Source organism: Chanodichthys erythropterus, chromosome 9, assembly GCF_024489055.1.
Source record: "Chanodichthys erythropterus isolate Z2021 chromosome 9, ASM2448905v1, whole genome shotgun sequence".
NCBI lineage: Eukaryota > Metazoa > Chordata > Actinopteri > Cypriniformes > Xenocyprididae > Chanodichthys > Chanodichthys erythropterus.
This window is the reverse complement of record NC_090229.1, coordinates 12575316-12863673: the sequence shown is the minus strand read 5'-3', so window position 1 is coordinate 12863673 and position 288358 is coordinate 12575316. Positions and strand designations below refer to the sequence as shown.

The following is a 288358-nucleotide window of genomic DNA, read 5'->3' as shown; positions in this document are numbered from 1 at the left end:
ACTTCTGTTTTTGGTAACAAACCAATTTTCGCCATTTAGAATGGCAGAGTTCACAATGTTCTCACAAAAACTTAAATGATACTAATATTTAGAATAAAAATAAAATGACAACAGAAACCTCTTGCTAATGAATGTCTTGTAAAATGTAAGCCAGATGCGAGAACTAAATGAAAACACTTGTTAACTGAAATAAAAATAAACATAACTGGGAAAAAACTATAAGCTAAAATACATTTCATGATTCCAAAAGTATCTAAAGAAAAAAAATATATATATAAAGCACACGAATGCCTCATATTTAAGAGTGTTATATCATCTAGTTTTGTTCTTAATAAGGGTTTCAATGTAGATCTGGGAAAAATTTAAGTTTTATATAATAGGCTAATTAGAATACTGTTATAATTAAAATACAATTTTTCAAGTAATACATTCAGAATGACAGAAGTTGTGGTTGGCAGTGAATTTTCTCTAAAGTTTAACATTTGTAGCTAATGAACTGGTACATGCCTGACCTCCTAAGCTCTATTTAACTGCATGTGGTCCATTAGCGTATAAGAGAGGAACAAAAAAGCACAGGAAATATGGAGTCTGACCATGGGACATTCAGAAAGTGGAACCCGACTGGTTTGAGACACCATGCAAAGAGAATGTACAAGACATCATGTTTCCTGTTCCCAAAACACTGCCGTTTTCTTGTCAATCATGAGACAGAACAGGAATATGCTCAAAATAGACAAAAAAATAAGGTGCACAAATAAAAATAGCATGCAGGAATAATTCATGAATCAAATCAAGCTTTGTAAAAAGTATAAAAATAACCGTTGTTAAAATGCTGAAGAAAATATGGTGAATCAGAAAGTCAGAGCAGCAAATTTTTGGAAGTGACTTTTCAATTGATCAGTTTGGTTCTGAAATTGAACTCTGTCATCACTACCTCAATTTTTTAAGAGTTAATTTGGTTGCAAAATGTGGTTGTCACTCATATAAATAACCAAAACCTTTGAGTACAGAATTAGATTAACAGCCATATTTAACAACCGGTGCTGAGAATAGAAAAACATGCACCCACCTTAACACACACTTCCACGAAATGCAAATATTGCGCTTTTAGTACAGCCACATTATAGCACCTTGATAGATAAACACATCAAGAGCCATCCAATTAAAACTGCTTTATGTGGCAAAGCTTGAATGGCGAAGAGGAAATAGTCCATCTATTCCATCAGATTAGGTGTCATACAAGACAACAAATGCACAACCTTCTCTTTTATATAGAAGCACAAATACACACATTTACACTAGGGGTGCAACGGTTCTTAGTAAAAAAGTTCAATGCAAGTGCCGTGTGCTCTAATGTCCTGTCATTCACGCCGTCATCACCCGGGACCTGAACAGTGCATGTTGCTATCTGTGTTTAAACTAAACTCATTTAAGCCTTGCTGATTTAAACATTCAAGAGCAAGACCCGAAAGAGAACTCGCACGTGCTGTGAGAAGATTTGTTTGTGCGCTCACCCGAAACACTTTTATTTCAGACAGCGTGCAAATACTGAGTTCTCTTTCAAGTCTTGCGCTTCAGCGGACAAATTCATACAAAAAATGTCAACATGCCCATCTTGGCGAGTATCCTAGCAAACAGAGTCGGTTATGTCTTAAGTGAACGTATATTAGTCGAGAAAGACAAAGCATGTGTAACAGTATATGTACTGGATAGTGCATTAAGCCCTATGTCTTAAAGAAAAAAAATTCCTGCTGCCTGTGTTTTTAATGTTAACAAATGACAAAGAAATCACTCACTGTTCTTGAGTGAATAGCTTTTGTAACTTCAATAATGATTAATCTTAAGATAATATGCAGTGTTATTTTATTTTTGATTACTTTATCCATTTTCTGTACCTGAAAACTATTGTTAGATATCTGAAAAAACTGAAAAGCACTGTTTATTTTATTTGAATATTTGCTCTTATTTTTTTTATCTATATTTGACAATAGTCCTATTTTCCCTGAACATAGCACATACCGAACCATACTGAAAACGTGACCTTAAAACCGTGATATGTACCGAACCGTGAGCAATTTGAACCGCTGCACCCCTAATTTACACACAGTCCATGAAAGATAAAAGACCTCTCTTAAAGGGATATTCCACCCAAAAATGTAAATTAATTTACTCACCCTCACGCCATCCACAATATATATAACTTTTTTCTTCATATAAACACAAACAATGATTTTAAATAAAATAATCAATCACAAAGTCCTACTTGTGAACGCCTGTATAACAGTAGACCAGAAGGAACGGTTTGCAGTAAAAAAAAAAAAAAATGGAGTTAGTATATTAGTATATTTCTTACACACCTATTGTTTTGCTTCAGAAGACATTGATTTGTCCACTAGGGTCATATGGATTACCTTCATGATTGCGGTGTGTAGTTTTTCAAACATCAACCGAGAGGCGGCCATTCACTTGCATTAAATGTACTCAAAGAGAATGATTATTTTTCTAATAAAAAAAAAAATTGTGTTTATCTAAAGAAAGTAAGTCATATACATCGGAGACGGCATGAAGGTGAGTAAATTATTTCATTTTGTGGTGAACTATCCCTTTAAATGCATTGTGCAACCAAAAGTCCATTTTACTGTTTTGATTTATGCGTTTAATACAACCATGGAGTATTTTATTTCAAATTATGGAAATATATTTTATTATAGTAACCCAAATGGCAATAGCATAAGCGACAGGATATGAGGTGGCAACTGTCAATTAATGACTGGTGTGTATGACATGAGTAGAGTCACTGTCATGCATTACAATAAAGCAAAACAAACAGGAACCACGGACAATAGGGTCAATATATAAGGTGAAGGAAGCACATACTGACACACGCACATTGTCCTAACACTGATGACATCATTAAGATGTCAGTGAGATTTCCTCCATCCTGACCTCTTAACCTTTTTTCATACACACACAACCAAACACATACACTTGAACATTCTCAAAGCAAGGTCGTGTTTGCTTAGCTGAGAGCTGTTATTCATGGAGACCAAATGGAGCATTCCACGAGCAAAGGGGGGTAAGTAATCTGTCTCTTTTTAGCTAGCCTACTTTATAAACGTTCAGACAAAAACATGACAGAAATATAGCTGCAAGCAGCAATTACGGGGCCAAGCACAAAAACAGCACAAGAAGCAAGCCAACATGGCTGTGAGCATCAGACCAACAGCAGCAGTGAGCAATTAAAGACCTATTAAGATCATTTTATGCAAAATAGCTGAACAATGATCAAAAATGAGGATTTACTGGTTCATCACTTTCGACCAATAGGTGGCGCAAATTCATTGCTCCAGTATACAAAAACCGTTTTTACATATCGACTTGAAATCCATAACATTTTGTCGGCATGGTCTGAAGAAGATATGGTTCGATTTTGGTGAAAATCGGAGCAACGGTCTAGGAGGAGTTCGAAAAAGTAGGTTTTTAAAGAAAAACAATATGGAGGACAGGAAGTTCAGCCAACTATGGCAAATTTGATATCTATGTTCTTGGCATGAAACAACGAATGAAATGAGACCAGTTTCATTACAATGAGTTAAAAAAGTAAAAAGTTATTAGCATTTTTGAAAATTTTGTTATAACTTTTGACCACAAAGTGGCGCTGTTCCGAAACTTTTCAGGCTCCTTCAGGGCATTGAGCTGATGAGCCATACCGAGTTTCGTAAAGATACGCTAATGCGTTCGTAAAATACAGCAGTTTAGCACAAAATTCAAAATGTCCGATGGCCAAAATGTCCAATATGGGAAAATTGGATATCATTCAACTCAGCATGATGCCCCGAATCCAAAATCGGAATAACGGCCTAGGAGGAGTTCGAATCGGCTTGACCCAAGGAATCAGAGGAAAAAAGACATTTTGTTTCTAGCCCTTATGGTTCAAAAGTTATTAGCATAAACATAAGTGCAACTTTGGACAGCTGGTGGCGCTAGAGGGATTGAGTTAGAGACTCCAAATTTGCTATGGACAAAGGTCATTCTGTCCTCTAACTGTGTGCCAAATTTCACAACTTTCCCGTAAGCGGTTCTATGGGCTGCCATAGACTTCAAGAGCGGAAGAAGAATAATAATAAGCGTACGGAACGCCAACAATAACAATAGGTGCCTAAGCACCTTCGGTGCTTGGCCCCTAATTATACACCAAAATAAGCCTGTGAATCATCAATATGCAATATCTCACATTTTGCAGCAACGGAAGGCTGCTCAAATTACACTTTACATGCACAGTGTGTTCAAACAAACTGAAATCTGTTCTACCAAAATAATAAGTCCACTACAAACAATCATCAACCATTTCTAAAATAAGCACATACAAATGTAGAACAAGATGTGACAAGAGAGACTAGGGTTAGGTCTCTGCCCTTTGGCGCTGCTTGCCAAATATGCTGCAATCCAGCAGCAGCCTCCTTCTGTGGAAATAATCCATTTCACTATTTTTTTTTTAGGTGATTGCACAAATGTTTTGGATCCGTTACTGGTCGACATACTGTACTTCTTTTTCCCTTTTTCAGACTAAAATGAGCAAACCCAACCATATTTCATATCATATCTAATCATTTTCACTCTCCAAAATGTATTCATTAGGCTATAAATTAACATTTTGCGTAAACTCTGTAATCTCAAACCATATTTTTTAATGTTTAATGCACTTATTTGCATCTACAATAGGAGGTAGGTGCATAAAAGCAACTAGATTCAAAATTATTTACAGTCCTTATGATTAAATAAAAAAAAATTAATTACAAAAAATGCATTTATCTTCTTTTTTTTAAATTAAATATTCATTATAAATAAAAATATATTTTACAAAATGGTTTAGTAAAATGAAAAACATCTTTAATGTAATCAAAATAGTTCAATTTGATGAAATCCCATATCCAACAGGCAACAAATGCATCAACAAATGTTTAAATATATCCTACAGTTTCACTTCAAAAAGCCAGCAAAAGACAGAGTACATGAAAAACCAAGAGGAAAAGTACTAGTGGAACAGAATGTAAATAAAATATTAATTCTTTAGGAAGAGCGCAGCACTATTTACGGAAGGTGAGTGAAAAAAACAATGGGGGTTAAAACTAAGAGGAAGCAGAGAATTACACAAGATGTTAAAAAGAGATATTGGCTGGTGTAAAGCAGGAGAAGGAAACAGCAAGCACTGGGTTCTAGGTTAAGGGAGATAGAGGGAGATAGTCAAAAGTTCTCCTTTACCCATCTGTGTTCTTAAGTGAACTGGTGGAGCGAGACCGGGGCTTCATGATAATGCTCATTCTGGACGTGGATTTCCCTCTGCTAGCGGCTACAGCTAATCCCAACAGTGTGCATTTGTTTTCAGTCCTCACGTGCGTCTCCAAGCGTGAACATAACTCGGCCGAGAAGGCCCTGCCTCTGTTTTTTCCACTGACAGAAGCCCCTCGTGGTCCGGGACTCTCAAACTGACCGGACAGGCGTTCCAGTGTTTGTGTCACTCAGCAACCGGCTCCTATAATGCAAGACAATTGGTCTCTCCCCCTCTCATACTCTCTCCTGAAACTCCCACCCTATGTACTTTCCTCCCTCCCTCCCTCTCTGGCTGGCTGGCTGCAGGGATCATTGCTCGGACTCGTGTAGTAATGACGTAGTCGGGGGTAGGGCGCTCCTCATGTTTGAGACGAATGAATGGAGGAGGAAACTTACACCTCAACTTAAGAGGTTTCAGATGACAGGGAAAAATGAAAGTTAAGTGATCCCAACGGATGTATATAACTCCCTAATATAATGGGAAGGGATTGCCCAGTTGTATGATTTCACACTGAGTCAAAAGGATTTAGTTTGAAATTACACATCCTGTTTAGCCTGGGAATTTAAAATCACTTCATCCAAGCAATCATTTACAATGGACTTATTAAATGCACTTTCACATACTGAATATCATGATATAAGAGTCTTATAAAGGCAAAAAAATGACATACTAAATGTCATGTACAACTTTTCAAACAGAAAACTCTTCAACAAAGAAAAATCTAACACACATGGCTGTGCTTGACTAGTTTGTTTACCGCTGCGATTAACGGTTCACACATTAACCCATGCCAAGGGCCCTCAGAGGTGTTCCGGTGACTCATGACATGCGTCAACCAATGACAGCAAAGCAGAGAGTATCGCTTACAGCTCCTCCCACTTGATGGTTTCAATAAGCATTTCGACAACAGGCTTGATTTTAATCTTCAGTGAAAGATTACAGAGGTCTGATTACGAAACATTTAGTTTGGGACGATATCTGTCAGTTCTAAATTATAACTAACTGAAAAAAGATGCTAGAAAAGATACTTTTAAGGTGAGCATGTGTTTGTCTTATTGGGTATAGATGCATAATATCACATAATATCAGCAGCTAATCTATGTTTGTGCGCATTGTTGCCCCCCTGTGTTCACAAGAGATTAAAGCAGATAGTAGTAGATAAAAATCAATAACATCTCCTAACAAAGTCATTTACTCATTGGGGTGTAATTAACAAACCATAAATACATTTATATCAGCTGGGGCAAGTTGTAACTTTTTTGTTTTTTGTTTTTTTTACTCCAATGAATATTTCTCAGGCTTGGGTATTTTTATTTTTATTCTATATAAACACATACATGTATATTTGACAAATACATTTTTAATGTCTTCCATATTAAAGCTACTTAATGGCCTTTCAGCAATTTTTAAACAACAATTTATTTATTTATTATTGCCATATCAGCAACAATGACTATTTTCATGTAAGCACACACACACACACACACACACACAATGCATACATATTTATATATGGGTCAACAATGACATGACGGGTCATTTTTCTTCCAAAGGCCTTAATAATAATAAAAAACAAAGATATGACATGTATGTAAGGTAGTACAACTAGATCTCTTTTATTGAATCCGAAAGGTTTTAATAATATTTTGCGACATAAAAAGGTATTTAAAAGATTTTCAAGTGTCAAAAGGTAATTTGGTTTAACCGTCCAAAGGCCAATACAGTCATTTCATTCGAGATTAAAATATCTTAAAATGTAATAAATGTATATATTTTTTATTCTGGCATGATTTTATAACATCATATATCAACATAATGCAAAATGGTATTAAAATTATGTGCAGAAGTCAATGCTTTGTCATGAGAAAGAATGTCCAGAAAAATGAATTTCATTGATGTCATTCAGAGTAACCAATATAAAGGGTAGATTTTGGATCAAGTCATGCTGTCAATATCATGTGACAGGATGTGACATCCCTTAGACACCTGCAAAGGACCACATAGTCATGAAGCAAAGTAACTAACTCTCTTTTAATTAATTGAAAAATTCATGTTTTCACCTGCTCATACGTATGCACCGAAACATCTGGTCATTCGGTATGACCGCTATGAAACTTGGAAAATGTTGGACTATTTTAAAAACCTGTACTAAATATAAAATGTTTAATTGTCATTTTCTTAGCTAGCTAGCAATCTAACTAGCTAGATATCAGCCTGTTTACATTGTTTGAAAATATCGTAATTTGGTAAAAACGAAATTTTGGTTAAACCGTTGACTTCTTTGGTGACAAATTTTGTCCATCTTGTTAAAAAAATTACAAAAGCAGTGTTAACTGATTATAAAAACTACAATCTCATTGTTAACACTTAATAAAACTTCAAAATGAATTAGATCTCCATTATGTTTTTTTACACTTCTAAAATCCTTATTCGTCAATGACCCATATACAGTATATATACCCAGATATATATACTAACTATTGCTTCGGTCAGCAGAAATTGTATTAGACTGTTTTTAAAAACTACAACATATGAAACACATGACAAATTAACCCAATGTAACAACGTGACCACTTTGACATTTATGAAAATTAAGCCAAGGTTAATTTATATAAATGTATCCCAGTGCAGTTTTATCGTGTTCACTTGTTCACTCAAGAGCTATTACAAAAAATATAGATTCGAAATTTAGCTTGGAGGATCTTTAGGTCAGTTTTAAACTAAATACACTGCAAAACAACAACAAATGAAAAAACTCAACATCTGTGCAATAAAACAGTTACTGATACAGTCGCAACTGTTACCGTGTACTGTTAACAGGAAAAAAAAAAGGCATACTGCAAACCATACACTTCTTTAATATGCAAGTCTGTTTGTACCTGCGTGACTTGAACCAGCGTTTTCTTTTCTTGCCTTTTAGTGAGTTTATATCAAGCTGGCAGCCGTTCCAAGCAAAAGTACTAAGAAAGTAAGAAAGAGGAGAACCGCCTGGAGATTCCCTAGCCATGGTGTCCTGATGAAACTGACAGCTTGACTAACCTCAAATAAGAGAGCTCCAGCTTTGTGTGAGGAAAATGTCCACGTCACTACTCTGACTTCATCCCATAATCCAATAACACCTGTCTGGCCTTCTTGCATTCAACTGCCAAGTCAGAAACACAAGCTTCAGTGCTGGTAAACTGTACATGAAACTATGTCACCAGAAAGCAATCAGCTTTGAAAAATAGATTATAGTTTTGTAAACCTGTAAAAACAATTGTATGTACTGTATGTTGTCCTTTGTCCTTTAAGCATGCAGTAATTATTCTGACTAGTGTGGTTTGGGATTAACTTAATTTTCAGCAAGAGACGAGAAAGTGCTTGTTGCACAAGACACAGCTAAATGTCTAAAAAATATTTTAACAAATTACATTGTTTTGCTAACACATTCTGAAATGGCTAAGCTAAAATCAAAACATTTTTTTCTTGCACTCAGTTTTCAAACTTAGAGCAAATGCCTCAAAAAGCACATTCAAATGAAATTCTGTGTTATGAAATTCACTCATTCAGCTCAGTTACAGGGCCATAAACATTTAATATTTGATATTTAAATTTATATAAAAAATTAAAAAAGTTCTGTGGTGGTATTTGTTTCTTTTTAGTGCTTTGAAAGAAAATAAAAACTAAAGGACCTTTTGCCTTAAAATCGTTGACCCTAACCGTGGATTACAGACCTGTGAGCAATGCAGTTCATTCACATATTAAGTTTTATAACCTCAGGTAGTGTCTGTTATACGCTGGCGACATAGGTAAGAGCAATTATGGGTAAGCTATGATATGTACAGTACCGGTCAAAAGTTTGAAACATTACTAATTTTAATGTTTTTAAAAGCAGTCTCTTATGCTTATCAAGCTTGCATTTATTTGATCAAAAATACATAAAAACAGTAATATTGTGAAATGTTATTACAATTTGAATATACTTTAATATATAATTTATTTCTCTGATGAAAACTGTATTTTCATCTGCCATTACTCTAGTCTTCAATGTCACATGATCCTTCAGAAATCATTCTAATATACTGATTTGATACTAGTTATTATCAGTGTTGGAAACAGTTGTGCTGCTTAATATTTTTTTGGAACCTGTCATAATTTCTTCAGGATTCACTGATGAATAAAAAGTAACAGCATTTATTCAAATCAGAAACCTTTTCTAACAATATAAATCTTTACTTTCACTTTTTATCAATTTAACACATCCTTGCTGAATAAAAGTATTAATTTATTTTAAAAAAAAGACCTTTGACTGACCTCAAACTTTTGAACAGTAGTGTATATTGTATTGTTACAAAAGATTTCTAAAAGAATGCTATTCTTTTTTTTTTTTTTACTTTTACACACACACACACACACACACACACACACACACACACACACACACACACACACACACACACACACACACACACACACACACACACACACACGTTTGTTTTTGTGAATTGTGGGGACTTTCCATAGGCCGCAATGCATTTTATAGTGTACAAACCGTACTTTCTATCCCCTACCCCTACCCCTAACCATCACAGGAAACTGTGCACACCTTTATTTTCTCACAAAAACATCATTTAGTATTTTTATTAATTAATTTACATTGTGGGGACTGGTGGCTGGTCCCCATGATGTAGGTGAACTCAGGTTTATATTACATCGTGGGGACATTTGGTCGATGTAATATAAACAAAAGCACACACACACACACACACACACACCGGACACTTTACATCTGTTTAACTGCCCGTTCACTCAAATATCTGAGCAAATATCAGGCTGGTCTGAGTATTTGAGAAACTCTTGATCTACTGGGATTTTCACACACAACCATCTCTAGGGTTTACAGAGAATGGGCCAAAAAAGAGAAAATATCCAGTGAGCGACAGTTCTGTGGGTGCCTTGTTGATGCCAGAGGTCAAAGGAGAATTGATAGAAAGGTAACAGTAACTCAAATAACCACTTGGTCTGCAGAAGAGCATCTCTGAATGCACAACACATCAAACATTGAAGCAGATGGACTACAGCAGCAGAAGACACACCAGGAGCCACTCCTGTTGGGAACAGGAAACTGAGGCAACAATTCACACGGGCTCAAAATTGGACATTAGAAGATTGGAAAAACGTTGCCTGGTCAGATGGTTCTCGATTTCTGCTGCAACATTCAGATGGCAGGGTCAGAAATTGCCATAAACAACATGAAAGCAATGGTTCAGGCTGGTGGTGTAATGATGATAATACTTTATTGTCCCTCTTAAGGGACATTTGTTTTGGGCAATACAAATAAGCTACATAACAAGATACCTGCATCAGTAACAATCAGACAGTCGTGTCTTTTGCACTAGAGTTTAACAATCTTATGGCCAAAGGAACATGCATGCAGTAGCGCTGACCAGATGGAAGTGATGGTAATGGTGTAGGGGATATTTTCTTAGCACACTTTGGGCCCCTTAGTACCAATTTGAGCATCGTTTAAACACAGCCTACCTAAATATTGTTGCTGGCCATGTCCACCCCTTAATGACTTCTGATGGCTACTTCCAGCAGGATAACATGCCATGTCACAATGCCAGCATGCCAGTTTAAATCTTCAACTTCTTCTTAACATGCCAGTTCAAATCTTCTCAAACTGGTTTCTTGAACATGACAATGAGTTCCCTATACTCAAATGGCCTAACAGTCACCAGATCTCAATCCAATAGAGCACCTTAGAGCAAGGTGTACCTAATAAAGTGCTCAGGACACGATACTGGGTTCACGATACGATACGCATCACAATATTTTGAACAAAAATTAAAAAATTAAATTGAAATTCAAATAACAGATTCATTTAAAAAATATTAACAAATTTCAATAACTGTACATACAAGATCACATTTCATGGTTTAATAAAAACCTTCTGTATTCAAATTAACAACTGAATAGGTCTGTCTGTCACTGAAAAAAAATGTTAAATTTATCACAAACTTAGAATTAAGAAGCCTAAGACAGAACTTCTTAAAGCAAAGCATCGCAAGCATATTTTGCTTTTCCGTGAGCACAGCTGTTCCAGTGGCACTGCGGTGAAAGAAAGCCACGATTTTTCTCACACGATCAAGCAAGCAACTGACGCGAGAAACATTTATACCTGCTTGCGACGCAAGATTCGATGTGTGCGCGAAACACACTGCCACCTCCATGTTGTATGCATTGTCAGTAACAACAGCAGTACTATGAGGAGCCCTTTCAAGCTCCTATTGTATAGCCACTTCGGCTATGTTTGTTCCAGTGTGTGATTAAAAAAAGTGGTCGAGTCTGAAGCATGAAACTTCTCATTATCCACTCCGTGTTAATAACATGCACCGTGACTGTAATATAGCTTTGACAAGTGTCAAAGTCGAACTCATGTTGCCCTACTAATGTTCAGTTCAAGCGATTTATGCAACTGCGATGAAAGCACACGCATATATCGTAAAAGTATCGCCACCACTCTACGATACATATCGTAACATTTTTGCATTGTGAAATATCGTATTGCGATATATCATTACACCCCTAATATTATTTCAGCATTTAATTTAATTACCTCTTTTCAAGCCAGGAGAACTTTCCATGCTGTCCGTCTAAGAGTACTACACTGATACCAGATGGCAAGTGTCTGATAATGTACTGCTGCATCTCCACGTGCATTCATCTCCATATCACACTCCCACTCGCCTACAACCAATTATTGATAAAAATAAATCATCAGGAGTTGATCTAAGAAAAACAAATCTATTTTAAAAGTGTTGAACATGCTCTAAATACGATGAATGTGTTAAACCACCGACTCATAATCACTTGGATGAAATAAAACCATGCACAGACAGACGCAACATTAGTTGGCCGATGCCGGAAAAATAATCTGAATGGGTCTGTGCCACTATTCTGGGAAAAAATACAGTTAGATAAAAATAACTTGATTTTCTTTCTTCATCTGCAAACTTTATCACGTTATCTGACATGTCCTTTACCTGTCCATTCTAAGTTTGTGTTTTAATGGTAGTGTGTGTGTGATATAGTGTGTTTGAGAGGGTGTGTGTGTGCTTTATTGGCATTAGCATAAGGCACATATCTGATAGCGATTCTCTGTTGCCGAGCATTTGTCTTAGGCCCAATACACACTGACCTACTCTTTTACACTCACACACATACACACATTCAAATTTCTCTCAATGTGTACTGTTGTTAATGACACTCACCTGCTCATTGTTGGACTGTGCAAATGTCAAAACAATGACATTATAATGTATTTAGTAGTATACTACTAATATGAATCTTTTTAAAAGGAATACACATTTGTTATGTAAGTTCCCTTAATATCTGACATTTGCACAGCACAGGTCATGACTGCCACTCAATTCAACCTATTTATTGCCATTTATCTAGCAGAGCTACAGATAAAATAGGTTAATCGGTGGCAAAAAGCATTAAATGATCTTTAAGGAAATCAATGGGCTCACCAGCTGGTTATCACATCCTATTATTATTAACCATAGTCTAAAAAAAAAAAAAAATTAAAATCTAGTAACAAGCTGAAGCATAATCATAGACCATAAGCATTCACATAATATGTGATCCAAACTGAGTCCAAAAGTGATTGTCTTATTACATTTAAACCACACCTTAAAACTAATCTTTTTAAATCAACTTTTCTTGATTAATTTTATTAAAACATTAAAACAGATGTTGCTTTGATTGTATTGCTGTCTTGTATTTTATGAGTCCTTGAGTGTTTTGAAAGGCACCTCTAAATAAAATACATTATTATTAATATTACAAACAGTCAAAACACTACAAAATATGAATTCTTTCCACATAAGTCCCCAGGGAATCATTTTTCAAGGACGACAAAAGCTAAACATCTTCCAAATTATGACCCAGTCCTAAATCGAATTACAAAAACGTAGCAGCTGACTGTTCTGACACACATCACACACATAAAGCTTTACCATTTCCTCCTGGGCTTGATGTCAATAGGTTTGTTGATGGCATACGGCGAGCCATTGATGCAAGCGCTACGGAAACGGGCAATCCTCTCCAGAGAACAAAGTTCTGAGTTTGCTGGCAAACTCATTGTTGACTTACAATCAAAGCTGAACAGGACAGGTCAGTTTGACCAGTTTTCAGTACTGTGAGGATAAATGAGAGTGAAGAGACTGAGTGAGGACTGGAGGATGTGCAGAAAGGAAGAGGAGGGAAAAAGAGAGAGAGAGAGAGAGAGAGCAGGAGGTGGGTGAACAAGAAGCAGGTAGGTGCTGAAATCATTGGCGAAATCAGTAAGCTCAATCAGCCATTAATAAACTTTAATGAAGACCAACCAGAGTCAGCATGTGAGTGTGTAAGTGTGCAAAATCCCACACGCACCTTTCGTGGAATTCTCCTGATCTGCTCCAATCATACTTATATTGATTCTGTGCCATTTTTAAAAAGCTTTTATGTTCCGACTCTCTGCCCTTAATCAGACAGATGGGGCTGACGCACATCAAGAACATAGTCTCGCAAACGAGAAGATGCCACAGACACTATATTTCTACTTACAGCCAATTTAACCTACGGTGCAGTGGAACAGCTTTGGCCTGCTAATGTAGTCTTTCATGTGTACTACACCTAATGTCTTGTAATACACTGTATGTACTAGTTCATTTATTCATTCTGTGTTACATGATGGGTATGTGGTCAGAAATCTGTTTAGCGTTTGCTTGTGCATTAAACTGTGCAACTCATTAGTGATGCTATTACTATCACTCATGGGTTAGTGGTTCATTTTAAATCTTAATTCAACCCCAAATTATTAATCTTTGGTATTTAACTCACACCATACCATAATGATTCCTCATATTTTATTGCCTTCTGTGACTTTTCTAAGCAATCAGACTTATGATTTTCTCCTAGCAGATAATAAAACAGGTGCAAATCCCACAGACCAGGGGTCTTCAACCAAGGACCCTTTGGTGGCCCCCAAAATACATTAAATAAATAATCATTATTGAAGAATAGAAATGCACTAAAATATATTCAGAAAACCTTAGCAACTGCATAGAAGTTCCTCATTGTGCTCAACCACCAGTGACAGTTTCTTCAGAAGATAGTTGCTAATGTTGTATGAGAATAGCAAAATTAAGAACTTGCAGCACAGATGACCACTGAATAATCCCCTATATTAGACCTTTAAGGATATGAGTGATAATAGTGAAACTAAACACAACTGACAGAGCAGTGCATTTATATTTTAGATTAGAACATGTCCCTCTCTTAAATCTCTATGACTAAAAATTCTACTTTGTCCACTAGATGGCAGCAAACTAACAGATTAAGGTAACTTGCAAGTGTTCAAGGTTTGTTTGGTTAGCCACTGTGGGGAGATGCCATAACCAGTAATGGACTAAGTACTCACATCAAGTACTTGAATGATTAGAAATGAAAATATTACTCCAGAAAAAGTATTAACTCATTTTCCATTTTACTTAAGTAAAAGTACAAAAGTAGGCTAAGTGATTTTTAACGTACTTAAGTATTAAAAGTAAAAAATACTTATTGATGAATGTTTATTTTGTAATTTTATATATATTTACTAGCCAGCACTAGTCAGTATGGAAGATTAGTGGATGCAAATAAATATGTACTGAACTGCAAGTAAGAAAATTAAAGTGTTATATTTCAGTTCTCTTTTTTTATTTTTTTTTTTACCTGAAACTTGAGACGGTGAGGCGCACATGTCCACATTCAAGCATTACAGTGGGCCTAAACTGCTCGCCCTTTAACAAACAACTGGCAGTTGTGACCAAAATATGATTTTTATTAACAATAATCAATGCTAAAATTCTGTGTTTATAACTTACTTTTTGCGTCATCGGTCACACGTGCACTCAAGCTCAGAGGATCTCCTGGTTCTTGGCTCATTTTGAGTCAAACTTGTGAATTCAGTTTCACTAGAGACTCGCTCTGAATGGATCATTCAATCAGTAAGTTGTTGACTCAAGAACAGCTGCAATTCGCAAATGAATCATTTGGTGAGATTTGTGGTTTAACATGTTCATTGAAAAGAATTTCTTCAGTTCAAAATAAGTAGGAATGACATGTTTTTAGGAAATGAAGTGGAGTAAAAAGAACAATATTTTAGAACAGCGGTTTCCAAACTCGGTCCTGGAGGGCCACTGTCCTGCAGAGTTTAGCTCCAACCCAAATTAAACACACCTGATCTAAACACTGCAGGACAGTGGTCTTCCAGGACCAGGTTTGGAAACCCCTGCTTTAGAATGTAGTGAAGTAAAAGTAAAAGTAAAAATACTCCAGTAAAGTACAGATACTTAAAAAATGTACTTAGGTACAGTCCACCACTGGCCATAACTATACTATTTTAGGGGCAAACAGCATCTTTCTCCATTGGCAGCCATTGCTGCATTTTAGGACTTTTTTATATATAAATGCAAATATTTTATTATATAAAAGAAATTTTACCAGTTAAACATGGTGAGGTTGTGTTATATGTGAATTCTGTCTACTATATAATGAAGACAGATTGTAATTGAAAGCTTTTCTTGTTCTCAGTCAATTAAAAGTATGTGCCTATACTAAAACTGCTAAAGAAAACCCTTGCCACTATAACAACACGTACGATTAATAAACCTCCTTAAATTAAATCATTATCTAATACCAAAAGCCCAGATGATTTCACCAGCTCCACATGAAAAACATACACGATCAACTAATATCCTACAATATACACTATTAGCCAAAAGACACAACTGAATTTGAAAGGTCCCTATTTTTGTTTTGGGAGTCCCCAACAGGTTTAAAAGCATGCAAGGTCAAAAAGCATTTTAATTGTCTTATAATCTGCATTTATTTTTTACCTTATTTGCACAACGATTAATTTTAACGAACCCCTCGTTTGCGTGAGGCTAATCTAAGGTGATTGGTCAGATGACTTCTGCTGGTTAACACGGAGTAGAATACAGTGCTTGCATCACTTACATTGTTTATAATAATAATGGTGCTCTGCTTTGTTCTAAAAATAAAGACTTTCTGTTAGCAACCTAGCTCACAGCTCGGTGGTAAACACCCAAACAGTCATGGTATAAGCGTTAGCCCAACGCAGAAATGTATTGATAAAGCACTGCAGTTGTACACCAATGTATTGATCTATTATTTATCATAACTCCAGTAACAACAAAAAACATTTGACACATTTCTAGACAATTGCGAGCGAACACATATTGCTGTTAGCTGGTTAGCCGGAGACCTACAAGCTGCGCTGAGCGTACACAACACATATAAGGGTTTCAGTCCAGTAGCATTACTCAGGCCATTGAACTGAAACTCAGAACCATGTGGATGCTACACACTGGATTTTAGTCCTTGCTAAATGCATATTTGTCTAGAAGATATTTATTTTTTATTTTTTTACTTGAGGACATAATAGACTTGTGCTGTTTCAGTTGGATTGCACATCAGAACAGGTGAGTCTTTTTGTTTAGGGGCAGTTTTATATCTTGGCTCCTTAAAAACTTAACTATTTTAAATTATTTTCTCTGTGAGAATTATAATTACATTCTTTCCAACAAAACATTCAGTCTGTCAAACGTGGCAACAATTAATCGTACTTACAGGTTGTGATTCGGAGAAGGAAAACTGGGTACTGACCCATCCTTCAATAACAACCGGCCTGCGAATCCCTTGTTGAACACATTTAGGTTGAAGAAGCAGTCGTCAGTAAAATGACGGGAACACACAGCACAAGGTCCGGGTTTCAAGATTTCCCTGGCATCTGGGCGCGCAATAAGTGAGTGGACAATATGCTAATGTTTCATTGTGACGGCGCAATGAAACAGCTTGGGATTCGTTTTTACAAGCGACTCGTTTAATTGACTCAGAGTCGACTCTTACTTTTGAGAGACAACTTATATACGGTGCACTTTCAGATTTACAACTGCACAGGATGTTTTCATTCATTTAGAGCTGTGTTATACACTACATGAAAGGTAATTTTCAAAAATCCATAATAGGGGCACTTTAATGATCAAAAACACCTTTTGATCTAAAAGCTTATTCTTAAAAGCTTGATAATAGTTCATTAGACAAATGTAAATAAATATTTTAATGGATTAATTATACCAGACAGTGCATAGCTGAAATGTAATAAATTGTGTAAATATATACACAATTTATTTATTAGAAAATAAATAAAAAAAGAAATAATAATTTTAACATATATTATATTATATAATTTCCTTTAGTTACCACTAGGGAGCACTCTATCACTAGCCATACATACTTTAACAAGGGTCTCTCACTCTGAGATTCTCATCACAACAGGAGGGCGAAAAAACGCAGTCACCGAGAAGGAAAAATGTGTCCAAGGCCAAAAACCTATTACCGCATGACACTTATGTAATGATCATGGTGTTTCATAGCAAAAATCTAATTTGCCACGGGGTACATGAATATACACATTTATTGAATGAGTTGCTCTGGAATGAGCTTCAGGCATCCAAGTGTAGCGAAAGCTCCATATTAACATGCGCATTTATCGTTCATTACCATCAAACGACAATCAAAGCTGCTAGTGATGAATATCCCTTTAAGCTCTGCCAAGTATAGCCTATAATAAACTCAGCTTATCCAGGTTAACCTGGCTGATAATATAATGCCATTGCAACTGCCCTTCCTGAAGACAAAGTGTACAGCTTTTTATGCAGACAGGGAGGTAGTTCCCATCATCCATCACTGTTCTTCAGAAGGCAAGAAAAAGCCACGCTATCTCTCACTGTCAGCAAGCATCAATGACGTCTTGTCTACCTGGCAGCAATACTGTTCTCCAGACTCCTGGAAGCAGTGCCTAACGTTATCTTGAACCTATTTACTCAAGATGTGACAAAGATCTGGTCATGATTTCTGTATCTGTATGAATCATTCAGCAATGGTCAGGGACAGGAACTCCCTCTGGAGTATCTAAATAACTCACTTAAAGGCACAGAGGTAGCATCGTAACCTCACTTACTCAACGTTTGCTGATAAACTCTCACTTTTTAGTGGCATTGTAGCCAAACACCCAAATTTACAGTTGACACAGTAGAGCTTTTAAGGTGATGTGTGCAGTTTTTGTACCACTACACTAAAAACAAAAAATAAAGCCTTTGTAGTGTATAAAAAAAATACTTAAATCCATTAAATGGGTTTAATTTATTTATCTAGATGTCATTATTTAAATTACAATGTTGCCATGACAGAATCTGCCATCATTGTAACAATTACTCTGCCTATTTTTAATTAAGTAACTTTAAAGGCCTAGTCAAACCAATAACGATAACTATAATGATAACTTTAGTAGTGTTCACACAAATGCTCAACAACATTCTGTGAATATGCTAGTATAAGAGAGCACCGCAATTACGTTGTCTGTCACTTTAAATGCGTGAGCTCTTTAAAGTCAGGTGGATTCTGATTGGCTGTCAATGTATCATTCTTCAGCTGGAAAAAAATCATTCTGAAAGTGATTCCAACGACATCATTCCTCTGTGTCTTCATAACTGTGGTGGACTTATATTAAAGAATATTAAAACTTTTCAGTTATAGTTATCATAACAGTTATTGTACTTAGTGTGAACGGACCTTGAATCAGCTTTAAAGAGTTTTGCACATTGCAAATATAGTTTACTGTTGGGCAGAAACCTCATATCCATATTTTGTCTTTTTTTCATAAATGATTACTATTGGTCACCTATACGTCTGTCAGTAGGTTTTGCAAATATTTAACCAAAGTAAAGTATTAAAAAGAGCTTGACTAAACCTCGTAACTCCATGGGATCCTCTAATTGTCAGTAAAACGTCACAACTCCACCCCACCTCTATCGTGAATGAAGTGCCGTATTCAGTTTCGACCGTCTCTGCGTGCTTGCAAAGCAAGGGTAAATAAAGAACTGTTTGACATACATATAATGGTTAATGTTTTATGTATTTGAGGACCAGAGAACTGTGTCTGCCATTTGTCGTCGAGTCATAGCCAGTGTCTAAATTAGCCTGTGCGTAGCACTTCATCTTTTTTAACATGAGATTTTGTCCGAATGACAGAAAAAACTGAGCTTATAGCTACAATAAACTTTATAACCTTGCAGTGCTCTTACTGCCTTGAATGCGCCTGTTCTAATGATGGACAAAATGTGTATTTCCGAAATTCTTCAATTTGAAAACTCTATTTGAGCTTGATTTTGGTAAAAATGTTAATAATATAATGATACATGCAATTGTCTTACCATATATAAAGCAACAATATCAACTTTGACAACAGAGTGTTTAATTATTTAAAAAAAAAAATCAGATTATTTTTTCCATTTCCTGAAAAGTAGTGTTTTTGGAAATACAAGGTTTCTGCCAACAGCGAAGATATGCAAATTGTGTCCTTTATATGCATGGTTTTAAAATAACTGAATATTTTGTATATAATTAAAATGCATTGATTTAAAATGAATACATTTCAATACAGCTCATCTGCTGTTCTTGTTGATTTGACTTAAAAACTATCATAATAAAATATCTGCATTTAAGCACATAATACGTGTTTCTGAATTTCAAATAAGCCAATAATCAGGTAAATCGTTGCTTATTTTTCAGCATTATTTACTTAATCTAAGAATATTATTGCAAAATTAATGAATGTTTCCAAACACACCAATCACTTTTCAGTATGCAAATGTAAAAGTTAGTCCCACCCCAAACTCACACCATTGGTCGGGCCAGAAGTTTACATATTAGACTTCTAAAACCATTTCAGAACCAAAATGTACACTACAACATTAATCAGCCTACAAATGTCATACTGTACTTGGCTCTTCACATTAAGCTGCAACAGGAAAACATTTTTACATTTTAAAAAATTGCACATATCCCTTTTAAGCAATAAGCTTTCAATAAATAGCAAGTCTTTAGTTTGTTTGCAATGAAAAATACACTAGCCATCATCCCATGAATTAATTTAACCACCCAGCTAACAACTAGGTGTCTAAAGTTAATTTTCCAGCTGGCGCAACTCAATCTAATTTGTGTTCTCCACTGCCTCAATAGCTTTGTCTCGAAATACACAACTTTATCGGAAAAAAAAAATTGCTCATGCCCTCTGGGGATCCAAGTAATGCCCTGGCTTGTAGACTGTGCAATACCTCTGAAACATGATGGATTTCATGGCCTCCCGAGTGGAGCAGTGGGGTTAAACTGCTTTCTCCTCAGTCACCAGGTGTTCGCGCGGGCCGGTCGGGCTGCACATACACAGCCAGACTGTCGAGGAAGAGTGATCGGCTAATTAGCCTGTCTGCATGTGGCCAATTGTCGCACACCTGACTGGCTTATGACGTACCTCACAGTGCTGGCCTTTGGCCAAAGCTGTGTGGGGATCGGTTTACTCTGTAACCTGTGTGTGGTAGGATGTGATTTGTGCTGTGTATGAGGCCTCTTAGGCGACAGGCTCATTATAAGCAAAGAAACATTTCCCTTGACACTGCTATATACAAATTACTAGCACTTCCATGTCTATTACCAAGATTTAAATGAAATTTTATATATATATAAATTTACAAGGAGAAATTTAGAAAAAAGAATATAACAACAGCAACAATAATAAATAATTGAATGCTTTTTAACATATCTATGATATATCTATGATTATATATATATTATATATCTATGATTATATATATATTATATATCTATGATTATATATATATATATATATATATATATATAAAATAGTAATTATTAAATATTTTAAAGGTACCCTAGATTCAAAAATTGTCAAATAACAAGAGTTCAGTACATGGAAATGACATACAGTGAGTCTCAAACTCCATTGTTTCCTCCTTCTTATATAAATCTCATTTGTTTAAAAGACCTCCGAAGAACAGGCGAATCTCAGTTGGGGTGTACGCGCCCAATATTTGCATATGCCAGCCCATGTTCCCAACATTATGAAAGGCATTAGACAAGGGCAGAACGTCTGAATCTGTTCAGAGGTGAAATATCAGACTAGGTAAGCAAGCAAGGACAATTGCAAAAAATGGCAGATGGAGCAATAATAACTGACATGATTCATGATAACATGATATTTTTAGTGATATTTGTAAATTGTCTTTCTAAATGTTTTGTTAGCATGTTGCTAATGTACTGTTAAATGTGGTTAACGTTACCATAGTTTCTTACTGTATTCACGGAGACAAGAGCCGTCATTATTTTCATTTTTAAACACTTGCAGTCTCTATAATGCATAAACACAACTTAATTCTTTATAAATCTCTCCAACAATGTAGCATTAGCCGTTAGCCACGGAGCACAGCCTTAAACTCATTCAGAATCAATGTAAACATCAAATTAAACACTGTACTTACGCGATTAGACATGCTGCATGACAAACTCTTTGTAAAGATCCATTTTGAGGGTTATATTAGCTGTTTGAACTTGTTTTATGTTGTTTAAGGCAAGCGCGAGCTCTTGGGGCGTGGAGCACCAGATTTAAAGGGCCACACACCCTGAATCGGCTCATTTCTAATTATGCCCCAAAATAGACAGTTAAAAAAATTAATTAAAAAAAATCTATGTCGTATTTTGAGCTGAAACTTCACAGACACATTCAGGGGACACCTTAGACTTATATTACATCTTTTTTTTTAAAAAAGTTCTAGGGCACCTTTAACAAGTAAAATTCTCTTTAAAATGTCCATGGAAAAGAAAGCCATACAGCTTTAAATAAGTAAAATAAGAATTATTCCTTATTGTTATGCATAAAAGAACACACCTCGGTTTCACCTTGTGTGTCCAATGAGCTCAACATACTCTACTTTGATCAAATCCAGCAGCAGAGAATGAGATTCATATTTCACAACTGCTTGTAGTGGGTTTACGAACAAGACAGCTTGAATGCCATATGCGTCTGACCATGAACTCAACAAACAGATGAATTAATTATGGCAGGCACAGTTGAACTGAACCGTGCATGACAAAACAGACAGATGAAACAGTCACTAACTTCTGTCATAGTTCGATGAACATTCCTCCTTGGGAATTTTTGTGAGATAACAAGAATCTACAGGATCTGCTTTGTTTCATTAGTTTCAGCTTTTCAAGACAACATACTATAACCAAGCATGTAAATAATACCTGGAGAATTAATTTAGAATTCCCATTCATTTCAATGGCAGTTGCTCAACTGATGCAGGTGGCTCGAACCACAGACGATTTTGGACCTCAGCTGCAAATGCCTTGTAACTAATCAAACTGGAGCTGCAAAAACATAAAATCATGACACCATGGCAACTATCCTGAGTGTGATGTGTGAAGCTAATATAATCCACATCTAATATCAAATGATCATCAATAGAGAAAGAAGCTTTTTAGAAACTGATGGAATGGTTCTAACTGGGCCATACCAACCAGCAAAACCTTGAGCACTTGTGTATGCTGCTAAAGTTTCAGTAAGATGTCTTTCTTTTTTCATATCTTAAAGATGTATTATGAGCTCTAAAAGATGTGATTCAGAAGATCAAAGTATAATAGCCAACTGCCTTGCATGTATAATTACATGACTCATTTAAACATTAAATAATCAGGAAAATGTTACAGGCTTGTTATCTCATTGGGTGGAGTCAAGAGCTCTCAGCCTCTGTGATAAATCTTACAGTTCCACTTGAGGAGCACACATAGTCTGGAGCTTCAGGACACTATCACAGAAAAAGCATAAAAGATAAAAGCCTGTTTCAATAAAAACATATTTCAATCATGATTCTGAGATTATAAACCAAGAAAATGAACAAAGTAACATTTCCCAAAGTACAAGAATCATTTTAACACTGAATATTCATAAAATGTCAAACAAAAAGGCCTTCAAAATCAGAGGTAAATGTTATTACATCTGTACTCAAGCTTATTTCATAATCTTTTAAAGACTCGAGAGTGACAAAATGATCAAATTCTATTCAACGTTACCAAGGTTACTGGAGATGCATTCATCTGGAGAACAAGGAAAGACCAGATGCTACATCTCTGAAAGGACAGAAACAAAGTCGTCCAGAGAGACACAAAGACAGATGAGAAAGCAACAGCCAGCACTATTTGTACTGACAATACTATAGGTATTAGAGGTGGGTGATATATAAGTAGACACTATTAACCGGTAGAAAATCTGTCAACCGGTAGAGATTTTGGACTATCGTCTCTATTGCAGTTATGCTCACGTGACGTTGCTGTCAGGTCACGAAACTTATCAATTGCATGCACTGCTGTTTAAACAAATGATGTTTTATAAACGTAGTTCAGGAGGAACAAGTCAAATAAGATACCCAATCATTACATCATCTTGATCATTACGTCATCTCAACCAGCTGTCAACAATATGTAATCAACGTATCTACCCAATCGGCATGAGTTCAGGCCTGTATATAATCACAGTCAAACTCACCCAAGGATCCTCGACAGTTTCCAGAATCCCTCCACCACCCCGTCTCCTCACACTCTCTGGATTACTTCATATAATCTAAAAGGGTGGGGGGTACTCTGTGTTCGGGCCGATTACCGAGCTCGGAGCCCTCTCCCCGGACAGCACGCCAAATACGTTTACCAATTAATTTACCTGACTTATTTGTAAGTTTGAACTCGTGAAAGTGATTTTAAACTGTTGACGGGCAATAAACAGCGAAGAGAACTATTCAAAACTAAAGCATAGACAGTTTGTCTTGTAGCTGGTGTTTTCAAGTGAAGCGGCATGTGGCTGTGGTAATAGGATTATTAGACTGACACACAGCTGAATGATGTCACATCAGTGAGCATACGAGAGCATAACAACGTCATCTGCACATGCTCTAGAGCAGTGGTTCTCAAACTTTTTTCCCAGTGGTCCGCACAATGGTCCAAGTGCAGGTCTCACGGTCCGCATATAATTTGCATATGACGTCACCAATGCAAACCAATCAGATTTAATGTTATGGTATTAGCAGATAATACTATTATTATACTAAGATGTTGCACACAATAAATAACAAATAAAAACTAACTTACTGATATTAGCTTTACAATAATAATCAGTAATGCTCGATGAACACACAAACTGTATATACAATCACTTTAAGTTGCTATTTAATTCTGTATGACTTTATGACTCTTTTCAACAGCATCGCAATAGTCACCAAACAATCACATAAACGCCTTAATAAGCAAATGTTACTCAGCTCTTTTTACAAACAACATTGAGCGCACTGTAGGCTAATTACAATTTCTGACGATATCAAGCATTCTGTCACGTCACAATCCCTCGCGCAGCATCGAATCCGCGAGCGCGCGCAGAGTTGGGCTCATCCAGCCGCGGGTGCGCTGATGCGGTTATTTTACTGATTTAAAATACATCAAACAAACACATTGAATTCACAGTTCAGTCTTCTGAAATTGTAGGTTTTGCTTGTCAAGTACTTTACTACAGAGCAAACAGGAAGGCTGCCCATCTCGCTCATTAGGCCTAACAGCAAACTGATTCTTCCATTCTTCTTACCTTTGCTGCTGATGCTGCGACTCTTCTTGTGTCGTGTCATTTTATCTTCCACATTTAGCTTTTCTCCTTTAATAACAAATTTGACCATTTTGAGGCTTAAATTTGCAAAACTAACTACTGTTTGAATTCTTCCAAAGCGCGCACTTGTGTTTGTTTCGTTAACTGAGTGATTGCGTCATTAGCCTACGTTGCCTGATGTCTGAAAATAATAAATGCTCACCAAAATGATTTTATATGACAAATAAAGCATTATAGCTCATTTATATTTATTTAATTCACTTTCATTTAAATTTTAAAACAAAAATAAATTGTATGCTATTTTTGTTTATTATTATTATTGTGGTCGGCATATCGCGGGCAGCATTTACATTTGTGACGGGCCGCAGTCTGGACTTTGTCTCAAAGTCTCAAAGTCCGGAGTCTGGACTTTGAGAAGTGCTGCTCTAGAGCAAGACTCTGCATCTGAAATATGAGGCTTGTAGAGCCATATATTAATAAATTGTTATAAAAATATCAAAATTAATATCAAATTGTCAGTGTGCATTCAGTTTTTAAAACATTACGTTTTTCTTTTAAAAGGAACAAAATTATGTGCAACATTGTTTTTTTATTAAAGCGATCATTTCAACTGTAAATTCTGATTGGAGGAGACTGCACATTCTATATTCAAGACTAGGTGAAATCAAAATATGCAGTTTTGTGGCTTGTGGTCCATGTGTATTAGCTTTGAGGGGAGCCTCTATATGCTAGTGTACGCCTGAATGTTAACAAAATCAGCTTTAGCAGTTATAATAGACATTTTTCCTACTGGAAAACAAAACAAAAATATTCATGACTCATCCTGCACTACACAGATTTTCCTCCAATCAAATGCTCTGTAATGTCCCTCCCCCTCATACCAACAGCTACAAGTAAAATCACTGAATACAAAGAGTTAAACTGAGTATGCAAATACAGATTGCTTTGACTGACAAACATATAGACATTTAATTTAGCATCCATTTTTTTTTGGATGTAATAAACCCATTACTCTGCAGAACTTGTTGTGACATCCCTTGTTATCATTTATTATATACAGTATAGCAGATACAAGTACAATATTTTATCTGTCATCTTGCCAGCAATTCAGTGTATTGTCCAGAGCAGCATGTTTTTTTAAAACAGGAAAAGCATGGTGTAATTTGATAAGTCCAGCACAAGTTTGTTTTGAAGCAAGAATGACGCAAAGCATAAAAATGTGTTGACTGAAAAGTTGACAATAGCATAATGCATCTACAGCAAGGATAAACTTCCAAAATATTTAATTGTCTTTAAGAATCTGTAAACATAATCAAACTATGAACCAGACTTTCGCTTTTCTGTTAGATTATTGGTTAGCTAAATGAAACACTAATTAGTTCAGTACGTAAAAGCACAAACAAGTCATTAGCATAGACAACATGCTATCTTTGTCTCAAAGCTATGTGTAACAGAAGGTTTGGCAACACTAGGTGAGAGTGAAAGATGCGTGGAGTGTACTAAATCATAAACATTTGATATATTTCCTCATGTAGTCTTTTGCCAAAGCTGTTTTTAATAATGAAAATACTGATTATTTTATTTCAACTGGTGATGCCAAATGTTCTACCGTAGGATCCAGAAAACTGGATTAACTTGCACTGTAAACTGTAATTTTCCATTGAAAATCCTTTGTAATTTGTTGCTGCTTGTAATCTGTGTGTGGAAATCTCTCGCACTTTAAATAAAGCTAAAACAAAACCAGAATATACGGAAAACATTGTCTCTTAACCCCTCCAGGTGTTGTAAATCTCACAGGCTTGAGATTCAGATGAAAAGTGTGGACCTGGAGGCTAAAAGGCAGCATCAGTGAGGAAGGACCCGAGAAGATAAGAAGAAACACATCCACAGAAGTGTGTCATTGAATGTAAATCTCAAAACAAAGGCTTACAGCTGCTTCTTCCCTTGCTGGTGCTCTCCGTTGAAATGCTTTTGTGTGCCACGTCACACTTGCGCTTTTTATGCGTTGTTATGCCATAAGCATTTCCACAATAATCACACTGCAGTACTGACCTTTCTCTCCCTGAAGATTAAATGGTCTGAGGGAGGATGTTGTGGGGAAAATAGAACACAATGCAAGTTGAACAGGTCAAGGGCAAATTGCTATTTCCTCTTAAAAGCTGCTGAATAAAAATGATTTGACTTCTCTACTGGGCTTAGATATTCGTATATTAGACACGAATACCGTATATGATCTGGCTAATATTTACTAAATATCAACATATATATATACACCCCTACATACACATATGTTCCTCCTTGATAAAACCATGACATTAGAGATGATGGGCCCTATTTTAACGATCTAAGCGCAAGGTCTAAAGCGCACAGCGCAAGTGCACTTGGGGTGTGTCCGAATTCACTTTTGGTAGTTTAAGGATGGGAAAAATGGTTGGTGCACCCAGCGCATTGTCTTAAAGGGTTGTCCCTATTCTCTTAATGAGTAATGAGTGTGTTTTGGGTGTAACGTATAATAAACCAACCAGAGTCTCATCTCCCATTTCCTTTAAAAGCCAGTTGCACTCACGCCATGGCGTATTCGCTATTTACAAGGTGGAATTTGCAAGCGGAAAAACTGAACGCATCTATAGTGAGGAAACAGATCTGCTCATGCGCGAGGTTAAAGCGCGTGAGCAGACCATCTATGGGAAAAGCCGGATTCCACCAAAGCATTTTTATCTTTATGCATACAATAATAAATTTTTACATTGTAATCCTTTTATTTTTAATTTGGCATGTTTGTGTGCTGCTGCACATCCCCGTGTGTAATAAGCAGAGTGTTATTTGTGCACCCGCATACAGGCACATATTACTAATGTACTCTTTAAAAAACAAAACAAATATTGACTGCACCTTTGACCAACTGAAACCTGGTCTACAGTCAGTGGCATAGTCTATTTAAGTTGCCTCAAAATAGTAACGTGCCAACAACGTGGCTGAACACACCTTGTTTTCAGACCAGCACGCACATGGGCGCAAATGCACTGCGTTGGGCTGAAACTAGCAAAAAACACTTGCATCACGCCTGGTGCCCCATTGCACCAGGTGTATGATAGGGCCCGAAAAGTTTAAATCATTTTATCAAACTTTGTTTCAAAAACCCTTCAAGCAGTGAAAGAAGACTCATTTCAGTATGTGTGCGCTGTCTGAGAGACGGTTTTTGAGTATCACACGAAACGCACACATAAAGCTGCTGCTCATACAGCGCATGAGTACTGAACAGAGTTCTTTCTGGTGCCTTATTGGGCTTGAACGATCAAATACACATAATTATGTGTAAAAATGTTCATTTGCAAGTATACTCAAACACAGTCAATAATGTCTTAAGTGAATATAAACAGTTAAGAAAGAAAAGTCATGTGTAACAGTATGTTGGATCCATGCATTTGGTCTTAAAGTGACAGCAGCCTAATATACCTATTGCTCTTGAATGAGTCACTTTTGTAACTTTAACCCTTTGACGCATACAATCACACCGGTGTGATCAGTCTTGGCTGGCCCCAGGAGCGTACGATCACACTGGTGTGATTAGAACGTTCAGCGCATCACGTGATCAACTGCCAAATTCAAATGTGCATGCGCGCTTTGGTTGGCGCTAAACCAGAGACGTACGCAGCGCTTTTCATATATTATATATGCAGTGTTTTCAATCAAATAATGTTTATTTTAAGTTTCAGACATTTAAATACACATGAACAAAACTATATATTTAGAGTTTGTAAAATACACAATGATGTCTATAAAAGCGGAAATAACAAACCTTTCCATTATAATTAGACGACACATTTTATTCATAACAGATACACATTGTGAAAGTAACTTTAAAGCTTACTCTATTCTTCCTCATTTCACCGACTCACTTACTTTAATGTATTTCGGGAGAAATGGATGAATTCACGGGTAGTAAATCCATCAGATCCGATTCTCTGTGCTGCGCAAACTAACATGGCGGCGCTCATCGCGCATATGGCTCATCTAACATGATCGTTATAAAGGTGTTTAAACAGCAAAACACATCCACTTGCACATATTTGGCAATCAGAATATCAGATATTTCATGCTATAGTTAACAAATTTATGAATATTTTGAATAAAAAAAATTAAAAATGAGATAAAAGCAGATCATCAGTCATACAGCGCTGCAGTGTTTCACGTAACAAGCAATGACGCGTCACCATGGAAACAACAACGTGATAAGTTCTAAATAACGGTCGCCTTAAAAGACTCACGCTGGGGGGTCAGCCAGAATATTTTAAACTTATGTGCGAAAGGGTTAAGAATAAATGTATAGTTAATTTACACAGTAAAGACTAAGACTAATTATATAATTTATGTAGCCTATTTCTATAGGCCTTTATAGTGCTTGAAGTTTTTTTTAGGTAGATCTATTTCATTTGGGTCTTTGTTCTATTGTAGTTTTTGTCCTGTTGCTTGTAAGTTTCTTTGTTCCTATTATGTTCATGTTTACTTGTCCTCAGTGAGCTAGAGTTTTGTTTTGTTATTTTAACTTTTTTTTTTTGATATTGAAATTGCTGTTGAGATTTATGAAGTTTTAGTGGTATCAAAAATGTATATAAAAACTTTTTAAAGCAAAAATAACTATGTTGTGGTATATCGTTATCACAAAATAAAATGACTCATATCGTGATATAAGAAGGTGTCAAAATACAACACAAAGGCTCTTGGTATGGGATTCACACTTGTGAGCCACCACCAGAATCCCACCCCTACAGTTGTAAGACGACGGACTCGGCTCTTACAGCAGAGCACTAATGTGCGTCACACAGTCAGGTGGCAACGCTTTCAAGAGTGGATGGCACCTTGGATCAGCAACAATATTTTACAGCACCATGAACCCTGAGTGTATGCATCGGGGGATTGGGGGCTCTGAGTGATCTCTATTCCTCATAAAACTAAGAGAACACTGGAAGTGTTCCCGTTCATTATTTCAAGCACAATTTTGACAACTCACTGAGAAGTCTTTCGGTACATGGGGCACTGCAAATGAACTGAAGTTGTAGCTTATTCGTTCCTGAGCAAGCTGTTCCCTGGATTACCTCTATTGCTATGTGATATGCCACTTAAAAGAGACACTGAAGTGCATACTGGGTCAACAGCTCAGAAGCAATATTACAATTATCCTGCAATGATGCGGCTTTTGACCTAATGTGAACAACTTAGTATGCCTAAAAAAACAACTACCGCACAAACAATGTAAAATTAGCATAACGACTGCAGTCATCCCAGACAAATTAATACAATTGAAAAGGTGCTGTTAAGTAGCGGTGAAAGTTGGGCGTAAAGTAACAATGCTGTTATTTGGGTTAGACACGCAAATTGTCCCCCTGTCCCTTAAAGGAAGCTACAGTGCACATCCTTAGAGTATTTGATGTTCCCGTCACATCCGTTAAGTTATCGTCAACCGCACAAACAGATTGTGTAAGCCTGACTATCCATGTATGAAATGCAGCAGCCCACACACTGACATGAGATGTTTTGAAACATACAGGAAATATGACGGCAGCAACGAATCGGGTTAGCATTGGTGGGCCGCTAACGATGCTAGTCGCTTCAGGCACTATTCTTCCCGCATCAACAGGGCTGGAAATACGGATGGAGCTGATTGCCGCCCGCTGACTGTGCTGACACTGTGTTCTTATTGTGAACTAATAGCGAGACACCCACTCGTTCCTCACTGTTGTCAAGGAGCCCAGCGGCAGATTCAATAAAGCATCTATCAGCCAAGCCTCTCCGCTGAGCTAAAGGGATGAGAAGTGCTACACAAGCGCCTGTACTTCCAGGGAAAATCAGCGCCTTGGCAAGTTCACCGTCAGGGATTACGTGATGGGCCTGCAGTGATTCAAGAAAAAATTGTCCCTGTATTTGAAAGATGAGAGGGTTGCTGTAAAGCCGTGATATTTGTTATGAAAGAAAAGTAAGCGGAAGCCAATGCTATTTTCTATGTTTTTGTTATTGATTTTTTGGCAAAAGAAATAAAAAAATATTAAATCTATTTCATTCAGTCCACAATAAATAGCCTATTTAAATTATTTTTTGTAATAAAACAGAAAATTATTATAGAAATTACTTTTATTCACACACACTAAACTGATCAAAAGTGACATTAAAGACTTTCAAATTGTTCAAAAAAATCTTTTTCAAATAAATGCTTTGAACGTTTTATTCACCAAAAATGTTTCACGGTTTCCACAAAAATATTAGGCAGCACAACAGTTTTCAACATTGATCATAAAACATGTTTTGTGAGCAGCAAATCAGCTGCCAATTTCTAAAGGATCATGTGACACTGAAGACTGGAGTAATGATGCTGAGAATTCAGCTTTGCCATCACAGGAATCAATTACATTTTAAAATATATTAAAACATTTTTAAATTGTAATCTTTTACAAAATTACTGTTTTACTGTATTTTTGATCAAATAAATGCAGCTAAAAAGTATCGGAGACTTCTACAATCATAAAAAAAAAATCTTACAGACCCCAAACTATATGAAAATAATTATGGACAGTGAGCAAATATGATCAGTGTATCTCACCCGTAAGACTATGAACTACAAATTAACTACTACTATAATCATATTTGGCTGCTAGAGAGGTTCTGCTCTGATAGGCTCACAAACAATCACCGTTCTGATGAAATTACAACCACCTCCCTTGCTAATCTGCTGATATACACCCTCATCTGCGAACCTGCTCATGTGTTTAATGCTGGATGAAGCTGCAGGAAATGAGTCTACCAATAAACAGTAAATTTACCCTGAATGGCAAGCTGATGGATGAGAGCCTGGCAACCTGCGACAAAGCATCAGTTCATAATAACAGGCATGCGCGCACACACAAACAAACTGACATGTGCTCTCTATCATGCATGACGCAACTAAAACAATCAGCATGTGAAAAGCGCTGGATGTTCCTTGACACATTGTTGTGTTGTGGACGCAGCTCCCCCAGCAGTCAATCAGCTTCACCAAAAACACAAACACAAAAATACATATGTAATATACTAAAGGAAGCTCTCACCATATCCAAGAGTGCCTCCGAAGAGGAAGGCTGCTCAAGCGTATCATTCTCTCCTCTCGAACCCTGTGATTGCGGCTGGACTTCATTGAATGACAGGCTTTCAAGAGTTTCTCAACAAGCTCTCCACGAATCCTTCTCATTGAGAGAAAAGACTATGTGACAACTGTGTCCATGTTGTCTCCTTACTTCCAAGGTGCCATGTGGAGTTTGGTTTTGGCTACTTCCATCTTCTATTTGGCCACACTTTAATGCTGATAAAAAATATATCTAACATTTAACAAAGTCAAAAAAACAAGCTACTCTATGAAGCGTTTAAGGGAAGACAAATGAAATCGACCTGAAATGAACAGTGGCTTCCATACTGTCCAAATACAACAGCCTCTGACGGAGTGTGCCGAGCTGTTCCCATCTGACGTTCATTGTGTTTATCTGGAAAACGCTTGGCCGCATTCCTTCTTCCTATCCACATGACGATATCAAGTCTTTGTTTTTTCCTGTTGCCAGTGATATATTTCCTCTTGCTTCACAGAGGGCAGGGCAGTAGAGTTCAGCAAGTATACACTGCCCTAAATCCTTCAGTGTTTCAATCAATTCAGCTTTATCCACCTTTTTCCTGAACAATAAAGTTGTTGAAGCCTATTGTTGTTTTCTTGGTCTGACAGTTTTACGTCAAAGATTTGTGTACCGCAGGGTAGGGGTGGGTAATATGGCAAACAATATCACTTTTTTTTCAGGCAGGATTGAGATGTACAATCTTATGATTCTTTTCCATGTAGGCTTTCAAGACTTATTTTGCAAGTACTGAGCAGTAAGACACCATTGACATTAAAAATATTTTCTTTTGTGTTCCATGGAAGTAAGGAAGTTATTATGTTTTGGAATGGCATGAGGATGAGATTTGATTTTTGGGTGAACCCTGTCTTTAAAATAAAGAGACATCAGGGCAGTCAACACAACAGAAAAAAAAAAAAAATATTTCATAGTTACCCCCCTCACTTCCACACTATCTGATCATATATTTCGTAATATTTTTGTTTTATTTATACACTATAAATCATTTTCTTATCTGATTTTTGTTGCAATGGCAACGTCTCTCTTGGACAAAACATCCCAAGTGTATGAGCTTTTATGTGTTTGTGTGGGAGGAAAACACATTGAAGGACTGTGTGAGACTACTGTTCTTGCATAGATCTCTTTCCCTGTCGGCATGTGGTCATCCTCTTCGACCCCATAACGAGAGCCCCTGCTGCCCTCTTCATTCCAGCAGTTAAAGCATATCGATTCTGTCAGTGTAAGGCAAGCTGTACTCTTTAGCTATTTACCACAACAAATGACGCCTCAAACTGAGAGGGATAGACAACGAGGCTATAGTAACAAGAAGACACTCGTGAGCTGATTTGCGATTTGATTTCTCTTTCTCTATCATATACCCACACAGACACACATGGGCGCAGAATATGCAGGGGACTTTTTTTGGGCAAGTGTGTTCACATAGAGGTTGTCATGGGCCAATGTGAATAAATTTAGATTCAAATTCAAAGAGACAAGGTAGTTTATGCATGACCTGACATTTTATTCTTATCCAAAACGAGGCGACATGAACATTATGGAGCACTAAACTCTCATGTAATGTATGTTTCATTCATACTGGAAAACGGAGGGCGCCCCCTCGCAGAAAGTCGAAAACATATAAGTTATAACTTATGACGTTCCAGGAAATCGCTTATACGTCCAAAGGCATCTAGCTTTCGCTGTAGTTGAACAAAGATCAGAAACGTTTTGACTGATGAAACGTGAAGACAATAAACACACAACTGCGAAAATGTATGGTTTGTGTTTTTTTCAAGCTATCTCATCATCTCATCCTTTATTACAGCATAGAAACTATAATATATATATATATATATATATCTGCCTATTCTGTGGTAAAAAATCTTGTTTTTACATTGTATAAAATCCATGATGACTCAATGGGCAGGTGTTTAACCAATCATAAAACTGCCATAAGGAAAGTCTAGGATAAAATATTATAGAATACAATAGTGGTTATTGATCAGCAGTGTTTTTTATTTTTAGCCAATTAAAAGCAAGAGAAAGAAAAAAATAAAACCTGTCAATTAGACAAAGGTCGGAAAAGAATGGTATTACACTTGACATTTGTGTCCCCCTCACTTCTGAAATAATGACTTCATCAACCCTATTGATCAACCCTGAACTCATCGACTCTATTTCATTCACTGTTCATACTTAGAATGGCATCAAAAAGTTAAATAGCAAATTATCACTCCAAGTGGCATCTGCAAACAAATGATGCAACAGCTGTGCTGTTTATTATTTTTGTGGAAACCTTAATACACTTTTTCAGGATTCTTTGATGAATAGAAATTCCAAATGAACAGCATTTATTTAAAATAACAATTGTCTTGTAAACATGTAAAAGTCTTTGATCAATTTAATGCAGTTTTGCTGAATAAAAGTATTTCTTTTTTTTTTTTTTAAATTGACAAGTAGTGTATTTATTATAATGTATTTACAACCTGTTTTGCATGCCACATGGTTTAATACTTAATTATCTAATCCAATGACATTCATACATTTTAAAGTGTCTCAATACTTTTTGGGGGCCACTGTAGACCATCTTACATAAAGCAAGTTGAGCTATTATAAATAATTAAGTGAGAATTCTTTGGTTCTTGATGCATGTACTTTGAAAACACTTGATCAGAAAAAAGCAATCTGTTAACGTCAGCAAAAAAAGACAGAAAACAAGCATAGAAGAGAATTTTAAAAAGTCTCCTCGGAGAATATTAGCATAAAGAATACATCCAAGAATAGTGTCTTTCTTTGTGAAAGAAAGTTTCAATTATCTTCGGCAGGTGTAACTGTTTGAGTTTTTTTGGTAAGTCACAAAATAGCACAATTGTACAATAAAGTCATTGCAGAATTTAAGTACCAAAACCTGCACACTTTAACACAATGGTCCTCAACTGATTTAACATTGGACATTAATATCAAGTGGACAACCATTGTTTAATGTACAAAAGCAAACAAAAAAGTGCTTAAGATCTAAAAAAATAAAAATAAAAAATGATAAATATTATCACTAACTGTATAGAGCCACAATAAGCATCTTCTGAACAGCAACAATACAATTAATTTGACAATTTTGCACAAACAATAGCTGAAGTAATATTTAAAAGCCCGACATATGAAACAAACACTCCGCCAACTAATGCATTAGGCTCCTGAACATATGTACAAATTGCTCAGCATATTACATAATACATATTAATGATGCATTTATTGCTGGTTTTATGCTCTCTGTTTGTCCTGACTGCGTTTTGAGGTGAATTATACAATGTTTAACACCTCCATAAGCTTCTATATTGTTTTATCTAAATACGCATGATAATGATTATGAATATGATTGGTTTAATTGTTTTCCCCTCTGCAGTCCACGACCCTTTCATAATAGACCTACACCCATTATCGGGTCACAACCCACCACTGCTTTAGCTCAGAGCTCAATGTCATAATACAGTATCTCAAAGAAGTAAGTACACCCCTCTCATTTTTGTAAATATTTTATTATGTCTTTTCATGTGACAACACTGAAAAAAATGACACTTTGCAATGTAAAGTAGTGAGTGTACAGCTTGTATAACAGGGTAAATTTGCTGTCCCCTCAAAATAATTCACACAGCCATTAATGTCTAAACCGCTGGCCACAAAAGTGAGTACTACCCTAAGTAAAAATGTCCAAATTGGGCCCAAAGTGACAATATTTTGTGTGGCCACCATTATTTTCCAGCACTGCCTTAACCCTCTTGGGCATGGAGTTCCCCAGAGCTTCACAGGTTGCCACTGGAGTCCTCTTCCACTCCTCCATGATGACATCACAGAGTTGGTGGATGTTAGAGACCTTACGCTCCTCCACCTTCCGTCTGAGGATGCCCCACAGATGCTCAATAGGGTTTAGGTCAGTCCATCACCTTCACCCTCAGCTTCTTTAGCAAGACAGTGGTCATCTTGGAGGTGTGTTTGGGGTCGTTATCATGTTGAAATACTGCCCAGTCTCCGAAGGGAGGGGATCATGCTTTGCTCATTCATGGTTCCCTCAATGAACTGTAGCTCCCCAGTAGCACTCATGCAGCCCCAGACCATGACACTCCCACCACCATGCTTGACTGTAGGCAAGACACACTTGTCTTTGTACTCCTCACCTGGTTGCCGCCACACACGACACCATCTGACACCATCTGAACCAAATAAGTTTATCTTGGTCTCATCAGATAACAGGACATGGTTCCAGTAATCCATGTCCTTAGTCTGCTTGTCTTCAGCAAACTGTTTGCGGGCTTTCTTGTGCATCATCTTTAGAAGAGGCTTCCTTCTGGGACGACAGCCATGCAGACCAATTTGATGCGGTGTGCCAACTTTAATACCTGCTCCCCATTCACACCGTAGACCTTGTAACACTAACGAGTCACATGACACCGGGGAAAGAAGATGGCTAATTGGGCCCAATTTGGACATTTTCACTTAGGGGTGTACTCACTTTTGTGGCTAGCGGTTTAGACATTAATGGCTGTGTGTTGAGTTATTTTGAGGGGACAGCAAATTTACACTATTATACAAGCTGTACACTCACTACTTTACATCGTAGCAAAGTGTCATTTCTTCAGTGTTGTCACATGAAAAGATATAATAAAATATTTACTCACTTCTGTGAGATATTGTATATCTGTCAAGTGCTGATTTATAAAACTGCTTAAAATCATCTCACTGTTCTTCCCTTGAAATGCATTTACAGCAGGTATGTCAAGAGTCACATTTTATACTCTTCATTGCATAACGTCCGTTAGGATAAAAGCTTTTAGTGTTAAAAATCCACAGAGCATAAATTTATAGATGCACCACTGAACTGCAACCTGGTTATAGTGCATTATGCAATAGCTTCTTTCCTTTTTTTTTTTTTTTTTTTTTTTTTACACATGATCTATGACCATTATCAATCTCCACCATTTCCACTTCATTCACTTGTTAATTCGACACACTTACAGACAGCATGAGCTAAATGAAATGCATGCTGGTATTTGCATTGGGGTGTGATCACTGAAGAGTGAGAGGGGGAGATGTTATGACTCTTGAATGAGGGTCTTACTGGGGCTGCTCACGCTAGTCGTTCTCCCAGCTCCCAAAATAGACTTTCTGCATTGCACCAGCGGGCCTTATCTCGCTGTCTGATGTTTATGTTATCTCTCTATGGGGGGGATCTTTCTCCTCCTTTCAATGCTGCTCTACACATATTTTATTTTCACAAACAGGGCCACAAGGATAGAGCCACATAGCAGCACATGAAATCTTAAAACAAAAGCACTTCATAAACTAAAGCAGGGCAGCACAGAAGCCCTTAAAAGCATCATCACCGCAGGGTGATCTATTGGACTCTTAGTTCGGGTTTAAAGGTTCATAGGAGTCTATAAACTACTTCATGGTTTCAGTAACGTTCCTAAGAGAAATACAAATGCTAGTGCACAATGTGTGCTTTCCAAAATATCCCACATCAACGCATATTCCTTAACAACTTATTCATCATTGCTGAAACATAAACTGAATCTACAGTACAGACAGTGTGATCAATGTAGTTTGATTACAAAACAAATGCCTTCTATGAACCTGATCTTTTTAGTGAATATAACAACATGCAGTGCAACCAGAGTAGTATGATTTTTGAGCAAATGTCTCTTGTGAACTGGTTCTTTTTTAGTGAATCGAAAACACAGCACAAACAATGTAGTTGGAGTCGGTTCTTTTAAGTGAATCAAACAGCTTACAATTAAAGGGTTACTTCACCCAAAAATGAAAATTCTCTAATTAATTACTCACCCTCGTGTCATTCCACACCTGTACGATCTTCGTTCATCTTCGGAACACAAATTAAGATATTATTGATAAAATCCGATGGCTCAGTGAGGCCTCAATTGCCAGCAAGACGAGAACACTTTTTGTAGGCCAAAAAAACTAAATAACGACTTTATTCAACAATATCTAGTGATGGGCGATTTCAAAACACTGCTTCATGAAGCTTTGAAGCTTTACAAATCTTTTGTTTCGAATCAGAGGTTCGGTGCGTGTATCAAACTGCCAAAGTCACATGATTTCAGTAAACGAGGCTTCGTCACATCATAAGTGTTTCAAAATTTCAATGGTTCACCACAGGGGGGCGTGACTTTGGCAGTTTGATACAAGCTCTGAACCACTGATTCGAAAACAAAAGATTTGTAAAGCATAATATTAAGATTGAATCACTGTGAACTGTTTAAATATGTCTTTAGTAGCTTTCTGGGCATTTGAAAGTATATAATTATCTTGCTGGTAATATCTCACTGAGCCATCGGATTTTATCAAAAATATCTTAATTTGTGTTCAGAAGATGAACAAAGGTCTTACGGGTGTGGAACGACATGAGGGTGAATAACGACAGAAATTTCATTTTTGGATGAACTAACCCTTTAAGCATGGCTGTTCACATGGCAATGTGTATTTTGAATTTTGTCAATACTTCATGAAAATAACTGTCTGTAACCACTCGTACTCGTTTCGTTTAGTATTGGTGTCTAATATATAGTTAATGCCAATTATTTGGCTGCCATTAAAAAGTCTGTGCAAACAGATCTGTAAACAGAACAATTGTTTTAAATTGATATATTATTGATGGTATTTGTATAAAAGTAGTAAAAAAGTCATTAATGGAACCGTAAAGGAACAGGAATCATGAGGAATTGGAACCAGAACCATTAAATTCTTCATAATTCCCATCCCTAAAAGAGTGTAATTTACATTACAAAGGAGGTTTACTTGCACTGAATGATAATTATTTCACTGAAATACTGACGACACAATATTACTTGTCTTGCACTTCTGAAATTGTTGTTCAGGAACAGAAAAAATAAAATGTTTTCTCATAATTGATTACAGGTGTTCAACTTGACTAAAAATAAACACATTTACATATGCACAGGAAACCCAAGTATGTTTTAACCTGTAATGACAGTTATGAGCTGTAAAACAAGGCACAATCTAATGTTGTTAATGAAATTCATGTAAATGAGCTCTTGAGTATATTGCATGAAACATAACCTGTCTTCAAAAGTTATAACCCAATTTATGTGCCTAAAAGAGGCAGCAGCCGAATTTCTTTGTTATATTGCAGGCGCTAATGAATTACTCACGTCCAGAGACTAATTTGCATAATTCCAATTCTCACCCAAAGGCCTTATGCTGGCTTTTTTATGATTCCTGAATTCTATTACTGTTGTGAAAACAAACCGCACTCTGTAAAGAAGGTATGTGATGGTAAAATAAATTCAAAAGGGCCAGTTGAGAGAAAGGGAAGATAATATCGCGGTTATCAATGTCATGCGTGCTTCGCCTGCTATCTGTCCTCAGGACTGTGTAATTACTGTCACAATGTAATTAACCTTCACCTCATCTCAATGGATACTGGTGCTCGCAGCATATTGGCACCGACAACGCCAGCAAGTGTACAATCATGTCCGATAACGGTCTGGGACATGATTTGGTGAAGCACAGGTGGCATTTAAATGTCATGGGTCAAAATGCTACATGAGTAAAGAAATAAAGCATCATCCTAATATCAAAGAAAAGAATTGGAACCAAAGAAGACAAAGGAGAAAAAGAGGCTTTATTTCATTATATACATATACTAAAATGCAAATAAACATCTACATTTAAAAGGTGGAAGGAAGGTACATAAGCAAAGTATGCTTTATGAAAAAAAAATAAAAAAAAATATCCAGCAATGGCTTTAGGAAATGATTGTTCTCAGCACTGCGGAGGTGGAATAATTCAAATATTTCAAATGCTCTTACTGAGATAATGTTTAGCCAGGCCTCTATTTATTATGCTGTTTATCACGACTGCTATTTTTTTTTTGTGTCCTACAGTAAAATTACAACATTTATCCAGCAAGGAGTTTAACAATTAAATCCATGCAGCGCTTGTTCGCATTTTTCAAATCATCCCTATGTGCACAACCAAACCTGAGATACCATGACACCATTGTATCCCCCTCCTTACAGGTGACTCTGTTTGGAAACAGATGCGGTACCCACAAGTTCGCTGCTCAACACCCTGGAAACAAGCCCTCTGGTGCTACATGAAGAGTCAACCAATAAGTCTTTCATCAGATTGTTACTTTATCTCACCTCAGTACATCAATCCCATTTATTCCAATTCATTAGCTATAATCGCACTGAATGACCCTTTATTGAGTTTCTCGCCTCCAGCACCCACGGCAGGAAAAAAAGGGAGAATTTTGGGTATCTTGTGGAAAGCCCAAAAGCAGAAGTGATATAAATAGCAGAAGGAGCCGAATTATGTAATAGAAGAGAGACAAAGAGATGGGGTATCAAATCAGGAGAGAAGGGGACCAAACCCTTGCTCATTGTTATTCGTGCTGATACAGCTCTTGCTATCTGTCACACCTCATCGAAATTTTTAGAATTTTAATTATGTTTTCCATTTATTATTGATTTCTTTTTACATTAATAAAGGTCATACAATGCTATTGCTTCTACTCAGCAAAATGTGATGTGGTAACTGAGAGGACATCATCTAAAAACACAGGGGAATTGAGTCGTGATGTAGGGCTCAGTGAATGTAAAATCTGCATTAACAGGAAACATGAAAAGCATACCATATAATGCCAGCTCATACTTGAGCGTTAGCTGTGAGGAAGACCCTGGTAGTCGAGGAGAGTGATGAATAATTCAGTGCTTGCCTTACATAGATCCTCGTGGCCGTTGTGAATAAGCTGTTTTGTAACTTAGGCTGGGTGGGATGTGAAGAGAGATTTATTATTGATTCCTTCCGTGCACACAGGTGCTTTTAATTGGCTGGAAAGTATAAAGCTTTCTCTCTTTCTTTTTTAAAAAAAATTATCCATAAGACCTGCCTTATTAAAAATGTCCCTAATACTGAAGTATAATCCATAATAAATATTAATATGAAAAAAATATAAATTTATATAAAAAATATATTTTAAACACATATATTTATTGATACATACACACACACACACACACACACACATATTATATATATATATATATATATATATATATATATATATATATATATATATATATATATATATATATATATATATATATATAAATTGATACTTTTAATACGCAATAAATTGATCTAAAGAATCAAAGAATCCTGTATCACAAAAATGCATCACTGTTTAAAAAAAAAATTACTGAGAAGCACAACTGTTTTCAACATTGTTAATAACAAGAAATGTTTCTTAAGCACCAAATCATGTGACACTGAAGACTGGAGTCATGATGCTGAAAATCACAGGAATAAATTACATTTTATAATGTATTAAAAAAGATTTTTGAATTGTAAAATTATTTTTTAAAAAATAGTTTTTTTTTACTGTATTTTTTTGACTTTCAACAATATAAAAAAAAATCGTACTGACCTGAATCTTTTGAATGTGTATTTATAAATATATTCTGAGGTGTATACATTTATAATACTATGATATACTTGGTACATAGCTACTATTCATACTATTTTTGCAAAATGCTAAGTGCGCAATTTTTCTTTTGACCTGACATTTTTGCCAAAAAGTGTAAGAAATACAACCAGAGCACATTACACTATGCAATGCACGAAGCAAGACATTTCCAATGTGAAGAATCAGCTTTGCTGGACAAAAGTTAAGTCATTATATCACAAAAAAAATTATGATAACTGAATGCCAACCCCTAAACTTAACATGTAATGCCATAATGTCATGTGACAATAGTGTGTGTCTGTGTGGTATTCTACAGTTTAATACGTTTACCGTTACATACTGCATACTGGATTGCAGTGTCCAATAAGCAATTTGTTAATATTTCACTATCTTTTAAAGGAATAATTCACCCAGAAATGAAAATTCTGTCATTAATTACTCACCCTCATGTCTTTCCAAACCCGTAAGACTTTCATTCAATTTCGGAACACAAATGAAGATCTTTTTGATGAAATCTGAGAGCTTTCTGTTCCTCCTTTGAAACTGACACTTTGGTGCTTCAAAAAGTTCATAATGAGATCATGAAATTAATCTATATGAATTGGGTGGTTTAATCCAAATTTCAAAAGATCTTCCAAAGATGAACGAAAGACTTACAGGTTTGGAACAACATGAGGGTGAGTAATTAATGACAGAATTTTTGGGTGAACTATCCTTTTAACACTTCAGCAGTCACCAATTCAATGCACAGCTGTTAAACAAAGAAGGTGCACAGGGCTCATTTCTGCTCCAATCGAAATACGGAAATAGCATCAGTCAGGGGATTTCACCAAGTGTACAGTGACATTATACAGTCTAACAGGTACAATTAGCAAAGTGCTTATGGGCTGCAAAGGTGATAAGTGGCTTTCTTTCTCTTTCTCTCTCTCTCACCCAGTTACTATCATCACCTCTGTCAGACAGCCCTAATCACCAACTACTCTACAGATGGCTGCTTATTCTCTCATCTGCTCTCAAAAATTAGATTAAGAACCAAATTTAAGTAGAATTTCTTTGTCACTACTGCCACTAAATGGAATCGTAAATACAAACAATCCCGCCCCAAACTCATGCCATTGGTTGTGCCAATGTTGCTGCGTCAAGCTGCTAAAAAATATATATATATATATATATATTTTGATATAAAACACCAAAGTGCCACAGTATTTACACCTGGAAAACACACTTTCTTGGGGTTCATTTACACTTATATTAGGATATTCTGAGTTCAGAACAACTTAAGCTCATCATCAGCACATGTGGCATAATGTTGATTCGATTCAAGGACAATATTTGCAAATACAGAACAAGTGATTCAGTTTGATTAATGATGTGATTATGCATTTTTAAGTGCATTCATAGGATTATTTAAAAGCTCCCCCTAAAGTTTCTCAAGGTAGAGTGCAAATAACACAGCGACCTTCAAAGGGATCAGAGAGTTGGAGCAAAAAAACAAATCTAGTGAAAGGAAGTAAAACATGCAGCGTGTGTCAGTGAGAAAGAGCTTTCAACAATGCCTCACAACGTCTCTATTAATTAGCCCATGCAACAATAGAATGTTTATATATTTTATATAAATGTTTAAATGAATTGTGATTCATTCAATTCGTAGCACCTTAAATCGATTACTGACAGAAACAAACGATTCAAAAATGATTCATGTTTCAAGCTTGGCACATTGGCAGGATTTGTAATCGATGCATCGAGAAAACAAGTTGTTAAATTATTCATATCACATTTACTAAAATCAAACAGCGAGAGAAAAGAAAAGGAGCAGAATAAAAGTTCAGAAAGAGAGAGAATGATGCAGTGGAGTGTGAGGAGAAAACGGAGGTGGGAAAAGGCCACCGCATACCCAATATAGCTGCAAGGCCATTAAAACAGACCACACTCAATGCCATGACAGACTAGCGGACACCAGGTGCATTAACGACAGAACACAAACAGCACACTCTGATTAAATAATGCAACTGGCTCTAACCATGCACTCGTTGCATAGAAGTGAGTGCTGAAGAGGCAGATGAGAGACTCACTCTTCGGTGAGAAGGCAGCGTTTTCAAAGGGGAACATTCAGCGGCTGTTGACTATCGATCTGTTGATCTTTCATGCACTGAACCCTCGCACCTCAGTACTCTGCATGCAGAACTATGCTGAATCACTGCCTTTACGAGGATATTTTTACCGCAGCATGATTAACTAAGGAATGACATCTTCCAACTACACATTAAAACGCTGCAAAGCTACAAAACCTCACAATGAAAACATCTGCTGTGCACTGTGCAACATTTAAGATGTTCTTGTATAAAAGCCTGCATATAACATTTTAAACATGTTCCAAGATTATAAAGCATCTGCAATTTCTGTTTGCTATTGCAATTGCAAAAGCCACCCAATGCAAATGGAAATATTAAAAAAAGTAAACCACTGACGCACTCCGAGGTGAATTTGCTAAACGGTTGTGCTAATAATGTTAGATTACAGCAATAATTTAATCCATTAAGAGCACTATTTATTGAAGAGTACTTTCCCACTTCTATTACAGGAACTTTTTTCATCTTAGTTGTTCAAGTCAACTCATTAACTATTCATAAAAATCCAAATGTCATTCTGTACATAATTATGTAGCGATGCCTTAAAGGGATAGTTCACCCAAAAATGAAAATTCTGTCATCATTCCCTCACCCCTATGTAGTTCCAAAGTAGGGATGTGCACAAATAGTCAAATATTCGAATATTCAACCTGTAATTAATATTAGAAAAATAAAAATACTATTCAAATTTTACTATGTTGCTTTGCTGGCTGTAAATGCAGTGAATCCATGATAAATCCTAAGCACTAAAACTCGCAGTTAAACTAAATGCACCAGGTGGCGCTGTGGAGCGTGTTTAACAAGTTTATTTTATTTGATCGTCACATAATGCAGTCATCTGCCTCGCAAAGTTTGGAATTACTTTTGATCAAATGAATTAATGAAACTGAGTTATCATAATATCACCACCATATTGAGAAAGCACATGTCTAAACACCAGAGAGGAAAGACAGCTGTCCATCACTGCATTCACGACAGGTAAGCACAGCTGTAAGTTATCCCCAAGTGAGCAGAGATGATAACTTATCTGATAGCAAAATGATTTTGAGACATATGTTTCCTTTAAGTTTCGTCGAGGGAAACATATTTATGAACAGAAAACAAAGTGCTGCTGTTAGAAACTTAGCTTAGCACACCGTTATGTATTCTTATCTTTGTCTCTGCAACGCCTGTCAGCGCAGCTCGTTTTCTCACCCGAGCATGTGAATATTATTGTTTTTCTCAACATGAACATGTGAAAAAATATAAACACGATAACCATATACTGACTCGAGTTTATTATGTACCTTACGTTTTGTACGATAACTGGCGCTGTCTGCTTTATAAGCGTTTTTCCCATTTGCGCTGCTTGAGCTTAAATGCTTTTGTTCTTATTTTCTGTTTACACATATTGTTTAATGCTTTTAACTAAAATAAAACCTTAAGGTATAATGTAAGCTTGTTGTGTATTGCCTAATCGTAAGCTTGTTCAGAAATGGTTACAAAATCTTGATGAATAAAAAACAATAACGTCCTTCTCTTTTAACCTCATTTAAATAAACGAATATTCGAATATTCGTTTTTTACGAACCCAAATATTCGAATACAATATTTTGGAAAAATATATTCCAAACCTGTTGAACACAAAAGATGATATTTTGAAGAATGTTGGTCAAAGAATATAGAATAGCAAGATGCGTCACTCGGAAAAAAAGTGCGACGCGCATTTTAGGACTGTGCATGCGCATTAGCTTGATCCAGCCTGAAAAATATTAGCTTGATCCAGTTTGTCGTCATGATTCAAGCGTTTAGAAACAAAATTTACGAGACGATTGTTGTCCGATTTCGTCAAGTCAAATATGAAAGGCGTTTAAAGATGGCCGCCGAGTGAAATGACTTGTCTTAAAGGGACTTTATGTTGGTAACCAAACAGTTGACGGTAGCCATTAACTTATGTAGTATTTTTTTTCCTACTATGGAACTCAATGGCTACTGTCAACTCTCTGATTACCAACATTCTTCAAAATATCTTCTTTCTAGTACAACAGAAGAAAGAAACTCATACAGGTATGGAACCACATAAGGGTGAGAAAATGATGACGGAATTTTAATTGTGAACTATCCCTTTAATTCATTTAAGCTTCACAACATTGACTTGACAGTGAAAAAAAGATTACTTGATAACAAATGATTGATTTTAGATGAATATAAAATGCAAAAATAATAATGGCCATAGTTGTCACGTCAATGCATCCCTATATGCTTGTGTACATTTACTAGCATTTTCACAAATTAGATCTTATATTTTATTTTCAGATAATAATAGTTTCTCATTAGCACACAAAAAAGCATATATGGAAGATATGAGGCTTTGTATGATATCAATGTAATAAGTAATTAAAGGTAACACATGGTGTCATAAATATTGTAACCTTATAGGTCTGAAGATTCATACATAATACATTCCATCTCTATGGTGGTGTCTAAAAATAAGGCTCTTTCCAGGCAGTAATAATTCATTGTGGATTCTGTCTCTTTATGTTAAGAGACAGCTCTTTTCCAGAGTGACAGCCCCTGGTTTGAAAGGACAATACTGTTGGGGAACTATTCAAATGAGTGACATTTCCAGGAAGAAACAAATGCTGGAGTGGACGCACCAAGAAATGTCAAGCTTTGGTATTTTTGTTAATTGGACAAATTCTTCCTCTCTCCCTTGATCGACACACACGCTGTGCCTGGCCTGGTGAGATCTCTTTGCACCTCTTGTAAACGTCTTTCACCACAGTAGTTTCGGCACATTTTCATGCAACAGCTGTGAGGACAGCTTTGTGCTATTGAACTGTGAAGATGGCATGGGGTATCTTCACACGGCCGAATGTTGAGAATGCCACAAGACTGCTCAATAATTTGTTTACTCCTCAGTGGCTTTCATCCTGACTACTGGCTAAGCTACAGTTTTTCATTTTCCTGTTTGGGTTTTGGGGCACAGAATTTTCTCATGGTTTCCTGCCTCCTAGTATGCTAGAAAAAATACAAAAAGCATCCATGTCAGGGCTCGACATTAACGCTTGTGGATTTTTTGAAGGGGCAAGTGAAAGAGTAACCGGATTAAAACTTCAGTGACAAAAAATAACAAGGGAAGCATTGAAATGCAAGAATGATTCTGATTTTATTACATTACCTGTAAGCAGGGAGTGCTAATGGACAGTGTATTTCTGGCAACAAAGTCGCACTGTTGAGGCTCACGCTGCCTGTCTCTTTGTGAGAGACTTTAGGAGAAATCAAAACAAATGAGCACAAAAGCAACATATGACCAAGAGAGCTGCTCTGACGAATACTGTCACGACTGCAAATGTTACATTGATTTTATAGCTAAATAAACAAGTAGTTACTTGTTAAGTTAAGTTACTTGCATCGAAAATAGCTCATGAAATACTGCGCATTCTCAACACAACACTCAGCGGTGTTTTGTTACTGAATGATTTAGCGTTTTAAAGGTGCCATCGAATTGAAAATTTAATTTACCTCGGCATAGTTGAATAACAAGAGTTCAGTACATGGAAATGACATACAGTGAGTCTCAAACTCCATTGTTTCCTCCTTCTTATATAAATCTCATTTGTTTAAAAGACCTCCGAAGAACAGGCGAATCTCAACATAACACCGACTGTTACGTAACAGTCGGGATAATTAATGTGTACGCCCCCAATATTTGCATATGCCAGCCCATAATCAATGCATTAGACAAGGGAAGACAGTATTATCGTCTGGATCTGTGCACAGCTGAATCATCAGACTAGGTAAGCAAGCAAGGACAACAGCGAAAAATGGCAGATGGAGCGATAATAACTGACATGATCCATGATTACAAGATATTTTTAGTGATATTTGTAAATTGTCTTTCTAAATGTTTCGTTAGCATGTTGCTAATGTACTGTTAAATGTGGTTAAAGTTACCATCGTTCTTACTGTATTCATGGAGAATAGAGAGCCGTAGCTATTTTCATTTTTAAACACTTGCAGTCTGTATAATGCATAAACACAACTTCATTCTTTATAAATATCTCCAACTGTGTAGCATTAGCCATTAGCCACGGAGCACCGTCAAACACATTCAGAATCAAATGTAAACATCTAAATAAATACCATACTTACGCGATTAGACATTAGACATGCATGACGAACACTTTGTTAAGATCCATTTTGAGGGTTATATCAGCTGTGTGAACTTTGTTTATAAAGTGATAGAGTCGAGAGCTCGGGAGGGGGCAGAGAGCGTGAGCATTTAAAGGGGCCGCAGCATGAATCGGCACATTTCTAATTATGCCTCAAAATAGGCAGTTATAAAAATTAATTAAAAAAAATCTATGGGGTATTTTGAGCTGAAACTTCACAGACACATTCAGGGGACACCTTAGACTTGTATTACATCTTGTAAAAAAAACATTCGATGGCACCTTTAAACTATTCGGTTGAATGAATGACTATCTAAGCACATGGTCTAAAGCGCACGGCGCAAGTGCACTTGTCTCAATCCACTTTTGGTAGTTTAAGGATGGGAAAAATGGTCGGCGTGCCCAGCGCATGGTCTAAAAGGGTTGTCCCTATTCTCTTAATGAGTAATGGGTGTGTTTTGGGTGTAAAGTGTATTAAACCAATCAGAGTCTCATTTCCCATTCCCTTTAAAACATTCCCTTTCCAGATTTGCTATTTACATGGCGGAATTTGCTAACGGAAAAACGGAACACTTCTCTAGCGAGGAATCTGTTCATGCACAAGGTTAAAAGCTAGATTCCACCAAAGCATTTTTATCTTTATGCACACAATAATAATAATCTTTTACATTGTAATCCTGTTATTTGTAATATTTGGCAGGTTTGTGTGCTGCTGCACATCCCTGTGTGTGTAATAAGCAGAGTGTATATGTGTTGTGCACCAGCATATAGGCGCATATTATTAACGCGCTCTTTAAATAACAAAAAAAATATTGCGGCATTGACATTAGACCAGGTTTCAGTTGGTCAATGGTGCAGTCTATTTCAGATGCCTCAAAATAGCATTGCGCCAACAATGCGCCTGAACACACCTCATTTTCAGACCAGCATGCCAATGGGCGCACAAATAGGCGCAAATGCATTTGCTATTTAAACAACAAGGCACAGGACGTGAAAATGATAACTGCATCGGGCCGAAACTAGCAAAAAACATTGGCGCCGCATTGCGGGTGTATGATAGCACCCAGTGACGCACTCATTAAAGGTTCTCTAAGCGATCCTTGGTGGAGTAACTTCCTGTTGATGTTCGAAGTGTTGTCAAACAAAACAGAGGCTAGCTAGACCCTCCCTTCTCCTCCCCCTCCCCTCCATGCTTCCTGAAACAGTCATGAACGTGCATTTAAAATCATTCTCGTCTGTTATTGGCTGGAGCATGTTTATTATGATTCGTGGTCCAGGCTGCACCAGTTTGTTTTTTATTGCCGTTTTCGGAGCTTGTGGCGACTACAGAGACCACGTTTTTTCTATCTAAATCTAAAATAAGGTAAAAATAACACAGAAAATACAAAATTATGCAGATTTAAAGCAGAACTAAGTAACTTAGTCCTTACGATGGTTAATTGACTTGTAGTGGTGTGTTTAAGGTGTGCACTAACCCGCTCTGGCACGTCTACGCCAGAAAACAGCACTTGCAAGTTGAGCTGCGCCGAACCGACACAATCTCGCCTCATGTTCACGTTTACGCGAGAGTGACAAAATGCTTTACGGTAATTCAAAAACAATGTATATATTATGACTTTATAAGACAATTTCGAAAATGACCCACCTCCATCGAGATTTCTTGTGCTGTATTTGCAAAACTACTGCGCTGGTGAGCGTTGTAGTCGTTGTAGTCCAGAGCTGCGCTTGGAGTATTTACGACAGTGTGATTCACTGAAAGAACCTGTAGGGGGAGCTTCGCAAATCTTACTGAGTTCCCCTTTAAGTATGTAAAAGCTGACAGAATTCTAATAGCACTATTGCTTCAGAATTTTTTTTTTTAAATTGATAAAAAATTGGCAATAAATACATTTATAATGTTACAAAAAAATCTGTTTCCAAATAAATGCTGTTCTTTTGATCTTTCTATTCATCAAAAGAATCCTTTTCAAAATAAGAAATATCAGTGTGCACAAAAATATGAAGCAGCACAATTGATTTTAACATTGGTAAGAAGAAGAGAAGTTTCTTGAGCACCTAATCATCACATTAAAATGATTTCTAAAGGATCATGTGACACTGAAGACTGGAGTAATGATGCTGAAAATTCAGCTTTTCCATCACAGGAATAAATTACATTTTAAAATATATTAAAATAGAAAAACGTTATTTTAAATAATAATAATATTTAACAATTTTACTCTTTTACAGTGATATGGATCAGGCAGCCATGGTGAGCATAAGAAACTTAAAAATATATATTTAATATTGGCCATTTATCAACATTGACAAGAATGTAAAAATATCTGTGCATCACTATAAAACAGCTGCCCAACATACATGTAGGCTCAGCCTGACTTAAGTTAAGAAAAAAAACCCAGCAATGTTTTATTCAGCACAAAAAAAAGTCTGAATATCTGGTATTACTCTCACTGAACGGTCAATATTGATTTTCAACCATATGCAAACATTAATTTTTCCTCTCTCTGTCTTCCTCTCTCTATACATCAAACTCCCTCTCTGCACAGACCTTCTTACGAATGATAAATGCCCTCCATAAGCACTAACAGCACTCTTGGGGCTGCAGTCTGGCCCTCTGTTACACTAAACACAGTAATTCAATGTCTTCTAAATGTCTGCCAGGGCCAATTACAAATCTCAGGAATCCAGACCACGTCTGCCACCAACAGCACACAAACAAACAGGCAAATTCACACTCACACAGTCAAAAAATGCAGTCAGTGTAAGACTTTCATATAGTCTACTATGCAGTAACTCACACTGACCACTAGGCTTCCCAACTCATAAAACAAGGTGGTTTGGATAATTAGGCTGAAAATATTCTATAATATACAATAAACATTTTTCTAATTAAGCAATCTGTCAGACAGCACTTCTAATATTGGGTTACATCCATTTCTGATGGCATTAAACAGAAAAAAAATACAATTCATTAATAAATTGTTATTAATATTAAATTTAAAAGCAATTATGTCAAGTGAATGTCTTTAATGCAAGGCTCTAGCCCCCAGCCCACTAACAAAAATTAAATTGGAAAAGGAAAATCATTTTTTCTTTTCTCTATCCATTTATTCCTCATTTCCTCTCTTACTTTCGTCTGGTCTTTCTGTCTTGTGTCTTCTGTTAATTCCTGGGCTCTGCAAGATCAGTTTAGAGTTCAAAGCAAACGAAGACGTAATTCAAAGTCAAACCATCCCTTATGCAACAGAAATTCATTTTCCTCTAAAAACTTTTACTAATTTACTCTGCTGAACGCAGCCACAGTGCATATAGGTAAAGATAATAATACTAATCCAGCATGCTTAAATGAGATCTTGCAGTTTCTGTGGGTGGCCACGAAAGATACTTCATCACAGCTAAAAATAGCCAGATGGTGTATTTTGTCCGTTATTTCTGTGCACCATTACTTTGTTTTGATTCGATCTGCAATTAAATCAAGCACTCTGGGATTATGAGCACTGTTGCTGCTCACCATGGAAACCAGAGTTAATTCAATATGTGAAGGTTGCTTAAGTCAGTGCAACACTTCAACAATGCACATAGCAACACCACACTGATGGCAGGGTGATGCAAGTCTGTTATCTGTAACCAGTAATCTGTGAAGAGGGGGGAAAAAGAAAATGAATCAAGGTGATATCCATTCTCTACTGTGATGGCAGGCCCACTGCAAACAGGTCTAAATGAATTTCTATAAATAGACTTCCTGAGAAAAGAAGGGTCTTGGACCTCTCCTATAATGATATACTGGTGCTAGGAGAGGGGCAACAATTATTTCTGAGCAAATGTTGACTCTGCCACGTACTGGTGCATATTTGTATTGTTCAAAATGTTTGCCATAGTTTTGGAATGTAACATAAAAGGCAGTTTGAGACTAGACTATTAAATTAGGGTTAATATACATTACATTAGGTCATTTTAAGTCTATATGTCAAGTTAGCATTTTATTATATGCAAAGAAATCAAAATCAAACAACTCAGGCCCAAAACACACTAAATGCAAGTACTGGAACGCAAATGACTTTAGTTAAAGAGGGGGGGTCTAATGCTATTTCATGCATTCTCACTTGTTTACACTGTTAAAGAGTTAAATTCTCATGCAAAACATGGCCAAAGTTTCAAAACACGAGTTGGACATATGACAGAGTATTTCTGTGCCAAATACACTCCTTCCGGATTCGCATACGTTTCGGAAAGTTTTTTTTTTTTTTTTGAGTATGGCCCTGCATCACATCATAAAGGGCGGAATTCCTTGTATTCCTGATAAGCGTGCACACACACATCACTCAGAGCGAGAGCAAGAGCATGCCCATCAAAGTGCATCGTTCAGGTTACGGAAGCTAAAAGAGATTTTTCAACAATGTCACCAAAGGAGTGTGCTTTTGGTTGTGAGGGAAAGATAACCTTTTTCAGCTTCCCAAAGAACCCAACGTTAAAGCCGGGCACACATTTAACGACTAGCTATAACATTCCAAGACATTCTAAGCGTTTGTCTCCTGCGACTGAAGCAGATTTAAATACTTACACATGGAATTTGAACACCGGCTGTAATCGCAGACTGAACACAACTGGCTCTGACTGGATGCGTTTGAGCGCAATCAGTCATAAGTATCAGTTTACATTCCTAATCGGCCTTACAATCGTTAAGTGTGTGCGCGGCTTAAAGGAACAGTGGATGCAGTTTGTTTTTCGGGGGCAGCAACGGAGTTGTGCACGTATTTGCAGATCGCAGGCAGTGAGTAAAACTACATCAAATGTGTGTTTTGTTGGCAATCGGCACGCCAGTGCATATAATGTAAACAACCTGAATGGTTTTGTTCCCTTTTTATTTATAATGATATCGCAGCTTGCAGACGATCGCTACGCAAAAGCTGCGCATTTTGCAGCTGAGCTCGTGACTCGTTAGCCCTGCCCACAGCAGGCACACCTCCAGGAGCTCTGCTTTTTTCGGAAAGAGTCGGTACAGCGTATCTATCTTTTATAAATATGATAAAACTAAAGACTTTTCGGAGATATGAAGGATACTACTCTATAGGTAATCAAGATTAACATGAGATTGGCAGAAACTGTGTGTGTTATGTGTGAATTCTCAACACTGCCACAAGGGGTGCCAGACCTTCTGCTGTGTAGAACAGGGTTTTGCATAGCCGCAGGTCGTCTGTATGGGCACCAAAAGATTGATCCAAAAACACAGACCTCTATATACACTGAATTAATAGTAAATGAAAAATATGTTCAGCATTTTGAAACATATTTTTCAGATTTTCTAGACTATTTTAAGCCGTAAAGTGAGCAGGATGAAGCACTTGGCTTCGGCAGGCATGTATTATGATACTAAGCGGGGCAGCCGGTCTCGGAGCCCTCCCCAGCTCTAGCTCCTCACAAATTTCCAATGTAAAGCTGTAGTGAAAAATAGAACTGCAACGTGTTCCAATGGAGCCATTGGGGCAGATTTCAGGCTGCCCTGCTTTTTTTCACATTAGCTTATGTAAACCTCACTCCAGATCAAGATAATAACAGTACGCTTCAGCTATGTCATGCTCATGTGAATAGCTTTTATATACAGTAGTTCTGTTGTGTTTGTTTTATGTTTTTCTGAGAATAGACATGACTTTTTTTCCTCACTGGAATTCCTACATAACTTGAAATATTCTAAGACAACATTCGGACACAATAAATACTAAATTCTAAGATGGCATTCTATGTGTCTGTCGTGTGACTAAAGTCTGTCAATCATAGTTAGAGTGCCCCCCTCAGGCTGTGTGTCTGATTAGAATACAAAGCTTTCAAAATGTTAATCTGCCCTACCTAAATTTATGGCCAGGAGACACTACTGGTTTTGCAAAGTTTTATAGTCACCATAAAATCAAAATGTGCGATTCTTATTTTATATGGAATATTGCAGTATTTTTTTAAAAGCGTTTTATCTCTGCACATCATACTTTTTTTAATTCATGTGCCCTCAAAATGTCATAAAAATAACTTCCCCTATTGCAGCAAATCCCCTTCTCTGAAGACGTGTTTTCGGGGCATGAGGGCTGGACAACCTGTCACTCATATGACTCACACCAATAGCAAACCACAACTATCCAATTAATTCCCGACTGACAAAATCAAGTCCTGCAACTACATTTTTTTTCTGGTTTGAAAAGCCATTTTACTATTTGTCACAATTGGGAAGAAAAGACTATCATTACTTCTGTTTCATGCCGACTTTAGTGCCAAGGACACTCAATATGAGAAGATATATTAAAATATAAAGGCAGCTATTTATTTAGTTTAGTGTTTATATTATAAAGACAACATGTTATTTACAAATTAACTGGAATTTATTTAGTCATTGTACTAAAAGAAATGAGGCTTTCCATATAAATTTCCATTATATGGAAAATACTTATTAATCAGAATTATTTTTTTTACACTTTTTGTCTCTGATATTTTCTATATACCACACTTTCTACAATACATGCGACTTTGGCCACAGCTTTGACATGTTGTTACAATGTGTCACTTTTTATGTTAACAAGAAAAATATAATTTCTAACTGCTAACATTCTACAATTTTCAAGACAATGACATTCTTTGCAGTTGCAGTCTTTCTCTTGGTAGCTGGTAAAGCATCACCAAAGCATCCTGAAGTTCTGAAATAAAGTACAGCAAATAAAGTTGTGATCTGGATCCGATTTACAGCATTAATCTTTATCCATTTCCCAACTAACCACTGAATAAGAAAACCACAAGTGTAGACCACATGTACCTCAAGGCAATGGAGCCATTGCTCAGTTTTGACATAAATCTAATGTGGTGAGCAGGCAGGTAGTCGTAAAGAAGCTGTGATTTGTCAACGCAAAGGTTATTCTGTCACCCATCCTTCCCCCAAAAACACATAAGGGAACAGACAGGTTGACGTTAATGTTGTCTCTATTCTCCCTAGATTAGAGTGTCAGTCCGGCAGGAGCAGAAATAAATAACCCACAGCACTAATGTGGGGGGCTAATTCTGTGTGTGCAGAGGCGGAGGTAATGCAGCACCAGACATTTATCAGCTATTCTGGGACAAGAACCGAAAAAGACTTGGCAGAGTTGGCAGAGGGCACTAGCTCTTTACGGACAATTTCAGCTGATTCCAGCCTTAAACTATAGGTTGAGTGGGAAAACAAAAGGGCACTGCGAAAAGAAATGACATTATATTGCATCTAACAATCTGGGTTTATCTGGAAACCTGTAAAACGCAAGTGTCGTAGCTTTGCATGATGGACGGGGGGCTTTGGTAGATGTCTGCATGCATTATTGTGAATGAACATCCCCATCAGTATGGAGAGCAGTCAATCAGATCCATGAGCGCCATGCAGCCTTCATATTTTAATCAGGCAATTAGCCAGCCAACTCTCAGAGTTGAGGAGGTGCACATCAATTCTTCCCCTGTGAGTGATCCGTGCTTTTCTGCGTTCATTATCCAATATGGTGAAAATCACTCCACTCACAAACAATCATGCACACATATAGCTATATTAGTGAAGACCTCTCATGGGAGCACTGTTTTTTTTATATAGCTATATTATGATTTCATACACTACAATACACATTTGCCGAATCTGATTCTGATCCTGATTCACAAGCTCTTGATTCAATTACTATTTTGATTCTATTTGAATTAATTACAATTCATTTGGCACTTTTTTAGTTACAACATCCACAACATGCTGTAACGAGTTAATTCAGTCAAGGATTCGACATCAGATGTGTAAAAACAGTGACTACTGAGTTCGTGAGACTTATTCATTAAAGGGATTAGAAAAGTGAGTCGTTCGTGAGTCGTACTGCACTGATTCACTAAAAATAAGAGTCCGTAAATAGGACTGCACTAGGACTGATAGAAATATGTATCTTTTTGGTCTACTTTTATCTGATAACATTTAATTCAGACTGTAAACAGAAAAAAATATTCACAAGACTGTATATTCAGCTTCGGGGGTGTAACACCGCTGAAAACAATAAACAACGATCTTGGGATTTTAAGAATTTACATTGAGACAGTTCAAATAAAGATCAAGGTTAATGGGAAAATCTATATTTTACCCAGCTCTGAATAATAATATCTGCTATATCACTAAATGGCCAAGCCTAACCCTCACAGAAATCTGTTGACGTTGTTAAATATTACAGGATTTATGTTTCACAATATTTGTGAAGAAACATCTGACCTTCACAAGTACAGCAAAATATGTAAACACTAAAGCACACTGCATTGATTACATATGCAAAAACTAGGGCTGTAACGATATGCGATATGAAATCGAAATCGCGATACGCAGGTCCACGAACCTGTATCGCGATTTGAGAAGGCAGAATCGCGACACATCCCTTCCAACTCCCAGAGTTATCCTTCCTGTCCAGATCGCAGAATCGCGACACATCCCTTCCAACTCCCAGAGTTATCCTTCCTGTCCAGATCCAATGCTACCACATTTTTAAATTACTATAAGTATTAGGGGTGTAACGATTTATCGTAGATGGTGTGTCTCAATCAGCTCTCTAGTTCAGTAAGTGTTTCGGGCACACATTGAATCTTGCAAGCAGGTTTAAACGTTTCTCATGTCAGTCTCTTGCATGGTCGCGTGATAAAGTCGTGGCTTTCTTTCACTGCAGTGCACAGCAACAGCTGTGCTCACAGAAAAGCAAAAGACGCTTGCGATGCTTTGCTTTAAGTTCTGTGGGGCCGTTCACATATTGCGTCTTTTCCGCGTGCAAGTCAGTTATTATTTTCAAATGTAGCCTCGCGGCAGGCGCGCTCATAATGGGGTCAACGCGGTCGCGACGCGCATGCAATTCTCAACTTCTCAGAATGCCGCAAGCGCACCGCAGGTCGTGTGACAAGAATCAACCGATCAGCTATGGCCTTTCCGTAACAAAACATCAAAAGCTCAGCCGAACAGCTGATCATAGCTGTACATTGTGGTTTTCATATCTTATCTCCATCAATATATCTCGTAGTAAAACTAATGCAAGGGCTAGAAATCATTTATCCTTTGCAGAAACATCCTCTTGTTCCTCTGATCCTCTTGGAGAGCCCAGTTCAAGGTTGCATAGCAACGACCGACGCCACGGGAGCGCAAACGCTTTGGAAAGAAAGAGAAGCGGTGCGGCTGCACCTTCCACCCGTTTTTAGACGCGATATGTGAACGGCCCCTATTCATAATTCTAAGTTCATGTTAAATTTAAAAAAAAAAAAAATTTAGTGACAGACAGCCCTATTCAACTGTTAATTTGAATACAGAAGGTTTTTATTAAAATGTTATATTTATTTATTTTATTGAAATGTGATCTTGTGTGTACAACAAGGACAATTATTGAAATTTGTTAATGTTTTTTTTAATAAATCTTGTTTGAATTTCAGTTTCATTTTGTTCAAAATATCGTGATACGTATCGTATCGTGAACTCCGTATCGAGATACGTATCGTATCGTGACCTGAGCGTATCGTTACACCCCTAGCAAAAAACAAAACCAGGTGAAGTACAGCGAATCCACAAGTACATAACTGGTTATTCAATACAGTCAATATAATGGGATAACAGCACATGTGCTGTCAAACGGTCTCTACATGCATCTCTACAAAAGGTTTTAGGTGATTTATGTGAGAAGCAAGTCCTAAAGAAAGGTGAAACTGTCTTTCCTCTTAACTACGGCGCTAATGACATTTGTCTCAGCAGATACTGTACACTGTAATAATAAGAGTAAAATGCTACAAAAGTGCCACTCAGTTTGACTGAACTAGGTATACCATTTATATTCATCTGAATAATCGAACAGCTCTTATTAAAAAATGACCTCTGCGTCAGAATACAGACAGGCTGCTCTTTTCCTTTAGACTTTCTGAATGCCATAATACTTACCAAGAAATGCTGTTAATCTTTGCAGGTAAACATGAACTAAAATTCAAAAGTAAGTTTGATAGCACATACTTTGAAGACTGTGTATATAATACAGCAACTTGTTGATACTGACCAAGCAATTTGGCTCCTGCAGTGGTTATTTATTTGCTCGACAAATGACGTGTTTCAAAAAGTTGCATATCCAGTAGGTGGTGCTAACTTTTAATCTTAAAAAGATGCGTTTAATATTGCAAAATACATACACAGAAATATAAAAAAAAAAAAAATATATATATATATATATATATATATATATATATATATATATATATATATATATATATATATTCAAAAATTAAAAATGTATTCATAAATGTATTCACTATTCAAAATTCATTATAAAAAAATTCATAAACTTTCATTACTATTGTAAGACATAAATCTTAAAGAGTCAGTTCAAACTGCCAAAGTCACACCCCCCAGTGGTGAACCATTGAAATTTCGAATCACGTGACTTTGGCAGTTTGATATGTGCTCCGAACCACTGAATCGAAACAAAAGATACATAAAGATTCGAAGCTTCATGAAGCAGTTTGAAATCACGCAACACTAGATATTGTTAAATAAAGTCGTTATTTTGGGATTTTTTTGGTGCACAAAAAGTATTCTCGTCGCTTCGTAACATTAAGGTTGATCCACTGTAGTCACATGAACTGTTTTAAATATGTCTTTAGTAGCTTTCTGGGCATTGAAAGTGTTAATTGTCTTGCTGGCAATCAATGCAAGGTCTTTCGGGTGTGGAACGACATGAGGGTGAGTAATTAATGACAGAATTTTCATTTTTGGGTGAACTAACCCTTTAATGCTTTAGAATATCAAGGCATTTAAAATTCATTACAGGCTTCATGGAAAGGGAGCATTGCTAAAAACTTTTCTTTGTCTGAAAATCTCTGGATCATTATATTATCTAACTTAATTATCTAAATTAATTTATCTGTGGTTTTAGCTACAACAATTTCTTCAACTGACGTAGCATATGGACAAGTATCATTTGTATATTCTCTATGGTTGCAAATAAAGGAATAAAAGGATCAATCTCTAAACATTTCCAGGAATGAGCCTTTGAGTGTTTTCAGAAGAAATCGAACGGTTGAAGTGGAAGATATATTGCATTCAAAATGTCATCCACCACATAGCGAGCACTCAGAGAAGGGAGAGAGTGACGCCTAATATATGACACAGCACGTACTGCGGCGGCGGGCACAGGTCTCATCTGCAGCACAGCTAGAGGATTTTTCCTTTTCAATCGTTACCTGGTGCTCCTCACAATAAACTTCACTGAGCCCTGACTTTAATTTTATGGGATTCTCAAAGCACAGCTGCCCCCATCACGGTTTTTATTTTTCACCATGATTTATGGATTTATTTTTACGCAGATATTTGTTTCAGTCACACAATGTTCTTTAAATGTAATCAGTATTTAATTAATTCATTTTACTATGGGTGCGGCATAGTTTAATAAAAAAAAATATAATTTTAGTGCACATATTGTGAAAAAAATTTCACATATTGTGACATATTCCTAATTACCAAACTTTCAAAACCAAACATTTTTTATAAACATTTCATTTAAACGTGTATCAAAGATTACAATTCATAAATGAAATAATAACATGAAAACTGTCCTTGTTTTGAAAACCGGTTTATATACAGCCTAATTTTTTTCTCATCATATTTTCATCAACAGTATGTTTTAATTGAAATAATGATCATTAAAGCTAAATTACATCACGATTTAATTTGTCATGTTTTCATTATTGTTAACAAAAAAACATTTTTATCTGTAATTTCAAGATTAACACTAATAGGTCGTGTCCAAAACAATGATGCACTTAATGTATTTGCTGTCAGAAAGTAATTTTGAACTGCAAAAATTTAATATATTATTATTATTAGGCTAAAAATAAGTCATCTGTGTTCTGTATTCAATACATGTCCTACAGAACCCTCTTCCAAAGGTCACAAAATTAATAACTGCAATGAAAGACTTTAAGTCCTCTCAAGAATATGGCTGAGTAGGCGTACTTCTAAGTATTACATCTGAAATGAGTGGAAAGTGGTCGGTAATGAGATGTAGAAAGCGAACTGAGAGCAAAGATGAGGGTATATTTGTATATTTATACAGTGCAGGGAAAGACTAAAATGTAATGTCTATGCGAGAGATGACTAACAGGTTTCAAGTGCAGCGAGAAGCATGAAGATTGGACGATTAATCAATACCGGAGGCAAAGGATTCTCAGAGATTGCACATCCCACATGCACAGGGATGTCAGCACAGAGCACCAACAAACTATTGAGAAAATGAAAGTGGATGAAAAGAAACGTTCTCAATCTGTTGGTTTGACATGTGATAGAATCCACAGGTTTCACCCAATACATGTGCTGAAGCATTTAAATACTGAATCTGACAAAGCACACAATGGTGATGTTAGTTTTTACTTTGAAAAAAGCTTTGTGTACATGTTTGTTGCTTAGGCTTGCATCTACAGCTGTACAGTTTGAACTACTAAAATATGACTTTGCATTTTCAAAGCATAGGCTATGTAAAAGGGTTTTTAGAATAGTGGTAAATTAGAATCTGAAAAAGCAAATTTCAAAAATGTAAAAAAAATAATGAAATGAAGAAAACAAACACACACAATCTCTAAAAAAGCAAATCTCAGTGATTCACTTGAAGATATTGCCATTGGTTTTCACTCCTCACAGGACTCTTACGGTCAGCTCTGAACGACACTAAATGTCACATTTCATACTGACACGGCCGTGACTCCCAGAGCTTCGCTTTTTAGAGATGGATAGCAAGCTGGATGTGGGAGGACTGTGGGCAAGTTTGTTTTATTTTTTATTTATTTATTCATTCCTTGCAAATCTTGAATACATGGGCTACTATGAAAGTATACAAGGAAGAACGAGGAAGAGTTTATGTTCCTGACTAAGGTTGTCACTAGAGATGCATCAATACTAAATTTCTCCGCTGATACCGATAGCCGATTATTCGGAATTATATCTTCCGATACCGAAAAAAAAAAAAATCTCTCCCAACTAATGCTATAAAGTATACAGTGAACTTCTAATTTGGTACATAACTATAATAACAGCAGAGCCCAAACTATTCTATTCAACTGCGATTTATTTTCAGATATAATAATTACACTCAAATAAAAACTGAAATGTTTGTTGCTTTTTGACTGAAATTTTGACTTCGATACGATACCCAACTTAAATATCACGATACCGATACTTAAACGATACTATGGCAAAAACCTAAAAACTTCTTTCTTCACCAGTGTGCAGGCTGATAATGCTGGACTTGAGCTTCATTGCCATGAAGTTAGAGTTAGATTTAATATAATTTTTTATGTTTATTATTTTCATGCTCGATAAAATTGTAAATGATTTGCTGTTATGCTTTTTTATACATTTAAGTGTTTTTGACAGTAAGATTATTGTAAAAATTATATTACTGTAAATAATTAAAGCAATGTTATTAAAGCATAAATTGGTTTAAAATGTATGCTTTATTTATAAAAAAAAGCACCTGTATTTGTAACCATACCTCTCGTTTCGTGACCATTAACGCCGTTGCGCAGTTGAGAGGAATAAACGCCTTAGAAGCAGCGCGCTGCACGCACACTGCCCCCTGCTGTCGCAAATTAGGAAATACAGCTGGCACTCAAAGCATCGGTACTAATAAAATGAAGTTATCGCGGGTAGAAGGGTATCGCGATACCTTTCTAGTACCGGTATATTATGGAGTCAAATTAATGCCTTAAAGTTTTGCACAAAAATAAAGTTTTGTAAAACACAAAAAAGAATTGAGCTATAAAAAAATGTTTTGCAAACAAAAATAAAGAATTGCAAAGGAAAATAAAATATTGAGCGGAAAAAAAATAAGTTTTGCAAACAAAAATAATAAATTGCAAAATAAAATAAAGTAGTGCAAAAATAAAAATATAATCAATTACAAAAATCAATGACAACTGTAATCCTATTTTATGTTTGCCACATATTTTTCATGTTCAAACCTACTAAATCATTTGCAACGCTCATTTTATTCTGCGTTTCAGTCAAGCGTGCGCTTACGATACCGGTTTTCTTTTGCGCTGCACTGTTCTGTGCGGATCTCTTTATGGCACTGGTTTGACGTGGGGGTGGAGTCAAGAAACGGGGGCACGCCCCCGCGAAACACGTCATCGGCAGGAGACGCAGATCGCAACAGAACAGGGCAGCGTTTCCCAAAAGCATCATAAGCTTTTGTATGGGAAACCAATGGAGCTACGATCAACTTAGGCTTACGATGCTTTTGGGAAACGCTACCCAGATCAGATCAAGCATAGAGACAGAGCGCATTTATTATAATCTGAAAACCACGCCCACCGGGGGACAAACAATCCAACCGTCTCCATTGACTTTGTATTGCGTGAGGCTGCCTTCTTGTCTTTTCTGACTCATTACAATAAACAGAACAATGCCTAAAAGCTGCTGTGTGACAAGGTGTACAGCTAACAAGCTAAAAAAAACAGAAATACGTTTTTATAAGCAGTCGACCCCAAAAAACGAATGTTTAAGGACACAAAAGTGGATACAGGCAGTGAGACAGAGCGCAACGGGTCATATTACTATAAGAAATGCATTGGAGGGGGTCGTAATCGGTGACAACATATGCTAAACAAACCAACAAAAACAAACCATGCATTATTTTTCACCATGTCAAAGAATTATTTCACCTCTCGCCGATTATGTTCCCTTCCAATGTATTTCGCGGGGGCGTGCCCCCGTTTCTTGACTCCACCCCCACGTCAAACCAGTGCCATAAAGAGATCCGCACAGAACAGTGCAGCGCAAAAGAAAACCGGTATCGTAAGCGCACACTTGACTGAAACGCAGAATAAAATGAGCGTTACAAATGATTTTGTAGGTTTGAGCATGAAAAATATGTGGCAAAGATAAAATAGGATTACAGCTGTCATTGATTTTTGTAATTGATTATATTTTTATTTTTGCACTACTTTATTTTATTTTGCAATTTATTATTTTTGTTTGCAAAACTTCTTTTTTTTCCGCTCAATATTTTATTTTCCTTTGCAATTCTTTATTTTTGTTTGCAAAACATTTTTTTATAGCTCAATTCTTTTTTGTGTTTTGCAAAACTTTATTTTTGTGCAAAACTTTAAGGCATTAATTTGACTCCATAGTATATCGTGCAACACTAGTTGCACATAATGTATTTTTGACAAATGACAAATTTATTTAAACATACATACATAATTAACAGTAAATAAGCTACTCTATAGTGTATTTGTACATCTAACTAACAAACTGTGAACATTAGATAACTTTCCTGAGGTAAATACATCGTTAAGTGACATATTATTCACAAGCTGTTTTATTGACATCTTTACACGGTTAAAACACTGATTGACTGATTGATTACATGAGACATGATACATTTCAGTAAGCAGTACTGTATCTTTCAACATACCTTTTGATGTTCATGCATGTTTTTTCATGCTATAACTTATATTAAAGTGGAAGAAAAGATTTACACTGATCCGTCACGTCACATTTAACAGCATCGCCTTTTATTGTTTGAATTTTCTGATCAAATGGACAGAATTTGAAAGCTGAGACTCAGAAGTGACAAAGCACAAAGCTCTTTGCGATTATTTTATGGGAGGCGCTACAAATAATATTTGGTGTAGGGAAAAACCGTGGACCTGGCAACCCTTGCTTGAACGACAGGTGATTCATATATTCAAATAGAGCCTGCTTTAACATCACTCTTTTTTAACTGTTAACAATTTATTGTCCTGTTAACTCTGACATCTTTAAAATGATTTAACATAAAAAATGGTATATGTATATTTACTATGAACAAAATATTGTATTAAATGTCAAAAAAATCTATTAAAATGTTATATAATGTTAAATATAAAATATACATTAATTAATTAAAGCATTAAATATTAAACATTAAATATTACAAATATTTGACGTATGACTGTGTGCAGGTATGTGCCTCATTAAATAAATGTTAACCACAGACATTATTTTACCTATAAATCAAAAGCCGCTATTTTTGGGGCAAATAATCCGTCTGGGTTGGCCTGCAAATATCAACAAGACTGAAGTGCTCTATAACAAAACCTGGAGCAAATGCTGCAACACTTCCCAAGCACAGGATACCATGATACAACTCTGGAATGATGACCGGAAAGCCCAGAATCACTTATGCATCATTTCCATTTCAAACAAAATTTTACCTTCATTTCAGCAGCCCTGGTTGGTGTACAGGGATAAATAAGGAGAATCTCTTGCAGTGAGAGGAACAAAGGTTAGGTTGGTTTCAATCAAAGCCTTGCTTTTCATTTCTGAAATGAAAAGAACAAAGGACCGAAACAGTGGAGGGACACTGCAGCTCATTAGACCACAGCTTAATCAGTTCTCTAAAAAGCTTTGAAAGCACAGCGGAGCATCTGGGCTGCCAATGCCCTTCCTTTTTCCTGCCTACACTGATTCATTATTTTCTCTTTTCAGGCAGATCTCGGTACCCCAATCTTGTGCCAAGCCCAAACACTCGCACAAAGCCTCACAGTTCCTTCCGCGAGACCTTCAGCTTGTGATAACCACACTGAAAAATCGAAATACAGTTTAAGGATCCTTAAAGCACAAAGAAGTGGATGGCGACCTCACAGAATCGATAGTGTTGTTATGGTGTGGCCATGGAAACAGACTCGCTCTCAGACTGTATAGTTCATCTGCCTCTGTTTGTTTCAGAATGGCTTTAATTCTATTTGGGATTAAATGATTGGTCTTTGAGTTAATTCAATTGATTAATAATTCAGAGGAGGTGTAATTTAGTGTTTCCTCTGTTCAGATCCGACTTGCCGCTCATTACTGGGCAAATTACACATGCGAAGAGATAGGGAAAATGAAGGAAAAGTCATTTGCATAATTACTGCTAATAAACACGTTGCACACTGCAGATGTGTGAAATGATTAGCACACACTATCTGCAAATCAAAGAAACACATGCTATTTGCCACTTCCATCAGATGTGACATTCATCAATACAAGTCCCTTCTTTCAATCCTTTGGAATCTATCATCCATCTTTCCATCTACCTACCTACCCACTGTACCTACCTATTAATTTTTTTTTTATTCAAAAGGTTGAAATTCAAATTTAAAAGGCATTCTCAATTCGAGTCTGAATGGCTGACCACCCTGCTCAACTAAAATCTGGTGTAGAAACAATTTTCACTCAGAATTTGCTAGTAAATTTCACAAACAATTACAAAGGAAAGTCAAGTAACACACTGAATTAAACAAGTAGAAAAACTGAAATAGTATTTTCTTGTAAAACAAACTCTAATAATCTTTGGGAGTTTTTTTACAACTCATTACAAAATCATTATTTACAGTGTATTTAACATGGAACGTTGTCTTAAAAATGCAGTGGTCTAGGTGAAAAATAGAGAGAAACACAACAGAATGGCTGAAGTTGTTCATCTGTGTGTCTACAAAGAACAAAATAAAAAATAAAAAATGACACATATATTCAATAAATAGTGAAATATCATTAGCTAAAAGTATTTTATTGCAAAAAACCATTATTGCAGTAAATATTCATATTCATCACTCCCAAAAAACTTGTGAGTTGTGGATTATTCATAATAGCAGGTACATCGCTCATAGCAGGCGATTTGAAATCCGTCACCTCCGGGGGGTGGGGGGGCTGTGGATTTGTTACACAGCTGGTGCTTTGCAGCTGTGCTTTAAAAGGATGAATTTAGAGACACAACGTTTTTGATGCCACAAAGCTTATTTTCATGTACAAATATCCAATTATACTGTTAATATATGTGTCTGTGTGTGTTTTAAGTTGTTTGGTGTCAGTCAAATTAAATTTGAGATGATAAAAATCAAAATTAAAAAAATGTTTACTTAATTAATATTTAATTTCACTATATATTTTTGTCCTGTTTTTTTTTTCTGTCATTTCCCTAGACTCATTAGCATCCCCTTGCAATCCAGTACAAATTGCACAGCCACAGAAATCCTTGAAAAGTTGAGCCTCTAAATTCTTTAAATCACTGTGACTAAAAATATTAAAGGTGCAGTATGTAATATTAACAGTGGTTGAAATGGGTATGGCAGTCAACATTCAAAATATTGGAGAGGGTTGATTCTCCCGCCCCCTCCTCAGACTCCTCCTCCACCTCTGGCTGTAGCATTGATTTTCTGAGAAACAAGTAAGTGAACTTAGCATGTTTCCTAATTCTCTGCACACATTGTGCAGTGACTTTAGCACAGTCAAAAAAATGACACAGCACCTTTAAAGCTAGTTTGCCTCCCTAATCAACTAGTCAGTTGGTGAACGACTATTCAACCCTCTTCCAGACCCATTGCTAACATGCACATTACTGTGTCTGCATGTAGAACAATAAAACAGCTGTGTGCACTGACTTGTACTTAAATCCAACTGCCTGCTAGGACAAATCTGAAGTGCCTGTTTGTGTAGCTATGCATCAGTTCACGGCATCTCTCTTCTGTACAAAAGTCTTCGGCTTGTCGTTAACATGACCTTCTGTTGTATCTGGCTGGTAGTCACCTTGTTGCATCTCCAGAGAAAACAAACACTTTGATCAAGTTATTGCCTTCTGTGAGTAGAGCTCAAGCCTCCCACGCATCGCTGTACTGCAGGGTGGCTGGCGGAGAGCACTGCAACAATGTTGTGAGCTTGGCTCTTTTTTTTTTTTTTGTAATACCTCTTTGTTGCATGTACTGTACGCCTGCTATCTGCTCACTGCTGGTTGACTCGGGCACCTCGGCTGAAGTCCATCTCTTCCCACCCACACCTTTTTTCCTGCCTCTCCAGCACTTTTCAAACTTTTCCTAGAGCACAATGTATGCTCAACCCCTCATCCATATGGAATCAACGTTCTTGGCTTTGCTGCTGTGAAACAGTGATTTCAGCAAAGCATCTTCTGCTGAAATGAGATACGGGATGAGAAAAAGAACATAGGGCAGGAATGAAAAAAAAAATCTGCGTGAGAGGCACTGCAGTGGTCGGTATGGGAGCTTCAGCTGTGTGTGGGGGGTATTACGGGTGAGCTGCTAGGCTGATTGTGGATCCGTTCTGGGAAAAGTAGGAGTTATGGAACTGGGAGAAGGTCACCTCCCTCTCAATCATAAGTGGAGGAAACATGGCACAGAGCCTGATTTGGGTTTTTTCAAAGTACAATAAAAGCAAGACAGTTCACTCGGTGGCCATCTTGAAAATGCCCTGGGGCAGCTGTTTCTATGTAGGCATGCAAGTATAGTTTCTATCTACTCTCTAAAAATGTTAGTCTATATTGCATGTTAATAAATCAGCAATAAAATGTAACCAATGGTATTGGACATTTAAAATGATCATGCAAAAAAAAAACTAAAGCACATGCACATTCACCTCATAAAAGGTGACTGACTTTCTAAACTAAAATGCTCATAATGATCCATATTGAGTCGCCGTGATAAGTAAGGCATGTTCCTGGATGAACATATTTTGTTGATCCTGGAAAAACATTCCGGTCCACAAACATCCTATCCCTACCCCTAAATCTAACCCAAACCATAAGTTATTCCTAAAATCAAAGGGAAATGATAGATGAATAACACTGATGTAGAAGCACCTAACCTTGGTTGTAAGGCTAAACTTGACATAAACTTTAAACTTGTCCCTCAAATCTGATTGGTTGATTGGAATGTTGTTCCAGGATCAACAAAAATGTTGATCTAGGAACATGTTGTACTTGGTAAAATCAAGTTCATCCATATTGAGCATACAGATAGACTATATAACTAGTTTAACTAATATTTTTACGAGAATCCACTTTCCTACTAGACTGTACAGCCATTTTACACTTAACAGACATATGTTAGTAAATCAAGGTGAAGGAAAAAAAATATGAGATGGAGATGAAAACTGCTTTCACGTTCTCTCGCAATTGTTTTGCGTTATGCCAAGAAACTTGCTTGCAAAGAGCTCAAAATGTTTTGCAAGGAAGTTTTCTGCAAGTGAACGCAAAACATTTGCGAGAGAACGCAAAAGCATTTACTTTTTATTTTTCCTCCCATCTCATTTTTTCTCCACCACCATGTCCCTTTAGGGGCTCCATAGTTATCAGCCATTTAAACAACAACAATCTCCATCAGTCATGAAAAAGCTATAATGAGCATTACAGTTTCTCACGTGAATTCCTCTATAGTGGTCCTTTATGTTTCTGGCTCTCTGTTCTACATGCGCTCTTTTCCATCTCTTTCACCCAACTTGCAGTGCCTCATACAGCACTCCTCGCATTCTTTAGTTCAAGGCCACTGGAATTCTCTAAAATCTTTTTTCTAACTTATTACTAAGGTAACTCACGGCACTGGCAAGCAGGAAAGAAAAGGAGGTGATGGAATCGTGACTGTGTGTACTTCTGTGTGTTTGTTTTTTGTGCGTTCCTGTGTGAGCGAGAGTATGACTATGCCGTGCGAGGGGGAGAGGGGAGAGCGAGAAAACGAGTGCACAGCATGCATGCAGTGGTGCTGGTGATCTGTATCGTACATTTGTAAAAATATCTCTAGTTTGTTTCAGTGTTAGTGAGAGGAAATATAACAAGGGAACTTGATTTGAGGACTGTTGTAAACATTGCATCCTCTCATCTTTTCAAACACGTACCATGACTGCGTGAAGTGATTCTTTTTATCACAGTGGGCATCCAGGCTTATACAATGTAAAACATCTCCAGTCCAAATTACTTTGAATGAAAGATTCAAAAGCCCACTGCGAGCTACATTACTCTGACCATATCTGACAAACAAAATATAGAAAAAGACCAACATTCGAGGCACATTACCTTCTCAGCCATGATTCATAAAAAACAGGAATTGCCACCTAAGACAGCATTTCCTAATAAGCGGTAAATTATTATTTAATTCTATCACCTGACCATCTGCTGTTGCAAACAAGATGCATGTGGATATACCAGACTTAACACGTTTACAAAATAGCAAAAACAGAATGGAAATATAAAGATTAAGTTTGCCATTGCTCATTGAAGCATTTGAGAGTTAGCTTACATGAGGGTGTCAATGTTTTGCTTGAAACCAAAGTTGTGTGCCAAATAAGGCAGCAAACAGGAAACAGAATTGCAATTGAAATTTGAATGTACAGAATTAAATGGTTTGAAATTCAATTAAATTCATTTGGCTATAATTACTACAGAAGCAAATTTGATCAAGACAAACTTTAAAGGTGCCATCGAATTGAAAATTTAATTTACCTTGGCATTGTTGAATAACAAGAGTTTAGTACATGGAAATGACATACAGTGAGTCTCAAACTCCATTGTTTCTTCCTTCTTATATAAATCTCATTTGTTTAAAAGACGAACAGGCGAATCTCAACATAACACCGACACAATTAGACATTTAAAGGGGCCGCAGCATGAATCGGCGCATTTCTAGTTATGCCTCAAAATAGGCAGTTAAAAAAATTAATTAAAAAAAATCTATGGGGTATTTTGAGCTGCAACTTCACAGACACATTCAGGGGACACCTTAGACTTATATTACATCTTGTAAAAAACATTCGATGGCACCTTTAAATGTTGGTTGGCTGAATGGATGTACATTTTCCCCAACCCTATATTAAAGACATTTTGATTGGAGAAAGGGGGGGAAAAATGAAGAAACACGTGGAATATTCCCTAAAAAATAATTCATTTCTCACCCAACAACATAATGGTATAAAAATAGTAAAATATAGAAGTAAAATTATTTAAAACTCACCCTATGACCACTTAATTGGAATATTGTGATAAAAGAAACTAACTTATGTTTTTTTTTTTTTCAATCACTAAAATTTGAGTTTAATATTTTATCCAATATTTTAAGACATAATGTGGATGTGAAAATATACTTGAAAATAGAAATGACCCAAGTCAGAGAGATTTCTATCTGAGGCCATCCTAGAGATCACATCCCAAGCGGTGAAACCTCGGGCTCCATTTCATTTGATTGATTGAACAATTCTCCTGTGCAGGGGTGAAATAAGGGTGTTAAAAAATGCATCTGAATCCAACAGCTGTTGACAAAGTGATCTTGTATTCTACCATTTACTCAAAACGGCTCCCACACCTCTAAAATGTAGGCCAATTAATCACATCTAAAACACAGCAGGGATTTTCCTCTTTTAGATTTTTCCTCTTTTAGGTAACATAAAGGGATCTCTTGAGAGCAAAAATACAGATATATCAATAATGTCTAGCTGTCTTAGTCAATTGACAAACAAGAAGCACTTTCTGCACAACAGCAGTACCTAATTGCACATGACAAGGGCATATTTCTCGTTATCGACAACACCATGTACCTTTGACTTGGGATTCTGAGTATGCATGTTATCACTACAAATTACGTCTGCAGAAAAATGACATATGCTTGAATTATGAGGGCAAATGCACAGGGCCGTCTACATTTAAACCAGCTTTAATGAGCACAGACTCTGACAGCTTGATTACACCCCTGTGGTTTTGAATAATGATATTCTCTGGAAAGCCATCTCTAACCAAACAAGCTGATAGACCTTGGATGAGCGCATCAATTCAGAGGCTTTCTGGAACAGCCAGAGCGTTTCTCTGAAAAGAAATTCTCGAGGTTAGGGATCAATACAAATGATTGCGAAATCAGTGAGAATGTACAAATGTGTGATTTAGTTTGCATTAAAGTCACCTTGAATTCAAAATGGACAAATCTTTTTTGAATATTGTATTGCTTATTATAAATGATTTATTCATGCACAGTTTTTTGGGGTTTTTTAATTCATGTGCCTTCGTAATCTTTAATCGGAATTACTTTGTCTACCTCTTGCAACAACATCTCTTCTCTTCTCTGATGATGTGTCTACTGACTCAGGGCGGGGCAACCTGTCACTCACATGACATCACAGCAATAGCAAACCACAAGCATCCAATCAATTCCCAATGGACAAACCAAGTCCCGACCTATATTTTTCCTCATTCGAGAAGTCGTTCCCTCAGATATATGTCACAATAAGGTAAGTAAAGCTATTACACATAAGGGCTTTTCACACTGCGCTTAACGCCTGGTTATCGACATTCTAAACACCACTTTTAACCCTGGGTAAAGGAACATTTCAAATTTGTAATTCAGATGCGGGACCACTTTTTACTCAGGGTTATGAAACCACTTTTGCGGTGCTAACTTGTACAGCGTGAAATGATGCAATGTTAGAATGTTACGACTAGATGTTTAGCAACCAACAACCAATCATGTGCCTTATTTTCACACGCCTTGGGCAGTCATGGAAACACTGTGCAATGTCTCGTTTTCCTATCATTTTTCCTGTTGACAATTGGACAGTCATTCTTAGCTTTATAGTTTGAAAAGTTAATTCAGAAAAAAACTTGATCTTACAGTCAGCGACGAGGATGCACAATGCTAGAGCATTTATGTAAACAGGTCACGTGCTGTGTTTGTCCAGTCAGTAGCACTGACACCACAAATATGCAAATAAAAGACTTAAACCTGGAGTTTAGGAATGTGCAGTGTGAAACGGCAGTTTATGAATACCCAGGATTAACTTTTAACCCTGGGTATAGTATGAGCGTGAAACGTGAATAAAGATAACCCAGAATTCCATTTTCCCAGGGTTTAGAATGACCCAGGGTTAACTATTTCAAGTGTGAAAAGCTCAATAGTTTATCTACAAGCTCATGTTCACCTGCCTCCACTTTTGAGTGCAACGCCCACATTAAAAGAAAAAAAAACAACACAAATGATTCCTTTTTCGATAATCCGTAATATGGAAGAAAATATCCGTCACTACTTCAGTTTCATCGCAACTTGTAACAAGGACATACTTTACATATGAGAATGGCACTGATAAGTGTTTCCGCTTGGCACATCTCTCTGGTGTTGGATCAGAAATGGGAAAAAGGCTAAAGAACGCTACTGAAATTCTGTTAAATCTATTTCAAAAGTGGCTTGTGACAGTAATCTGGATAGCAAGGGGGCAGCAGGAAAGGAAGTGTGAAATTAAGATTGTAGAAAGCAATGCAAAAATCCTTCCTGAAGCTCAGTAATCTGACACATTCAACAACAATAACAAAAGAACAATTAGTTCCATCATTTCTGTTGGCAAGAATTTGGAAGATTAGGATATTGGAGGATGAAGTGCAATATGTAATTCTTCCTCCCTCAGTGTTTGCCTTTAGGGGGGGAATGCTTGAAAATGTGTTTATGCAGGTATGATTTATTCAATAGTGGCCAAGAGCATCTGCCAGGTGTTATGGAAAGACCAGTAATATCAAAGGAGAACATGCACATTAATATTTGTTTGTTCGCACACCGAAAAGTGTGCCGGCGGGCTGAAAACGGCAGTCAGCACTCAAAGTGACACAGAAACCAGCAGGTGACAGGTACAAAGCTTATGGAAATCATTACGAAAGACACAACAAACAGAACAAAACTTTTCACGCTTATTAAATGTTTGACAAAGGAATACAACATATGTATAAACGCACCTTTTGCAACTCTAACATCTGACAGCATCCTATAATAAAGCCAAGCCACAAATAAAAATACGAGGACACCCAAAAAAAAAAAAAACATTCCCAAATTGATGGCAGGCAGAATCCTACCATGTGTGTGCCACAGTAAATCGCCTCTGTTTGTGGATGTTGTTGTTGAGAAGCATCCGTCGGAGGAGGCGCGGGGAGTTCCGTGGCGACAGCCGGGGTGAAATGGAGGAGGGTGAGCGGCGGTGCCCCCGGGGTCGCTCCTGCTGCAGGAGGTTCTCCCGCAGGATCTTCACCAGGTCCTCGTTCAGCCCGACATGCTTGGGCATGGGCGGCACTGCCAGCGTGTCCTGGTGGCCCACGGCCGCTTGCTGGGCCATCCTCACGCTTCGCCCTTCCTTCTCCCGCTGCTGGGGGCAAAAACAAAAAAATGTCCACTAATCCAGCGGTAAACTCCCCAGGGCAGGGGAGCACAAGGGTGAGCGAACGAACTCTAGGCGTCTCTGCGGACCCCACACAGGCTGCTCGCCAAACAAACGAGTGACTGGAATTAATCTGCGAAAAGCAGGAGAGCGGAAGATTGCGCGCTCCTGTCAGGACAACTGCCGAGCTGTGATGGTGCGCTTGTGAGAGAGAAGAGGAGCGAGAGAGAGAGAGAGAGAGGATGGGAGGGAGGGAGGAGAGACAGAGCAAGCTGTCGATCTGCAGCGCTTCACTAACTGCTGACTGCAAGCCACCACTTCACTAAAGAGCCATTCAAATTGTGTGTGTGAGTGTGAAGGGTATGGAGTAAGCGGCCACTGCTGCCAAGAAGCAACTTTTCTCTTTTTTTCCCCTCTCCCTATGTTCTTCATCTGTGTAAATCCCACTCATTTACGACAAGGATATGTGCATTAATGTGTGTGTGTTTCCAAAGAATATAGCCTGTGTATTTGCTCATCCTTTGATCACTGAGCAGCTGCTCTAAATATGATTTTATTGTGTAGACTTTGTGCTGCCAAAAATTTCACAAGAAAAGCCTCACGAGGTAAGGATACACAAAGATTAATGAATCCTGACAGGAGCCGGCTATAAATATTGCTTATAATCATCACAGCATGATTATTTTAATAACACCTAGCTGAAGGAATGAAAAAAGTCTCTATAATATCTCAGTCATTTCTCCTAGAAAACAATGAAACAGAGAGCAAACTGAGACTTTCACTGAAAGTGACAGTTAACCCAAAAATTTAAATTCTGCATTCATTTTGTTCCAAACCTTTCTTCTGTGGAATGTAAAAAAAAAGATATTTTGGGCAATGTCTCAGTAGTTCTTTTATCTATAGAAATGGAAGTCAGAGGGCTCCAATGTTTTTTGGTTCCCAAAGTTCTTAAAAATATCATTTTGTTTTCTGCAGAAGTCTTGGAATGACTATCCAAAAACGACAATTATTTATTTACCAATCTCCTATTTCTATGCGTTCTTGCATTTTTTCCCAAACACAGAAACACATTGCTTGGGTCAACAGCACTTCTCTGCCTGTCCATTTTACCTTCACTCACCTGAACTAGTGATACCATCATTAACCCCTATTGAGGTCTAGTCATTTAACAGATGCTGTTACCCAAAGCAATTTGAAGTGCACTTCTAACAGGGAGAATCTTCACTGTAGAAACATGATGTTACTGTAAGTGTTTTGCTTAAGGGCACAATGGTAATTCAATGGGTGATTCAAACCTTTTCAGTTTGCAGTCTATAGATCTTTAATTACTACATCACACCACCCCCTGCTGACTGCAACAGACTGTCATTGGTTTCAAAAAACAAACAAGAACCACATCACTAATAACTGATAACAAGTCTGTGCGGGACATTAAGATAACCTTCTGGGCCTTTTGAGAAGAGAAGTGCTTAGCATTGTAATGTTTCATTAGTTTACATCTGTCTGTCTGTGCACACTGTCAGCTTGCCAGCTGTTATCAGAGAAAGATTTTTTCACCTTTACTTTACTCAGTTTAAAGAACATTGTTTAAAAGCAAGAGACCATTTAATAACAAAAAATATATATATATATATATATATATATATATATATATATATATATATCTTTAGACCTATAATATATTAAATAAGCAACTAGGCAGATTGTCCAAGCTATTCTTTTCCATACAATAAAAATGCTCCAAAAAAGAACAAAAATCACCACAGTTTTCTACATTGATCATAGTAAGGAATGTTTCTTGAGCAACAAATCAGCATATTACACTATAAAAAATGCTGGGTTAAAAATCGACAAACCCAGCGGTTGGGTTAAATCTTTTTCCAACTTGCTGGGCAGTTTTATTTAACCCAACTATTGTTTGAAAATTACAATATGGCTGGCTAAGAATGAAGCCGAAATCAGACACATAATTACTAAAAGAATCAATAATAATCACAAGGTGAACATTTATTAATAAGCAATTTAATAAGTGTTTATTGTTTAAAGCTGCAGTCTGCCATTTTTCGTCTTTGTCGCCATCTCTGTTTGAAACCTGCGATTGCAATCATATGCGGAATAGTTATCGTTATGTGCGTTGTGCATCGGCACGACTCTTCAGTGAAAGAATCTAATGTTTGCTGTCAGTCACCACACCGGTGTGGATGCTGTATATCAGAATCACAGATTCTACATCTTTAAAGTATGCCCAAAATAAGAATTTTCACTGGAAAATATCAGCTGAACAAGTAGTAAGTAACATTTCTGCCACTTTTGTTCTGACCAACTGAGGAAAAAAGTATAAGGCCTACAATAAATCGCGCTGCCAATGATGATTAAATCTAACGATCGCTTAGCTCGGATCACGCCAAACCGTGCAAATTATTATTACTGTTATACTTTGCGTGACTATCCCTGCGTTTCAATCAGCTCCCTAGGTCATGAATCAGTATATCATGTAAATGAATGTGGCCGATTCCCTGATCAGTGCCCTGACTACTGAACTAGGGGCCGATCATTCAGCCGATCTCCGGGTCTGGCGGTACCACTTTTAGCATAGCTTAGCATAGTTCATTGAACTATGCTAAAATAACCAAAGAGTTTCGATATTTTTCCTATTTAAAACTTGACTCTTCTGTAGTTGAAAATGAAAAGTTGCGTAATATCATTGCGCCTGTTGCACCCATGGTATGGCAGCAAAGTTCCTTGATTAATACGCTGGAATGAGAATATAGTTCCTAGCCATATCGGCCTAGAAAATCGCAACTTTTCATTTTCCGTTGGTCTTAGTACACGATGTAACTACAGAAGAGTCAAGTTTTAAATAGGAAAAATATCAAAACTCTTTGGTCATTTTTGAGCAAGATGCTAACGGTCTAATCAGATTCAATGAAATGCTAAGCTATGCCAAAAGTGGTACAGACAGACCCGGAGATCGCTGAATGGATTCGAAAATGGTAAAACTCGACTGTTTAACTCTAGGGGAGTGGGAAAATGAGCCTATTTTCAAAAAAAGTGGAGTGATCCCTTAAACATATCAATTAATGTTAATTGCCAACATCCATTGGGTTTCCTTTTAAGCAAGCAATACAGTCATTTTAAACAATAGTTGAGTTAAATAAAACTACCTAGCATGTAACCCAACCGATGGGTTAAAACAACCCAATCGCTGGGTTTGTCCATTTTCAACCCAGCTTGGGTTGTTTTTAACCCAGCATTTGTAGAATAATTTCTGAAGCATCATGTGACACTGAAGACTGGAGTAATGATGCTGAAAATTGAATTTGCCATCAAAGGAATAAATTGCATTTTAAAACATTAAAACAGAAAACAGCTATTATAATTTGGAATAATATTTCATAATATTACTATTTACTGCACCCCATAATTTTGAATGGCAGAGGGGTTTGTAAAATGTCACGAAAATCATTGTCTCACAAAAAAATCAATGTGTTCAGTTAACCCAATGCCAAAAAAAAGATGTTCATAGATCTTACTTATTGTGGAGTACAGAAAAAAAAAAAACTTGAATTTTAAAAGCCAACAGGAAACACTCAAAGCATTACAGCCAATTGCAGTCTAAAGTGAGTAAGCATGCACTTAAGAACAGTCTTCATAAAATCATCTCCATGTTATGCGAGCACTTCAAACTGCCCCCCAGCTGAAAACTGCGCTTCACTTCCCTAAGAGTGACTAACCATGCCTGCACCACAGGAGAAACACCTTACCAGGCAGATCTTGGAGAATTAACACCCAAGAAGACAGACAAATAGCTAAATGGACAGGAGATTGGTGACTGTGCAGAACCTGCAATTTGGTAAATGTGAGTAGTTCATTGTGAACAGAACCAAAGAAATCTGATGTCAAATCAGATGTGCTCATCTTTCTGCATAGGACAGACCATCTAAAACTATGTATAAACATACAGAATTTGTACTGCAAAATTCTCCAAGAAACATAGTAACATAATGTTAAGGCAATTCATTTGTTCAGTCTTACCAGATATATCAACATCTTCAGTGCCTTAAGTGGTGGTCTGTGGAAATACCACATTGGAGGTAATGTTAATATTTAATCAATTCTTTTTCTTGTTAAGAATTATTAATGTGACTTCAGATCAGTAATATAAGTTGTGCTCCAATTGAATTTCTTGATATCATGAAATCGTTATCATGAAGTTATTAAAGGGTTAGTTCACCCAAAAATGAAAATTCTGTCATTAATTACTCACCCTCATGTTGTTCTACACCCATAAGACCTTCATTCATCTTCAGAACACAAATTAAGATACTTTTGAGAAAATCCGATGGCTCAGTGAGGCCTGCATCACCAGCAAAAACACTCCCTTTTTCAATGCCCAGAAAGCTACTAAAAACATCTTTAAAACAGTTCATGTGAGTTCAGTGGTTCAACTTTAATATTATAAAACAACGAGAATACTTTTTGTGCACCAAAAATAACAAAACCTCTGATACGATAAAGATACGTTAAGCTTCGAAGCTTCATGAAGCAGTGTTTTGAAATTGCCCATCACTAGATATTGTGGAATAAAGTCGCTATTTTGTTATTTTTGCCACACAAAAAGTATTCTCGATGCTTTATAATATTAAAGTTGAACCACTGAACTCACATGAACTGTTTTAAATATGTTTTAGTAGCTTTCTGGGCATTGAAAAAGGGAGTGTTATTACTGGCGATGCAGGCCTTACTGCGTCATCGGATTTTATCAGAAATATCTTAATTTGTGTTCAGAAGATGAACGAAGGTCTTACGGGTGTGGAACGACATGAGGGTGAGTAATAAATGACTGAATTTTCATTTTTGGGTGAACTAACCCTTTAAAGTGTGTGCTTGTCCATCGATGCGTTTGTGAGGTGTTGGTTCCTGGCCTCACCGTGCCCCGTCTGGAAGCTGCCTCTGGATTTCAGCTCATTACTTCAAGGACACATGACATAGACTCTCACCAGCTCTGATTCTGGGCTGTCAATCTCTCATCTAGTATACATTCCACAGAAAAGGAGCGTAAAACATCTGGCAAGATATTTGATTTCTGCTTGCTTTTACTGGGTTCAAAAATGTCACTATACATAAATTCATAAATTGAGATTTATAGAGAGGATGGATATAGAGATTTTATGATTTTAACAACTGATTTGATACCTCTCTCACCTTTTCTCCTTTTTTTTTCAGACCATCAGTATGCACATTCAGCATCAGGCCACCTCAATGTGTGCATGTTCTTTGGGTTGTGTCATAGTGACTGGTAGAAAACTGCATTGTGTGTTCGCTTCCCCCTCCCCACTTCTCCCTGCATGACGTCTGTGTGTGTTTCTCCACTGTTACCCTTGGCAACATGGATGGAGAGAGACAAGTGTGTGTGGTAAGAATTGACTCAGAGCTAGAGATTTAACGGAGGAATGAAAGACTAATCCGCAGAATGCAGCTCCAAACCCAGTGCTGATGATATGTATACATGAACGCCTCATACAAACATGAACCTCACAAAACCAGTCGAAAAATGTGATATATTTTCAATATTTCTATATTTTACCGAAAATCAAAAGAAAAAAACGTGTTTTCAAAATATGTAATATAAGTCTAAGGTGTCCCCTGAATGTGTCTGTGAAGTTTCAGCTCAAAATACCCCATAGATTTTTTTTAATTCATTTTTTTAACTGCCTATTTTGGGTCATCATTAAATATGCGCCGATTCAGGCTGCGGCCCCTTTAAATTCTCGTGCTCCCAGCCCCCCGAGCTCGCGCTTGCCTTAAACAGCATAAACAAAGTTCACACAGCTAATATAACCCTCAAAATGGATCTTTACTAAGTGTTCGTCATGCAACATGTCTAATCGCGTAAGTATGGTATTTATTTGGATGTTAACATTTGATTCTGAATGAGTTTGATAGTGCTCCTTGGCTAAAGCTAACATTACACACTGTTGAAGAGATTTATAAAGAATGAAGTTGTGTAATGCCTTGAACATGAGCTGGCATATGCAAATTATTAATTATATTAATTATGTTGAGATTCACCTGTTCTTTGGAGGTCTTTTAAAAACAAATGAGATTTACATAAGAAGGAGGAAACAATGGAGTTTGAGACTCACTGTATGTCATTTCCATGTACTGAACTCTTGTTATTCAACTATGCCAAGGTAAATTCAATTTTTAATTCTAGGGCACCTTTAATGTTTTGTTTTTTTCCCATCGTGACAATTTTATTCTTAATTTCAAATTCTTATTCTTTTTCTTATTTTCATTACTGTGATGCAAAGCAAATAATTAATAATACTGATAATATAATAACAACAATAATTTTATACTACTAATAATAATCATTTTAAAAGTATTACTAAATAAAATATTGTTATACCATCATGATTATTATTAATATATTGATTTAAATGTATATTTTATTAATAATGTAAACAAAATATTAGTAATTTAATAAAGTATTATTCATACCTATATATAATTAAACCAATATAATAACAATAATAATAATAATAATAATAATATAATAATTTATATTTTATTCAGAATATTTTATATATAATTATAATTATTTGTTAAGTTTTAACCTATAATGATAGTATTTTTTTTACACTGCTCATTGTGTGATAAAAAAATATGATGATTTTTTTTTTAAATATTGTATTTCATTATTAAGAATTATATTGAAAATCAAAAGTAAACAAAAAAAAAAAAATCCTCAAACCAAACTGGCTCCTAATTACTATATTTTATTGCAGTTTCATTAGACTTGAATCTAATGAAATCACTATTGGGAATAATTTCAAAATTATATCAACATAAGTAATACTTCTGGATGCATCATGTAATTTGGGAGGAAAAGGTGCTTAAAATAGCAAAAACACACTTAATTTCTTATTTTATGCTAAAATTTATCCTAAAAATGTGGGTGAACATGATTTCACCAAGTACAAAATGTTCCAAGTACAAAACAACATTCCAATCAACCAGTCAGATTTGAGGGACAAGTTTACAGTTTATGTCAAGTTTAGGCTTACAACCATGATTAGGTGCTTCTATATCAGTGTTACTCACCTATCATTTCACTCTGATTTTAGAGATAACTTATGGGTAAGGATTAGGTTTAGGGGTAGTGATAGGGCTAAGACAAAATTTTCAGACAGGAATGTTGTTCCAGGTTCAACAAAATATGTTGATCCAGGAAAATGTCTTGCTTGGCAAAATCACGGTGACCAAAAATGTGATCTTGATATTTATTCCTCTAGCCCCAACCATACCAAGTAGAATACTTAGAAATATATTCCTAGCTCAAAATGCATAGACAGTCATGAATATATTGAACATCCATAAATGCAAAGTGTCTGTGTCATTGTGTGAAAAGTTGATGAGGCTGCACGACCTCTATGGCCATTTAGCAGTTCATTCGTACTGACTAACTAACTGCCTTCCAGCTGATAAGGGAGAACTCTGTTCCAGAGCACTTTGTGTGAATCATAGCTGTGGCACCCTTCAAACAACGGTATAAAAAGACCCTTTTTAAAGTCTGACATGCTGAGAGAACGGTGGTATAAAAAGGATGTCCTCAAACACTTCCAATCAAAAGTGATGAAGTGACATAACTTTTCACAAACATTGTGATTTTATCATTATTGCAGCAAGGCTGTCATACACTTGTGTTGTCAGCACTTTGAAAATCAAGGTATAAAAATCATTAGCTAAAATTAGATTGCACTGTTGTGCATTGGCAAGTGTTTCATTTGATAAATGGAGCAACTTTAGATCCTAAAATAAACTAACTTGTCCACTTATTTTAGAAACAGTGAGAACAAAGTAACTGCACATCTGTATATGGACCAAAATAAAATGAAAAGAACTATCTACTTAAAGGAACAGTTCCTCCAAAAATTCAAATTCTGTATGTCATTAGGAGCTTAACAGATGTGGTCTGTTTCATATTAATGACATGTTTCATTTTGGGGTGAACTATTCCTTTAAGCATGCATGAAACTCTAATCTGCATATTTCAATGGTTTATACTGCACGCACTTAACAAACAGCATTAGAAAACTTGAGTTACATGGACAGAACATCTACAGTAAAACATCTCCCTCTACTGGATAACTGGATTCAAAACATGATATCTCATCTTAAAGGTGCCCTAGATTCAAAAATTTAATTTACCTCGGCATAGTTAAATAACAAGTACATGGAAAAGACATACAGTGAGTCTCAAACACCATTGTTTCCTCCTTCTTATATAAATCTCATCTGTTTAAAAGACCTCTGAAGAACAGGCGAATCTCAACATAACACCGACTGTTACGTAACAGTCAGGATCATTAATATGTACTCCCCCAATATTTGCATATGCCAGCTCATGTTCAAGGCATTAGACAAGGGCAGCCAGTATTAACGTCTGGATCTGTGCACAGCTGAATCAGACTAGGTAAGCAAGCAAGAACAATAGCGAAAAATGGCAGATAAAGCAATAGTAACTGACATGATTCATGATAACATGATATTTTTAGTGATATTTGTAAATTGTCTTTCTAAATGTTTCGTTAGCATGTTGCTAATGTACTGTTAAATGTGGTTAAAGTTACCATTGTTTCTTACTGTATTCACGGAGACAAGAGCCGTCACTATTTTCATTTTTAAACACTTGCAGTCTATATAATTCATAAACACAACTTCATTCTTTATAAATCTCTCCAACAGTGTAGCATTAGCCATTAGCCACGGAGCACTATCAAACTCATTCAGAATCAATGTAAACATCCAAATAAACACTGTACTTACACGATTAGACATGCTGCATGACGAACACTTTGTAAAGATCCATTTTGAAGGTTATATTAGCTGTTTGAACTTTTTTTATGTTGTTTAAGGCAAGCGCGAGCTCTTGGGGCGTGGAGCACCAGATTTAAAGGGCCACACACCCTGAATCGGCTCATTTCTAATTATGCCCCAAAATAGGCAGTTAAAAAAATGAATTAAAAAAATCTATGGGGTATTTTGAGCTGAAACTTCACAGACACATTCAGGGGACACCTTAGACTTATATTACATCTTTTAAAAAAAAATTTAGGGCACCTTTAAGAATTTCTGTTCTTCATTTTCCCTTAAGGATAGCAACACTAACATATGTACATATAACCATAAATGCAAGCACTGCAGCAAAACATTAAAATCCAAATCTGTTAAAACATCAAGGTACACTCTTAGAAGAAAAGGTGTATGGAAACTTAAAGGGATAGTTCACCCAAAAATGAAAATTCTGTCATTAATTACTCACCCTCATGTCGTTCCAAACCCATAAATCATTCATTCATCTTCAGAACACAAATTAAGATCTTTTTAATGAAATCTGGGAGCTTTCTGACCCTCTATTGACAGCCTATGCAACTACCACTTTCAAGCCCTAGAAAGGTAGTAAAGACATCTTTAAAGTAATCCATGTGACTCCAGTGGTTTAACCTCAGTTTTTTGAAGCAACACAAGTGCTTTGTTTGTGCAAAAAAAATAAAAAAATAAAAAATAAAATATATTATATATATATATATATATATATATATATATATATATATATATATATATATATATATATATATATATATATATATATATATATATATATATATATATATATATATATATATATATATATATATATATATATATATATATATATATATATATATATATATATATATATATATATATATATATATATATATATATATATAAACAAAGTACTCATGACACTTCATAAAATTAAGGTTAAAACACTGGAGTCACGTGGATCACTTTTATGATGTCTTAATCGTTTTTGAGTGAACGAACCCTTAAAAGGGTTCTGTAAGGCACTTCATATACCTTTAAGTGGTCCCCGTCATGGGATAATTTTATGGATTTAGTTTTAACTAATTCATTTTGTTTTTATTCATTTTTAATTGTAATTAAATTTTATGAATTGAGCAGCTTGTAAACATTTTATCACTAGAAAACAATTGAAATACCCTGTTAAACATGAAATAATATGCAATTATTTCTTAGCGTTCTTTAAAATGGAAGAACCCTAAAGTTCTACATAGAGCCCCACTGAATCTTTTTTCTAAGAGTGTATGATGAGAACACAAATTTAGACCTAGAAAGCAATCATTTGTTCTCATATATGTATATGTATATATGTGTGAGTGTGTGTCAGTATATTTATAAATATTAAATATCTTATTTAAAATGAAGAGAATTAGCTTTTAGTTATTTTTGGAGGTTTCAGCCTTTTATTTATTAAAAACAGTTTGATAAAATCTACAAAAATATTGCACAATACTCAGATAAAGAAAACTACTCATACTCTCTTTGAACACAAGAGGGCAAACTAGTATCAGAAACAAATTCCTCTACAGCATTTATGATGGTGTTTGCATGGTTAAAAACATAATTTTTATATTCTAGTTTCAAATGATTTAAAATAGCACTGTGAATTTTAGGCATCTATTTTCATCAAACTATTTTTACCTATATCACCTGATGCATATAAGAAGGGGCCAATTTGCATTAGCAGTTGCAGGATGAATCACTAAGATAAGTTTAAAATTTTGATGAAATGCTTAATAAATAAGACCTTTTCGAGACATCTCAAAATCCATCCTGTTTCTGTTGTTATCTCTCAGCACCATCACAAACACGTTTGATAGTTCTGTGGAAAGGTGTGGAAGACCAAAACAAGGCATCGCATTCCCCTATATCTCTCAGATAATAGAGTTTGCTTTGCACAATTTCTCCCTCCACCTTTCCCCAGGTTCATCTCCTCTGTCCACAAAACCCCAAAACTCCTAATCTAATATCAGATCCTCAAAGCAAACTTCCTTTGTTTTAACGAACAATTATGCGTGACTCATTTCTGCTGTCATCTTGGAAATGTTTAGGGAGCTTGTCCTCACCAGAGAGTAACCTTTGGGATACAACAGCTGATGTCTTGGTCATACAGGTTGTTTTTCTATCGCTGGCCTCGGCAGGGCTTATTCTCTCCTTAATGATGCATCTCACAGCTTTGGCACGTCTAATATTTTGGCTGCGTGTCAGATCTGCTTCTGTTATTCAACTTTCTGAGCCTCACAGTGGCTAGCCTCCTTCACGCTGACACGGTTGTTTCATGTAATACTGTCAGAGACTCGAGACAGGCTCCAAGGGTAAATGCAAAAATCGAGACATTGACAGCTCTTGTGCACACGCATTAAAAATGCAAAATGGCACACCTGCCAAGGGACATGCAGCTGTAATTGCAAAAACATTTGCCGTCTTAAAATAGGTCGACTTTACAAAATATGGGGCCAATACAACTGAAAATATTTTCATATTTTCCTGTTTTCACACATCTTGAGCAAATTTTCAAAGCTGCTTTTTCTTTCATACTGAGAATCTCAAAAGACTTCAAAAGACATGGAAGTCATATTTACCACTTTTATGATACTTTTATTGTGCTTTTTGTCCATTTTGGAGCTGTGAAGCATTAATCATCATGTTGCAAGGAAAAGTGCAACGCAGACTTTGACTAAAATCTAATAAAAAGGGTAAGCAAATGATGACAATATTTTAATTTTTGGGTGAACTGTTTCTTTAAGAGATGTTCTGCAACAAATGAGTGTCAAACATAATTCCTAACGTGAAGGAAATAAGTGTTAGAGCTACTAAATGAATAGTGAAATAAGCAAGGTGTTATATCTGGGTGACATTTTCCATCACTTTTTCATGTTTAAGAATAAAAAATTAGTTAAAAGTTCAAATAGATCTGATATTTTTTTATGATTTATGACGCATATAACAGGGGGTTGAGTCATCTAGACCAAAATTATCATTCTTTTGAATGTCGATCTCCATGAAGCACTCAATACAAAATGCATTTGTAATCAAAACAGTCATAGACAGGAGCATTTTTTCACAGCAAGATATGAGTCTTAATGCAAAGTGACAAATTAAGATGACCAAGGCAGTGTTTGTGTTAATTCACACTGTGGAACTTTCTTTCTATCCTGACACCTGAACAATCACTGACTTCTTACAAGTGTACCTGATAAAACAGCAGTAAGCTGCACTACAGCCAACAATAAGGTAATGGATGTTTAGGGTGGAATGCAACATATCAAAGTCACTGGCAAACTATTTACAAAAAAATTCTCTCACTAAAAAAAATAGAAGGTTAGTCTCCTTGATGGAATGACCCAGATATGTCAGCAGAGCAGGAACAACAGACCGGGACCCCGCAGAAATACCTAAACGCTACACAATAGACAGCAGGGCTCACTGTGACCTTGTGACCTAATCAGGAGGAGACTGCCACAGGAGGAATTTCAAAACACTAAAACCTGAAAAGGTTTTTCTCATTAGACACCATGTTCATGTGCAATGCAAGTCTTTATTAATTAATAAAAATAATAATAATATATTAACAATAAATACCTTTTTTTAAAATAACATCAATGAAATAATTGTGTATATATATATATATATATATATATATATATATATATATATATATATATATATATATATATATTTATAATATATATACACAAATCTTAAGATTTAAAAAAAATCTATCTCCACTAAACTATATACAGAGAACCTTTTCTTGCACGTTACTATAATATTAAAGGTTACAATTAACAACAGAGCTCAAACTATTAAATTCAGTTGCTATTTATTTTTAGATATAATAATCAACACTCAAATGAAAAACAATATGTAAATTTGCACATAAGGCAGGTTTTGCATTAACTTCTAAATCTAATTATAATGTAAATAATAATCTAAAATCTAAAAATTATTTAAACATGTATTACATTACTAATGGGAAAGTAAATATAATGAATATATGTAATATATAGCTAATATAGTGCATATATTTAGTGAAATGCTTCCCTCTAGTGAACTAACATGCCGTGGACAATAAATGATTTGCCCGAGGTAAACGTAATGGTACATGAGATATTATTCTCAAGCTGCTTTATTGATGTCTTTTTGCTGTTGAAACACTGGTTGAGGAATTACAGGCATTTATGCGGTTTATGTGGCGGTTAGCAAACAACATTGCATTACCGCGCGCGCCCCCTTTTGGATTGGAGTGTTGCCTGTGGCTTATTTTATTCATCATCTAACTGCATTGAACCGAACCGTGAGGTCTGTACTGTACGGTTTGGGATGAATATTCTTTGGGATACAACAGCCATTACTGCTACCATTACACCATATATATATATATATATATTATTTACACACACACACACACCCCGATCAGGCATAACATTATGACCACTGACAGGTGAAGTGAATAACACTGATTATCTCTTCATCACGGGACATATTAGTGGGTAGGATATATTAGGCAGCAAGTGAATTGTGAATTTTGTCCTCAAAGTTGATGCGTTAGAAGCAGGAAAAATTGGGAAGTGTAAGGATTTAAGCGAGTTTGACAAGGGCCAAATTGTGATGGCTAGACGACTTGGTCAGATCATCTCCAAAACTGCAGCTCTTGTGGGGAACCGGCCACAGGGTCATGGCCGGCCAAGGCTCATTGATGCAAGTGGGGAGCGAAGGCTGGCCCGTGTGGTCCGATCCAACAGACGAGCTACTGTAGCTCAAATTGCTCAAGAAGTTAATGCTGGTTCTGATAGAAAGATGTCAGAACACACAGTGCATCACAGTTTGTTACGTATGGGGCTGCATAGCCGCAGACCAGTCAGGGTGCCCATGATGACCCCAGTCCACCGCCAAAAGCTCCAACAGTGGGCATGTAAGCATCAGAACTGGACCACAGAGCAATGGAAGGTGGCCTGGTCTGATGAATAATTTTCTTTTACATCACGTGGATAGTTGGGTGCGTGTGCTTCGCTTACCTGGGGAACACATGGCACCAGGATGCACTATGGGAAGAAGGCAAGCCAGCGAATGAAGTGTGATGCTTTGGACAATGTTCTGCTGGAAACCTTGGGTCCTGTCATCCATGTGGATGTTACTTTGACACATACCACCTACCCAGCATTGTTGCAGACCATGTACACACTTTCATGGAAACGGTATTCCCTGGTTGCTGTGGCCTCTTTCAGCAGGATAATGCGCCCTGCCACAAAGCAAAAATGGTTAAGGAATGGTTTGAGGAGCACAACAACGAGTTTGAGGTGTTGACTTGGCCTCAAAATTCCCCAGATCTCAATCCAATCGAGCATCTGTGGGATGTGCTGAACAAACAAGTCAGATCCATGGAGGCCCCACCTCGCAACTAACAGGACTTAAAAGATCTGCTGCTATCATCTTGGTGCCAGATGCCACAGCACACCTTCAGGGGTCTAGTGAAGTCCATGCCTTGACGGGTCAAGGCTGTTTGGCAGCAAAAGGGGAGCAACACAATATTAGAAAATTTCCAATTTAAACACTGCCCCTTCAATCAAATCAATCAATCAGTTAAATAAACTATTTATTTTTAGAATTGAATAAAAGCCTTTTCACCTTAATGAGGACTTTTTTTTTTCTAAACATGTAGCATGTTATCTATTTATGTAAAATACATCAGAATAACCTTTAAAGGTACAATATGTAATATTTTTGCAGTAAAATATCCAAAACATAAGATTTAAAAACATATACAAACAAATACTCTGCTTCTATGGCCTCTGATTGGTCAATACAGCATTCCATCCCTAAATTATTAATGTATTTACAAGACGCTTGGATACTTAAATAAGCAAAATACAACAAATTTCAGATTATGTAAATGTAGCCAATGCTCTTTTTGTCTCCAAGCTTTCAGTGCGTTTCTGTATTGGCTCTCCTGCACTAATGTCTTGGGCCAGGCGTTTACCCACTCAAAATGAACAAACTTGTGTTATCTTTGTTGCTGTGGTGTTTTGGGAATTTCAAGGTTTGGCACATGGTCAGTTTGGAGCATGAAGAGGGGGCCGAGGACAGAGCTCTTACCAGAAGAGAAACAGGTCACGTTTTACCCAGGGAGGTGTGTATAACCCATGGGCCAAGAACTCCTAAAATAGACTAACAGCCTCCACTGTAATCATCATTCAGAACACATGCAGCAATGGCCTTCATTTTGTCGCACTCACTGACTAAAAATGCATGAACGCAGATTGCAGAACTAGGGTTTACATCTCTTGTTTGCTATTGTTAGGCTTTTGTCCATTTGTTTACAATTATTAAATATTTAATAAAATGCACATACTTGTCTTAGTAATCTTAGCATGTAAGTATTAGTATCTTGGTAAATAAGATTAAAATATAAAAATATTATTATTATAGATTTTTTTATCAATTTGATAAAAAAAAATTTTTTTAAATAATATAATACATTTAATAAAGCATTACAAATAATAAAAATATATAACGTTTTTTTTTTATTATTTTAATAGCATATGATCTATTTTATTTAAATATATATTTTAATATAAAAATATTTGTCACTAATTAGACTCAAATTACATAAAAGGTGAAAAACAGCAGCATTAATATCTGCCACAGATGGTGAACTGAATGTGAGAATGTATACGTAATAATCTTTTATCTGATGTCCTGTGATCTATTTCTTTCCCTTCCCAAACACATGGATGTGCCTGCAGGGCTGCAGAGCTGAAAGATTTCCCCTTCAGGGGGTCTGACACTTCAAGGCAATGAGGAAACCAAGGAGGCTAGCAATGAAGTTGGCCTATCACTTCCCTGGAAGCCATTTCTTCAAAAGCCTTCAGGAGCCACCACAACAAACAGCCGCAGAAGCCAATAACAGCCTAATAAACATGAAAACTCAACAACAAAAAAATCTTCATGCTTCACTGTGGGTTCATTTTCTTCCAAACAATGAAGCAATCTATTAGTCATCAACCTGATTTACGACGTCAATATGGGCCAAATGTAAAACTAAATATTTTAGAGTTTTTGAGGCACGTCTGTTTTCCCTACCCCCCTGGCATGAAGCAATATTAAACTTCATGTCCAGCAATTAATCTCATATACACCCACGTTTCAATGAGACACAGAGGCTGTGCATTGCCAGAAATCTCCAGTAGGGTCTTTTTACGCAGTCAAGCAAAACTTAAAGGGGTGGTTACATGCGATTTCACTTTTTTAACTTTAGTTAGTGTGTAATGTTGCTGCTTGAGCATAAACAGTATCTGCAAAGTTACAGCGCTGAAAGTTCAATGCAAATGGAGATATTGTCTTTTAAAGTTATGGCATTTTATTGCCTACAAAAACGGGCGGTTTGGACTACAACAAGCTTCTTCCTGGGTTGGTGACATCATAAACCCTTGCTATTAACATAAACACTGCCCCCGGGAACACGCAACAAAGTGGGAGAGGCCATGTGGCGCAGCATAATGAAAGCGGAAGAGTTGTTTACACCGAACGCGAGCTGCGCGACGCAACGCGTCAAAAGATATAGAACCCATTATTATCTGTGATATTTTCTACACTGGATGCGGCGCTGAAGACAGCTTCCTGAATCTACACGAGTTTAATGCTGGATTTACACAAAGGCTTTTACTGAAAGATGAAGCAGTTCCTACTTTAAAAGAAGAAGCTGCTGTTTATTGTCTTCAAACTGTAAGTACATTTTATTGTTTGTAACTTACATGTCTTTTAAACGTAATGTTATAGTTCTGTTGCTGTTTTTAATGCATCTAGGACATATTCAAAGAGCAACTCGTTTTTGCTAGCCAGTTAGCTAAATTCTAGTGCAACAAACACCAACAAACTTCTATGTTCATAGACAAACAGTTGTTCATGCTATAAATTAAAAGATACCTTTACAAAAATGTGACTACTCAGGCATGTATATACTACAGGAAAGCTTTAATCAGGATAAAACTGTATATTGAAAGTTAACAAACAGCAGTGACAGCATATGTAAACACTTTGACACAAATACTAAATGAAATACCATTCATAAACATCCTTCAAAAGCCGCGATTGGAGAGGTTCTGCTTTATCCTCTTCATCTGGGTCTGATTCGGCTCAATTTGATACAGCAATATAGGCGCTTTTATTTACTTTCCACCTAAGCGCGTAATAACGGATGGTAAGGGGCGTGGCGCTTCCAGACGCCTCAGGACAGTTACCAACCTGCTAACCAATCTGAGCACATTGCGTACGTCGGAGGGAGTGGCTTCATAGAAGCAGGAAGTCAAACGAGCCGTTCATATGACAGTGGAAACAGAGGTGTAGAATAAAGATAAAATATATGAAAAATACAGCGTTTTCAAAAACACGAAGCATTAAGACATGTTATACTGTGCCCCAAAAACACAATCAAGCCTAGAAAAAAAACACGTAACCACCCCTTTTGTGCTTTAATAAAGCAAGACAAACTGAAGTAAAAGACATTTCATTGCATTGGTCTCTCCCAGTCAACCATTCTGCAAGCCACACCACCTGATGCAAATTAGGATGTCAACATACAAGGGAACAATATTTGTGTCTGTGACAGAATTGTCTGGAATTTTCAAACCCGGACATCTCATTAGAGTTAGGTAGGTAGTGAGTACATACCAGAACTGTCAGACGTCCATTTATTGCACAGGAGGGACCTTCAGTTCCATTTATTTACATACATTTAATTCCTTTATATATCAAATCCTGATATATTTTTATAAAATATATTATGCAACATATAAATGGGAGATACCCTAGATACTGTTGCAGATCTCTAGGGAACAAGAAGGAATAAACAAGACAGAGGAATCCTGAACAAATCAGCACTCCAAAGAAAGCTCAGGTTGCACCTTGACAAGGTAATTGGTCATCAGGGAAGGAGAGGAAAGAATTTTACAAGAAAGGGCAGAGAGGAAAAAAAAAAGGTTGCAAATTGGCCATTTTTGTGTGTAAAAGGTAGTGAGCATTGAATTCTGATGTTCTCCTCCTTCATTTCATCCCACTACAATTTTAGTTTGCAAATTAGAGCCTGTTCTCATTTATATCTTTATCAACAACGTAGACTATGAAAAATGATAATAAAAAAAAAAATTAAAAAAAATATATGTATATATACATATACACATACATACATATATATAGTGCACAGCATAAATGAGTACACCCCATCTGAAAAAAAAACAAAACAAAAGATGTATTTTCTTTATGATCACTAATACAATTTATGGAAAGATGGCAAAACTTAAATGTATTAAACATACATTATAAAAACTGAGAAATATCTGTCATTAATAGCCATAAAATAAGTAAATTAGCCATTTTTGTTTAAATTAAGGATTGCAGAAATTAGTACACCCTAGATTTAATTTAACAAATGTATAATATTCTAGTACTTAGTACGCCCTCCATAATTTTGAATATACTGCTCTGACCCTGCTTGGCACAGAGTGTACAAGTTCATGACAAAATGTCACATCTGTCCTGTTTAACTCCTGGATGATGAGCACCTTAGATGCCCTGATCTTAAATGGGGAGTATTGCTCAACTCATCTCTACAGAATCCCCTACAGGTGCTCAAGAGTGTTAAGATTGAATGCAATACATGTCCACAGAAGGTTTTTCACCTTGGGAGAATGCATATCCTTATTGTCATGCTGAAAAAATGCCCAACAATGCAGGGAATGAGGAAAGGGTAGCATCTTCTGTTTCAATTTTGTGTATTAAATTACACAGTGGTGTGGGAATTCATGACAGCATTGATAAAGCACATACATCCCTATATAAGAGCTTTACTAGCACTGAACTTTACTGTGGGAACCAGGCACTTCTCACTGTACTCCTCCTCTAGCAACACCATAACATTTTGGATGCTGTTAGATCCAAAATGATTGATTTGGTCTCATGAGACCAGAGTATTGATTCCCAGAATCTGTATTTTGTAAATATGGGCTTTGGAAATGGCTAACTGACTTTACTGTGCTTTGGCTACAGTAGGTAGTTCCAGTGAGAACAACAACCATGCATGCCATTTTTGCAGGCTGCATCTTACTCTGTGAGATAAACAGTCACTCTTTTCATAGCTTTTGCTGGCTCTGAGACACTCGCTTGGTATTTCTCCTGCTCTTTGTCTAGCGAAAAAAAATCCCTCATCACTAAATGAAAGCTTAAAATGAAGGCCTGATTATTTCAGGGGCCTTGTCACAAGTCCATTGTTTTTTAATTTATCTGTTACTTTTGCTATATTTTCACACTTAAAACAATGATTTGGTAATCCTCCTGTACCACTGTCCTCTTTTGTGCTATGAAATAAGTCTCCTGACAGTTCTCTCCCAAGTGGTTCCATTGTTGTCAGCATTAAGTCTGAGAATGATTCAGTGGGCTATATAACACTTTTAATTGTCAAGAAATTACTTCTCTTTAAATGTTTCGGTTCAACATACTTACCTGGTGATCAAACATTGCCTTAAACTTACACCAGAAATTTTTTATTTTGTTTTATTTAGTAACTTTTAGGAGGGTGTACTCATTTTTGTACTCACAACATTGTATCATAAGAAAATCTTAATTTCCTGAATATATATATACACACAAACATTTTCGCAGATTTTGCAAGGAGTATGTAAACTTTTGAGCACATGCAAATGCTGTCTGAGAAAGCTGTCAACAAGTGAGCTGGCATCTCATAAATATTCATAGGCCTTCTATCAAACCACTGGGCTATATGGATGGCCTTTGCATCTCATCTGCATAATTTATATACAGTGTAAGTGCTCCTATGAGGTAACTAAAAAAAGAAAGTGAGTGAAAGCCAGTTTCCAGTCCATATTCCTAGTTTTCACCAGAATTAACTATTAACCTTCTACAATTATTTTACCAATATCTTCATAACAAAACAGAGGTATAATTTAAATGCTACAAAATTATGATGTTGGCAGATGTCTTGAGGGCTTAAGTCTTAAGTCTATATTGGTATGGAAGGTTTAAATGACACTGACACTGTTATGTGTATAACAAAGGAGTACATACAATGGGGTGAAAATGTTTATGAGTAACCTGATGATCATGCTTTCCAGAGAATGATCCAAAGAGCGGACGTGTGGTTTTACTGAATGTGTGGTTCAGTGGAAGAACATCTGACCATCTGTACAAAGAAGTTCACATGGTTAATGTCACAAATACGATTATTTGATTAGTGACCTAGAAATCACGTTGTAATGTTTCTTAGTATTTTGGAAAATTTAAAACAAAGACTTTCCATTGATTTCCATGGTTAAATTAGATTTTAAATCCTGTTTTTCAGTCCGTTCTCAGAACATGGGACCCCCTTGCATTTTGTGTCAAAACAGTTGAAAGAGACTGACGATCTTTCAAATGTTCTACACGAGAAACATGTCATACATCCATTTTATTATTAAACAGAATATTATTAAACAAAACTTACATGGTTCTATACTTGACAAACTATTCTTAATTGACAATGACTGCATGTACAGATAAAATGGTATCGAAAGAAGGATTTAATCATTGTAGGTTGTTAGACGGAACCAACACTATATTCATGCAATACTGGAGGCTAGTTTTTTGTGACAGCAACACATAGTCAATTCTACTCCAACAGAGGAGACCTGAATTAAACCCCAAAGAAACAGATGCAAAGACAAGACCCAAAGAAATTATTATTATTTTTTTTTTTTTACCTTATTTTTAAGAGCAGGTGCAGCCATTTAAAATCCGCTTTTCAGGTATTTTATCTGTGCAAAAACAGCTCATTATGGTGCTTGATGGTGCAAACTGATATTTGTAATCATTATTTTAATTTATTATCATACTAATAAAGAAACTACCTTGTAGTGCACTTTGTTAACTGCACATACACAGAAAATATCTTAGTTTTGTGTTGAAAAATAAGGTATTTCTTTCCAAGAAAACTGAATTTAAAAACAGAATATAAAGGCTCATATATTGAAACAAATTAGGTTAAATGTTTCATCATTCCTGACAATGAATAATCAAATACAGAATTGGATATAAAGTGCTATAAGCTAGCTAAACTGCTAGCACATACAAAAATAAATAAGATCCTAGAAATGTGGCCCTGAACCTGCAGCCTACTCGGTGGAAGACAAAATTGAAGAAAAAAAAAAACACAATGAAAAAAATCCATTAACAAATATGTTAGGGTAACAGCCCTATTTTCTAAAACAATCAATATTGTAATTGCCAAAGTCTTTGTCTACCTCACACCTTCATGTGACCTTCCATTATGCTTTAGACCAAGGTGACCGCTGAGGCGAACGGTACGCGCAGCCAGGCAACCAATCAGAAAGCAGCCGCTCTTGAGGAGTCCCCCAAGTAATCCCGTATAGCATTACCTCGACTGAAAGTAAAAGATCTCATTCTGTTGCACTACAAATGTGCATGTGTGTGTGGTCAAAAGATATTTTGTTCACACAGAGGTTTCTTGTCCTACACCTTCAAGCTGTTTTCTTTGCTTTGACGTCGAATTAATATTAATTTGCAAATAATAAAATAACTTTCAGCAAAGTGATTCAGATTTGGTGATCTAATTTTCTCCAGTACATTTCATCTTTACCTTGCAAAGCCCATCCTTGAGCCTCCTATATTAGGTGTGTGGGTTTCTTAGATCATTCATGCAGGAGATTTTCTATTCTGTTATAAATTGCATGAAGCATACGCAAACAAACAATAAGCATACAGATCTCAAATATATTGCATTTCAGTCACTACACCACCCAGTCCTGAGCCAAGATGATGTATGTTCTCTATTGTTGCCAGGGAAAACGGAATAGTAAGCCTAGTGTGAGTCATAAACACAGGTACAGGCTGCAGGTAGTCTAACCCCTGGGATCAGAGCATCGAGCTTAAGAGAACGGACATAATCCTCCAGAGGTGTCGTGTAACACCAACTCAAAACCTTAGAGGGAAAAGGACATGATTGCATGCATTTTGTTCAAAACAGAGAAGAATGGCAGTATGATGTATTCCTGAGGGGTATGGTGGTATATACAGTATAAATGTGTCAGATATAGATAGATAGATAGATAGATAGATAGATAGATAGATAGATAGATAGATAGATAGATAGATAGATAGATAGATAGATAGATAGATAGATAGATAGATAGATAGATAGATAGATAGATAGATAGATAGATAGATAGATAGATAGATAGATAGATAGATAGATAGATAGATAGATAGATAGATAGATAGATAGATAGATAGATAGATTAGATAGACCATGATACTTTTTTTTTGTTTTAAATTCTTTGAGGACTAGAAAGTTCAAAAGAATAGTACTACACTGTCACTTTTTATCAGTTTAATGCATCCTTCCTTGCTAATATATACACACACAAATAGAAACTTAAATAAAAGTCATTAAATATTCAAGTCACTATACAAAAACATGACTAGATGGAAACTTTTGGTCATACCGCCCACCCATACCTCAGAGAATCAAGAATTATTATGTGAACTTGCACCCAAAAGAAACATTTGTTCAGAAAGATAAGTCAGAAAAGTTTCCATAAAACTGAGAATTGAGGGAGGGGTGACCAGCATACGTAAAAACTAGAGCAACATTGGTTCCCCTGAGCGCCTCTGTCCTCTTCATTTCTGACATAAATTTCTTTTCAGTGCCACAGACCCCCTGAAGCCTGTTTTTCTATGACTAATAACGTCATGTTTGTTTCCTCGGACCATGGGAGTGAATTCTGTCCTTTATTTTGGAAAAGTGGTTTAGATTATTTTTTAACAGTGCCTATTCATAAAATACTGATTCATATGCAGAATCATTTAGGAGGACACAGGTCAAATTTACATTTGCAAAGGGCTGCAGCATTTAGGTTCTGCACTGAGATAAGCCTTTGTGAAGATGAGAATTGAAAATGTTTGATATACCATAAATGTACAAATTTTTCATGTTAGCACATGATGGCACCACAGTTTGATTCACCGCATCTGAATTCAATGTGAACACCGATTCTTGACGCACATAAATCAAACCACTCATGGGAGACACTCTATCCCTGTGTTTATAGATAGAACGGATGCTCTAGCAGTGACAGCACTCTTCATCACGGGTGAACGCCTCGGCCACCAGGCATCAGTTATCGCTGCAATCAAATCTGAAGTGTATTACAGAACTTATACTTACAGAGAATACAAATCCTACAGCATTGATCTGTTGGCAACTCACATACTGTAAGAGATTATGATGCCATTTAATCTGCTCTGTATCAGGTAAGACTGGGTATTGAAGCTTTTTTTTTTTAAGTATTACGAAACACAAATATATATTATAAATATACACCATTATAAAGTTTGGTTAAGTAAGATTTTTAATTGTAATACAGCAAGGATTCATTAAATTGATCAAAAGTGACATTAAAGACAATGTTACAAAAGATTTTTATTTCAAATAAATATTGTTCTTTTGAATTGTCTTCGAATGTGTTTTTCAGAAAATACATGGGGAGGGGAATCACTTTTTTCACAAAACTACTAAAGGGCACTGCCATTTTTAACACTGATAATAAGAAAAAACAAAAAAATGAATCCCGCACACTATCAACTTGCAAAACAATAAGAAAACGTTGCTAATAAAGTGTCTTTCTTATTGTTTTGCAAGTTGATAGTGTGCGGGATTCATTTTTTTGTTTTTTCATATTTTGACTTTATTAGTCTTCTTTCCTACGCACCTATCTATCACCTACAGTTGTGCGACGCTAATCATTCATTAACACTGATAATAAGAAATGTTTCTTAAGTAGCAAATCTGCTTTTCTGAAGGATCATGTGACTGTAGACTGGCATAATGATACTGAAAATAACAGAACAGACAGATACTGTAGATCGAATGATAGAACAAACAATAGAACGACAGACAGACAGATTATCCTTGTTTTTTTTTATTTTGTAGAAACCATGGAAACACCAAAGACGCTTTAATATTTACATGTTTTAATAGACAAGGGAACAACTGTTTTGATATATTTATAGACAGAAAACGAATTACTGTTATATAGCTCAACAAGTTTAGTCTTATTGTTTAAATAATCTAAATTATTTTTTGTGAGTACCATGCTTTACCATGCCTCATGAGAAAAACAATATTTTGTCAAGTAGCTAACATAGCATAATCAGATGCTGCTTTATTTTTAGTAACAGTTATACAGCATTTTCCCCATCATACAATGTTTTCAAATTAATTGCATGCCATTTATCAACACAAACCTTCCAACATTTGACATGATATTCTAAAATCGATCTAGCTTACTGCAGTGTGTTTCAAACAAGTGTCTCACAGCAGAGTATTGTTATAACATCATTTTCAACATACTCAAATGTATCTAATATGATAAACAGAGCTGTGTTACCTCATACTCATGACCGGAAAAGCAGAAGCATCACCGGCGACTGTGACATAATAAAAATTCCGCTGCTCGCGGCGTATGTTGCGCAATCATTCCAGCGGCCTCGTTCAGCTCCCACAACACTCGGTCCTGCTCTGCTTCATACTACACATCTACTACACATCCATGAACATGATTTCTTCCCGAGTCCTATCCCGATTATTTCCACCAGTTATGATGTGAAGACCACATGTCCCAAGATTCCGCACTCAAACTTGGCGTCATCAAGCTACGCCTTTGTTTTGTACAGGCCTCTAGCGACCTCTAGCGGACAGTAAATATTACATGTTGCACCTTTAAAATGCAAATGCAAAAAAAAAAAAAAAAAAATGAACAAACATTAAAATACTTACAATATGCGTCATGTTGCTTAGTTTTGTTTCTGGAAATGTATCAAATATATCATCAATATTAAATATAGTGCCCAGCTCTGGTATCGGTTTTACTACTAGGATTCTACAAGAAGCTCTCCATGCACACCAGGAGCAATCTGGATTTAAAGCAACTGTGCGCCTGGACACCAAGAAAGCTTTGTCTGCGTCTGGAGGCAGTTCTGCACCATAGAGCATATCAGGTCTCTGAGGGATTTAGCTGTTAAGAGTGTGTGTGTGTGTGTGTTTGTGTACAAAACAGTAGTACAACTGAGACTACTTTAGAAACCAAAACCATGCTGTCTGACAGGCAGAATATCTGCACTATAAAGTTGTCACTGAGAGACAGTATAAAAAAAAAAATCAGTCAAATTAGCATGCTGAACTAAAAAACAAAAACTACTACCTGAAACACATCACCGCAATGCACAGGAGTTCATCTCACCATGATGACACAATCTTTCCCATCCCCAATCATTAGCTAATCAAACAAGATCTTTAGTGTCACAACTACTCGCTGCTCTCTCCATTAATAACGTCATCCATCAGGATGAACTATGCTGACCGAGGGGTCTAATGTAACAGCACTCGCACACAGGAGTACAGCATAAACACATTCACATCTCAGGTGTTTCCAGGGACCAGTGCAACAATGACCCCTTGGGATCGGCAGACGTGCACAGTGTTTGCAGATATTGGATCCTTTCAAGTCAGTTCCTCAGTGCAATGCACAAAGGAGGCAATGAGCAGAAAGGTTCAGACATAATTCACAAACAGACCATCTTACACATCCTTCAAACATGTCAAAACAACCAAAGCACAATTTACAATCCATTTTGTCCTTTAAATATCATAAGAAATCAGATCAAATGTCATCAAAAAGAATTGTATACCATTAAAAGGTAATTTCAATGAAAGCTGTACATCTAAAATCAGAGTCAAGCAGGCACAGATTTGTTCACTAGATGTTGCTATTTTTTTGTCCATGCATCTAAACATGTATATAACCTAACTTTTCTTGAAAGCAAAAAAAAAAAAAACGTATTTGCTTGTTCATATGTGCTGATCTTAAATATCATGCCACAAACACTGAGACCGATCTGCTCAGCAAGGAAAACTCAAAATGAAGGGGCTCGGTGGCCCTGGATACTAAAACTGCGATAACATTCACATTAAAGTGAGTCATACAGTCTGGTCATGGTCTAAATGTGTGGGGTTGAATTTCACCCCCTTCCGTGAGTCTCATAGGAAATAAATGTACAGTAATGAGAAAATGGATTTAAATGGACTACAGAAGCAATTATATGCCTAATGATAGAAAGTAGGACTTGCTTTTCTTCCATTAGTGTTTATACTGAACTCTGACGTCATAAATCAGGTACGCTTAGGTTGAAGACACAAAAATTTATTTGATTTGTTGATTTTATTCGCATACATTGTCTTATAAAAAAAATACTAACATTTTAGAGAAGAATCATTGAGAAAAAAGGACAGAAGATGGGTAAAAACATGCAGCGAAATCTCCAACGTCTGTCAAGGTGAATGATATGACATTTACCACTGTTTATCTAAATGGCAATGTGATGACAAAGCAAAAATATATAAGGAAATATTTCATTGCTGACTGAAAGGTATCAAAACTGTGACTAACAGTCTATTATTATTCAAGTGTATCTGCATATTTCTCCCTGTAATAGGCTCTCTGATAAACACTCCCTTCAGGGAACATTTGAACCGTTGGTCTCCTCTTGCCAAGTACTAGACCAACAGGGACTGGATGTGAACGTCTGGTGCTCAGCTTGCAATGAATTAGTCTGTGATGGGTGTAAACAGTCTTATTTCTCATTCGGTGAATGAAGGAGGAGCCGTGAAGGACAGCAGTTCTCCAGAGGGCTCTCCAGAGAGCAATAGACGTGAAAAATACTTATGCACAAACTCATCAGGAGAAGCCATGCATCATGCTCTGGGCTAATTAGAAATATTGATTATAATTACCTGAACATTCAAATTATTGCTTAGCCATTTGCTAAACTGTTTGTATTTTAACTACAGGCCATTTATACTTAAACCTATTTATATAATATTCTGACCCTTATCTGTGTCAATCTGTTTTGCAATCCATCTGTAGCACTGTCATAACCAGGAAGATTCCAGCAAAAAGCCTTATTTCTTTCCAGACTGAAAGCAAACATGCCATAACCAAACTCACAGCCAGCCAATTAGAAAGGCATGTGGATGAATTATCACTTTCACTCACAAAGCACTGCATGGTGTAAAGCACATACCTTGTACTTGCATGACTTCTGTGATGCTTCTCAAGATGGCATCCCATTTACAATTTTTTTTCATGATTGCATAATATCACAATTTAAAGTTTAAGACATTTATATTCCAAAATTATAAAACTATGTATGTATATGCTTATTTCACACACACACACGTTATTATATATATAGATATATACACACACACACGTGTCCTTTTCTATTTATGTATCAATTAGTAAGATATTAATTTAATAATATAAACATATGGGCTATGTATTATGCAAACTAAGTTCATTTAGAATTAACAAACAATTAATTTTCCACTACATAAAACCTGTTTAAAGTAATTCTAAAGTATTTATTTCGTTTAGTTGGACATAGTGGCAAAATCATATTCTTACCGTTTAAGTCCTTGAAAGGATGATGGCCATGACATTCTGGATTTTTTTAAACCGGGACGGTTACCGGTGTCCACGGCATATGTCCGGTCCATGGTTCTGGGATTCAGGTACTTTTCCGTGTCGGAAAACCCTCTCTGCCTCACTCGGAAGTTCTTGCGCGAGGCGAGAGAGTTTTGGATTTGAAGAGGAACCGTGTTCTGTTGCCTCCAGAGATGTTTTGGGGCATTATCAGTACCGGAACCAGAAACCAAAGTTGATACATCGCTTCCCGCGTCCATTCTTGCAGTTCTATCCACTTGCTAAAATTCGTCAAAAAATGTATTTTGTGAGGTAATTATTGCAACTAGCTTTGGTGCGAATTGTCCGAAACTTTGATAACATCCATAAGAAAGCGTAGTATAAAGTACATTATTAGTGCTATTTCCATGAAAGCAACAATATTCTACGTGAAATCTGCAAATGCATATAAACAGAAAAGTCATTTTTGATGTACACTATACTGAATTGATCCATTCCGTCCAATTGTTCATCGTCTATAGAGATCGCAGCTCGCTTCTATCATAATGTCCACAATAACATAAAACTCCGCCTGTCCCGTTAAATTGTTTCCCAAATAAACCAGATATAACCAAAAATATAAGCATCCCAAGCTCGCGCCTTGACTGGACGGAAAACGCATCCAAGCGCTCTCACTCTCACTCTCATCTCCACTTCACAGAAGTGATGCTGGGAGGAGATCAATATTTATTGGGCACAGGTTGACTGACAGCCCAGGGGGAGGAGCCTAGTGCTCTTAGCACAATGGGGAAACAACTTGGGGAAGAAAAAAATCCTTATTTATTCGTGATAGCCAGTCATATGACGAAGAAAAAAATAGGTGCAGTGGGGCTACATATACAGTACTTGTAAAAAGTTTGGAAACATAACACATTTTTAATGTTTTTGAAAGAAGTCTCTTATTACCAAGGCTGCATTCATTTAATCAAAAATACAGTAAAAACTGTAATATTGCGAAATATTATTACAAATTAAAAGAACTGTTTTCTATTTGAATATTTTAAAATGTAATTTATTCCTTTGATGGTAAATCTGAATTTTCAGCATCATTACTTCAGTGTCATGATCCTTCAAAAATCATTCTAATATGCTGATTAGATGCTCAGGTAACATTTATTATTATTATCAATGTTGTAGAAATAGTGATACTTTTTCCTGGATTCTTTGATGAATAGAAAGTTAAATGAGCAGCATTTATTTGCATTTATTAAATGTATTTATGAAATTTATTAAAGCATTTATTAAATAGAAATCTTTTTCATTACATTATACATTATAAATGTCTCTTTTCTGTCACCTTTGATCAATTTAATGCATTCTTGATGAATAAAAGTTATAAATTCTCTCTATTTTTAAATCTTACCACAGATACTGGAATGGTATCATTGTTTCCACAAAAATGTTAAGCAGCAAAAACTGTTTTCAACATTGATAATAATAATAAATGTTTTTTGAGCAGCAAATCAGCATATTAAAATGATTTCTGGAGGATCATGACACTGAAAATTCAGCTTTGTCATCACAGGAATAAATTACACACACACATATATCATTTTAGTTTGTATTTTTCCATAACAAATTTTAATTATATTTTATATGTGACCCCGAACCACAAAACCAGTCATAAGTCGCACAGATATATTTGTAGCAATAGCCAACAATACTGTATGGGTCAAAATTAACGATTTTTCTTTTATGCCAAAAATCATTAGAATATTTAATAATGATCACGTTCCATGAAGATATTTTGTAAATTTCCTACCGTAAATATATCAAAAATGTATTTTTGTGAGTCAATATGCATTGCTAAGGACTTCATTTGGACAACTTTAAAGGCAATTTTCTCAATATTTAGATTTTTTGCACCCTCAGATTCCACATTTTCAAATAGTATCTCTACCAAATATTGTCCTATCCTAACAAATGCAAAAGCTTATTTATTCAGCTTTCAGATGATATATAAATCTCAATTTCAAAAAAAATTGACCCTTATGACTGGCTTTGTGGTCCAGCATCACATATTACATAAAAAAAAAAAAAAAAAAAAAAAAATCAAAATCGAAAAAAAAAAATTCTCAATACAAATATAAATGTATGCTGACTAAGTCTCCTGACAGGTCATCATAGACTCAGGTTTCCTCACATGAGCTGAGCAGTACTGACAGCAGCCTTTAGGTGTTGGTTCAACCTGAGCGAACGATAATCACCAAACAGCCACACAGAATCCTGAAGTTACAAGCATGAAATTACTTTTGACAGCAAATCTGTTTTTGCCCCTTCTCTCTTTTATCGAAGATAATTTTTTCACTCAAATACAATGCGAGACAATTCTCAGTTCAGGCACTAAAACCAAAGCCTTGTTAGAATGACTGTCCTGCGTATGACACAGCGCTGACAGGAAGGCAATTCAAAGACAAGTGTATGTAATAGAGAGGTGTCTGATAAAGCACCCTTTCCATTAGAGGCAACGGGGGAAGAAGAATTGAGACAATTTATCCACTGAAGTCTGCATATTAGAATATTCACTGAATTGTAAAGAGGGGAGCATGACCTTGTGAATTACAGCCTGGTATGAAACAGGAATATGATGCATACACACAATCAAGACGCAGGGCTTATTCAGAGAAGACGACCCAATTGAATACTGGCCAGTGTAACACAATTAAGACAATAGTTCATACTGGTGGTGAGTATTAGCAACAGTTTCTGCAATACAAGTAAAAATCTTCTCTTGTGAATGTCTAAACTTCAAAAAATTCCCAGTCTTCACAGTTGGAGACTGAGGCCTCCTGGGGTGTTAACAAAAAATGATTTACCATAATCAGAAGGGAAAAACAAGCCTTGTGTGCATGTATAAATTCTATGTGCTGTAGACGGGAGCTGATGTTGCATATCACTGGGCACTTGATTGACAGATTCTCTGTCTCTAGCTGACATGACTGTCAATCATCGTTTGCTTTAGATGATAATTATGAGAAAATTGCTAGCTATGATTGAGTTGTCTTCGGTTGGACTGTATTCCTTCTTTGGACCGCTGAACTGTTCCACCATGTTTCATCAAACATCACAAGGCTACAAAGCCATGTAAAAAAAAAAATTACATCTTTATTAAACTAAAATGTCTACCTTAAAATAAAAATGTCAGTTTTTACATTTAGACTATGTCATGTTAATAAGTTGACAGAGTCTGTTTACACAATGTGAAAATAACCTTGTTGTTGGCAGAGGCTCTTTTCACTATTTTCAAGTTCTTCTTGAAACTTCTATTTACCCTGTGTGAATACAATCTATCACTATTTGCATTTAGTTTAAACAAGATGCTTTTTATTGATATTTAGACTTGGTGCAAACAGTATGTAACACTATTTGCAATCTGTGCAAATGGTATCTAGTTATTACCTGCAGTTTGTGATAAATATTATAAGGGCATTTCTTGTCAACTTTGGTTCAGTGTTGTGTCACCAATTGTTTTCTCTTTTCTCCAGCAAAATCAGTGGAAAACTTCTGATCTGAAATATTTATATTTTACCTTCATGCATTAAATATGACAAAATATAAACCAAGACATATTGGCTACTGTTTTGAACAGCAATCATAATCAAAGTGTGTCTCTGACTTTGACAAAAACAAATGTTCTTGTAATAAGTCTCCAAAGCATGAGGAAACAAATAGATCAAAAGTACAATTAGCTCTAGGTCTAGATCAGACAAAAGCAGATTTGAAATTTCTGTAAGAGGTTCTTTGACCCTTTCTAATTACATGTTTGAAAGTAAAAGCTTTTGTTTTAAGTCTCGGCGATTTACTTAAATGATTTTTAGTTTTGCTAATGTAAAAAATCCAAACAGTGTTGGGTAAAGTTACTTTTAAAAGTAATGTATTACTCCCATAAAAGTAATTATGTTGTTAAACTGAAAAGTAACATGCATTACACATTTAAAATGTACAGTCTTTCTCTTTCTGCAAATGGAATACAAAATTAATGATGAACAATGAGAAAATAAAATAAAATCCCAGCTGATTACCTGCTTGTATCTGCAGATGTGATGGCAATGAGGGGGGGTGCTCTCAACGGGAGGCTGGTGGGTCGAGGCTGGGCCGTCTCGGTCTCTGGTTTCCTCTCACAGTAGTACTGCTCTGCCTGCCTGAAGGCCAAAGGGGGCAGCTGGACGGTCCGACAGGAAAGCCTGCGGACCGCAAAGGGCTCCATGCAGGACAGCGAGCATGAGTCTGGGGACTCTGGGGAACAATCTGAGACCTGAAAGGGTGAGGGTTTGATTAATCATTTTTCTGAAATGCATAACAGTATTAGAACAGTATTACAGTATTCACCCAAAAAGCAGCAGTGATGTCTTGCGCATATACTTCAATGAGAGCGAGACATCACTGCTGCTGTCAGAGCGTGATCAGACCTCACGAATCGAGTGATGAATGCCATTGGACATAGTGGTGTTTTAGAGGTAAAAAATTATATAAATACTGTTCGGTTTATCACACAAACCGATCGTTTCGTGTATTAAGACATCAATGTGTCGTCACGAGCCGCAGGGTTTAATTTGGATTTGTCTATGCAAATTTTATTTACTCTTATAGTAGAAGTTCCCATCCACTAGCATTATTTGACTGACAGACGGCAACGATTGGAGTTAAAAATCATCATTTGTGTTTTACTGAAGAAACAAAGTCACCTACATCTTGGATGTGCTGGGGGTAAGCAGATAAACATCAAATTTTCATTTTTGGGTGAACTATCCCTTTTAAGAGTCATTTATTAAAAAATAGAGTCCAATTTAGATCTTTCAACGATGATCCATTTATCATCTGATAGATTTTAAAGGGTTAGTTTCCCCCAAAAATGAAATGTGTGTCATTAAGTAACGTTACTTACCATCATGTCGTTCCAAACCCATAAGACCTTTGTTCATCTTCGGAACAGAAATTGACATATTTATTGATGAAATCTGAGAGGGTTTTTTTAGCCCCCATAGAAAGCAATGTAATTACCGTCATTCAAGGTCAAGAAAAGTAGTAAAGACATCGTTAAAATAGTCAACGTGACTACAGGGGTTCAATCTTAATTTTATGAAGCGACGAGAATAATTTTTGTGCGCAAAAATAACGACTTTATTCAACAATCTCTTCTCCCGCCTGTCAGTCTCCTGCACAGCTGAAACAGTGTTTACATCTGAACGCCGGCTCAGTGTTGGCTAGCGCTGTTCACGTGAGCACCACGACGCATGCATCATGTGATGCTGACACTCTGTTCCGAAGATGAAAGAAGGTCTCAGGGGTTTGGAATGACATTTGGGTAATGACAGAAATTTCATGTTGGGTGAACTAACCCTTTAAGTGTGATTTTTCAGCCTGGCACTTTGGGATAGTTCGTGGTCCTTGGTGATTCGTATAATGCAAGTCAATGGCTACTGTCACTGAGAGTCAAAAACATATTACTGGTAAAATAAAATTAATACCCATGGCGCCAGATGATACATTGAGGTCTTACGAAGCGAATCGATCCGTCTGTGCAAGAAACTGAAAATTATTTACAACATTATTACCTGTAATCCACAATCTCAAATGGTCCTGAGAGCGTTCACGAGAGTCTTTGGCGCGAGCTTCCTGTCGCATAATGACGTATGCGCTTAAGCTCAAACATTAAGAATTTGTGAGATCAAGCATATAGGTTGCTGCTTCCAGGACAAGCACAAGTAAGTACGGTTTTTGATATATAGTACAACACATGCGCCCTCCCTCACTGTTGTAAACAAACACAGCGTGTGAGTCAAAATCGCTTTGAAAACAGGTGACGAAAAGCAAAAAACTGTATATATATATATATATATATATATATATATATATATATATAAAATGTAAAAAAAAAATTAAAAAACTTGCCGACATCTTGGAAATGTAGTCAGGTAGATTAAGGGATATGTAAAGTGGGTTGGATGCAGATTCAGGGGGGTGGAGATGAGTAGGTTTAGATCCAGGGGGCGGAGACGGGTAGGATTAGGGATATGTAAAGTGGGAGGAGTTGGATCCAGATTCAGGGGCTGGAGATGGGTAGGTTTTAGGGCTGTGAATTTTTGGGTGGACAGCGATTCAATTCGATTCACGATTCATAGGTGTTCGATTCGTTTCAAGAACGATTTTTGCAAATTCAGAATGTTTTGATTCGAGACGATTCACATTAAAATTCGATGTGATTCGATTAATTCGAATTGATTCTGCATTTTAATATGCATTTATAAGGATATTGAAATGCTTCCCTCAACGTATCTTAGTCAGGGTGCAAATTACACAGCGGCCTTCAGGAGATTAGAGAGTAAGGGCAAAAACAAACAAACAAACAAAAACCTTTTGTCCATTGTTAATGTTAGTTCATGTTAGTTTTCAATGATGCTACATAACTTTATTTTAATAGCCTATACAATTGGCATTTGTGGAAATTTACATAAGCCAAAATTTTAAAAGGGCTTTAAAAAGTGTTGTTAGGCCTAGTTCATGTTAACTATAGTGGAGTATAGTGTTAATAGTTAGCGCAATCCAGTGAAAGGCGGTACAGAGTGCAGCCGCGCGTGTCTGTCAATGAGAGCTGTGAGGGAAGGCGCAAAATGACGGCGCACAACGTCTCCATCAATTTGTGCCTGTAGTAATTTAATGTTTATATATTTTAAATACTGAATCGCTATAAAAAGCAATTAATCTGATTCTTAGCATTTTACATCGATTATTGACCGAAATAAACGATTCACAATTCAAAGAACATGTTTGAAGATCGATGCATATGCATCGTCAGGATTTGTAATCGATGCATCGAGAAAACGAGTGAATCGTTACACCCCCAGTAGGTTTAGATCCAGGGGGTGGAGACGGGTAGATTTAGGGATAAAAGTAAAGTGTGAGGAGTTGGTTCCAGATTCAGGGGGTGGAGATGGGTAGGTTTTAGGATATGTAAAGTGGGAGGAGTTAGATCCAGATTCAGGGGGCGGAAACGGGTAGGTTTAGGGATATGCAAAGTGGCAGGAGTTGTATCCAGATTCAAGGGGTGGAGATGGGTAGGTTTAGGGATATGTAAAGTGGGAGGAGTTGGGTCCAGATTCAGGGGGCGGAGACGGGTAGGTTAGGGATATGTAAAGTGGGAGGAGTTGGCTCCAGATTTCAGGGGGTGGAGACAGGTAGGTTTAGATCCAGGGTGCGGAGACAGGAAGGTTTAGGGATATGTAAAGTGGGAGGAGTTGGATCCAGATTTCAGGGGGTGGAGATGGGAAGGTTTAGATCCGGGGGTGGAGACGGGTAGGTTTAGGGATATAAAGTGGGAGGAGTTGGATCTAGATCCAGCTCCAAACCTTGGATCTTGTGTTCTGCAGTAGGGACCATCTCGTTCAACATTATTTCTAAGAACAAGGTGGGAAAAATCCCAATTCCGAGCTGTCTTTGCTCGCAATCCAGACTGCCATGAACGCGCTCAGGACTGTTTGCCGAGGCTGTAGATTACAGGTAATAATGTTGTAAATAATGTTCAGTTTCTTGCACAGAGACTGATCGTTTCACTTCATAACTTGTATTATTTTGTTTTGCCTGTATGTTTTTTCCCCCTCAAATTGACGTTAACGTTAGCTATTTGACTTGCATTATACGAATCACCAAAGACCACAGTTTCAACTAAAAATCTTTATTGTTTAACAGTCAACTGAAGAAAAAATGTTACCTACTACTACATCTTGGATGGCCTGAGGGTGAGCAAATTAACAGGAAATTTGCATTTTTGGGTGAAATATCCCTTTAAAACAATTAATGTATTCATATAATCTAAATGGACCATTAGCTTTTAATTTTTATAATGAATGAGTGACCTTTGTTCCATTAACCTTGGCCTAATTAATTTGAATATATATAAAACATTTAAATAATATTGAAATCACTGGAATTGCAACATCTAAAATATATATGCTCCAAAGATCTCAAATTAAAGTAGATCAGCCCATAACCATGTGTAAAAAGGTTTTACAGTACTATATTCGGAATTTGACAAATAAATGTCAACAACAACAATATATATATAACAGCAAAATAGTACATATGTGACCTGCTATTCATACTACAAAATTCCTGAAAAAATAGCAACACAATTCTCACAAAAATATTCAGCACAACCTTTTTCAAAATGTTAAAATAATAAGAAACATTACTTGAGCACAGAATCATCATTAGCATGATTTCTGAAGGATCATGTGACAGATATCCATCAATTCATTCATCATTCCTGTTTGTTGTGATCATCAGTCCACTCTTCTTTTTACAATATGCTCTGAAAACGCATGAGAGAGCCATCTCTCCCCCCTGGATAAAACAAGGCGATATTGATTTGATACAGAGAGACCAGCTCTCTCTAAACAGCCTCAGGACAAAGTAGAACACACAAATCACCATTGATTCACACAAAGATGCTCCGCACTCATTGTCCTTCAGGCACTGATTTTGGCTCCCCAAAATGCAATGAAAAAGTTTGATTATCCTGAAAGATAAATTATTTAATAATTCTTAGTCAAAACTCCATTTAGAAGGGGAAATGAAGGAGTACCTGTTCTCAAAGACCGGTATTTGCTTCTTTTCTGACATTGACGTTTTGCTTTGTGTTCTGTTCTATAGAAACATCTCTCAGGAGGTTTACCTTATCACCTCATACATTATTAATTACTTAATTGTGTTCACTTAGATAGTGCTGAAAGCAAAAACAAGGTGTCCCATGTGAACTGAAGAGTTTAAAAAAAGTTCTGGCCTTCAGGAACAATTAATTTACCTTTTCAAAGCAAGCAAGTTAGACGTAATGCATTTTAATGCCATTGTAGGGGGTTTAACGGGGGAAGTGTGGATGCAAAGGGATATTTCATCTGGATATTCTAAAGTTTCATGCTTTTTTGCACAGTCTCACCAGAAATGGACAATAGAAGATTGCCTGGTCTCAATTTATGCTGTGACATTCAGATGGTGGGGTCAGAATTTGCCGTAAACAACATGAAAACATGGATCCATCCTGACTTGTATCAACAGTTCAGGCTGCTGGTGGTGGTTTAATGGTGTGGGGGGTATTTTCTTGGCACACTTTGGGCCTCTTAGTGCCAACTGAGCATAACTTAAACACCACATCCTACCTGAGTATTGTTGCTGACCATGACTATCCCTTTATTACCACAGTGTACCCATCTTATGGCTACTTCCAGCAGGATAACACGCCACGTCACAAAGCTCAAATCATCTCAAACTGGTTTCTTGAACATGACAGTCGAGTTCACTGTACTCAAATGGACCTCCACAGTCACCAGATCTCAATCCAATAGAGCAGCTTTGGGATGTGCTGAAACAGGAGATGCGAATCAAGGATGTGCAAATCTGCAACAACTGCGTGATGCTTTTATGTCAATATGGAATATATATATATCACAGACATCACACATACTGTATAAACATACAGTGGTCCCATTTTGGGAGGTGGTAGAGGATTAAATTACATCGATTTTTGACCATCAATTTTAGTTTTGATGACAAATCAGATATGAACTAAAAACTAATTTATCTAAATCATCGTCGCCTGACTGTGAAATAAGAGTTTTGAACAGAAAATAAATGTCTTTTGACTCAAGGTGAGAGCATTAAACAATGTCTCACCTGTCTACTCGGATGGCTGTAGCCACATCCCGTGAAAAACGCATTAACCACAAGGAAACATGCTCCCTATCAGGGGAACAACTCAATCTTATTCCCCAAATGAAATATGCAATCCATCGGCCAACTCATAAATAAATAAGCGAGTAAATATGTAAACCTTTAATTCATTTACCAGTGTTTTCACAGAGGCATTGAATATATCAACAATTTAATTATCGTCACTGATTCTTTGTAGCGCACCACTGCGATTAAATATTGGTAAATGTGATTTCAGAGGGGAATGATTAAGGTGTCACATGGGTAAAGACCGGCATCCAAATGAGGTACTTTATTAAGAGAGATTTGATGATATTTAACGAACAGACTTCAAAGCAGACGATTTTTCTTTCTTCTTTTACTGTAGTTTGAAATCCAAATGTTCAGAATTGCTCAGGGATTCAGTCAGCAGGTATTTGGAGGTGTTCATAAGAATTTCAGGGAAGGTAAATAGCCTAGACAGTTTAACTTGTCATTCAAACACTAAAGAAAAATTCATTGCACATTTAATGAAAAAATAATTGTGAAAAGGATGTTTTGAATATTAAAATGGACTAAATGAGCTGTAATTCACACATAAAGGCACTTGTAAATCACAAAAACATTTTTAGACATCATTGAGTCCTGAAATACAGAGTTAAAGCACCAAAAATGAATCACAGTGATATGAAGTTCTTTATGGCGCGCCAATGGAGCCTCAGCATTGCCCCGGGCTTTTGTGATGTGAGCAGTAACGTGGGTTACACAGGTGATGACAAGCGATGAGAGTTTCTTATCATGTAGCCTAGAGCTAAATGACAACAGGTCAATGGCGAATCTCAATTCATTAATCTTTCAGATGAAAGACTACACTTCATCTGCCTCCTTGAGACTAGTTCTGTAAGATATATTTTAGAGACATATTTCAGTTTAAAAGCTTACATAGGGCAAAATGAGGCTAAAGGCCCCCAGGATCCATAAAAAAAGTTTTTATATATTCCCCCAAACCACTTAATTGCAACCACCGTAAACTCGTCACTATACAATGTGAACATTTCCTTATCTACAAGATTATAATATAATAACTATGACAAACAATACAATTAAGTAATTTAAATGTAACATGAATTGTTTTTCAAGGGTGAATTGATTAGTTGGGATATGCAAAGAGGGCCCAGAATGATTGCTACTGTAAAATGTTTCTGTTCTAAGATGTTCATTGATTATTACCAAAAAGCAGAATAATTCTGGAGTAAGATACTTAGTTTTGAGGTTCTGAAAATACACAGAAAATTTAAGATTTAAAGGGTTAGTTCACCCAAAAATGAAAATTCTGTCATTACTCACTCTGTATTACGTTCCACACCCGTAAGACCTTCATTCATCTTCGGAACACAAATTAGGATATTTTTTATAAAATCCGATGACTCAGTGAGGCCTCCATTGCCAGCAAGAAAATTACCACTTTCAGATGCCCAGAAAACTACTAAAGTCGTCCATCACTAGATATTGTTGAATAAAGTCATTATTTTGTTTTTTGGCGCACAAAAAGTATTCTCGTCGCTTCATAACATTAAGGTTGAACCACTGTAGTCACATGAACTGTTTTAAATACGACTTTAGTAGCTTTCTGGGCATCTGAAAGTGTTAATTATCTTGCTGACAATGCAGGCCTCACTGAGCCATCAGATATTATCAAAAATATCTTAATTTGTGTTCTGAAGATGTCTTACAGGTTTGGAACGACATGAGGGTGAGTAATTAATGACAGAATTTTCATTTATATATAATATTTTACTTACTTTGAATAGTACTGAATAGTATCAGTACAGAAGTACTGTGATGAAGTATTGACTTCTTTCAACATTTCTGTTTATACAAATTATATTCTTCTATTAATATGCAATAAAAAAGAGAGAGAAATGGTCATTTTGGGGTTGGTAAGATATTTATTTATTTATTTATTTTTTTTGAATGAATACTCTCTTGCTAACCAAAGCTTAATTTATTTGATCATTATTTGAAGTGAAACAAAAAATAATTTGAATCTATTTTAATATATTTTAAAATGTAATTTATTCCTGTGATTACAGCATTACTCCAGTCTTCAGTTTCACAATGATACTTCAGAAATCACTGATTTGGTGCTCCAAAAGAAATTTTATAACTCTTAATGTTGAAAACAGTTGTGCTGCTTAACATTTTTGTGGAAAATGTAAATACTTCTAAACGGTATATATGCATTTCTCAAAAAGTGCTGCACAAGCACACAAAGGTGGTAGAATAACTCGGCAACACTCCAGTTCATGGGTCACTCCTTCTGGGGTTTCAATCTTGGACAGCCGCTGGTTCACAGCTCAGATCATTAATCACTGCCACCAACCTGTTTGTGTTAAATAACCCGTTGGGTGCTACCATTTTACAAGTTAAAGTCTTTTTTTAAACAACATACTCAAACCCTTCTGCAGCCAAGGATTCAGATGATGTTGTACTATATCAGAGGTGTAAACAGCAATGATTTCCATTTGTTGCTTCATCAAGTGAAAACATCTTTGTGAATATCATTCTCTTTGAACCTGTACCATCTGTTCTGAGTTTTAACCAGTCAAAGCTGGCTGCTGTCCATTGGTGCCCAATAATGATTAATAATCCTCTTAACTGATTCCAATAATTACTCAATGCTTGCATAGTGTATTTGATAAAAGTTACACATACTGGAGGTTAATTGTTTGTGCTTGTGTATAGCATGAATGATTTCAGTGCACTCACACTCTCCAATTGATTTTCTCCGCTGCAGGCATTCTCTTGCATTGTTTGTCCCCCAGATAAAAGTTGAGGTTTCAGCCTCAAAATGTAGAAAGTCCTAGAATAAATAAAAAGAGATGAGATCCTGTTTGATATCACACAAATCAAAGACTCCAAAATAAAGTGATAGCACACCACAAAACCAAATGTCCACATTTGACTCTGAAACTACCAGCATACAAAAACATCTTGTGCAGTTCTGGCATCAGAAATTGCATTTAAATAAATGTAGCCTACTATTCTTTTCATTAGTGAGTTTGTGGTCGTTGGGGACAAGCTGATAATCTAGGAACCAATGGTTCAAGTGCCAGTTTTGCATGTAAAAAGAAATAATCAACTGCTTTCAAAAGCATAGACTACATGTACGCTTACATACACTGAGCTGTGTCGCATATCTTATTACATTTATGATAATCATTGCAAGTATTTGATATGACCTTGGAATTGTGTACACTTCTTAAATTAGTGCTTCATAAATAATTCATGAAGCAGAACAAACTGTCCTATTTGAAGTTGGCCAGTTCTACAAAGTCACTTGTTTTACAAAGTCACTTTCAAATTAAGGCAAAAACCAAACAGAATCTTTGACAGATGCTATAGCAGCTTCAAATAAATGTAAAACTTCAAGTAAGCATTTCAATATTTTCTTCTAGGTATGCTCTGTTTGAATATAAGAATGTAAATCCATCATTTTGTAATGTTAAATTGAAATTCCTAACCGTGAGGTATTCAAAAACCTAAAACATAATGTTTCCATTATTGGGGTGGGTGATTATTCATGCCAATGCATTATTATTTGGGTAGGCAAGGCTTTTGTTGCATTATATAGTGACATCAGTCACAAGTGAAATCATTATTTTCTCTCTCTGGATTCCTCCACGTGTTCCTGAAAATGTAATCAGTTCAGAACAAAACTGAATATGGCCTAAAGCTAAAGGGTGCAATAGGCTAAAAAAAAATATGGTACCAAAATACATGTCAATCAAAAAAATAATAATTTTAAAGTTTAAATGAATTTTGGTGGAACAAATGCTTTAAATTATAAAAAGGCAGGAGGGCAAAAGGTCCTTGGCCTATAGTAATATACCATAAAGGCAATAAGGATAATAAAAATCAAAGGACTCTTTAACCCAAGGGGGACTTTAGCACAGCTGTACCCACAAACCAAACACTCAGAACAGAGTGGAGGGAAAGAAGAAGAAGAAAAGACCTTTTGTTTTCAGTTCAAGCTGAAGTTGAAGTCAACAGACTCGGCACAAATATACAGAATGAGATAAGATAAACTTGCAAAATGAAAACATGCTACATATGAAAACAAAATTTTGAAAGAATGCTAAAAACAATCTTTTCTTAGCCATGCAACATAAAATGTCTCCGGTAACAACCTAAAGATGGGAAAGAACGTCCATGGAATGAAAATATACCCTAAATAGTGTTTATAACCTGAAGTCTCTATCACCATCTAGTGGTTATATTGTGGCAGAATCAACTCACATTACCATATGTTTAGCATGCTGAAAGTGCAGCTAAAAGGTGCTATAAACAAAACATTTATATTATGATTTATAATGTATAAACAAAAAAGTATATTATATCAAATGTATTCATTACATAATATTGCTATGCTGTTAATAATGTTAATTAATAGCTATAATTCTTGCGCTACGTGCTAATTTTGATCACTTTTTAATTTTTATCTAGAAACTTTCATCATAAAACAACTACAGCTCCCTTTACGTTGTACTATATACAGTGGAAAATAGAGTGTTTCTAGAAGGAGGCCCCATGTCTCAGTAACTGCTGAAAATGTAAACTCTCTCAAACAATTATTTCCCCAGGCAAATATTTGTGAGTGTCACAGGCTAAAATAGGCATATGTCAATTATTGTTTATGGAATATTTTCCATGGGAAGCACAACTTTTTCCACATTCTTTTTTGGCCAAAGTTCGTCAAAGAAATCCATCAAGCACTGGTAGTTGATATGATCACTTACAACCAACGGCATCCTCTATAAAGTAAATGAACTTTAATTCATGCATTGCCAACATGCATGACATGTTGGTGCTTTTAATCAAAAGTTATTTTCCCGTGAGAAAGACTTTTTTTACGCTGCGAAGGTAAAAGCCATGTAATTTCATATACGCAATTGCAAATCTATTAAATACAAAGATAACCATCAACAGGAAACCAGAGGGCTTCATTTGTATCATTTAGCAAGCTGCGGCACATAAACCCACATTATAGTCATATATATTATTTTTTGCATACAAGCATTGACATTACTACGTTTAAATGTCAGTTATTCCCATGATGCCTTGCCATCTGCGTTTCTGCTGAGGTTATTGAACTCTTAACATGTCATGAGAGAGTTTGGGGAAAATGGTTGCACTGTTTCCTTCTGATGCTGTTGCAGAAAAGCCTTTTCAACCTCTGCACACAGGATGTTTGAGGGATTATATTAAAATGCAAACTTAAAATGGAAAATGAGCAAAGGCTTTTTTTTATCATTCCATATATACTAAGATTTAAGATTAAAAAGCTGTCTTCTTAAGGTGCTCACAATAGACACAAAAGCCTTGACATACGCCAATAGCACTCTACCTAAATTTAGCCTGTGACATGTAAATGCAAGCGCCATTTCTTTCATTTTCTTTTTTGTAATACATGTTAGGCCACAGTTAATATGATGTCAACAAACTTTTACAATTATAATGTGCAAAAAACTGTTTGCATTGATTTACACTGACACCTACTGACGCATAGATGCTGCATTATTAAAATGTTTTTGCTGACCTACAAGCCATTTTATAATTAATCAGCCATGATTCATTTATTAAGTGAGCGAAAGCATTTGATTAAAAGAGGGTCAAAGATAAAGAGCATTAACCTTGACATATGACCAAGATGGCAGACTCCATGAGAAGACCTAGTACATTAAAAATAAAACAGCTTTAATTAAGCTACTGAAATTACAAGAGTCTACATATTTTGCAAGTGTACAGGATTTTAAACATTTTAACAGTACTATTATATTGACACAATAAAAAAATTAAAGCTGTAAACAAAACAGTATTTTCTTGTAAAATGTAGTCTAATAATCTACATTTAATTCAGTGTTTAATTGCTGATTCCTGGTAATTATTTGTGAAATTTGCTTAGTGTAAAAAGCTTTCAAATAAATCCTACTTATATTTTTTCAGTCTATCAAAAAAAAAAAATCACCTTTAACCAATATATCGCAATACAAAAATACAACATTGTATCGTGGATAGTGACAATATGTATTGTGCATAGTTCACCCAAAATTAAATTACTGTGTGAGGAAAAAATTAAAGTTTACAGAGTTTTAGTTTCAGTGCTACATTAAACTACTATACAGCCAAACCAAAATTTATTCAGACATCTTGAATATTTCATTCATTAATACAGTTTATTCACTATAGTTTAAAAAAAATTTTAATAAAATATGACAAGAGAGTTAAACTGTGTCAGAACAAAATAATCTTAATTATGTCAGATAACACTTAAGCAAAACATGGTCAGGACAAAGTGAATAATTTTGGGTTCCAAATTTTTTATCAATTTTACTAATAGTCCACTGTATGAAGAATTTTTGGGTATAATATGTCACAGTTTACTTTATTTAGCTATCCTCACTTACATAAATGATCTACGTCCTGCACCCACTAGTAAGAATATATCAAATATATCAGAAATGTCTGAATAATTTTTGGTTTGACTGTACATAATGTTGAATATAATGTATAACAATGCAATGAGGGAATATCTGTGGATCCTATTAAAGCCAGATGTCTTACGTTACTAGTAAAATGCAGTCTACATTATTTTAGTCAATGACAGAACGTAAACATATTCATCTAAAATTAATCTGAATAATGAATATTTTTATTCTGGTGTCACCATTGTCCTGTGCATTGGGTTACCAGCACCAAGTCCAAGCTTGTTCATTTCCACCCCCAATGTAACCAACAGTTCATTTTTTGTTATCCTTTTACCATATGTCTTGAAGTGCGCAATAATATCATATTGTGAGTTCAGTATTATGATATGTATCGTATCGTTACATCTCTACCTTTAACATAAAAAAGAACCTCCTGAGATCATCTGGCCTGTCATAGTTCATTCGTTCATGTTGCCGCCTGAGGGTCTCTTACTGGCTTCCTCTCATGTTCCTCAGGCTGATTTAATGGATGAGGATTATCCAGGTAAATTCTGGTACAGGCATATGCCCTCAAATAACATTCACAGGACACAGAAACAGCAAACTGTCAGCCTTAGTACACTGTCAGGAGTTCACATTGACCTTTAAAGCATGACTTTATGTAATTCATTTCTTAGCATGAAACAACAGCATGAACATGTGCTTGCAGTGATCCCCATACATGCCTGCACACTTAAAATATACGAACTTAATGTGGGCACAGACTGCACATTGTGGAAACTGCAAGAGAGATGTGTTTAAATATACAAAGCAACAAAAATGGATTCAGACAGCCACTGAAAGTTGGACGTTTAATTTGGGTCTCCGGTTACCTCTGTACGCACAAGCTTTTGAAGCATTACGTTCACAGTTCGTGAGGGAGACGTGTTAGAGAACAGCAGGGGTCTGTACCTCTTACAAGCTTTAAGGTCGGTCATTAATTACCCAATCTGGCTATAAATGCAGTGATATTGTGCTTTAAAATGTCATAAGGAACCGATTAGGAGCACAGATGTTTTAAAGGGGAAAGGGTGGTGTCATCAATGACATCATTATCTGGCCTCCTTGTCATCATATGTCATTGCACGCCCTTTTGAACGTTTTCTTGTTTCAGATTCAGCATTTTTGCACATCATAAAAGTGCACGATGGATTGTTAAACTTTGCCTTGCTGAAAAATACTGGATTGGAAAATGAAATTTTAGTGTTGACATCTTTTTCAAATGTTCAAGTACACTGTGTAACAGTTTTTTTTTTTGTTTTGTTTTGTTTTTTTTACAAAAAACAAGTTTATGTTACATATGAAGACAATTAGGTATGAAATTGCTGGTAAACCAGTGGGATTTTTCCAGATCTGGGAATCTTTTTCAGGGGTGTAACAGAATAACATGTAATGGCAATAATGTATGCACTTTTTAACCAGGTAATCTACTATAATTTACTTAGCATTGTAACTTATTTTAATATTATACATATTATACATATATATATATATTTTTTTTTTATTATTATATTACTTTTTTAGTGGATAAGAGGAAGGTTAAGGATCATAGTTTGTTTGGTTTATATAATGTGAAATGTTTTAAGAATCATTTGTAAGAAAAAAAAAAAGAAAAAAAAAATTGGATACAAAACTTCATCTCTCCGTACTTAAAGGGTTAGTTCACCCAAAAATGAAAATTCTGTCATTACTCACCCTCATGTCAATCCTCACCCATAAGACCTTCATTCATCTTCAGAACACAAATTAAGATATTTTTGATGAAATCCGATGGCTCTGTGAGGCCTCCATTGACAGCAAGATAATTAACACTTTCAATGCCCAGAAAGCTACGAAAGACATATTTAAAACAGTTCTTGTGACTACAGTGGTTCAACCTTAATGTTATAAAGCGACAAGAATATTTTTTGTGTGCCAAAAAAAAAAAAAAAAAACGACTTTATTCAACAATATCTAGTGATGGGCGATTTCAAAACACTGCTTCATGAAGCACTTCGAAACACTTAACAACTCTTTTGTTTCGAATCAGTGGTTCGGAGTGCGTATCAAACTGCGAAAGTGACACCCCCAGTGGTGAGCCATTGAAATTTCGAAACATTTATGACGTAACGAAGCCTCGTTTACTGAAATCACGTGACTTTGGCAGTTTGATACACGCTCCGAACCTCTGATTCGAAACAAAAGATTTGTAAATCTGGCAATGGAGGCCTCACTGAGCCATCGGATTTGATCAAAAATATCTTAATTTGTATTCCGAAGATGAACAAAGGTCTTAAGGGTGTGGAGCGACATGAGGGTGAGTAATTAATGACAGAATTTTCATCTTTTGGGTGAACTAACCCTTTAAAAACAGTGGCTTTTTAGTATGCAAAAATCCTCACTTCATGTGGCGAAGTCAGAATCACTCCCACACAGCCATGGGCTTGATTTTACACATGACTTCATTTAGTAGGGGAAACAATGACATGTGGAAGGAAAACACAAGAGTGGCTACAATATCATCAGTTGGATACGAGCCCCAATAAACAAGCGCATGTGGACCATAAATGCCTCACTCTTTACTATGATTATGATTCAATAAGACATTCCGGTTCACTTTGAGTGCAGGCTGCTTTGGGGTGCTCTATTTATATATTAAGGATGCAAAAGCCACCAAAAATGTCTCCCTTCTAAAAGAAACCTTTGCATGCAGTGCAGCGATGAGTTAGCTGAACAGGTCAGGTGCCCAAAAGTCACCTTGCACCTGCCTATCCTTTTCCACATGCCTTAAAGCTCAAGATGACACATGCTAGACCGGATGGATGGTGACAACGAGAAAAGCATGAGCAGACACTTTTGTAGGGTACAGAAATATTCTTTCTATGCCTTTGGGAGGTACATACAGAAGAAAAAGGGAGTGCATAAAGTGTGAATAGGAACTTACTCTTCTCCTTGGAGAAAGAGAAAAGGAACAGAAATGACAGATGCAATCCTCCAGAGATTGATCCTGGTTGTCACTGCGATACAGTCCAGCTGAAACAGAAAGAAACATCTAAATCCCTTTTTGCTTCCTGTGACACTGTGCCTCGTGCTGTGATGCTCTTTGGTTTAAGGACTGAAGAATATCAGAGTTCCCAGCCTCTCAGCCAATCAGAGCGCTCTGCTCCATCCACCCCCCTCCCTTCCCTAAAGTTCCTCCAGCAGTAGCCAGCAGAGACTGGAGAGATGTTTTAAAAAGCAAGGGCCACTGCAGCATTACAGTGGGATACTTATGTGTCTCAAATGATCAAGCACAAGAGAAATAGGAGTGTTTATGTGAATGTCTATCATGGGGATATGCAATCAGCTGAGAGTTTTCTTTTGGAAATGAATCATGAAATTTGAGCGTCAGACATCAGTTGTGCTACTCGCACTGTTTACCTCTATAGTCCATTTGGTGGCTGGAGTTCTCATTTCACACGCGCTCTAAGTGATCCCTGCCTCGTTGTTAGTGATCAGGGGAGAATGGGGCTAGTTGTCACACTTCATACTTCTGAAAAATGTGGAAGTCAATTTTTATATAAGCATATGGTAACACTTTATTTTAAGGTGACGTAGTTACACATTACTACATGTATTTAGTATAGTAATAACAGTAAATCATGCATAATTACAAGTAAATAACTGTAAACTAAACCCTAACCTTAACTCTATAGTAAGTTCATGTAGTTAATTAATATTACTCAGTGCTTATTTGAGTAAGTACAATCTAACTATGTCACCTTAAAATAAAGTGGAAACAAGCATATATCTTTAAGTCACAGCCACAAAAAAACAAACAAACAAAAAAAAAAACAAGCTATTGAACATTTCTAGCACCTTTACCCTGGGGGAAAAAGATACAGCTCACTGAACACAAGCTGATCTTTTGTGACAACATGCCCCAATGGCAAAAATCAAACAGTGAAGCTATTATGAAACAAAACGAATCATGAAAAAAAACATAAAAAAGGTAATATACAAAAATATAAAATCTGTTTGGAAAAATATTACTGAATTTATAACATTTAAAAACACATGTGACAACTTGTTTAGTCAAGACAATCATGTCCTGAGCAGCCAAAAAAAAAAAAAATTACTTATCCAGCAGCTAAAGCAAAAATAAGATATTGGAATTTGGAATTTTTTAATGAAATTTAAAGGCACAATATGTAATTTTCGCCACTAGAGGTCGCTTATTTAAAATAAAGGTGTAGCTTGATGACGCCTTGATTTCACAGAATCATGGGAGGTGTTGACTTCACCTTTACAGCCGGTGGAAAAGAATCTGACAAGATATGAACAGAACTCATATTCATAGATGAGCTAATGTATTAAACATTACTGTAGTGTGAAGCAGAGTGTGGCTGAAAGCCGTTGGAGCGGAACAAGGCTGCTGGAGCGATTGCTAATGAGACAAGCATGGTATACACGGCTCTAGAGCAGTGGAGCTTTTACCTCAGACGACTGCTTCCTGTTCTTCCGCTCATGTGTATGTGCAGTAAATCAGCGCTGTTTTATCATATTACATACATGTGTGTTGAAAATTGTTATAATGCTACTCTGTGCATTCGCTTGGCGGCTGCTATGAGACACTTGTTGCGCACTGCAGTAAGCTAGATCGATATTAGGCATGGTAAAACATAGTACTCGCTGTAAATCAAGAAAATTTGATTTTAACAATAAGACAGCCGTTTTGAACTATATAACAATGATTAGTTTTCTGTTGATGAATGTATCCAAACAGTTGCTCATATGTCTAATAAAAATATATCATAATCATCTTTGGTGTTTCCATGGTTTCTACAAAATAAAACCATAAATAGAGGATAACGCTGGTATGATGTTATAGGCGACGCATGGACACGATCCGTGTCCTGGTTAAAATTGCTTATTTGTAAGTATACAATGTAAGTACACAAGTCAACAAAATATATAACATTCTAGTGGTTTTTAGATATTTTAATCTAAAAATGTTACATATTGTGCTTTTAAATGTGCCATTTGAGAGGTTTTTTTTCCCACCAAATAAATATGTGGACAGGACATTTTATCCGAGTCAAGACACTGCAACAATATGACAATATATTACAGTATGAAAGTGATTTTTAACAATAACATCCAAAATTGAGAATGTTAAATCAATATAAATTTGATTTTTTTTTTTTTTTTTTTTTTTTTTTTTTTTGATAAATTTTGATTCATGGTGACTTTAAGAACGGTCTTACCTTTCTGTTTGATTTGTCTTTTTGTTAAATTTTCAAATTCTCTTTTGCTTCAAATCAAAGTTCGTAATGTTGTGACTCACCTCATAGCCGATTGATTTGGTTCATGGCTCTTTAGCAAAGCCAATTTTTTATACAAACAGTTAAAGGGTTAGTTCACCCAAAAATGAAAATATTGTCATTTATTACTTATAATAAATGATCATGTCGTTTCACACCCGTAAGACCTTCGTTAATCTTCAGAACACAAATTAAGGTATTTTAGTTGAAATCCGATGGCTCCGTGAGGCCTCCATGGATGTCACTTCCAAGATCCATAAAGGTACTAAAAACATATTTAAATCAGTTCATGTGAGTACAGTGGCTCAATATTAATATTAGAAAGCGACAAGAATACTTTTGGTGCGGCAAAAAAACAAAATAACGACTTATATTTAGTGATGGCCGATTTCAAAACACTGCTTCAGAAAGCATCGGAGCAATGAATCTGTGTGTCGAATCTGCAGTTCGGAGCGCCAAAGTCACGTGATTTCAAGTATAGGTCTCTGCGGAACAAAAGATGGGCGTCTCCCAATTTTGGGGTGTTTACTAACTGAGAGAGGTGTTTAACGATCCAACCAAAAAAGTACGGAAGCCGGGATATGCGTTTTTTTAAGTACGAAAGGCCATTCATCATTATTTATTTATTTTTTTCTGGTTTTCTTATGATTACAACTACTTTTTTAATGTTTAGATCCCGAGAAACAATTATGTCGAGATAATGAAAAATAAATAAAATATTGCTGCATGCTTGACTTCCGTAACAGGGAAACGTTTTTCCCGAGTGCCTGCCTAGATATATGGAAACATTTTACTATAATACATTCATTTATTTTGAAGAGTATGAACTATTTTACAGGACCTGTAGCTTATAGCTCGAGAGGGCGAAATATATATGATTTGTGCAAGTTTTATTAGCCTACTCCGTTTTTTTTTTTGTGCTATTTATTTATTTTATTATTATTATTTTGCATAAACTAGCCTACGAATTATAATGACACGGGATGTAATTTTGTCACAATGGCTATATATTTTACATAGACAAATAGTCATTTGTCTGAACTTATCCAATCGGCGTCATTTGGTTGGACATTGGGTGTAAGAATACTATAGTAATTGATAGTAAATAGTGTTTTTGAACCAGTAAATATACTGTATATTATAGTATTTACAACACTTGTTAATTATTGCTACAGCATAGGCTGTAGTACTTTAGTTTGTACTATAGTTAACTGCGTGTATTGTAATATAATATAGTTTAAAGAAAACATAGTACAGTATTGGGTAACGTAATTTGTTAATTACTATAGTTGTTATATTACCACAGCAATAGCCTTTAGAATTACGACAACAAATTAATTCAAGTATGGTTCAAAAACACTATAGTACGTACTATAAATTACTACGGTATTTTTTCACCTCACCTTTTTCACCTCAAAGTTTCTTAAGGCTAGAAAAAAAAAAAAGTGTTAACCTGAAATTATGATTCTGAAGACTTTAAACTTTATAATCATTTTATTGACCACAGACTGTAGCCACAACCTAATGGCAAAACTAAATCAAGTGACTACCCAGCAAACACAATAACGTTGTAAAAACGTTTTTTTCACGTTGTGAAAAGGTCGTGATAACGTTTTAATCGGACGTATTTAATACGACAGATGTCGGGTTTTTTTTACGTTATAAATACGTTTTTTCACAACATTGCAGAAAAGTCTTTATAACGTTTTTATCACGTCTGAATGTCTCCTTGCAACGTTTTAAAAACGTACTTGACACGTCCAAACTGGTACTTCATATGCTGCCATCAAAATGTTTTTTTTAGTGTTATCTTTCCAGATAAAATGACTAAAACCATATAAAACAAATATATAAAACATAAATGTATAGTAAGATAAATACATTAAGTGGTGTATTTTATATTTCTTTATAATTCATCATAAGCTATTATGTCAGTTTACAACATTTCTGTAAATCTGAATATTCAGCAGAACTTTTTTTACATTGCACTACCTTACCTGTAGAGCAGACCTCTGGTTGTTGTCCATTGTATAAGCCTACATTAACATATATGTAGGCCTAATAATTTATACTACACACAAATTTTGTCACTCATATTTATTCACAAAATGTAAAAAAAGTAACATGATATGGAAAAAAAGGTAAATATGTAAATAAATAAAACACATGAAAATTATGCAATGACTGGCGAATTTAAATATGGATCATTAACAAATTCCAAGAAATTTCAGAGGACAGATGTTTTTACAGAAGAAAAAAACATTTAATTTGTAAATTGTAAAGTATTTCATTTTAAATAGATACAAATTATTTTATTGCGATTATAATAATTATATTTTAATCACTTGTTTGCAGTAAAACTAATGCTTATATTTTAAGGATTTTTTTCAACACAAATTACAGATATATAGGCATCGGAACTTAAAAAATATATATTAAATAAGAAGTTTATTGTTCAATAAATACCTGATTTTGAGAAACTATGTTAGCGATTTCTCGATTTTTCAGCGCTTTCATTGCAGGTTACATTGTTATGCCAGTAGGTGGCAGCTAGGAGCTGTCTTAATGACATAGTAAACCCAAAAATGAAAATTATGTCAATATTATTACTCACCCTTGTGCTGTTCTACAATATTAAGACCCAATACTAATATTAGTAGGCCCGCTGTACTGTTTTAAACGTTTTAGTACCTCTCTGGGCACTGAAAGTGTAAATTAAAGGATTAGTTCACTTTCTGAATGACAATGTCCTGATAATTTAGTCACCCCATGTCATCCAAGATGTTCATGTCTTTCTTTCTTCAGTCGAAAAGAAATGAAGGTTTTTGATTAAAACATTCCAGGATTATTCTCCTTATAGTGGTCTTCAATGGATCCCAGATGGTTGAAAGTCAAAATTACAGTTTCAGTGCAGCTTAAAAGGGCTTTAAATGATACCAGACAAGGAATAAGAATCTTATCTAGTGAAACGATCAGTCATTTTCGAAAAAAATAAAAAATAACTGTATATGATTTATAAACACAAATGATCGCCTTGCGAGTGCTCCTGGTTTGTGTATGCTTCAAAAAAGCTTACGCTGTATGTCCTACGCCTTCCCTATTCAACTTACGGAACGAACCCGGCACCAGTTCAGTTTTTTTCCGTACGTAGAATAGGGAAGGCATTGGAATATACAGCATTAGAAGAATACGGAACATGAAAGCACTACTTAGGCGATCATTTCTGTTTATAAAGCATATGCAGTTGTATTTTTAAAAAAACGGCTGACCGTTTTGCTAGATAAGACCCTTATTCCTTGTCTGGTATCACTGAAAGCCTTTTAAGTTGCACTGAAACTGTAATTTTGACCTTCAATCGTCTGGAGTCCACTGAAGTCCACTATAAGGAGAATAATCCTGGAATGTTTTCATCAAAAACCTTCATTTCTTTTTGACCAAAGAAAGACATGAACATCTTGGATGACATGGGGTGAGTAAATTATCAGGACATTGTCATTCAAAAAGTGAACTAATCCTTTAACTTGCTGGCAATGGAGGCCTCACTGAGCCATCAGATTTCAGCAAAAATATCTTAATTTGTGTTCCGAAGATCAACGAAGGTCTAACGGGTGTAGACTGACACAAGGGTGAGTAATTAATGATATTATTTTCATTTTTGGTTCAGAACTAACCCTTTAATTGCTGATCCAAACAGTTATAATGCCGAATTCTGTAACCCACTAAATTATGTGACCCTAGTAGGTTATAAGGTGTAGGTTATGGAAATTTATCATGGTTTTACCATGATTAAAAGCAAAAAAATATAGTCATTGTAGTAATTCCATGGTTACCACAAATGAACCATGGTTCTGCTAGAAAAACAGTTTTAACTATGGTATTTGTGTGATTATACAAATGGTAATCAATACGTCAAAAAAACAACAACAACAAAAAAAAAACAACAACAAGATTTTACTATAGTAAAACCATGGTTAATTATCAAAAGGGTAGGATTAGGGTTAGGTTTAGTCAGATTAGGTCAATGCAATGCCTATAGTCATATGATTTGGTAGGTCACAGAATTCGACACAACACCAGAAAGAAAGAATGTTATAAACATTTGTCTGCATGCACCCAATTCTGAAGCGAATAATAATATGCTAGTATACAGCAATCCATATGAGAAGTCTGGTGTTGAAGGTGGATCTGGAACTGACTTCTGTCCAGGTTGTCACAGCATCTCGTCTTCACAAACTGCCCTGAAATGCAATTCACACACCAACAATGATTGTTATTAATATAATGTGAGGCTCTTACATTCACAATGCTCAGTACTTTTTTATTATCATCTGTCTCATTTTGAATTATGTTGGACCTTACTGTAGGTTGCTAACTCTATACCAAGTGTCCTCAATGCAGAGTTAAACAAGATGGCCATAGAGGACTCAAAAAATATTTGATGAATTTTTTGAATACTTGATAAACTTTTGATCAAACTTTAACATGGAAGAATCTAGGAACATAAACAAGTTGTCACAGGGCCAACAAAATGTAGTATTCAATGTCAGGTTTATTAAAAAAAAAAAAAAAAAAATAGAATAGAGGTGAAATGCAGAAATGAGAAAGAATAATATACAGAACATATATATGTGTGTATATATATGTGTATATATATATACATATATGTGTATATATATATATATACATATATATGTATATATAGGCTATGTGTGTTTGTCTGAGTGTGTGTGTGTGTGTGTAAAAAAAAAAGTCTTAAGATGCCAGCATTTACATTTGTAGCTTTACTTATTTAGTATTCCTCATACAATGTCACTTAATTATGTTTGGACGCAATAAATATAAATTATTCATATATCTGACGCTCCTGAAATCACAGTGCAATTTTAATCAATATTTATTTACCATGAAATATCAAAACATGTTTGAAATAACGTTAGTTTCACCCCATTTTCATGCTCTATATAAGTGACGTCACCGATTAACAGTACACCGCATACTTTTAAGTTATATTTTCTAATCATCCATTGACAAATTGGCAGAAAATCATTTACAAAACTATCAAAACCTCTAATCTACACATAAAATGTGATTAAAAGCCCAAACTTTCATAAATAAGAGTTTAAGTCAAGTTAGTCTACCTCTTAAAGTTAGCCTAACGGTTGAGATTCTAACGATCTTTTTCCAAAGACAACAAACCTTTTCTATGAAGAAAATATTCAACAGAAGCTTGTCAATTACATGTATGAACGTGTCAAGAACAGTTGTATGTATTATTTGTGTAATTTTAGGCACTAAACTTACCTGAAAGCAGTGAAAATAACAGTGACAGACGGTCGTGCTCTTGCTTGACACTTGTCAGTTGGTTGAGTTGCCGCCTGGTTGCCGCCCCGTTTCCATGGTGACTCCAATCCGATTGCTCACGGGACTCGAAATGTTAAATGCGCACGCCAATTAAACATGTCAAAAGTTAAGCAGCTATCGTTTACATTACAGCGTTAAAACAATAGGCTACTGATGGAGTCAAGGGCGTAGATTTGGTTTCAACATTGGGGGGGTTGAGCGTTGGTATGCTGCCTGTTTTTTTTGTGTTTTTTTTAATTAAAAAAAAAAATCTGTTTTATGTGTAGCGTTATTGGATAATTTATTTCTTCTCTATCTATCTATCTATCTATCTATCTATCTATCTATCTATCTATCTATCTATCTATCTATCTATCTATCTATCATAACTTTATGGAATAACTATTCATCAAATTCTAACATAACGGAGTGATTCTAAAAATAAATAAATTATGTTATTGAAACCGCCAGTAGGTGGCAGCGATTCGACGTTTTAATGAGTGAGCTACTTAAATCGTTCATTCAGCCAATTCATTCAAAAATCAGATTAATTAAGGAAGAAAACAAACACCGATTTGAATACTTTTGTCACTGATAAGACGCTATTGAAAAATGAAGTAACAAAATAGATGGCTGTTTTAGTAATTGGTTACAGTTACACTGATAGTTATGGCTAAATTGCAATGGATTAGCTAGCTAAAATATATGTGGAGTGTACTTAACTATTACAATGTTTTCATACCTCCTTCTCAGTACATGCTTTATTCTTTTTAACGTCTCTCTTTGAACAGAAGTTTAATATAGTCGGCTGGGCAGCGGTTCTCTTCTTTTTTGGTGCTACCCGCTCTCATTCATTCAAACAGTAGAGCGCCACTGGCGTTGTTTTGGTGAAAATGCGATGCGCATTGGTTGGGCGTTACCAATCGGTTCAATGGAGGGGGGGGGGGGGTATTTTTTTTTACTAATTTATTATGACAAACACATATTCGATTATAAACAAAATTATTGTTACAAAATAAATGAATTATACATATTTTAGTATAGATCTACTGTAATTTTCATGTTGAAATATTGGGGGGGGGGGGGGTTGTAACTGATGGATTTTAATATGGGGGGGGGGGGGGGTTAATATAATATAATATAATATAGCTTTAGAATACTTACGTTTTCTTTTTCTTTTATTTTTTTATTTTTGACTAAAGAAAACATATGTTTTATATACCAGAAATGATCAACGTGGTGTACAAATAAAAGTAGGCTATAGGCTATTGCACAACAAATAATAAAAAAAAAACAGAATGTATGTGTTTTGGCCCTAGCATAGTCTTTGTTTTGACATGGTTGTATTTTGGTACTGTCATGACGTTTTTTAAACGTCGTATTCCAACGTGCAGATTACGTTATTTTAACACCTGAATAAAACGTCTCCCAAAAGTTGCAATTTGGTATAGTTTCGTTTTCGTAGTAGACAAACGTGATATTAACGTTTTTTTGACTACTTAAAGAAAACATACCAGCTTGGTATTTTCACAACGTTTTTAAAACGTTTTATTTTGGTTACATTATTTTTTTATTTTAAAAAACGTTTTTAAAACGTTTTTAAAACGTTGTACTACAACATTACCTAATTGCAACCAAAATACAACGTTGTGAAAAGTTGTAAAAACGTTTTGTGTTTGCTGGGTATCTATCATAACTTTATGGAATAACTATTCATCAAATTCTAACATAACGGAGTGATTCTAAAAATAAATAAATTATGTTATTGAAACCGCCAGTAGGTGGCAGCGATTCGACGTTTTAATGAGTGAGCTACTTAAATCGTTCATTCAGCCAATTCATTCAAAAATCAGATTAATTAAGGAAGAAAACAAACACCGATTTGAATACTTTTGTCACTGATAAGACGCTATTGAAAAATGAAGTAACAAAATAGATGGCTGTTTTAGTAATTGGTTACAGTTACACTGATAGTTATGGCTAAATTGCAATGGATTAGCTAGCTAAAATATATGTGGAGTGTACTTAACTATTACAATGTTTTCATACCTCCTTCTCAGTACATGCTTTATTCTTTTTAACGTCTCTCTTTGAACAGAAGTTTAATATAGTCGGCTGGGCAGCGGTTCTCTTCTTTTTTGGTGCTACCCGCTCTCATTCATTCAAACAGTAGAGCGCCACTGGCGTTGTTTTGGTGAAAATGCGATGCGCATTGGTTGGGCGTTACCAATCGGTTCAATGGAGGGGGGGGGGGGGGGGTATTTTTTACTAATTTATTATGACAAACACATATTCGATTATAAACAAAATTATTGTTACAAAATAAATGAATTATACATATTTTAGTATAGATCTACTGTAATTTTCATGTTGAAATATTGGGGGGGGGGGGGGGGGGTGTAACTGATGGATTTGAATATGGGGGGGGGGGTTAATATAATATAATATAATATAGCTTTAGAATACTTACGTTTTCTTTTTCTTTTCTTTTTTTCTTTTTGACTAAAGAAAACATATGTTTTATATACCAGAAATGATCAACGTGGTGTACAAATAAAAGTAGGCTATAGGCTATTGCACAACAAATAATAAAAAAAAAACAGAATGTATGTGTTTTGGCCCTAGCATAGTCTTTGTTTTGACATGGTTGTATTTTGGTACTGTCATGACGTTTTTTAAACGTCGTATTCCAACGTGCAGATTACGTTATTTTAACACCTGAATAAAACGTCTCCCAAAAGTTGCAATTTGGTATAGTTTCGTTTTCGTAGTAGACAAACGTGATATTAACGTTTTTTTGACTACTTAAAGAAAACATACCAGCTTGGTATTTTCACAACGTTTTTAAAACGTTTTATTTTGGTTACATTATTTTTTTATTTTAAAAAACGTTTTTAAAACGTTTTTAAAACGTTGTACTACAACATTACCTAATTGCAACCAAAATACAACGTTGTGAAAAGTTGTAAAAACGTTTTGTGTTTGCTGGGTAACAGATACATCAAATAGAATAGCGAATGTTAGCTAATAATAGTTATCGCTAGAAGTGAGTGGAAGATTGCTTGGAGCATTTTTACAACGAGCTAGCAAGCATATTCACACAAAAGAAACATTAAACAACTGTTAAACAACTTAAACAATACACTTACATTCATATACAATACATATCTCATTGTTTTTGCGGAAATATCCCACTCGATTTGAGCAAATCAGGTAAAGAGGTTGAAAAACACCTATTTCCGTGTGACAACACCCCAAAATTGGGAACCGCCCCTTTTTGTTCCGCAGAGACCTCCTTCTCCGTGATTTCAGCAGTTTGGCAGTTTGACCCGCGATCCGATTCATGATTCCATACACTGATTCATTTATGCTCCGATGCTTTCTGAAGCAGTCTTTTGAAATCGGTCATCACTATATAAGTCGTTATTTTGTTTTTTTTGGCGCACCAAAAATATTCTCGTCGCTTTATAATATTAATATTGAGCCACTGTACTCACATGGACTGATTTAAATATGCACCTTTATGGATCTTGCACCTTTATGGATCTTGACAGAGGAAGTGATTGCTCCCTATGGAGGCCTCACGGAACCATCGGATTTCAACTAAAATATCGGGTGTGAAACGACATGAGGGTAAGTAATAAATGACAGAATTTTCATTTTTGGGTTAACTAACCCTTTAATAGGTCATTTTCATTGCCATTAACGTTAAATAACTGAACATAAACATACAAGCTTGATAAAAATGAGGCACTTGATAAAAATGAGGCTTTTGCATCTGAAGTCTTCATATATTAGAAGTGGAAATATTAAGGTGCGTTCACGCGGCCTCGTAATTCCTGTAGTTACGAGATTTATGGAAGTAAGATAATGCCAAATGTTTTTGAAATAAAAAGCTTGTTGAATTGCACTATTTGAAAAAAATATGCATTACATTAGCTGTGCTTGCATTTAGATGCACTGTATTTTTAAGGCTTGCATGTTTATGGGATGAAATTCAACACAATCGTATATTTAAGCTGTGAATATTTCAATTAAAAATATTTCACACACATTTTCATTATTAAAAATTCAATAATTCATATTCACCTTTCAAATTTCACTTCCAAAATATTCATTGTGTTTAAAAATACAACCTATAAAATTCGACTAGCAATTTTCAGTCCATTTTATTTCGCTTTACAAATTCGCTCCCACAAATTCAGTGGTTCAAATTCGGCAGAAAATTCAACATTTCACATCCGGGAACTGCAGGAAGAGCAGTAGAGTGCCGATGCATCATCTCTATCTGCTGTTAGTCTGCTTCACCAGCAGGTGCCGCTAGCGGCTGTTTAGGAAGACCAAAGCAACGCTAGTAAATCATCATTCATTCATAAAAACGGATTTACAGAATTAGAGCAAGCATAAGTGAATATGTGATGATTATCAGGGCCAGTATAAATGCAGAAAAGCTGATAAAGACACAAAAACTGCATTTATGTTTAATTCAGTGTATTTACGCTTACTTTCCCAGTGTAGCTACAGCTTTCTGTACAGTGAACAAGATAACGTTATTGCCCGATGCTGGTGTACAGATCAAACGTTAAATCTGAGATAGACATATATTTCTCTCTGTTGTTTAGTTTCCTTAACTTTATATCGCGGCGCTGTGTTGTAATACTAGGGTTTCCCTCATCCGTCAGATTGCCCTGCCATCAGGACATATAAAACTCTTAACACAGCTTAATGGACTCGTACAGTGATATAAAAGACCAAACTCGCACCTCATTTGTGATGTAGGTTAGACTATATAGGCTCCAAGAAAGCAGATACTGGCATAAAGTTGATTTGACGCTGAACGTTTGATTATGATATTCGCAAATTTAGGGACCGTCTCTAAAGTTACGACATTCTGTATTCACGTTTCTACCTTCAATTGCATTTAAAGAGAATGACTTAGTCACAAAACCAACTGTAAATTGTTCATCTAGCTGTCAGGTATAATGCAAACCTTTTAGATTTTTGATGTTTATTATAATAAAAGGTAACACTTTATATTAAATAGTTGATATGAACGAACAATGAACTGCACTTCTACAGCACTTACTAATCTTTGTTAATGTTAATTCCAGCATTTACTAATACATTACTAAAATCAAGAGTTGTATTTGTCAACTTTAGTTAATGCACAGTGAAGTAACATGAACAATGAACTGCTGTATTTTTATTAACGTTAACAAAGATTAACAAATACAACAACAAATGTGTTGCTCATGGATAGTTCACATTAGTTAATACATTATGAACCTTACTGTAAAGTGGTTCCAAATAAAGTGTCAAGTAATATGTAAAGATTGCTATGTATTTCACTACTGTATTGGATTATACAAAAAAATGCCATAACTTAAAGCTCAATAGCATATGATGAGAATGATTTAGTCACCAAGACTACCTGTGAAGTGTTCATCTATAGGTGCCAGGTCAAAGAGTGATGCACCCTTCTCTCTCTCTCTCTCTCTCTCACACACACACACACACACACACACACACACACACATATTCAAACACACTCAACTCAAAGTACATGCACATATACTTTTTTTTTTTTTTACACATTCATCACACAATTAGTTTTACTTAGTTAATTTTATTTCTAAATTTTATTTAAAATTTGTATAAGCAGGATAATCTATGATCAGGTAAAATAAAAAATGAACAAAGTAAAAAAAAATAGTGTGATGAACGTGTAAAAAAATAAATAAATAAATAAATAAATAGTATAAATATATGCATGTACTTTGAGTGAGGTGTGTTTGAATATGTATATGTGCATGTGTGTCTACAAGAGTTTGGTAGAAGGTAGAAACGTGAATACAGAATGTCGTAACTTTAGAGACGGTCCCTAAATTTGCGAATATCATAATCAAACGTTCAGCGTCAAATCAACTTTATGCCAGTATCTGCTTTCTTGGAGCCTATATAGTCTAACCTACATCACAAATGAGGTGCGAGTTTGGTCTTTTATATCACTGTACGAGTCCATTAAGCTGTGTTAAAAGAGTTTTTGTCCTGATGGCAGGGCAATCCTATGACGGATGAGGGAAGCCCTAGTATTACAACACAGCGCCGCGATATAAAGTTAAGGAAACTAAACAACAGAGAAATATATGTCTATCTCAGATTTAACGTTTGATCTGTACACCAGCATCGGGCAATAACGTTATCTTGTTCACTGTACAGAAAGCTGTAGCTACACTGGGAAAGTAAGCGTAAATACACTGAATTAAACATAAATGCAGCTTTTGTGTCTTTATCAGCTTTTCTGCATTTATACTGGCCCTGATAATCATCACATATTCACTTATGCTTGCTCTAATTCTGTAAATCCGTTTTTATGAATGAATGATGATTTACTAGCGTTGCTTTGGTCTTCCTAAACAGCCGCTAGCGGCACCTGCTGGTGAAGCAGACTAACAGCAGATAGAGATGATGCATCGGCACTCTACTGCTCTTCCTGCAGTTCCCGGATGTGAAATGTTGAATTTTCTGCCGAATTTGAACCACTGAATTTTTGGAAGCGAATTTGTAAAGCGAAATAAAATGGACTGAAAATTGCTAGTTGAATTTTATAGGTTGTATTTTTAAACAGAATAAATATCTTGGAAGTGAAATTTGAAATGTGAATATGAATTATTGAATTTTTAATAATGAAAATGTGTGTGAAATATTTTTAATTGAAATATTCACAGCTTAAATATACGACCATGTTGAATTTCATCCCATAAACATGCAAGCCTTAAAAATACAGTGCATCTAAATGCAAGTACAGCTAATGTAATGCATATTTGTTTTCAGTTAGAGCAATTCAACAAGCTTTTTATTTCAAAAACATTTGGCATTAATTTACTTCCATAGAGATTCCTGCTTGTAAAAAGCATTCACGTTCTCGTAGAGCTCGTAATTACAGCTTGTAAGATGGGAGTTTTCTGAAAGCTCCCACATGTACCACGTGGCCGCTGTACCACCTGACCGCTGTAGATTCATTTAGGCGTTGATAGTGGTGCCATGGAAACGCATAATTCCCAGTCCAAGGACCAAAAGGACGTGAACAGCTCCGAATTTAATGTCACGTGTTGTCATTTCAAGAATCCGGTAAATACGAGGTGACGTGAACGCAGCATTAGACCGCTGAATACCATGATTGACCAATCAGAATCAAGTATTACAGAGCGCCATATAACAAAACAAACCAATGCCCAAAAAGTCACACATATGGAGATAATCAGCTCTATATTGTCATAGTCTAGTTATCTCACCCCAGTAGTTTATGTTCTCAGGGTGTAGCCAACTTCTTGCGGGCAAGGGAAGCAAACAAATCATATTTATAATAAATTACTCTGGGATATCTAGCTTCCATTAAACTCATTACCAACATTTTTGTGAGGCACTGTCTGGAGTTCCTATGTGGTATGTTTGTTATTGTTTACGGATGTTTGATGGGAAATTGAGTTATCGGGAATTACATTTACGCACATAGCAAACGTTAGCTGTATTTATAAATACTGTGAACGCAGCACCGAGCTCTGTCCTCCTGACCAATGTCTGTCATGATTTCCCATCTGCTTAGAATGTTTGGACACACAAGCAGCTCAAACACAAACATATTAGACAGGTCCAAATGTATGATGCTGATCTCACAGTATGTCAGAGCCAGTTCAAGTGTTGATAACACTTTTGTCCATCTTGGTAAGGATAAAATCAATACACTTTCACAAAAAAAAAAAAAAAAAAAAAAAAAAAAAAAAGATAACACAAAAACAATGATACATGGTGAGGATTAGGTAAAAACACCCATTTTAAATTATTTGTGATTTTCATTTGAAAGGCATGAACAGCTGTTCTTTAAATGTCTGAAGTTCTTTTTCTTCTTTTCTTCCCTATTGTGATGTATATCCGAGTGAAACCGCTTCTCAAACAAGAAAAAATGTAGAGCCAGACTTGACTTTTTCCATCGTTATTCTCTGAAAATCTTCCCCCATGCCATGCCACAGCTCTCAAATATCATTCACATTACTTGACATAACTTAAATTTTAGTCTTTTTTATTACAAAAAACTATTATACAGCTTCAGAAGACTTATAACTCATAACACATGAGTTGTGGACTCATGATACTTTTTTAAAGAAATTCTTGGACATTTTGAGCTCAACAGAATACTTATCCATTTTTACATAAATTGTTGCATTGAATTGAATGAGACAAGTGTATATAAGAACGGATTCATGAATGATTTGTAATGAAAGTGAACGGGGTTGCATTATGGCTGAGATCTGCTTTTAGGTTCGACAGAGAGAAAGTCAAACTGGTTTGAAATGTCAAAAGGATGAGGAAATGATTGTTATTTTCACAACCATCACGTTAATAACATTACTAACAATACATTTTGTACTTTGCAGGGATCTTGGCATAGTATGCTGAAATACAAGTTTGAACAGGAATGTTCGCCTTGTTTGCTCTTTTAGACCTGAAAATCAAGTGCCAGGACCATCTACTAGAAAAGAGGTAAAAAGAAGCGTGACAGAAAATGAAGCTGCTGCACCTACATTCTCTTTTATGACTCATTAATACCTTGAATTTCCCTTCTAAATGTTTTATTTATAATTATATACATTGTATATTAGTAAAGGTGTGGTTACATTTGACAGTGAAACAGTGACGTCAGACTTAACAAGCGGATTAAAGTTAAATATACAAAAAAAATTTGATGCACTTTTATTTAATGTAGTCAAGATGTTAACCCTTCTTATGTTCTTATATTATCCTTTCATTAGAATTTACAGAACAGGCGCATGAGAGAAATACAATAGGTAAACAGGTAAAAGCAAAATAATAGTTAAAATGGAATTTTTTTTTTTTTTTTTTGTAAATCAAATTCTATAGTGGAAGAAGATTTATTGCATAAAATTCCCAACTTTACAGCAAAAAAAAATATGTTTATAGCCTAGTACAAAAAGTGGTTTTGGTCTATATAGCTAATTTTGCCCTTCATGACAACTGTGAAGGGGGTGAAATTTTTTTATTACTCATTCATTTAAATTCTCAAAGTTTTGCGTAATTGAGGGCGTGGCCACTTGAGCCACAGGTGGATTGCCGCTGCTGTCACTACTAGCCGTTTGTCTGCTGTCTCAGCTCCACCCACATCCCACCTCTTTGCCCATTTTTGGTTATCCGGGAGTGACACGCTGCCAAGATGGCGACAAACGGCTCTGCCCACTTTGGGCTTCAAAAATGCTTTTCAGAAACCAACGGGTGACGTCACGGACACTACGTCCATTGTTTCATACGGTCTATGGTAAGAGCCCTTTCAGTCAACCATGAGCATGAAATGTAGGGCTATTCTTTTTTTAAGTTATAACACTGAAAATCAATAAGCAGAATAACCGATACTATTTGAGTGGCTATTACGATTCACGTTTCAATAAACAAAAAAAAAAAAAAAAAAAAAAAAAAATCAATACTTCAAGTAAAAACAAGAGAAGAAAAAAAGTTCTAGCTCTAATCAGTTCTAATCGTGAAAAAAAAAATTCTTAAACACCTAATGGCAAACTTATTCAGCAATCAAATATTGATGGGACATATCATACCTCAGAAGCTCAGAAGGCATGAAATGTCACCCAACAGCAATGTTTACATCCAGATTTAGGTGACATTAACACCCATTACCTTTCCCAGAATGTGCATATGTACATGTAATTTTTTTTTTATTCCAAACTGCATCTGTTGAATCAGTAACGACCGTGCAGCTGTGCAGTCCCAGTATGTTGGATCACCATCAGTAAACAATTTACCACATCTGTTTGACATAATCCTTCTGTCAACAACATTCTTGGTGGCTAAAAAGAAAAAAAGAAAAAGTTTTCTTTATTTCCCTTACTAAAATCACATCCATATCACTCATTCCACACAATTATGTCCAAACATTTAAACTACAATATTAAAAACATTGCAGTCTAGTAGAGCATTAAAAGGAACAAAATACCTAAATGTAGCTGATTTTTTTTCCCCCCCTCTCTCTAATTAACATTGTTTGAAGGGGGCTGTGCAGCATTTAACATGTTCATTAGTGCAGTAAATTTTCCTTGCAGCGTTTGTCAGTAGTTTTTATTTAATTCTTTGGTAACATTGAGAGGGGTTTCACTTTGTAAATTAATCTAATTAGGAGATCTCACCTCAAAATGACAAAGTATGAGGTGCGGGAAAAGGGTCTACCAAACAAAACAAAAAACAAAAAAAAAGGGAAAAAAGTGAGCATTATTCACAGCAATCCAGATTTATTCTGACCTGCTAGTTCACACATTCTGAGAACCGTGACCTACTTCTAACTGCTAGACCAAAATTACCCATGAAGCACCAGTGAAAAATGCTTTAAGGAGAATTCTGTTCTCCTGTTTTATGTGAGCAGGAGGCAACCACTCATACATGTTTGTTCTACTCCAAAAATATCTCACTTACCATGCATACGTTTTCCATTGCATAAGGAAAGAGTTTTAGTTGCACAATGCTTGGGAAAAATATTGTATTTTAGACAGCATCTCAAGACAGACAGAATTAAGATGCATTTACATGGTAACTTCAAATAGAAACACTTTGATATTGGTTTCCACCAGTACACCTACAATACGACAACATTATTAATACATACCTGCAAATGAGTAGATATGATTCAAAAACAATATGTAAACAGCATTATTTAGGCATCATTACAATTAACAGACTTCATTTGAAAGCAAAGATATATGCCACCTGTGTATATTTTGCTAAATAATAATAAAAAAAAAAATTAAAGGGATAATTTGCCCAAAAATGAAAATTCTGTCATTTACTCACACTCATGTTGTTCCAAACCCGTAAGACTTTCGTTCATCTTCCGAAAACAAATGATCTTTTTAATGAAATCTGAGGGATTTCTGTCCCTCCATTGACAGCTTCAAAAAGTTCATAAAGAGATTGTAAAACTAATCCATATGAATTGAGCGGTTCAGTCCAAATTTTCTGAAGAGACACGCTTACTTTATATGATGAACAGAATAAATTTAGGCTTTTATTCACATATAAACATTCATCAGCAAACAAACAAGCTCAACCGAACCTGCTTGATGTGAGAGAATAAGCCTCATTGGTTTTTGCAGAAACTTAAACATGTTGCGTAACACACAAGAATTAACCTCATTGGTTCTCACACATCAATCAAACATGTTTGAGTTTCCGTTTACCACAACTGATACGCGAGTTGATGAAGGTTTGTGAATAAAAGCTTAAATTCAATCTGTTCAGCTTTTTGAAGCATCAAAGTGGTAGTCGTAGCCATCTATGGAGGAACAGAATTCCCTCAGATTTCATTAAAAATAACTGTGTTCCAAAAATGAACGAAAGTCTTATGGGTTTGGAACAACATGAGGGTGAGTAATGACAGAATTTTCATTTGTGGGTGAACTAACCCTTTAAGGTCTCCAATTTTAAATCAGTGGGGGGAAAAATTACTATTATGCAGTCAAACAAAGTAAAAAAAAATTAAAATTAAAAAAAATACATACAATACAAAATAAATAAGGGTTTGAAAGCAAATGTTCAGTGACTGAAAAATAATTCCCAGACTCTTTAACCCCTTGATTGTTATTACAACACTTTACTCCACCGTGATCTTATGGTAAAGCTGAGATCACAGATACTAGAAGAATTAGATCCAAGTGGGCATTTCAAATCTTATAGGATGCATGGACATTAAAACCAAAACCATATATAACAGACTATTGTTTTTACATACAATACACTAACCAAAAACTGAAAACTAATATATAATTTTTTTTTTCCTCAATTTCCCCAGGTTTTGTGAGATTTAGTTCAGTCCATTAGAAGGTGTAGATAAAAATTAAAATAAAACCACCAACATAAGTGAATACAGCATTTATTTTTTCATAAATATTTAAAATGGTCAATTAAACTAAATTTATACAAAAATTGCAAGCTCCTGTCCTGGACAAAAGAGTCCAAGACATTCATTACGATACAATGTATAAAATAAAAAGATAACCAAATTCCGGTCCTTCTTCACCAATAGTGCAAGATGAGATCAATGCATCGGTTCCTTCAAGGACAGTTGCAGTACTTGCTACCATTCACGTAATGTCACATGTAGAGGGTGAACAACATAAATATGCATTACGGATATAGCACCTAGTGTTTGTGGTAGGATTTTCTCCACAGTTCTGCTTTTTATGGAGGGAGATAAGGAAAAAAAAATTCTTCATCTTATTTACTGATATAACCAAAAACATGAACATAAATATCTAAATATAGATATAAAAAATGGCAATAAAAGTGAGGTGACTGACATGAGAGGAGCTGGGAGGCTTCGGACTCATTCACCTCTCATTAAACGGGGAGGGGAAACATGTGAGTTATGCAGAAAATGAGTAGAAACAAGAGCAGCCCTTAAGGCAAATTACCTACAGTTCAACTCAAATGCCCAGCTGAGGTTAGAAGACAAGATCCAGCCCAAACTGAATCACACAGTCTGTAAAGTAATATTTTTCCTAGGGCATCCAGATAAACTTTATGGTGTACATATAAATATGCTTTAAAAAATGTAGCCAAAAGACTGTTTTATGTAGATTGTCACTGCTGATTGGTTAATCACACTGCACCGGTTATTCTTTCTTGTGGTGTATGCCATTGTTGTTCTGTGGCATGGTTGTGTTTTGCAGGACTTTAGGAAGCCTTTTGCCTTTTGTGTATGCATGGTACCAGAAGTTGAGGAAAAGGAGGAGGAAGACGATGCCATACAGAGTAATGAGGTAGATGAAGATGGGGTACGGGTAAGGACAGTCTTTCATGAAGTAGTACTGGCTAATATGACCCGTTACCATGACAAACTGGATCTGAGAAGAGAGAGTACAAGCAAAAATTCAATTTTTGTGTGTCAAATCCAAAATCACTTTAGCCGTTAGTATGAACACCAAAACACCTTGAGACAAGATTCATATGTGGTTTGAAATAAAGTTAAAATTAGATTTTCATTGCTATAGCCACACAATCAAAAAAGTAAATGAAAAATATTGTAATACATACAAGCTGTATTGAAGTCAGATGCTTCTTCCACCATAAAAATTTTTGATAGGTAGGGCCCAGGGCTGACAGTCCATAGTATGTATACATGATGACATGAACAATGCAGTTTAGGGGGGCGTGAAATGTCCCCAAACCACCTGCAACAAACAAAACATATGTTCAAATGAAATACATCTTTTAAGTGTAGTCATGCAATCATAGAAAAGATAAAGACATACCTGGAGAAAACCGGACTCCAAACCACCAAGTGAAAGGCATGATGGAATGATGGAAGACGTGTAGGAAGGACACCTGATTTTGCTTTTTTCTCAGCACAAAGAAGATCTGGCCAGAAAAAGCAGATAAAGACCCGTCCGTTGTGAATAAAATGTGAATATGTGAATAAAAGCCTAAATTCAATTTCATCAAAAAGATGTTTTAGATTTGTATTTCGAAGATGAACAAAGTCTTGCGGGTTTGGAACGACATGAGGGTGAGTAATTAATGACAGAATTAGCATTTTTAACTAACCCTTTAAGTTATATTGCTTCTATATAAGAAATACAAGCTTCCAACTTTCCACCCAATAGGAGTTTTGTCTCTTTGACTCACAATAGTGCCGTTTTCTTTCATCTACTAATATTGCTTATATATATACCCCGTTTGCTTAGCATATATAAAATAAACATAAAATCTTGAAAATTTAAGGAACAGAATGCAGGTTTTCAATTTCCCTTAAAACCAAATAGGGTATGCCATATAAAAGAGCCATATTCAGCACTGCAAACATGACTGACAACTTTATTCTGGCTATATACACACAGTTGCAAAGCAGATATCATGAAATCAAGGTAATAAATAGGAATATATCACTCACTGTGTCCAACATCTCAATGAACTTGGAGGAGTAATAGAGCCAGCAAGTCCATGCCATCTGGAGACAGAGAAATGTAGATCAAGCACAAATGCCCGACAAACAAACTATTAAATACAAAAGAAATTCACCAGACATAAGGACACAATATTACTCAACAATAAGTGTATTGCAGGAGGTCTGAATGGTTCTGTGGAACATTTAATGTCCCCCTGTGGTAAAAATCTAGTTTTTAATGTTGTTTATATGTCTATGTGGTGTTTTTAATATGGTTTAAGACAAACCATGTGCAAATTCATAAGTGAACACCATTGCTGAATATTTTCTCTTTAAAACTGCAGGGATCTAAAGACGGACTCAAACCCGTGGTTTGAAATTGCTGGCGTTTGTGACGTCACAAACTACCTTGTAACCAATCACGTCAACGTGCTGGCGGGCTTTAGCATATCATTAACTGACCGCACAAGGGAGTCTAAAAAGAAGCCAGGTTATCCTGATACATTTTTCTGTTGATATGAAAAATCGGGTAGATTTAGCAATATGCCGTTCTGAGTTGTTCAAAGCGTTTCTAATATTGATTTTTAGAAGGCCGTCTGGCTCTGAGATGAAGAACGGGAACATGGTTTGTCTAACATTAACAACACATTATTTGCAGCTGTTTGATAAATGTAGTCAAGCAAAACACTAATCATATTAATTACCGTTATGTGTCCGACGTTGTAAAAAGCGATCCCATTTACCTCAGTAAGTTGACCGAGTGGATCTCTGAGCTCGTGCGAGTGAGGAGGCGGGGCTAATTATCATATTCATAGATCCACATAATAAATGAGGCAAGGGTGTAGAGTTACATTCAAGCTATTTTAAGGCATAAAGAATTTTTTTTTTCCACAGGGAAAAAATTTTTTTTTAAATGTGTAATTTTGGTGATCAAAGATGAGTTTTAAGGGGTAAAATTATTGACTACAGGGGGACTTCAAGTCTAACACCAAATCTAAGCCAAATCCAAAACCTGGTGAGAGGGGAAGAAAAAAAAAAGAACGAAAGAAAAAAAAAAAACAGTGTAGAGGTACATAAAGCTTTTCACACAGCAGGAAAGGCAACATTTCTTCTGCGCTCACCCTCATGGCTTGTGGCGAATGAGAGGGGTCTAGCAAATCACAGCCGAACGAATATCCTGTTCCCCAGCCTGACATCACAAACTGCAAAGAAAGAATGTATACACTTGTAAGAGGCCTTGCTGAAATTAAAGAACAAGAGACCAATGGATTTTAAGAAATTTACCTTTGGCCATACCATTTCTTATAGAGATAAACTAAAGACCAAAAAAAAAAAAAAATACCCTGAACTGAGATAAAAATCATTATAAAACTCTGAAAAGGCAAGAAAACCATGTTTATGTTAGATTTTGATTGGCACATTTAGTACATGTTTTTATTTATTTATTTATCATATTTTTGTAAATTTACCAATTATGCTTAACCCAACAAAATGTAAGACTACACATGTAAATGCACTCAATGACTACTGATCTGCAGTTCTAGAGTTTTATATGAAACTACACCAAATTCTGCACAGTCATTTGTTTAAAGACATTTACTCACCCTTATGACAATCTTTCTGTGCAACACAAAATGCTCACATTTAGCAGAATGTCTAAAGCTGATTTTTCTATACAGACCACTTTCTGATACAAACCACCACTTTCCAAAAGGGCAAAAAGCAACATAAAAGCGCTTAAGATTTTCACTAAACAACAGAAGTTTCTTCAACACAACACTACTATATGGCTTCAGAATATGTAGAATACAGCAAACAAGTTAATTATGGTGTCTGGCAGTATGAATCACATCCACTTTTATTGTATGGAAAGGAGCTGCTTCAGACATTCTGCAAAACATCTTTTGTGAGCCACAGAAGACAGACAATCATGTCATTTTTGAGTGAACTGAACTAGACTAAATGCTGTAGGTAAACTCATTCCACCCATTTACACACTTTATGTGTGACCAGCATGAGACAAAAAATGAAATGACAGCATAACTCAATGGAATCTAACAAAACATGTTCATAAAACTACAACAAAAACTCTAGCAAAACACAAACAGCAGGTTTGCCTGCTAGCAAACAGAATGAGATTTACCTCGTAACACATGTAAAGAGAATAAGCCACAACGCTGAAATTATAGATGATGAGGACCTGCTTCAGATCAAATGGTTTCCTGTTCTCCATTATCCTGGGCCCCAGTGACATCACAAAGTAGATGTAAAATAAAATAATAACCGTTTGTGGAACAGGAGAGGACATGAGCAGCCAGTCTTTCGTCCTGGGGTCTGAAATCACATCACAAGAATATTTACACTCCATGCAATGTCTCCATGTACAGCAACATCTATTGTAACTGCATTAGGTTGTGCATTAATCTATGCCTGACATTGCTGTTGTTGTGCACCATCATTCTCTGAGATAAATAAAATACACTGATGTATGAGAAACTAACATTTAAAAAATCTCAGTACTAGAATCAGTCAAGTTCTAAAAAATCTGATTAAACATTCACTGATATAATGATTTTAAACTAGGTGAACCAAGTTTAGCAACCACTTTTTCAGCAACCTTGCTTCTACAGTAGAAGTATTTTTCCCATTAATTTTTTTCCAAAGGGATTTTTAAAAAGTCTTCGTCATAGAGTTGTAAGCCATGAACCAATCCTACCTTAATGATTTATAAGTCCCTTATGGACAAAATGATTTTTCAATGGGATTTTTACTTCCAGAACCTGACTGTTGCAGGTTATACATTGATATTTTGTTTTTCCTAATGTCAGAAACCTTCTTACCTGCATTATTGATCAACTTGGTCCACTTGTCATAATAGTGTTCAGCTGTGGACATGATCTCAAAGAATGCCATCACCACCAATGATCAGAGCCTAAGGTAATAAACACAAAGAGTAAAAGAGTCAGAACCCTCAATGACCAACTAAAATCTACCATTTTTATCCTTTACAACTTTCATTTAGCCTTGTGAAGTGATATTAAGAGTTTCTAATTATTAGTTGCATCTATTATTTAGTGCATTTAAAATAAACTAAACCCAAAAACTTAAGTTAACCACGTCAAGTCTGGCACAAAAGGTCGCATTCTATGAAACAAAACATTTAACTTGAACACCACGTCATTAAGACTGAATTTATAATTGAATCTTACAATTACACCTTCACAATACTGTTCCCTTCTAGACAGTATGACTAGACGTGATGTGGAACCTGAATGTTGCAAAATGATGCAAGAATAACTCATTTATGGTGGCAGGAGCATGAAAGGTTGTATTGTTGTTAGAAAACACAAGAAGTTTAAATCAGCAGTTGGACCATCCTCCATACTCTCCAGCAAACTCGGAGCTGAACAAGAGGGTGAGTGTTGGGACACAATGGTCAGCAGTCAGTGTACATTAAGGACACACAAGCCAGGACAGCCCATAAAATCATGTGGGTGGATAAACGAAGAAATGCAGAGCCAGAGCCAACAATGTACAGTAATATACAACATAACGGTTCAACTTAGAGATGCATACAATGGAGACACGCATTTGTTCGATACCATGACCAGAACAGTGCATTTCAGATTTTAATTTTTCTACAATAAACACACACATTTGTGAGTGTGTATTAGGTGCGTATAATTCCATTTAATAAAGGGATAGTTCACCCAAAAATGAAAATTCTGTCATCATTTGCTCACTCTCAAGTTGTTTCAAACCTGTATGAATGTCTTTCCTCTGCTAAACGCAAAAGACGACATTTTGAAGAATGTCGGTAACCAAACAGTTGATGGCCCCCATTGACTTGCTTATTTTTTCCTCATCAACTGTTTGGTTACCCATATTCTTCAAAATATCTTCTTTTGTGTTCAGCAGAAGAAAGAAATTCATACAGGTTTGAAACAACTTGAGGGTGAGCAAATTTATTTTTGGATGAACTATCCATTTAAGGTGAAGAAAGAGTGAAAAGTGCCAAAATTGCAAAAATGACAGCTACGTCAAAGTTTATGGAGTAACAAGTATAATTCGCAGCTATAGCAAATTAAAAATCAAACAAATTGTTTTGTATTTTATGTCTGAAAAAATAAAAGATTGATCATATTGATATTAAAAATACTGTATTGAAAAACTATATATAAAATATTTATAAAAAAAATATACAGTCAAAACTAAAATTATTCAGACATTTTTTATATATTTTTTACTAATGGGTGCAGGACACTATAGTTCATTTATAGGATCGCAAAATAATGTAAACTGTTCAATTTTACCCAAAATTCTTCATACAGTGGAAAATACCAGTAAAAATTTGGAACCAAAAATTATTCAGACACTTTGACCTGACCATGTTTTGCTTGTGTTATCTGACATAATTCATTTTTTCTGACACAGCCTAGTTTAACTCTGAGATCTGGTCATATTTTATTACCATTTTTTTAAACTATAGTGAATAAACTGTATTAAAGAATTAAATGTTTAAGGTGTCTGAATACATTTTGGTTTGACTGTATATTTTTTCAGCTCCATATAAAGTGTTAAATAATGTAGTGCCTAAAATGTGCATCAATGTTGGTGAGAATGAATTTAAGATTCAGCAGGCAATTTGTAATCAATAAATAAAAACAAGGAAATTTCGTCATGCCATAAGTCCTAAAACCCTATAACACGATTCCCTGACATACATGAAAACAATTCACACACACACAAAAGAGTACAATAATAATGTTTAAAAACAGCTTGCTTTAAGCTGAATGGCCCCTAAAAAAATAAATTCACTCAGATGCTGTACATGAATTCGGGCATCGTTCTGGTGAAGCATCAACCCAAGCATTCTTTCCCTCCCTTCAACACGCACTTTAATGTTTGAAGGGAGACTAATCAAATATGTGTTTCAGGGTATACTGGTCTAATAATCTGGAGAGAGTTGCCTGCCTAGATACTGTAATCTTTAATACAAGCCTGGACACGCCTGTTGCCATGAGAGTGACTGATTGTAGGTGTGAGAGGAGAACACTACCCTCCCTCCACACAGGTGCATTCAGCAACTGGGCTCTGACAGCCAAACTGGAAAGCCCAATACTAGCAAAACCTAACATAATATCTGACGTTTTGTGTTTAAGTGTGGGATATGCTCTGTTGGCTATGCTCAGTTAGCTTATTATTCCCTGATATTCTATATGCAGCATCTTTAATGACTCGATTATATAAATAATAGTTGTGTAACGATAAAAAAAAAATTAAATACTTAAAACACTTTCTTTGAACCTTGAGTGTACATAACCTAAAACGTTTTCAAATATATTTTTCAAACTACAATATTCAAAATAATAATACAATATAAAAACAACTTAAGTTACCTATTTTTATGATATTTCGGACTAAAAAAAAACCCTAACATATAAATTATATATAAATATAATGTACATATACAAACATACACACGCATCAGTATTTCGGAGACGCCACCTGAACTCTACTAAACTAGATCCTTCAGTATCCACTCCCAAACCATAAACAGTGTGACGTGAACCCAAAAAGAAATAAATATAGCGTACTAATTAAGTTATTCAAAATACTGAGAGGAAATACTGTAGCTCACCCCCAAGGTTTTAACAGGGAAGGCAGAATTTCCTCCTCATCACAGGAAATTCACAGCAGATCACATACGGACTTCATAAAAGAACCTAAGTGCAGGTGCGCGTGCACCTGTCTTACCGTGACAAAACAGACGAAAGTTCAGATATGTGAGTATTTCCACGCACTCCTTGAAGTCGTCCCGCTCTCCGTTCACCAGGACGCTCTTATTCTGCCCCTGGGCCAGGTAAAGTAGTTTAAAAAGTAGAATTTAATGGCTTGACCACACGACCTCCATCAATTAATCTAAAAGACGCGTGAGTTCCGTCTTCATTGTAATGATGTGCGGGCAGTGGGCGGAGTCGTATTCTGAGGCTGAGGGCTCTGATTGGTCAAATGTCGCATCTGGACTTGTAATACACCCATGCTTTAGGCTGTGTGACTCTCGTCTAACAGAGAAATTTATAAGGACATAAGTATAGCGTCAAATAATTATGACAATTAATGATGCCACAATAATGATTTTTAAAATGTCACAGAAAAAAATTATATAGAGTTAGCATGATTTTTTTTTATCTTACTACATTCATTGTTTAATTAATAAACACGCAAAAATAAAGAATACAAACAACAACAAAAAAAACTGTTCATTGATCATCCAACAAAAGTAAAAATAAAGAATACAAAAAAAAAAAAACAGATCATTGATCATCCAACAAAAGTAAAAACAAATATGTTTAGCATAATCATGAAGCATAATTTTTTTACACGAAACCATTGGTTCTAATGATATGAGAACTAGTTCACATCAAGGTGAAAGGCAAATCCTACAGTAAAGCTCAAGACAATGTAAAACTTAAAATCCACAGGCAAATGAGCAGATGACAACCAATGGAAATACTTGTACAGCTTTATGTAGTGACTTTATATGCACCCATTGATGCAGTATGCAACTGTATATTGTAAGAGCACTTTGACATCTCAAGGAATGTATATAGTGGTTTGTCTGGATAATAAAAAACAGGTTGCTGGGTTCCTTGCTTTGTCAGTCTTCGTCGCTGCTCCAGGCGTCTTCAAAAGCAGGATTGACTGCAGCTTGTGTTCCACCCTGTGAAAATATGCATCCAGAATATTGTGAAACATTTGATCATTATGAAAGTCACCATGAAATCAAAATGGACATTTCTTGTTTTTTTATAGAATATTGTGGTATACATTATAAATGAACTATCTGAGGACATCAATAGTTTTTTTTTAATTCATATGTTCTCATAATCTTTCATCAAAATATCGTCCCTTCCCTCCTGCAGGGGCATCTCTTCTCTTCTCTGATGACGCGTTCACCGGAACAAGCGTGGGAAAACTCACATGAGATCACAGCAATAGCAAACCAAGGATGGAAAAAAATCAAGCCCCACCCTACATATTTTCTTGTTCGAGAATCCATTTCACTAGGATATATGTCACAATGGGGAAGAAAAGACAGTTACAACTTCCATTTCAGGCCGACTTTAAGCCTACATGACTCAGTGATGTTTGATTACTGTTATGATGATACAGCCAGGGTACAACAATAAGAACATTGGGAAAAGTTACTTTTAAAAGTATTGAATTACAATATTGCATTACTCCCTAAAAAAGTAACTTATTAACGTAATGCGTTACATAGTTACTTTTTAAGAAAAGTAATGAGTTACATTACTTTTGCGTTACTTTATCTCACCTGGGCTGGGCTTGCTTGTTTGTTTTAAAAAAATAAATAAATAAATTTGGTTAATGTAAAGGCCCTTTCACACCAAAAGTGAAATGAATAAGCCTCAGCCTGAAGGAAATGCATATGCATATTGTTGTCAGTCAATAAATGTGAAAACAAAGTGACTTGCGTTACTTTTCTGATAAAGTAACTTTTTGAAATATTTTGTTGAAAATTGAAAAAGTAATGCGTTACTTTACTAGTTACTTGAAAAAAGTAATCTGATTACATAACTCAAGTTACTTGTAATCCGTTACCCCCAAAACTGATTATCACTATATTGTGTGTTCACTGTTTGAACGTGTTTAAATTCCTTTCAAATATTTGGTTTTCTGTGATGTATTTCTGATCTAAAAACCAGTCAACAACCTTACTTCCGTACATCAAGGTTTTGACGAATTAGAAAGACTTGTGATAGTCTGAGATATATATATATATATATATATATATATATATTTTATTCACGATAAAACACAGCTATGACCACTTCACTTCACCTAACGGTTCTATGTATCACTACACAACACCGTTAGCAACTACTCTTAACAATGTAAACTGTCTGTTCTCAATTGATATTGTTAATTGAAGCTTACTGTATTATTGTAGAAGAGTGTTGTGAGAAAGAGATCAAGTGAGTGAGTTTATTACCTACATTCATATTTAGCATTTTCCTTCAGGTCAGTCCTATGTTCATAATAAAAATCTGTTTAAATGTCCAATGTATTATCTTGTCCTTTTAACAGTTATGGGATTCCCGTGACTGACAGTCGCTAGTCAAAGCATTTGTCAGTTACATCTTGTTCTGTGTTCACAACAGTTCAGTCTTTTCAATGTAAAGGTCTTCGCTACTGACTGACACACTCATAAAGACAGTCTTTGATGCCGTCTAATGGTGTAATAATGTAACTTCTGTTGCTCTTCGCGGTCAGGGACTATTTTTTCCGGTGGAAGGAAGGCTTTTAGTAAAAGTTTACTTCATGAAAGTTCCATTGATACATATTTTTGGCTTTAATATTTGTATTGTGTGGTAACCATTCTATAAAAGCAATAAGGTACTTGAGCCTAGTGCTGTATCGTGAATAAGTCACGGCTGAAGGGGTTGCCTAACAATGCCCTTCAGCTGTAACTTATTCACGATACAGCACAGCCTCGAGTACCTTATTGCTTACATATACATATACACACACATATACACACACACACAGATACATACATACATATATATTTTTTTTTTTTTATTATTTTTTTTTTATTTATTTATTTATATATGTTTTGCGTTTTGTTTTATATATTTTTTGCATTTATATATGTTTTGCAATATTTTTGCTAAGTGTGTACCAGTGATGCTCAATGCAATTATTTAAATGTGTGCCAGATTTTTTTTTGCCAGTATAACTAGTAGAGCAGGTTGTTAAACTCAGCGCCTGATAAAGTACAAGCCATCAAGATGCACAACTCAAGCTAACATGTACATCTCACTTACACCAAGACAGACAGCAGCCGCATCTCAATATATGCCATAATGGGCATAGTGTTTATCAGGTTATCTCATCTTATCTAATGGCTGGGGGACATGAGTAAGGTCAAAAAATGTGTTTACGTGAGCACAAATTTAGATTCTCTTTCTGCCCCACCTAGTTCAAACCTGCAGATCTGTAAAGATAAAAACACCTGATCCACGGGATATGTAGTAGTCGCTAAAGCTCACCATTAATTGAACCAACCTTATCTTTTAAGTCAAAGAATTTGTTTTATACATATATTATATATATATATATATACAAATAAATAAAAAAATGTAACAAAAGTTTACCCGTTTAGAGTTGTTTTTTTCATCCTCAATGTCAGGCTGTCTTAGCACTGGGACCCAGGCCAGGATGTTACAGTCTTTACCTCCACTGTACAGCTCCTAATGATGTACAAATGAGTCAATGAGTCAATACAAATCTCATTAAATGATTGTGAGAACACTGTTTTTACTTCATGGCATAGCTTCAGTTCATTGTCTGATTAGTAAAGACTCAATCACTAAGCAAGTAATCAAGAACAACATTACCTGATAATCTGGGTGGAACTCACAGCAGTCTACATTATTATAATGTCCTCTCAACATAGTGATCAGCTCTCCCGAGTGAAGCCCGTACACTGCTACCGAAGTGCCACATGGCACAAACACAAACTCCGGACTGCAGCCCCTCGATACGGTAAACTTGAGGCCTTTGCGGCTCTCATTCACGACTTTTCCATAGTTCACCTGTAGATGTAAATTAAGTAGTTAAATGGATTAAAATGATCTAAAGATATCAGTGAAATTAACAACTGGACAATTTAGCAGATAAATATATGTATCAACCATTTATAAAGAACATATTTCTTGTCACTAACAAAGGTGTTAAAAAAACAAAGTGACGTCAAATGATCGTATCTTAACTAAGAAGTCTGGCAGCATTCTACCTCAGCTGCTAGTGGAATAACAAACTCTTTATCACTCATTATCAGTGTGGTTCTGGCTGGTTCACGCAGAACATGTTTTTGCTGTTAGAAAGGCGATATGCAGGTCAGTAGAACGGAAAAAAGCGCAAGGTCTAGAGATGTTTTTTTTTTACCTTTTAACTTGTTTAACTTATTTTAACTTAAGGGACACATTTTTATAAATTTGTCATGCACTAGACGCAAGAGCAAAGGTTAGAGATGTCTGTCTAGAGCGTTCACATTCTAAAACAAGGGAAACGCGTTCTGTGTGAATGGCCCCTAATTACTTCTGCTGCATGAAATATAATTTTTAACATCGTTATTTACAAAACAGGTATTAGGTAATAAGGTAGTGTAAAGTCTTCAAACAGCCCTAACTGCTACTCACTAATGTGTTTTCCCCCGTGGAACTATTCCACAGGCGCATGCGATCATCTGTACCAGTAGTGAGGAGATGAAGTCCGTCAGCTGTGAAGCACAATCCATTTGCTCGCCCATTGTGTGCTGTGTTCACTGTAAGATAAGCATAATTTTATATTAAATATTGTTAAATTTTATATTATAACATTAAAATTAATATTATACAATACCGTGCATGAAAAAGTATGGGAACCACTTGCAGAATCTGTGAAAATGTGAATAATTTTAACAAAATAAGAGAGATCATACAAAATGCATGTTATTTTTTGTTTAGTACTGTCCCGAGTAAGATATTTTACATAAAAGATATTTACATATTAGTCCACAAGACAAAAAAAATATTTTCAGTGTGAAAAGATGGATCTCAAAATCGTACAGTCGCTGCTGGAAAGGGTTCAAATATGCAAAAAATGCTTGAAAACTGAAGAATCTGCAGGACCTGGAGGATTTTTCTAAAGAACAGAGCTCAGTTTTACTGCTCAGGACAAACAAGGGACTCATGAACAACCATCACAAAACATAAAAACAGTCGTAGATCATCCAGGTAAATACACACAGTATTAAGAATCAATGGTTCATAAACTTTTGAATGGGGTGATTTTAATAAATTCAGCTATTTTTTTGTGTTGTGGACTATATGTAAACATCATTTATGTAAAATATCTTACTCAGGACAGTACTAAATAAAAAATATGCATTTTGTATGATCGCTCTCATTTTGTTAAAATTATTCACATTTTCACAGATTCTGCAAGTGGTTCCCATACTATTTCATGCAACTGTACGTATGTGTGTGTGTGTGTGTGTGTATATTTGAATTTACCAAAAATTATGCTTATTGTACACTCTTTAAGAAGCAATATTCTGTCACGCATAAATGCATATTACAGAATGCATATGATAAATAAATATTTTCAGTAAACTACCTCTCAAATGTTTTTGCAGTTAATTTTCTAAACAGTTTAGTGCAAAGATTAAATCACAATTATCCTCATGAGACTTGATGAAACTAGTGTGATTTCACCTGCTTCAGATGAAGCCTTGGATTTGTCCCCATTGTGCTGGTCCAAAGTAAAAAGACTCCCCGAGGCTCTTCTCACATCCCAGACGAGGACCCTACTGTCAGTGCTGACAGAGAAATCCATTGCACAAGTGTTACTAGCATTAATGCAAGATGAACAAGAATAAATCTCTTATAGATGGTCAGGTCAGGTCAGAACCAGTAAGATCCCTCTGTTCAAGTAGTGCAAACATTAGTCATCATTCCTATGGCCTTCTTACATTGCAATATTTAGCAATCTCATTTGGGAATTGCAATTTGGTAAGGAAAAATAGATGCCAAAATGCCTGGATTTCTTCCAACAATCTTTTATTTTTCATGGAACTTCATGTGCTAGAGATTCTTGGATCAGATTTTGATCTAGTTTTCTGCAGTTTACTAGTAAAATAGATTTAGCAAAAAATTAATAACACTTCGCTCTATATTCTTAATTGTTTTCCAGGCTGGAAGGACTGTTTCAAAAGTCCCCACTGGCTAATTAGCTCACTCTCATTCACTCACATTACGCAAATAGCAGGTGAGCACTGAATCTACAGAGAAGACTGAAATCAATTATGAATTTAAAGGTGCCCTAGAACTTTTTTTTAAAAGATGTATTATAAGTCTAAGGTGTCCCCTGAATGTGTCTGTGAAGTTTCAGCTCAAAATACCCCATAGATTTTTTTAAATTCATTTTTTAACTGCCTATTTTGGGGCATCATTAGAAATGAGCCGATTCAGGGTGTGTGGCCCTTTAAATCTGGTGCTCCGCGCCCCAAGAGCTCGCGCTTGCCTTAAACAACATAAAAAAAGTTCAAACAGCTAATATAACACTCAAAATGGATCTTTACAAAGTGTTCGTCATGCAGCATGTCAAATCGCATAAGTACAGTGTTTATTTTGATGTTTACATTGATATTGAATGAGTTTGAGGCTATGCTCCGTGGCTAACGGCTAATGCTACACTGTTGGAGAGATTTAAAGAATGAAGTTGTGTTTGTGAATTATACAGACTGCAAGTGTTTAAAAATGAAAATAGCGACGGCTCTTGTCTCCGTGAATACAGTAAGAAACGATGGTAAGTTAACAACATTTAACAGTACATTAGCAACATGCTAACAAAACATTTAAAAAGACAATTTACAAATATCACTAAAAATATCATGATATCATGAATCATGTCAGTTATTATTGCTCCATCTGCCACTTTTTGCTATTGTTCTTGCTTGCTTACCTAGTCTGTTGATTCAGCTCTGCACAGATCCAGACGTTACTTGCTGCCCTTGTCTAATGCCTTTCATAATGTTGGGAACATGGGCTGGCATATGCAAATATTGGGTGCGTACACCCCGACTGTTACGTAACAGTCGGTGTTATGTTGAGATTCGCCTGTTCTTCTGAGGTCTTTTAAACAAAGATTTATATAAGGAGGAGGAAACAATGGAGTTTGAGACTCACTGTATGTCATTTCCATGTACTGAACTCCTGTTATTCAACTATGCTGAGGTAAATTCAATTTTTGAATCTAGGGCACCTTTAAAACTGCATACCAGTTGAATACAGAACAACTAAAATATATAAGGGCTTCAAATGACTAAAGAATCCACAACGGCTAAAAAACAGCATCAAATAACACAGCATGTGACTGTTTCTTGTTATGGTACTCCTCATCAAAGGAAAGGTAAGTGCATTAGCATTTGTGCAGGTGTGGAGGTGCTTACCTGGCGGTGGCCAGGATGTGCTCATATCGTGGAGACCATCTCACTGAGAGGATCTCGCCCCTATGACCTGCCATGGAAACCTTGTTTCATTATAACTGACACTAACTCTGAAAACTAATATACACTAACATTCAAAAGTTTGGGTTCAGTAAATCCTTCCACCAGCGCTGTCTCCATTCAGAAACAACTGGCATTACTCACCCTGTAGGATGTGGATGCGCGACCCAGACTTCAGATCACAAAGCTGCACTTTAGGGTCTTTGGTACCAACTGCCAACACAGAGTACAATAGAGCTGAGTGAGAAGAATAACACAACAGCTCAGACACACTGTTGTTGTAGGAGTTTAGAGTCCATGTGTAAAGGGCAAAACACATTAAACACACCAATACTGACACAATATTTTGTAACATTTATGAACTGGAATACAAAAGATAAGCTTTTGGAAATATATGGAATGTGATCTTTAAGATGCTTCTGATTATACAGCTGCAGGAAAAAGTATGAGAACGGAATAAAGAGACAAATATAGACTACAAATATAATAAAGCATAATCAAATATATGATTTGATGACCTCCAGTAAAACCTGGAGTCCAGTGAGATTCACACTGAGACAAAATTAGAAGTGTTAGTCAGAACTGCCTGGCCTTATAAAAACTTATTAGAAATTTTGAGCTTTATGTTTGCCTGATGTGAACCATTCATCAAACAGAAGAGATCTCAAACAACCAAGATGAATAATTGTTGACTTGCACAAAGTTGGACACGGCTGCACAATTCTGTAATAGCCTTGATGTCACACTTGATGTAACTTATCTTGCAACTATTTACTCTGAAAAGATCATTCAGTGATGACAATGGAAAAACTGATCACGTGTGATATAAAAGTATGAAGGCAGATGCCAACTTATGATAAATATGAGAATACAGAGATTTTATTTGGTTGACTGGATATTTAAACTCAGCATATAAATAATAATAAATAGCACTGTACGACGGAAGATTATTAAGAAAAAGATTCCCTAAAATCAACATGTTTTTTTCTGAAGAGATGGAAGTGGGGGGAAATTAATTATGAGCTCATTGTAAAAAAAAAAAAAAAAAAAAAAAAGTGTGAAAGAAAGTAGAGACCGAGACAAAGGGACACTGAGGTGTTCATAACCTGTCGGTCCTGAATCGGCGATAAGTGCCTGGATTCCTTCTCATACGTAAAGAAGGAAATGTTTCACCGTCTACCCATTGAGCGATAATGTTAATTGTTAAGATCCTTCAAATTCTTCCACTTTAACCAAAAGTATATTCTAGAGCAGATATGAGCATTTATCTAAAACATACATTTTAAAAACTTATTAATTACTGATTAAAATTAAGGCACAAAAGAACAACATCAAAGAGTGCTCCGAAGTGTAAAGAATAGCCACATACAGAGGGTTTGGTCTGATCAGAGAACACACCTGCTACAAGACTGTGTTTCCTGGCTATAGGTGACATGTGATGACAGTAGACATTACCATCGAACTGGAACTCCTCAGCTGGCTGAACAAAACACAATCATTCAAACAATCAAGCAATCAATAAATAGAGCCTATTGTAAAGATTAAGATTTTAAGAAAACACACAAATATACGCCTATGTTAGATGCGCTTAAGGGAGCAATTAGAAAGCACTGAATGTTGCTTGAGCACCATTCTTGTGTGTCAGTTACAATGCAAATACCAGATGCAGGGCCAACTGATAAGCGACATTTGACACCACAGAAGAGCCAGTATTTGAGCTATACTAAAAACTATGGGAACTTTGTATATGGACTGAGTAAAAGCAGGTGGTCACGTATGCGCTTTAGATTAGATTAGATTTGATTCAACTTTATTGTCATTGTGCAGTGTACAGAGCTAATAATGAAATGCAGTTAGCAGACCAGAAGTGCTAGCTATAAATATTTTTTATATATATATATATATATATATATATATATATATATATATATATATATATTTTATATATATATATATATATATATATATATATATATATATATATATAACTGTGCACCAACAGCTTTGTTGTTTTGCCAATGTTTTAATGACCACTCATATTTATATTTTTCGGGTCTCTTTTTAAGATACAAACAGATAATAAAGGAAATATGTACACAAAATGTAAAAAAAAAAGAAAGAAAGAAAAAAGAAATCAGAACAAAAAGGCTTCTTCAAGAAAAAATCAGTATTTAGTGTGACCTCCTGGACTTCCAGTTTCAGACACATTGACCTGACCATGTTTTGCTTAAGTGTTATCTGACATTATTTTTTTCTGATACAGTTTAACTCTGAGATCTTGTCATATTTTGTTACCATTTTTTAAACTATAGTGAATAAACTGTAATAATGAATGAAATGTTCAAGGTGTCTGAATACATATATATATATATATACACACAGTACAGTCCAAAAGTTTGGAACCACTAAGATTTTTAATGTTTTTAAAAGAAGTTTCGTCTGCTCACCAAGGCTACATTTATTTAAATACAGTAAAAAAAACAGTAATATTGTGAAATATTATTACAATTTAAAATAACTGTTTACTATTTAAATATATTTGACAAAGTAATTTATTCCTGTGACGGCAAAGCTGAATTATCAGCATCATTACTCCAGTCTTCAGTGTCACATGATCCTTCAGAAATCATTCTAATATGCTGATTTGCTGCTCAATAAACATTTATGATTAATTTCAATGTTGAAAACAGTTGTGTACTTTTTTTTTTTTTTCAGGATTCCTTGATGAATAGAAAGTTCAAAAGAACAGCATTTATCTGAAATACAAAGCTTCTGTAGCATTATACACTACCGTTCAAAAGTTTGGGGTCAGTAAGAATTTTTATTTTTATTTTTTTGAAAAGAAATTAAAGAAATGAATACTTTTATTCAGCAAGGATGCATTAAATCAATCAAAAGTGACAGTAAAGACATTTATAATGTTACAAAAGATTAGATTTCAGATAAACACTGTTCTTTTGAACTTTCTATTCATCAAATAATCCTGAAAAAAATATTGTACACAAATATTTTGTACAATTGTACACATTAAATGTTTCTTGAGCAGCAGATCAGCATATTAGAATGATTTCTGAAGGATCATGTGACACTGAAGACTGGAGTAATGATGCTGAAAATTCAGCTTTGCATCACAGGAATAAATTACTTTGTGAAATATATTCAAATAGAAAACAGTTATTTTAAATTGTAATAATATTTCACAATATTACTGTTTTTACTGTATTTTTAATTAAATAAATGTAGCCTTGGTGAGCAGATGAAACTTCTTTTAAATCACTTAACCCAAAAAAGGGAAAAAAATAGATGAGTAATCATAGTGAGAAATGTGGTGTTGGTTGGAAGACGTTCACGCACCTTCAGAGTTTCTGTGTCCCAAACTTTCATGGTTTTGTCAAATGAGCTGGACACAAACATACCTGTGTCATGCGGGTACCACTGCACTGTTTCAACGCTGAATTTATGCACATGCCGACTGGACCTTCACAGAAAACAAAGTCACACAACCTGACAATCCATATTAAAATCAGAAAATATCATACTGCCATCTAGTGGTCACTGGATCACTGTGAAGGAGAAGGGAGCCATACTGACCTGCCTACTGTGCAAACTACTTTGCAAGAGTATTTAAGCTTCTTGCTGTTGTTTTCCAAGTCATAAATCACGATTACACCATCAGATCCACCTGACAACATACTGGAATGCAAAACAGGCCAGTGATTTACTGTATTTACTATATGGAGTCATCACAAGGAAATAGATTAAGACCATATACATGTAAATGTGAATTCTATGATTGCATTTTTCTAGTTTTCTTGAGGGAGGAGTAAACTTACTATCTTCCATCAATAACCTCAATGTCTAGGGTGTTAATTCCATTTCCATGGACACGATCCACATCTCTGTTGTGGTTCAACTCCAGACTCAGCACCCTAAAGATGCAGTAAGGCAGAGTGAGGCAAGTTGTGCCACTTTTTAGATAAATTTGATTTGACATAACATTCATGTTATGAATTCCAAAACATTTTAGCAAAAACAAAATGCTGACAAAAAAAAAAAAAAAAATGCAGTTTGCTAAACCAACATTCCCCCCTCTATACATTAATGATGCTACAGAATGTAGCAAAAGAACAATGGTTAATACATTATAGCATTACACAATACCTAAAAACAATGTTAAAGGGTTAGTTCACCCAAAAATTACAATTCTGTCATTAATTACTCACCCTCATGCCGTTCCACACCAGTAAGACCGTTGTTAATCTTCGGAACACAAATTAATATATTTTAGTTGAAATCCGATTGCTCAATGAGGCCTTCATAGGGAGCAATGGCATTTCCTCTCTCAAGATCCATAAAGGTACTAAAAACATATCTAAATCAGTTCATGTGAGTACAGTAGTTCAATATTACTATTATAAAGCGACGAGTATATTTTTTGGTGCGCCATATAGTGATGGCCGATTTCAAAACACTGCTTCAGGAAGCATGGGAGCGTTATGAATCAGTGTATAGAATCAGAGTCTGAGTCACGTGATTTCAGCAGTTTGGCTATTTCACACGATCCGAATCATGATTCCATACGCTGATTCATTATGCTCCGAAGCTTCATAAAGCAGTGTTTTGAAATTGGCCATCACTATAAGTCGTTTTTTTCAAAAATATTCTTGTTGCTTTATAATATTAATATTAATATTGAACCACTGTACTGACATGAACTGATTTAAATATGTTTTTAGTACCTTTATGGATCTTGAGAGAGGAAATGTCATTGCTCCCTTCGCAGGCCTCACTGAACCATCGGATTTCAACAAAAATATCTTAATGTGTGTTCTGAAGATTAACGAAGGTCTTACGGGTGTGGAAAGACATATGAGCGTGAGTAATAAATGACAGAATTTTCATTTCTGGGTGAACTAACCTTTTAAGTTTGAACATATTTGAACTTTATAAAGTTTTTAACTTTGTTTATTTCTGTCTTTTGAATTTTATTTAGTTATTTACTGTTGTTGTTTTGTACTAATTCACTCCTTGGTTATTATTGTAAATCTTTAAAACAAATAAGAAGCAACCCCGCGAATATTAATTAAAAAAACATTACCTTCGTGTGGATTCTGCACGTCTCAGTCGAACTGGGTCATCAAGCCCCGACTGCCTGGCATAAAGAAAACTCAGCATCGTTGTAGAGACATTGAAGCTTTTATTTATGTATTGTATGGTATGTTGTCAGAGTGAATTAACTATTTTAGACGTCCGTTTACAGTCTTTAATCCTAGCTTTTGAATGGCGATTATTTAACATGTAGAACCGCGTTTTAAAACTGAACAAATGCATTCTGTACAGCACGCTAAAAGGATATGATCTATTTTAGCTTTAAGATATGATTGTTGTGCATTTTGTTGGATAGGAGGCAGCCATGTTGTGACGTTCTACAACGCGTACTCTGATTGGCCAGAGCGGGCGCAAGGACCAATCGCGTGATAGCATTAATGCTACGTAATTATTGTGTAAAGCTACAACGCACAGTGAATGCGTATGCATGTGCAGTAGGAGAGAATATATTGAGATTTCATATATAACTTATAGCGATGAGCCGTATAACCTCTTTGTTGCGAAGAACATTTGGGATGGTAAAAGAGCATATCGGCACAGATCATTTAGGGAATAAATATTACTTCATACCCGAGCAGAAGTCATGGACGGGTAGGTCATGCATAAGACTTTGACGAGTTATCTTGACCTGTGTGTTTTAAACCGAGTAACAGCCATTTGATACAATTTTTTTGTTATCAAATATGAATAACAATCTATTTGGTAGTACGTCAGGATCAAATTAAATGGAGAGATGAAAATATAACAATGATAATGTTATTGATAATCATTAATGTATTTTCTAAATGTTTAAAATAAACAGTTTGAAATTAATATTTTTTGAACTGTAACCATTCTGTACAAAATCCAATTAACCTCTTTTCTTGGCCATTGGTTATAGATAACTTTTTTGTTATTCTGTTGTTGGTGGTTTGAATAAACCCAATACATTGGTCTCATCCCAATTCTTCCTTGTCTTCTTCAGGACGGGTCATTCGGCCGAGACGCCTAGTAGAAGCAGCAAATCCAAAAGAGTTTGAGTACATGGAAGGAAGCATTCCTTCTGAATGGGATGGTAATAGAGAGTCAGTAATGAAGCTGACTGTAAACAAAACAAATATTATATTTTCATGATAATGTCAACCTAATATTTGTATTCAGATTTTATTTCTATTCTATTCTGTTTCTGTATTAACCTATTAACTGTCTAAATTAAAATTGTTAAAGGGTTAGTTCACCCGAAAATGAAAATTCTGTCATTAATTAAAACCTTCGTTCATCTTCGGAATACAAATTAAGATATTTTTGATGAAATCTGATGGCTCAGTGAGGCCTCCATTGCCAGCAATGGTACTTCCTCTCTCAATATCCAGAAAGGTACTAAAAACAATTTTAAAACAGTTCATGTGACTACAGTGGTTCTATCTTAATATTATAAAGTGACGAGAATAATTTTTGTGCGCCAAAATAATGACTTTTCAACAATATTTAGTGACGGACGATTTCAAAACACTGCTTCAAAGCTTTACAAATCTTTTGTTCGAATCAGTGGTTCGGAGCACCAAAGTCACGTGATTTCAGTAAATGAGGCTTCGTTTATGTGATCCGAACCACTGAATCAAACAAAAGATTCGTAAAGCTTTGAAGCAGTGTTTTGAAATCGGCCATCACTAGATATTGTTGAAAAGTTAAAAAATATCTTAAATTTGTGTTCCGAAGATGAACAAAGGTCTTACGGATGTGGAATGCCAATAGGGTGAGTAATTAATGACATTATTTTCATTTTTGGGTGAACTAACCCTTTAACTGTTTGTATATATAAAAAATTGGCCACCGTAATGAAGATGTTTTTCATAAGCACATAATTAGATCTTGTTATCATCAAATTATTTATTAGCTTAGTTCTTTATTTAATGTATCAATATTTCTTGTCTTTTCTGTTTCTTTTAGCTTGGATCAGAGGCAGGCGAAAACAACCACCTACTATAGAGGTATTATTTCTGATTACATCAATAATGCCACTCAGAACTCTTTGTGTACTTATGCAATGTCTAAACAGAATATAAATAAATAAATAAATGTTTTACATTTTATTTTTATTATATCGTAAAATGACAATTTCTATCCCTAGAATGATGTAATGAAGCCATCACTTTTAACATGTGTCTGTTTCTCTCTATAGGAGTTGCTAAAGAATGAACGCTACAGGGAGCAGATCAAAATCAAAGCTGGAGAGGCAGGGGAGAGGGATAAAGTCCTGCAGGCCAAAGAGTATGAGGAAGGCCTGGTGGCCCAGCCTGTTCAGACTCAAGTCAAAGGTCATGCTTCTGCCACACAGTTTGGGCAGTCTGAATTCAGTGAGGACCCTGTAAGCACTGCCAACACATTCCAGCCAGGGTCCTGGACACCTCCAGGAAACAAAAAATAGGACTATATAAATCCTCCTTTGCAATCTTAAAGTAAATTATCAGTTTAAATGAATTAGTAGTTGTGCTTGTTTTCATTCTTGACAAATATTCAGTACTTTGGCACCAATTAGGAAACACTGCATGAAATTATTTATTGTTAGCTTTTTAATATTTTTCCAAGTTTAAAATAATTGTAAAACAATCATTTCAAAATCAAATTACCAAAGGTAGAACATTGTGCGCTTTCAGTTTAATTGAAGTGACATTTCAGAAGTACTGGATGCTTGTTTTTGAACAGCATATGGAAAACTTTCTATCGGTAGAACTATTACAGTGATGCAATTTCCTTTTGCACTTTATTTAGAAAGTGGGCTGCTGCAGTTGATCTCAAATTATTATGTCCTATCAAAATATGATGTTTAAACACCTTATTTTTAATGTAAGAGTGGGTGTGGCTACTTGAATGCCCAAGGCTTCTGGTGTCAACTGTTTTCAGTTATTTTACTTGTGCAAAATACACACACACACACACACACACAAAACGTCCATTGTGCTGCTTGATGTTGCAAACTGGTATTTGGTATTATACATTTTATTATATAAATCATAAACACACTGGTTTGTAGCCAAAATAGTTTTACCATTTACTGCACTTTGTTATTTTTGTAGTTATTTACATATAGTGGCTAATGAATCAACAGAAATATAAGAAATAGGTGTAAAAAAAAAATTCAGGAATAGTGTAGTAATCGCAGTTTTGAGTCAAACTTCATGTTAAGAATTTTCTTTATTATTAAAAAAGCAATTTAAGTGTTTTGTGGATTCAACTTGGGAAAAAACAATCAACCCAGTAAAAAATGGAATGCAGAGTACTGCACAGTAGTTGATAGCACAATAATGCAGTGCATTTTCCACTGTATTGATAATATCCTGGAAAAGTACTGCAGTCCTGCTATTGAGATCAAGCGATCAACCCTCCCCTTATATGTTCCCTCTAAGGGTTTACTAAGGACTCCAGACCCAGTCTTGCTCCAGGTCCCATAAGAACTGTCCGTGGTTAAGAGAGGAGCCATACATCAGAGGATTGGACTATATGCTGACCCCTCTCTGTCCCAAGCTCAATCCTTCTTTGCTCTCTTGGCTTTGGCAATGTTCTCTTGACGTTTTTGTTTCTTTTTCTGCTCACGCTCCTTGGCCTCGATCATCTTGGCGAGTTTCCATGATAACAGGGCGCTGGCGATAAACAGAGGGGTCAAAGCCAGGATAACCGTGGTGAGAAAGCCATAGGGATCTTTGGCTGCCCACTCCACCACATATTCTGCCCATGCTTTGATATCAATCATCGTCCTCGGACCGTCTTCAGCAGCAGATCCTAGGAAAAGAGGAGAGAGATGTAAAATCACATCACTAAATGCAGGAAGTGTAAACAGTTTTAAACCAAATTCTAAAGTTTACAATGTAGTTCAGACTGAGGGCAAATATTGCTGCAATTGTCTTTTTCATGCCTAATTGACTCATGTTGTTAGCTATTTAGTTTAACATGCAATTGTACGAGTTTTTACTAGAGTAAAGATATATGCTTGTTCATTCAGTGCAATAAATATATTTATCACTGATTTGATTCATTGGTTAACCCCGTTACAATTCTCTAACCAATTCTGCTAAGCAGCACTGACAGCTATAAGCTAGCATCACAAAGCTTTCTAGCGACCCTTCAGCACCACCAATAATGAATGAAAATCATACTATAGTAACTTTGTGTACATATCGGTATATAGAGCATGTTGATCAATGTGATAATTTTAAACAAAGACGATCACCCACCAGATAAACCGTTCTATATTTACCGAGCAGTTATTAGTTGGTAACGGTTGGTAACTGTCGCCAGACGCCGGAAACATTAGCAGCAGCAAAAGCGGAAGTGAAACTCTTAACTTTTGTTTGCATTGCAGTGTGGGAACTGTAGTTGTTTCCCCTCACGTCGTCTGCGAACGGAAAGTGTATTTGGAAAGGAAACCGTGAACCCAAAAGTAATAAACTTTTAAATCTTTCAAAATATATGTAAATGGTTTTTAATTTTATTTCACCATTATTTGCAATTGATATTTTATCTTCTCTGTATTTGTATTTGTTTTCCATACATGTTGTGTTGTGTATATTACTGTAGAACATGCAATATTATTAATAAATATGATGATAATAATAATAAGGTGAAACTGTAGCTTATTCATCGTTTATGTTGTATTTTTTGTTATTATTATTTTGCACCTTTTAATTTTTTACATTTTCTTCTTTCATTTTGACCAGTTAAAGTTTTAGGCACCGTGTAAAATATTTTTATAATGTGTTGTGAAATAACTTTTCCTTATCGTTTTTTTTTTTGAAAAGTTCATCAAACCAATATTTTGACAGCCAAATCTGTCACCAAGGTACAACCAATGGCTGTCGCCATATCTATCATGTGACCAAACAAACCATCCAATCACAATCGTCCAAAACGTCGCGTTGTAATTTCAAACGCGTGTGAGGAGGTTCGAAACAACCTCGGATTATCTACAGCCCACGACAATTAAATCGATATATTCAGCAGTTGTATTAAATATAACTTACGAATGCATTCAATAAATCAAAAATAAACTCACCCGTATATGTAGGAATAATGAAAACAGCTGAATAGGTTGTGGATACATTGTGATCTTTTCAATGAGTTCTCACATCGTCACCCCAGGTCCATACAGGGCCACTAAACTGGTGAGTCTCTTCTGCCTTATTTGGTCAAATATGGTGTGGTGTTATTATCGAATGAGTTTACAAGGTCAATAACCTGCATGTCAATTTAAAATGCACATTTATTTAGCTGTTCAGTCTTTGAAAAGCACTTTGAGTTGCTATTGTGAGCTTTAGAAGTGCTTTGTTTATTATTGGGTGTTTCTTCAGATAGAATATGTGATTTATTATCAGGGGCTTTTTTTTTGTATATTAAGTTGACTTAAAACAATTCACCATGCTTTCATCTTTTATTTGTGCTATTTATACATTTTGAACAAAAAAGAGTGATAATGATAAAGATTTTTTTCTTCTGTAAAGCTCAGTAATTTTCTTGGACTTTCTATTTGCCATTTGGTTTTGAATATAATGATTGCAAGCTCTCCATGTGGTGATTATCTGTTTATTTTCCAGTGGAATGAAGTGACCAAGCTTTTCCGGGCAGGGATGCCTTTGAAGAAGCACCGGCAGCACTTCAGGGTTTACATGAGCTGCTTCACCGCATCAGCAGCTGTGGACTGGTTACATGAACTCTTGAAGAACAACAGCAATTTTGGACCTGAGGTCACCCGTCACCAGACGGTCCAGCTGCTGAAAAAGTTTTTGAAGAACCATGTTATCGAGGATGTGAAGGGTAGATGGGGCATGGAAGACCTGGAGGACAACAGCCAACTATACAGGTATGATAAAGTGGATATTATAAAAATGTTTGAAAGATCTTTGGTGGAAAAATATGTTTTCTGGTTTAAAATATGTTTCAGGTTTCCATCTACGTCTCCACTGAAGCCTATTCCTAACCGTGCCCCCATTTTAAGGAAAAAGAGCATGTCTATGATGGACAGGGAGAGTTTCTTCAAATTCAGAGGTTCTAAGAAATTTGATAAAGAAATATTGGTAAGTTTTGTTGCGGCAAATGTGTTGTTAATGTAAAATTTCTTTTAAGATGTGTAATATCCACTTGCGTTTTCACACAGGAAAATGTGGATCCAGAAACTCAAGAATCTCCTATGGAATCATCCTCAGGTGAGACTGAACGCTGCAGGGAGCTCACAGAGGAGGACATTCAAGTGATCTGGAAGAATGTGACACTTACACAGTAAGCCGACCCCCCCCACCCCCCACCCCCCACCCCCCCCACACACACCATCTGTCACATATTGTTTGTATGCATTGACGTTAACAGCTTTGCACCAAAAGCACTTCCTGTTTGCAGTCGCTTACAAAGAAGTGAGGTTATCTGATGGTAATACTTTGATATATTGCTTGGTTTTAAATGACTGCCTTGGCATTTACATGGTACACAAATGCATGTACAGAAATTAGAAAAAATTGGGGTCAGAAGAACTTGTTTTTTTTAAAGATATAATTTCTATTTCAAATAAATGCTGCTCTTTTGAACTGTTTCTAATCATCAAAGAATTCTGAATAAAAAGCATCACTGTTTCCACAAAACTATTAAGCAGAACAACTGTTTTCAGTATTGATAATAATAAGAAGAAATGTTTCTTGAGTACCAAATCATAATATTAGAATGATTTCTGAAGACTGGAGTAATGGCTGCTGAAAATTCAGCTTTGCCATCACAGGAATAAATTACATTTTAAAATAGAAAACAGTTATTTTAAATCGTAACAATATTTCACAATGTTATTGTTTTTACTGTATTTTTTTTTATCAAATAAGTGCAGCCTTGGTGAGCATAAGAGACTTCTTTCAAACATTAAAAATGGAAGCACCATGGTACTTTTTTGTTAATGTCACTGCTAGTTTGTTTTTGAGTTTTTAAGTGATTTATATAAATTCAGAATGATTAACAAAAGTATAAAATTGTGAAGGCTGAAGCTAATTTGTCTTTTTTACAGTATTTTCCCCCCTTTTTCTTTTAAGTATTTTTGCAGTATTTTTCTCTCTTTTCTGTCATATGTCTTACTTATTTGATATGTATGACACAAAAAATATTCAATATGATGTTTTACATGAATTTGATTGTCTTTTGAATGCTCAGTTTGCAGAAGTTGGTGGGATCAGGGTCTCTTGAAGATGTTTTGGATCCAGCCCAAGTCAATCCTCAGTTCATTGTGTATAATATGACCAAAGTCAATAAACATGGAGTCGTTTCTTTGGAAGATAAGACAGGTAAGCCTGATGTGTCATTTCAGCCTAAAAAATGGTGGCAAACATCATATTTTCACATTCTGATTATTTTCTCCTGTTTTGTCCCCCCTCTGTAGAAGATTTACCACACTGGGTTTTGTCTGCAATGAATTGTCTTGCAAATTGTAAGTTCTGTTACATGTGAAATTAAAATAGTATTTAAAAATATAAATATTACTTAAGCCATATATTATATATATATATATTAGTAAATAAATTGTTAATTTAATTGATTTTATAATAATAATGCTGTTATTTTCCAATCTATCAAGGGCCAAAGTATGACTCAAACCAGTCATCTTACCCAGGATTTGAGCGGGATGTGTTTAAAACCGTTTCGGACTACTTTTATGGTCTTTCTCAGCCGTTGCTTACTTATCAGTACTATGAACTCTTTGTCAACATCCTGGGTATGTATGAAGCACAAGTTTGATTGTTTTCCCCACTTCAAGTCTCATTACAACTGAAAATATGTTTGCTTTGAATATTAAATTACATGTACACTGCCTTTCAAAAAGTTAGGGTCAGTGAGATCATTTTTTTAAAGATAATACTTTTATTCATGCTTTTGATCAAAGTGCATTTGATCTAAAATTTCAAATAAATGTTGCTTTTTTTAACTTTTTCTATTCTTCAAAGAATTCTGAATAAAATGCATCACGGTTTCCAAAAACTATTAAGCAGCACAAATGTTAACATTGATAATATAAGAAAAGTTTCTTTAGCACCAAATCAGCATATTAGTATGATTTCTGAAGGATCATGTGACACTGAAGACTGGAGTAATGATGCTGAAAATTCAGCTTTGCCATCACAGGAATAAATGACATATTAAAACATATTGGAAAAGAAAATGGCTATTTTTAATTTCACAATATTACTGTTTTACTGTATTTTTTATCAAATAAATACAGCCTTGGTAAACATTAGAGACTTTTTTCAAACATGTAAAAAAAATCTTACAAACCTTAAACTTTTGAACGGTAGTGTATCAATTTAACAGTTTGCTTAAGTATGGGTTATTATGTCATTTGAGAATCAGTCCTGGGTTGTTTTTAATACTCACACTCCATCCTTTCTGGGAAATGCCTCCTACAGGATTACTTATACCTTTTGGCTCATAATATTGATGGAACAAACCGTGGAGTCACGCAAAGCCATTTCTACTGACTGCACTGCTTTTGTGGTGTCAGACGATGTTCAAAACTAACCCCGTCTGCTCTGTTTTAAATGTCTCCCCAATGTCTTCTTAAATGTCTTTGCCTGCCTGTTTGTTGTTTATGTTCTGTTGTCTGGTCCTTTGCTAGTTATGTGTGGCTACATCAAGACTCCTAAAACTCAAAGTGGAAAGCGTAAAAGCCAGGAGGAACCCAACTGCCCACATCCAGCTAAAACCCCACATGTGAATGCAGCCAACCTGTTCAAATCAACTGAATGCCTCCTGCTGAGCTTAATAAGAAAGGAGGCCTTCGATGAAGCCGATTCGCCCATGAGGGAAGTTTTCCGTTCAAAAGCAGAGACTAAGTTAGAAACCCATAGAGCACAGCAGCCAGTTCTTAGGGGTAGAAGGGCCAGCGATGGAGACAAGCTGGACGATAGCGATCTAGAAATTCCTCAGGCTCAAAAAACAGAAGTCCCATATGGCAGGCTTCGGTCCAGAAGTTGCTCTTTGGAGGGAATCATTGATAAATGTTCAAAGAACAGACTTTTCAGATCTTCTGAAAGCTTACAATCCTGCAGCAGTGATAAATCATCCCCACAGACAGATTCTCCAGTAGACCCAAATCTCAAATTTGAGCTTCAAGGTTCCTCAACATCCAAAAACTCTTGTGTTGAAACTTCCAGCAACAACACAAGCTCCCAACTCCCTTCACATCTTCGTCGAACCAGCCAGAGACCCGCCAGGGCCCGGCCCAGAAGCATCGGTAACTTGTTTGACATAGAGGAGAATAGAGAAATGTCTGCTAGCAGCTTTAGCATCCACGCTCCTGTGGCTGAAATTACCATGAGACCAGATTTCACATCCAGCATTGACCTTAGAGGTCCTGGTTTGCACAGTTTGCATGGAAGTTGCATGGATGTTAGGGCAGGTCCGAGCATTAGCAGACGCTGTCAGAGCTCTCTGGACCTGAGCAAACCTGCACCAGCTCGGCCCCCTTCTGCCCCGTTAGAACGCCACTCTGAGCAAAGTAAGAGCATGTTAAAAACACGCATGAACCACGAGGATGTGCTTCTCTGTTTGTGATTGAGCATGTGTTTGTTGTGCCTGCCAGACTAACATGAATATAATTCTTAAAGGGATAGTTCACCCAAAAATTGTAATTCTGTTCTATTTACTCATTCTCATGTCATTTCAAACAAGTGTGACTTTCTTTTTTTGCGTGGAACACAACGGAGGTACTTGAGTGGAGAAACGATTTTCTTGCTAAATATCTCCTTATTTTCAGTTTGGGGTGAACTATCACTTTAATGCTAACTAATTCTATAGCTCACTTTGGCTACTAATGCATACTTTTGTTACATTATACATTTTTATTTTATTCATTTATTTTGCAAACTTTTGGATAGAAAGCCAGGGTAGACTAGGGTGTAATGTATATTTTATATATTTTCTTTTCTTCTTTTCTTTTTTTTTTTTTCTTTTTTTTTTTTTCTAAATAGCTTATCACTAGTAAAATATATAAAATGAAGGCAATTTGCCTGTGTTCCAATGTTGACTGCATTCAAAAAAGAACAAAAGCTCCTACCTCTATGTAAGTAGGATATTTAATTGATTACATTTAATTTCAATGTTTAGTATTCACTGCTATAAAATAGCAAAAAGTAAATATTTTAAAGGGTTAGTTCACCCAAACATGAAAATTCTGTCATGTATTACTCACCCTCATGTTGTTCCATACCTGTAAGACATTCGTTCATCTTCAGAACACAAATTAAGATATTTTTGATAAAATCAGATGGCTCAGTGAGGCCTCCGTTGACAGCCAGTTCATTAACACTTTCAAATGCCCAGAAAGCTACTAAAAAAGTATTTAAAACGGTTCATGTGACTACAGTGCTTCAGCCTTAATGTTATGAAGCGACGAGAATACTTTTTTGCATGGCAAAAAACTGGCTGTCAATGCAGGCCTCACTGAGCCATTGGATTTTATTAAAAATATCTTAATTTGTGTTCTGAAGATGAACAAAGGTCTTACAGGTGTGGAACGACATGAGGGTGAGTAATTAATGACAGCATTTTCATATTTGGGTGAACTAACCCTTTAAAAGTTTTAAGGACCAATTTTTCATGGAATCAGCAGGATTACTGAAATGTAAAATTTATTTTATATACTGCATTTTAAAATAACGCATTCATATAAACTATATATATATATATATATATATATATATAATATATATATATATAATACATATAAATATAATATACACATCACTAGTCACAGTAATAGAATTCCTTAGAAATTCCAAATAAATGCAATTTATGTGTGTGATTTGATTACATTATGTTTAAGCTTTGTGTGTTCATTTTGTTCATAGTGAAATTATAGTCTGGTAAGTTCGGTTACATGTGGGTCACATCACGTTCCAGGTTTATTGCAGCCTTCATTGGAGCGAGTGGCCATCGAGGCCCTGCAGCTATGCACGTTACTCCTGCCGCCTGCCAGCCGCCGCAAACTTCAGCTACTCTTGCGAATGATCTCACGCATGAGCCAGAACGTGGACATGCCGCGGCTGCATGACGTCATTGGAACAAGAACTCTGGTCAGGAAGAGTCCAACAGACCTTTTTATCATAATTTCACACGGCAATTTTTTTTTTTTTTGCACATTCTTATGCCGTACACATTACATATGTATTTGCGTTTATGTGTGTGCAGTTGGTGCAGACGTTCTCTAGGTGTGTCTTGAGCTGTGAGGAGGTGGATGACCTGGACGAGCTCTTGGCTACAAGGCTGTTATCGTTTCTCATGGATCACCATCAGGAGGTCCTACAGGTGCCTGTTTACCTGCGCAATGCTGTGGAAGATCACATCAACTATCTCAAATCACTGGTGAGTCCTGACAAACCACGTGGAAATTACTCTCACAGTTTACATTTGTTAGAATAATGTTTATTTAAATTTAGATTTATAAGAATATTAACAGTTTATTAACAGTGTTATTTAAGATCATAATCATATAGAACTATAACTAACTACATTTGCATTCAAAAGTTTGGAGTTGGTATGGTTTTTTTTTTTTATGTTTTTGAAAGAAGTCTCTTATGCTCACTAAAGCTGCATTTATTTGATCTAAAATAAAGTAAAATAGTAATATTGTCAAATATAATTACAATTTTAAGTAACTGTTCTATTTCAATATATTGTAAAATGTAATTTATTCCTGTGATGGCAAAGTTGAATTGTCAGCATCATTACTTCAGTCTTCAGTGTCACATGATACTTCAGAAATCATTTTAACATGCTGATTTGGTGCTCAATAAATGCTTCTTACTATTATCAGTGTTTAAAGCAGTTATGCTGCTTAATATTTTTGTGAAAACCATAATATATTTTGTTTTTCTGAATTTTTTGATGAATAGAAAGTTAAAGAACAGAATTTATCTGAAATAGAAATTTTTCTAGCAATGTCTTTACTGTCACATTTGATCAAGTTAATGCATACTTACTGAATTAAAAAAAATTAAAAAAATCTTTCTGACCCCATACTTTTAAATTGTATGGTATTAAAGGGATTGTTCACCCAAAAATGAAAATTTGATGTTTATCTGCTTACCCACAGGGCATCCAAGATGTAAGTGACTTTATTTCTACAGTAGAACACAAATGATGATTTTTAACTCCAACCGTTGCGGTCTGTCAGTCAAATAATGCATTGAAACAGTAAAACCATCTATAAGAGTCAAATAAACATGCACAGACAACATGCGGCTCGTGACGACACATTGATGTCCTAAGACACGAAACAATCGGTTTGTGTGAAAAACCGAACAGTATTTATATAATTTTTCCCTCTAAAACTCCACTATGTCCAACTGCGTTCAGCACTCGGTTAGTGAGGTCTGATCGCGCTCTGACAACGGAAGTGATCTCTTGCGCTTTGTTTCAATGAGTGTGAGACATCACTTCCGTTGTCAGAGCGCGATCAGACCTCACTAAGCAAGTGCTGAACGCAGTTGGAAGTAGTGGTGTATTAGAGGTAAAAAATGATATAAATACTGTTCGGTTTCTCGCACAAACCGATCGTTTCGTGTCTTAGGACATCAATGTGTCGTCACGAGCCATGGGGTTTAATTTGGATGGGTCTATGCAAGGTTTTTCGACTCTTATTGATCCAAGTTCCCATTCACTCCCATTATTTGACTGACAGTAGGCAACGGTTGGAGTTAAAAATCATCATTTGTGTTCTACTGCAGAAACAAAGTCAACTACATCTTGGATGTGCTGGGGGTAAGCTGATAAACATCAAATTTTCATTTTTGGGTGAACTATCCCTTTAAATGATATGGTACTTTTAATATTGTGAGTCATTTTTGCCTAAAGCAAATTGCAACCTGAGGATTAAGGATTAGTCAGGATTAAACAGAACTGCCCGAGGTGTGTTATCAGTTATCACAGAAAATAATTCTGACTCGTCCCTCAATTTTTTAAATTTGTGTATGTATTGTATTGGACTTACAATAGATGTCTTTAGGGCCATTGTATAGGAGAAATTAAAAAACAGAATGTTAAATTGTATTTAAACCAGATTATTCTGGTAAGAGATGGCTCTGTTTATTCAATCATACAGTGTATTTTGTTAATTTGTGGTTATTCCCCTACCATTCATTTGTATGCGTTCCTGATCTCAGGCCACATGCCCAGGCTCTGGTGTTGCCATGCCGACATTCTCATTCTGCAGGCAGATCAGCACTCAGGAGTTTGAAGAGCAGAAACTGTCTGTGTCCCAAGCTGCTCTTGTTGACCTCCTGGAAAATCTTATAAAGGACAAGACCATGTCTGTCAAAGAGAAGAAAAAGAAGCTAAAACTGGTATTTATTTACTGAACTCATCATATGTCATAAACATCCTGTTTCCACAGAACTTTTTATTTTCTAAAGTAAATATTGAACACATTGAATTTAATCAATTAAGTATCCTACTATTCTAGCTACTTTTTTACATTAGATAAGTTTATCAAACATATCTAATTGTTCTCACAACAACAAAAAATGGAATTTGTGCTTCTAATGCTTAAAAAAAACTGAACACCAAAGTGTTAAAGGCGCAGTAAGTGATTTCTGAGAAACACTGTTGATATTTGAAATCAACCCAAACAAACACACCCCCTCTTAATTGCTCCACCCCCAAATTTGAGAGTAGGTCTCTCTTTATCGTCAGAAGATAAGCAAAATAATGTTTCAATGGCTGTGTCCGAAATCACATGCTCTCATGAGTAGGTATTTTGAATGAGTAATTTCTTCACAACCGCTAAAAATATGTTCTATATTGTATGAATGTGTGTGTGTGTGTAGTATGAATGGAATCCAGAGATACTACATTCTCCATGTTGTTATTATCATGTGACCTACCAGACTCAGTTGCATAGCTTCACTGACATTCACAAATCCTCTCCCATGGCCTCATGGGATAGCATCGTATGCACATTTCAGAATCTCGCCGGAAGAAGTAGGTCACCCAGGTACTTTTTGCCTACTCTTTTATGAGTATTGTTAATTCGGACATGCTTCTTTTGTTACATAATGTTTTTTGCTTACTACATAGTACAGAAGTATGTGAATTAGGGAAGTATTCGGATACAGCCAATGACACTCAAAGTTGTCCTGTTACTATAGCTAACATTACAACAGTATATATGGGTTCATGTGTATGGAACAGAAACCATGCAACATCAGTGCAACATATCCCTTATCTTTTTCTCTTTTGTACTCTCTCAGCCATCTCTCATTCTACAGTATTTCTTCAAATCTCCCCCTTGCTCACTCTCTCCTTCTCCATCATGAGTGATTGGCTACAAGTGTGCTGTGGCGCTCTGTTTCTCAGAAATTGCTTATAGCACCTTTAAGTCATAGTATGTTAATTTAATGATGGCCTAAAAGCAAATATACATTCTGTTGTTGTTCTCTCAGTTTCAGAAGGAATATCCTGACATCTACTTGAGACGTTTTCCCACAACAGAGAGTGAAGCTCAGCTTTTTGCAGATAAACCAAAGATAAAACCTCCAATGCTGTTTAGCATCAAGAAACCAAAAACCTTCAGTATTCGAAACTGAATACCTCTTAAAAAGCTCACGTATGAATGATTTTTTTGGGAGACTGTGAGATTAAATGCCTTTAGCTGATCTATTGCAACATTAGATCACATGGGTATAATCTGAACTGTAACTTCATTGAAGTGTTGTTTTTAAGTTTCTTGTGGTATTTTTCTCTCGTGAAGTGACACTTTATGGTATTTTTTTTCCCCCAGTTTCAATACAGATGTCAGTTTTACTGTTATTTATTTTAGGTGTGTGATTTGTTGTAAGTTATTGGGAGCTTTCAGACATTCATATTGTTGTAGTACAGCAAATAAACAACCTGACATGCTGTCTACATGGAGTCTCTTTTAAACGAAATGAAGATTTTTTTTTTTTTTTTTTTTTTTTTACAATTAGTCTTGTAATGTTGTTTACGTTTCAGTTTTAGTCTCTTGTTTTGCTATTATCAGCTTTTTGTGTGTTTTCAGGCGTTTTCAATATTCAGGTTCCTCAGAAAATGTTCACTCAGACTTCTAAAGCCTAATATAACAATTTTCAGTGTGATGTGGGAGTTTCCTGGCTAAGCTAGTATGGGCTAATTTGCACTGTTTTTCATCTCAAATTCGCTAATATGTTATTTCTTATTATGTACATATTTTCTGTCTAGTCAGTAATCTACTCATTGTTTATGTTCCTCTTTTATTGGTGTGAATGGATCATCTTGCACTCAAGATGGATCATCAAAACGTATGAAGAATGAAATCTTAAATTTGGACCGAGATTGATTTATGTGTCGTCATGTATAGTTTTACTGTATCGAGTAAATGGGCATAAGTGAGCCAGATCCGTTGCATTTTATGTTATTTTATTGTATCACCCCAAATACTTTTGTAACACTCTTCCTGATCTATGCAATAAACTTTTAAAATAAGCTTAATCTTACTTGTGTGATATTTGATGATTATTATTATTATTGAAGAATTGCCAGCATTTGAAAGATATAAACATTTATGCATCTGTAATTTTAGTCTCTGATTTGTTAGGAGTGCTGCATTGTGGACCTTCATCTGTATTCATATCCAGTCTCCTTTTATGAATAACATGGTGCTCCGACCGTAGAAATAAAAATCATTTGTCATCCAGCGAAGTAAACAAAGAAAATGTGATTAATGAAATGCTTTTTCACATGCCACATTCCTATGTCTTTTGCTAGACTATAGACAATAGGCAACTTTTTGTATTATATTTTTACTGAAATGACAATGTGCTTCATTACTTTTATTTCTTTCTTTTTTTTTTTTATTTAAAAAAAAAAAAAAACAACAAAATGATATTTGTAAGAAAGATCTCTGCAAATTGATCCAGTTCACCAAAGGTTTGAATCTGTAGTTTTTTTTCAGGAAGGTAAACATTAGTGAAAATGTTCTTGGTCTGAAAACAAAAGGATTTTTGTTTCAGTGCCTTCCATTCGGCTGGAGGAGGGGTTCTAAGACTCTGTGGCTGTTCCTGGAAACGGAACAGCTCTGGTTTACACACACAGGCATCATCTCGCTTCAAAGTCAGTTCAACATGGTCAGCCGGTGAGTAATGGAACTTTTCACTCTCTCAAACTGCTCAGATTGTACAGTGATTTCTGGTGGTGGAAAACACTCTTAATTCATTGTAAATGTTGAATTTTAGATATTTTTCTTTTTAAAGTTAATGCTTGCTTATTCATTTGTTTCCTTTTTAATATAATAATTATATATAATTTGAAAAAATGCCTCAAGAATGAGTATATTTGTCAGTTTAGTTGTTTTGATTTCTTTTTCATGTCACCTCATTATGCTAAAAATGTGGACATCTGTTTTCATTCAGTCTTGAACACCCAGCCGGTGGCTATAAAAAAATCTTTGAGTCATGTGAAGAGTTATCTGAGCCAATTCCTGCTCTTGTCTCAGGTTTGTATGCTTATAATAATCTAAATCAAGCATTTTCAATTGTTCATACTTTTTACTTCGTATTTTCTCTATGCTTTCATAGAAGGGGAAAATGCTGCTTCAACTGTGGTTAATGTAAACGCCTCATACCCTTTGATATGGGAGCTGTTTTATAGACATTCGTGGGCTGAAGAATTTGTTTGGTTAAAGTGAACCTTCTCTCACTCCCTGCAGGCAAAATCCCTGTATGGCTTACTGGCAGTCTGCTCCGCATGGGCCCTGGGCTCTTTGAGATTGGAAATGAACCTTTTTACCACCTTTTTGATGGCCAGGCTCTCATACACAAGTTTGACCTGAAGGATGGATGTGTCACTTATCACCGCAAGTAAGAGACTCTGTTTATTGTGCAGTAATGCCCAAAATAAAGTGCAACCTAAATTTAGTTTGACCACCTAAATATTTTGCAATGATGGTAACCCTTTATTTTAGACATTCTCCTAACTATAAGTATCTTTGCAACTAGCAGTCATTAGAGAATTAGTAATTTGTCTGCTTAATATCTGCCAACTCTTTATTTTGATGGTCCCTAACAGACATTCAAGTGACTATAAGTAACTTTGCAAGTACATGTCAATTTATTCTTCTAACCCAAACCATAACCTAATGATAGTTAGTAGAATGTCTAAAGTGAACTATTGAAATAAGGTGTAACCCAATAATTTACTGAGTTGAAATGCATCATATGCTGGACTGATATGTTTTGTAAAAAGTGGTTTATACAATAAAGAACTGAGATTTTACTTAAAGGGTTATTTCACCCAAAAATGTCATGTTGTCCACACCCGTAAGATCTTCATTCATCTTCGGAACACAAATTAAGATATTTTTGATAAAATCCGATGGCTCAGTGAGGCCTGCATTGACAGCAAGACAATGAACACTTTCAATGCCCAGAAAGCTACTAAATACATATTTAAAACAGTGCATGTGACTACAGTGGTTCAACCTTAATGTTATGAAGCGACGTGAGTAATTAATGACAGAATTTCCATTTTTGGGTGAACTAACCCTTTAAAACGCATATTAACTGGCATCTTGAATTTCAGGTTTATCAGAACTGATGCTTATGTGAGAGCCATGACGGAGAAGAGGGTGGTGATCACAGAGTTTGGCACCGCTGCGTATCCAGATCCATGCAAAAACATATTTTCCAGGTCTGGAAAGTATTTTCTGTTCAATTTAAATTGGGAATATAATAATAATGCCATACAAATATTTACTCTCAGTGCATGCACTTTTGGTATAGGTTTTTCACTTACTTTCAAGGCATTGAGGTGACGGACAACTGCCTTGTCAATATCTACCCCATCGGTGAGGACTTCTATGCCTGCACGGAAACCAACTACATAACTAAAGTTGATCCCGATACCCTCGAAACGATAAAAAAGGTAGGCTTTTGGGTTTATATACACTTTATATTTATGATCCCCTTTAGACTATAAAGGTGCTGGTCATATAATTAGAATATCGTGAAAAAGTTCGTTTTTCTTTTTTATTGTAAATTATTTTTTAAAATGAAACTTTCATATATTCTAGATTCCCTACACGTAAAGTAAAACATTTCAAAAGTTTTTTATTTTGATGATTAGAGCGTACAGCTCATGAAAGTCCAAAATCCAGTATCTCAAAATATTAGAATATTTCCTAAGATCAATCAAAAAATGGATTTTCAAAACAGAAAAGTTCAAGTTCTTTAAAGTATGTTCATTTGTTCACTCAATGCTTGGTCGGCAGCACATATTACAGCAAATGACTTGCTCCTAGCACAAATTACAGCATCAGTGAAGTGTGGCATGGAAGTGATCAGCCTGTGGCACTGCTGAGGCACTATTGAGCCTTCAGATCATCTGTATATTGTTGGATCGACTGTTTCTCATCTTTCTCTTGAAAATATCCCATAGATTCAGGTCAGGCATGTTGGCTGGCCAATAAAGCACAGTAATATCATGGTCAGCAAACCACTTGGAAGTGTTTTTGCACTGTGGGCAGGTGCTAAAGTCCTGCTGGAAAAGGAAATCAGCATCTCCATAAAGCTTGCCAGCAGATGGAAGCATAAAGTGCTCCAAAATCTCCTGGAAGATGGCTGCATTGACTTTCCACTTGATAAAACACAATGGACCAACACCAGTAGATGTCATGGCCCCCCAAATCATTACTAACTTCAGAAACTTCACACTAGACTTCAAGCAGCTTGGATTCTGTGCCTCTCCAGTCTTCCTTCAGACTCTGGGACCATGATTTCAACATGAAATGCAAAATGTACTTTTATCTGAAAAGAGGACTTTCGATCACTATTCACTGTCCAGTTCTTTTTCTCCTTAGCCCAGGTAAGATGCTTCTGATGTTGTTTCTGTTTCAGAAGTGGCTTGGTAGTCCTTTTCCTGAAGATGTGTGGTGACTCTTGATGCGCTGACTCCGGCTTCATTCTACTCATCGTGAAGCTCTCCCAAGTGTTTGAATTGGCTTTACTTGACAGTATTCTCAAGCTTGTGGTCATCCCTGTTGCTTGTGCACCTTTGCCTACCCAATTTCTTCCTTCTAGTCAACTTTGCATTTAATATGCTTTGATACATCACTCTGTAAACAGCCACCACATTCAGTAATGACCATCTGTGACTTACTCTCTTTGTGGAGGGTGTCAATGATTGTCTCCTGGACCATTGCCAAGTCAGCAGTCTTCCCCTTTAGTGTGGTTTCAAAGAACAAGAGATACCCGGGATTTATACTGTAGGGATGGTCATTTAATGAAACTCAAATGTAAATATTCTAATATTTTGAGATACTGGATTTTGGAATTTCATTAGCTGTACGCTCTAATCAACAAATTAAAAAAAATTAAAAAAAAACTTTTGAAATGTTTTACTTTACATGTAGGGAATCTAGTATAAATGAAAGTTGCATTTTTTTAAATAATGTACAATAAAAAATTTAATTTTTCACGATATTCTAATTATATGACCAGCACCTGTAAGTAACGTTGCACCAACATGTCAAGTAACTGATTAGACTATTAGTTGATTATTAGTAGACTATTACGCATAGGGTTAGTAGATTAAAGGATTAAGGTTAGTAGAATAAGTTCCCATGTATTTGCAAAGTTACTCATAGTCAATAGAATATCTGTTTGGGGGACCATCAAAATAAAGTGACATGTAAGTTGACATGTAGGTGCAACATTACTTATAGCCAACAGAATGTCTAAAGGGGACCATTTTGTTCTGTTGCCTAGTTTTGAGCCCATTAACTAAAGTATAAATCCTTTACCATCTCTACTTACCCATAGGTGGACCTCTGCAATTATCTCTCAGTCAATGGTGTGACTGCACATCCACATACTGAACCAGACGGTACTGTATATAACATTGGAAACTGCTTTGGGAAGAACATGTCGCTGGCCTACAACATTGTCAAGATCCCTCCACCACAAGAAGGTTGGTATAATGCTTTGTTGGCTTAAAAAGATCTTATTAATGCATTATGAGGAGGTGTTTGACTTTTTTATTATTTGTTTAATCAGATAAATCCGATCCAATTGAGAAGTCAACGGTTTTGGTACAGTTTCCAAGCAGTGAGAGGTTCAAACCATCCTACGTCCATAGGTTGGTAATATAATATAATATAATATAATATAATAACTAATATAATAACTAATATAATAATATATATTATACAGTTTTGGCATGACGGAGAACTACTTTGTGTTTGTTGAGACTCCGGTGAAGATCAATCTGCTGAAATTTTTGACTTCTTGGAGCATCAGAGGGACAAATTACATGGACTGCTTTGAGTCAAATGACAGAATGGGTGTAAGTCCGAGCTCACTGGCATTATATTCTCTTCGAATGGTTAATCATACATTTGGGAAACAAAAACAACAAAAATGCTCTAGGTATTTTGTACATTGCCTCATTCTCTTTATTTGGTTGCATTCCCAGACATGGTTTCATCTGGCAACCAAGAATCCTGGAGAGTACATCAACCACAAATTCAGAACATCTGCCTTTAATGTTTTCCATCACATTAACTGTTTTGAGGACCAAGGGTTTATTGTTGTTGACCTGTGCACTTGGAAAGGGTATGATTACTTGTTTTTTATATTTATTGAAGCTTTAGCTAACATCTCAAAATGCCCTAATAAAATATAGCAATGAAACAAAAAACACTTTGTACATGCATTTGACAATGGCAGTAAACTTGGCCAGAGGAGAGAAAATGTGAGACAATGGTGATCATCTGTGGTCCCCTTCCTTTGATTGACAGGCATGACTTTGTGTATAATTATCTATATTTGGCAAACATGAGGCAAAACTGGGAGGACGTCAAAAAAGCAGCCATGAGAGCTCCACAGCCAGAGGTGCGGAGATACGTGCTTCCTCTGGACATCCACAGGGTAAGAGATATCATTGTAATTTTACTATCTTTGAGATACTGTTATAATTGTATTAATGTTTGAATTAGTTCTTATTTTTATGTTTTCCATTTTCACTGGTTTTAGTCATTTTGGTGTGTTTTTTTAGTTTTTATTCATTTTGATTTCAGTTTTAGTTGTAGTCAATTTAGTACAAGTTAAACTATATGAAAATGAGAAATGTTTCCTTAGCAACTAGATGAAATAAAATTATTATAAATAGGTTTTTTAAAATATAAAGTTATTGTATATTTTATATCAAGTAACAATATTTTGTATGTTGTTTTTAGTTAACAATATTTAATAACTGGATATCATGATCCTACTTCACCTCAGGAGTAAATAGATTTACTTCTGTTTATTTCTTGATCTTTTGTCTTTCCAATCCAAAAATGCATTCTTTTATTTTAACAGTCTTTTAATTATTTTATTCCTTTGTTTTTTGCAGGAAGAGCAGGGGAAGAATTTGGTTTCTCTTCCATACACCACAGCTACTGCTGTCATGTGCAGTGATGGAAGCGTTTGGCTCGAACCTGAGGTTCTTTTCTCTGGACCGCGTCAGGGTAAATATTCAACACCAAATGTCACAAGTAATCCCTTAACTGGCATTTTCCAACTTTGGTGTCCAATTATTTTAATAATGCTGTGAAATCGATTAATCATAATAAATAGCATCTAATATATATATATATATATATATATATATATATATATATATATATATATATATATATATATATATATATATATATATATATGTATACATTAATGTATATGTGTGTGTGTGTGTGTGTGTGTGTGTGTATGTATATATATATATATATATATATATATATATGTGTGTATATATATATATATATATATATATATGTGTATATATATATATATGTGTATATATATATATATATATATATATGTGTATATATATATATATATATATATATGTGTATATATATATATATATATATATATGTGTATATATATATATATGTGTATATATATATATATATATATATATATATATGTGTATATATATATATATATATATATGTGTATATATATGTGTATATGTGTATATATATATATATATATATATATATGTGTATATATGTATATATATATATATATATATGTATATATATGTGTGTGTGTGTGTGTATACATAAATAGAGAAGCTACGGTGGCCGTCTGGCTGACACAAGTCAAAGATGTTGTCGTCTGAGACAGCAGAGAGCACATTAGTCAGTCAAGCAATTCTAGCTTCTAATAAACCAGATGACGACTACTACTACTACTACTAAGTGCATATTCAACGTAGTGATGATGCAAGTTGCAAGTTTAGAGGAAGAACAACATAGTGACTAAACGCGCTCTGTAGAGCATTTGTCCATTTAGGGCTGCTGTAGAAACATGCCGGCGCAAAATGACGACTTGACATGGAGGTGTATGTAGATAGAAATGGCTCATTCTAAAGTAATAAAAACACAACGTTTCATTATGTAAGGTCTTTATACACCACCGAAAACATAGTTATGTATATTATATTGCATTTCTGTCAATAGATCCTCCCAAATTTTACACATTTCACCTTTAAATATTTAAACATAGATATTAATAAAATATAAATAATTATCAAAAAAATGAATAAAAAAATAGATTCAAAGCATTTTCCCTCTGCATTCTTTTTGTGTTTCAGCTTTTGAGTTTCCTCAGATCAACTACAGCAAATACTCTGGAAAAAATTACACATTTGCTTATGGACTCGGGCTAAACCACTTCATTCCAGACCGGGTGGGTTTGACATGATACAGAAAACATTTTTCATGTCAACGTTTGATCCATGTGTGATTTATTGTGTTTTTGTGGGGTTTTAGATTTGCAAGCTGAATGTGAAAAGCAAAGAAACATGGATATGGCAGGAGCCAGATGCCTATCCGTCTGAAGCACTGTTTGTGCAAAGCCCTGATGCTAAAGATGAAGATGATGGTATTCCTAATCTGGACCTAATCAAACATATTTCAGATCTGTTCATTCTCTTGAAATAAATAAGTCTTTCTTCTGCTTTTCTCAGGTGTTCTTCTGAGTATTGTAGTGAAACCAGGAGTTTCCCAGAGGCCAGCGTTCCTCCTCATACTCAATGCCACTGACCTGACAGAAATAGCACGTGCAGAGGTTGATGTCATCATTCCTGTCACTCTCCATGGCATGTACAAACCATAAACAGGACTTTGTATGTCGGTAAACAGACCTTTTTTTTTTTTTTTTTGTCTTATGTAATATAATTTAATGTTATTGTTGCAATTATTGCTATTTTACACATTTTAAACATTATTGCTATTTTAATTAGGCCAGTTATATGACCTGATATGCTCATAATGCTACAGTTGTTTGATAATGTGTACTGTAAGAATCAACTTGTGAGACTTTTGTTTGTTTCAAAAATATACTTTCTACTTCATTTATTTATTCACAAGTAAATTTCCATATTGTACACATTTGTTTATTTTACATCAGCCAGAAAATAACAACAATAAGGCACTGCTTCTGATGGCAAGTTACAAGGAAATTGTCTTTATAATAAAGATGTGTGTTAGTTTATTACTTTAATAAAGACCTTATACAAGTTTAAAAATTCCACTTTCTGGTAGTGTTACATTCGGAGAAAGGGAGTCCTCATCTTCTCTCTGGACAATTGATACTCTTGTTGCTTAATGATTTTCAGACACTTGCTCAAAACCTAACAAAAGTAAACAAAAGTATATATTTTATAAAGCTTTTATTTTCAAACTCAAGAGTCCAATACATATTTTGAAGAAAATCCAATTGTTTTATATTATATAACTATGAACTATTTAACAAAGTTTTAAGTCAACAAAGAAAAGTATTTGGGCAGTTAAACCACACTTAAAGTCACAACTTTACATCAAAACAGACAACTATGTTTTATGGACTACTGCGGTTTGTATTATAAATGATTTATTATAAATTACTTCTTGCAGTGTCATCTTCTCTTCTCTGGCTGAATCCCAAAAGGCACACTTCTATGCACTTTCGGCCTAGTCGACTTACAATGGCTGCCATGTGCGTGTGTCCATTAAGTCCATGAGAACGCAGGGTGTCTCATTTATCATTTTCAATTTCCGATAGACAAAATCAAGCCCCGCCTTACATTTTTTCTTGTTCATGAAGCAGTTTGACTCGGATATACGTCACAATTGGGAAGAAAAGACTATCGAAAATTCTGCTTCTTTGCATTAGATTACAAAATATCAAAACAAGTGGCATTTATTTTAAAGAAATATTTTGGTTTATTATAAAAAGTATTAACTAAGAGCACTAGTTTTGCCTTTTTAATATGGAATCTTGTTTCCACCACTAAATAAAAAAATAAAAAATGGTAATCGTGACTTTTTATTTCACAATTATGACTTTTTTCTCAGGATTGCAAGATTTAAACTCACAATTGCGAGTTATGAAGTCAGAATTGCGTGTTATAAAGTAAGAATTGTGTTATAAACTCGCAATTCAGACTTTTTTTCTTCGCAGTTCTGACTTTGTATCTCACAATTCTGACTTTTTAACTCGCAGTTCTGAGAAAAAAAGTCAATTGTGAGATCTAAACTCGCAATTGCAAGAAAAAAAGTCAAAAATGTGAGGTAAAAAGTTGCAATTACCTTTTTTATTTTTAATTTCATGGCTGAAACAAGCTTCCATACTTTAAGGTATCTGATGCTGTAGCACTTGAGTTTACTTCTGTGACTCCACTGAAAACCTCAACAGCTGCTTTTCATTAAGGCCATCCCGTGAAAGTAAGGATTCATGTCTGTGCTTTTTGGTCTATAATTTGTAAAAGTAAAAATTATGTGAACCAGATAGAAATCAGATCAAATGAATTTGCTTTCTCTTTTCTTTTACCTTTCTGGTGTCTTGAGGTAGAATAACACCATCATCCCACAGTCTGCCGGTTGAAAAGAATGCTGAACTCTCTTCCTCCAACCTTTACAGAGACATAAAAATATATATATATTTTTTATATATATATATACACATTTAAAACAGCAAGTTATGGGTATCCTGTTACATTGGCTCTTACATCTCATTAATCTGTGTGATTTCCTCTTCAGTCTGCACAAATGCCTCTGAGTGGCCTGGAGCCAAAATTGACACTCTTGCATTAGGCCACAGGAACAGGAAGTTAGGGTCAAAAGCCCTTCCGCACTAAAAAAAAAAAAAAATGTTCAGAAAGATTTTAAACGACTCAAACAGTCTTTAATACACATTAAAATTATGGATTTACACACTGACCATAGCATAGCTGTCGCCTCCATGACATCCTCCAATAACCACCGTAATTTTTGGAACAGAAGCACAAGCCACAGCAGACATCATGGAACCCTGAGCCTTCAGTCTGTTAGTGTTGGACTCTGCCTAAGAGAGATGGGAAAAAGAAAGATAGGTTTTGAGGAATGAAGTGAGGGAGAGAAAAGAGAGCAAGTAACAAAGTAAAACAAGATGGCATGTGAGCAGGGCCAGATACCATTCCATTAAAAAAAAAAAATCATTGTACCAAAATGGAAAGTGCCCCTATTATGCTATTTTAAAGGTTCCTGAATTTGTTTTGGAAGTCTCCTACAATAGGTTTACATGCATCAAACATTAATTTTCTTATTATACACATTTCAGCATCACCTCATTTCTCAGTGTGTCTCTCTAAACCCTGCTTCCAAGATTTGTCAGATGACCCAATCTGTTCTGATTGGTCTACCGCTTACAGCTCATGTCAGAAACAAAACACCCATTACCATATCTGGTATTAGCTCCGAGGGCTTCCTCAGCACTTTTATACACCGTGATATGAACAGAAATGATGGCATCAGTTTAACAGTATCAGTTCTCATCCTCTTGCAAAGTGAGTTTGCTTGCGCAGCACAGAAAATGGTGTCATCTTGATATGTCCAAAATACAAACCCATAGGTTGGCATTATGCAAATTTGTTTCAAACCTATGTAGGTTTGTGCAGGAATTACTGAAGACTCATTTCAGGCAGTTCAGAATCAGTTGTTCTTTTGGGAGACAATAACTCCATTTATCACGCACTTTGATCGTTGAAACTTTGCAGGCCTTTTACATTCACAAACAGCTATATTACACACTACAAACAAAAACAATCAGATATTACAAAGGTAATATCGGAACAAGGATAATAGAGGCACTTTTAAATGAAATTACAAGTAATTTGACTTCTATTTTAAAGAATCTGATGGAAAGTCTGCATATAAATGTCTTCTGATGCACCTTGGTTTGTGAGAGTGTGTGTGCAGGTTCTGGAGCCGTGTTCTGCAGGAAGATGAGAGGAATGTCCCTCTGGTCACACAGCTGAACAAAGTGACTGCCTTTCAGGGAAGCTTCATACGTCAGCTCTCCATTATTTGCCACAATTCCAATCTGATGTCTAAAGATTGAGGGGAAAAATATTTTTACATCTTCTCAAGAAAATGTAACTGAAAACCTGACAGACACTTTGATAATAATGTTCTGGGTGGTTGACAGGGCATTGCTATGTGGTTGCTAAGCTGTTGGCAGTGATTTTTAGCATGTAGCGATGCAGTCTTCTGGGTGGCTGTTAACTGATTGAAGTGTAAAAAGCCTTCATGATATTCTGGCCCCAAGATGTGGCTCATTCAATGTATTTTTTCACTTGCTTTATTGTCCACTGGGTGAAAATCTTATGTCTGATGGCTTAAAAAAAACTCTCCTCAACAGGCCACACAATTCATACCCGTAGCACAAACAATGTGGTAAACTGAAGTATGAGAAATAAATACAGTGTTGATTGCTATGGCAAGCACTGCTGATTAGGTAAAGGTGAAAAAAAAGTTGCACTTTACAATAAGGTCTCATTTGTTAAAATTAGTTTATGTATTCACTAACATGAAAAAACAAACCATACATTTGTTACAGTATTTATTAATCTTTGTTAATGTTAGTTAATAAAAAACAGTCATTCATTGTTCATGTTAGTTCACACTGCATTAACTAATGCAACAAATACAACTTTTGATTTGAATAATGTAATAATGTATTAGTAACTGTTGGTATTAACATTAACTTAGTAAGCTAATGAAACTTTATTGTAAAGTGTTGCCGTAAAAATTAAATAAAACGTAACAGAAGTAACATCAGTTCAAAAATACAGTACTTTTTTTCTTTCTGAGCATCTCTGACGTATGTTTATCCTTTTGGTAGGGGTTAGGGTTTCACATTCATTCACATAGTTTCACTTTTCCATGGCAACAAAACAGCTCTCAGAGGCGCTCTTTGTTTGATCAAATAAAGAATCTTGAGGAGGCTCCCCATGATCTGAAATTTCAGTAGAAACAGATTCCTTTTCTTAATCTACATCCTGCTCAGATCGGATTGGTCCAATAAATCTATTTTTCAAGTTAACAGGGTTAACTGTTTTATCTTTACATTCACTTTACTACCACGTTACTGTCAAGCAGTGTGCTGATTGGTTTAGGTGACCTAGAAACAAGTTAATGTTTTGTTTTAATACTGGGATATAATGATGCATTTTGATGACATTTTACATGACATCTAAGACATTTAACATGCCACTTACTCAATATTCAAAACATCTAACATTATATATATATATAAAAAATGTAACTACCATTACCCTTCAATTCTGGCAAACCCAGTGAGGAGGGTGGTACCGTAACGGGCCTTGAACTCCTGAAACCGACTACCATCGGTCAGGCGACTCACTATCTAAACAGAGTGTAATGAAAACAAATGAGTGAACACCCACACAAACCATGTGTAATGTCAGCATGTACGGTGTAAGTCTAAAACTATGCATGTGCATGGATGCTTACCAGTCTGACATCCATGCTGTGATTGTAGCAACGAGGTGCAAGGCCCATGAGATCATCCGTGCTGTACAGGGGCTCCTCAGCCGGAGTGTCGTCTTCCTCTGGGAGCTCATAGTTTAGGGTGGAGATGATGTTTCTGGTATGCTCATATGCCTCATTCTCTGTTGTGGCAAAATGGTCCACACAGCCGCTCACTCTGGTGATGTAAGCAAGGAGGAAAGAAATTCACAATAAAAAATAGATGCAATGTCTTCATCAGCGAAGCATTTACATTTAAATTATAGATGCAATATTCATATTAAAATCAATTATATTAATTATTTTGTAAATAAAAAATTATTTCATTTTAGTAATATTATGGTCAATATTATATTAATTATACTATATTACACTCAGCTGAGCAAAACTATTCAGGGTACATTTATAATATTGTTAATATGCATTTACAAAGTTAGTATCATGTTCAATTATTATATAACATTAATTATATATATATATATATATATATATATATATATATATATATATATATATATATATATATATATATATATATATATATATATATATATATATATATATATATATATAAATTATCTTATTAAAGGGCTGTAATTACTTTGTACTTATATTATATTACTATATTATAATTATATATACTATATTGTATTATTTAATTATAAATAAAACATGTTTCATTTTATTAATATTACATTGTATTACATTATATTAACAGCTGAGCATGTATACAGGATGCATTTACAATATTAGTTTTATGTCAAATTATTATAATATTTTATTTATAATTTTCTTATTACAGGGATGCATTCTTTGTTTTTCATTGTATTAATATTATGGTCAATATTATATTACCAGCTGAGCAAAACTATGCAGGGTGCATTTATAATACTGTTAATATGCATTTACAATATTAGTATTATGTTCAATTATTATATTATATGAATAATATTTTATTTATATATTTGTATTGTTAGAGGGATGCAATTTGAATTTCATTTATATTATATAAATATATATATTGATATTAAAACATTATTATCAGCTAAGGATATGTATGCAGGATGCATTTATAATATTCTTAAAATGCTTTTATAATATTAGTTTTATGTTCAATTATCATATTATATTAAATTACATTATATTCATTTACAATTTTCTTCTTTTTAGACGGAATTACTTTGTATTTCATTTTATTAATTTCATGGTCAATATTATATTATATTTTATTATTGGAGATTTGCAATTGCTGTACATGTTTGAACACTCTATTCTGCTTTAACAATCTGACAATCGATGAGGCAAAGCTGGATGTCTGTCTGTAAAGCATCACATATTAATCAATACTCATCAATCAATAACACGGTTATGGAATTACACGGATTTGGGAACCACTGCTCTGGAGATCAACATGCAAGAATGCCATCAAACGATGGAAACAGCATACTCTGAGTGTAGCCTGGCTCCTCCCAGGTCTTCTGGAGAAACCTCCTCCCCGGTGGCAGCCTTCACCAAGGGTGGACCCCCTAAAAATATTGTTCCTATCCTGTGGACAATCACCGCCTCCTCAGACATAGTGGGGACATAAGCACCACCAGCTGTGCATGACCCACACACTACTGACACCTAGGGGTCAAGACATCACATTGCATCAGATCAAATATTCAGCATTACACATGTATATTCTAAAATATTTTTCATGACTATTTTAATACCTGAGGGATCTTCATTGCTGACATAACTGCTTCATTGTAAAACGTGCGTCCACCATGGTTTTTATCAGGAAAGATCTCTGACTATTGAAAAAGAAATTGTATAACCAATTGTATAACCATTAAAAAAAGTGAGTGAAAGAAACAAAAAAAGATTTCAGAGATCATCATGGCAATAAATGTAAGTTACCTGAAGAGGCAGAAATGCACCACCACTGTCCACCAAGTAAACGAAAGGCAAACGATTCTGCATAGCCACAACTTGCGCCCTGAGCTGCTTTTTAACTGTGATGGGATACGCTGTACCTCCTTTCACAGTGGCGTCATTAGCACAGAACATGCACCAAAGTCCATTAATTTTACCAATTCCTGTGGAGAAAAAAACCCAAACACTGTTACTAAAGAAGCAGGTTGAGAGGAATACCTATGCTCAAATATTTTAATATCAATTAATGTCTAATAAGTGCAATAATATTATGTCTAACAAAAATACAGAACAATAAATAAATGATTGGAAGCTGGTGCACAGTACAACAAACATTTGAAAAAAAGAGAAAAATGCCACACTTGATTTGGTTTTATTTACTATTTAAAGGTGCTAGAGGATCTTTTCGTCGAAACCAAAGACTGTTAGTGAGTTTTTGAAATGAGCGTATGCGTAAGAACAGCCCCCCTCCTTCACAGCTCATTTCAAAGGAACACCTCCCAAAACTTGTGCACGAGTATTGGAACATGAGTATTTACCACCGGCATTCGCTGTGTCGTGTTAGTGGATTCATTATGTCGGACTCACCGCAGGTAACTCATAATCTGCAGTTGTTACTCCTGACAAAAACATTGCATGCGGCGCCTGTAGAGTGTGGAAAGTTACTGGAGCGCGCACGTCTCGCACGTCTCTCACAAGGAACGTCATGGCAGTGATTGACAAGCCAGAGGGCCAATCCGTGCACGTCTCTCACAAGGAACGTAATGGCAGTGATTGACAAGCCAGAGGACCAATCGTTTATGCGATGATCGCGTAAACGATTGGCTGATGTTTTTAAGGCCCAACCTCGTGCACAGATGATGTATATTAATATTATTCCTTTCGGTGCACCTAATAAATAGTCTTTTATCAGTTAGTAAAGACAGTTTCACGTAATATTGCAAAAATGTTAAACATCCTCTGTAGCACCTTTAATGATTATTAACAATATGTATTTATTTTGATAGCAAATTTTATATCATGCAACGTTCATTTAAATGACAAAATTCAAAAGCTTCAAAAAGAAGCATGATTTTCTCTGTTCAATTTCTAATAAAAATTTATATTTATTTATTTTATGGTATTAATTTATTTTTATAAACCATAATTCATAAAAAAAAAATTCTCTACATTTTGTAGTCTTGTACCTGTGAGACAGCCTGCAGCTGGAATGTCTCCATAGGGCAGACCAAGTCCAGCAAAAGGAGAAAGTTCTAAGTAATCTTCATCATCCAGCAGCATGCGGAGTCGGTCTCGTACCAGGACCTTTCGATTCCTCTGCGTATGCCGTGCTATGGCGTTTTCACCACCCCCCTTCATTACTTTTTCCTTGTGTTCAAGGTATCTGACGAAACAAGACATCATTATATGAGCCGAATATCACTTATGTGATCAATTTTATGATGAGGGAAATATTGTAATGTAAAGGTCAATTACAATAATCTTCAATGAATATGAACCAGATTTACTTTTGCTGACAGATCAGGCTGTTCCTGAGATTGGCTTCATATACATGTCTGTGAGATGGCTGAAATGTTCCATCTATAACTGGAAAGGCACTTGGCAGGCGTCTCCTGCGCGCAGTGGAGCTCATACAGCGGTGTGATGCTGCTGGCTGATGTGTCCTGTGTGTCAAGGGTTGCCACAGACTGCCTGAAACAGGTGAGTGTGTGCAGCGGTATACAGTGCAGCTGGAAAGCTGCCATGATGACTGTGGATTTGGAGAGAATGATGCTCTAGTGAGTTGTATGAGTTTATTCCCTTTTATATGAAAAGACCTGGTGAAATAAGAGAGATGCATGTTATTTATAGCTATCTGAAGAACGGTAAAGAAGACACCTTACGCTTGTTTATGACTCATTATTGTATTATGAATACAATAAACTTGGTATTTATCATAGCAGAAATTTAAGTGTTCCAAAGTTTTGTACACAAAAGAGGCTAAATCTATCTCTGGTGGCAAGGCGCAAGAAATATGAAATGACAGGTGTCATTGTTGAGCTGCAATATTAGAGACGACAATAAACCACACGAAATACTTAATCCCTGCACCAGTATAAACGTGTATAAATTCTAAATATGGTACTGTACAATATCATAAATAATGTATTTTAATAATACAGTTTAAGAAATTGTTCAAAGGAACACCTTTCACTTTGCATTGAACTTTTTTATTAAAACTATTCTTCAAGTACTTGCAGTTGTATTTTTCTTTTTAAGTGTGTCAAAGGTCGTTATGAGCTGACTGGGATTGTAAAAGCAAATAACTTTCTAAAACAGCACAAATTAGTTTACCTTGACATTTAGCAGATGATCTTACCTTAACATACAACAGTACATGATGAGACGAGAGGTAGAGGTCTAAAAAAATGATTTTTGTTATAGTGTAACGAGAAAACATGTCTGGAAGGAAACAAGCATAAAGGAACGTTTGTGTTTGCGATATAATGCAGAGATTACATAATGAAATAATGGCCACTAGAGCGCAGTATATACCAGTAAATGACTGTGGGCTATTCACAGACGGTAGTTTTCATCATACTATGACATACAGTAACAGTAGTAAGAGACATTCTACTAAATTATTATACTAAAACAATAAAACTATTCCGTTACTTGATTAAAATAAAGGTTAACGGTAATAATTTAGAATAGGCCTATAAAAAACTTACATTTACATTACTTAAATTTAATTTCAGCTAGTTGCCAAGGCAATGTTTCTTGTTTTCATTTCGTTTAACTTGATGTTAAAATAACTACAGCTAAAACTGAAATAAAAATGAATAGCTATATCACATATTTAAAAAAAAAAAAATGAAATAAAAATCACAACAAAATTACAAAAACTTTAGCTAAAATTACAATGGAAAACTAATTCAAAATATAAACAAAAAATAATATCTTACTGGTACAAAGGAGTTCCAAATTTGATTTTTATTACGAACCCTTCAATATTAAAGAAAATAGAATCCTAAATGTTTCTCGTCTATTTTATGCCACAAAATGTTGATGTTTCTAGTTCTTTATTATCATTCTTTATATGAAGAAGGTGATGTGATAACCATGCTTCAAGTAATGAATTTTCATTAAATATACACTACCATTCAAAAGTTTGGGATCGGTAAGATTTTTTATATTTCTAAAAGAAGTTTTTTCTGCTCACCAAGATTGCATTTAATTAAAAATACAGTAAAAACAGTAATATTGTGAAATATTATTACAATTTAAAATAACTGTTTTCTATTGGAATATAATATAAAATGTAATTTATTTCTGTGTTGGAAAAGCTGAATTTTCAGCATCATTTCTCCAGTCTTCAGTGTCCCATGATCCTTCAGAAATAATTTTAATATGATGATTTGCTGCTCAAGAAACATTTATTATTATTATCAATGTTAAAAACAGTTGTATACTTTTTTTCAGGATTCCTTGATGAATAGAAAGTCCAAAAGAACATTTATCTGAAATACAAAGCTTTTGTAACATTATACACTACCGTTTGGGGTAAGTAAGAATTTTTTTTTTTTTTTAGAAGAATTTAAAGAAATTTATATTTTTTTCAGCAAGGATGCATTAAATCAATCAAAAGTGACAGTAAAGACATTTAAAATGTAACAAAAGATTATGTTTCAAATAAATGCTGTTCTTTTGAACTTTCTATTCATCAAAGAATCCTGAAAAAAAATATTGTACACAATAAATGTTTCTTGAGCAGCAAATCATTAGAATGATTTCTGAAGGATCATGTGACACTGAAGACTGGAGTAATGATGCTGAAAATTCAGCTTTGCCAACACAAGAATAAATTACATATTCAAATATTTTCAAATAGAAAACAGTTATTTTAAACTGTAATAATATTTCACAATATTACTGATTTTACTGTATTTTTAATTAAATAAATGCAGCCTTGGTGAGCAGACGAAACTTCTTTTAAAAACATTAAAAATCTTACAGATGCCAAACTTTTGAACAATAGTGTATATATATATATATATATATATATATATATATATATATATATATTATTCTTAGACTTTCTATATATTATATATATATATTATTCTTAGACCTATGCTTTGACTTTCTAAAGGCTTTAAATGTCTGTATACAAATGAATAAACATATAAAAACATAAAATAAATTGTCTATATTGGTCTTAGTTTAAAAAGTATAGATAAAGATAGGCTAACAGTTTCATACATCCTAAAACTATACTAGACATTGACTAAATAGATTTTTTAAAACAAAGACTAACCACCTTTAACTATATATATATATATATATATATATATATATATATATATATATATATATATATATATATATATATATAGCTACCATGTAAAATAAAACATTTTTAGACAGAATTTATCAAAGATTCCCCGGACCGTCCAGTATATTACTACATTTAACATATGCATAGCTTTGTTAGTTTTCATAAATGTTCCTTTTCCACTGTTTGACTTGTTATGATACTAATATTAACTTTGTGCAGCTTCGTTCAAATGCCAATAAACACTCTATCTTATGTAATATCCAAGTTATTAGTTCCACAAGTCATCCCTGTATTAAAGTAAACCACAGTTCGGCATGTGACGTCAGACGCATGGTTTTTCTCGCCGCGCGCACTCCTCCCCGCGAGCACTCAGGCAAAGTGTAAAAATGGCGTCCATCATGGAGGGGCCGCTGAGCAAATGGACTAACGTCATGAAGGGATGGCAGTATCGCTGGTTCGTACTGGACTATAACGCCGGGTTGCTGTCATATTATACTGTAAGTCTTTCTTGTTCGGCCGCGAGATATTAGCGAGGGTTTATCGCTTAGTGGCCCGTTCTACGATCGTTTAATGCTGGGAAGGGAAGCGAGCACTTGCAGGCCTGTCAGGAGTTGGGAATCTCAGCTGGTTGGGGCGGGGCTTGGTTTGAGTGACTGCGACTTCAGCCAATCCGGGCTTTGCTGGGGAAGCCGTTAGCCAATGAGCAGTTAGACTCGATGTGTTGCCAACAGGAAGGCCACCTCCCTTGGAAAAAATGCTTACAGTAGTATAGTTTAGTTAGCAAAATTTGAAGGGTGGAGGCGTCCGCATGTGACGGCTGTTTTGAACGCATTAGCTGCTGAGTATTAAATGTGTTAACGCACATTTCTAGCTTTCAGACTTGCATCCGAAAACCTCCTATAATGTTCAAACACAAGATAAATAGCTAAGCTAAGAGCTGCAGTTCCTGTCAGTAAATCATCCACAGTTAAACTCTCAGTTTGGTTAATGTCTACATACATAAGCCATATAAATTTTTATCCAGTGATTGGCTAATTACACTGTCAATAAATGTTAAATGGGTAAAAATCAATTCTTTAGTCTAATCTTCGCTAATACTGCATGTAATCAAGACCCAACAACTCAAACTGACTGTCGCACTCTCAGATAGAAAGCTGAAAGTAATACCTTGTTTTATATATATATATATATATATATATATATATATATATATATATATATATATATATATATATATATATAATATAATGTGTGTGTGTGTGTGTGTAAAGGTATATTTATCATATTATTATTATTATTATTATTATTATGTTATAAATACATGCATACACAACACACATATATACCTTTACCTTAATCACTGTGTGTGCAGGTATTTTTTTCTAGTACCCCATTAAGTCTAAGTTTGAAGTGTACTACCATATAATTATATTAAATATTAATATAAAGGATATCATATATATATATATATATAAAGGCCAAGAGTATTGTTCTACCATTTTTGTGTATATTCTAAAATCCAGGTTGGTTACATGTATGGTCTTTGACCCAACAAATCAATTTGTGAACCTTTTAAATCTTCTTTGGCAAAATGAGACTTGGACATATTTCAGCACTGTGTTGGTCATTTATCAAACCGCTCCTTTTATCACTCTGTCTCCTCCTTCAGTCCAAGGACAAGATGATGCGTGGCTCTAGAAGAGGCTGTGTGCGACTTCGGGTAAGAAGCTTTCTTTATTGTTAAAGCAGGTAGTTGAATCTGGCCTCGCTCCTTTTTTTCCTGTCCATCATTTCAGTGATTGACTCATGTCTGTCCTCGTTCTGACTATTATTTTTGTTTGGCTATACTATTAATTTCACCCTGGCAGCCCTTGAGAATCTGCCCACAGGATATTATAGCATGGATGAAGAATTTCAAATAAGTATGTGACATGATTTTATGCCTAATGCATTGTATTTTTAATAGAGGTAGAATGTGAGTCTAAGATCTTCCCTAAAGTGTCTGATAATAGGGGTTCAGGTCTGGGTTTTGTGCAGAACTGTCCAGTTCTTCGACAACAGATTTAGTAAAACATTTCTGTGTGGTCCTTGCTTAGTATACAGGAGCATTGTGATATTAGAACAATGGGCCCTTCCCAAAGGTCTTTGTATAGTTTAGCATTAAGATTTGTTTTGACTGGAATTATTAGAACATGAGGTAAGTGAAATGCCTCACCTATTAAACACAATGCTGTGAAAACTTTTCACCAGCAGATGGCACACTCTTTAGTTTAATATGCAGAGGACAGACATGTAATATGTAGATTTAATGCAGAGGAGAATTGTTGTTATATACAGAATGTACAGAAGAGTAATTTAGTTGTAGTAAAATACAGACTAAAGACAGTAAAAGACATTATCACGCATGTTTTATGTTTCTAATCCCAATTATGCCAATAGTAATGTTTCATTTTAAATGTCTGAAATTCCTCTGAGAACTGTTTGTAGTTAAATTGCAATTAAAGTGTTCGTTAAAGGGTTTTGTGTATCTCATGTAATGTCAATGTACCGCACAGCTTTAATTGGTGTCGTAAATAAGAAATTGATTGTTGTCTGAGAGTGAGTAGTTAACCTAAATTCAAAGGGTTAGTTAGTTAAAGGGTTAATTCTGTCATTAATTACTCACCCTCATGTCGTTCCACACCAGTAAGACCGTCGTTCATCTTTATAACACAAAATCCCCAATAGAAAGCAACATAATTACAACATTCAATGTCTGAAGAAGTACTAAAGACCTTGTTAAAATATTCAACGTGAACACAGTGGTTCAACATTAATGTTATGAAGTGACGAGAATACTTTTTGCAAAAACAAAACAAAAATAATAACTTTATTCTTATCTACCCTGTCAGTCTCCTACGCTGTTTACATTCAGTGCTTCAAGGTTCTACGTCAGAACGCTGACTTATTATTAGCCATCGCTGTTCACATAAGCAGCACAATGTGTGTGTGATGCTGACGCAGGAGCCGGCCAATAATGAGTCGGTGTACTGACACACTGTGTCAACAACATAAACAATGTAGGAGAATGACAGGGTAGAGAAGAATAAAGAATTGTTGAATAAAGTTTTTGCTCATAAAAAGCATTCTCGCCACTTCATAACATTAAGGTTGAACCACTGCAGTCATGTTGACTATTTTAACGATGTCTTTAGTAACTTTTCTGGACCTTGAATGTGGTAATTACATTGCTTTCTATGGGGATAAAAAAAGCTCTTGGATTTCATCAAAAATATCTTAATTTGTGCTCCGAAGATGAAAGAAAGTTTTAAGGGTATGGAATGACAGAGATTTAATTTTTGGGTAAACTAACACTTTAAGTTTGTCTTTCGCAAGCAAAAGTCGGAATGAGGGTGAGTACCCTTTAAGTCAGGCATTAAAAATGCTTTGGGCGTTGGCTTATTTTTCTCAAGGCCTGTGGTCTGATCTGATGTGAGCAGTTGTCGCTCTCTTCCTCTCAGTTACCAGTAAGGGCACTGCTTGTTACATCTGTGTTAAACTTTATATTTCCAGCGTTTTCCTTAATAAACCCTTGGTATGTTTTCAAACTGCTCTCTTTAATGTTTTATAATGTTATTATTATATACCAGAATCTGTTGCAGTAGTGCATCAGGCATGAAAGAGTTAATAGTCGCATGTTTTTCCTCTGGTCGGTCCTGTAATAATTACAGAATGTGCTGCAGTTTCCTCTCTCTCTTTCTCTGTCCTCCTTTCTCAATTTACATCTCCATCCCCTTTCCCTTCTTTTCTTATTTCCCTCCCTTTCCGCCTTGTTCCATTCTCCCTCTCTTTCTTTTTATCTCCCTTACTCCACCCATTGTTTCCCACCCCTTTCCTTTTCTCTCTCTTCTTATGTGCGTAAGAGAGTGAGGCAGAGGAACAGAGAGAAAGAGAGAGAGAGAGAGCGAATGACGTGTCCCTCAGTCTGAATGGCTTTCGCTGCATTCTTTTTTGCAGGGAGCTGTGATTGGAATCGATGACGAAGACGACAGCACTTTCACCATTACCGTGGACCAGAAGACTTTCCATTTTCAGGGTGAGGTCTCCATTCATTCGTTCTTCAGGGGCTCTTCTCTCATCTTCAGTTGGCACCTCTTGCTGTGATGCTTTTAACCGGTGTTTATAGTGCAGCCATCAGCCGGCTGCTCACGTGTGCCCGGTCCGTCTCTCTCTCTCTCGCTCTCTCTCTCTCTCTCTTTCTCTCCCTCTCTTTCTCCATGCTCCTTGTCCCTCCTCTCCTCTTTCCACTCTGTTTATTTTTGCTCATGCTTACTCATTCTCCCCCACATGCTCTTTTTCATTTTGATTTTAAAGAGGATTATGACATCAGTAACCAGCGTTCTAATGCTAACACGACCCACACACACTCGCATCAGTTGCGCGCACACAATCCAAACATACATTAGGCCTGGTGTGTTTGTCCGGCTTATCTCTTGCGACCACTGACGGGGACGATATGCAGATTTCATAGCTTGGAGAACTGAGTTCAGAGGCTCTCGGATTTTTTTTTCTTTTCAGAATCCATTGAATTTCTACTAGGAATTTCCCCGGAGCTGGAAGAATTCTTGGAGAAACGGAGTAGAACAGACAGTCTCACCGCAGACTTACGCAAGGCTGCTGGCTGCTGAGCTCCAGGTTTTTAGCCTCTAGCCTCCACCTTCTCTCACTGGCTCATCTGTCCTCTTCCACCCCCCTTCGCATCCGCCCTGCCGGGGGTGCGTTCACTCTCCCCATGCCCTCACCCACTGCTATGTTCCGACACTGTATGCTGTGGCTTTACAGTAAGAAGGGTAAGGTCACGCTCAGCTGGGACTCGTCTGATTGTCTTCTGCAGTGACCGTTAATAATTGCGGTTTGCATTGATTAGTCTCGACCATGCTTTGTCTTTATTTACAAATGGAGTTGGCTGGTAGTATCAACTTTGACTGTGTTTATCGTTCTCAAGAGTTACAGGATTTGAAAATGCGTACCTGGCGGCACCATATATAGTATGTTAAGATCGTCATCTTGTTGCTTTCTCGCACATATTGAATGAAGAAATTATTTTTCTTTTTTCAGTTTGACCAGTAAGATTCATTGCCAACCTTTGTAGTATTGTGTGTCAGTTGTGCTATGGTATGCCAATCCATTTTTTCTTTTAAAAATGGTGGCATAACTCAACCCGCCATCTCTGGTTTCCTGTTGTGCGTTTTCATAGTGTATTTCTATGAGTGTGTAGCGCAGGCTTCGGTTTCAACAATCTCCTCATACCATCCACCTCTCTAGATCCTCAGGGACTCATCCTATCAGTTCTCCTATCGCTTTTTCTTTAGGAGTCATTTACCCTACAGCGGAAATGGTTTTGTGCCTCCTGATCTCAATGGACCGGAATTGCAGCACAAGTTGCTTGTCTTAATTATTAATGGCTATTTTTTTAAAGGGTTATAGTGCCATGTTGGGTTCATAATGGTATATTCTTGAGTAAAGTTGTATATTTTGTTTTAGACATGAACAAATGAAGATTTGAATATTGTTATTATTAATAATATTATTCCTGTAGTCTGCACACAAACCGATTAAATAAATCAATAAATGAGAGGGAATATCCAGTTACTCAAAGGAATCTTTAATTATTTGGATATTCCATTTCATTTGCTGTACTAAATGTAAATACTCACATTATACAAATATATAACAGTAAATGTTTGCTTTTCACAGAAATGTATTTTTCTCTACTTTAAAGTGGCATCAGTGATTGACGCTTTTCATTATAATACAAAGACCTGACTTGCGCTACCATTCTTTTTCTTTTTTTGAAAGAAATTAATACTGTTATTCAACAAGGACACATTACTTTCGATCTTATTGACTTCACAATATCTGAGAGTCGGGATAGGCAGTAGACACTAAAATTGTGTTTTTAATTTACCAGTTTGCTACAATGATTTCTTCTGAGAAAAACCTACATGCTGGATTGGACAAAGTTTGCGTGATCTTCTGCTATTTCCTTTGGTGATGTCTTTACAGCCTTTTGTAGATGGCTGTGCTTACCAGTTTGTTGCACAATGGTCTATTAATGTGAATTATCAATTTGAGATTTACACGTCCCTTAATATTGTCATTTTAAGGCTGTTTACAATGCACCAACAGTCACCAGATTATAGTACGACACTTCTCAGACATTCCAAGACTCAACAAATGCTGATTCAACATGTTCAATCTGCAAAAACAAGTGCCAACCAATGGCAAGAGATGACAAGGAAACACACTGATCTTACAAAACCCGACGAACGTGTCTGTTGCCATTGTTCACCATCTGTCGGTGCAGAGCTTTTTCTGTCTAGATGGCTGTGCTGGTTGTCTAGCATAAAGTTCGACTTTGTGACACTAAAATGCTTATTAATATTATTGATGAGATTTTGCTGTGTTTGGTGTCAGAGCAGGGTGGAGTGATTTGTAAAGTGAGATGTGTTCAGGTTAAACCTTAGTAAAACTGTGCTGTTGTTTTCTTGTTTCGACATGAAACATCATCAGGATTATAGCAAGCTACCTACTGGGCTAAAACCAAACAGCATGCTGTTAAATATTAAAAAACAAAGAAACCTTAGTCTAGAAATGTACCTGCTAAATGAAAATATGGTGTTATGAACACTCTCAGGACGATATGAGCTTGAACTTTCATAGTGAGAATGTAAGAATATAGTTAACCTCCCCATCAGCAAGGTACATTTGAGAATTAGCGGTGAGTTTGACCGGTCAGGACAGGAATATAAGGAGAGGTTCACACAATGTTGGCCACAGAGGCGGCTCAGAGGAACTGTACTTGCTATTTAGAGGACCATCCATAATTCATCATACTCTTCTGTGGCCCAGTATCAGCCCTGCCTGAAAGCCCCTTTATTTTCTCTGAGCTAAAAGCCTCTACCTGTCTTCCTCTCAGACACTTGACTGGGGAGAGAAAAAACAGACAGCGTTTAAAAGCGCTCAGCGTCAGACACTGAGCTCCTGCTGGCAGTGGATCAACATTTGCATTCATGCTCCTGAGGGGAAAGAAATAACAGAGAGGCAGAAAAGACATGGAACATTTGCATGGATGAAGAATGAGCTACTGGTGTGTGTTTTTTTTTCCCTCTGTCGTCAAACTCTCATGTTTCTGCAGGACAGAGCTGGCAGGGGAATGATGCAGGGAGTCACATGGAAGCTGCAGCGTGTTTAGGAGAGACTGCAGGAACATCGTGCACACACACACACACATGCGCTCTGTTCCATAGGCAGCATTTTAGAGCTCTTGCCCGACTCAACAGCTATTTCACAGTATTGGTATAAGGCAGCACACTATGTATTTCTGGACACAGCAATGGATGCACGCACTAGGGATGTACCATATCTGTTATTTTTGTATTTTTTAACTCATTGATGTCAGTTTTGGAAATATATCGGCCAATATTAGACATCTGATTATATTTTCCCTATTTTTTAAATTTTTTGGATGACCCTTTCCATTATTTAGTGCTCACTTAAAGTTGATCTTTAAAATAATATATTTAGAATATTTTAATAATCATGTAAAAAGCAAGTTTTAAAATGAATGTACATTTTTGATACTGTACATCATTATAGTCTTGTGATGGCTAAATTCACTTGTAGCAATGATTTTAAATCTTAGTTTTTATTTCAATTAATTTTATTTTATTTTGTAATTAAAGTACATTACCATGTAAAGTTTAGGGTCAGTAAGTGTTTTTTTTGTTGTTGTTGTTTCCAGCAAAGATGCATTAAATTGATCAAAAGAGGCAGTAAAGACTCTTATATTGTTATAAAAGATTTCTGTTTCAAATAAATGCTGTTCTTTTGAAATTTCTATTCATCCTGAAAACAAATATATCATAGTTTCCACTGAAATATTAAGAAGCACAACTGTTTTTAACATTTTAAAGGGTTAGTTCACCCAAAAATAAAATTCTGTCATTTATTACTTACCCTCATGCCGTTCCACACCCGTAAGACCTTCGTTAATCTTCGGAACACAAATTAAGATATTTTAGTTGAAATCCGATGGCTCCGTGAGGCCTCCATAGGGAGCAATGACATTTCCTCTCTCAAGATCCATAAAGGTACTAAAAACATATTTAACGTTAAATCGGTTCATGTGAGTACAGTGGTTCAACATTAATATTATAAAGCGACAAGAATATTTTTCGAGCGCCAAAAAAAACCTAAATAACGTCTTATTTAGTGACGGCTGAAATTACGTGACTTTGGCGCTCCGAACAGCAGATTCGACACACTGATTCACTTGTGCACCGATGCTTCATGAAGCAGTGTTTTGAAATCGGCCATCACTAAATAAGTCTTTATTTTGTTTTTTTGGCGCTCCAAAAATATTCTCGTCGCTTTATAATATTAATATTGAACCACATGAACCGATTTAAATATGTTTTTAGTACCTTTATGGATCTTGAGAGAGGAAATGTCATTGCTCCCTATGCAGGCCTCACGGAGCCATCGGATTTCAACTTAATATCTTAATAAAAACATCTTGTAGTAGCTCAGTAGCAAGTCTGGTGGAGACATCTTGCTATTTGACAACAGCTGCTATTGTTGAAGAAATGCCTTTCAAGTTCATTGGGTTTAAATGGACTTATTTAAATAATGAGACATATTTTTTTTGAGTGATTAGGTCTTTCGTTTTCTTGCATACTGCTGGGGTGTCATTAGAAGGTGCCCTCATTCCACTGTGAAGTCCGCCATTGCCCTCCAGAGACACACTCCACCTTTTTCTCAGTATGTAGGGTAGAGACGAGGTGGAGAGAATCTAAAAACTGAATTACATTGTGCAAAATAGGTGATGACATAAGTTAGCACTCATGCATTTGCTCAAACTCAAGTAGACAGCAGTTTAAGTGTGCATTTCTTTGATAATATATTTGGATTACTTTATTATTAATTTATAATATTATTATTATTATTAATACGTTTTTTATTTCATGTTCTACACAGAGTTTTGCTGTTGCCTTTAGGTCAGTGTTAGCATGTCCTTATTGACAAATAACGGACAAGTGCAGTGTTTTGTAATCAACTCCTACTACCTCACCTAGTGAAACCTCATTGGCTAGCTAGCTAGTGGAAGTAGCCTGTGCGTCATGTGATCTCCACCGTCGTGCCAGTAGCCCAGGGAGGGGCCATGTTTGTTTTGGACTGTGAGACTCACACAGATCTAGGACATTGATTTCAAGCATGTTCCATAGATGGGGTCCTGTGCGAACGAATGCTGCTGTACTTAACAAGCAGGTAAAGAGAATTAAAAGTTCTCTTGAAGATACTTATCTACTTGTGTTTTTTGCTATGTCTATCTGATGTGTATTGATTATTAACCGATTCAGTGTATGTGTAATGCTGCTGTGCCTCAAGGTTGTTCTATCATCTATATTGGATCGCCTCCACATACACAAATGAGGGGTTTTCAACTGTATTTGAATTTATCAGACCTCCTTCATGCTTCTGAAAGCTTTTAGATTTTCTGCTGAGCTTTGCACCTTCATCCATCGAAGTGTCAGCTATATCTTATGATGTCAGTGCTGCTTTTCAGATGGTTCCCTGAGGAAATTATTAAATGTACGTCTAATGCTATAAGAAAGAGAGAGAGATTTAGTCTAATATAATATCTGTCTGTGAACTTTGTGTGAAGCCTCATGCCAAACATCAAATCATGCCTTAAAGGTTGGATTTGCCACTTGCTGTGAACTACACTTAGAACTTTTTAAAATGGACTTTTTACTCTTCTTCGTCATTTGTTGTGGAGCATAAAAGGAGATGTTTTGAGGAATCTTTACATACACTTTTACATACATACAGTGAAAGTGGATGGTTAATAGTCATTCTCAAGCTCTGAAAAGCGACAGAAATCTCTCATTTTAAGTCTTCTGATGTCATATGATAGCTTTGTTTGAGAAACAGACCAAATTTAAGTCATTATATACTGAAAATCATATTTACTCAAGCTCATAAATTGTATTCTTGGATGAGTAACAGGTAAACAAACAAAGAAAGTTCAATTGAAGGAATAAAATTGTGAATGAAGGTGAGTAAATGAAGACTTGTTTTTATCAGTCATTCCTTTAAGAATACACTTTATAGTTTTATGCTTGATTCATAGATCTTTTTCAGCACAGAGGCTTTGTTTTTAGTCGCACTTTGTTTTTGGTTTTTTTCCTTTTTTTCTGCAAGGAACTCCTCCTCGAGCGTTACTTACCATTCGTATTTACTCAAGGGCAGAGGCTTTTATTTGTGTGTGTTTAATTTCCTGTTTAACTTGTCACAACCCTGTCTTGTCTTCTTGAAACTCTACCTGTTTTCGTTAAGGAAAACCAGATCCGACAACAGAGCTGTAGTTACCGTTGTCACATTTACAGTTCCACAGCAGGGTCATTCTCCACTCTCCATTTCATGCACCGTGTGTTTGCGGTCCGTCTGCTTATGACTAATGGATGTGTTTTTGGATGTTTGCCCCTCAGCCCGTGACGCAGACGAGCGGGAGAAGTGGATTCATGCCTTAGAGGGGACGATTCTACGCCACACCCTTCAGCGGGTAAGAGCCACATCTAGGCCACATGTACCATGATTACACCTCAGTCAGACAGGTAAAGAATCTTCTCCAAAAAAAAAGGTTAAAGGTTAAAGACCTCATTACATTTTGGGGGGATGTTTTGTGACTTTCATTCCATGTCTGTTCATTTTGAGGTCATCTACGTGCTATATGATGTACTCCCCCTAGATGTGTACAGTACAAGTTTTTAATATTATTACAGTTTTTTTATTATTACAATTTTTAAAAACTATTTCCTTTACCAACTACCAATTGTTTGAGAAGTAAGAATTTTGTAATGGAATTAGGTAAGAAGTAATGGAATTTTCTTTTCTGTTTTTACATTTTCGTCAATGGCGTAAATCATTGAGTGTGGTTTCCCCAGGTTATGATGTAATTTTGTATTTAAAAGATGAGTATACCTCAGGTTTCTGTTTCTGTAAAACAGAAAAGACATTGTATTGACACATTTCTCGTTTGTAAATTGTGACAGCATAGTCATTCAAAGGAATATTTTCCTGAAGCAGGGAAATGTGTCCCCCCTGTTTTGGCTGTTGTTATTAAAGCACAATGTGTTTTTAATTCGAGTTTGTGAAAGATTAGCTTTTTTAAGAATCTGAAAACTACAAAGTGTACAAAATGTACTTGATGTGCTATCGAAGGAAACCAGGACAGGGTATTTTTACATAGTTTCTCTCCTCATTACTTGTAAATAATTGTATCATTTTTCAGGCTCATTTTTGTCCTCTACCTCTGTATTCTTTCTCTCATCCTTTCCTCTTAAAGGTCTTTCTGTTCCATCTCCACCTTAGCTTTGTTTAAAAAAAAAAAAAAAAACCTGCTGACAGGCATCTGCGTGTACCTACTCGCAGAATGTGCGCAGCTATCCGGTCACGTGATCTCCGACAGCCAATCACAGCTTTGCTTATTCAGCCAGCCCCTCCTGTGCAGCAAATGGCAGATCCAATCACAGCACTGTATTGTGTTTTCTACAGTCTGTAAGCTTAATGCTACTTTCTCTTCTGCTTTTTTTTTCTTTTTTTCTTTTGAGGAAGTCCTCTTCCTGGTCAAGAGTGGTTTATAGAACAGCTCTGAGTTCAGCCGACAAGCCAATAGGTACTTGTTCACCTTATACGCCCCTCCTTTAGAGGGGGAAACTTACAGGAAAGGGTGTGTGGACTGATACTGAAGTGTTTCTGTGAGTTTGGGTCAGATTTGTGGAGGAATGTCCTGCAGTGGCAAGAACCGAGTGAGTACCTTTGTTTTGTTGAAGTTTACTGATGCGTTAAATGGGTCACTCTGTTTGTGTATGAGTGTGCACAGGTAGGGGTGGGTGAGTGTGTGTTTATGAAAGTAGGGAAGCATTTGTGTGTGCAAATAGAGAGGGTATGGGTCACAGTTGAATGCGTGGTTACTTTTCTACTGGCTTGTGATTTGTAATCTCAGCCATATCATACGTGTACGGTCTGTGTTGACATAATAGAGCACATGACTTTAAGTCAGACTTGTGGGTTAGCTTTTCAAATGTGTCACTGGTGGGTTTGTCTCCTAAAATGCCCAAAGATAGCCTGTACACGTCAGATGATACATATTGAAACAGTTCTCTTTGCATTCGTGTTAGATGTTCAGATTTTCTGCTATGAGTCAGACTGAAGGAGTGAGTCAATGGTAACTGCTTCCTGTCTGTACAGTCTGTATGTTCAGGTGTTTGTTAACAGCTACCACGTAGCTCTCAGCGTGCCGCAGCTTTTCTCTGCCAGGCACAGGATAAAATAATTATGTAATGCTCTCTGAGGGTCGCAAATGCTTGTTAAGAGGTATTTCTGTAAATTTTTCATGCCAAAACAGCAGATCTCAGGGGTTGCTGGGAGGTGTGATGTTTATGATGCCTGTAGGATGTGACTAAGCATATGTTCCTGTACTTCGCTGGTCGAGAATTGTGGTTCAATTCCCAGGGAACATGCATTATGAGAAAAGCGATTGCCTGATACTTATCAGTTAAATTACAAATCGGATGGTCCCTTAATCAGAAATAGACCCTTATGTTGATTTTTCTTAAGTTTAAGTTGGAAAATCTACTTATACTGTGATGTTTTTCTTGACATTTTGTGACTTTCTAATTCAAGGTCATAAACATGGCTACAAATTGTGGACACTGATGTGTTGTGGAATGTGTGTACAAAATTTATATTACAATTGTAATGTTTGCAGGTCAGTTTGACCCATATATTTTGTTTGTTTAAAAATTGTTTACAGTACTGTTTGTAATATTCACAGTTTATGAAAAAAATGTTGTTAAATACAGTTTTAAAAGTCATATGTTCTCATGTATGTTTTGTAATTTGTGAGAAGTGTTAATGTTTAAGGGTTTTTTTTGTTTTTTTTTTCACATTGATTTTTGGTTAATTGTATTGAATCCCATTACAATCCATCCCAGAAGACCATACCCAGATATTTTTAATCATTCAACGAAAATTACCTTTTGGATAAATATGTTTGTCACATAGGAGAGCAGCATTGTAGCTGTTAAGATGCTAGTTTGCCAGAAACATACTATTAAAGGCATAGTTCACCCTAAAATGAAAATTCTGTCATCATTTACTTACACTCAAGATGTTCCAAACCTGTATGTATTTCTCTCTTCTGGCGAGCACAAAAGAAGATATTCTAAAGAATGTCGGAAACCAAACAGCTCATGGACACCATTGACTTCCATAGTTTTTTTTTTTCCCATACTATGGAAGTCCGTGGGCTCCATCAACTGTTTGATGAACCATGTTCTTCAAAATATCTTATTTTGTGTTCAGCAGAAGAAAGAAAGTCAAACAGGTTTGGAACAATTTGAGGGTGAGTAAATACATTTTTGGGTGAACTATCCCTTTAACGAAGGTATGCAAAAGCAAGCATAAATACTTGGCAAGGTAAGCCGCCTGTTGAGCGTACTTTCCCTGTGACCTTAACTAACCCCAGTAACTAACTAACTAACTGTTCTTCTAGCTATCTCTATGCCCACAGTTTAAACATATATATGCTATTGTACTCACTAAACTATTCACTGATCTGTGCTTCGGCATGACTGTAGTTTATGCATCTGCCTTCTATATTGCCTCTTGCTACAATGCTGAGAATGTAACTTAGATTTGCGAATTGTGTTATGAGTTGTCACAATGTTTCTGGCTTTCATTCCAGCTGTTAATTATTCCTGCCTTCACTGCTTAGGGTGTTCGTTTTAGCAGGACTGAATGTTTCATAAAAACACTCCCATAATTCTCAAATGACAGAGGTACAAATGACCTGTAAGTTAGGTTAGAAAAATCCAGCCATGCCTTCAGAGTGGAACTTGATCTTTAGTTTGTTTTAAAAGCTGCAAAAAACTCATTAAAAGCTTTTATTGTGTTTCTTTCCACATACATACGTTTGCAGTCCACTGAATGAATCACATGGTCTCACACTGATATTCCACTTAACCTTTGATTCCTGAGCGGATTTGCTCTGCTTATGCAGACTTTGACCTATCTTTTTAATGTTTACAATTTTGAGACACGGTTAGCTGCCCATGGCTTTTCTTCATTTTCCCATGCAGTTCAGTTCCACCAATCTCCGCTGTGGAGTCTTTTACGAGGGTCGACAAGAACCAGAGCTCACGGCAGTGACCCCCAGACCAGGAAGTACCTCTCTTATATAGGCTACTGCCTACATTGCCTGTGCCTGTTGCCTCAATACCACTTGGACTAGCCGCTATTAGCTTTAGTCTTTATTCTGATAGTTTAACTGAAAGGTCTAGAATAGCTTAAGGTTATAGTTTTGGTTATGCTACATATAAAATAAGGAATTGTGGTTTGCTGTTCTTATAAAATTTCCAGATGTCTGTGTTACAGTAATAATGTTTAAAACTGTTTAGCTGTAAGGAAACTGTTTTAAGGTTTTAGTGTGAATTCTCTTGTGTAATTCTCCGAATTTGTGTCAGGTTTGAAGTTAGGAAGGACATCATGTGTCATGGGAGGGGTGTGATGGTGTGAAGCATGTGGTTATAAAAAGTGGTTTATATCCTTAAAGGAAAATAAAATGAGCTTACTATTTTAAAATGCCTACTTTAGTTGTTTGGGTTCAAGAATCCATGAAAAATCTCTGTTAATTGTATAAATCATGGCCACCAATAAAGTCCATGTGTACATTTCAGTCATGACAAATCTGTTGATCATCTTAAATGTCTTAAAGATGCAGTAAGAAATTTCTGAGAAAATTTAAACGAACACCTAAAGAAACAATTCTGTGAATATTTGCTAGATGTCTGTTCTGTGTGTGTGCTGAAAAAATAATGTATTTGTACTAGGGCTGCATCATTAATCACATTTAAAACATTTGCAAAGGCTGCGTTTTTTATTTATGTATTTATTTATTTATTTTATGCGCAGCTTGTCACTTTTTATAATGTGCATTTGAAAAAGCAACACGCGTCAAACATCTTTCCAAACATGAGAAGCATTTATGAATTTCCTGTCCAACAAAAGACATTTAATATCATGTTTTTACTCATATCACTTCATAATGTCAGTTGAGTCTAGTGTTTGAAATAACATCCTTCTGTGAGATGATGTGGCTTCTTACACAGAACAAGGCATAAAAGAATATTATTACATGGTGATGACGGCTGTCGATTAGCATTCATCGATTAACAATCATGAAAATACCCAAAAATGCATTAAGAACTCCGATAAATCATATGCCTATATTGTTGTGTGTTTATTAGTGATGTTTTAATCAATCAAAGCATTTCAGTCTTCTGTTTATTCAGCTACAGCGATAGTGTGATGCCCATTAGGGATGGACATATCGATATGTATCGATACTCAAATAAAAATATCAATACTAAGGTGTGTTTTTTTTACCAGTGATTTTGTTTAATTAACAATAAATTTAATGCATACAATATGCATTGAATTGGACAAATAACCTATGTTAGCGAATAATTGTGTTGTAGAACTATTTTCCTGCTCATCTGAGCACACGCAAATGCTGCAAGTCAGAACCAATCAATCACAGAAAGCGTTCGCTCACTGCCGACACTACATTCAAACGGCTGTATGTGTTTAATATTGTAAGAAACCATTGATGCTTTTGGGAAACGCAGCCCTGAACAATGCTTAACAGCAGACAGAACAACATAATATGTTTGAGTTATTTCACAACAAACAAAATGAAATAGCCTACATAGTTTTTTGCAATTACATTTATTTAAATTGAACATTAAAAGTTCTGTAACTTTTACTTTCACTGTCAGAATACAAAGTTTGCATTTTATGGGTGCAACAGCCTGTCACTGGCAGTCCCTGATGAAACTGAACCATTACTACAGTGACCATAGTTCAGCTAAGCCTATAGTATTTGTAGATTTCCATAGATACCACTACAAATAAACATTTTAACCATGTGTAAACAAAAATATAATCGAATAAATTGCAATTAAGGCATATTGAATGTTAAAATACCTTTCAAATCTAATGTTAAGTGGGAACCATTACCTATTTTACTCATAGTAATTCAATAATTTAAGGACTTAAATTATTAATAATTTAATATCTTAAATTCAGATTAGAGGTATCGTATCGGTATCGATATCGGCGATTTTGGCCTTGAAAGTATCGGTATCGTATCGAAAACAAAATAAGTGGTATCGTCCATCCCTAATGCCCATAGGCATTTCTGGAACTAGTATGTGTGTTAGCTTTCTTCTGCAGGGCATATTTGTTTCTGCACAAGAGCAACCTCTGGTTTTCAGATGGAGCAGCATTTAGCCATACTTCACTGACAATTGCAAATCGCGTGCAGTTTATTTTCGATTAATCGTGCAGCCATAATTTGTACATAGTCCTGGCTGTGTAAATAGGATAAAAAAACAAAGTGGATCGGACCAATCCTGTGTGCTGTTGTTGAATCACAGCTGATTGATACATACTTGTGCGAGCACTCTCATGCGCCAGCTGTCCTTTGTGGCATAGCATGTGCTATTTTGGGGGCGGAGCAATGAAGGGAGGGGTGTGTTTGTTTGGGTGTCGATTTCAAATATCAACAGAGTTTTTCAGAAATCGCTTACTGTACTTTTAAGTTAATAACTTGTTTTTGTTTCTTTTTTTAACCTTGAATTGCTTGAATCATTGCTGTTTTTGTTTTGTTTTGTTTTTTGCAGTGATATTTATGTATATTTTATGATCTTGTTTCTTGTGAATTTTTATAACGATTATAGGTGTGCTGTAAGATTGGTAGTGTTCAATTGGTTGGTTGATGGCAGTTTGTGTGTGTATTAATTGTAGGGTGTGTGTCTGTATATGTATTGTACATTCGTTCTTTTGCAAGATAATGATAATCTGTCCTCATGTCCTAGAAACTTCTGACATACTTGTTGCAGTGTTTGATAGTTTGATGTGCTCCAGATTATGTCTCTGGTTGTTTAATGTTATATATATGTAATATCATATCTCAACAACTATCAATAACCGATCACAGCCTTTATTCTGAAGTTCAGTTCAGTCCCTGTCAGGGCCTGATCTCTGTTTATGCCTGTTGTCTAATTGTGTAATTCAGTTAAAGCTGTTAGAGAGAAATGTGAACAGGCAGGGAGCAGTTCTGCTCAGTTCCTCTCGAAAGCAGAACGCGACTGAGCTTAAGACACGATGGAAGCTTTTATACACTGTAGAAGGAGTGAAATTGATCCCTCTCCCTTTCACTTGCAGGAGGCAGAAACAGGATTCGTTCCCAGCGTTCAGGACTTCGACAAGAAGCTAGCCGAAGCAGATGCGTATTTGCAGATTTTGATCGACCAATTAAAAGTAAGGCTATCATAAGACCTCGTTATGACTCAAAAGAGCCTTGTGTTTTGAGTTGACGTATCCTTTTTTCACATACACCACTGCCATAATTCCTGTTCTTGTTGCATCTTCTAGCTCTTCGACGAAAAGATAAAAGACTGCAAGGAAGATGAGTCGCGCAGAGTAAGACATGATCATTTTTCTATATCATTAGAGGTCCATCATTTGTCAGAGTCTTCCTGCCAGACACAGTATATAGCAGAGATGATCCACTTGTATTACAATAAATGAGAAAAATTGAAACACCCAATATGGCGGCTCTATTCAAATAAAAGAGCTAACTGGCTACGTCATGCAGATGAAATGTAGAAAAGTATTGTGATATCTTGTTTTAGCTTTTCATAGCCTGGTTAGTGTTGTGCGGAGCTCGTAAGTTAAGCTGTTATCTTGCTAATTGAAAAGATAAATGTTTAATTTAATAATTTTCAGCCTTGGAAATATGTGATATGTAATTTAAAAGACATTAACATTTTCATCATTACGAATAAATAAACTATTAAGTTATTTGCAATCATTTCTAAATAGGAACTAAATAAATATTCAGATAAAGTTATCTGAGCCAACGGAATTGCTTTGAGATGGAATGGGAGGATAGGTAACCGTTATAAAATGATAATTTATTCTGTTATAATTTGCATATGCCAATTTTATATTGTAAATTGTTCACACGCAGTGAAATGCCAAAGATTCTTCAGATACTAAATGTGAAGCATAACTTTTAAGCCTATTTAGGGGATGAAACTCGTGAGATTGTCATTTGATCTCAGGCTTTCATTTCTGCTTTTTTAGTTTTTGTAAAGGTGCATCTTTGTTTTTAATACAAGGGAATTTCACAATTCTAACTGAAACTGTCCTTTTCTTCTTCTTCATTGTCCTATACACAGAAAATTGAGAACCTGAAGGACACGACTTGTGTAAGAGCGTCTGCACCTTCATCCTCTTAATGCATTTTGGGTCGAATTTTTGTAGTGGAATGCATTTTCATTTCTTGCTTTTCTTTTTTTAGAGTATGGTAGAGTCCATCAAACACTGTATAGTACTACTACAGATTGCCAAGGTAAAACACTTGTCTCTTAACCTCATAATGTGTATGCACCTGTGTTTTGTCTGCCCTCTGTGTTAATATTTGTCTTGTGCAACCCAACCTGTAATTTTCCATAACCCTGTTAATGTTTATTTTGCCAAGTTTATAAACATTCCAGCAGGTACCATATGGTTTTGAGAGGTGATTCTCCTACTCTAAGGCCACATTCACACAGCAGCAGAATATGGTGTCAGTCTTGTTTTAAAGTGCTAAATATTGTTATGTTCACACGTTGGCCTGCACATATGACGGATGAGCTCGCACCTTGATTGGACAAAAAACATTGTGTCGAACGTAAAAATATGACTTTCTAGTGTTAGAGAAGTTGCCATCTTTGATTTAAGTAACTGACTTTGGTTATTCGTTCTTGCAGACAGTATTTGGCTCACTAGCTGAACTATGAATGGACCTGTTAGTAAATACGGTTGGCAATCCCAAACCCTGACTGTGTGAACGTAGCCTAAATAATTCAGGAGGCTAAAATACCTCAACTAACCATTGTTATTTGCCTCGAATTAAAGCAGAGACAATTTGCACCATCTTTTGTGGCTTTCTCCAAGCTGCGGAGTTGCCTTATTTCTCAATTTGTGTTTTCTTTTTAAAATTTGAAGGATCAAAGTAACGAACAGCAACACGCAAACGGACTGATAGTAAGTTTTAACATTCCTCAGCAATGAACTAGTCTAAATCAAATGGTGCTACTGTTCTCTCTTCCACTGAAATCACATTTTCTCTTCGGTAAAACTAAACCGAGATGTGCATGACCTTGATCTGAGGGCTCCGCCCACCACATCTACCTCTCTCTCTTTTTCTCTCTGCTTTCATTCTTTCTCACTCTTCCTGTCGGGTAATTCTGGGTCTGTCCTTTCCTATGGCCATAATTTGCAACAAATTAAAACTTCAATAGAGAACCATCTCCGACAGTGTGATTGAACCCAACTGCTCCAACACAGCAAGCATAAGACACACATACTTGCACACAGAATAATCATTGATTTTCCGTTGTCATACATGATATTGAACCATGTAGGACAAACGGATGCGGATCTATTACGACCTACCCAGAGGCTCTCATCGGGTCAATAACCGTCAAGGCTAGTGCTGGAGTGACGTAACCACCAATTACATTTAGTAGGCTCAAAAAAACAAATGTAAAATTAATAGATAAAGTTTAATGCAAATCATAGAAGTTGTTTGAGCATAAAAAGTTAAAAAAGAAAATGCAAGTGATAATTAAGGGACTCAAAAACCAAATGTTGTGTTCTTCTGATTTGGGGATTTGAGTTTCTTCCCTCTGAGTCTGTGATTGTCTTTTTGCCACTGACCTGAGTTTCTTTGCTTCTTGATTTAATCTCATTCTAGTGTTTATGTATTTACTGCAGAGCTCTAATTGCTCCAATTGACTTTTAATTAAGAGCAGCAGCCTCTGTTGCGGTACAACAAAACACGGATTAATGAGAACAATAAATAATTGTGATTAAATCCTTTAAAATTCCCTGTCCAAACTCATTTCACTCCACTGCATGTGTTTTTTTTCTCCTTGTGTGTTTTCATGTAGAGTTACCTCACCACTGTGTCCTGTAATGTCAGTGTTTCACTGTGCATGCTGGATAGAGATTATTTATCTCTCTGCCTTGCTTGTTAAGTGTGTAATACTAAGGATTATGGGCTGGTCTTGTCATCATGGACGCAGAGCTAAATAGCTTTGTGTCTGAGTCTGTGCCGACTGACAGATGCTCAGTGTTTGGTTACCATAAGGTAGAGGAGATTGACAAGATTTTTATATATATATATATATATATAATATAATATATATATATATATATATATATATATATATATATATATATATATATATATATATATATATATATATATATATATATATATATATATATATAAAATATATTGAGAAGATTCAGTGTGCTGGACACGGGCCACAGCTGTGAGGTTGCTCATTTGGACACGGTGCATTATAAAGCACTAAATCGGATTCGATTTACTTCAGATCTTTCTCTTGATTTATTAAAGCCTCATTGACTATTTCTCTGTGTAGAAAGAATGTGGACACATAAAATAAAGACAACATGAAAAGACATTAATAATGCATGTAACTTCCATAATATGACATATTTTTCAGTGTAATAGCATACTTGTATGGAAATAATATAGAGCAGTCTCTAATGCTCGCCAAGGTTGCATTTATTTGACCAAACACAGTAAAAACAGCAATATTGTGAAATATTATTTTCATGTAAAAAAACAAACAAAAACTGTCTATTTGAATGTATTTTAAAATGTAATGTATTCCTGTGATGGCAAAGCTGTATCCATGCATGCACAGGTCCTTTATCTTTGCAAGTACACATGTAAATATGTGAACATGAACACCAAATATTTCTCTTATTTTTGATCACCCTCATTCATTTTCAATTGTCATTTTTGACCAATAAAAGCTCAGATCAATGAGGCCTACAAACAGTCAGTTTCAAAAATAAATACAAAACCTGTCCTAATTGAAAGAAAACAAGTTGACAAAAAGATTATGCTATATTATCACCAAATATTGCATTCAAAGACATTTATAAGCTTTTTAGGCCAGGAACACCACAAGTGTAACAAGGTGGGGGAGGTGGGGGGGATCCCAAAAAAGTACAAAAATTAACCTATGAATTTTGGTGAAGTAGTTATACCCTGTGTGAGGGAAGTCAGTAGGTTTTAGTCCAATGGCATAACATTTTCGGGAAAAAGAAATCCTCTCCGGGTCAAAATGACCAGAACACGAATGCATCCTAACTGAATAGATGTATATTTTTCTTTGAAAAAAAATTAAAAAAAATCGTACTGACCCCAAACTTTTGGACGGTAATGTAAATCGTGTTAATTTCATTATTTCATGTTGTCTTTAACGATAAATAATGATGTTTTTACTGTTTCATGAAGGAAAACAGAGTAATAAAGAGTCCACTAAAATAAAATTAATAAATATCTTGAATGTCTGAATATATCACTTACTCAGTAACCAAATGGATATTTTCATTTTTTTTTCAGAACCATAAAAAGGATAGTTCACCCATTTACTTCATTTATTTACCCTCATTTTGTTCTAAACCTGTATGACTGACAAAAGGAAAAAGTGTAACCTGAAAGTTCATTATATATCAAAGAGCGTCCTTCTTTTGTTTTCGATAGAAGGAAAAGTCAGGTTTAGAACATTAGGGTGAGTAAAAGATAACATAATTGTCATATTCGGGTGAACTATCCCTTTAAACACTTTTAGTAACTGAATATCAGTCCTTGATGTTCCCCTGATGATTTTTGTGTTAGTTGGGTTGGGCATTGAGAGTGAAAACTCCTATGAGAGGGTGTATTTATAACATGTTTTCCTATGAGAGCTGTGTTTTGTATCATGTTTGTGGTTCTCTGCAGAGCACCATAAACCCAGTGGATGGGGTATTCCAGCCTACCCCTCTCAACCCCTCTGTAGTCAGTGCCAGTGCCATGCCAACGCAGACCACTCTACCCACAGGTGAGCTGTTTGTCTCTCTCTTTTTCTGCATTTCTTTCCTTAATAATATTGTCTCTTGGCATTTGTAGTCCATTGATTTGGAAACTCGGAAATTAGATTTGGTTTGCAAATTTTGTGTGCATTTTTTCGGGCAAAGGGCATATGAAGGGTGTGTGTTCATCCATAGATGGAGCTCAGGTGTGTAAAACGGAACAGAGGCCTTCTTCTTTACCTGTGGGCCCTGTTGTCACGGTGATGGGGAGCCTTCAGACTCCCACTCCCAACAGCACAGGTACGAACCAACAGTCGTGAAAGTAAACACATAAATCTAGAGGGAATCTTAATATATTAGAAAAAAAAACTTAATTTTATTTATTTAAACCAATTTTAATCTAGTTCTAATCTAATTTTAATGGAATTTTATGTAATATAATAAATGTATATATAATAGATATATAATAATTTAAAAAAATATATAAAAATGTAATTCGTATTAGCATATTTTATAGTACAGAAGTACATTTTCTGATAGTTTCTCATATATATATATATATATATATATATATATATATATATATATATATATATATATATATATATATATATATATATATAAAATATATAATTTACGGTATAATATCATGTTACTCTCTCCAAAAAAAGTAACTAATTGCTCCCTAAAAAAAGTAAATGGTTACTTTTTATGGAAAGTAATGTTACATTACTTTTGCATTTCTATTTCTCACCTATACTCGGCTTGCTTGATTGTTTTTATTCATAAAATAACAAAAGTTCTATTTTTGGCAAATGTTTGATGTATATGAAGGCCCTTTCACATCAAAAGTGAAATGACTTCGGAGAGGAAGGTTTAACACTCTTACTTCAGCAATAAAAACAAAAAAAAGAAACACAAATGTGACCCTGGACCACAAAACCAGTCATAAGTCGCACAGGTATATTTGTTGCAATAGCCAACAATACATTGTATGGGTCATGGGTTTATGCCAAAAATCATTAGGATATTAAGTAAAGATCATGTTCCACGAAGATATTTTGAAAATTTTTAACTGTAAATATATCAAAAAAATATTTTTGTGAGTGGATATGCATTTCTGAGGACTTCATTTAGACAACTTTAAACACGGTTTTCTCAATATTTAGATTTTTTTTTTTTTTGCGTGATTGATTTAATGTGAGTTGAAGCTGTATTCCCGTAGTATTCCGCTGCAGTGGGGATGCAGGCAGAGCTGTTCTCTGCAGTCAGGCTGTTTTCCCCTGACTGTCATTAGTGCTGGATACAGGGGCTCCGAGAGTCCAGCTTCTGCTGAGGCAGTGCAGGAAGAGCTGAGCTCAGCAAAAACACAACCGATCGGTAGCACTCTAGACAGCAATGCAGGAAAATACACATAAAACAGTCAAGAGCTCAAAAGTGCAGACTGTGAATCAGGATTTCCATTTATAATCATGTCGAAAGTGCTTGCTTTGTAGGCAGTGCTGATTTAATTGGACTTTATTGAACATCTGAACAGTAGGACTGTTCTTCACTGTCTTATGTTCTGTTCAGAACTGTACTGTCTTATCAACACAACCAAACATTTTATTTATTAGGCTGAAAGCATCACAATTACATCCATGCTGTGTCTTACTAGCTTACAATTGTATTGTAATTATTTGCATTTTTAAAGATTTTAATAACCTCAATTATTCCAATAATAAAAATAAAATTAAAGCAATAAAAAATGAAAATACAATAAAAATGTGCTAACAAAATATGCATGTATGATAAAATATTTTTTTATTTTATTACATTTTTAAATTAAAATATATAAAATAATGACATGTTTTCATTGATATTTAGAAGAATATTCATATGTAAAGTGTGACCATGTTTTTTTTTTTTTTATAAAAGTGTCACTGGTGAAATGAGGCAGTGAGGATTGATGTCATGGGTGTACATGTAAAGTATTTGCATAAGAGTGATTGACAGTGAGGGTGGGCATGAACCTAGTCTTTGAAGCTTATTTGAATATGCAAACAGCATTGTTGGGTCCATTAATTAGGCCTATACACAAAAAAGTGTATTTCACACTGTCAATGTGATGCGTACGGGGTGTCTGACATATTGCCATTTTTAACAATCAGCTTAATAGTATATTACTAAGCATGTAGATGATCTTATCGGTCATGCTGTGTATTTGAAAACCACTTGCCAGCCACATATGCAAAAGCATAAAACCTCAACCCATGATGGATGCAATACTGACCATCATCTGTGGTGTTGTTTAAATGAGTGTGGTTAGTCTTAGTTCCTCAACACATTCACTTTTATTCTCACATTCATTGGTTTAATTTTCTTCTTGTGGTTTCAGGGAGTGGTCCTTCAGCTCCCAGCAGCAGTGTGACTTCACCCAGTCACATGAACTTACCGCCCCACACTGTTCCTGACTTCTCCTATTCCAGCAGCGAAGACGAGTTTTACGACGCAGATGAGTTTTATCAGAGCAGCACCTCACCGAAACACTGCATAGAGTGAGTTAAACACACCACATTGAAGCACTGAGTAGTATGAGTAATGTGCATAAATACAAATACTGCATCAAAACAAAACAAAAAACATGCAAACATACACGTATATATAATTAAAACTCCCTAAAATACTGCTGCACAAGTAAATTATAGTAGCACCTGCCCACGTGCACATTAAGTAACGCTGCATAATGTGAAAACAATACTGCTTGGAGATAAACACACTCACACTCCCCCGCACTATTTACTGCAAACCAAAAGAAACACACTGACCGAATTAAAACAGTACACAGACTCAATTACGCACACAAACACTATCTTACATCGCTACATAATTCTAATTCATTATTCTGGAATAACTGACATTATTCTTCTGTCTCTATGTAGTCCGAACAGAACATCTGCTGTGACCCATAAAGACAGCACAGTCCTGAAACGGCCAGACACCAACGAATCAATCAACTCCTCCATGTCGAACGGCACCACTGATGCAGGTACACAAAACACACATACACATCCTTCACAATTAAAAGGGACCTATTATGCCCCTTTTTACAAGATGTAAAATAAGCCTCTGGTGTCCCCAGAGTGTGTATATGAAGTTTTAGCTTAAAATGCCCCACAGATCAATTTTATAGCATGTTAAAAAATTTTAGGGGGGTGAGCAAAAACATGCTGTTTTTGTGTGTCCCTTTAAATGCAAATGAGCTGGTGTTTCCGGACCCCTTTCAAGAAGAGGGTGGAGCTTCAAGAGCTCATGTTTCGGCATACCGGCACCAACAAAACAGGACAATCTCACGCACTGAAAATGAAAAGTCACCTGAGTGTATTGTGCATAATAAAGACGCGTTTATGAATAACGCAGACTGTGAGCATTGCGGGATAAAAATAATGACATGCTCTTGCCTCCTGGTGCCTTCACGTGTCATCAGAAATTTCATAATTGAAAATTAAAATAAGAAAATACGATAATTCTGATAGCACATTAGGGCAGCATCAATGAAAAACATAAAGAAACAATGGTAGCTTTAGCAACATTAGCAATACAGACTATAAACAAGCTTTCAAAAATGATACCTCACTTTTAATTATGTGTTTGTGTTTCATATTTGCTGTTTGCCAAGTTCATTGGTTGCTGTGTGTTTTTCTCAGATCAGTTTGACAGTCATGATGAGAGAGATGATGACGGCGAAGGTGAATCTGTTGAAGAACACAAAAGTGTCATCATGCATCTGCTGTCTCAAGTGCGACTGGGCATGGATCTCACCAAGGTAAACACAAACAGCCTTCTCTTTTTTCATATTCTCTCCTCTTTTTTTTTTTTTCCCCTCTATAATTTCTACCTGCAATCCATCTTTGTCATTCTCAGGTCGTCTTGCCGACATTTATCTTGGAGCGGAGGTCGTTGCTGGAAATGTATGCAGATTTCTTTGCCCACCCGGATTTGTTTGTAAGGTAATGCTTGTGCTGTCTCACATCTGTTCTACCATATGGACATACGAATGATTACAGCAGCACTGTCATTACCGATGAATTTAAAAGTAGCAATGCTCAAAAATATTGTAAAATAATACTTGACTACATTTTTGAGTAGCTTGACAGTAACTGGCCTGGGGTTTTGTTTTTTTCAACCAGTAGCAGTGTAGCGTGACAGAATATTACATTGCTATTTTATTAAATCGTGCACACAGCTTTGCAACCAAATGAGCTGATAAAATAAAAAGTGTGATTCGTTTTAGCAAGTTGATTTGTTCGGACTGTTCATCTAAATTAGTTTGGTTTTATTTATTGTAAATGTATTAATAATAATAGATATACTTTTTGTTTCAGATAAATACTGCTTTAATCATATAATCTGATAATTATATAATTTAAAAGATATTGTCCTCCTAATTTGTCTTTTCTTAATCTATTTTATATATTAACTTAATGTTGCTGCTCTAACGTATGGATTTCCTCGATTGGGGGATAATAAAGTATTATTTAATCTAATCTCTTATGTACTGTATTTAGCTACCTTTTGTTAATAGTTATTGAATCTAAAGATTTTTAGTAAAGGGAAGCTTCCCTATAATTGAACTACTATAAATTATAAGCAGCTTGTAGTTTGACAAGCTACAGTTTCAAATAGCTTCCGCAAAACGGCCAGTTTCACCTGGGCTGCAGCTCACAACTCTTTTGATTTACTTCTTATGTTATTTTTCAGTCTAATCAGGATAAACTTTTTTTTTAGTAAGCACTGCTTATTTTTTATCAATATTAATACTTAAGCACTAAACTTGTGATTGATTACTCTGGCATGTTTTGCAGTATTGCGGAGCAGCAGGATCCAAGGGACCGCATGGTGCAGGTTGTAAAGTGGTACCTCTCAGCCTTTCACGCTGGTCGGAAAGGATCTGTGGCCAAGAAGCCCTACAACCCCATTCTGGGCGAAGTGTTCTTCTGTCATTGGGACCTGCCCTTGGAAACAGAGGATCCCGCTGCTTCTGTAAGTGTGTTTGTAGGTCTAAAAATAGAAAATTTGCATTACATTCTGTAACAGATTTGGTGCCACTCCCTGTAGTGTAATTTTTCTTTTGCTCTCTCTGTCTTTCTCCCTCGCTCACCATCTGTCTTTCTAGGAGTCTGTATCAGATGGGCCAGTGCCGTGGAGTAGCAAAAACAGTGTGTCATTTGTGGCAGAGCAGGTTTCTCACCACCCTCCTAGTAAGTGCTCAACTAACTAATCACCAACTTTATCCCTGACAGTAGGGCTGGGCGATATGGCCAAAAAATGAGCACAATAGAATTTTTAATATCAATCAAAATCGATAAATGTCAAATCATTATTTTTCATTCAAGTTTAAAAGTGAAACTCCCGAGTGAAAGTTGTATAAACCAGACCGTTAATTGTGGCTTTAATACATGTCAACATTAATAATATAATACAATTCAATATCCTGCATTTCTAACACAATACCATGGTTACATTTTGTGTTACTACAGTAAATACATGGCAAATGATGGTGGTTTGTAGGTTGAAAAGCCTTCTAACTGGATCATTAATTCCATAACGTTTTACGTGTTTGTCAGTATTGTTGAGAATATTAGGGCTGTTTCATCTGGTTTAAACTAGTTTAAATCACAGAGATTCAAGCGCTTCTCCCTGGATCTCACAGCGCTGTTTAGTGGTTGCATGATCGAGTCTAATCAGAGAGTAAACGCATCTGCTCTAGTAATCTCACGCTGCTTCCGTTTGAGCCGAGCAGATAAATTGTCCGTGTGGCTTTTGGTGCATGATATTATATTGAACGTTTATCAAACTTTTGTTATCATTTTATCAAGGAAAATTATATTGTGATAATTATCGTTATCGTTTTATCGCCCAGCCCTACCTGAGAGCAATAGTATGTCAAACTAATTAAATTTATTGCCACCAGAAAGAAAATGGATCTAATTTACAAGTTACCAGAGATTTCCCTAATCTTAAATCTGTTACTGGTATTAAAAAGTAAAATAATTACAATTATATGTTTAATTATTAATTTAAACTCATTTAAAAAAAAAGAAAAAAAAGAAGTGATTTTCACATAATTTTATAATTTGTTACAAAATGTGATAATCGGTAGTGATGTCTGGGAATTTTTTGTCCTTTTGCAGTATCTGCGTTTTATGCTGAGTGTTACAGCAAGAAAATCCAATTCAACGCCCACATCTGGACGAAATCAAAATTCCTTGGAATGTCAATTGGTGTCCATAATATTGGTCAAGGTAGATAAGGACATTGTTTGATTGTGATTAATAAACATCAGTTCTATTGCTGTGTTTAATTGTCCTCTCCTGTCTGCTGTAGGTTGTGTGTCTTGTCTTGAATATGATGAACACTATATTCTTAATTTTCCCAATGGCTACGGGAGGTAAGAATTTTTTTTATTCCATCACTTTTATCAAACTTATGTATTTGAGATTTCTAGAGGAAGAAGGAGGCATCTCATCCATCTCCCTGTTCTCCTATAGGTCAATCCTCACTGTTCCTTGGGTTGAGCTGGGTGGGGAGTGCAATATTTCCTGTTCCAAATCTGGCTACAGTGCCAATATAGTTTTCCACACAAAACCCTTCTATGGAGGAAAGAAACACAGGATAACTGCTGAGATATTGTAAGTCGCAGTGTTACTTTCCATAAACTCACTCATTAACACTGTTTTATAGCAGCTATGAGCAAAAGTCAACAGATTCTAAATGAATAAATGTCACTTAATTAAACTGTCGAGAATTTTTTATGAATTTGATCAAAAAATTATGAATTTGATGAGTTTTCTTCAGCTATGATGGTGAAATCATGCAGAAAGGAATCAAATTTCTATGCAAATGCAGGGCTCCAGACTGCGACCTTTTTTCTTGCCGGTGTGAGTACATTTTGTTAAACGGCAAACAAAACGAAAGCAGAATGAAACCGCACTTCTCGTTTGAGCTGTGCTGCATGGACCATTTTTTATCAGCTCCGACCAATAATAGTCAGTGCAGCGCAAGCTTAGAACAGGTTTACTTATGGGCCAATCTTGATCACGCAGCACCGTTACTACATAGTGCTGGGAGAACCAGTGAGAAAGCATTTGAATTCACTGCAGTATTAATAACATTGCTGTGAGATCTAATGAGAAGCATTCAAATTTGGTGCAGAATTCTGTTATAAACCATATCAGATGCTGACGTGGAAACCAGGAGAAACATTGTGCCATGAGCAAACAAGTTATAGAAGGCTTTTCAGTCCACAAATCACAAACCTTCACCATGGATTTAAAGGTGCCATCGAACGTTTTTTTACAAGATGTAATATAAGTATAAGGTGTCCCCTGAATGTGCCTGTGAAGTTTCAGCTCAAAATACCCCATAGGTTTTTTTTAATTAATTTTTTTAACTGCCTATTTTGTGGCATAATTAGAAATGCTCCAATTCAGGCTGCAGCCCCTTTAAATCGCGCGCTCTCCGCCCTCTCCCGAGCTCTCGAATCTATCACTACATAAACAAAGTTCACACAGCTAATATAACCCTCAAAATGGATCTTTACAAAGTGTTCGTCATGCAGCATGTCTAATCGCGTAAGTATGGTATTTATTTGGATGTTTACATTTGATTCTGAATGAGTTTCAGGCTATGCTCCATGGCTAACGGCTAATGCTACACTGTTGAAGAGATTTATAAAGAATGAAGTTGTGTTTATGAATTATACAGACTGCAAGTGTTTAAAAATGAAACTAACGACGGCTCTTGTCTCCGTGAATACAGTAATAAACGATGGTAACTTTAACCACATTTAACAGTACATTAGCAACATGCTAACGAAACATTTAGAAAGACAATTTACAAATATCACTAAAAATATCATGATATCATGAATCATGTCAGTTATTATTGCTCCATCTGCCATTTTTCACTGTTGTATTCTTGCTTGCTTACCTAGTCTGATGATTCAGCTGTGCACATCCAGACGTTCTGCCCTTGTCTAATGCCTTGAACACGAGCTGGCATATGCAAATATTGGGGGCGTACATATTAATGATCCCGACTGTTACGTAACAGTCTGTGTTATGTTGAGATTCGTCTCTTTTTCTGAGGTCTTTTAAACAAATGAGATTTACATAAGAAGGAGGAAACAATGGAGTTTGAGACTCACTGTATGTCATTTCCATGTACTGAACTCTTGTTATTCAACTATGCCGAGGTAAATTCAATTTTCAATTCGATGGCACATTTAATGTAGTAACACAAACTGTAACCATGGTATTGGCAGAAATAGTCAAATGTTTTTACATTATTCATTGCAGGGTTTGTACAACCTTTTGAAAGTGAATTTTCAAGGACTTTGAAGTGCTTTACACTTTTTCCAGCATTTCAAAGCTTTAAATATTATCCAGTTTAAATGTTATTTTTAACGTGATGACCATAAATTAAAAAAAAAAAAAAAATCTTTCTCTATAAAAATTAGGTTTTTACATGTTACTGCACCTATTAATGCAAAACAAAAGTCATTTTATGATTAAAGTACCTGTATGATTAAAAATCCCCCCCTGCGCTACCAAATCAGGTGCTGGTGCCACCATCTGTAGAACTTAGTGTCACCACTGCTACTGCTCTCAAATGTTAGTCTGAAGCCCTGAAATGCATTAAGCATCTGATATGCGAAGATTAATATCCATATTAATTGAGAATATTTAATAATATCCTATTATTGTCCCTTTTTTTAGTGCTCCCAATGATAAGAAGTCATACTGCTCCATAGAAGGAGAGTGGAATGGTGTGATGTATGCAAAATGGGCTACCGGGGTAAGTGAACGCTAGAAAACAAGAAAAGAAAGTACATTCAAGAATAAAATTGAAGTAACATAGTTGTTTTCCTCTCAGGAAAATGCTGAATTTATTGACACAAAGAAATTGGGCATTGTTAAGAAGAAGGTACGGAAATTGGAGGACCAGTTGGACTATGAATCCAGAAGGTGTGTAGGCCAGATTTTTCTCTGCTTTCTAAATGTTGTCTTCTTCACGGAGCCTCTGAAACAGGATTTGCCGCAACGTGAAACATCTCCAAAATCCATTTTCTCTTAAGCTGGTGCAGATTCAAAAACTTTTTTAATTTTAGGCTTGACTCCGTGACAAGTCATGGGTAACCACCAGCGAAACCCATTTGAATTTTGTGTATTTAAGAACAAACTTAAATCCCTCAGGTTCTTAAATATAATTTGTATTGCTGAATGATGATGTTTTATTTTCCCGCTTGATCTGGGAGGGTTTTAAAAAATTTGGAAAGTCCACATTGAAAATCTGCAGTTGAGATTTCCATTTAAATATGGCTACAGACAAAGTTCTAGGATTTTGCAAATGTTTTTAATTAAACGTTTTTATGTGTAATAACTTGTTATTCTAATAATTGTTATTCCAATAAAATAATTTGTAATGGAATAACCTGCATTAAATTAGAAAAATTCATAATACAAGCATTTTCACTAATGGACTTTTGGACCCCACAGTATTTAATTCCCTGTTCAGTTTGCTGATCTTCAAAAGGCATGGTTATTTTTGTGATGCAGCTCCTCTGGGGAACTGCAGAAGTGATATTTTTTTTCTGCTTGGGTACTTCTGTGAGATCATCTGATGCAGTCTGTTGTTATTTCTCTGTCTGGCTGTCAGTTTGTGGAAGGACGTGACAGTGAACCTGAAACTCAAGGACATTGATGCCGCGACAGAGGCCAAACACAGGCTGGAGGAGAAACAGAGGGCGGAGGCCAGAGAGAGGAAGGAGAAGGAAATGCAATGGGAGACGAGAGTGAGTGTGCTTATGTACACACATATCTGGAGGAGAAATGAATTGATTGAAAGCATCAGATTCAAATATGACTACATATGATAAACGGTGCTTAATTGGTTCCTGTTGCTTATTATAGCATGTTCTTAACCTGAGAGTTACCCATGATGCACATAGCTGGATGTTTATGGAGCCCAAAAGTGCCTGATAGTTTTTCAAACTTATTTACTCTAAACATATTTCAGCTTTTTACCAAACTAACTAAATTTTACAGAAAAATGTGTTTAATTGCTGATTTGTTTAAAGTCAAATCACACTAACCTATGGTTTCTATAGAAGCATATACCATAGTTTAACCTTTGAGCTCATGATAGGCCTGTGTTGTTCCCAGACTGGATGGAAACTACTGACTTGTTGCAAAATCTGGGAAAAGGATTCAAACATTGTAAAATGTGTTCAGTTTTTATTGGTAGCTGAATGAAGAAGCAAATCAATCAAAATATTTCATAAAGGAACATTCAAGGAACATTCTGTTCACATCTAGAGCCATACTATTGAGCTCTATTCAAATTATGAGGATGTTGACCTTATTTACAGTTACGAGTTCCTTGATTGTCTAACATGGGTTTTCAAACTGGGGCCCGAAAAGGGAAGTTAAAGAGAAAGTGAATATTTTTTTGATGTCACAAAATATTTTATATTGTAATTATTTTTAATATAATATAATATACATTATATCTATACCATATATACATTATATCATTATATATTATTTATAATGTCAAGATATTATAAAGATGTTTTTTTTGTTATTTTGTATGAATGCACACACACACACACACACACACATATATATATATATATATATATATATATATATATATATATATATATATATATATATATATATATATATATATATATATATATATATATATATATATATATATATATATATATATATATATATACTCTACCGCTCAAAAGTTTGGCATCGGTAAGATTTTTAATATTTTTAAAAGAAGTTTCGTCTGCTCACCAAGGCTTAATTTATTTAATTAAAAATACAGTAAAAACAGTAATATTGTGAAAAAGTATTACAATTTAAAATAACTGCTTTCTATTTGAATATATTTTACAAAATAATTTATTCTCGTGTTGGCAAAGCTGAATTTTCAGCATCATTACTCCAGTCTTCAGTGTCACATGATCCTTCAGAAATCATTCTAATATGATGATTAGTTCCTCAAGAAATATTTGTTATTATCAATGTTGAAAACAGTTGTATACTTTTTTTTCCAGGATTCCTTGATGAATAGAAAGTTCAAAAGAACAGCATTTATCTGAAATAAAAAGCTTTCGTAACATATACACTACCGTTCAAAAGTTTAGGGTCAGTAAGAATTTTTATTTTTATTTTTTTGAAAAGAAATTAAAGAAATGAATACTTTTATTCAGCAAGGATGCATTAAATCAATCAAAAGTGACAGTAAAGACATTTATAATGTTATAAAAGATTAGATTTCAGATAAACACTGTTCTTTTGAACTTTCTATTCATCAAATAATCCTGAAAAAAAAATATTTGTACACAAATATTTTGTACAATTGTAAACAATAAATGTTTCTTGAGCAGCAAATTTACATATTGGAATGATTTCTGAAGGATCATGTGACACTGAAGACTGGAGTAATGATGCTGAAAATTCAGCTTTGCATCACAGGAATAAATTACATTTTAAAATATTTTCAAATAGAAAATGGTCATTTTAAATAGTAATAATATTTCACAATATTACTGTTTTTACTGTATTTTTAATAAAGTAAATGCAGCCTTGGTGAGCAGACGAAACTTCTTTTAAAAACATTAAAAACCTTACCAATCACAAACTTTTGAGTGTGTATATATATATATATATATATATATATATATATATATATATATATATATATATATATAGGGGGTCACTTGCAGGCAATTATCATATTTGAGGGACCTTGCATCAAGTGACAGAAGATTTGGATTTTGTTTTTAGCAGAAACTATTTTGCTGAAATGTTCTCTGAAGTTCTCATGAAAAATATTAAAAAGTGTTCTAATGTACTGTAAAACACCTTTGATTGAACCCTCTTGTTTCATAATTCACATGTATTGAACAGGCTTGCTTTCAGATCAATGCTTAATGTGTGATTTGTTTGCTTCCCTGCAGCTGTTTCATGAGGACGGTGAATGCTGGGTCTACGACGAGCCTCTCCTGAAGCGACTAGCATCGCAACGACACTGAGACCGTTTCCAAAACCACAGAGAAACTGTAGAGAACAGAACTCTCTCGCAAACCACTTTTCTTATTCAGCCTTGGAATGACTGACGAATGAACACTTAAAGCTTTGCATTATCGAAGTCTGAAAGAATAACAAGAAGAAAATACGAACTTGAATAATGTATACAAATAATAAAAGAAACCCTCCCTGCTCGCTAGTTCAACACTTCCACCTCTCTGCCACACCTTAAGGAAGAAAAAACACCACAAACACAAAGAAGACGTGATCAGAAGCCCTTCAGCATCACAAATCTAACAAGCGCTCTCGTCTCGGCAAAAGAAGAACGATCCCAGTGGATCTCTCTCTTCCGCTCCTGAGGGGCTGAGGTGTTTCTGTCGAACAAAACTGAAAACTACAGCATTCTGTATCTCAGGGAAGCAGCGGACTGAGGATTGAAGGCTGTATCTTAATGTTCGAAAAGCCTTAACGGTGTTATTACAAAGTAAACAAAAAGAGAACTTGGTTCACATACAGCTAGCTACAGCTATTTATATATATAGAAGATATGGTATATTCTTGTTTTCCATTTTTCTTCTTTCTCCAGGGCAATAGTAACTGTTGAAATATACATACTTGACGGCAACCATTCCCTTTATGTTCTACTCCATCATCAGCCTTTTAAGAGGACACAGTTTTATGCTACACAAGCCACAATGAGCAAAATTTACCATTTACATTATGGGGCTGAAATTTGAGACACCTTTGTCATGGCTATAATCCATTCCAATTCATTTTTTTGTTTGTTTTTGGGAATGATCTGATATGCTTTTTTATAGAATGCTGCTTGAGTGTCCACATAATTTATCAAATTAGTATAAACTAAGACTGTCCAGTAGGAAATCGTAATGGTGCACAATAAAATCATTCGACAAATCTGTGCTTGTACCGCTCAGGTTAAGCAACGTTATGACAAATTGCCCTGCAATCTCTCTCTTTCTGTGAAATGTCACATTTTAATCCAAATAAATATGTTTCATATAGTCATGTATCACAAAGATTTGATTCTCTTCTTGAAGGTAAAAGGATATAAACGGTGTCTTTAGACACATCGAGTCACTCAGGACAGCGTTTACTCTTGAGGAGTACGTGGAATGACGTCTATATACGTGGTGTAACACTTTCAACAAGCAAAATCAAATTGTATTATGCTGTTTTCTGACATGCAATTAGAGCAAAACTGGCAAAATATTATTACTGTTATAGCTTAAAAAGCCATTTGCTCTTCATCTTCTGAGGCCTTGCCATATGCAGTAAAGATCACTTTCACCTAGTATTGCTTTCCAGAGGCAATCCCAAAAAACTTTTCTTTGCCTGACAATTGATTGTACCAGATTTCCATGTATCAAAATAATATTAAATCTCAGTGAGAACAATTTGTGTGAGAAGGTTGAATGCATTTCTTGTTCCAGATATCCAGAGTGGATTGATTGCTGTAGGTGCTCACTTTCACGTTAAAAACTACAAGGATTTTTGTTTTCCTACTAACTAGAAATTAGTGTTTAATAATTCTTATTTAGAAATTATATAAATCAGAATGAATTGAACAGTCTTTGGTCAAAATATGCAGGAACCTTGCAAATAATACAAATGCAGGACACCATATTTCACAGTAACTTTTCTTCTTACCTTTAATAACCAAGAGATCTTGTGTAGTCTAGATACACCTGTGCTGTATACAAAACTTCAGTGATTGTTCTCCAGATAGAAGTGTTCATGGAAATGAGTTCTGCACACAAACAGAATGGAAGAAAAATAACTCATGCAGGTGACCATCACTGAAAACACGTTTTGCTGTGTTTCTGAAATATTGGCTAGAAATTGTTATTTGTGGATGCAGTCTTTTTAAAGTGCTTTAAGAAAAATTCTTATCCATTTATTATAAATGTCGTGGAAAATTACTGGGTTTTATTGATGAAAATGAGAAAATGACTATATAAGATCCATTAAAGGGTTAGTTCACCCAAAAAAGAAAATTCTGTCATTAATTACTCAATACCTCGTGCCGTTTTACACCCATTAGACTTTCGTTGATCTTCAGAACACAAATGAAGATATTTTTTTTGAAATTCGATGGCTCAGTGAGGCCTCCATAGCCAGCAATGACATTTCCTCTCTCAAGATCCATTAAAGGTGCTAAAGAGGTTTTTTTCATCGACTGAGAAACCAAAGACTGTTAGTGAGTTTTTGAAATGAGCGTATGCGCAAGAACAGCCCCCCTCCTTCACAGCTCATTTCGAGGGAACGCCTCCCAAAACTCGTGCACGAGTATTGGAACACGAGTGTTTACCACCGGCATTAGCTGTGTCGTGTTAGTGGATTCATTATGTCGGACTCACCGCATGTAACTCATAATCTGCAGTTGTTACTCCTGACTCCTGACAAACACATTGCATGCAGCGCCTGTGGAGTGTGGAAATGATGATAGCGTAAACGATTGGCTGATGTTTTTATGGCCCTACCTTGTGCACAGATGATGTATATTAATATTATTCCTTTCAGTGCACCTAATAAATAGTCTTTTATCAGTTAGTAAAGACAGTTTCAAGTAATATTGCAAAAATGTATAAAACAAAACATCCTCTTTAGCACCCTTTAATGTACTAAAAACATATTTAAATCAGTTCATGTGAGTACAGTGGTTCAATATTAATATTATAAAGCGACGAGAATATTTTTGGTGCGCCAAAAAAAAACAAAATAACAACTTATTTAGTGATGGCTTAGCTGGTTAAGATGGAAGTAGCTGGTTTTAGCTGGTCTCCCAGCCTCCCAGTGTCCTAGCTAACCAAAACCCCTCTAAAACCAGCTATGACCAGGCTGGGAGACCAGCTAAAACCAGCTATTTCCACCTTAACCAGCTTAGACCAGCTTAGGCTGGTTTTAGCTGGATTTTTCAGCAGGGGTGGTGCTACACTTAGTATACTACACTAAGATTTGGACATTTGAAATTAGTTAATTTTAATATTTATTTTAGCATTGATCAGAGAAGCGCAAAAGGCACCACAGCGCCATCGTGTGTTAGTTTACTAATAATATAAGCAAAGGAATTTCCCAGAAACCATCGCGCTGGAACAGTATAAAATGCAAAGCGACGCATTCATTCGGTCTCATTCTTCCGCGGCGCTTCCTGGAGAAGGTAATGTTGTATCCACTTTAGTACAGTAATGTTTTTTCGACGTTAATGGCGTAAATGCAATATGCAGTTGTTTATTTTGGCTATGAGTTTGTTTTTATTTCTGCACAAAAGGGTTATTTAACAAAACACCCAGCCTGCTAATTCGAAGTGTGATCCACGTGGTACAGGCCTCGAATGAGCGTTAAAATTCTTTTAGACCTTTATGCTTCAAATAAAAAGTTATTTGCCTAACGATCGCAATTAACTAACGTATAATTCGTTTTAATAAACTTTAGAACCACGTGGACAGTAAGTGCATCATGACCTCGTGTTTACTTGTATGATGAAGATTGTGTTGGTAGGGACATCTGAAAATAACTGATGAATGCCAACATCTCTGACATGTATAACTATGTTGAATGTGATATCTTAAGTGTTACACGTAGAACTTTTAAAATGTAGTATTTGTTTGTTTTTTGTTTTGTTCCCAGGCCCAGTTTCTTCAAGACTTTAATAAAGGCGGGAGACTGCAGGTATATGAACCTGGAGTGTCGTTTTAAAGTCATTTAACAAGTGTATGTTTTGCCTATGATGAATATAATTGTATAAGAGTAGTGGACAGAAGTGATTTCTGAGAATTTACTCTGAGGCATTGTAAGGTTTTGCTTGAGACTTTAATGTCAGTTACAGTATTGTGATCGGTTTGTTTTGTTTGCAGAGTCGTGTATCTGAAGCAGTGCTGCATTGTCCAAGGTATATTTTATTTAAATGTATAGTGTTTTGGCACTTATAAAGGTGCTTATGATGACTCTATTTGCTACTCTTGAGTTCAGGCTGATGAAATTTGCAACCACCAAGATAACTTATCTGAAGCACAGTTTTTAATGTGTTAAGTATATTGTGTTATGTTCTCTTGTTAATCTTTACCAATTGTTTTTCATAGGAACATGTGCTATGCAGTCGAATCTAAAGGTAATTTTTTTTTTGCTTTTTTTTTTTTTTTTTAAACCCATTGAAAGTGCATGAAAAGTTCCTTTTTATGTGGCCGTCATACACTGTTCATGATGATTGTCTTATAAAACAATGGGAATCTCTCTGAAAAAGAATGAAAGATATGAGCATACTGAAACAGTGGTGCTTTTTAAAGACCTTATCCATTTTGTCGTCTTTCTATACTAATAGTCCTTAAACCTTACAGGCTTCTCAAGAAGCTGGAACGAGATGTATGAAGATGCTGTCAGCTGAGCATGGTACTACTACTGGACCACAGGTATAAACCTTGAGTATTGTTTTAAACTTTTTAACTGGCAGTTTCCTATGATGAATATAATTGTATAAGAGTAGTGGACAGAAGTGATTTCTGAGAATTTACTCTGAGGCATCGTAAGGTTTTGCTTGAGACTTTAATGTCAGTTACAGTATTGATCAGTTTTTTTTTTTTTTTTTTGTTTGCAGGAATTGTGTATCTGAAGCAGTGCTGCATTGTCCAAGGTATATTTTATTTAAACGTATAGTGTTTTGCCACTTATACCTGTGCTTATGATGACTCTATATTTGCTACTCTTGAGTTCAGGCTGATGAAATTTGCAACCACCAAGATAACTTCTCTGAAGCACAGTTTTTAATGTGTTAAGTATATGTTCTCTTGTTAATCTTTACCAATTTTTCATAGGAACATGTGCTATGCAGTTGAATCTAAAGGTAAGCTTTTTAACCGAAAGTTTCCTTTTAAGTAACAGTCATACTGTTCATGATGATTTTATAAAACAATGGGAATCTCTCTGAAAAGACTGAAAGACATCAGCGTACTGAAACAGAATATATATAAAAATTAAAAAAAACAAAACTTTGTCCTCATTCTAATACTAATGGTCTTTAACCATTACAGGTTTCTCAAGAAGCTGGGACAAGATGTATGAAGATGCTGTCAGCTGAGCATGGTACTTATTTCTAATATAATTTACATGACTGACTTTGATACAAGTGATGACTGCATAGTTCAGCAGAAAATCCATGTAGATAACCGCAATGTCTTTCGCTCCTATCTGATGTGTCTCCACTTATTTCAATACTGCATCAGTTCTTGCTCTTGTCTTACTTTGTTTCTCTTTGCAGCATGAGAACTGCATGGGCACAGTCCTATCTGGTGAGTTTGACACTTTGACATGACTGCACCCAACACATGATGCGAATGATGACTGCATAGTTCAGCAGAAAATCCATGTAGACAACCGAGCAATGTCTTTCGCTCCTAGCTGACGCATCAACACATTAAAAACTAGTGTGTTTTGCATGTATTTGAGGTGCTTTAACTTCTGGTTTTAATTTCTTGCAGATCTTCTCTAATGACTGCCTATGGGTAAATCGGCTGTCTGAATGACTTGCTGGGTAAGTCTAGTTAGTAACTTGTGAGGGGGTAAGACCATAGTGGTCTTAAAGTGATGAGTTCGAATCAGGTCTCCGATCTCATTGAGGACACAAATAAAACCTACTGATTAAGACAAAGGAAAATGTGCATCTCTTTCTTTAAGATGGACTGAAAGTGTAATGGTGCTTTTTTTTTTTTTTTTTTTTTTTTAACTCAGGACCGATCACCAGTGTAAACATGCTGAAATGGCGCCCATGAGTGTAAGTTAATGCATGTTTCGCAGTTGAAATAACTAATGACCAATGTGATGAATTAAATATCCACTGACATTTTTCTGTGGAGGATGGATATTAGCTCTGGCTGATCTGGTCACAGGACCTGTCCAAGTTCTGATCCTCATGGTGGCTGTTTTGTTCTAACAGGTGTCTGATCATTGACAGGTACAGCGGCGGAGGCTTTGTAGTATCGTGTGGGTTTGGATGCAGTATTTTTACAGGTTGGTTTGTTTGCAAACATGTGCAATATCTTCCATAGTTGGGTTTTGTGATGCTTTACAAATGTCTGACCTGAACACAAAATGTGGACAGTCTTTAAACTGATTCAAACCCAGGTCCTAGATTGGGCCAAATGTTGACTCTGTGACCAATTAACCGGTGTTTTCTCTTTTTAAATGGAGTTCAAGAGAATTCAGGATGGCTCTGAAAATTATGGTATCACAAGGTATGACTATCACATGTTTTCGTTTTTATTTTTTGCAACCTGTGATGACATGATTCTGCCAAATGAATCTGCTGATTATACCCTTTACCGTTCCATATTGTCTGAGGTTGATTTGACACTATATGGGCTTTTTTTTTTTTTTTTTTTTCTCTAAAAAAGAATCTGCTTTTGTCCCCTTACAGAATGGCATCGCCTGCATCAGTTCTTCTAAATTGTTCCTGAACTCCCCTCTTTCTGATTGGAGGTCATTTGTCCTTTTTTTTTTTTTTTTTTAAGTGATCAAATCTTTCAGATGTTGACTTTCTTTGTAAACTGTTGCTTCAATAAAGTGGTATTAAAAATGGAAGCTAGTCTTTCTTGGGGAGGGGAGACTTGTATGAGCTGTGTGGGTTGACCCTCTAACACCTTTCAGGCATTTAATGGTATTCAATTTGGAGTGGGTTTTCTATGCCTTTTTTTTTTTTTTTTTTTTTTTACTGCTTTTACCATTTAAAAGCACTTTAGACTTGAGCTATGGAAGCCATTTCTTCCACATGAAATAACTTGTTAGAGCGATAGAAAAATACCAGTCCATAATCTAAATTGTCCAATTTTGCTCTTTCATCTGCACAATGAAATGATTATGGCACAACTTAAATAACAAAGCATGTTGTGTCTTTGGACCTAGTATTGTCCAGTAGTTAAGACCTTGGTTTTGGAAAGGTTAAAGGTATAGTTCACCCAAAATTGTCATTTACTCACCCTCAAGTTGTTCCAAATCTGTATAAATTTGTTCTGCTGAACACAAAGGTAGATATTGAAGAATTTGTAACCAGGCCACTTTGGGGCACCATTGACTTCCATAGTAGGGGGGAAAAATGCTATGGAAGTCAATGGTGCTCCAGAACTATTCAGTTTCCCACATTCTTCAAAATATCTTCCTTTGTGCAACAGAACAAAGATTTATACAGGTTTGGAACAAGCTGAGGGGGAGTAAATGACCATTTTCATTTTTGGGTGAACTAACGAATAAATTGAATAATTGTAGGTGTTACTTGATGGTAATCCTGCGACAGCACCAAAAAGTCACTTGTACAACGATAACCAGTTATCCTAAACTACTGCACTTGGTCCAGTCTGCACCGCGCTGAGAAATGAAACGGTTACCACGTGACAACGCCAACGTCTGTGTCAGCAGGGCTACTTTTAAAATTAAATCTAAATAATACGGACGGGTTTATTATATTATAATTTTAATTTAGTTTATTAGCCTTTGGCTTGATAATACAAAATTATTTTTTTTACTGAGCTAAACCACGCCCATTTTAACCCCCCTTTCATTCTACCCGCTCATTCTACTATTACAATGAAGACTTCTCTTTACAGTCTATAGATGCGGCCTGCCGTCACTGAGACTCCAATGTATATATGAATGGACTACAATTAACTCTAATAGCTCAATGTTACAGTCTTTGCAAGATCTATATTTCTGTCGGCACCGATGTTTTCAATCGTAATCTTGCTCTCACTCCTGGCTGTTTCGGCAGATGCGGATTTTTTTCAGTTCGACAGCATTTCAAATGTTTCTACCTATTATTTCAATTACATCTATTGCAATATATGGGAAGGAGACTGTCAACCACACCAGGATGATGCGACACAACAAGGTAAAGCTATAGTATAGATTCATATAATAAAGATATGTATTTGATATGTTATAATACAAATACAATGTGTTACATATAATAAATATACTACATGTATAACAAATATTATGATTGTATTGGATAAACGTTTTTGCTTGTATTTTTGCTGCAAATTATTTTCGTAAATGCCTTTTTTTTTTTTTAAATTTCCTATCATTACTGTTTAGTATTGATAGGAGATTTAAAAAATGCATTTATGAATAGTGTATATAGTGTATTTAGAATGGTGTATTTATTATATAAATCATAATGCATGGATTTAGTATTAATAAATAATGAAATATATTTATGCATTATAATAAAAATGCATTTTATGTTGTAGTATTGATTAACGTTACTTGTAAGACACTTTGGATAAGCTTTTCTTTTCTGAGTCTCTTTTTGTATAATGCCAGTATTTGTAATGATTGTAATGTAACACTCATCTTTTAAGTGCCTACTGGGGACATTTGGCCAGGGTTTCCCCAGTACTATACTGGCATGCTGACTGCTTGGTACTGCAGCCTGGGTCAGTGCTGTGATTCAGGGGACTGTAGGATTACAAATAACATCACAGGTAGAGCCATCAATGTCATGCATGCATTATTTTATTTTACATGCATATATATATATATATAAATATATATATATATATATATATATATATATATATATATATATATATATATAAAAAAATCTTAAATCATTTTTATACTTATTTTTATGAAAAAAAAAGAAATGATCTGATAACCACAAATGAAAATACACTGGTCAAAAATGTGAGAACCCCTTAACATTAAATTTGTAAACAATGGATCAGACTTTTTGTTGATAGAATATTTGCTATAGTATCTTTTTTAATACAAAGAAAATGTTTATTTTTTTCTTGACCTATGCATATGGATGTGTTTAGGATTGGAGAGAGATCTACAGGTGAAGCTCCACGGGCAGCACCTGGCTCAGTCTGTGGTCCTGAAAGCGATTCAAGGATTCATCAAAAACCCTGAGTCCAACAAACCACTGACTCTGTCCTTTCACGGCTGGTCTGGGACAGGCAAGAACTTTGTTGCCCGGATAGTAGCGGACAACCTGTACCGTGATGGTATAAAGAGCGAATGCGTCCGTTTGTTCATTGCCCCATTCCACTTCCCTCATGCGAGATTGGTGGACGTGTACAAGGTGAGCAAAGTTTCAATACTTGACATACACATGGCTGCCCAGGTCATTTGGACTGATTCAGTAGTCATTTGTTGATTTAGTCCATCTATTACTAACAAATTAGTAGTCTATAATCTTAAACATTAGTATAATGGTTGCTATTTTTACTATAATTTCAGTCTGAAAAAACTAAATGCAACACTGTTCACGTAGGCAGCAGTTCAATACAATCACATAATTCGAACTTCTGGGGAACATTTTTTGAACCCCTGCCATTAAAGCTGTGGTACGATTGTATGATTATGCAATTCAACCTTGATACACTTGGATAGTTCAGTTAGAATACCTGATTCAGCGAACACACAAATGACACTGTGTACAATTAATTCCAAATGTTCAAATGTGCAGGTACGTGTTGTTCGTGAATCCTGAACTTCACGGTCAGTGTTTGTATTTGTGTGGGTGTGTTTGTGACCAGGGCCAGCTGAGAGAAGCCATTCGAGACCTGGTTCTGCGGTGCCCGCAGACTCTCTTTATCTTTGATGAGGCAGAAAAGCTTCATCCAGGACTCATCGATGCCATAAAGCCCTACATGGACCACTATGATAATGTGGATGGGGTCAGCTATAGGAGAGCCATATTTCTGTTCCTAAGGTTGGTGTTTTGGCTCCATACATACAGCCATTAGTTGTCCATTGAACTCATTTTTGTTGGAGTTCTTAAAGGATTAGTTCACCCAAAAATGAAAATTCTGTCATTAATTACTCACCCTCATGATGTTCCAAACCCATAAGACCTTCGTTCATCTTCAGAACACAAATTAAAATATTTTTGATGAAATCCAAGAGGTATCTAACTGGTCCATAGACAGCAATTTTACCACCATTTTCAAGGTCCAGAAAGGTACTAAAGACATTGTTAAAATAGTCAACTTGACTGCGGTGGGTAAACCTTAATGTTATGAAGCAACAAGAATACTTTTTGTGTGCAAAAACAAAACAAAAATAACGACTTTATTCAACAATATCTTCTGTTTCATTCTCTTATGCTGTTTACATTTAGTGCTTCCAATTTCTATGTCAGAACGCGGACTCATTATTGTGGTGGTTAAATTGCTGTCTATGGAGGAGCCAGATACCCATCGGATTTCATCAAAAGTATTTTTAATTTATGTTCCGAAGATGAACGAAGATCTTATGGGTTTGGAACAATATGAGGGTGAGTAATTAATCACATAACTTTGATTTTTGGGTGAACTAACCGTTTAAGCATGGTTCTTCTAGGAATGTAGGCAACTGCCCGCATTAAAAAAAAAAAAAAAATATATATATATATATATATATATAATATTATTATCCAATTAACATTTTCCAGATTCTGCAAGGTATATGTAGATGTATGATATACAGTAGTGGCCAAAAGTGATGTTTGGGAGGGATATTTGTTTTTAATAACCTTACAAAATCAAAGGTCAAATTCACCATCAAAATATGTGGAAAATACTTTAATACTTTAAATACTATTTTTTTTAAATATGAGGGAAAAACAAAACACTAAACTTAAGGTATTTATAAGTTTTATTATACTATGCAAAGAATGCATACATTGACTACAACCAAAGTCCCTTTAAGACCATAGTTTAAGACAAGTCATTTCACTCGGCGGCCATCTTTGAAACGCCTCTCGGGCATCCTGGGCATCATGCAGCTCCTATCTCTTTGAATGGGGAAACATCAGATTCTCCAAAACTGTTCGTCAACCTTACGATTAAATTTCATATTTGAAATCACCAATGAAATCTAACAACAGCCGACTCATAAATTTAGTTTCTAAACGCTCGAATCATGACAAAAAAAAATTTTCAGGCTGGATCAAGCTAATGCGCATGCGCAGACCTAAATGCGCGTCTGACTGTTTCAATCACAGCCTGCGTCTCAATGTGCATACTATCCATCCTAAATAGTATGTGACACTAGTACTATTCAATACTATTACGGATAGGGTGGATAGTATGCACATTGGGATGCAGGAACAGTCTATGGTTTCAATCCGCTTGTTAAGTCGTGACGTAAAGAACACGGTCCAAGCCTCGACTCGTTTCACTTGAGAATGCAATCGACGGCCGTTTTTGAGCGCTATTTATTCATATTAAACATCAATAATTTAAAAAAGTTAAACATTTTGACACTTACAGTCTACACAACAGTCTCCGTGCTCACAGCGTCACAGACATTAATATTTTAATGATTTATAAAAGATGAATCATTGTCTGGCCATCTGGAATTTTTGTATGGAGAAAGGTTATAATTATATATATTTTTTGTAGTATTACACCACATCGTGTATGTATATTAGCACCATTTGTTGTTTTCTTGTGGTATGAGATAGAGCGTTAGGACCCGGAAGCACTGCCGCGTGACGTCAGACTTAACAACCGGATAGAAACCGGTGATTCTAACGGCCGCTGAAGTGACGCGATGACTTTACCAGTCGGCGATTGGCTCTTGGCTTTAGAAGGCGGGACTTATTCCGCCATATTGCGCGTAACACTTTCTCCCATTCAAAACAATGCGAGTGACACGTCTTGTGTTATTCTATAGTCTTTGCTACAACATAGTTATTAATATTTCATAATGGATTTGTGCAACAGCCTGACAAAAAAATTATCCACACAATTTGGCCTGTGTTATCACAAATAAAACGACTGACTCCAAGCAAAACTATGCTATATGCTTACAAAATATTTGAATAAAGGGTGAAGATGTCAGTTTTCCTGGTAACCCTATTTAGTTCTAGAAGAACACTGCTTGAGAAAATTAGGTAACTAGACAACTAATGACTGTTTTCATAATGTCATGCTTTAGCAATATCGGTGGTGCTGCCATCAATGAGGTGGCACTGGATTTCTGGCACTCGGGACAGAATAGGGAAGATATCGGCATGGAAGACTTGGAACATCTTCTGCGGGCTGAAGCCATGGAGGCAGAAGGTACCTGCACACAGTCAAACTGTTACATCATAACAGAACAAAATCTTGTTGCTAAATTTCCATAATATGAATGTTTTTTCCCCTATTGTGTGACTTGAGATGGGTCACCATTTTTGTATTTTTTATATTTTTATTAGCTGTGCTGTTGGACAGTTTACATGGACAAATGTCTCTAAGATGCTGCATATTTAAATGAATTCCCTTTTACAGCTATATACATGCAGATGTATGTCTTTAGTCTGAGATTTTCACTATAACTGTTTTCATTCCTAAATTATGTTTTACCTGTGCAGGAGGTTTTGCACAGAGCGAGCTGATGTCAGGCCATCTTATTGACTTCTTTGTACCGTTCTTGCCGCTGGAGTACCGGCATGTGAAACTGTGTGCACGTGATGCATATGCAGCTCGTGGCCTTCAGCCGGATGAGGGGACGCTGGATGAAGTGGCCAAAGCCATGATGTATGTTCCTAAGGAGGAGAAACTCTTCTCTGCACAGGGCTGCAAATCCATTCCACAAAGGATCAATTTCTTTCTACCATAACATAAAATCACTGACATTATAGAAACAGAATATACTTGAATGAAGCAGAAATGACTGCTGATATCTGAAATGCAAATTATACAACACTGACAATGCAGAAAAAACAGAGTTTCAACTCTATATATTACACTCTGAGAGATAGGACAGGAACAGAGGAGCTTGCTCGTGGCAAACCCTACTGTAATGGTATTTTTTTATAAGAACCTTTTTATGTATCTTAGCTACTTCTCTCAAGCAAGCAACATTACAGTTTACGTGCATTGATCTGAACTTAAGCAACTTAACCTCTTTAAAAAATATTGTATTTACAGTAATGCACTTACAATGGGAGGCTAGGCTATTAGTCAAGAACCACAACATTAAAGGTTTTTTTAACATTTGGGAATTGCTCTTTTTTACTTCCGTAATATGTATTTCTGAGCTGAACAGGATATTGAATAGGAAAAAAAAGGAAAGTGGGAATTGATTGGATCTGCTGAGTTTTTCTTGTAAGTATATTATTATTGGCGAATGTGTTTTAGTTTGTTTTCACAACCCTAAAAGACCATTTTAAATCATTTTCTGTGCAACTGTATGCCACAAAGCAGCTAAATGTTTATTTAATCTGGAGTATTTCTTTAAGTTGCTGTTTAAGAACATTGTACATTTTTGGCATATTTCAGTAATAATTATCTGTATTAATGATCACATTTCAAGATTTATGTTTTGAAATGAACAATTTAAAAAAATTGTGTTTAACACATTTATTGTATACTTTTTTGTGTTGTGTATTTTTTTTTTAATGACAACTAAATGTTACCTCTGCTTTTCTTTTCTTTTTTTTGTTTATTGATGTTTCTATTTTGAACACATTTTGATATGAAAATGACAGAGTTGTTGGGGAAGAGATGAAGATATGCCATTGAAATTAATGTAGGTAGAAAAATACTAGAGTGATAAGCTTGACAAACATGAGATTGAATTTTAGTCTTGATGTAATTAATGTTTTTTCTCACAAGCCTGTATGTATTTTTCTGTTGTTTGCTCATTTATCAAATTAACTTGATTTATTCACTGTATTCAAGACCGTTGTCATGCTAGTAAACATATCTTTGGTCATTTCCTTGTAACACATTAGTTTTTGATTTTACTTGTCAGCCCTGATAATGTTACTGCTGCTGAAAGAACTAGATTTTGTCACCTGCTAAAATTATAAACTTTTGTAAAGGTTTTGTCTACAAATATCAGGCAAGTGATACCAAAAGAGGTGCCTATTGTCTGTAATTCTGCATTAGGATTTCCCATTGATAACAGACACCAGTGGGAAACTGTCAGATGCCCTTGTTACTGATGACTTATATTTGAGGTGAAAAAAGAAAGAAAAATAAAAGTTACATGTGCCAAGCTCTCAAAACTCTTGCCTTTATTTTTGCAAACAACTGAACCAACTGCTTAGTTTAATAAAAAGCTGTGGAAATGAAAATCCATTACATTAACAAGTAGTCTTGTTTCTCTTCTTCATATGTAGCTATATAGTGGCCTGAGGACATAAACCCCAAGTGAATATCAGTAGCTATCATTCTTATGAACAAAATGAGCTTTAACTACACTCATCCGTGAACAACTCATTCCTTTGAATCAGGTCGAATCTTTTTAATTAACCGGCTGAACCTGATTCAGAAGTCAACTATTTCTCAGGAAGTGAATTGTTTTTGTCATTCTTCTGAGGAAAATGTCATTCATTTGTTTTGGCAACGTACCCACACAAAGACATTTTGGTCTGAATTCTTAATGTTTATCCATGCAATCTTATTTTGAAAGTGACTTTTTTTCTGCTTTAAATATGTTTTCTTTGAATTGTTTGACTGCTCAAAAGAGAATGTAGGTAAATATTACATAATTAATTTGTGTTTCCTGTTAGATAAATTTCACATACATAAAAAATGTACCCCCTCTAAACCTCTTTTCTCTCTATTTAAAGATGACAGGGATATGGAAACTATCCAAAGCTCTGTTAATCCTAAAGCAACGAAAACTGCATCTTTATGCATCCTTTGTGTCCTAATATTAATCTGAACGAACTATTTACGAATAGAACTATACAATTCGTTCACGAATCGAGTTCAATCAAGATCAATTTTCGAGTTCAATCATCAAACCAAGCGAGTCTTTTTAATAACCGAACAGCAGAAATAATACTACTGGAAATGTTGATTCTGTGACAGTTTTATCAACATATATACGACACAGACTTGGTTGTAATAAATAGCATTTTATTAAAAAAACCACAAAAAAAAACAGGTTACGCCCTATTTTTTTACAGTCTACGCCCTAACAAGGTAAAGCCGTAATTAAAAAAACTTAATAGAAAACCGCGTATAACCGGTTTTACAATCTGCATTTGTAACATGTAACATTTTAGATATTGTAAAATACACTGCTTAATGTCAAGGACGTAAGAAAAAACGAATTAAGCAAACATTGAATCAGTTTTCTGAACTGATTCACTGAACCGATTCGCTGAAATGAGTCTTCCCATCACTAGTGTTTGCCAAACGCGTGGTCAGCTGGCATTGGCTAGAAAGGACGTTCCACGGCATTCCGCAAATGATCTGATTGGCTGACCGGTGTGACGCTCTCGTCTCCAGCCGCCGTCCAATCAGAGCCAGCCATCTGTTCCCAGTCTAGAGGCGAGCCTGTGCGAATGATAGCATCTCACAGTGATTCTGCAGGCATGTGAAGATCCAAATAGAGCTCATAATATAATACAAGCCTAATATTTCTTTTTAAAACGCGTTTTCTTTATATTTCACTATTCTACCCCCCTAAACGGGGAATATATTTTACTGCAAAATGACAGCGTTATCCCTAGTGTTTATGGCCGTGTCCATCGCTTTAATAGCTGCAGAATCATCTGTTTATTTCCGAGAGCAATTTGAAGACGGAGGTAAGTTTGAAGCATTTGTGTTTTGATGATTTTTGTATATTATTTATGCTCTTTGTGGCTTTCGAGCATGTGATGGAGTCACCATAGACTTGAATTTCTATGTGATGGAGTCACCATATGCTATTCTAATGGCTTGGCAACAATGGTGTGTTGTATTCATTAAATAATGTTAATAATAACAATAACGACGATGATGATGATAATAATAATTGCTTATAATTTAAAATCTTGCTTTAAATAGTGGGTATCTTATAATAACAAATAGTCAAGGCAGCAAGGGTGAATGACGGTCGGTTGAGCAAACGTCCTTGATTTATAATTTTACTCATATGCATATATGCATGCTGATAATGGTTTTAATTTCATATTCATGTCACACATGCACATTTCAGACACCTGGAGGAGCCGATGGGTGGAATCCAAGCATAAATCTGACTATGGAAAGTTTGTGCTATCTGCAGGCAAATTTTATGGCGATGCCGAGAAAGATAAAGGTGAGTGTTTCTTTATTTTTTACATGCACGAGTTAATTGGTTTCTTCTGCTTTGCATTATTTTACACACTAAATAATACATGGGGGGAGGGGCTACTGTACGTGACGTAATGCCCTCTGGCTGCAGGTGTCACACCATCTGATATTTACTGTTTCAAAACATTACAAAGCCACGTGTACCGTAGGGCCCAGGCCAGTTGCCCTGCCACAAAGCTTGTCCAACTTCTTACTTTGCTAAAACTGAGGAATGGAGTGTCACAAGATTCATCATACATTTGAAGACCACATGAAATCAAAATGAGACTTCTGTGGATTTTAGTCCATGTGTATTCGTTTTTGAGGCCCTACTCCTGAACGTTGACATAATTTACATTTAAGCAGATATTTCATATTAAAAATGCTTTCTTCTGAAAAAATGGAGCAAAAATATTAATGACTCATCTTGCACTACACAGATTTTCCTCAAATGTCCCTCCCCTTAATACGAACTGCAGCCAAGAAGGTCTATAATACCTGAAAAAGTAGGATTAACTCAACACAGGAAAGACACTGTACTCCTCAGTAAAAATGGCTAATGAAAATAATAAATTTGATTATCAATTAATCAAATCTGCCGACTGTGCATGGGGCGCAGTAAAATATGAGCACAATAATTCTGACTAAAATGTGCGTTTTTCTTCTTGTTAGACATTAAACGTTATATGTAGAATTTTAAACTTACAAGTAATTGTACTTTTTAAAATAAATAATAGAATATCATAATGGAGCAAAAATGTAATATATTCAGATGATTGAATGCGTGTACATCCTACCTTGAGTCATACTAGTTAACATTTAGTCTGAGCATTTGTTTTTCTTGATTATCATTTTTACTGATTTTAACTTCTGCTTTCAACTGGTAAGCAGTCAATTTAAATTTTAGCCCCTTTTTTGCCCATAATGTTTAATTGCACATAGCCTACATAGATACATTGACTATATTTGTTTTCATTTGCTTTGAATTGCACATTGTTTGGAGGACAGAATTGGGCAGAATGTGGAATAACAATTTTTTTTTTAATTATTATTTTAAAAATAATTCATTTTACATTTTTTTTTTTTATCTGATTAATCGCAAAAATAATCAGCAGAATATCAAAATAAACTTTAGTTGCAGTCCGAAATTAATCAGTTTTGTCTTTCAATTAATTAATCAAAGAAATAGAAAGAAATATCAAAATAATTGTTAGTTGCACTTGCAGCCCTACTCATCATGATTTCAATGGAGGATTTTAGTAACTGAAAATTTCGAGTTATGATTGTTGTTACTCCGGTATCATATTGTGAACTTGCAGGTCTTCAGACCAGTCAGGATGCTCATTTCTACGCACTGTCATCCCGCTTTGCTGATTTCAACAACAAGGATCAGCCCCTCGTGATCCAGTTCTCTGTAAAACATGAACAGAGCATTGACTGTGGTGGAGGCTACATCAAACTTTTCCCATCAGACCTCAAACAGGAAGATATGCATGGAGACTCAACCTATAATATCATGTTTGGTGAGTACTTCATTAACCACTTGTCTCTATTAATGATCAGAAATGATCTAAATCAGATCAGTCATTGTCAAAACATTTGGTGCGTTTGGATGCACAAGATGATTTAACCCACATGTTTGATCTATTCCAGGTCCTGACATCTGTGGCCCTGGCACCAAGAAAGTACATGTAATCTTCAATTACAAAGGCAAAAATCATTTGATCAACAAAGACATTAGATGCAAGGTAATCCAATTATTCATTTATTTTTTTGTCCCATAATGCACCATGGCACCAGTCCTACAAACTCATATACTATGTTTTTTGTCATCCAGGATGATGAATACACCCACCTGTACACGTTAATTGTCAATTCTGACAACACTTACGAAGTCAAGATTGATAATAAGAAGGTGGAGTCTGGATCTCTGGAAGAAGATTGGGACTTCCTGCCTCCCAAAAAGATCAAGGATCCTGAAGCGAAAAAACCTGAGGATTGGGACGAGAGAGAGAAGATTGATGACCCTGATGACAAGAAACCAGAGGTAAGGACAGTGTCCTTGTTTTTTGTCCAAAAACCAAACAGATCTTGCTTGTCACAAAACAGATTATCTACTTATATAAGCCACTGTTTGGGCTAAATATTCACAGATCTCCAAGTAAATCATTGCAACAACAGCTGTTCTGATGGAAAGTATTAAATTATGTGTTAATATAATTATGTAATATAATATGCTAATACCAGCTTTTGTTTAAACTTTGTCTATGTGTAGGACTGGGACAAACCCGAGAACATCCCTGATCCTGATGCCAAGAAGCCTGATGACTGGGATGATGAGATGGATGGGGAGTGGGAGCCGCCCATGGTCACCAATCCTGAATACAAGGTACTGACGTTTCTTTAACTGTGCCTCCCCTTGAAATACTTAATCACCATGTAAAGGAAGTAGCGACAGATCTTTTCTTCCATATTGTGACATACATCTGAGTAAAACTGGTTATAGAATAGAAAAAAAAAATGTTGGATGGGGTCTTAGTTCTATCCATCGGTTGTTGCTTGGATGGAGGCAGATATGTAGGGAAGCTTATTTCTGCCACGGAATAAAAAATAAGAAAGTTAATTGTGAATTTTGCTCACAATTCTGACCTTTTTATTTTCTCTCTCAAAAATTGCTAGTTTATATCTCACAATTCTGACTTTATAACTCGCAATCATGAGTTTATATCTTGCAAATGCTAGTTTATATTGCATAATTCTGACTTTATAACTCACAGTTGCGAGTTTACATATCATAGTTCTGAGGAGGAAAAAGGCCAGAATTGCAAAAAAATCAGTATTGTGAGTAGGGCTGCACAATTAATCGCATGTGATTGTCATGCGTGTCTCATCAGTAAAGCCGGTTCTGTGATTAGCGGTAAACGTCCATCACCTGCTTTCAAATGGAGCGGCACTTAATATACAGAGCCGTAGTTCGTGGACAAGCTACGCAATATCGCGTTCATAATCAAAGGCGATTCATCTGCGATTATGAACGCGATATTGCGTAGCTTGTAGCTTGTGCAGCCCTAATTGTGAGATCCATAGATCTGAATGTGTTCTTGAGGTTGATTGTAAGAAAGGGAGGGGAATTTTGTGGCCAAAATGATTGGATGTGTACATATTATGTCTAGAATAAGTCTGTCATTTCACTGGAAAAACTACAAATTACGGAGCCCCGCACATGACATGCAGGGGGAAAAAAGTAAATTGTGCACACAATTTAATATTTCGTACCCTTGATTTGCTAAATCATGCTCATGATTTACTATTTCGTTCCCTTGATGTGCTAAATTGTGCAGACGATTTACTTATTCGTTCCCTCAATTTGCTAAATCGTGCCCAATTTATATGAGGGGACGAATTAGTAAATTGTACGCACGATTTAGCCTAGGTTTTTTTTTTTTTTTTTTTTTTTTTTTTTACTGCATGTCATGTGTGGGTAAATAATTACAAAAATTAAAAAAATTTAAAATTACAAGGTACTTTTTTTTTTCTTTTTTTTTTTTTTTTAATTATGAAACACATACGTGGATAATTCAATAATAAAATCATTAATATTTAGAAAATAGATAGGTGAATAACTGCTTTCCAGTACCAAAAAACATGGCTTTCACAATGAATACTGGGTCTGTTTGCGGTTTTATTTTTTAAATTGAGTTTTTAATCTTTCCAGGGTGAGTGGAAACCCCGCCAGATTGACAATCCTGCTTACAAGGGGAAATGGGTGCACCCTGAGATTGATAACCCAGAGTACACTGCTGACAACGAAATCTATAAGTACGATAGCATCGGAGTGATTGGACTGGATTTGTGGCAGGTACATTAGCAGTTTTCTTACTTTGGGTCCCCAAGTTTTCAGATATTTAATAACTGTTTATTGACATGTCTTAAACCACCTTTCCTTGTATTTTATTTTATTAGGTGAAGTCTGGCACAATTTTTGACAATTTTCTCATTACCAATGACCCCAAACTGGCAGAAGAGGTTGGCAATGAGACTTGGGGTGCCACAAAGGTATGCTTCTTTTCAATTATTGCTTCCTATTAAATTATTTTCCACTTAATTGTCATTTATGATAGTAATTTCTCATGTTTATATTTTGTTGTTTTTGTTCCCCTCAGGATGCGGAGAAGAAAATGAAGGAAAGTCAAGAAGAGGAAGACAGAAAGAAGCGCGAGGAAGAGGAAAAGACGAGAAAGGAGGAGGCGAAGGATGAAGAGGAAGATGAAGATAAGGAAGAGGAAGAGGAAGAAGAGGAGGAAGAGGAAGAAGAAGAAGAGGAGGAGGAGGAGGAGGAGGAAGAGGAAACAGACTCTAAACTCAAAGACGAGTTGTAGATGTCAACAGGAACTTCTGAAGAAATATCCCATGGCTAATGGGGTACAATGCAGAGAACTGGACTAATGCTGGACATTCTTTTGTTGTGTGCCGGATGAATCCGGCAAGATTGTTTAGTCCCTTTCCACCACTACAAACCTATTTATACATTAACTTTTTCATAATTTTCATTTGCATGATGTCAAGCAAAGTCCCAAGCATTTTCAGCCAGGGAGAGTCGAAGGAAACCAACACGAAATTCGCATCCCTGTCTGCAGTGTGAGATTTGATCCATAAACATTCAATGCTCATGTTTACATATGTCAGATATCCTATTTGCTAAGAAATTATGTGACATGAAACTTGAATCGTAACAGTCATCAAACTGGTAGCTACAATTCTCAGACACTAGTATGATTACCTCAAAGAACATTTACTATATTTCGTTGACAATGTGGAGCAATTTTTAGGTACTGTTGCCACCATTTTGTTCTCATTTCACTTCTGTTACAGAACATGCCAAGTTGTTTAGATATCTCATCTACAGCAGTTTGGCTTGACCCAGTTTTGCGTATGTGTGTGTGGTTGGGTTTGAGAGAGAGTCCTCGCTTTATTGCATGTTTCATCTTAACCCAAACCTCAAATTCATAACATACTTGCTTTTAATATCAATCTATCAGAGATCCGGTTCTTGATCATTTACTTTCATGAACACACAGTGGATCTAAAAAGCTGATGTGGTTTTGATCTGGCCCTGGTCAGCAAGCAAACTTTTGCACGTCAGGCCGAATATTTGGCGAAAGCGAATCAACATCAACAACGGTTTCTCTGAGTTGCTGTAAATTGCGTGTTTGCTGTGATTCAGCTGAATGATTTATTTAGCAAATGTGGTAATCAAGGCCAGGCTGAACCTGTGGAGTGAGGAAAATTTGAAAGTGTGTAAGATTTCAAGGGTGTTGCGAGGAAAGTCTCATAGCGATTCTAGTAACACTTCTCTTCAATAGATTTCACAACCTTTGTGAATATTGCACTGCTGTACTGCTTCAATCAGATACTTCTCCCAGCAAAATGGATTGTGACCTTTTTTTTAAAGATATATTTTGTACTTTTTGTGTTTGAAGGAGATTCCTTGACATATTGAGAAGAAAAGCTCTGGTATGACAGTTGTTGTCCAATAATAAAACTACAAAAAGAGTAATATTTACAAGTGTCTTGACTGTAGTTTTGAGAACATTACTTAAATAAATTACACCCAAATGAAAGGTTTCTTCAGCACATGTATTTTCACATAAGTGGCAATACTCTGTTCCGGGGGTTTCCAATGTTTTTTGGAAACTGAATTACATTTTTTTTTTCACTAGTAAAATAATTAAATGTACTAAATTTAACAAAATACATATTAACTTGTGCACTTTTTAGAATATTTGTTGGAGGTTTATAAGTAAAATAAGGTCTGTGGTTGAAAGTAATTTTATGTTTTGTACATTATGTTCATGAATATTGAATTTTTTTGGAAATGTAAATTGCAAACAACTTGATACATAAGAACTACAATGGTTGTGTGATTTGTCAAGTATGGAGGACTAGGAGTGACACTTAAAAGTAAAATGGAGGAATAAGTTATCAATTTAATGATTCAAACATTAAAATGGAAATAAATCACTTTTAAATTCACAAATTTAATGTTTTAAAATGTAGTTAAAAATAATGTATCAGTTTTAAATGGAAAATGGACATATTTAAAACTGTGTTTTAAAATACACCAGCTTCGGAATTCAAACATTAAAGTCTCTACAAATTAACCAAATTAACTTTATTTTATTCACAAATTGGAAGCCTCCATTATAAAAAAAAATAAAATAAAATCTTGAGGGAAAAGAGAATTGCACTACAAACTGAACAACTCACATTAACTATATCGCCTCCTCATCCACTGATAATTCCTGCACCAGGTTTTGGTGCTCTGATCCACCGAGATGTCTGGTGGTATTGCAGAGCAATGGGTGGAGCATGAAGTCCAGCTCCCTATCTCTGGACATCCAGATCCCCCTCTCTAAATGTAATTTGGGTGTTATGGGTGGAGCTAGAAAGTCCAACCACACCCTAACCCTAAACTCTATCCCCCCCACCCATTAGATCCAGAGTTAGAGCTGTTCAGTTTGGACTAGGTCAAGCTCAATCCATGACCCAGAGAGGGGGAGCTGAACGTCATTTGGCTCTGCAGTGAGCACCACTTGGAGGAGCCATCACCCGTGACCCACCGCCTACAGATCCACTGAATAATCCAGCGCCAGGTTTTATTTTGCCTCAATCCACTGTAATCCAGTACCAGGTTTTGTAGCATCCCTATATTGCCCATTGCCTATCGCAACGCAGGATGAACTAGTGGGAACAGAAACACTATGGCTGCCAGTCTCTCCCTGACTCAGGTAACCTCCCTTTCTACATAAATATAATACTCTTCAAGTCACTTTCCAGCTCGTTTCATACGCCTTTCAGACTCGTTGAGCTTTATATTTGCGCATTAGGGCGAAAAATGATCACACCCCGTTGTCTGGTCGCAGCTGTTTAAAGTTGTTTTCAGCCATTTGCTTGGGGAGAGAAAAAGTTTCAGTGTGTTCTTTTAGGGACTTGCGTAAGGGCGTAGCTTAGTGTCAGTGTTGAACTAGGGTGGATTAAAGTTTATTTATTTTTCCAGCTTTTAATTGTCTTAAGATGATCAAAAGTGACTGTACTTTTTAAAGAACAACTTGTATTTTTTACGTGTCTCGGCTATGAATGTGTGAAAGCGCTTGTAAAATGTGTTTTTGCCTATGTGAAAAAATAGAGAAGCTGTAGCGATGATTACTTCTTCGATTTATGGCACTAACTTTTAATTTACAACATTAAGGGCATCTTTCACTGATATCTGATTGAAGTATTTGGATTAAATGTCTTTTAGTACACTGGCTAGGCTATTTCTAGTGGCATTGCAAAGCAGCAGGAAGTTTTGCTACACTGCTAGCAAATTTTTTCTCTCTTCATCCATTAATAAATAGGAACTAGATGTTATTTAATGCAAATATGGTGTGTACTACCCTATTTCAGTCATATTGTGTACTTTTCACCTTTATGAATTTAATTATTCTACCAGTAACAACTTTTTGCCTCTTGCCTGCAGTCTGTAAACTAATTAGCCAGCTAGCTAAAGCTTATTTGACACTCGCTAGGTGGCTAAACAGACCATCAGCCTTCAAAAAAAGTTTATAGTCGATTAAAATCAGCCTTAACAACACTTTAAAGAGTCAGAAATCTCAGACCAGTTAAGTATGAACTTATTTCTGATTTGGTTTTAGCATGTTATAAGCAAATATTGATGAAATAGCTTTAGTGACACTCATGCAGCTGTTCTTCTGTAAGAAAGGGTTCTTCTGACAGCATATGCATTACATGCATGGAGTCACTTAACTGTTTTAATAGCCCAGAGGGATTGGTGCATTGATTAGATTGATGGTCTGAAATGTTCCTCACTTTTCTTGTTGTCTTTCTTTATTGCTTTAAGAATAACACTGTTCTCTAATGGCAAGGGTGGTTGAAGTGTTAACAGCATACAGCTGATGGTGTGCTCTGTTTTAGAAGCAAAGCACACATGCATGAAAAATGCATTGCAGTATTACCTCATCGAGAAGACATTAGGCAGAGGAAGAGACACGTCTGGCATATCGTCGGTCTGTTCTGCTTTCTACGAAGCCATGGGCATAGGTTTGGTTTGGGAAGGAGGCTGGAGACACGCATGAAATTATAATTTTAAAAAGAATCTATTGACCTTGATCATATTCAGAATGTTGGTTTTAAGAAACTGCAATTTTGATTTATCTTTCTCTGCCCAACTGTATTAAATATGACTGCTGATATGATGTGGTTCCTGATGTCTGAGGCTATTTCACAATTATCCATCCCTCTAGTCTAGTCTGGTCCTCACAAACATTTGTGTAAATAAAATGCTACATTAATGCAGCCTTAAACCTGTCATTGTTATGACAAGAATATATATATTTTATTATTATTTTATTTCTATTCCATATTTTATATTTTTAAAATAGATTTTTTTTTCATTTTCTACAATTACATAAAATTTTATAAAAAAAAGTTGTAAATTCCTTCATTCATTTAGTGTTTTGTAATTTCATATTTGCAGCATTCATTTTAACACATTATTTCTGCAATTGTAATTAGTGTAAATCAGTTTGTGCATCTGTAAAATGCACTTCTTGTGGTATTCTTATTGAGCTTCTGTGCCGACTTTGCAGCATAAAGACACCCCGAGAATAGGATCCCAAGATAGTTTTGTAGATTTAGTAGATAGTATTTTCTTTCATTGTATGTTTAACCATGGTTTACTAAGCTTTTACTCTGTAGGAGCGTGGTAATTGTAAGAAGAACATGCCAGAATAAGTCTCAGGAAATGAGTTGGAATCGGAACAGCCTGAAAGGCCAAAATGTTTTTTTTTTTTTCTCAAGAAGCGCAACAAAAACTCCTACTCCTTTACTCCTTTCTCAGCGGGACAAGGAAATGTTTGGTGGCGCTTTGCTGAATATTATGTGCCAGCATCGCATTAGCATGCACCAGTAACCACCTGATGGGAGACAGACAGAGCTGTTGAACTGCAACCAAAAAGCAGTTGGGATCTGGCAGAACTTAGCCTAACATGGCCAAAAAAGCAAGTTGATGCTTATGCATCATGATGATGCAGATGTCACATATGTAAGATCATATGAGCCTCTAATAGCATTTGACTGGCAGAGGAATTGGCATTTACGAAAAACACCATTTTTTTTAAACAATCATGATTTGGACTCTATAATGTGCCTCATTTCACTTGATCCGTCCATATGTTATAAATTAGCCTTTTGGCCGTGACTAAACCTAATGTCGATGGTTTGGCTTGCTGTCAGCTACACAAATGTGTGTTACTCTGCTCGACTATTGTGAATCCCAACTCAACAAAAGCTCAGTGTTTGTGTTGTGAACAGCAGAGAATGGTAGGATACTTAAGAAAGCCACCGTTAATGTGTGCATGGGTGTATAATCGACATCTTTATATGCAGCCAAGGTGTGTGAGTACTTAAAGTCATTGTGAGATTGTTTGTTTTCACATTGCCATTCTATAAATGTTCACCTGGTTGCCAGATGGCTTTAACATTTCCTTTTCAGAGGTCTGAATGCATCAATGCTGCCAAGAAAGGCAATGGTTTAGAAGCACGTGCTATTTAATTAGCTTATGTTGGTTTTCGAGAGATTAAACAATGTATTTGGAATCATTTTAATGAGATTTTTTTTTTTTATTTGGTTGCAGCTTTCAAGTGGGAATCCTGTCTATGAGAAATACTATCGACAGGTAAGCGTTGAATCAGTTTTTTCTGTTATGTCTCACTTTGGCATTGTAGAGCACTTGGCAGAAGAAGAGAAATAAAAACCTCACCACACTGTCAGTTTGAGCTAAAAGCACTCTGAGGCTTCTGCCTCCCGTAAGTGTCATTCTCTCTGTAAAAGGATTCCGCTATGAATTAGTGATGACTTTTTTGCAAACTGAACAGGACAGGGTGAGTGAAGCAGCCTGTTTGAACTAGCATATGGTTTAAACATCTTGCTGCTGGTTTCCCATTTGAGTGAATCTCTCCAGCTAAGCATTTGTGCATTGCATTGTTACTGGCTTGTATTTTTGGATTGTGCTTGAGCGATTCAGTTCTAAGCCATCAGTTATATATTATTTACTGACAAATACACTACCGTTCCAAGGTTTTGAGTCAGTAAGAATTTTTTATTTATATTTAAATTTCATTTAATGACTAGTGCTGTCAAATGATTAATTGAGATTAATCGCATCCAAAATAAGTTTATTACATAATATGTGTGTGTACTGTGTATATTTATTATGTATGAACGTGTATATATTTAAGAAATATTTAGAAATAAAATATAAATATAAGTATTTTATATATAAATATTAATATATTTTTGTTAAATATATACATGCGTGTGGGTATTTATATATACATATAAACAGTACACCCACATATATTCTGTAAACACAAACCTTTATTTTTGATGCGATTAATTGCAATTAATCGTTTGACAGACGATACAAAAGATGTTCCTTAAAGAATTGCAAATCAGCATATTAGAATGATTTCTGAAGGATCATGTGACACTGAAGACTGGAGTAATGATGCTGAAAATTTTGCTTTGCCTTCACAAGAATAAGATACATTTTAAAATATAATTAAATAGAAAACAGTATGTTAAATTGTAATAATATTTCACAATATTACTTTTTCTATTGTATTTTTCATCAAATAAATGCAGCTTTGGTGAGCATAAGAGACTGCTTACAAAAACATTAACAAACTTTAAAGACCCCAAACTTTAAATATTTTTAATGATTTATGCTTTATTTCCACAACAGGTAGATCCGTCCGGCAGTGGGCGTGTAGGAGCTAGTGATGCAGCCTTATTTTTAAAGAGATCTGGCCTTGCAGACTTGGTCCTTGGCAAGGTAACATCAATTAGCATGCTTCCAATATAGAAGTGTGGGAAAAGTAAATCGGTGAATTGATTCAAGAAACATGCTGGAAACATCAAGATGACTTAAATAGAAAAGGATAGATGGTGTAATTTCTCCTCCTTTGTATCGCTACATTGATTTCCTACAATTTGTTGTGTTTTACTACATTTTGAAACCTTCTTCCTTAAACTACTTCAACATACAACTTTTTATGCACATACAATATTGTGTCATTCAAGTAAAGCACTAAATGACTGATTCGACCTGCTTCAAATTTGTTCCACAGATATGGGACTTAGCAGATTCCGAATGCAAAGGCTCGCTAAACAAGCAGGTATTTTGAAACATTATGGTTCATTATTTAAAAAAAAAAAAAATGTTTGAGCAATTTTTCAACTATATTTGTCTGTTTGTTGCTTCTCAGCAATTTTTTGTGGCTCTCCGTTTGGTGGCGTGTGCTCAGAATGGACTTGAAGTGTCTCTTAAGAGCCTAAACACTGCTGTCCCTCCCCCAAAGTTTGTAAGTCAGACTTTAACTTCCTCTTCCTCTTCACCAGACCAGGAAAACGACATCACATGTCCCTCATAAACCAGGGAGACCTGGGAATATAATTACGAATGACTTAAAAGCTGCTGAGTTGGTGATTTTATTTGCTTACGTGTTGAAAACGGCTTTATGTCTCTTGTGAGTTAATGGCTGTTCTTCTGTTTCCTGTCTAGCATGACACTAGCAGTCCTCTTCAGTTTGGCCCTGTGCCCACAGACTGCCCATGGATTGTCAAGGTCAGATATCGCCAACAGATTTTTGGTCATTTTAGAATGAAGTTGCTTGATAAATGTTGTAATTAGAATTAGTCATAAATTAGATGAACCTTTCAGTTTAATGCTTCAGTTGCTTAATTGCTCATTTATGAATGTGTTTGTGTGTTGTGCATGTCATATAGGCTGAGGAGAAGCTGAAATTCGATGCCATCTTCGACAGCCTCTCTCCAGTGGGTGGCATGCTCACGGGAGATAAGGTCAAACCAGTGCTTCTCAATTCTAAGCTCCCTGTGGATGTTCTTGGCAGGGTAAGACGAGCACGGTGGCAAGCAGTGTTATTATGATAGTGCAATGCGGGGTTTGAAGATAAAACTTTTACCTGGTCTTTTATATGAAGGTGCATTTTTAGGCCTAACCACCAGGCTGCACTCTTCAGCTATAGCTTGAAAGTGTTGGGTCTTTTAAAAGGTGAAAACCAAACAAAAACCTGATTCAGTTTAGCTAAATTGTCTATGCCAATTCAAAATGTATTTAAATCAAGCTTTACATAACTCTGCACATCAGTAATAATGATTTAAAGGACAGAAATGAACTGACCTCTCTTATCGGAATAAATGTTATAGGTTTGGGAACTCAGTGACATTGACAGAGATGGCATGCTGGACAAAGATGAGTTTGCTGTGGTGAGTTCAAACAATTTTATTGTTCAAGTCTAAAGCAGCGTTATTTAACTATTATTTATATACTATCATATTATTTAGAATTATTTAGAATTGGCTTTTATTTTATATTTTCAGATGTATTTTTTTTTTTCAGATGCGCTGTTGCGTATATATATATATATATATATATTTTTATTTTAGTAGTAGTATTAGTTTATATATTTATATTTCAGTTAGTTACCAAGGCAACATTTCTAATTTTCATTTGTTATAATATTTCTATATAATATTATAATAATATATTAATACATTAATATATTTAATATTATGTTATGTGAACATTAATATTATAATGAATTAATATTTAAGTATTTTTTCCAAGTAAAATTTTCAGTTAACAGGATTATTTTTAAGTTTTAGTTTCAGTTTTAGTTAACAATGACAACACTGGTCTAAAGCCAATCTAAACAAGTCAAGACTCCAGCTAACCCTGTTGTGGCGGTTCCCATGTTTCTGCTTGGTTCTGCCATCATAAAGGAAAACATGACTCTTTCTATCACAAACTTGAGTCACTCTGTTTTTCAACTTAAAACTGGCTTATTAGTATCTTTGCATATTACATTTCATCTTGCCTTCTTTTCAAGGGTGAATTCACCTGTTTCCTGTTTGTGAAAAGTTGCCTTTTACTCTACACTGATTTTATTCTTGAAGACTAGTCTTAAAACACAAGATGTTTGTCCAGTGTTAATAGTTCACATATTTTGTGTGTGTTTGTGTGTTTTAGGCTATGTATTTGGTATACAGAGCCCTGGAGTCGGAGCCAGTTCCCATGTCTCTGCCTGCCGCTCTGATTCCACCATCAAAACGGAAAAAAATAGCCACGCCTCCTGTGGTGCCCCTCCTACCGTCTCCAGCACAGCATAAAGAGAGAGGCTCCGCCCAGTCTGGATCTAAAACACTGCCAGCAAAACCTACACCACCACAGGTCACATCAGTTTTAACAGCTTATTGATAATTTAGTTTTTATTTATGATTCTGGTCCAGAGCTTCATTAACAAACATCTATGTATAAATGTGTGTGTGCAGTGGGTGGTATCTCCAGCAGATAAAGCCAAATACGATGACTTATTCACCAAGACAGATAGTGACATGGATGGCTTGGTATCTGGTGCTGAGGTCCGAGATATATTTCTGAAGACGGGTTTGCCATCTGCCACTTTAGCCCGCATTTGGTGAGATGCCACTGTTTGGCTTTAAATATCTGTTATTGGTTTCATTTTCCATAAATGCTCATTAGACTTAATCCATATCTTGCAAACACTAAAACTGTGTGGAATTGTATTGTAATGTTACTTTTTTTCTGCATCTTTTTTTATAGGGAGCTTTGTGATATAGGTGACGTCGGGAAGCTGACCCGGGATCAGTTTGCATTAGCTCTATATCTAATCAATCAGAAGCTCTCAAAGGGAATAGACCCACCCCAGACACTCTCTCCGGAAATGATCCCTCCTTGTGATAGGCTGGCACGACAGGTACAATGCTCATTGAATCATAGGTGGAAATTTGTTGTTGTTGTTGTTGTTGTTTTGAATGTGAAAATATAGCTGAAGATGCTAGGACTTTTTTTTGTTTCTGACCAATCCTTAAATCCTTTTAGATTTTCACTTTTTTTTACTAGCTTGCTGCTGTCTGTCTTTATTTTATAAGTTCTCCTATACACTACAGCTCATAAGTTTGGGGTCAGTATGATTTTTTATTTTTTTTTTTTTCAGAAGTCTCTTATGGTCCCCAAGGCTGCATTTATTTAATCAAATATACAGTAAAAACAGTAATATTATGAAATATTTAAAATAACAGCAGCCATTACTCCAGTCTACAGTGTCACATGATCCTTTAGAAATCATTCTAATATGCTGTTTTGGTACTCAAGAAACATTTCTTATTATTATCAGTGTTGAAAACAGTTGCTGCTGATATTTTTTTCAAGACACTTTTTTTTTCCAGAATTCTTTGAATAGAAAGTTGAAAAAAAAAAAAAAAAACAGCACTTTATTTGAAATGGAAATCTTGTGTAACAATACTATCACTTTTTTAATGCATCCTTGCTGAATAAAAGTATTCATTTCTTGGAAAAAAAAAAAAGTGCTGACCCCAAACTTTTCAATGGTAGTGTTTATTGGGTTAAAGGTTTTTAATATAAATTTTGTGCGACTGAATTATCGCCTCATGGATCTAAACTAATGTAGTTTGGGAAAAAAGTATAGAATTAAAACTAAAATCCATTTTTCCTTCTTTTCTATGCTTTCTTCTTCCCTGCTCTTGATCAGAACAATGCTATCTTAGTACAGGCTGCTGCAGATTTCTCCGCAATTAAAGAGTTGGACTCACTCACTAATGAAATCATGGATCTACAGAGGTGAGTTGATGATCTTACTTCTCTCCCCATGTCCAGAAGACAGCTGATGTGAAACTAAAACACCTGAATGCACCTGAATTAAAATTTCTGGCCTTAACTTGATATACGTATTATGGAGCCACGGACTGTGGATATTTATACATAAAGGAAGTCATAGGGGAAACTGCATTGTTGTTCTGTCAGTCTTTTCAAGGCTTCAATTTCATTTTTAGCATACAATACTCTTTATTTCTCTTTTTTTGTAATATCAGGCCATCTGTTTTAACATAGTGTGTGTTTGTAGTTTCCACACAATGCCCTCACACAGGTGCACAGGAGCTTATGAAACCACAAAAACAGAAGTGTGGGTCTGACAATAATCTCCAGTGTCACTGTGGCCAAATCTGTCCTCAGGTCATGATAGATGCACTTGGACTGATGAATGCTTTCTTTAATGAGTATCTCATTACTTAATGTTCCTCGCTCTGTCATCGTAATGTGCAAGGTCATTTCAAGCTTAATTAGATCGTCTGAATCACACAGTGTTTAGACAAATAAAATCACTTTTGTTAAAGTCCGTGTGAAACGGAAGTTGCAAACAACTTCAATTCTTCAATATTGTGATGGATTTTCTGACTGAAGTGGAATATTGATAGAGGGCGTGGCCTGTTTTTTCCTGCTGGGAATTGATTGGATCTAGAAAATTGTCATTGTTTGCTCACCCTCATGTTGTTGAGTAAGGTAAGCAGAGGATCTGTGCCGATGGCTGTCTAGTTGACGAGGTCTTCCTCACAGGTCTGTCTCTATGGTTTTTTTTTCTTCATCTGGTCTGGGTGCAGACCCATCCTGGCTTAATACAGTAATCTTGGGAGAAGAAAGAGACAGACAGGCTAATATTAGCATAAATGCCATTCCTTTTACAATGTAACAGATTCATTGGATGTTGTGGGAAGTGTTCCTGGTTCCAGTTGACCTAATTTATGCAGCCTAACAATCCTTTAAAGGATTTGAATTTTAGAAATGTGATGGTTATTTGAATGCTAGGTTAAAAAGATGAGTCTTTAATCTAGATTTAAACTGACAGATTGTGTCTGCCTCCCGAACAACACTAGGAAGACTGTTCCAGAGTTTGGGTACTAAATAAGAAAAGGATCTACTAGCTGCAAATCGATTTTGATATTCTAGGCATTATCAACTGGCCAGAATTTTGAGACCACAGTGGGCATGAAAGACTGTAAAGTGATAGGAGCTTGCTCACGTACTGAGGAGCCAGACCATTCAGGGCTTTATAAGTAATCTGCAGTGCTTTTTGTCATATTCTTCAAAAATGTGTGGTTCTCAGACATCATATGGGTTTGGAATATCATTTATAGGTGAACTAATCATTCCTAATATGTATGCAAAAGATGATAAAAGTAAAGGTACTCATTCTGAAGGCAACACATGTGTGGGTGGCGTATATGAGTCCTTAAATCACTTCTTGTAAGCATTGAGTCTCCAGAGAAGTTAACACCTTGTGATGGGAGTCACTAGCCCACAGAGGAGAGGTGGAGCTCTCATTTACACAAACACAGAAAGAGGAAGATGCCCCCACCTCTGGTTTTCCCTCCATCTTTGGTTTACAGACTTTGAGCAAAAGCAGATACAGTCACCTGTCAGCACACTCACTCTCAGGGTGAAATAGACGCTCCACAGCAGTTCTAGCACTTCTCACTTCCTCCTTCACGGAAAGAGTGCAAAACTGTAAGTGAGAAGTAATGAGTCTGCTTGAAATGGAGTGTGCAGAAGAAGACGAGAAGAAAGGATAGAAAACAGAAAGGTTCTATACGATGGGCTGTTGTTTGTCACTAAAATGATGCGTGCAGTTCGGGATTGCCTTAAATCTCCACGGCAACGGGCGACCTCAGGTGACAGGTAAGAACAGGCCACACCCTCATTCTAAAAAAGAAAAGCAGTTAGACTATTTGGACTACTTATGCTCTGTTGTTTTTGGCTGATCCGGGCTGCTCAAGATCCAGTTTCTAAGTGGTTTAAGAACTGTTGGCAAGACTTTTATTTCAAGCCCTCATTTTGTCCTGTATTATTTATATAGTGTTTCTATTTTCTTGTTTTCTCCTCCTCTCTCTTTTCTCCTGGGAGTCTCTGACTCACAGCATGTGTGTTTGACTCTTGGTCAGATCCATGTGTGTTTCTCTGTTGTTGCTGGGAAGACTGCAGCATAAATTAAGTGTGTCAGAATCTGGGAGGAAACGTTGAGTCAGAGCTTAATACAGTTCAGCCTTATCCAGGAAAGATGTGCTGATAAAAAAAACATTTTTGTAATATTTCTGTTTTACTATTTCTAGATCACAAGCCTTATAAGCTAAGAGATTCTACATAAAGAAACATTACAGCATCATCATAAACCTGTTTTTACATTATTAGTTTTAGAAAATCTTAAGTTTTCACATGCAATGACACAATGAGCTGTGACTAAGAAAATAAGTTTTCACACCATAGCCCTTTAAGATGATGGTAGTTGATGACATGTTTAGAAATGGATTTACCATGCAAATGCATTTAACAAAGCATCTGATTTCCCATGCATGGATGGTATGGCGTTGTGGTTAAAGTCTGGGCTGGTAACCAAAAGGTGGATGGTTTTAACCTTAAAAGAGGAGTACCATGACAAATAAACATTTATCTATGTGTACGTGCACCGAAATAAAAAACAGCTTGCGCATATGCTCAATACCATGATGCATATGATTATATACATTTAAGTCTTAAAAATGTGCGTGATTATTTAGATCTCATCTTATGAACTGTTCAATGAAGGTGACAAAATATTTACTAAATATTTGCTGAAAAGGTCTTCTGACATGTGTCAGCTTTCTTTTTATATATATCATCAAGGCAAAAACTGTAATTCTGGTTATAGAAGCTCCTGTGACATTATTGCAGTGTTTTGTTTTTTTTTCCAGTTCTGGTATTTACTTAATATCCTAATGATTTTTGGCATAAAAGAAAAATCTATAATTTTGACCCATACAATGCATTGTTGGCTATTGCTACAAATATGCCCGTTCGACTTATGGTTTTGTGGTCCAGGGTTTTATATATATATATATATATATTATACATACATATACAGTACAGTCCAAAAGTTTGGAACCACTAAGATTTTTAATGTTTTTAAAAGAAGTTTCATCTGCTCACCAAGGCTACATTTATTTAATTAAAAATACAGTAAAAACAGTAATATTGTGAAATATTATTACATTTTAAAATAACTGTTTTCTATTTGAATATATTTCACAAAGTAATTTATTCCTGTGATGGCAAAGCTGAATTTTCAGCATCATTACTCCAGTCGTCAGTGTCACATGATCCTTCAGAAATCATTCTAATATGCTGATCTGCTGCTCAAGAAACATTTAATGTGTACAATTGTACAAAATATTTGTGTACAATATTTTTTTTCAGGATTATTTGATGAATAGAAAGTTCAAAAGAACAGTGTTTATCTGAAATCTAATCTTTTGTAACATTATAAATGTCTTTACTGCCACTTTTGATTGATTTAATGCAGCCTTGCTGAATAAAAGTATTAATTTCTTTAATTTCTTTTCAAAAAAATAAAAAATAAAAATTCTTACTGACCCCAAACTTTTGAACGGTAGTGTATAATGCTACAGAAGCTTTGTATTTCAGATAAATGCTGTTATTTTGAACTTTCTATTCATCAAGGAATCCTGAAAAAAAAAAAAAAGTACACAACTGTTTTCAACATTGATAATAATCATAAATGTTTATTGAGCAGCAAATCAGCATATTAGAATGATTTCTGAAGGATCATGTGACACTGAAGACTGGAGTAATGATGCTGAAAATTCAGCTTTGCATCACAGGAATAAATTACTTTGTCAAATATATTTAAATAGTACACAGGTATTTTAAATTGTAATAATATTTCACAATATTACATTTTTTTACTGTATTTTTAATTAAATAAATGTAGCCTTGGTGAGCAGATGAAACGTCTTTTAAAAACATTAAAAATCTTAGTGGTTCCAGACTTTTGGACTGCACTGTATATAATATAATATAATATAATATAATATAATATAATATAATATAATATAATATAATATAATATAATATAATATAATATAATATAATATAATATAATATAATATAATATAATAAATATATTTTCTGAGAGCCACAAGACCGTTGTACCACCTGACTGCTGCAGATTAATTTAGGCATTAATAGTGTTGCCATAGAAACGCATAATACCCAGTCCGAGGAACGTCACGTGGAATTACGGTAATTACGACATTGCCATGAATGCAGAATAATGCTCGCTGTAAATTCAGCTTTGCCATCACTGGATTAGATTACATTATTTTTATTTATTTTTTTATATCACAAATTATTTTAAAATATATTGAAATCAGTGATTTCACAGTATTATTGACACTTCTTTTAAAAACGCATTATAAAATCTTAACGACCCCAAACTTTTGAAATTTTATAGTATATACATCAAAATGGCCAGACATCAGACAATTAATAGATTGGTCTATCACTAGCAAGCATCACTCACATTTCTAGGAAATGTAGTTGTTATAGAATTGTTTGCTGAATTTAACCTGCATGACCTAAAGGTGACGATACAGACAGTGGGATAAGTGAAAACACCTCTAATGTATTCCAACCCCACATCCCCCATCTATTCCCTCCTCCCACTCTTCCTGACGTTCAGAAAACCATCTGCTCATGTGCAGCTCTGACACACTGACTCACGTACAGCCTCTCTTTTCTCACAAATACAAGCTCAGGCAGCAGATGCAGAGATGGTGCTGGAGGGAGATGCTGTCCATGCTGTTCCAGGCGGCTGGCTGTCTGTACCAGCCGTCGCCACTGTCATTAAATACTCATGTCTGTGCTGGTCTTTCAGGGAGAAGAGCACGGTGGAACAGGACATCAAAGAGAGGGAGGAAACTATACGACAGAGGACCAGCGAAGTCCAGGTATGAATTATTTTAAAATTAAACTGAAATGTGGTGTTTTTATTTGACTGGTGATGCTGACCTGACATATACATTCAGATATTTATTCACATAGCTTGAATATAGCTTGATAATTCACAGTGTACTGAAATATATATATATTTTTTTATTTAATTTTTAATCTTTTTTTTAATATATTAATTGTTTACAGACTGCTGGCTGCATTTAAAATATTTATCCTTTTTTAAATTTATTTTATTTTGAATCATTTTATTAGTTGTTTAAAGATATCTGACTGCATTCAAATTATTTAGATTTTTTTTTTTTAATTTTATTTTGAATCATTTTATATTAGTTATTTAAAGGCAGCTGGTTGCATTAAAGTTATTTCTGTGTTTTATTTAAAATAATTGTTATATTAGTTGTTTAAAAACAGCTGGCTCTATTAAAGTCATTTCTATATTGACTGTTTCATACATCATCATGTCTAGATTTTACTGACCACTTCTTGGATCAATAAAGGGCCAGAAAAAGGAGAGCAGGAGCCAGCTGTTTTTCAAAAGCTCCCTGTCTGTCTGTTCTGTCCTCCCTATCATCTGTCTGTCCTCTCTGCTCATCGTGGATCGGTTCTCTCCTCACTGTCTGTCAGCAGAGTTGAAAGAAGTTCAAGGCCTATATATCTGCACTGGCTTCCTGACTCATAAATTTGATGTTTTTCATTTCCATCGAGATCTAAGCTGCCTCTCTCTCTCTCTCTCTCTCTCTCTCTCTCTCTCGCGCTCTCTCTCTCGCTCTCTCTCTCTCTCTCTCTCGCTCTCTCTCGCTCTCTCCCACGGTGTGATAATTCAATTTCCTGTGTATGTATCTGAAAATAAGCTGTTTTTGTAGACTGGAAGATGCTGCAGGCTGCTGAATTAGATTCCAGGTACAGGTCCAGGATAGTCTTTTAATATGCGGTCATTCATTAAGAGAATGAAGCATGCCAGCACTAGTGTTAAAATGCATTGACAGATGGATGCCTAATGAGCTGGAAAAACAATTATGTGTGTGTAAGCATACAGGAAGAGAAGACAGCCTGATATGTGTGTGCATATGGATACTAGATGGCATATTGATATCACAGCTGGTCCAGCTCTCCTTTCCTGTCATCAAACAAGGCCACTTATCCTGCTGTTTTCTTTTCTTTTTTGGATCTGAATACATTACCTGTATAAAGAACAATTAAAATGGTTCTCACTCTTGAATTACTACAGTCTTCAGAGGGCAGTTCAATTAATGTCCATTAAACAAAAGAACGCCCATATGGTACATAAGTCTCTCCATGTCGTCCTCTCTGAAAAAAAAGTACAAATAAATCATTTCACCTATGCAAAAGTCCAACATTAAGAGAATTAAAAATCAATATTGTAAGCTATCAGAGGCAATGAGGGCCTCTCACAAATTATGAATGTAATCAATATTTGTTTAGGGTCTTTATAGATTAGCCTTGAAACGCATGGTGCTGGTAGGCTGCTCAAGGTGCTGAATAATTAAATAAGAATGTGTGCTGAGTTTTAGTATGAAGCTCTGCTGTGTTTAAACCCTGGTATGATGAATAGATTCTATTTCAGGGGCTGTCAGCTCCCAGCTCAGCCTCTGATTGGACGAGGAGACATTTGTGCGTTAGACTTGTGAAGGTTTCCTCCTTCACCCTGAGCAGTTACTCGGTTCTGCTGCTGTAGACCTGTTATTTTTAGGACCCAATCATTCACTGTCGCCCAGTGTTCTCATAGCACCTAAAGGTGAAAGACAGTGGAAATGACAGTTGTCTTTTCATCCTTTCATCCATCTTTTATTTCCTTTCAGATGTGATTCCTTTATTATACTTGACATCTTTATGTGCCTTTCACCTTTGTCCAGTATTTAACCTTTTCTTTTGTACAGTCAGATATACTGTGTTTTATTGTAGATTGTTCTAGAGTATTCATTATAGAATGTTCTGCCTCAGATTACCTGCCAGCCATTTATTGACAATATTGCTCATTTAAGTAGCACAATTTGATGAAAATCAGCAGTTTCAATTTAATTGGCTGGCTCTCTACCCATTCTTTGTTAAAAATATGTATACTCATTTACTGATTCTGTTGTATCATAAACTGCTCATTTTGATTACTTTATTAAATATCAAAAAGAATACTTGCAGTACCATTCAAAGGTCTGGGACCAGTATGTTTTTTTTTATTATTATTATTATTATTCACAAGCATTTCATTATTTTGATCAAAAGTGACAGTAAAGATATTTATAATGCTACAAAAGATTTCTATTTCAAATAAATACCATTCTTTTGAGTTTTCTATTCATCAAAGAATCCTAAAAAAAAGTATCACTGTTTCCACCAAAATAATAAGCAGCGCAACTGTTTTCAACATTGATAATAATGTATTTTGAGCACCAAATCAGCATAGAACAATTTCTGAAGGATTATTTGACACTGAAGACTGGAGTAATGGTGGCTGGAATTTATTCACAGGAATAAATCACAAAAATATAATCACAGGAATAAATGATGTTTTAAGCAATAAGGTATGAGAGGCTGTGCTGTATCATGAAATAAGTCACAGCCGACGGGGTTGCAACGCCATACATAACATGGAACGTACATTATACATGCATAACATGGAACACCAACTATATAAATAATAATATATATACATATACATGCACAGTCAAGTCAAGTCAAGTCAAATTTATTTATATAGCGCTTTTACAATTGGTAATTGTTTCAAAGCAGCTTTACATATTAGAAGCACAGAAAAAAAAGGGAAGTGGTTAAAACTGTACAAACAAGCGTGGTAATATGTAACATATACAAGATGGTGCTACATTAAGCCAATGTCGGCTGACTTCCAGGGGTGGAAAAAACCCCCTAGGAGAAAAACCCAGCGTGCTAGCACTGGGAAAAAAAGTCCTAGGAGGGAAAAAACCCCTTGGAAGATATATATATGTAAATGTATATGGAGATCAAAATCTGAATTGTACATTTTTATTATAGAGATTAAAAATCGATTATATATAAATATATGTAAGCGGATACGGGGATCCTGGGCTACGTTGTAGTCAGGTCCAGACGCAGGTTCTCCATCTGACCTGGATACGGCCTGGATCCAGCACCCGGCAAACCTCAGGATAAGCAGAGAGACAGATATTAGCGTAGATGCCATTCTTGTTCTGATGTACAGGTATATCTAGTGTTATAGGAAATGTTCTCGGTTCCGGCCGACCTAATTATTGCAGCGTAACAATCCTTTAACGGATTTGAAAAATGTTAATGTATTGATAATGTGTTATGTGTATGCAAGAGCAAAGAGATGTGTTTTTAGTCTAGATTTAAACTGACAGAGTGTGTCTGCTTCCCGAACAATGCTAGGAAGATTGTTCCAGAGTTTAGGTGCTAAATAGGAAAATGATCTGCCGCCTTCAGTTGATTTTGATATTCTGGGTATTATCACAGCATCAATGCAACTTTAATGAAGTAAATTCTTACTAAAAGCTTTCCTTCCGCCAGAAAAAAATAGTCCCTGACTGCGAACAGCAACAGAAGTTACATTATTACGCCATTAGATGGTGGCAAAGTAATGTCTTTATGAGTGTGTCAGTCAATAGCGAAGACTTTTACATTGAAAAGACTGAACTGTTGTGAACACAGAACAAGGCGCAACTGACAAATGCTTTGATTAGCGACTATCAGTCACGGGAATCCCATAACTGTTAAAAAGACAAGATAATACATCGGACATTTAAACAGATTTTTTATTATGAATATAGGACTGACCTGAAGGAAAATGCTAAACCTGAATGCAGGCTATACACTTGCTCACTCGATCTTTTTCTCACAACACTCTTCTAAATAATACAGTAAGCTTCAATGAACAATATAAATTGAGAACATACAGTTTACATTGCTAAGAGTGGTTGCTAAGGGTGTTGTGTAGTGATGCACAGAACCGTTGGGTGAAGCGGCCATTGCCATCTTTTATTGTGAATAAAACACAGTATATTAAAACATATAGTGTTTTTTATTGTAGCAATATTTCACAATATTGCTGTTTTTACTTTGTTTTTGATCAAATAAATGCAGCATTGGTGAACATAAGAAACTTACCGACAGGTAGTGTATTTTTTTTCAAGCCAATTGAAGTTATAAACCTTACTAAAATAAACAAATAATATACTCATTTTGTATATGATTTATATATTCTGCTTTACTTTCTGAGATATGTCAGCTATTTGCTGACCAACACTTCTCTACAATTACAAGATTTGTTTTTGTCCCAAACTGGTCTATTATTGTGGTACAAACTATTTTAGATAAACCCACCCCTAAACAGCAGGAAAACAAAACAAATTGGTTGGTTGCTTAACATGTTGTTCAGATCTTCCTGTTTAAGTGGGCAGTTCTTCACCAGAATAAGCTGCGTTGTGTTCCAGATGGCACCCTCAGGCCTCTCTTACCCCTTTTACATGGGCACAGTTTCGGTGCGGGTTCCCGGCCCTTGTCCGTTCTTGAACGTTTTGTGCATTTCCACTGCAGAAATGGGGGTTGCGACTTGCGAGACAGACTGCTTTCTGTTCCTAACTTCTTTCTTTCCCTTTCAGTTTTTACAAGGATCAGAATTTAATTTGTTGTTTTGTATAATGTTCTTTTTCACTTCTGTGAGGAAAGTGGAACAGCTGTTGAGAAATGAAAGTTGCTGTGTTATTGTGAGGTGTCATTCCTTTGTTCGAGGATGAGATGATTTTATCAGAGTGAAGCTATTGTTTCCTTTGAGCACATAATTGCTGTGTCTCATTGCATTTTTGTTTTACTTTGACTTTTCTGACTGGTGTGATTATTATAACTGGTTTACACAGTATCTCTTTATCTTCTTCCACCTTAGTGCTTTTTATCTTTTATTTTAAGAGCTGCATGAGCTCTTTGCCCTGTTGTTAGTGTTAATGAACTCCAGTTTATTATTAGGCCGATAAAGACCTCTCAACACAAACTCTCTCTCTTTCTCTCAGGACCTGCAGGAGGAGGTTCAGAAGGGGTCAGAGGAACTGAGCCGCCTCCAGGCAGAGCGACAGGAGGTGCAGGAGAAGCTGGAGAGGCTGGATGAGCAAAAACGCGCTCTAGAGGATCAGCTCAGACTCATTCAGCAACAATGCAGCCAGGAAAGCCAACTGGTATGAGATAGACACAGCAAGAGAGAAATGAAGCCTGTGTATTAAACTAGCAATATCAGCATGTGTATTGTGGGTAACATCAGCCCAAAAAATATGTGCTGATGCACATTTCAAAAATCCACTGAATATATTACATCATCTGGGCATCTTTGAATACTATTTTGAATGAGTTGCACACACTAATCCTAATCTCACATGCTATTTTGCATGTGTTTTCATATGTTTGTAATGTATGTGACCGGTGAAAGGAAGAGAGAGGGAGACAGAAGGGCAGAAATCACATCCTTTCAGTTGCATTCTCAGTGCAGATCATTTAAAAGGCTCAAGTAAACTGATCTCAGATCATTTCTTTTGCTCTCTGTCCTTTCTCATCTGTGTGTGTGTCTCCAGATCCAGTCATTGCAGGCGGAGCACTCCGAGCAGGAGCAGAGAATCGGTGACTATGAGGATGAGTTGACCAGAGCCCGTGAAGAACTGCTCCATCTGCAGGAAGAGACGCGTCAACTGGGAGATAAAGTTCAATCTGCTCGTGCTCAGCTCTGCCCCCTAGAGGATGCTGTTAAAGAATCCCACACACATATTGCTCAGGTTAGTTAGCTTTTTATCTGTTTCTTTGTTACTTTTACTAATGCAGATCTGCATTAACTGGTTCTGGGAACTGGAAATCGTTTTTTATATAAATAGATATACACATTATACCCTGCTTTTTCTCTCTTTAGTAAAATAAAACAATGTGTTGTTGAGTAAGTGATTTTTGCCTGAATTAAAAGATTAGTTCACACTGAAATGAAAATTACCCAAGCTTTACTCACCCTCAAGCCATCCTAGGTGTATATGACTTTCTTTTTTGTGATGAACATAATCGCAGAAATATTAATAAATATCCTGGCACATCCAAGCTTTATAATGGCAGTGGGTGAGGATCAATGAGTATGAGGCTATGAGCTAAAGAAATTGCTTCCATCCACATCCATCCATCATAAATATGTACTCCACACGGCTCCAGAGGGTTAATAAAGGCCTTCTGAAAAGAAGCCATGCGGTTGTGTAAAAAAAATCCATATGTAACAAGTTATGAAGTAAAATATCTTGCTTTTGCTCAAGCCGCATTCCGTATTCAACATAGGCAGAAAGTGTAAAAAAAAAAAAAAAAAATGTTCACAAAGCTTACGCTGCGTCTTACGCCTTTCAGCTTACGGAAAAAGTGTAACTGACATGATGCCAGATTACACTTTCTTCATAACATCAATACGGAAGGCGGTCTAGCGGAAGCTGCATATTTTACTTCATTACTTTTTCGTCAAATGCATCGCTTCGCTTCAGAAGGCCTTTATTAACCCCCCGGAGCCGCGTGGAGCACATATTTATGACGGATGGATGTGGATTGAGACACTTTCTTCAACTCCTACTCATTGATCCCTATCACTGCCATTATAAAGCTAGGATGCGTCAGGATATTTATTAATATTTCTGCTATTATGTTCATCAGAAAGAAGAAAGTCATATACACCTAGGATGGCTTGAGGGTGAATAAAACCTGGGCTAATTTTTATTTCAAAGTGAACTAATCCTTTAAAAGGGGTGTTTCCATTTTGTATAACTGGCACTAATTAAAGATACTGATGATCAATAAAAAATTAAAATGAATGATGATGTTTATTATTATTTTTATTAGTGAAACTCAGAGGACAGAGTCCATGATAAAGAAGAGGAGCAGCAATAATAAATAATATTATAATAGTGCACTAATTTGTGGGGATATTTTTGCATTGGCTTCAAACATGGCTCATTCTATTGAAATTTAGAACTGGAAATATGTTTTATAAACATTTCTGTTCATTTTCATTGCAAATCCAGTGACATAAAAAAAAAAAAAACTGTGAGCATTATCTTTTCTTTTATCATCCACTGCCCACATTTCTTACAGCTGAAAGTTTTCTGCTTTCTCTTGCTAAACGTTTTCTGCTCTTTCACTCTCTTTTTTCTTTTTTACATCTTTTGTATTCCATGTATTCAATTTTGTTGTTTTTATTTCCATTTATTTTCTTTTATTTACACACTATATTAATGTGCCATTTACCGTAGGAGCAGGAGCGACTGGCCGAGCTTAAAACGGAGGAAAGAGAAGTGACTGCACGGCTTACCTGGAAAATCCTGGAGGAACCAGTGCTCGTTAATGGAACAGCGCCCTCTCTTGAGCAGCCAGAGCAACTACAGTGGCCTCTACCTACTGCACAGCCACCAGAGAAACCTAAAGTCCAGCAAGAAGAGGAGCAGTTATCCATTGATGAGCCGCAGGAGCTCAGAGTCACGGAGGAGCAGCTCGGGTCAGAGGCAGAGGAGCCGTCCACCAGTCCAGAGGAGCAAGAGCCTCAACCTGACTTTTATAGCTGTGACTTTTATAACAGTGGATTCTCCACCGCCAGCTCCACTGCTGTGGCTTGGCCCCAGGGGAATACGGTCAGAAACCACTTCCTTTTTACTGCTTTTTTATAATGTCACATTACATTTACAAATAGGTTTTCATGCATGCATTTCTTTTTATGCCACTCTGATTTCAGGAAAGCACAACAGAAGCTAACCCAGAACCGGAGATAGAGAAAGAGGAAGAGAAGGAAAAGGCAGATGAGCTGCCTGCCACCAGCACCCCAAAGGTTGAATGATTATGACATATCTTAATTGTTGACCATTTCCATTGCTTATTATTTTTATATTAATAGATGTTAATTATTATTAAATATTCCTTCACGTTAACATTTCGCTCATTTATAATGTCAATTAGAACAGAATGTTTTTTTGTTATTGTGAATATGCATATTTTATTATTTCATTGTAATAATAATAAAGTTTATGCTAATGGATTTGTGATATGTAGGCAGAGACTGTGGAACAAGAGAAGGAAGCTGCCCAGCCAGTCACAGCACCACCCACTAACCCGCCTAGCGGTCCTGGCCTTGACTTCTTTCACTCTGACCCTTTTATTGACGGTAGGATGTGCACACAAAATAAAAATCTGAAAAATTGTTTCTAATAAAATGTGTGTGTATATATATGTATATGACAATAATAACTTAATAATAATAGTAATAATAACATTTATTGTTCTTGTAATAAGTGACTGCAAGTAAACATATATAAAACTCCTTTTTGCAGGTGATCTATTCACTGAAGACCCTTTCTCAAAAGTTGACATTTCAGGTGAGTATTTTCTTACTAACTTACAATGTGTTGGCAAAATCTATTCACAAGTCCATTTTGACATAAAATGTTGTTTTGATCTTCAGATCCTTTTGGCGGGGACCCTTTTAAAGGCACAGACCCATTTGCGGCAGACAACTTCTTCAAGCAGTCTTCCGTTGGTTTCCCATCGGGAGATCCATTTAGCTCATCTGACCCATTCAGCACTACCACAGGGCCAAAAGAGCCTGATCCGTTCACATCCACGACCAGCAATGCAGTCACTCCAGACCCATTTGCCTCTAGTAGTGGTAACATCCAAGATACAGATCCGTTCGGATCCAAAATGGATGCCCTGGCAGACTCTGATCCCTTCAGCTCGACTGGCACAGGACACGATCCGTTTGGAGGATCTGATATTCCTGCAGTGAGTGCTGTTAAGACAAACTCTCTGTAAAATCTCCTTAAAGACCAATTCACACTGCACCAACAGATTCTGACCAACAGCAACGGACAGTTCTTCGGGTTTTGTCAAATCAGTGTGTTATCCCTGTCAGCGTCTTTTGGCATTGGTCGGCACTTGTTTTCATCGATTGAATGTGTTTAATCAACGTTTGTCAGATCATGGAATGTCTGAGAAGTGGCATACTGTAATCTGGTGATTGTTCACGTTGGTTGGCGTCTGTCGATGCAGTATGAATTGGCCTTAAAATGTGTTCAGTTACAGTACTTGCATTCTTTATAGCTTCTGTCACACTTGATTTGTGATTGCTTTTCTGAGATTTTGTTTTATAAAACTGACTGCCAGTAAAATCTGCTGGGTGCATTTTGAATGACTTATGATACCTAATTTATGGTGGTACAAACCCAAAAGAAAGCTTTAGATTTTCCCCACATTAGTAACAGTGGTTAGTACAGTGTTTGTTTTGGAATGTCTCAGAATTAGCATGAGTTGAAGGACTGGCTGAATTTGATGTTAAACTTTGTTTTCTTCTTCTTTCTCCTTTTAGAGAGATGGACCAGCAGCAGCCAACGATCCCTTTGCACCAGGAGGAACTACGGTCGTCTCTAACTCAGACCCAGGTACATCACGCATTACTGTAGGGCTGGGTTAACTATTAATTTCTTGATTTTTAATCTATCTTCATTCTGATAAACGGATATTAATTCTTAAATCCCAAGATTGATATTTTATTTTTTTGAATATTTTATTTTAGAGTTTTTTTCCAAAAATAAACACAGAACAGACAACCAACACTGTCTCGGACCACAGACACAAAATAAATAAATAAATAAATAAATACACATACACACATACATACAAAAATTTAAATAAATAAAATGAAAATAATAAAAAATAAAATAAATAAATAAAATAATAATATTAAAATATTAATAATAAATGTTTAGTTCAGTAGCCAGAAATACTACAATGAAAACCTGCTAAACAGTCAGTCTAGGTCCCCAGCATTAGCCTGAGAGGAGCCACTAGGGGCTGATTGAGCAGTTGACTTGTCCAAATGGTCCAGAAATAAACCCCAAACAGCAGAAAATTTTTCAGTGGAATTAGTTCTCAAGAATCTGAGTCTTTCCATTTGTATAAGAGAGATCATATCTGTAATCCAAGTTCGAAAGGAAGGGGGTGAGGGTGACTTCCAGTTCTTCAGCACAAGTCTCTTAGCCACAATCATACCCAGGGTTAGAGATTGCTGTATTGCCCCCGGGAGGCAGGAGGTGCGCTGTGAAATTGCAAGTTCTGCGTCAGGTGGAAGAGGCCTATTGTAAGCCTTAGAATACCAGTCAAATATGCTTGACCAAAATCCAGACAATAAGGGGCAAAACCAGAGAGCATGAAAAGTTGTATCCTTTGCCACCTTGCACCGGTCACACATTGGAGAAACAGAGGGGAACATTTTATGCAGTTTGCTCTTAGTATAATGCAAACGGTGAACAACCTTGAATTGGATCAGTTGGTGTCTGCTGTTTACTGAGCAGACCTTTATCATAGCCTGACACTTATCCCACACATCATCAGAAAGTTCAACTCCCAGGTCTTCCTCCCAGGCTACTTTAAATCTCTCAGTAGGAGCTGCAACAAATAAGCTTTCGAATAAACAAACAAATTTGGAAATAAGATGTCTAGAGTCAGGAGGGTTCAGGAAAACATCAAAAAACACATGTTTTTCAGGAAGTTGTTCGAAATTACAAATTTTTGACTTTACATAATGCCTAATTTGTAGATAACGAAAGAAGTGTGCATGAGGCAAATCAAATTTCTCTCTTAACTGACTAAAAGATGCAAACCTTCCCTCAACGTAAAGGTCCCTGATGGACTCTAAGCCCTTCTCCCTCCAGACAAAATAAGTTCTATCAGTCCAGGGGGGTAAAAAAGAATGATTATAACAAATTGTTGTATAAACAGAAGTCTCTGGCAGGGACAAGAATTTTTTTCACCTGATTTAAAATTCTAACTGAATTTTTTAACACAAAGCTTAACTTATTCATCGCTGAAGGCCTTTCAAACTTAGAAAACAGCATGGCCGCTAAGGAAGTGCCAACAGCCAGGTTAGTCTCCATTTGTACCCACAAGGGTGTAAAATTAGCCGGTGCCCCCTTCACCCAGTACATTAAAGCCCTAATATTGGCAGCCCAATAATAATGCTTGAATACTGGCATACCCAGACCGCCTACAGACTTGGGTTTCTGCAGATGCATTTTAGAGATTCTGTGTGTCTTATAGTTCCAAACATAAGAAAGGATTATAGAGTCCAGTTCCTTGAAGAAAGCAGAAGTAAGAAAAACGGGGAGATTCTGACAAAGATATAGGAATCTGGGAAGAGAAACCATTTTTATTGAATTTATACGCCCAATCATAGATAAAGGTAGAATTTTCCAACTTCCTATACTGTTTTTAAGTTTTGAAAGAAACTCAGCAAAATTCAACTTAAATAATAATTTTGAATCTTTAGGGATCGTCAAGCCAAGATACACAAAGTGATCCCTGGTTATCTTAAATGGAATATTCTCCAAAAACCCAGATCTGTAAGCATCAGAAAGAGGCATAAAGTTACTCTTTGACAAATTAATTGTATACCCTGATAGTTTCCCAAAAGAAATCATTAAATCTAAGAGAATGGGAACTGATCTTTCAGAATTCTGCAAATACAGTATTACATCGTCTGCATACAGACTAATAAGAACTTTCTTGCCTCCCACTTTGAGACCTGTGATACCAGTATGACGCCTTATACTTAGGGCAAGAGGTTCTATCGCAATGGCAAAAAGGGCAGGTGAAAGGGGGCACCCCTGTTGCACTGAGCGTTGTAAAGGAAACTCAAGCGACCTGTCTGCGTTAGTTAAAACTGAACACTTTGGTCTGGCATATATTATTTTGACCCATGACACAAATGTCTCGCCAAACCCGAACTTTTGCAGTGATCTAAACATGTAAGGCCACTCAACCTGGTCAAAAGCTTTCTGAGCATCCAAGGACAGAATTGCTGCTCCGTTGACTTTCGAGTGATCAGCATAAATTGTATTGAGGAAGCGACGCACATTAAAGAAAGAGAATCTGCCAGGGATAAACCCGGTCTGGTCAGGATGAATGATGGAGGGTAAATGTTTGTTAAGCCGAATAGCCAAAGCTTTAGTAATTACTTTCCTATCAAAATTCTGAAGCGCAATTGGTCTATAGCTAGCCGGGTCGGTTTCATCTTTATTTTTCTTTAAAATGAGAGATATATTCGCTTCGTACAATGTATTAGGTAAAACGTTGTCTTTTTTAGAATTAATTATCATTCTGAGGAGGTGTGGGGCGAGAATATCAGAAAATCTTTTAAAAAATTCTGAACTAAATCCATCTGGCCCTGCTGCCTTCCCAGTTGGAAATGACTTTATGGTGGAGACTATCTCCTCCAAAGTAAAATCAGAGTCAAGGTCAGCCCTAGCGACGTCACCAAGTTTAGGCAATTCAAGAGAGTCAAAAAAATTTGTTAAATCAGAATGAGTGGCTGTACTGTTGGAAGTATAGAGTTCACTATAGAAATCTTTAAAACAGGCATTAATGTCCTTGGGGTTAGTTAACAGTGTGCCATCCTTAGATTTGATACAGTAAATTGACCTGGAAGCTTGAGCTCCTTTGAGTTGTTGCGCCAAGAGCTTATCAGGCTTATCCCCCGTTTCGAAATGCCTCTGCCTCATTTTCAAAAAAAGCTTGTTTATTTGACCACCAAGAATGCAGCTATACTCATACTTAAGCTTCATTATCTTATTGTAGTCGTTAGATGATTTTGACACCTGATACGCCAGTTCAAGGGTAGGGAGAACACTTTGTATCTCTAAAAGTCTTTTTTCTCTTTCTTTCTTGGCAGCAGATTCGTAAGAAATAATATGTCCACGCATAACCGCCTTCAATGTCTCCCAAAGTGTAGAATCCGACACCTCACCATTGTCGTTAAACTCCAGAAACTCTTTCAACTTGACGGTAATGTATTCTATGAATTTATTGTCAGTGAGCAGAGATGGATTGAAACGCCAGGAATAAGACCGCTTAGGGAGAGATAGGTCAATGGACATAGTAAGGGGACTGTGATCGGAGATCAAAATGCTGTGGTACTTGGTATCAATAACATGCGAAATTAACTGAGAATCAACCAAAAAATAATCTATTCTACTATAAGATTTGTGGACATGAGAATAGTAAGAATAATCTCTGTCTACAGGGTGCTGAATTCTCCAAATATCAACTAAATTTCTGCAATTAAGCAAATTATTTAAAACTTGCACTGATGCAATTCCAGGGGGTGGACGAGTGGACAATCTGTCTAAATAAGGGTCTAGATAACAATTTAAGTCTCCCCCGATTATTATATTAGAATTATTACCATCAGGAAGTAAGTCAAAAACCTTTTTGTAAAAATTAGGATCATCAGTGTTTGGACCGTAGATATTTAAGAAAGTCAATGGGAAAGAATTTATGGTACCGGAAACAATGATGTATCTGCCGTAAGGATCAGTAATCATAGAGGAGAATTGGAATGGAATATTTTTCCGAAAGAGAATGGCCACACCACGAGCGTGAGAAGTGAATGGCGATTGATAAACTTGAGATATCCAACTGCAACGCAATCTATGCTGCTCAGTAGCTTTAATATGGGTCTCCTGTAAAAAAATCACATCCGCAGATAATGATTTAAGGTGCCTAAATACTTTTTCTCTCTTTATAGCATGTCCTAGCCCCTTAACATTCCAAGAGACTAATGTCACATTCCTACCCCCAGTTAGTACTCTACCAGAAGACCTCTGCATATGGAAAAAGAAAAAAGGTTATTAGAATGGACGTACAATTTTGCTAGCATACATTGATTAGTAGCATGAAACTGAACAAAACAGTGAAAGATAAAAACAAGTGAGAAAATAACAAATAAGAAAATGACAAACCGGTCCGAGACAACAGGAACAACAACCCCCAACCAATCCCACCCTCCGTTGTGTCTACCTGAACCAGACACAAAACTCCCAATTCCATCCAAAAAGGAGCTGCCGGGCATTAACAAAAAAAAGACTACTTCAAGGAAAACAGAACCCCTCCCCGTGGCTTTAAATGTTTGAACGGACAACTTATCACCGTCAAAGGAAAAAAAATAAAAATAAAATAGAGAAACATAATTGAAGAAAGAAATGATACGGTCAGAAAGTAACTAATAAAGTGAAAGCAAAATAAACAAATAAAAAATAAATAAAATCAGACCATTCTGTGATCTTGATTAAGTCTCAGTGAACTATGTATTAATAGTAACTACACGCCAGAAGCTGTAGTTCTACTGAGTCCCAAGGATACGTATGCACGTCAGCAGCGAGGTAAGATAAGTTCGAACGGATTTGAGTTTACTCTCCTGAGCTCCCACCGCACCTCTCTGCGAATCGCGCTGCCTCCGTTGGATCCTCAAAGACTGTAGGTGCCTCCGCTCCGTGTTGATGGATTTGCAATCTAGCGGGGTACCGCAGCGTGAACTTGATCCCCTTTTTGCGCAAGCTTTGCATCACATCCCGAAAGGCATTTCTTTGAGACATCACCTCATTGGTATAATCGGGAAAAATAAGGACCCGTTTACCCTTATATTCGAGTGGTTGCATTCTCCCGCGACGCAAAATTAACTCCTTCTCTTGAAAGTGGTGAATGCGCGCCAGGATGGTGCGCGGCTTCTCACCAACGGCCGGCTTCGGCTGAAGAGAACGATGCGCTCGATCCACTTTGACCGGGCGAGGAAAATGCTCTTCCCCGAGCAGTTGGGGAATCAGCCTGGAGACAAATTCAGTGGGTTTACCCTCCTCCTCGTCCTCTTGTATTCCCACGATCTTAATATTATGTCTTCTTGACCGAGCTTCTAAATCCAACACTTTAGCACGGAGCTGACTATTTTGTTTAGACAGCTCTGAGTACCTGGGTAGGGTTGCACCAGCCGTTCGTAAGTTCTTTCTTAAATTGGAACGTAAAGTCCACACTAGTGGCTTAGTAACTACTAGCTAGTTTGTAACTAACGCTGTACTTTGTTCGGTTGCACCATTTGTTCTTAAGGCAGAACGTAGCTAGTAGCTCGTAAGGTCTCCGTAAAGTAATGCGTAGTCGCATAATATGACGTTTACCTTCAGTTATCCTTCAAATACATGAGCAGAAGTTGTTGAAATTCCGTGAATTTCAGTTTATCCTTCATTCTGACTTATTTTGCCTCACGTAGCTAACAGTAAAAATAAGTTCCCATTAAATATAATAGCCTACTAGCTACTTAATCATAAATGTTTTTATATGTAAATAACATTCAGAAACTGTATTTGAAACGAAATTAATAAGGATCAGTAAATAAATACTGAAACAACAACAAAAACATAAGAAATTACATTTATTGATTATGACTGATTTTATTTGACATGCACAACACGGAGTGATAGGACAGATGCACACAGCGGTGCGCTGTTTAACGGGTTCGCGTTGAAGAGTGTCTAACAAAGTAATCTTTTCACATGATGTTCTCTCTCTTAAAATTTAAGAGAGTGTAAATGTCAGCAGCATCATATATGTGTAAAGAATGAAGTCTGACTGAACTGCATCAATAAGCTCTTGTTTTACCTGACAGTCTGCTATTTTATTCCAACCGTTACTCTTGATAGGAGGCTTCCGTAAATATTTAGTGTATACGTAGAGTTACGCTTCAACTAAGTTTAATGGTGCAACACAAAAATATTTAGTAGTGCGTAAATTGTAACTTAGTGCCCATTTACGTCAAAACTAGTCTACGTTGTAACTTGCGCACAGCTGGTGCAACTGGCCCAACTCTTGGATCCGTGCCTCAAAGTCGTTCGTGGCTTGTTCTTGATTAGCCACACGGGCCTGTAGCTCGGCCTGCGACGTCACAAGCTTCTGGAAATTGAGTTCAAAAGCATCAAAGCGGGCGTTAACCCCCTGCAAGATTGACTCGGACATTTCTTTACATATCTCTTTGCACATAGCATAAGCAGTGTCCGGTAATTTTTCAGACTTGTCAGGCGAGCTAGCTTTAGCATTAGCTCCGGATACTTGGTCATCAGTGTTCCTAACTTTGTTGGAGGCACTCGGCTTCGGCATTTTTTAGTCGAGACAAAAGTTCACACTAAATACATAAAGTAAACACACTATGATGGCCTAAAACTAACTAAAACACGGTGAAATAATAAATTGTCGAGGCCTTGGAGAGGAGCCCTGGCAAAACGCGTCTATACCTCAGACATGCGCACTAGCGCGCCCCCCAAGATTGATATTTTAGTCTGTTTTCTTTTGATGTACGAACAAAACTTCATTAAACATTATTATTAAATCTCAGCTTACAAATTCTTTGAATTTTATCATCATGAAAATCAAACAATAAATATTGTTTTGAGCTCTTTAATGTGGTGTTAAAGATCGCTGTAGCCTCTTCTTTATTGAAAGTAACGGGCATAGCACAAAATAAACATGGTACATGAGTACAAGGTACATCAGATGGTATGATGGTATGTTGAAAGAAACGGAAAAACGTCAATAACGTGTCATGTCTCATGTAATCGCTCAGTGTTTCAACCACAGAAAAATGTCAGTAAAACAGTGTCACATAATGTTTACCTCAGGAAAGCAATAGTGCTTGAGAGGAACATTTTTAATAAATATATGCACTATATTACATAATATAAACATTCATTATATTTTTACTTATACTGTTAGTGATGTCTTCATTATTTAAATGTTTAAATAAATCTGCCATAAAAACATTTTTTTTATGACAACCACCATTTAAATGTTTATATTTTAACAACAAATTACAGTAGAAACATAATTATGTCATTAGAAAGTTGATATAAAAACTGCTTTATGTGCAATTTTAATATTTGTATGCAATAATAAATAATAGTTGAATTTAATAGTTTGGAATCTGTTATTCATTTTAACCTTTAAATATTATAGTAATGTATAATATAACAGGGTTCCCTATATAGTTTTAACCATTAGTAAAGAAAAAAAAACCCTGATGTACTGTATTTAAATGAATCAATATTGAATCAAATCAAGATCAAATCATTCAACAGCTAATTGATTTGTGAAATCTGTTAATAGATCACGGAGTCGTTTTGTATTGAATCCCTTAAAATAAATTAATCAACCGTTTACATTGATTTTAATTTTTTGGATCCGTTTTGCTCCAGTTTGTATCTGCCTACATTGGTTTTATTCTGCTCATAAACTATCAAAAAGTATTCAAAATATCTGTTTTATATATTCTGACTTGCACTATTTGTGAACCTTACTTTGTTTCAGATCCCTTTGCCGCAGTATTTGGCAATGAGACTTTTGGAGAAGGTTTTGCAGACTTTAGCAGCTTAGCAAAGGTAAGGATTTTTACGTAAACAGAGGCCCAGTATTACAGCTCTATTACCAATCAGTTCACCCACATGATTTAAATCAAGTTATATATGGGTTGCAGCTGATAAGTTCCCCCTTGCCTTTCAGTCTAATGGCAGTGATCCATTCGACTCGAGTACAAACAAGAATGTATTTAAGGAGGACACTCAGTCAGATGTACCTCCCGCATTACCGCCCAAAACCGGAACACCAACCAGACCTCCACCTCCACCCCCAGGTGAGCTGGTTCCTGTTCTGTGTGTTTTACCAGAATGAACCTCAGATGATTTTCTTTTATGTCAACTCTGTCATCCGTATCTGAGTGCTGTGTTGTCTGTTTGTGTGTCTGTGTCCTTGAAGGTAAGCGGTCCAACATCCATCGATCGGAGTCGTCCGAGTCATTTCAGAGGCGTGGTCTGTTCAAGGCGCAGGGTTCTGGAGAGTTCTCCTCCCTCCCCGCTAAAGACTCGGTACCAGACCCCTTCGCCCCTTCCTCACCCAACCAAGCCCCAAGTGACCCCAACCGATTCGCCAGCTTTGATAAAGTGAGCTCCTCCCCCTCCTGATCCCCAGTAGTGAACCCTGACTTTTCACCTCCGCCATGCAACAGCCTTGACCTCTCGACCCCTCACAGCCCTAATCATTTGGTTTTACAGGAAAGAAATGCTCGTAATCCAGTATTTCGACAACTCTGCTTTACCATCTGTTTGTGAAAAGCTACAAAACCTTGTCATTTTTATGTAATGTTTCTTTTTCTTTTTTTTTTTTTTTTTTGTAAATATAGATGAGCTTCTAATGAAATTATTTATCTACTCTTAATAGTGAAACTGAATCCAGGCTTATGCTTCTACTAAAAATCCCAGTGTTAAAAACGTATTCTGTTAAACTAATTTACAAAATGAATGTATTTAAATGTTGAAATCTAAGTATTTATGACATTGCAATATTCTAACATCATGCGAAAGTTCTCACTGGCTGTGGATGGAGAGGCGGGGCTGCTTGCTATCGGCTGTTTTCAATTTACCCCTCATGTTCTTTTGTCATGTTCTCCACCATTGGTTGAGGCTTGATTCCATCTTGCACGTCCATTGCCCTGCCATACCTTGGTTCACTGATTTGCCTTGCCTTACCTTGCATTGCACGAACTAATCACTGTCTACCTGTCTTACTGGGCTGTTCCTTCCCATTCATTGATTTTTGAATTGATGATTGAACACTTCCTGGTTCCATCTACATCCCACGTTTCTCTGCACCATCTTTTTTTTAAAGAAGATATACAGTCTGTTTTGATTATATACAGACAATTTGCTAAATAAAATAATCAGCTAGGCTGCTGACAGTACTTGTTGGCTCCTTTCTGTATTATTATTTTTTTTTTAATTAAAAAATTAAAGAGCTTGTCTTCTCAGATTTTCCCCACTGTGAGCTTTCTTTATCAGATGATGCATCAAATAAATTAAGCTTTATGATGGCATTTCTCTGATATTTTAAAACAACTCTTTACAAATGAAGAGAAATTGAGAGGGACATCTTGATATTAGTTGTGTCGTCATGTTCTGGTGTTCTGTGTGTTGAAATGCTTACTAGCTAATAGTTGTGATGACATCTCTCCATCCATGGTTGTCCACACCTTCACATCTGTGTGAAATACTTGCATGTTCAGCATGATGGGCTATATATGAGCAATCCAGGCTTTCCACACATGAGTACATCAGACTCACACAAAATCTGTCAAAAAAATCATTCTAGTTTAGTATCTAAACAGCTCAAAAATTAAAGTTTAGTAACAGATCATTTTTTTATATGAAGTCTCATGTGTCAGTAAGCCGACGTTTTATGGCTTTATGGATTGCATCATGGCACATGTCTTGTATCTCCCATCCTCCTGTGTCAGTAGCTGTACCACTTTACCACTGTTTGTTTTCTCCCTTAATTTTTCCACATTAAGTATTTTTTGTTTTGTAATCATGATAATGTTTTGGAAGTCACCAGACATTTAGTGAGACAATCTTTGGATTTGTGAATGTGCAGTTCTAGATGGTTGTCCCTAATTTGATGGTTGATGTTGACATTGACCAACCAAAGCTTTAAAGGAATAGTTAACACAATAATAAGCATTTTTGGAAAAAAGAGAAAATATTATAAATAATTATTTTAAATTAAAATCAAATAGATTTTTATGCTGATAGTAATTAATGACAGAGTTCCCTTTTTTTGGGGGGGTGAACTATTCCTTTAAGTAGATTAACTGAGAGAGATCTCATTTGTACATTTACATAAAACTGTTTTATGTAATCTTTAACTTCTATATGTTATAGAATTAATTTAAACTTACTAGTCTTTAAAGGCACAATATGTAAGATTTTTGGATTGAAATATCCAGAAACCACTTGAACAATGTTACATATTTTGTTGACTTGTGTACTTGCATTATCCAAAATATTTCCAATAATGTTTAAATCCAGACAAATCAGCTGTTTTAAGCAGTGTAATGTCCCATGTCATTGCGTCACATGATTGATTATCCACGTTACCCTCAATTTTCGGTTCTACTTCCATAGAAACCATAGAAACAGCAAAGACACTTTAATATATTATGTTTTATTAGACAGGTGAGCAACTGCTTGGATACATTTATCGACAGAAAACTACTCGTTATATAGCTCAACACGGTTAGTCTTATTGTTTGAATGTCTTGTTTTCTTGATTTACCACAAATTATTTTATACAAAATATTTGTGCCCAAAAAGTAAAACACTTTAAGAATTAATAAATTCTTCAAATAAAGTGACCTGTATGAGTAATAATTCAGCACTTATTAAAATTAATGTGAATTTAAGTGATCAAACGTAACTAAGAAATTTGAAGGAAGGAGGTGAACATTAAAGGGGTAGTTCACCCAAAAATGAAAATTTGATGTTTATCTTCTTCCCCCCAGCGCATCCAAGATGTAGGTGACTTTGTTTCTTCAGTAGAACACAAATTATGATTTTTAACTCCAACTGTTGCCATCTGTCAGCCGTATAATGTGGGTCAATGGGAGCTTGTTTTATAAGAGTAAATAAAACATGCACAGACAAATCCCAATTAAACCCTGCAGCTCATGACAACACATTGATGTCCTAAGACACGAAACGATCGGTTTGTGTGAGAAACCGAACAGTATTTATATAATTTTTACCTCTAATACACCACTATGTCCAACTGCGTTCAGCACTCGGTTAGTGAGGTCTGATCGCGCTCTGACAGCAGCAGTGATGTCTAGCACTCATTGAAATATAAGCGTGAGACATTACCGCAGGGTTTTATTTGGATTTGTCTAAGCAAGTTTTATTTACTCTTATAAAAGAAGTTCCCATTGACCCAAATTATACGGCTGACAGACGGCAACTGTTGGAGTTCTACTGAAGAAACAAAATCACCTACATCTTGGATACCCTGGGGGTAAGCAGATAAACATCAAATTTTCATTTTTTGGGTGAACTATCCCTTTAACTGTAACTTTAATTGTAAAATATGCATAAACAACAAAACGAAAAGGAGCGTCAGCGGCCAACTGTGGCATATAAGCATAATAAAAACAGCAAAATAAAACGTCCCAGGCTCTCGGCCCCACCCTGCTTCATAACACTGTAATGTTAATAAAACTTTTAATACATTAGCTCATCAATGAACATGATTTCTGCTGTCTAATTGCTTTCCATCAGATGTGGAGGTAAAGACTCCCATGATTCCATGCTCATTCATGGCGTCATCAAGCTACGCTTTTGTTATTATTTTGAATAAGCGACCTCTAACGGCAAAAATTGCATACTGTGCCTTTAACTCCAGTCTTTGAACATTCAAAGTTGGTACATTTAGAAAAGCCACTATCTGTAATACATGCATGACCCCTCTTTTTTAGGTTGTTAGATTAGATTGCTAAAATTGAGAAATATTACATCAAGCAGGTGCAAATTGACAGTGTGTCTGATGGGGTTATGGTGTGTGTGTGTGTGTGTGTGTGTGTGTGTATGTGTGTGTGGAGCAGTACCCCACGGAGGAGGACATGATAGAGTGGGCGAAGCGGGAGAGTGAGAGAGAAGAGAGGGAGCGTGTGGCTCGTCTGACCCAGCAGGAGCAGGAGGATCTGGAGCTGGCGATAGCCCTCAGCAAATCCGAGCTGTCCTGACCCAAGCTGGATGCAATGCCACATTAACAAGGAATAAAGGAGGAAGAGCTGGAATTAGCAGAATCCTTCCACCGCCATCTCCAGCCACTTGATAATCATCTAGGATTCCAGCTCCTTCTGAATGTTCTCCCGGTGTCCAGTTGGCTGGATAATGTATGAAGGCCAAGTCAAGATGGAGGAAAAGGTAACAGACTTATTGCAGCCTTTATGGCTTGAAAGCTTTGGTGTGACTCCCTTTTGTTTTTAAATAACCTCAAATCAAGAGACCTCCAGTAATCTACCGCTTTCGATTGTGACTGCTCAAAATCCATGTGACATCAATAGCACATGTACTGAATAACATTTTTTTCTTTTTTAAGACCTGATGTCCAGTTCAATATAATTGAACAAGTGTTTCTGAACAAATCTCTCCCCAATTATTTGAAGTTTAGAATGATTATTATAAGGTTACTAATGCAGTGAATGTATTTAGTTCTGTGATGTTGGAGTGTTTCGAGATTCATTTGCATCCTTTTTTGGGCAATATTAACACATTAATTTCAAGTTTACAAGCAGCCGAACCGGCCGGCTTCATTCGCTTTTCAAAGTTTCAGCAATAGTTCTCTGACACAAGAGGTTTTTATTGTGGGCATGCCTGTCCACTCTCAGGAACATATCCCACAAGCCATAAAACCTCATAACTGCGAACTGGTCTGTGGATTTCAGTTGTAAAAGAGGCTGAGGTGCTTGGTAACGTTATCAGCTTACATAAACCACTACTGGAACTGAATTTCTACCCTACTAAAAGAGAACGCTGATGAAATTTAGAAAAAAAAAAACGTGCAACCGCCATTTTATCTTTATAATCTTACAGTACAGCATTTATACTTTACTCTGACTCATTCTGTTTTTTTGAAGAATCAAAATCTTGACAAACTACTAAGAGTTGTTATTTGACATTGCAAATTTATAAATAGCTGTTATAAATAATAAAAATGTACATATTTGTGAATTATTTGCCAGTAATCTTGTACTACAGTGCATTCATATCCTAATACATATTCTATTTTATCAACAAACAACAAAAAAACAATGTAGAATATAGAAAGTATGCTTAATAAAGATATAAAAATGTCCCTTCTTTCTTAATCCTAATGACAAGTGCTTAAGCAATATGATCAAATATGTTTTAAAAAATAACGTGGCACAAAAAGTAAAGCAAATATTTATCTGCGTTCCAGAATGATAAATTTAAGCCATGTTAAACCAGGCTGTAATATCTTTTCTAGTGCCTATCTGTTCAGCCTTACCTTGGCGAGAGAAAATCCAAGTCGATAATTTGATCCTTTGTTAATAGTTTCATAGCATTAATCTTCTCAAAAGCACCCTTAATGCTCCATTGCAATGATTCCAGTGTCAATTAGGATAAAGGAACCATTAGCATGTGGAGTTGATGTCCTTTTATTTATCTTGCACAACATTCAGTCACTGCCATATTTCTCTCTGGGGATCAATAGTGCCCAGTTGGTCACATATTCATATGCACAAATTGGCTTTACAGTCAGTGAATTTAAACTTAGTACCAATGCGATTATCAATACATTTGCAACATGTCATAGCCATTTCAGTTGTCTGAATGTAGTTTCACCAGAAGGTGGACCCACTGAGACTTTTCAGCACACTGCCTCGAAAGACGAGAACCTGCTCTCAAGGTTCAGTCTCACAGGCTTAGTTGGATTCTGGATTCTACAATAGATGCGCTTTGTGAAGACGTTTTTTCACACAGACTTTATATATGAAAGCATCTGAAATGGAAGAATGTGCTCCTTTTTGAATGCTTTTTTTTTCTTTCTCCATTATTGCTCTTTGTCTTTTGCTTCAGGAATCTAGCTTGGCTTTGGGCACGGAAATATGTGGCGGAAGTGAAAATGATAGAAGGGAACGGCAAACTTTGTGTCTTATCTGGCTTTAAAAACACAGCATTAAAAACACATTCACACTCCTCATTTCAAGCTGATGTTTGTCCTTCTGGCTGCTGCTTATGTATTATCGGCCCTCCGTATTGGTAAACGTTATCTTATGCTCTGTCTATTGTTGATCATGTATGTATGTATGTATGTATGTATGTATGTATGTATAAGCTTTGTGTGCCTCTAAAAGAAAACCACTTATATATTGGCCACTGACTGCCTTTTAAGAACAGGCTAATTGTATTTTATTTTTTTAACGTCCCTTTATTGGAGGCAGTTGTTTAAATATGTTAAGTAACATGTAATTAAAACAAAATAAATATTAAACTATTAAAAATAAATGATCGTTCTTCTTTTTCTATTATCAGTGTGTGTCTGTTTGCAAGGAACTTTGTTGGGTTTTTTCTTTGTTTTCCAGTATGTTGTATTTACATCAGTCATGAACAATTATGGTGGCTGGTGTTATTTATGGGAAGAACATTCACATTTAAGAAAACGTTTGATTGGAAGAAAGTATATAGTGTGGGATAAGTCATCAATATATATATATATATTTTTTTTCTTCAGAAAAAAGTAAATGTTAGGTGTGTCTGTTAAAGGTTTGTATTTTTGTCTGCTTTTAAGAGTGTATTATGGCTAGGTATAAGGGTGCTTGTTATTTTTTACATTTATATTTTTAGTATGAATCTCATGAAATGGCCATCTGGTACAGTAGTTACGTTTTCTCATCGCAGTGGGTTGACAGTGGATTCAAAGCTAAATAGACAGACTAAAAGCAAAAAATTAGATTTCATGACTAAAGAAATTAGGGTTAGTTTACCCAAAAATTACATTTCTGTCTTTAAAGGTTTAGTTCACTCAAAAATGAAAATTCAGTCATTTATTACTCACCCTCATGTCGTTCCACACCCGTAAGACCTTCGTTAATCTTCGGAACACATATTAAGATATTTTAGTTGAAATCTGATGGCTCAGTGAGGCCTGCATAGCCAGCAATGACATTTCATTAATGTACTAAAAACATATTTAAATCAGTTCATGTGAGTACAGTGGTTCAATATTAATATTATAAAGCAACAAGAATATTTTTGGTGCGACTTGTATAGTGATGACCGATTTCAAAAGACTGCTTCATGAAGCTTCGGAGCGTTATGAATCAGTGTGTCAAATCATGATTCAGATCACGTGTCAAACCGCCAAACCACGTGACTTTGGCGCTCCGAACCGCTGATTCAACACAAAAGATTCATAACGCTCCGATGCTTCGTTTTGAAATCGGCCATCACTATATAAGTCGTTATTTTGTTTTTTTGGTGCACCAAAAATGTTCTTGTCGCTTTATAATATTAATATTAAACCACTGTACTCGCATGAACTGATTTAAATTTGTTTTAGTACATTACTGGATATTGAGAGAGGAAATGTCATTGCTGGCTATGCAGGCCTCACTGAGCCATTAGAAGGTCTTACGGGTGTGGAACGGCATGAGGGTGAGTAATAAATGACATTATGTTAATTTTGGGGTGAACTAACCCTTTAAGTACTCACCCTTGTGTTTTTCCAAAACTCGTAATACCTTTGTTCATCTTCGGAACACAAATTAAGATATATTTGACTCTTTTAACGATGTATTTACTACTTTTCTGTACCTTGAATGACAGTAATTACATTGCTTTCTAAGGGGGTTAAAAAAAAACTTCCGAAGATGAAAGAAA

The 288358-nt window shown here is 35.8% G+C and overlaps 12 protein-coding genes and 11 non-coding genes across 43 annotated transcripts in view; 18 read left to right on the top strand and 5 right to left on the bottom strand.

Annotated features, from left to right (window-relative positions):
- Positions 1-104509, bottom strand: part of pde4d (phosphodiesterase 4D, cAMP-specific) — a 133031-nt gene extending 28522 nt beyond the window's left edge. The window contains exon 1 of one of the 7 annotated variants that reach the window (XM_067394616.1): positions 104325-104509. In XM_067394616.1, coding sequence (XP_067250717.1) covers positions 104325-104509 — 185 coding nt within the window. Of the gene's footprint in view, positions 1-5262; positions 5530-8371; positions 8945-32005; positions 32405-72503; positions 72575-100245; positions 100353-104324 lie in introns of those variants that run through there. The other 6 variants (XM_067394624.1, XM_067394625.1, XM_067394617.1 and 3 more) reach the window with 6 other exon arrangements.
- A 34807-nt stretch (positions 104510-139316) lies between these two features.
- Positions 139317-146973, bottom strand: elovl7a (ELOVL fatty acid elongase 7a). The gene is made up of 8 exons (XM_067393585.1): positions 146847-146973; positions 143930-144021; positions 143233-143423; positions 142211-142291; positions 141096-141152; positions 140458-140563; positions 140240-140376; positions 139317-140049 (listed from the first exon to the last, which is right to left on the bottom strand). The coding sequence occupies exons 2-8, from the start codon at positions 144000-144002 to the stop codon at positions 139819-139821; spliced, it is 876 nt and encodes a 291-aa protein (XP_067249686.1). The 5' UTR covers positions 144003-144021; positions 146847-146973; the 3' UTR covers positions 139317-139818.
- A 170-nt stretch (positions 146974-147143) lies between these two features.
- On the bottom strand, positions 147144-159585 carry ercc8 (excision repair cross-complementation group 8). Of its 2 annotated transcripts, XM_067393583.1 has the most exons (12): positions 159266-159585; positions 158001-158096; positions 157759-157860; positions 157522-157645; positions 155566-155647; positions 154312-154380; positions 154111-154177; positions 152375-152478; positions 151319-151443; positions 150515-150712; positions 150272-150367; positions 147144-147813 (listed from the first exon to the last, which is right to left on the bottom strand). In XM_067393583.1, the coding sequence occupies exons 1-12, from the start codon at positions 159340-159342 to the stop codon at positions 147751-147753; spliced, it is 1203 nt and encodes a 400-aa protein (XP_067249684.1). In that variant the 5' UTR covers positions 159343-159585; the 3' UTR covers positions 147144-147750. The 2 variants fall into 2 exon arrangements, with proteins under 2 accessions (XP_067249684.1, XP_067249685.1); XM_067393584.1 differs by lacking the exons at positions 158001-158096; positions 159266-159585 and having other exon boundaries at positions 157584-157645; positions 157759-157796.
- A 98-nt stretch (positions 159586-159683) lies between these two features.
- On the top strand, positions 159684-162036 carry ndufaf2 (NADH:ubiquinone oxidoreductase complex assembly factor 2). The gene is made up of 4 exons (XM_067394613.1): positions 159684-159867; positions 160241-160330; positions 161206-161246; positions 161438-162036. The coding sequence occupies exons 1-4, from the start codon at positions 159753-159755 to the stop codon at positions 161681-161683; spliced, it is 492 nt and encodes a 163-aa protein (XP_067250714.1). The 5' UTR covers positions 159684-159752; the 3' UTR covers positions 161684-162036.
- A 183-nt stretch (positions 162037-162219) lies between these two features.
- Positions 162220-163680, bottom strand: smim15 (small integral membrane protein 15). Of its 2 annotated transcripts, none has more exons than XM_067394615.1 (2): positions 163511-163680; positions 162220-163035 (listed from the first exon to the last, which is right to left on the bottom strand). In XM_067394615.1, the coding sequence occupies exon 2, from the start codon at positions 163004-163006 to the stop codon at positions 162782-162784; it is 225 nt and encodes a 74-aa protein (XP_067250716.1). In that variant the 5' UTR covers positions 163007-163035; positions 163511-163680; the 3' UTR covers positions 162220-162781. The 2 variants fall into 2 exon arrangements, with proteins under 2 accessions (XP_067250716.1, XP_067250715.1); XM_067394614.1 differs by having other exon boundaries at positions 162264-163035; positions 163488-163672.
- Positions 163681-164196: 516 nt separating this feature from the next.
- On the top strand, positions 164197-174721 carry depdc1a (DEP domain containing 1a). Of its 3 annotated transcripts, none has more exons than XM_067394611.1 (12): positions 164197-164414; positions 164844-165109; positions 165191-165323; positions 165404-165525; positions 166435-166565; positions 166661-166708; positions 166856-166993; positions 167891-168508; positions 170176-170348; positions 170464-170637; positions 172437-172616; positions 173715-174721. In XM_067394611.1, exons 1-12 carry the CDS (start codon positions 164367-164369, stop codon positions 173856-173858), a joined length of 2175 nt encoding a protein of 724 aa, XP_067250712.1. In that variant the 5' UTR covers positions 164197-164366; the 3' UTR covers positions 173859-174721. The 3 variants fall into 3 exon arrangements, with proteins under 3 accessions (XP_067250712.1, XP_067250711.1, XP_067250713.1); XM_067394610.1 differs by having other exon boundaries at positions 167891-168772; XM_067394612.1 differs by lacking the exon at positions 167891-168508.
- A 634-nt stretch (positions 174722-175355) lies between these two features.
- On the top strand, positions 175356-182447 carry LOC137026297 (retinal Mueller cells isomerohydrolase). The gene is made up of 14 exons (XM_067393582.1): positions 175356-175402; positions 175680-175762; positions 175976-176126; positions 176848-176955; positions 177048-177189; positions 179085-179232; positions 179319-179400; positions 179475-179607; positions 179737-179876; positions 180062-180191; positions 180658-180772; positions 181906-182000; positions 182084-182195; positions 182281-182447. The coding sequence occupies exons 1-14, from the start codon at positions 175392-175394 to the stop codon at positions 182427-182429; spliced, it is 1599 nt and encodes a 532-aa protein (XP_067249683.1). The 5' UTR covers positions 175356-175391; the 3' UTR covers positions 182430-182447.
- Positions 182448-182519: 72 nt separating this feature from the next.
- si:ch211-198n5.11 (methylcrotonoyl-coenzyme A carboxylase 2) lies at positions 182520-191502 on the bottom strand. 2 transcript variants are annotated; one of them, XM_067393580.1, is made up of 13 exons: positions 191379-191502; positions 190528-190836; positions 190207-190403; positions 189005-189183; positions 188818-188898; positions 188550-188728; positions 187088-187280; positions 186889-186980; positions 185505-185661; positions 184515-184637; positions 184303-184427; positions 184125-184206; positions 182520-182946 (listed from the first exon to the last, which is right to left on the bottom strand). In XM_067393580.1, exons 1-13 carry the CDS (start codon positions 191396-191398, stop codon positions 182860-182862), a joined length of 1824 nt encoding a protein of 607 aa, XP_067249681.1. In that variant the 5' UTR covers positions 191399-191502; the 3' UTR covers positions 182520-182859. The 2 variants fall into 2 exon arrangements, with proteins under 2 accessions (XP_067249681.1, XP_067249682.1); XM_067393581.1 differs by having other exon boundaries at positions 191354-191477.
- A 2202-nt stretch (positions 191503-193704) lies between these two features.
- osbpl9 (oxysterol binding protein-like 9) lies at positions 193705-228925 on the top strand. Of its 6 annotated transcripts, XM_067394603.1 has the most exons (24): positions 193705-193834; positions 195007-195057; positions 197334-197412; positions 203870-203943; positions 210672-210767; positions 210882-210929; positions 211691-211720; positions 211813-211863; positions 212502-212540; positions 215320-215419; positions 215586-215690; positions 217768-217927; positions 218312-218418; positions 219077-219195; positions 219294-219379; positions 220235-220412; positions 220546-220630; positions 221564-221674; positions 221757-221820; positions 221921-222061; positions 224150-224228; positions 224307-224398; positions 225090-225225; positions 227413-228925. In XM_067394603.1, exons 1-24 carry the CDS (start codon positions 193724-193726, stop codon positions 227485-227487), a joined length of 2217 nt encoding a protein of 738 aa, XP_067250704.1. In that variant the 5' UTR covers positions 193705-193723; the 3' UTR covers positions 227488-228925. The 6 variants fall into 6 exon arrangements, with proteins under 6 accessions (XP_067250704.1, XP_067250705.1, XP_067250708.1 ...); XM_067394604.1 differs by lacking the exon at positions 212502-212540; XM_067394607.1 differs by lacking the exons at positions 193705-193834; positions 195007-195057; positions 197334-197412 and adding an exon at positions 202525-202646.
- Positions 228926-230614: 1689 nt separating this feature from the next.
- tor3a (torsin family 3, member A) lies at positions 230615-241459 on the top strand. 4 transcript variants are annotated; one of them, XM_067394599.1, is made up of 19 exons: positions 230615-230660; positions 231131-231172; positions 231358-231392; positions 231583-231611; positions 231838-231909; positions 232095-232130; positions 232312-232340; positions 232528-232579; positions 232755-232785; positions 232975-233027; positions 233225-233267; positions 233430-233503; positions 233684-233727; positions 233910-235373; positions 235846-235968; positions 236305-236570; positions 237028-237203; positions 239414-239538; positions 239832-241459. In XM_067394599.1, exons 14-19 carry the CDS (start codon positions 235208-235210, stop codon positions 240077-240079), a joined length of 1104 nt encoding a protein of 367 aa, XP_067250700.1. In that variant the 5' UTR covers positions 230615-230660; positions 231131-231172; positions 231358-231392; positions 231583-231611; positions 231838-231909; positions 232095-232130; positions 232312-232340; positions 232528-232579; positions 232755-232785; positions 232975-233027; positions 233225-233267; positions 233430-233503; positions 233684-233727; positions 233910-235207; the 3' UTR covers positions 240080-241459. The 4 variants fall into 4 exon arrangements, with proteins under 4 accessions (XP_067250700.1, XP_067250701.1, XP_067250703.1 ...); XM_067394600.1 differs by having other exon boundaries at positions 230647-230660; positions 231131-231214; XM_067394602.1 differs by lacking the exon at positions 230615-230660 and having other exon boundaries at positions 230667-231172; positions 233448-233503.
- On the top strand, positions 230970-231049 carry LOC137027452 (small nucleolar RNA SNORD74). The gene has a single exon (XR_010896035.1). It is a non-coding gene; the product is annotated as a small nucleolar RNA SNORD74 (small nucleolar RNA).
- LOC137027457 (small nucleolar RNA SNORD75) lies at positions 231223-231291 on the top strand. The gene has a single exon (XR_010896039.1). It is a non-coding gene; the product is annotated as a small nucleolar RNA SNORD75 (small nucleolar RNA).
- Positions 231436-231514, top strand: LOC137027448 (small nucleolar RNA SNORD24). The gene has a single exon (XR_010896031.1). It is a non-coding gene; the product is annotated as a small nucleolar RNA SNORD24 (small nucleolar RNA).
- Positions 231693-231773, top strand: LOC137027449 (small nucleolar RNA SNORD79). The gene has a single exon (XR_010896032.1). It is a non-coding gene; the product is annotated as a small nucleolar RNA SNORD79 (small nucleolar RNA).
- LOC137027458 (small nucleolar RNA SNORD75) lies at positions 231952-232020 on the top strand. The gene has a single exon (XR_010896040.1). It is a non-coding gene; the product is annotated as a small nucleolar RNA SNORD75 (small nucleolar RNA).
- LOC137027447 (small nucleolar RNA SNORD24) lies at positions 232174-232254 on the top strand. The gene has a single exon (XR_010896030.1). It is a non-coding gene; the product is annotated as a small nucleolar RNA SNORD24 (small nucleolar RNA).
- LOC137027450 (small nucleolar RNA SNORD79) lies at positions 232382-232458 on the top strand. The gene has a single exon (XR_010896033.1). It is a non-coding gene; the product is annotated as a small nucleolar RNA SNORD79 (small nucleolar RNA).
- On the top strand, positions 232614-232696 carry LOC137027453 (small nucleolar RNA snR60/Z15/Z230/Z193/J17). The gene has a single exon (XR_010896036.1). It is a non-coding gene; the product is annotated as a small nucleolar RNA snR60/Z15/Z230/Z193/J17 (small nucleolar RNA).
- Positions 232822-232906, top strand: LOC137027454 (small nucleolar RNA snR60/Z15/Z230/Z193/J17). Its single transcript, XR_010896037.1, has one exon. It is a non-coding gene; the product is annotated as a small nucleolar RNA snR60/Z15/Z230/Z193/J17 (small nucleolar RNA).
- On the top strand, positions 233549-233610 carry LOC137027455 (small nucleolar RNA SNORD78). The gene has a single exon (XR_010896038.1). It is a non-coding gene; the product is annotated as a small nucleolar RNA SNORD78 (small nucleolar RNA).
- Positions 233764-233836, top strand: LOC137027451 (small nucleolar RNA SNORD47). Its single transcript, XR_010896034.1, has one exon. It is a non-coding gene; the product is annotated as a small nucleolar RNA SNORD47 (small nucleolar RNA).
- Positions 241460-242755: 1296 nt separating the features above from the next.
- Positions 242756-248351, top strand: calr (calreticulin). The gene is made up of 9 exons (XM_067393579.1): positions 242756-243005; positions 243398-243499; positions 244833-245036; positions 245167-245261; positions 245351-245560; positions 245789-245902; positions 247229-247372; positions 247477-247569; positions 247677-248351. The coding sequence occupies exons 1-9, from the start codon at positions 242912-242914 to the stop codon at positions 247890-247892; spliced, it is 1272 nt and encodes a 423-aa protein (XP_067249680.1). The 5' UTR covers positions 242756-242911; the 3' UTR covers positions 247893-248351.
- Positions 248352-250122: 1771 nt separating this feature from the next.
- Positions 250123-286958, top strand: eps15 (epidermal growth factor receptor pathway substrate 15). Of its 2 annotated transcripts, none has more exons than XM_067394598.1 (25): positions 250123-250301; positions 253209-253250; positions 254319-254408; positions 254704-254751; positions 254842-254937; positions 255138-255200; positions 255362-255487; positions 255803-255862; positions 256626-256826; positions 256928-257073; positions 257220-257373; positions 258169-258257; positions 263182-263254; positions 268277-268438; positions 268829-269026; positions 270530-270898; positions 271000-271092; positions 271314-271425; positions 271592-271636; positions 271723-272042; positions 272626-272698; positions 280440-280510; positions 280632-280761; positions 280884-281068; positions 284554-286958. In XM_067394598.1, the coding sequence occupies exons 1-25, from the start codon at positions 250275-250277 to the stop codon at positions 284692-284694; spliced, it is 3114 nt and encodes a 1037-aa protein (XP_067250699.1). In that variant the 5' UTR covers positions 250123-250274; the 3' UTR covers positions 284695-286958. The 2 variants fall into 2 exon arrangements, with proteins under 2 accessions (XP_067250699.1, XP_067250698.1); XM_067394597.1 differs by having other exon boundaries at positions 250125-250301; positions 270524-270898.
- The last annotated feature ends 1400 nt before the right edge of the window (positions 286959-288358 follow it).

Excerpts from the sequence above, each read along its gene's own strand:
- elovl7a (XM_067393585.1), bottom strand. The coding sequence starts at position 144,002 with ATGGCATTCTTTGAGATCATGTCCACAGCTGAACACTATTATGACAAG. Across the intron at positions 143,424-143,929 it reads CAAGTTGATCAATAATGCAG|ACCCCAGGACGAAAGACTGG; the intron begins GTAAGAAGGTTT and ends ATGTGATTTCAG. Across the intron at positions 141,153-142,210 it reads ATTCGCCACAAGCCATGAGG|ATGGCATGGACTTGCTGGCT; the intron begins GTGAGCGCAGAA and ends CTCTGTCTCCAG.
- ercc8 (XM_067393583.1), bottom strand. The coding sequence starts at position 159,342 with ATGCTGAGTTTTCTTTATGCCAGGCAGTCGGGGCTTGATGACCCAGTT. Across the intron at positions 155,648-157,521 it reads GGGACACAGAAACTCTGAAG|CCAGCTGAGGAGTTCCAGTT; the intron begins GTGCGTGAACGT and ends TGTTTTGTTCAG. Across the intron at positions 154,381-155,565 it reads GAAACACAGTCTTGTAGCAG|TTGGTACCAAAGACCCTAAA; the intron begins GTGTGTTCTCTG and ends CTGTGTTGGCAG.
- ndufaf2 (XM_067394613.1), top strand. The coding sequence starts at position 159,753 with ATGAGCCGTATAACCTCTTTGTTGCGAAGAACATTTGGGATGGTAAAA. Across the intron at positions 160,331-161,205 it reads CATTCCTTCTGAATGGGATG|CTTGGATCAGAGGCAGGCGA; the intron begins GTAATAGAGAGT and ends TGTTTCTTTTAG. Across the intron at positions 161,247-161,437 it reads AACAACCACCTACTATAGAG|GAGTTGCTAAAGAATGAACG; the intron begins GTATTATTTCTG and ends TTCTCTCTATAG.
- smim15 (XM_067394615.1), bottom strand. The coding sequence starts at position 163,006 with ATGATTGATATCAAAGCATGGGCAGAATATGTGGTGGAGTGGGCAGCC.
- depdc1a (XM_067394610.1), top strand. The coding sequence starts at position 164,367 with ATGAGTTCTCACATCGTCACCCCAGGTCCATACAGGGCCACTAAACTG. Across the intron at positions 166,994-167,890 it reads ACTCTTTGTCAACATCCTGG|TTATGTGTGGCTACATCAAG; the intron begins GTATGTATGAAG and ends GTCCTTTGCTAG. Across the intron at positions 172,617-173,714 it reads AGAAAAAGAAGCTAAAACTG|TTTCAGAAGGAATATCCTGA; the intron begins GTATTTATTTAC and ends TTGTTCTCTCAG.
- LOC137026297 (XM_067393582.1), top strand. Across the intron at positions 175,763-175,975 it reads AATTCCTGCTCTTGTCTCAG|GCAAAATCCCTGTATGGCTT; the intron begins GTTTGTATGCTT and ends CACTCCCTGCAG. Across the intron at positions 182,196-182,280 it reads TGCTAAAGATGAAGATGATG|GTGTTCTTCTGAGTATTGTA; the intron begins GTATTCCTAATC and ends TGCTTTTCTCAG.
- si:ch211-198n5.11 (XM_067393580.1), bottom strand. The coding sequence starts at position 191,398 with ATGTACTGTTGTATGTTAAG. Across the intron at positions 188,729-188,817 it reads CAGCAATGAAGATCCCTCAG|GTGTCAGTAGTGTGTGGGTC; the intron begins GTATTAAAATAG and ends CTTGACCCCTAG. Across the intron at positions 187,281-188,549 it reads GGAGCCAGGCTACACTCAGA|AGTGAGCGGCTGTGTGGACC; the intron begins GTATGCTGTTTC and ends TTACATCACCAG.
- osbpl9 (XM_067394603.1), top strand. The coding sequence starts at position 193,724 with ATGGCGTCCATCATGGAGGGGCCGCTGAGCAAATGGACTAACGTCATG. Across the intron at positions 210,930-211,690 it reads AGGAAGATGAGTCGCGCAGA|AAAATTGAGAACCTGAAGGA; the intron begins GTAAGACATGAT and ends TCCTATACACAG. Across the intron at positions 224,399-225,089 it reads TTGGACTATGAATCCAGAAG|TTTGTGGAAGGACGTGACAG; the intron begins GTGTGTAGGCCA and ends TCTGGCTGTCAG.
- tor3a (XM_067394599.1), top strand. The coding sequence starts at position 235,208 with ATGTTTTCAATCGTAATCTTGCTCTCACTCCTGGCTGTTTCGGCAGAT. Across the intron at positions 236,571-237,027 it reads GATTGGTGGACGTGTACAAG|GGCCAGCTGAGAGAAGCCAT; the intron begins GTGAGCAAAGTT and ends GTTTGTGACCAG. Across the intron at positions 239,539-239,831 it reads TGAAGCCATGGAGGCAGAAG|GAGGTTTTGCACAGAGCGAG; the intron begins GTACCTGCACAC and ends TTACCTGTGCAG.
- calr (XM_067393579.1), top strand. The coding sequence starts at position 242,912 with ATGACAGCGTTATCCCTAGTGTTTATGGCCGTGTCCATCGCTTTAATA. Across the intron at positions 245,561-245,788 it reads CTGATGACAAGAAACCAGAG|GACTGGGACAAACCCGAGAA; the intron begins GTAAGGACAGTG and ends GTCTATGTGTAG. Across the intron at positions 247,373-247,476 it reads TTGGACTGGATTTGTGGCAG|GTGAAGTCTGGCACAATTTT; the intron begins GTACATTAGCAG and ends TTATTTTATTAG.
- eps15 (XM_067394597.1), top strand. The coding sequence starts at position 250,275 with ATGGCTGCCAGTCTCTCCCTGACTCAG. Across the intron at positions 256,827-256,927 it reads CAAAACCTACACCACCACAG|TGGGTGGTATCTCCAGCAGA; the intron begins GTCACATCAGTT and ends GTGTGTGTGCAG. Across the intron at positions 257,074-257,219 it reads GCCACTTTAGCCCGCATTTG|GGAGCTTTGTGATATAGGTG; the intron begins GTGAGATGCCAC and ends CTTTTTTTATAG.